A 288,358-nucleotide genomic window follows, 5' to 3' on the forward strand; every position below is an offset into this window, starting at 1 on the left:
GAATGTACTATTGCTTTAGTGCAAAAGAGCTGGAATTAAACAAATGTAGGTTGTTCGAAGTCACAAGATAATAATGCACAATTATAACATTTTATTAGTGCTTGATATTCCCAGCTCGAACACGTCGTTAATGCTTAGTTTAACAGCTCCTTCTTACATGGGTGTCTGCATTGCCTTATAGTCATAGACCGATTAGCTTCTGCAGCACCTGAAGAGCCGCACGGAGCTCCAGTGGAGGAAAGGAGGCGGGGCATTGCGCACCACGAGAGGAACTGAGATGTGAGCGGGTCTCTCTGCTGGATGCAGCCAGAGTTTAGTCCCACGCGTTTCAGCAACAGCAGGTCCACGGGCTTGCCTAAAACCGAAGGGTTTAAAACTAAATTGGAAGAAAAAAACTTTGCAGGGGGTTTATTTGTTTCACCGGGAAGCGAGAAGAAGAATCCCGGGTCACTCTGGATTTATTGAGAAAGTCTCAGTCTTGAGAGATTGTCCAGCGGAATATGATTTGAATCAACAAGACGTACCGCACTGTTGCTCACTAACAGAAAAGCAGGTAAGTTTGTTTCCAACTCCGCTAGTTTCCAGGATTTTTTTCTTTCTTTCTTTTCTTTTTTTTTTTGGATATACTGTATATTCGTGGACCCTGACCCTCTCCTCCTGCTCTGTATATCGCAGCCTGTTTGGAAATGTTTTTTCTGGCCCCTCACACCATTTCACCAACTTCCCATTTGTGTTTTCTGAGCCTCTAGCCATGACTCACTTTCCTTTCAAACTGAAAACATTTTCACTGTTTTCCACCTCGCCTTTTGTCTTTTGGGGAAAAAAAGAGAAAGAAACAGTCATGCTTAGAGGTTGTGATCTTTTTGTGTTTGGTGCAGGTGCACACTAATGTGCCCCCAATTACTCATAACAGATAAAAAGCAAGTCTTTGCTTCTCTTGACCCTGTCCTGGGATGAGAATGTTTTATAATAGAATCCTACATTGTTTAATGCTTATTTTCTTTGGCACACTATCGTCACCCTGCTGTGTTATTCCGTGTTTGACATGTATGAGTACCGCTTCATGTTTTCTGTCTTCAAGCACCTGTTAGTGCTGTCAGTGTGAAAATCTTCTCCGTGAAACATATGTTGCATCTGAAAGCTGAGTTTTCTCACCCAGACTTGCTCTACAATAGCAAATGAGCTCGTACCGTTCAGACATGATATAAATCAGGCAGATAGCGCACACTGGGGGGTTCTGAATGGTCTTACGCATAGCTGTGGGCATGAATATAAAACCCAAACTAACTGTGCAGCACGTTATTGGCTTATTTTGGTTTACAGCCTGGGTCTGTGTGTATGAAGCCACATCCAGACCGGGAGCATGAAAATGCGCATTTTGCCAATTCCCTCTGGTGTTGCTGTTGCCCCCCCCCCCCCCCCAACAACCTCCCAGTGGATTACCATTTAGTTGGTGGGGTTATTTATCATTTTGCTGGAAGGTGCCCCTTGCCTTCTCCCTCCCACCTCTCTTGTTTTAATTGAGTTTATCTTTGCTCCCTTGGGTACTTGCTGTCTAAACTTAGGCCAGTGCCTGCTTCAGCGTGTAGAATGGCCTCCTCTCAGGGTGATTCACTGCTTTGCTTTGTGCTGTGGTCACATGGGAGCAGAGCAGAGCAGAACAGAAGTGCTCGCCCAAGTCTTGTTGCTTGTTCATCCAGTGGTCAGTGAAGGCAGATGTTCAAGTGTCCATGATAAGAGGACTGATATCAAAGTTTTGTGTCACCAAAATGCCTCCAGTGACTTGAGTATGACTATATTAATTGCTTGTGGTGATGTGAGTAAACCCTGACTTTACTCCCTGACAGAGTTCTACTTGTGAATCTAAATAAGGGATTTGAATCTTCCAAATCAGCACAAACTGGAGCTTTTTCCCAAAAGTTCACACAATTAAGGCCACAATTAAGGCCACCTATTCAGAGAGGCATGTGATGAATGCTTTAGTGCTTGTTGTTATAGCAGCGATGTTTTAATAATTCATTTCCCGTGTCTCTTATTTCTGGAACAGGATGAATCTCTGTTTGCTTCATGCCATCATGTTGCTGTGGGCTGTTCGCTCCAGCGTGCAGGGCCAGTGCGATAAATCATCAGAGGATACCAAACTCAACCTCTCGGTCACCTATGAGCTCCCATCGTTTACTGCAGAATTCCCAATCCAGAACATGGTGATACTGGATGGAGTCATCTATGTTGGTGCTGTAAACCGAATATATGCCCTGGCCCCAAACTTGAGAAAGCTGTCAGAGTACCACACAGGTCCGCTGCGTGCCAACGAGACCTGTGGCCAGAAGCTGAACGGAGCAAGCAGCAGTGGAAGAGTAGACAACCACAACATTGCCTTAGTAGCAGAGAACGTTTACGACAAGGGGTTGTACAGCTGTGGCTCAGCAGATAACGGTGTTTGCCGCCGTCACGTCGTGGATGATGGCGTGAGAAAAAGTGTAGATGAAGAAGTCTACTGCTTTGCCGACAATAAGAAACTAGAAACCGGGCAACCCGATGACTCAGATGTTGTAGTCAGCCCTTTGGGCTCCCAAGTGCTGAATGTGGAGAGCAATGTCATCAAATTTTTTGTTGGGAACTCAGAAATTCCCGGCAGAAGAAACATCTCAAGCAGTGCAAAACATCCCCATACCCTTTCTCTGCGGAAAATGAAGACAAGCCAAAATGGTTTTACTTTCTTCTCAAACAGATCATACATGGACCTAATTCCATCTCTACGTGGAAATTACTACCTGCGCTACGTTTACTCCTTCCAGAGTGGACCATTCACCTACTTCCTCACCGTGCAGCAGGTGAGCAAGAACTCTCAGGCCTACCACTCCCGCATAGTCCGCATGTGCTCCACAGACTCTGTGATTCGTCGCTACGTGGAAATGCCCCTTCAATGCATCAGCACCAACAAGCGACGGCGGCGCTCTGGGACAGATGTGAAAGTGTTTAATATCTTGCAGGCAGCCTATGTCACTAAAGCAGGAATTGACCCGGAATTCCAGAAGCTCATGAAGTTGGAAGAGGACGATGATGTGCTGTTTGCTGCCTTTGCCGAAGGAAAGCCAAACTCTAAAGACCCAACACCTAATTCAGCTGTTTGTGTGATTGCCCTGAAAAATATCAACGCCATGTTCAAGACCTACATGGGAACGTGCAACACCATAGAGCCATACCACTTCACTGGTTTAGACAACATTTCCTGCTACAATGGGGTAAGATCTGGGAATGGGAGGGGCTTACAGTTCAGTAAAAGTCATTGTAGACCAGAGGTAGGGGAACGCCAGGTCTCAAGGCCAGTGTCCTGCAGGTTTTAGATGCGTCCTTGATCCGACACAGCTTATTTAAAGGGCTAAATTACCTCCTCAACATGTCATGAAGTTCTCAAGTGGCCTTGTAATGAACTAATCATTTGATTCAGGTGTGTTGGCCCAGGGTGAAATCTAAAACCTGCAGGACACCAGCCCTTGAGGTCTGGAGTTCCCCACCCCTGTTGTAGACTTAGAGGGGAAAAAAGAACAATCCCATTTAAATAGAAAAAAATATTTGGAAATAATGTTTGTCTTGCTTTTTATAACTTCATAGTGTTTCTCCATTTAAAAAAACAAAGCAATGTCCATGTATTGTTTCAAATATTTGGTCTTCCTAAGATATAATAGTTCTTGCAGTTATGTTCCAGTACAAGTCTGCAATGACTATCGCTGCATTCACATGTATTTTTATGGCACTTTTTATGACTAGAGTGAGTTTTCCTGAAGGAAGTTTTAGAAGTGTTCCAGTGAAGTTTTACAAAGATGTCTGATTTTAATCTTTTGGAATTATAGACTTTACCTGTTAGACTAAATCCCATTTAGTTTGTTGGACGTAGAGACTGTAAGTTACTGGGTGGTCTCAGGTTCACACAGGCATTGTATCTACTTTGTGCTCGTCTAAGTTCCCTTGAGCAAGACATTGAAACATAACTTTGACCTCTGGCACCTGTTTTTAGGGGTGTACAGTGCAGTCTGTTGGTCAGGGGCAATTCTCGCATTGTTGTGGCTCAGTAATCCAGCACACTGAACATGAAATTATAGAATGACAAGGAGCCAAAAAGTCCTGACCTTCAACTTTAATTTGAAGTTGTTAACGTACATATTAGATAAAGACTGTACAGCTTGTTGTCATCTCAAAAGACTCATTCCACATTTGGAGCGAAAGAACAGCCATGTAGATTGTTTTTATGCCAAAATCACCAAATGTTCTTGCCCAATCTGTCCAACTCATGATATGTTTTTCATATGCTAATGAAATATCATTTTCTAAAATAAGCAAAAATAAGAAAGAAACAGAAAATGTTGAACAGCAAAAGATCAGTGTGGATCTTTCCGTGAGAGAGTTTATAGTTTCAGTCACTGAAAAGGACCGAAGTATTAAATAAAATTACATTTTCATTGTATGTTGATTGGATCAACATTTAAAAACATCTGCCAGATGTTGTGGGCCCTTTGCTCTGTTCTTCAAGTCAATACTGAGAAGGTTTTGGTGGTTAAGCAAATTTCCTGCTCAGAGAGGCTGCTACTGTCAGAGAGTGCAGTTGTCAAGTTAGGAGATGCTTTGCTCAGCAGCAATTTTCAGGTGGGTGCAAGTCAGAATAACATCCCCATAATGGGAGCCCAGGTTCCAGCATAAGACTGCATTGTAACAAGATGAGTAGCAGTAGTTACTTAACTAACTGCTTAGTGTTTTAATGTTGTGGCTAATGGATTTTTTTGGTTTCTTAAAATTTCTTTACTTTAATCTGATGTGGAAGGATCTCTGAATTAAATCTGAAAGTCAGCTGTAGCTAATATGCTAGAGAAGTCCCCCCTCCTCCATTGCTGTTGCAAAATTGTTGAAGCTGGTCATCTTTTCTGCTTCGCCTCTGTCCTCTGATCTATCAGCAATGGCCCAATCAATCGGCTGAATCACCTGATCAATAACGACATGAAGTTAACTGCTGACCACCCTGACAAAGGGCCTGTCAATATGTGTACTAGAGCTTGCCCCTCCGTGACTTCATCTTTACTTAACCTCGGCATCAGTCAGTACTGTATATCACCAGTCAGGCACTGGATTACCTCGATATATTATGCAGTGAATAGGTTGTCAAAGGGCAAGCACACACAGGAGTAATGAGAGAGTCAAGTGGAAACAGCCAACACACTCCAGAGGAAAACTGCTGTCAAAACACTGGGCGTGTGTGTTACTACAGAGGCTGTTTTTGTGTCACGAATTGGCTTTAAAATCGTTGGATTAGCCTTCATAGTAGCAACGTTTATTGCCGCTTGACTGCAAACCACAACCATGCACCATATTTGGGGTTAAAAAGCATTTCTGATTGATGAGGTTTGCACAATTGATCCTTTTTGTTATAGACTGTGTACTCCAGTGAGTGACTTTTGCATACTAGGCTGCTGTGTTTTAGACATTTTCTCTATCTTTCTAAGTGTCCTTCTTGTACAAAATAAAAATCAATAAACAGACAGTTTAAATTAGCTTGAAATGCATAACCCGTTCCAGTAAACAACAAGTCTGCAATATAGTGTAATCCTCATGAGCAAATATTTGTTTACATTCAGCTTTTGCCATTGCTTGCATGCTTATGGCTTAACAATCCTATTTAATGAACCTTTAGAAATGGCATGTTTGCAGAACTGTGTTTTGAATAGTCTACATACTTATTCCATTCCATTTCCCTCACACAGACTTTAAGAATTGCAATTTAGTTTTGAACAATCACCTTGCTCTCATTTAAAAAGATTCAGTCAGTGCTAAGTTGCTAGCCTTCCATCTCCTGCTCCGTGAGAAGGAAACAGGAGACAACTGAATGTATCGGCCGTAGCTTGTTATCACCAATATCCGATTCAGCTCATCAAAGAAGGATAACTGATCCGGATCAGTGCATCCCTAGTCATTTAGAGAGTCTTTTGTTCTGTGGTCAGAGTATCTCCAGCTCTAGGTTTGTAAACTGCAGGTGCCAACAGTTGTTCTTTTGGTCTAAAGATCCATTGGACTGCCATTTGAACCAAAACATACAACTGATGGAGAACTGTGTCATGTGCTGGTACACATCGTGCAGCAAGGCTGCAGAGAAGAACAAGAATACCATCACTAGTTGAATTCTAAGACTGCAGAGTTTGGTGTCTATCCATGGGATGAGGAGCTCACCAATGAGGCAGATGATCAGATCATTAGTAATTGCACAAAGTGTGTGTAGTATTATATATTTATTGCTCTAAAAGGTGTGAGTACATGTCCTAATGCATGCAAATTCAACCTCATCCTGCTGACACGTATACAAACTTTTCTTGCTGTGTATCAGTTTTCTTCTGCAGGTCTTTTTTTCTGATGGATTCGTTCTTTTCTGGACACATTACCTCGACTAAATGTTCATTAAATGTTCACTGTTCCACTGCATCAGCAGATGCGAAATGAGCAGAAATGTAATTCATAAAACATTCCTCCAATGTGCTACAAGTGATCAAAATCTGCAAAGCTGTATCTTGCCAATCTGCGGTCTGATCTTTTAGTTCTGAATGTGGTGATTTTTTTTTTCTTTTCTTTTTTTTTTTTTTTTTGATGGGACCTTACAGACAGACATGAAGAGTGACACGTGGTTGAAAGGAGATTGAAAGCAGCTTTACGAATACATGCACATACGTGGTGGGTGGGTGTTTGTGTACATCAGTGCAGTCCTGACAGCTATCAGCAGCAGAGATCCACAGGGGAAAGTGAGGAATGCTGGGAGCAAGGGATGGTGGGGGGGCGGGGGGGATTTGAGGGCAGTGCATATCTGACTCTCAGTGAGCTGTGATGAATGGCTGGGGGATAACAGGGCATCAGCAGCTGGGTGGAAGATGATCCTCTAAACCCGCTGTGGCGGCCAGCCACACTGGCAGTGTCTCTGCCCTGCTTGCCCTGACCCCCACCTGTTACCGGCACCTGTGGGAAAGTGCAAAATGCATCCACGGCAAAACAGTTTCATCATGATGAGCGCAAATTTGCAAAAGTGCATTGGTGTTTAAAAATTAGAAGATGCGCTTTTAAAGTTTGTGTCATTGTAAAAACAGGACTCCCATTGGGAGAGAGCGGGGCGGGAGGGGGGAGTTTAAAAATGGAGAACTCAAAACAAACCACAGACCAGACCTTGTTGCTCTGTGCATCACTGCTGAACAGATGTGATTTTTTTTTTTTTTTTTTTTTTTTTTCCCCCGCTGCTTAACAGTGAATACATTTGGATCCTGAACCATTTATCTGCTGTAAGCTCACAAAGTTTGTTGAGCTACTGTGCGCGGGATCAAAACAAAAATCTTCCTGTTGCAAATCAAACAGCTCCCACCTCAATCTACTTCGGCTCCAAACTTCTTGAAAAGGAGACGCATTTATCAGATGGCAAACACCGAGCATACCCTTTTCTCTCCTGAAACCACAAACAGCAATTGTCTGTTTCCTCTCCTTGACAGGCTCCATAAAAACTGCTGTTTTGATCACTGAGTGAGAGTGCACTATTCCATTATTAGACATTCTTTCCTCTTGACTCAGTTGATTACAGGGTGACATCAGTTTTTGCTGGAGGTACAGGAGCATCTCCGTGCTGTGTAATTATCAGAGGACTCCTTCTGTTGTCTCTTTGTCATTCACTGCAGTGCACACATTTTGATTTAAAAGTTGATTTTAAAAACTGCGCCTCGTTCTTTCTTTTGCAACTGTTTTTGCTCACTGCTCCTTATTTGGTATCCTGACACAGACATGCAGCCACTGTTGACTTTGTTTCATTCGTCTGCAAAAAAAAATCTGGGGTTTCAAAGTATCTCAAAGTTTGAAACTAGAGTTGCACAAATGCAGCAGTTCAAGTGCCGAATTGCTGCTGCCAAAAGAGCTTTTACTTTTGAATTTCTCTTTTATTGCTGACAGTCCTCGTGTCCTCGGCTGCCAGGTTAAGAAACAAGCTGTAACAACAAAAGGCTATCGAACAACTGTCCACCTGATGCTCGTGCTTTAAGTATGGCGTAGAGTCATGGCTCCCCTTAATAGATTTATGACCTATATTCAGTGGCATATGGCAGGTAGACTCTGTTATCAGGAGGTTTGTGAGAGTTAAGCACAGCCATAAATTCATGAGCTGCAGACATTTGGAGGATTCATACTTAGGCACACAAGAGGTTATTTTTGTCAGTTGCTCCACCAAACTGTGTGTTTCTGATGGAAGACTCCCAATAGGGATCTGGATGAGGTTGAAAGCTCAGTGTAAGAGCATGTTTGAAGTTTTTAAGTGCTGGTTGTCAGCTCAGACGTGCCTCTTAACTCCATTTCAGGCAGCAAGATATGATAAATGTTGTAATGATGAGTGGCCCTCTTTTCAGCTGTCTTTGTGACAGAAAAAATCTGCTTTTTAATTATTTCTGCAGGCTTATTTCTGTCTGCACGCTCCTCTCAGTTGCATGAAAGCCATAAAACTGAAAAAATAATAGATAATGTTAATCATGAAACAACTGAGCAACCAGGAGCAACTTCTATTTACTTTAATATTAGTTTATAATAAATTAGATCTTTTGAGGTTGTATAGAGCAATTAAAAACTCCTAATTATCAACAGGTAACTGCTAATGAATCCATGAATTTCTTCAAAATTGAAATAAATACGATTAGAATTTGTGTGCATGCTAAATCCAAACAGGTTTTTGAGTGCTTAATCATCCAGTCTCATTCTTTTAACTAATTATCTTCTAAACACATATGCTAAAATGTAATCTCAGCTCAGCGATTGAATTTGATTAGTCAGATTTTATATTTCACTTGTCCTCCACCTCTGAGAGAAATTCACGAATATCAAAAGCACTCTTTAAACTATTGATCCGGCCCCCAGAATGTGCTGTGTCCTGACAGTATTGCTTTTGAAAAAGACACGCGAAGCCATTTTCTGGGGTAATGTAGTGTGCAGGCCCGTGGCAGGGATTTTTGAGCCTTTCCTTAAGTCTACTGAGGGAGCAGAAACACTTGAGACTAGAAATAAAGAACAGCCACATTCGGGGTCAAAATTATCATCGGATTACCATTGATCTGAGAAAACCCACCAAAGGCTGATTGCTTTTAAATTGAATTTTGGGCCTGATTGATTATAGTGCGAGTAATATAATTCCAGGAGGGAGACAGTTTTGACCGACGATCATTTTAATTAAGCTTCTTGTTTAAATGAACAGGTTTTAAGTGGTGGCTTGAAGAAAAAAAAAAAACTGGCAAACAAGCTGCTACAGATACTCACCCAGTGATATTTTGTTATGTGTCTGATTATAAAATAGTAAACGTCATTTTATGTGGTTTCAGGAATTCACAGGTATTTAGTTGCTAGATGAGATATAATTTCATTATATTTGCAGATAAAATTTTTGTATACAACACTGAGTACGTACTGTAACAGCTACCTCATTAAAATATGGAACACAAACACTGCTGGAAAGTGTTTTGTTCCTTATTGCCTCAGTTTTTAATCATTAAAAACTCTATTTCTTCTACTTTTTGCACCTACACTTATGAGGTTGTTACTTTATTTTACAAATAAAGGTTAACATAGTATAACTATAAAAGTGTAACTATAAAAAAACACTAATAACTCACATGACCTACACAGGTAATTTCATTAGACTTGTCTTTTTTGAAAAAATGTGCCTGAAAACTACAAAACAAACTGGATGTAGCTGAATTGTGTCCCCAACAAAGTAAGTGGGTAACCTTTATTTATTCACAGCTTGTAAAAACACAGAGAGGTTTAAGTATTGGGGGGGGGGAACAAATGTGTATGAAACTGTAAAATGCATTATGTCAAGAAAATACCAAGACACATAAGAAATGTAATGTATCTAATGTGACAGCAATTACTGAGAAATCAATCTTCACTTTACGTGTCCCAGATGTTTCATAGATTTTTTTTTTTTTTGTACTTTTCCACTGACCTAATGAGAGTTTCAGGTGATTAGATCCACAGCTGTCAGACAATAGATGGACTTATTGCTGCAAATCTCTCAGTGGTGCTGCTGATTCACTGGGTTCTGCAGTGAATGTCATGATTTTCAGCCCCACATGCCCAAACCTGCTTATGACATCACTAAGCTGGTTTTTGTTCATTTAAACATATGCATGAAACAGATGTGGAAACAGCAGGCTTTATTAAAGCAAAGGACATTATAGTCATCATTTAATGAAGTCACTTAGTTGTTGTTGTTTTGTTTTGTTTTTTTTTGCATGTGTGTTGGGAGGAATTTTTACTTTTATTCACAGAGGACAGTGGTGATGAACAGGAAATGTGGGGAGAGCACGTAGGGGAGTGACATGCAGTAAAGGCCTGTTGGCTGGATCGACTCCATCTGGCTGTGATGAGATTTTACTCCAGTGGTATGTGCCCTAAACATTTGGCCATAGGGTTGACCTAATACACCATGACACTTGAACAATACCTAAACATTTACCACTAATGGCAGCCAGAAAATGCATTATCAGTGACTGTTTTCTTCACAAGCTATGGTGGATTTAGCTCTTAAAGAATTTTCCATTTCACTTCCAGGATAGACAGACATGTAACAGGTGCCCGCATATACAGAGTAGAGAGAAGTGGCGGTAACAGAATTACAGAGTACAGACAAATGTGCATGGGTTTTCTCACAGCGCTCCATTTTCCTCCCACAATCCAAAGACATGCACAGTAGGCTAACTGGCAATTCTAAATTGGCATAAGTGTGGACTTAGGTGTGAATTGTTCCCCTTTGACAGAACAACAGGCTTGGATACTCACACCCAGTGATTCTGAATAAAAAGAATTGATGGATGATATGATAAAAGGAAATGATCTTACATTTTTGTGGTATCTGATGAGTCTGTATGTTTATGTTACTTTTGGTTTGTGGCACATGCACCTCCATCCTTTACACATTCTGCGTTACCACTCATGCCACAGATTGTGTTCACATGTCCGGGCCTGTTCGTGCCATTGCTCAGTTGGGTGCAGAACCCGCCGCTGCTCACAGCAAGCGGGTGCGTCTCCGTCTGTGTACAAGAATCGACAAAAGAATGAAAATAGCAAGTTCTTGTCCTGTCCTGTCGCTCTCTTTTTACTGCTCGTAGGCCAGTGTTTTGATAAAGAAGACATTGCATGAGTGATTGTGAGAACGATAAGATCAGAGCTGTGTTCCAGTAAGTTGCATCTATCTCTTTACATATGTTAACGCAGAGCTTTTGTGCGTGTCTGGACACCAGGTAAATAAAAAGCAGAGCTGGCGAAATAGGTTAGGTTTGTTAACGGATCAACTGAACACAGCAGCGTAAAAATGAACAGAAAATAGGATATGCACATATATGATTCAGTGATAATTGTAGGGACAGAAACTAAATCATCAACTATCCTTTGAGTGATTCCAGCTGCTCAAAAATGAGAAAATCATATATTTTATTGATTTCAAAGTCTGTGTGAAACTCTGATCTATGGGCAAAAAGAAAAATAGAGAAAATAATCAAGCAATTTGCTGATAGTCAAGATGTTCATTTGGCTATAAGGGTGAATCCATAATAATGTTCAACCCATGTAAAGTACTTTTTGTGTACCATGACATCTTGGGAAATTCTTCATGCCCTAGAGCAAAACATTCTGACTTGCTGTGAGGCGGTAAGAGCTGGCAGCTCTGTATTCCTCCATTCTCAGAAGGGCATTGCATCACCTGACAGCCATGTTGGGACAGGTCCCCTCTTCAAAAGGAGAGGCTTGGTCAGCACCCACTCAGGAAAAAAAACATGTATCCGATGTCTTGGTTTCCAAAGTTTTACCCTCAAATTAACCTCACCTTGGAGTTGTGCCAATCACGACAAGTTGTGCTGCTACTGTGAATCATTAATTTTTGACCAATACGTGACTAACGGTCACCTTACAGAATCTTTTTTTATTTTCTTTCAGTTTTTTTGCTTGTTAAAGATAAGACTGTTGTGCAAAAGTTTGCCTTTTTTTTTTCTTTTTCCAACGCTTGCAGCGGTGGTGGGTCATTGTGAGCCTGTTCACGTCTGCAGGCATTTCCAGGCAATTTTCCACATGATTCCACATTCAGTCAGTGTTAATGTTTAGTTTGAATCCAAATTGTTAATTATTAAACCAGGAGTTCAGTTTCTTGTTTTGATGGAAGAGTGCGTAAATTGTTTTTGCATAGTCTTTTGTATGGATACCTTATCTTTGTTCCCTAGATAAAGACGGGTGTAGTAAATATGCAAACGGTTGATGCCTGCAAGCTGTCTTTCAATAAGCAAGGTAGGAAATTACCACCAGCCAAACATCAGCCAAACAGTGGTAAAATTAGGCCACAGCTGTTAGGATTTTTATTGCTAACTACAACGGGGATGAAACAAGCAATTTAACCCCTTAACTTATTTTATTTTCTCTATTTTATTTTAGAGTTGTTAAATTCATGTTATTTCTTCTTGAACAGCAGTGTGAACTTTAACTCTTCCTTTAATCTCAAGGATGATTACACTTGGAGACGTTTACAAGTTTTTTCTTTTTAAGCACACATTTATACGTTTTCTGTAAACATGCTATCAAATGGAAATATTCTACATGCCTTATGCATCATTTTAACTTTCAGGAAGACATATATGGTATCTTTGGAAATTTTACAGTCTGCACTTTAATTTAAGACTTTAAACATTTCTAATTTTGTTTGGAGGCACGGCATGAATTTGCAATGACCAGTTTGCATGTGACACTGTTTTCAGTGACGAGAAAGAATCTGTGGAGTGTTTTTCTTTCTTTTGTGCGCTTTTTAAAACAATTTGATGACCATTTTCAGATGTTGATGTTTAAATAAACCCAACTGCGAAACCAGTATTTTTTTTTTTTTAATGGTTATTTTTGAAAACATCTTTTTCTGCGGTTCACTGATATAATTCTGAACAAATTCTTTGTTTTTCCAACCAATCATTGGTGATCACTGTCACACTCATGTCATATTTCTGTTTTGACACGGTGATGCAAATTAGATACTTTCCTCATATGCCATGCCACTGAGTCTTTCATCTCCAATCTGATTTTTTTTAAATGCTTCCTTTACCAGCATGGAGACACTTGCCAGCAGTGCCAGAAGCCATTTATGATACACTTGTTTAATGTCAAATATGGAGGCGTTTTGCTCCGTGGAGCTTGTGAATCAAGGCCTCCAAGCTATTTCCTAATCAGCTGCATGCCTACTACTCGTCTATGTCACCACATAGTGATATCCTGCTCTGAAATGAAATAAGGTATGTGTCTGTCAGGAGCACCCCCCCGCTTCCCTCGTGCTCGAAATAAAGGACCAAAAGCCTGTCCTGAGCAGTGGCCTCACCTCGACCCCAGATCACTCTTACTTCCTTGACTCTGGGTCCTTCGGGCTTTGTCATAAGGTCTGTCTCCCCCTTTGAAAAGCTCATAATCGCAAAGTTCACTGGAGCAGCAAATGATCGTGGCAGGCCTGCAGCCACATTAAACTGGAAGGACAAAAATACAATTTTACCTCATCTCCTTATTTCTGAAGATATTGGAAAAAGGCAGTGTGTGTAGATTTTCTTTCTTTCTGATTCGAGTCTGGTTGATGAGCTCCTTGATACCATAAAGGCCCATTGTAAAAACTGAGGCTTTTCTACCTCTAAATGCATGATAGCTCAAAAGAGTCAAACCAAAGTGAAATCACGACCCGTGGAGTCATCTCCTTTGCCCTGTGTGGACTTCAGTCCTGCAAAAAAAAGAAAAGAAAAAAGATGCATATTGTCACTGGATATAAATTGTGGCTCTCAAGCTTTGCAGATATTGGTTTTGTGATTTTTCACTCAGCCCAAATGAAACAGAGGGGAACTGTATTTTAAACATTTCCCAATTACAAATAAAACATTAACAGAAGTGACACCATGTCATTCAACAGGAAGGTCTCACCACACATTAGGACTGATCCTTCTCCATTCCATTCAACCAGTAATCCGCACACAATGCAAGCAAGGGATTATGCCAGAATGTGTACTCAAGTAATGGAGGAGGTCGGAGAACAAACCCTCCCCTCCATCTCACTGTCTGCACACTTGTATGGCTTTTATCCCCCTGCTGTGCCCCTGAACAATGCACCACAAACAGAAAAGGTATCTTGCCAATCCCTGGGACACCGCAGATATTGTCTTTGCAGGCTTTGATCTCACCTTCCTCATCAGGGATCATGGTTTGAATCATTTAGCGGGAAGTGGGTAAGCTCACACCTGAGGGCTGAGTAGCTTTTCTTGGAAATGAATACTGTGTTTTACAGTTAAAAGCCACGCTCTGTACACAGCTGGAGCCTTCCAAGATTGTTTTGATCATTTTAGTTTAAGGACTCTTTAAAAAAAAAAAAAAAAAAACAATAAGTTATTTCCCAAAACAACAATTTGCTATATTTAGTTTGTGAATATAGAATTATTCTTCATTATGCCTGCAAATTTGACTCAATAAATGGTTTTATTGCTTAGGGAACAATCTGATTACCAGTTTGCATGCGAGTCAGACAAGCATTGTGTTTGCTAGGCTGCATCATACACCTACATCTTAATTTTCAAAGTTAAACATGGAACCAAGCCGTCATCATGGCACAGTCTTACTCGGATCCTCCATTAACAATTTCTGGCTTTCCAAACCTGATCCCTGAAGATCTTTATTTGTGCAAGGCGGTGAAAAGGAGGGTTGAGCAACTCTGCAAAGTTTGATGCCAACTTCCAGGACTTTTACAAGTGAGAAAAGTAGCACAATGCTGCATTGTTGTGTTCAAGGGCTGCTCTCTGAGGACAGACGCAATGCTAATATTTCTTTTGTTTGCTTTGTCATGCAGTCTTGTGTCTCAACTGCACAAATGGCTGCCACCTGCAAGCTGTCACGACAAGCTATGAAATATTTTATGGTGACTTCACAAAGATCTGCATCCATAAAGTAAAGCGCCTGTTTTCAGGTTTTTTTTGACAAGGTTTTGTGTGTGTTTTCATGGGATTTCTTGATTATATTTTGTCTTTTTATCACGAAAGCAGCTGGAGTTCTATATTTGCTTTTCTGTCACTTGGAGAAAAGACGCAAATATGAAAGGCCATGCAGCTGAGCAATAAAAGCCATTTCAGATTTAGTTGCGTTTGTTTGGTCCTCTTCAGCTGAGGCTGATCTGAAATCTCTGTGTGTAGAAGCACAGTGTGTCTGCCAGCACTATAGTGCAAGTGATCTTAGCTCATTCAAGACCACACTGAGTTGAGGAGGCCTGCGTGTGCAGACCTTATGTTGACCCTCAGCTGATAAGCTGTCTTGCTGCGGGAGCACAGGCTGGTGTTGTTTACAACCTAAGGTTATCAGGCTGCTCCTCAACGCTTGTGACTCGGTTATCAGGCTTCTCCTCAACGGCTGCTGTTGGGCTGCAGCTCTCCAGCTGCTGTTTCTTTTCCACATATGTGTGTAAGTCCTGCTGCCTGTAAGATGGAAGTTCACCTCTGAAATCTGAAAAAAGATGAGAAGCAGAGAGAGGCACTTGTAGCTAAGAATGTTCTGAGCTTTACATGGTAGCAAGAAGGGCGCAGGAGCCGTTTTTGGAAATTTCGGTTCACAGTGAAGTCTTCACTGTGAAGATTCTGCCAAGTGTCTGCACCGGTGGATGGATTTGATTATTCCAGACTGCTGGGAGGAGGAATTTCAGGAAAAAAAAAAGATATTTGGCTGAATAACTTGTCACTTTAAATCTTGTGTGCATATCCCTGCTTCAAAGCCGATGTTGGCCTTCTCAGCATAAAGTGCTTGATATTTTGACATTTTCAGTGAAGCTGTTTTTAAGCCTGCCTCTCTGACTGAAGTAATCAGTGGGAAAGGGTAACGCTAATGCTAATAAAATAATGTAAGTAGATGATTAGCGCTCCTCGAATCTCCCTGAAAAAATCTCGACAATAAATCAGCCTCTCCTTCATGCGTATTTATGCCTGTAATTAAGAGCACATGTAGAAATGGCAGCTGCTTCAGTAAATACGACCAATCGTTCCACTCGGCTGTCAGCTTCAAGATCGATGTGATCTCAGAAAGACGTTAATGCTCTAAAATAATGTCTTGAGTGACTAATATCAAGGCTGAAAAAGCAAAAAGCAATGTGGTGCTCATTTACACCCTAAAATTAACTTTTGTCATTCCTCATTGACTTACAGCGCCGTCAGCTAGTATTAGGACAGGGTGTTTGGAGTTGTTCACATCTATATGCACCCACATTATACTTCTTGCCCTATTTTCTTTGGGGGCTATATAAAATGATGAGTGCATTTAGACAAAGGTTAACAAATACATATTTTCTGCAAAGGCACCCAGACTTTCTGATGGTTTCAGTTTATTTCTCTTGGTTTTGAGATATGTGTCTCAGTTTTGATTCTAGTGGTTACACCATCTGAAAAAAAGTTACATTATCTGTGAAAAATGTCTATTTTGTAACTATTCTCCTCAAGGGAACTTTACTTGTGAAATCTCCTCACAGCCAAGATGGGACACTAGTATAGTGTGCTAGGGTGCTAGGGACATTCACAAAGGAAGAGACTATCATACTGTGGCTATCAAAGACCAGGTAACGTCAGTGAAAATCACTGAGATACTGTAGCAGTTACAGGGGACGTAACTGTTGGCTAGTGGGGGATAATCACATTTAATGAATCTAAACTTTGAGGTTAGTGATTCCTGCTGACTAGCATATGACACGGTGGTGTAAATGGAAGAGGATTACCTGTGCAACTGGAGCCTGAAATGTCCCCTAGCGACCAACTGTCAAGTACAAAGTAGGGCTTCCACGATTAGTCGACTAATCACGATTACATTGACTATTAAAATCGTGATTAGTCGACTAATTTAATAGTCGACGCGTCGTTTGAAGGTTTGTAAGATCCCAAAAGACGCAGGAATAAGTAGTAGTATTTAAGAGTGTAATAACGGACTGAAACAGAAGATGGCAGCACTGCATGTACAAGGATGCCAGCTGCCGTTAAACCCCGAAGAAGAAGCTGTGTCCCAGAATTCATAGCGCGGACCAGCGCAGTTTCCAACAATGGCAGCAGCTAGTTAGTTTTAATATTACTCTTATTATTCTTTTTGGGTCACAAAATAAAGTTTAACATATTTTCAGGCGAGAATGTAGCTGTGTAAACCTCAAATATCTGCTCAGTTCATCAAGACAACACATATTTTCAAAAGCGCTCCAGCGTTTTCGGAGACGTCTGTTACCCACTAGCTCGTTAGCTAGCCGGGGTTCAAGGCTCAATAGAGCCCGTGAGAACACCGGACTCCAGGAAAATTGTTTTCAAACCCACCGCTGTCTTTCGCTACTCAGGTTAAACATGTAATATAAGTCACTTAGATAACTTAAAAATGATATTATTTGGCTTTTTTAGTATTTTATTTGTTCCTGAGTAAATCGGTTTGGCTGAGAAATAAAGTTATAGTTTTTACACAGCTGACAACTGATTATCAGAAGTGTGAGATGCTCGAGAATCTACTCCGGTGTCCTGTTATATTTTAGATAGCAAGGAGTTTATTAAACTCCACCGAAACAATCTGCAAATGTCATTAAAATTTAATAAACTATCATCTTGTCTTTATTTTTAGTTAGCACATACCTTAAACACTTCAAGCTGTAAGCTAATGATAGTTATATAGATGCATGCTGGTGCAGTAAGCTGTATGTTTTACGTCCAATGGATGCATGATCTGATTAGTCGACTAATCGCAGAAATAATCGGTGACTAGTCGACTGTCAAAATAATCGTTTGTGGCAGCCCTAGTACAAAGTGACATGTGGGCAGGGATTCTAGTTAAAGCATTGCTTTACAAACTGTGGGGTAGACCTCACTGATGAGACCAGAGCCTCTGAACATGGGGGTGGACCATTTGAATGAATAGGAGTTTTGGCAGTGAATAATAAGCTACCAATAAAACTGTAGTAGTACTTAACAAATAAAAGTCAAAGGGTAAAGGATTAGTCTAGTTAGTGTTTGACATGATGTTTCATGCACAAAATGCAAACCAAGCATGAAAAGCCTAAGTTTATATGGTGTTAAGTATCTCCAATATCCAAAGCTTTTATGAAACACCTAGGACAAGAGCTGTATGGAACAATACCTAATATCAGTCACGCATGGGGAAAAACGACCCATCTGTTACTGAAATACTATAGAAATTGGTCTCGTACAGCAATTGCAAAACCTCCTCCTTCTGTATGTGTGAATTCAAGAATGTATTAAGAAGTCGATCCCTCTGCTTCCCTTTTAATCTCCCTTTTTTTACTGTAATTGAAGCTACTGTGTCAGTCTGACCAAAACGTATATTTGAAGGTCAACTCTGGAAAGCTCATCTGAAGAATGTGCCATTGCCTTTCGGGAGAGGTGGAATCAAAGACATTCTCAGTGAGAAGAAAAAGTATCTTTTGGCTCCCAGTCTTCAAACTCAGCAGTCCATCATCCTGCTCCTTATTTTGAATTGTGCAAATCCCCAAGAAGAAGAGGAGAGAAATATGTTGATTCATGCTGGAGAAGAAGTTGCTCTGTCTCACAGAGGTGAAAAATCATCCCTCGCTGTGTTTTCTGAGATTATATTTTAGTCTTTGACTGGAGGGAGAGGAGACAGGATAATTATTCATCCGGCCAGGTTTCAGACAGTTAAGGTGATTTACTAGGGCTGAGAGACTGGAAGCTGCATTGTTCCTTTGTTGGAGAAAACACACACAACCATACACACACACACACACACACACACACACCAGCAGATTATTTAGAATGAACTGAATCTGTGTGTGTGGAGGGAACTAAAGGAAACAGAAAAAAAAGAGGAAGGCAGTTAGTGGACAGAAGAATTAAAGGGGGATGAGGAGCAACATTTAGCTCAGGGACAGCTAATGGAGAATAGTAGAGGAAGAGTAGCTTACAAACACTTTCAGCATTTCCATGAAACAAGATTTGTTTTCATTATCTTGGCTGAGCAGAGAAAATGATATCCTCCTGCCTGTGTTGTGTGAGAATTTTTAGTTTAGTCAGGACAGGAGGTGATTTGTTTGGCATATTAGATAAATAAAGACAACAATCAAGCCATCTTTCCCCTTTCTTCATTATAAGAGTGACTTTCGCATCAAAGGATCAAAAATTGTCATGAACTGAGCGTGGCATGGCCTCTGAAATGCGTTCATGAAATGTAATTTTGTACTATATATAGTGAGTTAGAATAGTGTAAAAACAATACATTACCTCATTGTCACTTACCACACTGTCGTTTTCCTCTGTGTGGAGTTGTCAGATAACTCTCGGGCAACTTAAATTTTTTTGGTTAAATGAGTTCTCCAGCAGTGCACAGCCTGCTGACTTAGTTCAATTTTGAAGTGACACCAGACATGACTCACGTGTGAATCTTCACTCACCCAGTTAATCAGAGCTGGTCAAATTGGTCCAGTTGGCAATTTTTCTGTTGCCAAGTAATTATTGCAAATGTACTTTTTACAGCAGGAATGCGAGCCACGTGTTTAATATCCTGAGTGTCATCCTTGTATCTGTAGAAATCGAATAGTTGTCCGATATACTGCTCAAAAAAATGAAAGCAACACTTAATAGGTTCTTAATAGGGGAAAACCCATGCTTGATGTCTGTATCATATGGATTTTGGAATGTGTTAGGAACAAAAATTATTTGACATTGTTTTAAATGAAAATGATCAACCTACAGAGGGCTGAATTCATAGATACACTGAAAATCAAAGTGATTTTATTCCAGCTACTCAAATGGTACTCAGTAGTTTTTATGGACCCCCAAGTGCTTGTATGCATGCCTGACAACATCAGGGGATGCTCCTAATGAGACACCAGATGTTGTCCTTAGGATTACCTCTCACATCTGGACCATGGCATCACTGCGCTCCAGGATGGTCTGAAGTGCAACTTGGTGGTGTTGGATGGATCAAAACTTAATGTCCCAGAGGTGTTCTGTTGAATTTAGGTCAGGGGAGCTCGGGGGGCCAATCAGTGGTGTCACTTCCTTCATCCTCCAGGAACTGCCTGCATACTTGCGCACATCAATCACTGTTGTACACCTGGAGGCACCCAGGACGCACTGCTCCAATGTAGGGTCTTACAATGGGTCCAAGGATTTCATCCCAATACCTAATGGCTGTTTTCCAGCCTGTAGAGGTCTGTGTGCCTCTACATGAAAAAGGCCCAGTGATAGCCTGGGTCCTCGGCTGAAGACGACCCAGACTATCACTTACCCATCACCAGTCATGGTGAACGATTTTAAGGGCGCCGTAAAGACGCTTTAACATCTATCACATGTGCTCAGGGCTAGCCTGCTTTCATTAGCGAAGCACAGGGCAAGAGTAGTTGACCTGCCAATTCTGGCATTCTGTTGCAAAAGCCACTCGGGCTCCACAGTGAGCACAGAGCCCACTAGAGGACGTCGGGCCCTCAGACCACCCTCATGAAGTATCTTCAGTCACACCAGTGGCCAGCGGGAGGTCATTTTGTTGGGCTCTGCTCATCCTATTCCTCCTTGCACAAAACATCAATCCTACTGATGGGTTAAGGACCTTCTATAGCCCTGTCCAGCTCCACTACAGTAACTATCTGTCTCCTGGAATCTCCTCCATGCTCTTGAGACTGTGCTGAAAGACACAGTAAAGTATTAAAGTATTACTAGTATAGTAATATATAAAGAAATATAAGAAGAACAGGGGGCAGAGATACTCCATACACAGAGAAGGAATTAGAGTATCATTAACAACTTTAGTAATTGTTTCAAGTGACAAAAGTGACTAAAATGGTTTGGGAAGTTTGCTGAGGCAAAGTTATACTTCTTCAAAGTGTTTAGACAAGTTAATAATTAGAAAAGCATTGAGTTGAGATTCAAATTGATCTTACTATCCATTGAAATTCTGCAAAAATATAACCATTAGCAACAGCTGTTAAACTAAAATTAAACTTTTATAGCATGTATGGCACAACTGCAAGATTTAGAATAAGTGCTTATTGACATCTTCCTAACTCAGTGTAATTGATTTTGAAGTTGATTGAAAAATGTATTGCTGTTTGTTTTATTTGGTTATCCATATATAATTAAACAATAACAATGTTTTTTTGTTTTTTTTGTTTAACACTGATTCAAAGCACATGGGGGAAGCTCAAGAATTCTGAGTACTACATAACCACAAGCTCTACAAATATGCAGTGGTTGTTCAGATTAATAAAACTCAAATATGCCATACTTGTGTGGTTTAAGTATTTGGTTATTGACAAATACACATATGCCTCACATTTTTAGAAGACGTGGTCACATTTCACTACAATCGTCACATATTATTCTCCCTGTCTTCTGTTGGACCTGTTTATGTGTGCAGATGTTTTTCTCTACAACACACACTTTCAGACTGCATATTGGTACCAGCCACCTGTGCATTTTAAACACACACACACACACACACACACACACACACACACACACACACACACACACACACACACACATCATGGTTGTTACAGCTGTTGAGATCAGGTTGCAGAGTATCGTGCATACTGACTCCAGGTGGGGTACAGTAATGTGTGTCCCAACATAAGTGCAACAATACCCTGCTGCAAACATACACACACGTGTACACAGACATTCTGGGCCCATACGTTGCATTTGCTTTCTATTTCTCGAAAAACTGCATTCACACACACCCCAACGACAGCCAAACCTCCCTGCTGTCTGGAGTGTGCAATCGCACACGCGATCAAGAGGTCAAAGGTTATTTGAGGGAGAGTGCCAGCTGAGAGGCCAGCAGTGACACAGACCTCCTGAATTTCATGAGTGCAAGTTTGCTAACACAGTGTTATACCCCCACAACAACCGTTACATTTTTTTATATTAGCAAAAGTGCCTTTAACCTTTTTTTAATCATTTTCCCCTGGATTGGCACTGAACACACTGTCATACCGAAAGCCTCTGCTGGCTGTAACCCAGTCCATGCTTTATAATTCAGGTATTAGTGTATCTCTTCACACTGGACCCAGGAGCAACAGCGAGAATATGAAAGTGACATTGAAGCCTATGTGGATCACCTTTCACCCCTCTCTTGACTCTCCTGAGCAGTGCCCCAGGCTTCTGGGAGCTCCACAACGCCGAAACCCTATCGCAGGACCGTTGTTTTGGGGACAATAACTGCTGGTTAAGTACAGAGCAAAAGGTGTACAGTATCTCATGTATGTGCCCCGTGGTGCCTGTTACACGACTGGAAGACATGTTCACAAAATGGCTTGAAAGATGTAGAACATCTTGCCAACACCATAAATCTTCTAAAAGATGAATGTAAGAAAAATGTGAAAATGTTGGTTTGAACTTAGAATTACTAAGGTCATTGATTAATAACACTTTTATTAATACTGACGTTTGATTGTGGAAATAGTGAGGTGCTCTTTGCAGAGTTCCTCTGAGGTTCCTCTTTTTTTTTGACTGTCAGTTGTTGAAATTGCACTTCTTCTAACTGGCAGTTACTGAATAAAAATATTTAATTTAAGTCTCTATCAGACTTTAAGGGAAACGTCACCCTCTTGCAGAACCTGTTTGACTCTGTGGCAAACTCTCTGTCTCTGTGCCAAGAAACAGCCAAGGATAACAGCAGCGGTGCTTCAAACGAAGCTTGTCAAAACAGTCTTTTCGACTGTCCAATTTCATTGCTTTGATCTTTCAAAATAATTTAGCACAGGGATGCCTCCCAGACCCTTTCTGCTCTATCACCCAACGTCCTATTCCACTTCAACAAACACCTAAAGTCCTGTTTGTTTGCTCTGAAAAGAATCAGCCTGGGGCCTGTTTTTTGAGCTGCAGGGTGTAATCTCTGTAGTGATCGTGACATCTCCATCTGCTGTAGTTTTAGGAAAGTCGGTAGAGTTTTCGCCGATTCATATGTGCTCAGTGATATTGATGTTCTGCTTGGAGTTGTGATCAAATGTATGAGAAGGGTAGACTTTGTGAAGGTGTTCTTACACATACACATCAACAGATAAAAAACAGGTTTGTGTCTTGTTTGAAGAAGAGGTGTTTCTCTTGCCTCAGCCCTTACACTGTCCTGTGTGTCTACTGTCCTACGTGTCCATGTACTTATCCAAGTCTAAATCAATTTCAGTCGCAAAGTGTCATTTCTGAAAAAATGTTCCTCTTTAAAGCCTCGCAATTCCATCCATATCAGCTGGCTTCATCACCTGCCAGCTGTGGACTTAACAAAAAAAAAACAGCCAATCTTTCTGCCAGCTTTAAATTTCCTCCACATTTTTGCTGGTTTTGACTTAGCCATTGTCTCTGTAATTGCAACCACTGGATATTTAATTTAACCAAGGTTTGTTGCAGCATGCTTGTAAGTCAGCCAGGTTTTTCTGCTTTCCTTGCCTTCCTCTCCGTGAGGTCCTGTTTATCTCTGTTTAAGTAACATCACTGAAATTGAACAAAAAACCTTCAGATTTATTACTTCACCATTGTTCTCCCGAGTTTCAAAGCTTGACACTAAACAAATGATGCAGCATATTTCACACACACCGCAAATAACAACCCAAGCTTACTTTAGATAGAACCAGAAAAGGATAATGAGCCTGTAAGTGATTAGCAGTTTTGGAGGCAGCCAATTAAATTTTTGCCCTTTTGTGCACAATAAATGGTCACTACCAAAGTCATGAACATTTCTGTGTGGCATTAAGTGGTAGACGTTAACTGTTAGGGCTGTACACACCGAGGCACTGAGACTGTCTACAAGTTTCAGCAATCATTCTGCTTGTACGGCCTGCCCATTTTTGTGACTACAAAGAAAAGGTTGTCAACCACTGAAGTTGAGAAGACAACAGAAAGTGGAGGTCTGGTCAAGCAGCCAGGTCAAGGACCTTAAGAGCCACAAGAGGCCCGCCACTCTCTGGGTCATTAATAATTAATGAAACCCGAGGCTAGGACAGAAGGCCATGACTAAACACAAGAGTCCGAACAGTGAGAGCAGCGCTGGGCAGTAAGAGGAGGGGGGTGGTTATTGAAAGAGAAAAGACCCTGAATCCAACTCTGGCTTCAGTCCGTGCTTTCACTGTATGCTCCAGAGGCTCCAGACACAACAATGTGAACAACCCAGCAGCATTTGCAAACTAAGAGAGTAACAGATTTTGGTTCTAAACTCACGAGGACAAAGAAAAACAGGAGGAGGGTGGAGAAAGCGAGAAAAAGTGGGGTTTCCCAGTTGGAGGGAGAAAAAACTGCACATGGAATGAAAAACAGCATGAATATCTCCTCGCTGTTTCCCATGAAATCTTCCAGTCCTCAAACCTCTGTTCAACAAAGCATGTACTTGCCCTAGAGGTACTATCACACTGAGACCTCCATTACGAGCTCGGTTTGATGAAAGAGTAGCTAAGAGTGGGCTTAGGAGGTTTTGGCTCCTGACCCTCCCCCAACTGAACAGAAATGAAATAAGATAGCTCAACATGATATTATATAACAAGTCGTTTTTTAGAATCTGTTTGGACAAAGAGATCAGATCTCGCTTAAAAGTATATTGTTTTATTTTTCTGGTAATCAGATTTTTATGGTTATGCCATATTTTTCATTCTTATCCAAGTTTACTGATTTTAATTATATGTTCCATATCGGATGTTTTTCATTGTTGAACATGACCACACTGGTATTTGACATTTCTTGGCTACATCATATATCCTATCAGTATCATGTCTCTAACCACAGCAAAAAGTACTTTCTCCACTATTATGTCCATGTATATTATTATTATTGTGGCACGCTAGAGGAAATTTTCTCCCACTGACTCCTGTGGTTTCTTTGCAGACTTCATCAGATGACTGCGACCCCCATGAAGGAATCCACGAAGGAAAAGAGAGCACATATCGCCTACAGGTGACCCAGTTATACCAGAGGTTAGAATACTGGCACAAAGACTTGACAAACACCTTGGTGACCTCAATTACTGTGGTGCCAGTCCACGGTCGTGCTGTGGTATACCTAGGAACTGCTGATGGACGTCAAATACAGGTAAACAAGTCACCGTCAGTGTCTTAATTTGCCTGTCAAATGCATGCAATGTATTCTACAGGCCTGCATTTATAATCTTAAAGCAGTTTCCCTATCTCACTGTTCATGTAAATGTGCCAGGATGTTGATCGATGTCGGGTGAAAGTGTCCTGCAGGAGACACAGTAGAGAAAACAAGTCCAGGTGTCTTAACTAGAAGCAGGTTAGGGGAAACTATCAGCAAGCTCCAGAATCTTCCAGTTTTTCACAGTTTGCTTACCTTTGAACTATGCTCAGTGAGCTTTCAAAGAACTCTATGTTCTAACTAGTCATCTGAGCAAATACCGTCCCTATTTAGGCTATTAGTGCTCAGACCAGCAGTAGATTCCACGCCTCTGGTCATTCTTTTTAAGGATGTTATTGGATGACTTTATAAAAGAAAGGCAGAATTTCAAGGTCCTCAGTTTATTAATTTAATTTTCTTAAAGGATGTGTGATTTGAATTATAGAGCCAGATGTTTTTAAGCCAGAAATGGCCATATTTGAACAGCAGGGCTAAACTATCAGCTAATGCTAGCTACACTGGTTAGCAAGTAGTTTCCACAATCTCCATGTTACACATATTACGGAAAATTTGTAAAATATGAAATATCAATAAATTAATACTAGACTGTGATCTAACAAACTAGAAGCTAAAACTTTCTCTGAGAATTCAGAGAATTATGTTAAATATACTTTCAAAATCATACCTTATAAGCACAGCTAGCAGCAATAAAAACACAAAAAATTAACAGTACTTTTGTGGCTACACACCTCAAAGAGGTCGCTACTCTGGTAATGCATACACAATGCATACAACGTAACTTTAAGCCTTGATAGAAAAGTACAAAAACACAAGTTTAAAAGGAATCACATTTAAGACTAATAAATACCACATGCAGTCATTTAGTATTTAATTCCAATGCACCTGAAGTTCAAATGAATATTTAGCCTGTAAGAGGTACTTTAGCTAATTAGAGTCATGCAAGGGCGGATTATCAAGGTAAAACATAACATTTTGGCTTTCAGTTTAATTAAGTCAATATGACAAGCCTGTGTAGCTGCATCTTGGACTGTGACTCACCATCTGCAGCTACTTTCAGTTTTCTTGTGGTGCTGAAGTCATTTACTCGGACAATAAAACTATGCATGCAAGGGTTGCAGCTGAAAATACAGCAAGTGCAGCAAGTGGTGCATTGGTGTGTCTGTAAAAAATAATAAAAACAAAAAACTGTGGCAAATGGAATGAAATGCATAAAGTAAACACTAAATTACCTCACGTGTTTTTGAAACACAAGAATGAGAAGACGCATGGAAAAGAACAGCAAGAAAGATGTGGAAAAAAGGGCTGACAGCTGCACGGAAAGGCAGCGCAGGATGGAGGAAGGGTAGAGACGATGGTAGTGGGGCGTGAGGGGGGTTTACAAGTCGAACGACACGTTGATGGTGAACGGCGAGTTTCACTGACACGTTCTCTCACACGCCACATTTCTACTCCCTGAGCGTCCCGTGCAGCTGTTGCTATGCGTTTCTGTACCGTCAAACACCACCACTCCAGCCCCTCCTTCAGTTCTGTTTTTGCGTTTTTGTGGCTGCCTGAATTGGATGTGGTTCATTGTTTTAGCTAAAAGTCTGAAGAGGAGACCAGCTGTATTGCACTGCAAAGCTCGCCATTTCATTTGTTATTGCGTACAAATATCTTTTTCTAAAAACGGACCAAAGAGGGACATTAAAGTCAACAGTCAGGAGGGAAAGACGCTGATCAGGAATAGTGGTTAAAAGATATTTCCAAGGCATGAAATCCAAATGAACAAAGAAAACTTAGTGAAAATCATTAGGAAGATATTGTAAGATCATAAAAAAATGATGAGTAAACCTTTTGCTTTTTGGATTGATCTTCTCTCATTCATGCTTTTACCTACTTTTAACCCGTTGAGTGCAACAGTCTTGCTTGCTGTGGGTTAAAAATTTCCATCAATCAATTTTTTAGCAGAAGAAGCACCTTCCCTATAAAACATCGAGGGAAACTCTGGTTTTCTAGTCACAAAGGTGGGAAATGTATGGGTGCAAACATTGCTTATGAATTTTAGATGCACTTGATTTTGACACAAACTACTTCAAAGCTATTTCAGTTGCTCCTTTGTCACAAGGGGTCATAAAATCAGGTATCTCAGATGTTATTCCTAACAAAACCACAAAAGGTTGTGTCTCCACCTGGAACCAAACCACTGTAGTCCCACTTCACCGTTTATCTATTCTAACCACTTTGTGTTTACCATGAAAATTTTGTTGGCTCATTGGCTCATTAGCTTTTCTAGTCCTAAACTGGGAAGGCGTACATTTGAACTGATGACCTTCTGGCCACCTGGTCAGTCTCAGCCCAAGCTATGCAACAACAAGACAAGAAGCTGTGAGAGGTGGTCGTCTTTGCTATAGCAGTTCATTTCATTGTTAGTGCGGTAGAAAGAATATGTCAACTTTTCATGTATTTCGGTTTCCTGGTTGTTCCCAATGGACAAGGTGAGAGGGAGCATAGGGTAGAGGCAGTGAAAGAAAGAGTGTTGTTCACCCCGATGGACTCCATTCTGGCTCAGGAAGTGTTTCCCTCGACTTCAGTTAGGCCACTGTGGGAATAACACAGTAGCTGTGTTTATAGGCCAAATTTCCCCCCTGCCTGCTTAATACAATAAGCTGTAATTTACGCCGCCATTCCCTCCAGAGAGATTCCTCTTGTATGGCCTTGTCCCCAGAGGAAAGCTACCTATTATATTCAATGATACAAAGCTAATGTTGATCATGAGGCCCAAACAGTGGGAAGAATGATGCAGGAAAACCAGACATTTCTGAGGGTGAGGGTGAGGGCAAGCCGTGTATCAGCCAACCAACAAAATCACATTTAAAATTTACAATGCACAGAACTGTAGGGATTTACAGGACACTGACCCACACAAACGGACAGAAGATTTACTGATTTATTCATGTTTCTGTTTTCTCGTTTTGCAGTAACTTCTCATTGAGGGACTCTTACCAAACTCAAACGAGGCAACAAAGTATGGTTAGCCAGTCATTACATGTCAGGTCCAGATTGATAGAGGTAACAGTGTTTCTGTGTGAGCGCTTCAACTGAACCAGGTCTGGATATCAACAGTGTAAATGCAAAGCAACTGTGTAATAGTGCATTGTGTAACTTTTTTTGTACTGAACCAGAAATGACAGCTATAACGCAGCCCTTGTTCCTGCAGGGCCCTGTCAGTGTGTTGGAGATATGCTGGACATGATTTGTTGTGTTTCCAATACCACAACTCTCTTTTTTGAGTATAAATAGTGTTGCAGAGTTGATGTGGAAAAAAATGTGTGTAGGTGGGTGAGTGTATTATTTAAAAGGTTTAATGGCACTGGTGTAACCGCACACCCTATTAGAGACCCTGTTCTGTGCAGCTTGCTGCGAGGTCTGTAATTGCAGCATAACCACAAGTGATGAATGGTGTTCCAGGTGTTGGGTGCGTGTGCACGTGTGTGGGGAAAATTGATGTGCTTTCGATCATTTCTTGAAGCTCTGTTCATATTTGATGACATGTGGTCATGTATTGCATGTAAGTACAGTAAATTGTATTGCAAGCATCAAGCTAACTGATTGTCAAAAGTGTCAAAAGCATTAATTCTAACCATCCATCACCTTTTGGAGGTTATGGCCGCAGCACCTGAAAGCACTGGAAGGATCTGTAAAATCCCCTGGCTTCCCACGTTTGGAAAACTGTGCATTCACAGCAGTGGGGTGTCATACACTGACTGGCCACTTTATTAGGTACATGGTATGTTCATATCTAATCAGCCAGTCACATTTCAGCAACCCATTACATTTATTTCACTTCAATTCAGGCAAACAGCTGCCTAAAGGTGCTTTATATTGTGAGGTAAAGCTACGATAACACAGAGAAAACCCCAACAATCAGATGACCCCCCTATATGTGTTTTGGCGACAGTGGGAAGGAAAAACTCACTTTTTACAGGAAGAAATCTCCAGCAGAACCAGCCTCAGCGAAGGGCAGTTGGGGGCGAGGAGAGGAAAATGGGACAAAAGACATGCTGTGGAAGAGACGCAGAGATTAATAACAACTAAGAACTAAGAACACAAAACTGAGGATACAGTTGACACAGGTTCAGCAAAATGAATAATAGAAGACTGAAAAAATGTTGCCTTGTTTGATAAGTCTCTTATCTTATCAGGTTGATAGGGTCAGGTTTTGACATAAACAATATGAGAGCATGGATCCATCTTGCTTGTATCGCCAGTTATTGGTGATATTCATGGTGGTATAAAGGCGGCAGACTTTGGCCCCCTTATTACTAAGTGAGCATTTTTCAAAGCCCACTGCCAACCTAAGTATGTAGATATTCTGATGGGCTCCTTCTGTGTGACAAAGCTCAAACATTAGTCAAACTGGTTACTTTAACATGGCAGTGAGTTCACTGTACTCACAGTGGTCTTTACCGTCACCAGATCTCAACCCAAAAGAATACCTTTGGGATGTGCTGGGACAGAAGATTTGTCTCTCGGATGTGCTGCCGACAAATCTGCCAAATCTCCAAAATCCCTGAGGAATGTTAAGGGTAGAAAAAAGTGCCTTGGTACAAAGGCAGGGTACATGAAGTACTGCCAGACTATCAAAATGTGGCTAAAAGACAAATCTGAGACATTTAGATCAAATGGTCACTAAAGTTTTTCAGGAGATGAAAAAATGCCAGCTTCAGTATGAGGACACCATGTTTTTTCAGAGTCCAGCTGTTGTAAGCAAACTTCCCACTCCATTCACGGATTTCTATAGTTTCATTACTGTGTCATTGTTAGTGTTTGAATACACATAAATCATGTTAATGATAAACCTTTGGAGTTAATTTAAGACTCTTTTGTGGATATTGTGTTTTGCATAGGCTTAGTGAAACGGGTACTCGGCCGTTTTGTTTACTAAATAATGTTCCAGACACGTAGCTCTTAGAGAAAATATCAAAATGTATAATGGTGTTTGTTGGGCTGGGTTTTTTTTTTTTTCTCAACCGAAACAATCAATTGGGGAAATGTGGCATTCCATTTATTTTAACACATGTTGTGTTGGTAATTATATTGCAAACTGCTATAAATAATTGTCCAGCCATTTAGATTTTCTGAAATTAGCTAATAACATTTATATTGAGTCCATTCCCATTGGTATATTAGGTTAAGACAGATTATAATTGCCATTGGTTACACATGTGAAGTTCCTGTTTTGGAAATTTCGAGTATACATAGAGTGTGTGTGTCAACTCTGCTTTGCACAATAGATCTTTTAAAGTGAGCCAAAATCCAATGAAGAATTGCCTCAGGAAAGATGACACATTCTGGATCGTTTTCCTTCATGTCAATAAAAAGTCAATCTTCCAGCGTTGCTATTGTTCATATAATGTTTCCCAAGTTTCCCCTGTTATGAATAAATATAGCAATAATGAAAAACAGAGGTGACAAAGGAAAATAACTCCACCTCCACCTACTTATCAGGTGTCCTGATCTGACTTGAGTGCTGATTGCTTAAAAAATGGGGGTTGGCTAGTGGTGGGAGGTGTGTGTTGGGTGCTAACGCAATGTATTGTTGTACATTTGTTTTTTTTAAAAAGAGAGAGAACTGCTTAAGTCCTGTTTCTATCTTCTCTTAGAAAGTAGTACTCTTGTTACTAGATCATTTTGAATGGCTACATTTTTGTTTGATAATCGTCTCCGGGTGGCTTCTTCTTCTGATACATGTTGCAGTCAGTTTCAGATTATATAAGCAGTACCAGAGTTGGGACTGTGATGATGATGTTGTCGTTATACAGACGTGAACAAATTGGTTGGTACCATCTCTGAAATGACTTGTAACTGCCATCTCGTGTTGTTTATTCCATATTTAACACATATCTGACTTTATTTTTGATTTCTGATTCAGTTAAATATTTGATACAATTAAAGAAATGCAAACACGCCATAATGATGATGATAATAATAATAATAATAATAATAATAATAATGGATTGCATTTATATAGCGCGTTTCAAGGCACCCAAAGCACTTTACAATTCCACTATTCATTCACTCTCACATTCACACACTGGTGGAGGCAGCTACAGTTGTAGCCACAGCTGCCCTGGGGCAGACTGACAGAAGCGAGGCCCCTCTGGCCAACTCCAGTAGGCAGTAGGGTAAAGTGTCTTGCCCAGTGTAGTGTCTCCACACTGCATATTTTCAGCTGTTCCCATGGATGTTCAATAGAAGATTAAGATCCTGGCTCATGGAGGGCCATTTAAGTAGTCCAGTGTTTATTTTCCAGCCATTCTTGAGTGCTTTTAGCTTTCTGTTGTGGGTCCTTATCCTGTTTTAGGACCCACAACCTGGGGCTAAGCTTTCTGACGCTCCATGTTCACAGTAGGTACACTAGGTGTCCTTTGTTAAAGCTGATAGAAAAAAAAAATCACCACTTTTACCTCAGTCCAAAGGAATTTGGGGTTTGTCAACATGCAGTTTCACTTTTTTGTATTTTTCCGTCAGTAGAGGAGCCCGCTTGGTTCGTCTTCCATGGAACCCGTTATTGTTTAACATGCAGAGGATGGGGTGATCAGATAGTGACAAGATTTTGAATGGCTTTCTTTACTCTTCTTCTACCATCCACACTATCACTTCTGATGAACCCGGGTTGTAATTCTCCTTCTGTACACATCCTGGAAGGTTGGCTTATATTTTGTAAGAAAATTGGCAACCGTGGTCACAGGAGCACAAAACCTCTGGAGATAGTCTTAACCTTTAATATCTATAATCTTCTGTCGGAGATCCACAGACAGCTGTCTCCTTTGCTTTCTCTGGTTAATGTTCAGTATGTTGCATACAGTGATACCTGATTAAGCAACAGCCAAAGTAAGCTGAATGTCTGATGAAAAGCTCAAAGACACCTGTGTTGATAATTAAGATTAAATACTTTGTTACTTTGTTAGATTATTATTGTAGAGTCTTTGCCTTACAGTATAAAACACATTGAGGTGACTATTATTGCGATTTAGTACTATAAAGATAAAATTGAATTGAATTAAACTTTGTTTAAAACGTGAATATTATGCCAGGATTAATAGTTGCTTTATTGGTACCAACAAATATGCCCATACTATTTTAGCACGTCTTTATAAAATATTCATACTTATATTTTTACTCTGTCACAGGCATGTAAGTATATGACAGACATCGGTATGAACTGAAACCCCTTTAGGATAACTGCAGTAATGTTTCCCTCTTTTAGGTGTTGTTCTCCCGATTTGCCTCTCCCCATGTCAACATCCACCTGGACTCGAGACCTGTCACCGCCAGTGTAGCACTGCTCGATGCTGACCATTCAGATGGAGCCATTCTGATGGCCACAGGAAACAAGGTAAACCACTAATTATGGAATGCGCCTGTGCCTTTTTTGTTTGTTTGTTTTTATATTAAGTTCTTTTGTTCTGAATTCTGCCCACCTAGATCACTAAGGTCCCTTTAATTGGCCCCGGCTGTGGTCAGCTGACCACATGCATTTCGTGTTTGTTGTCGTCAAGAGTGACAGAATGTGGCTGGTGTGATGGACGCTGTACAAGAGCAAGCGAGTGCACCTCCTCCATCTGGACCCAGGACTACTGCACACCTGAGATTACCAAGGTAACCACAGTACACAAAGGTTGTGCATGTTTTGCGTGTTCATCATTAGCCACAGGCATGATTTGGTCATCCAAAATGAGCGCTATTAAAGCTCATTGATATTTCAGTTTTTAGGTTTCTTCTATATGTTCTTCAGTGGTTCTGAAATAAAAAGCAAACTTAAGTAACTTCTCCTGACTGTGTTTCCTTAACCATGTATCATACAATCACACCATGCTGTGTTCATACCTTACACAGACTGTCTCTTACTCTTCTCCTGCCAAATACTGTTCATGTAACCTGTCTGTTGAGCCTTTCATCTGCACGTGTTTGCACTGTATTTGTATAGTACTTACGAAGGTTAAGGTGCTTCCTGAGAGGCAAACGTTTTACAGCTGCACTGAACTACTAAACTCTGCTCTGGCATTGTCAGACTCAACTAAGCTCAGCTGGATTCCATTCTCTCTGACTTTAATGCTACACTCCATGCTGCTACTCTGCCTTCATTTAAACGCACACACACACAAAAATGGCAGCTGACCTCCATTGCCCTAAATGTACCTCTAAAAGCACCTTTTGTGCTTGAAGGTCTTGCTTGAGGGTCGGCCTCAATCCAGAAAAGCTGAGTGGATGTTTCTTGCACAGCAGTCGTTGCCTGGTTGTTACCTTCTAAGTGTTGTTACTTACTCTTCTGCATCATGTGCTCAAAGTGTGTGTGTGTGTGTGTGTGTGTGTGTGTGTGTGTGTGTGTGTGTGTGTGTGTGTGTGTGTGTGTGTGTGTGTGTGTGTGTTTATTTTGTTTTTTTTCTAAGAAGGAAACCAGTTAGTTGAAAAAGCTTGGTATTGAGCAGTTTTTAGAAATGGAGAAAATTAAGTTCAGAATTCAACTGCACACTTCTTTACTTTCTACATCTCATCTCAGAACATATTTGTAGTATTGCACATGTCTGTTAAGTTCAGGGTCCACATCTCAATTTTATGGGAAGAAAAATGTCAAAGGGATTGTTTAAAATATGTTCTTTATGAATGCATTAGGTTAGTCCAGCCTCTGGACCAATACGAGGCTCTACTGTAGTGACGATTTGTGGCAAGAACTTTGGTTTCGACAAGACAGAGAACTTCAAGGCTTCCATGGTAACCGTGGAGGTGGCAGGGGCTTCCTGTAAACTGTCCAGGCAAGAAAACTCCAACAGGTATGCTTGTGTTTTGGTAAAGAGTGTTTTTTGGGGATGGGAGTGTTAATAAATGTTGTGCATGTGTTTTGTGCAAGTTGCACTGGCCTGCTGTGACGTATTCAAACAGCACTGGTTCTGCACAGTATCTGAAAAGCCACCTTTTAGAGGAAAAGGGAGAGCCAGAGTGTATGTTAAGTGGTGAGTGTTTATGAAACAAAGGGACCACTACACTGGTGTCCTATAGGGGGAGAGCACATTTATTAGGGGTTATTGTGTTGAAGGAAGAATGTTAAGAAGCCCCAAACACCCCCACCCTTAACTCTTTTGCAGCCTGCAACATTCAACACATGACTCCCTTAACTGAAAAATTGCTGGGAAAAATCGCTGAATGCAGACTTTCCGCTTTCCCAAATCCACTGGGGCCATGTCCCATTCAGAAGAACCCTTTTGCTACAAACAACCTCATTACAAATTGGGGGGAAAATAAAAACACTGCCCACACAATCCCATGAAAATTGTGTCTTTGTGCATTCCTGCAAGGCAGTGGATGATCATTGAATTAAGCTAAATGCCGGCTGGCTTGGCAGGGTATAATGCCTGATCTATGTGTTGTTTGGGGGGGGTTGGCTATAGGTGGACTGAGATGCACTGTTCCCCAGTGTTTAATGGGAACCTCACCCCATCAGGAGACGTTGTGAAGGTCACCAGTGGCCAAAATGTGACCAAGTTCAAGGGTTTCAATTTTGTGGTAAGACTACTTTTCTCCTTCTTTTTGGTATCACTGTTTTGAAAATCTCAGTACTTTACAACTGATTCTTGACATGTAAAAATGGAACATGGTGATATCACATGTTACCAAGTGTACTTGATGATGGTAAAGCTGCTGTTTAAAACTGTTTAGGATTGATTTGTAATTCTTCGGTTCCTACGATTCTTAGAGTCAGTTTCAAAAACTATATATTTTTTACCCACAGAGTGGGTAACAAACTTTATACATACCCGTTATTAAAATGCATCTTGGGCTACAGCCTTGTGCAAAACAAATGGGTAGTGATAACTGCACTCTTATGAACTGGTGCATCACTGCTTAATTTCCCTGGGGTGAGAAATGTCAGACAAGTAAGCTGTCCTAAAATATCAACCGAACTTCTTGTACACTGCTAGAAAGTTAACTTGCTCTCAAGTTTTCCAAACCGCCTCAGAAATCCATCACTGATGATCACATGAACAAGTACTTGATATATTGAAAATAATAATTTATGTAATTGTAATATTACTCATATTCACGATAAATAAATTCATATGTAAGGTAGAGACCCAACAGTAATACAAAGAAACCCCCAACAATCAGACGACTATGAGCGAGTACTTGGCAACAGTGGGAAGGAAAAACTCTCTTTTAACAGGAAGAAATCTCCAGCAGGCTCAGGGAGGGCATCTATTTCCTGCAACTGCTTGGGGTTTAGGGGCAGGAGACAGGACAAAAAACACACTGTGGACACAGAGAAATGAATAACGCATATGCATGGTGAGTGAAAAGATCTGAGAAAAAGTAGTGCTCAGTGCAACATGGGAAGCCCCCAGCAGCCTAGGCCTATTGCTGCGTAATTAAGTGAGGATTCAGGGCCACCTGAGCCAGGCTTAACTTATAGGCTTTATCAAAAAGGAAAATTTTAAGCCTAATTTTCAAAGTAGCAATGTCAAAATCCTGAGCCCAAACTCAGAGCTCCTCTTTCAACATGATATATGATAAATATGGAGAAAACCCAGCTCTTGTAAATATTTAGTTTACCCTCCATCATTAATAACACCATTCAGTTGATATTGCAGCAACATGGAAGAAGATCTGATAGCTAGATAAATCTGAAAATCTGATATCGTGAGCACTAAAATCTCCATGTGTTCTTCATAAATCCTGGGTACGTTCATACCTTTACTTTGTAGTCCAGTAGTGTTCATACCACATGTTAATGTTAATGTCAATGCCAGATTTAAAAAAAGTCGGTGGTTGTCTCCTTCTCTACCTGTAGGACCCTGTGATCAGTGACATCTTCCCAACATTTGGGCCAAAGTCAGGAAACACCATGCTGACCATTACAGGAGCAAACCTGGATACGGGAAGCAAGCGAGAGGTGACAATAGGGAATGCAATCTGCAACGTTCAGAGGTACGATCACTCTTTTTTTCTTAATGCTACCTTTGTTTTCTGTTTGGCTTACACAGATATATTGTCTGTATGGATAATTTCAAGTTAGCTTTTTTAGTTGTGGGCTTTTGGGGAGGGTTTTTTTTTTTTCATGTCATCAGAAAAGAATATACAAGTGTTTATTGTGCCTTAGCATTACTTTCATTTTAGGGAGACTTTTTTTGCCTAGCATTAGCCTTTGCAGAAAGGCTAATAAAATTAAATGATCTTTTTTCATTATCTCTTGTTTTTCTTGCTCTTGTCCTCATTCTATACTTTTTTCTGCTCTACAAGCAGAATTACCTGCAGGACCGATGAGAAAAATGCATGAATAGCCTCTTGGACAATGCTTACCATTGTACATACTAAAAAAACCCAATACATCATTTGTTTTTACTCACTCACCCTGACCTCATCTTTATCACCACCATCAGCTGGTCATCCAACATGGTGACTTGTAAGACGCCACCATATGCGGTTCTCTCAAGCCAAACTGTGAAGCTGACAGTGGATTCGGTGGAGCGCCGCGCCCCTATGCAGTTCACCTACAACCAAGACCCGATCATCAACAACATCCAGCCCTCACGCTCCTTTGTGAGGTTAGAGTTTAGTTTATTAAGATCCCCATTGGCCCCTGCGATAGCTGTAGCTACTCTTCCTAGGCTCTGACGAACTTTTCAACAAAAAAACCTTTTTCATATCTAAAACAGTCATTCAAATGATTCATAATGAATTCTGATATCATTTATAGCCACATCTGTGTGATGGCCAGAGTTGAACTGCTTACTACATATTTAAGCCCATTTCTTTAAAAAAAAAAAAAAAAAAAAGGTGGGAAGCAATGATTTACAAATCTCATAAATCCATATTTTATTCACAGTAGGGCATAGAAAACATTTCAGCTGTTTAAACTGAGGCATTTTACTATTTCACAAAAAATATTAGCTCACTTTGAATTCGAGGGCAGCAACATGTCTTAAAAAGGTTGCAATGGGAGCAACAAAAGGCTGGAAATGTAAGTGGTGCTAAAAAGAAACAACTGCAGTTGTCAGTTTTATTCATATAGCTTAAAATCACAACGACAGTCACCTCAAGGGGCTTTGTATTGTAAGATAAATACTCTATAGTAATACAATACAATAATTTGGCATCTAATTAGGTCTGTTGGCAATAGGTCATTATCATAATTGGGTATAAAAGAGCATCTTAGAGCTTGGAAGAGTTTCTTAGAAGTGTAGACGGGCAGGGTTTCACCCATCTGCAAAATACTACACCTTCAATTGTGATAAGTGATGCAGTGGTGTCACTGCATGGGCTCAGGAACACTTACAGAAAACACTGTCTGTGAACAAAGTTCACCACCATGTCGTGATAGCGACACAGTGATACAGAGAAGAAGCCATATATGAACATGATCCAGAAAGGCTGCTATCTTGGGCCAAAGCTCATTTAAAATAGACTGAGGCAAAGTGGGAAAAAAAATTCTGTGGTCACATGAATCAAAATTTCAAATTCCTTTTGGAAACATGAGCCAGACCAAGAGGATTGTTATAATTCCTCAGTTTAAATGCCTGATGGTTAGGTGGAGCAGCTGCCTACTGAATTGGCAGCATGCACATCTGGTAAGGCACCAAACAATGCTGAAAGGTATATACAGGTTTTAGAGCAATTCATGCTCCCATTTAGACAATGTTTTTTTTCAGGGAACATCTTGCTTATTTCAGCAAGACAACAGTAAAATGTATACTGCATCTATTTGAACAGTATGGCTTCATAGCAGAAGAGTATGGGTATGGAAACAGTCTACCTGCAGTCCAAACCCTTCCCCTACTGAAAACATTTGGAGAATTAATAAAACAAAAAGTACAACAAAGCAAACACAGGACAGCTAGAATCCTCAATCTGACAGAAATGGTAAAACATTCCTCTCACGTTTTCTCCTTTTCTATCTTCTATTGTGAATAAAATATGTTTGGGATTTGTAAATCAGTGCATCCTGTTATTATTTAAATTTTACCGAGCATCCCACCTTTTTTTGTAAGTGGAATTGTATTTATTTTGGATATCAGTTTGCAGTCTCAGCAAATTTCCTCTGAATATAAGCTGAGACATATATTTCTTGACCCAAGATGAAGTACGAAAGAGTGAGTTGGCGTTTCGACTGCCGATTAATGCTTTAGTTTTTACAGCAGTAGGAAATGAGTGGGAGGTGATGAGTGGCTAAACTGCTAACGCTAACAGCTGGTCACTCCCTGTAGGATTCTACTGTTTCCCCTTCTGATGCTAATGCTAATATCCTTTCTCTCCCACCTCACTGTAGCGGAGGCTGCACAGTGTCGGCTCACGGTTTTTTCCTCAAGTCCGGCCTTCAACCCATGATGCTTGTCTCCATTGGTCAGAATACTGAGACCTTCCATGTGGTAAGTACAATTCGGATTTAAACATTAAAATGAGAGTTGTCAGTGAATCTATATTTAAGTAGATGAAGAAATGCAAGTTTGAAATTTGGTTTTCCACTGGTTTGAAAAATACAGTCTAGAGAGGATGATACTTTGGAGATGGCCACCTCTCCTTCCTTGTTTTTGTACATCAGTTCAAACGTCAATTCAACATAATAGAAAAAAGCCACTGTTTAAAGCTATGTGGTTTTTTCAAAAAATCATGAAAATGTAAACATGAATATGTCATGTAAACCTTTTGGTTCCTAATTTACGTTTCTGAGTTTAGGTCTTGAGGCTTCTCATATCCTGGGCCGCATTAAATCACATGATGAACAGCAGCAGGCGAAATGGAGAAAAATAAACATTCCAGTGCCTCACTATCACATGCATGGTATTGCCATTATGCATACCCACGCTTCCACAAACCTCTTAGAAGAAAAAAAGATTTCTCCACAATAGTAAAAAGCTAAAGTTTCAGACAGACATGAGAAGAAAGGAAATGGAAAATCCACAGTCTGATCTGCAGGATCCAGCTGCAACCTCTGACTCATGCACAGTAGCAGAAGCAAAGCCTTTAGGATGCTCTGGCTCACCGTACCTCCGTCAGGTTTTATTCCACTTATTGCACGAAAGTGATACACACACACATACACGTACACACACGCACCACTTTACAGTGAAAGCCTGGAGGTGTTTTAAATTATACAACACCTCCACACACGTCTTTCACCACGCTGTCTGTGGCCCTTTAAAATTGCTAAAATTGATGTATCTCAATTATAAAAGCCTTAAGAAGTTGTTAAATGTATATAAAATGTCATCCAGGTCATAAGTCAAAGGCAAGGGACTGGTTTGAGTTACAGTGACATTTCTACTGACTAATCTGGCCCATTAGACTCTTGATAAATGACATTTTATAGCTCATATATTATATCACCTGAACAAGAGGATCATATTTGAACAGAGGGAAGCTGTACAATGTAATCATTAAGGTTAAATGCACTTTTTTTCTACCAGTCCACATGGCCTTAGTGTTATACTTCCTGCATTTGAGAGTATTTGAGGGTCTGCCTGGGTCCAAGTAAATGTCATCATCAGAAAGTGAAATGTGGCTATCCACTTACCCTCTACATTGTTGTGACTGCTCTGACTTACCCATGCAGACATTACGCTATCCATGCATTACGCTACAGGTTATTAAAATGACTTTGTCCACAATGTGTGCAGCTGAGATTATATAATTTCATTTAGGACATCTCACCGAAGTGCCAGTGCAGTTACACTGTGGTTCACTGCAAAATGACATTCAAACTATTTCACATTGTAAGTCAGAGTGTTTTTATGGATGATGTTACTGAATGGGATGGACAGTTTTGCTTCACTTCCCAGCAAAAAGATGAAGATCTTCAATGTAAAGCACAGGCGAGAGAAAGGGAAAAAAACTTCTTGGCGAGTGTTTTGCTGTCTTAGCAAAGTTTTCATGTTGCAGCCAGAATAATTCAGTCCTGTCTGAAGTAACAGTGCTGACCGCATAAACTACCCAGCGTGGTTTCCGACGATGTGAACTTACTGATCCTCTGATCCACTCTCATAGTGCACTTGGATAACAGTCTCACGGCTTGGGTTTCATTGCAGTTGCTGTTAAAATGATACCATTTTTTCTCCTTTAAGAGAGAAAGTAAATTAAGTAAGTTTAACCTCTTCTTGTCCTGCCAGCTGAAACTAAACAGAAACTGTTGCTCTTACTTTCCTGTAACTTCTCCAATTGCATAATCGGTTGGAAAATGGTTCTAGCAAATGTTCTTTGAGACTAAACGTGGCGTGTTTTTCTGGTGGTTCAAAACAAACAAACAGGTCCTTTCACACAGGGAATGTGTGCCCTGTCTCTTTGTGTGTTGTTTGCTTTAGGGAGGCGGTTTAAGGGCAAGAAGTGTAATGATGTTATCTGTTATCCTGAAACGCTCCTGCAGGTTCAGTCAGGAGATAATAATAAGCTTGCTAAATACACACGAATACCTGAACAAAACACCTACTCTAATGGAATAAGACCTCCATTTCAAATCTTAGTGGCAGAATATCCTTTTATCTGTCTTTGTTTTTCTGTCACACTTTTAAAAACACACACGCACACACAGTCTGCACTGTCTCATCTTTCATTTTCCCTTTCTCTGGTCATTGACCTGCGTTCAGGTCATCACTTGATGGGTCTCAAGGGAGCTCAGGCTTCATTACACACCAACAGCATGAGCAGATGCAACTCTGAAATTAGCCTGATGATCCAAAATTACTAGTTCCTATTCCTACTTCATCCATCAAGTAGACGGACCTCCCAGTGTAGCTGTTATCACTGCGTATTTTGTTGGCGAACTTCCACTGAGTTCCTCTGAGAGACAGTAGGTTTTTTCTTGGTTTTTTTAATTCCTTTATTATTTTTCTTTCTTCATTAGTGTTTCTCTAGCATCCAGTATGAGGGGAAAAAAAGACAATCTGTCCACTTCACGTGCCAAGATTTGCCTACTTCATGTTATTTTGCCTTTTGAGTTACACTGACATTCTCTGTTCTCTTGTCGACACATTGCTTTGCTTTTTTAATTTTCTACCCTGTGTGAACAGTTAGCAGGGGTGTAGATTTTTGACTGACCAGTGGGTGATGCCACATCTCTGTTTAGTTAATTAAATCACGTTTTACTTCATGTGCACATCAAAAAACAAACATTGCTGAATTACAGTTTTGAAAAATGCAGTCATCAGTTTCAGTTTGTAGCAAATTGTTACAGCCAAATGTGACTGCTGTAATTTCATCTGTAGTTTTATGGGATGTGTAGGGCCATTTTGCTTTTTAAAGGGTTTTTTTATGTGTCACCTGGTCCTATGGTAATGGAAGCTTATATGCGGTTGGTCATGGTCTAGTTCACTTTAAAGGTATTAACACATTTTGTGACAGTGTGTGTGTCTAAGATGACTGAAGGCATGTTTAAGTGAACCTTCGACCTCAGAGATTATCGTTCATTTTGAACCGGAATAACAGACCAAAGAATAGCAAGGACAAATTTCAGGCTTTCCTGGAAAGGGCAAGAGAAAGCATGAAGTGAAATGCTTGTATAAAAAGGGCTATTATTACTAATGATTTAGGAAGGGATCATGCCCCATAGGGCTCCAGCTGTCGCCTGTTAAATTCTTTCCAGTAAACGGGATGGGTTAAGCCATAGCCTAGGAAAGGACAGTATAAGTGTCTCATTGTAAGTCTCATTGTGTCTCATTGCACGGATCGTTCACAAATGGACAACACAGAAGTTTCTATCGCCAAGAGTAATGTGAGCCGGCGTGTCATGGCTCTAGAACTGTTTTCATGTGATCAGCTTAGTGTCCGAGAAGCTGTTAAAGAATGAAAACCTGCCATCCAATCAGATGAGATCTTCAGCCCTGAGATCTTCACACTAAAACAGGTTGTAGAAAAAAACCAAGACCTACTGAGAAACCAACAGCAGAGATTTAGGGGTCTCAGCTAGAGCCAGAGCATAAAAAAACAGCCAGTGTTGACTTGATATCTGGCCTTTAGATCTCCAGTAAAGCCCAGTCTCAGCCAATCTCAGCTTTCCCACAAACATCAAAGAGATTTCTTTTATGCTCCATCGTGAAAAGCTGGCATGGTCACAAAGTCAAAGGAGGCTACATATACACACAAAAAAACCCAGCAAAATGTCATCTGTGAATTTTCACATTGCTCCTAACACAAAGCTCGGGGAGTGGAGTTCATGATGCCAGGACTGCTTTGCTGTACTGCACCATCACAGATAGTTTGGTTTAACTGGAGGCTTCACCACAGCCAGACACCTGTTGCCTGAATTCACAGATTGGCTTGTTTCGTGTCAGACGCCTCTTCCTATCTCATCCTGGAGGAAATAATCCTTCCAGCTGACACCTGAATGCCTCACAGAGTTTCTTTACTTTCCCATGGCCCCCCACAGCTGGTAGGTGTCTGAAAGTATTTGTTCCTGTTAGACCTGCGCTGTTGCTAAAATATGAGGCCGTAAGATAAAAGTGGTACCAGCCATTTATCAAGAAAAAACAGTTGTTGTCAACAATAAACAGGTAATTAATGCCAGATATGTCAATCTGTGGGTTAAAACATATCAAACAGTTCCAAAACCTGATTTTGAGGATTTCAAATAAACTTATGTTTATTTGATAACCCATAAAGTACTCTTGCAAAGAGTTCATTATATTATAGATAAACATATTTAATGTAGTGTAGTCCAGCTCAGCAACTGAAAAGAGATAAGTAAGAGCATATATAAAAAGACAGAGTGTCTTAGGGGGGTGCAAAATGCATTATATAAAAGGCAAAATAAGAAATAATAAAACTGACACTAAAAAGCTGAGCAAAGATGCAGCTGAAGTGAAGTCTTTAAACCCAAAGTGTATGACCGCACAACGCAGTGTGGTAGGAAGCAGCTCCGGTATAAATCACTCTTGATGTGACAAGCACTTTTGTACGTGGGAGCTCCGTTATGACTTGGCTTTTTCACAGGCTGTTACACTAATGATCCTTCGGGGACAGCAGAGGTTTTTGGGATCGCTGGTTCTCTCATCACCCCACAGTAAACCTCTTGGCTCACTTGCTGTCCAGCTTGCCCAGCAATTGTATTCACAGCTGCTCCCAACTTAAAGCCCGTCACCTTCTCTCCTTAAATAAGAGGAGACATCAACCAAACAATGAATCTGACTGCAGTTTCCACTAATTCACAGGATATTTTTCCTTTCACTGCACCCATGGGAGGCAAGGAGGAGGGGGTTTGCCCTTCGTCCTATTCTGTCCGCTCCTTATTGATATGTAAACGAGAGAGGCGCATTGGATTGCTTTTGTTATGAGACCTGGGAGCTACCCTCACACACTAACACACACTTTATGTTTGCTTTTTGTGTTTTGATTGTGTTTGTGCACTTTATGTCTGCGTTTAAGCGTTTGCAGATGAACATTTCCTCTGCATGTGTTTGTATGTGTCCATTTGGGCGACTCACCAGGGAATCAGATTGGCAAATGTGTGAGGAAGTTTCAGCCACACTTCAACAATACTGCTGTTCCTGCAGTCAGAGCACCTCTCCAGGGAGGCAGATATCAATCAGTATGTTAGAAGTCAGATTTCAGCCAGTCTGCCAAGTGATTTTACATATAACAAACTATACTGACTCCATAATACATTGTTTCCCAACTGGTCTAACCCCATGAAAAACGCTGGTTCTTTATTCTCAAGTCATAGTCTTAAGAATTCAGATCTCCCATTGTGAAGAAAATACACTGAAAATATTAAAGTGTAAAGGGGCCTATTCTATAGTTCTTCTGATTATTTGCTCCTTGAGAACAAATGATTTGAATAGCGGGTGCATGGCGATTTCTTTGCCCACACCCATGGAGATGATTGCTTTCACTGATAGATTAAAAAAACCCACAAAACGTGAAGAGCAGTGAGCCGCTGCGTCCGTGCACGCCACCATCTTGTAGCCAAGATCATTAGAGATAAGAAAAAACAGTCCACACAGGGAGTGAGTCACTCATCTCCCATTGCGTTGAAGATGACGGTTTGTCACTAGCAGTTATTCCAGGTTCCAGTTGCATAGATAACCCTCTAATGTATGTACTACCAGGTGATATGCTAATCACCAGTATCCTGCTCTCATTGGCAGTTGCTTCAATTGTTTGCCTTAAAGTTTAAAAAGAAAAAATCTCCGGACCTGTCTATTTCACATCACCATTGGTTTTTTCACACGTAATAATTTCAGATTGCAAAATATCATTGACATTTTATGGCTCTGCATTGCTACATTACTGCTAGACACAGACAGAAATAAAGTAAAATGATAATAGGTCCCATTTAAAGTGCACTTGGAGCTGATTCAGGTTTCCCTGTTGCTTACAGTATAGGGAACCCAGCCTACTGTTTATTAACTGGGAGCCACTGAAATAATTGTGAACTGTTTGCAGTATTCATTTAAGGTTTTAGTCCAGTATTCTCACACAGATACTCAAAATTACTAGCAGCTGGCTGGCTGTTGGTTAGGTGCAGAGAAGACCAGGGGTAAGGTGTCTATCCATACAATCATCCAATCCAGCCTCTGGCACTTGTTCAAATCAGTCAGTCAGCAGTCTTCATCTGTCTCAAGCAACACAAACACACACTTTGGAGGATGGAGTGAAAAAGACACACACACCCTAGCTCTAATGGGAGGAGCCAAACATATAAACAACATGGCACATGATCCATTATCATAAGACTGTGCATCTGCAAGCTGCTTTGCAACCCATCTCATGCTGATTTAAATCAGCTCTATTCTATGCTGTTACTGCTCTCCTCATCTCATTCAGTCAGAAAAGCATGGAAGTCGTGGAACAGACGTGTGCTGCTGAATTTTAGTCTTCATTTGGCTGTTGTGGTCTACCTGTTCTTTGTTATGCTATTACTCAGTGATTATTCAATGATTATTGACATGTCTCTTTAAGTGTCACATAACTGGCATTCAAGGCTGAAAATACAAAGGATGTTAAATATGCTTCTTTGTTTTTCAGGGGGGGAAAAATTGCACTATTGCTTTAGAGCAACTAAAAACCATCCATGGCATATCCTACCCATTTTGGCCCTGGACACTGTCACAAGAGAGATTCTTTATTTCAAGAGTTTCACTTCCTGTATAAATAGAAGTTAAAAATCTCTGTGGTGCGTCTCTGTGTCCCTAAAGAACTTCATTAAATGACAGTAAAGACTCACAAAAACATCCGTGTGCCTGCACAGCAGGTGTTTTTCCACCTCCCACTCCTGCTCTCAAGGACACATCTACTTTTGTAACCCAGAAGATAAACACAGTCTATCATTACCAAAGAGCAAATATCAACATTGATCTTTCAGCACACAGACAAGCAAATATGGTTTGTTCTGTGAGCACCTACATGGAAGCATATAATGCCATCACACTTTCTAACGGCTTTCTGTCACTTGCATGGGTATTTGCTTTGTGTAATGGCTAAACCCTTTCTTTTATTCTCTAAGCTTGACCTCTGTACCGGAGTCTGGACATAAACCTAAATCCAGTGTTGTCTCCTTTAGTCCAAAAAATAAAACAGCATGGTTACAGGGAGAAGATAAGTTAGCAAATCATTGTGTAATCATTATTAGCTTAAATGTGAAGGCATGTGAAAAACTTTCAGATTAGTATTGCAATTGCAGTGATATGTACAGAAACCAACATGCAGATGTTCAGCATAGTAGTAGGTTAGTGCTGACCTCTGTCGTACTGTCTTTGCAGTGGATTTCCCTTACGTGAGTCTGTGGCACTCTAACATTTCATGTTTCCCTTATATAAGCACACCGTGCAACATCATATGGATATACAAAGACACAAAGTCCAGCTTTAGACCTTAAGTCAACCACATCGTGTTTAGATCTCTGCCTGGAGATGTCAGCCTCAGTGTCTCAATCCCTGTTGGATACCTTTATTAATGTTAAACAACATGAAACTGCCACACCTCAAAGGGCTGTTTTCTATTTTCCAAGCTGTCTGTCTCTCACTGGGGGCCTTAGCGAGCACAAAAGCTGTGAGGCCTATGTGGGTGGAATCCAACAAAGGATAAAACTCTGTTGTGCCCCTAGGCTACACGTGTAAACACAGCAGTGGCTGACAGCAGGCACAGTCCCATGTAATGTGTTGAGTGTAAGAGAAGCTCCCAAATGAAGAATTATTACATCGTTGCTCTACAGAGTGACTGAATCAAGAGCTTAACCCAGTACCAAGTATCAAGAGTAGTTGAAGAGTTGCATGCGTGCAGATGTGTGTCTGTAATTTTAAAGACTGGGTCAGAGAGGTGCCAAAAATCAATTTGTTGTGGTTTTTTAATGGTTGCTGCTCTTTATGTATCATTAAAGGTTAAGCTTAGAGCGAGCAGTCAAGAAAGGGAGTTGGTTTTATGCAGTTTGGACTATTTTTGAATGGCCCTTTTTTTCTTTTTTACACTGTTTTAAGTCACAACAAGAAGCTGAGAATAGATTTCCATAAATCTAAATTGGATCATTTGAATGGTTCTTCTGTAGTCAGATACAGAGAAAAGAAATAGTACATAAATCTGGAAAAAGTAAGATATATTTTGATATAGTGTCTACAAATAACTTGGATTCCTTTATTTGTGAACATGTGTCTCTGATCACCCAGACATTATTATCTTAATTCCTTGCAACCTTACATCAGAGCTTGTAAGCTTCTTAATAAAAGAAACACCCTGGAGTTTAACAAGGAAAGTGTTTTTTCCCCAGAGTACCTGAGTAGTTTGCTATGGTTTTGGTTTTGTTCTGTTTTTTCAATGAACTAAAATGATCTTGAAAGGTGTCTGCATTTCCACAGTGGTCTAATGCATTTTTATCTGTCTATTGTCCCACCTGTCTTTCCACCAGAGCTGTGTGTATGGTGAAAATCAGACTTCCATCCAGTGCACAACACCCTCTCTGGTCAAACTGGGCATGCAGCCGCCGGTCATCACCAGGGTGTCATTTGTCCTGGACGGCTATTCAACTAAACAGTTGGATATGATCTATGTGGAGGACCCGCTATTCCAGGACCCTAAGCTCACTTCTAAGGACAACAAGAGCATAGTGGAGCTCAAAGTGAGGAGATTTGCACAATAAACCAACTTTTAACATTATGAACTTTCAATGCAGTGTTCAGTGAAAAATGACCCGGCTACAGTCCATAGCTAAGAAAATCTCTTCCTATGTGCTGCAACAAATTTCAGTTTCAAGTTCAAGAAATGCTTTGCTCGCTTGACAAGAGCAAGACAAAGGTGCAGAAGAAAAATAGAACAAAAACAGAAGAAATCATTAGTGTTTGTATTCTATTCTGTATTGTTAAGTTCACAAGTTAGATTGACAAGTTTGAGACAGGTGGAAGTTCACACCCCATAGTTCCTGCGCTTTACCTTCCAGTGCTCACACGCATTCACACGTAAAGCCCCCCATGGTCCAGGTCAAGTGGGGAAGGAAACAATACTGAAAGAAAAACAGGATGCAGAGTCAGTTTCCCATCATTTCCATCCTCCACACCAACATCCCCATCCCTCCTCCACTGTTATACCTCTCTGTGCATGCTCTCTATTGACTTGCATTGTTGTTGCTGCTGAGGGCAAAGCTTTTGACATATTAATGCTGCTTTTTGAACACCACAGTCCCCCGAGTCTGTTGTAGGAACACAATGAAATACATATTTCTCCCCTTGTCCCTTTTTTTATGTTGTTGATGGATTATGGCAGCTGTGCTGAACTTCTTGCATGGGACCCTGGCTGCTTTCTTTTTTTCTTTTCTTCTTCTTCTTTCACTTTTTTCCCAGACATGACCTTGCCCCTGATGCTAAATCCACCAACACCCCAACATATATCCCCCGTTCAGCCCAGACAAACCTCCCATTTTTACCCATGGGGAGGTGGTACCAGTCATTGCACTGAAACAGACCGCATTTAACGCCATCTGATAACCCTACTTCACAGTGGCCTCAATGAAAGAGGCAGATGCTGGGCTCATTTAGCACCATCTGATAACTGTAGCCTCAAATGGCTGCAAATAACAGCCAAATAAAGGAATATTTACCTTTGACTGACAGCACTAGTGTGAAGCATGTGAAGGAACCGGGCTGTTGGCTTTGGCTCGTGGCCAGGCTCTTATCACTATCCTGATCACTTCTAATTTTCATTGCGACAGTTTATTTAGAGGGAATGGTACTGTGCTGTTGTTTTTAACAACTTTAACCCCTCTTTGCAGTGTCTATAATATAGTCACGCTATGGGGAGGAGACACAGCATTAGAAGTGTTTTGGATAAACATGTATTGTCTTTGTGAGCAACGTAATTGCAAGCGTGCGTGTGTGTGTGTGTGTGTGTGTGTGTGTGTGTGTGTGTGTGTGTGTGTGTGTGTGTGTGTGTGTGTGTGTGTGTGTGTTTGCATAAGAGGGAAAGTGTGTGAGTGCAGGAACAGGTGTGAGCTACCACTCTGTATCAAATTGGAAAATCCCAAGCTGTCACGCAAGGAATGTGATCATTCTCTTTATTGCCTTCTGTTGCACTCAAACAAGTGTGTTTATGTCTGTGTGTGAGCCAGAGGGAGAGGGGAAGAGAGATGTGAAATCACAAGAACGAGCAGAGAAGACGCAGGAACAACAGAATCCTAGAGTAGGAAATGAGTGGAGCCAGAAGAGCCAATTAAGCGCTAATATTTTCTCACAGCTTTCCGTCAAAGAGCACATGCTCACTAACTCAGTTAAACACACTCACACTCACGTGGTGAGCAGCTGCGTGTGCCTCCAGTCACATCTCAGTGGGGTGTTTGTTGTCATCCCACTAGGGTTCACGCAGCTAGAACCCTAGACAGTTGCTCTGTCTTAATCTCATCAGCTCCAATAAGATGTCCAGTTTGTGTTCACTGGTTTAAATCACTATGAGTCATCATTAACTTTGTGAAGAAGAAGGATGCACCTCATTTGCTTTGGCATGCTTTCCTCTGGTTTCGGTGCCTTCTGCTTACAAATTCCAGTATGCCCTCAAAAAAAGCCATGAATTTGCCTCTGAAATTTGGCTCCAGGCAAGAGAATTAGTTCTGCAACTGCACAAGAGAACTGTAAAATTAAGTTACTAGAACTGATTAATGCTAATTAAATATGTAAACCTTTATCTTAGTATTAAAGTATGGTGCAATGTTGTTGAGTCCTACTTCAATCTTCAAGTTGACCAACCTTTGGAAAATTTTGATCTTAAATGTCATTTCTTTTTCCTATTCTCGCTCCCTCCTTAATCCTTCTTTTCTCTCTTTCCAACCCTGTTCTCCCTACTGCAGGGCGATCGGATGGACAGGGAAGCAATGAAGTGTCAGGTCCTCACCGTTTCCAACCACAGCTGTGAGAGTCTGACTCTAGTCGGAAACACTCTGCAGTGCATCGTACCCACTGAGCTACAGGTTGCCACAGCCAAGGAGCTGCAGGTGGAGGTGAGAAAAATGTGCACTACACAGGCACTAAGAGACTGATGTTGTTATGGCTTCACAAATATGGAATCAAGTTTTAGTTTGAATAAAAACAATAAAAATGATATTTATATTCTGTTTATTACCAGCCCTATGTGCCAGATTTTCGTTTTTTCGATGGTCAAAAAACAAAAAATAAACACTTACACATTAGTCCCTAAAACCTACAAAACATGCATGCGAGACATGCAGTTTGTGGGGATAGGTTAATTGATTAATCCAAATTGCCCATAGGTGTGAATGCGTGAGTGAATGTGAGCATGAATGGTTGTGTGTTAGCCCTGCGACAGACTGGCGATCTGTCCAGGGTGTACCTCGCCCCTCACCCTATGACAGCTGGGATAGGCTCGAGGATGGATGGATGGATGAACCTACAAAAATCCTAGAATTAAAAATTTAGACACAAGTGCAGAAAAGTAGAGAAACCACACCATGTATAAGTACACTGGCAGCACATCTCTATACCTCCACTCAAAGTGTCCAACAGTCAGTTAACACCTCAGTTAATAAAACCTTTTTTTCACTGAGTTCAACACAAACATGCATCCACACACCAGACTTACACATAACACCCCCTTGCTAGTAATAGCAAGCTAAATGTTTCAGTCTGTATTCATTTCCTTAAAGACAATGCACGGTGCCGTGACCTGTCTCACTCATCCAGTGAAATATTGGCCAGAGATAAAGAAGTATGTTGGTTGTAACAAACCAGCTACTTACTGGTCATAACTAGGGATGGGTACCGGTGTCCGGTGCCATGATGGCACCGGTTCTGACATAAACGGTAGTAACCAGACCGAAAAGCAGCGCACATTTCGGTGCTTTATTTCGGTGCTTTTTTTTCCTGAGCTGTGATACACTTTAGATTCTAGCCAATCATTTTACGTTTCCGAGGATAGTAGGCGGGGCCAGGTACGTACGTTCTGTTAGAGCAGAGCTACAGATTAAAAATGCCCAAGGCGAAGCGGTCAAAAGTCTGGCTGTACTTCACAGCAAAATATGCAAACTCAGCAGCAACAAGTGCTTTAAGCTGATACTGTGATACTGTCAAAGGAGGTAACACCTCAAATCCGATGAAACACCTGGCGATGCATAGCGTTTTTTTTAAAAGCCGAGAAACGCGCCGTATTTGATGGCTTGCTGCGAGACCTCACACCGAGCACATCTACTGCGGGTGGGTTGCCTGTTATGCAACATCCCCCAAAAACACGAAGAGGAGAGTCCTGGCCCCTAGCCCTGCCAGTGTAGCAGAAATGATGACGGATGATGGTGGCAGCAGCAGCCGTTCTTCTCTGCGTGAGTAGCTAATTTACGTTGAGTAGGCTAACCACGTTATTACATTAATGCATGTAAGGTGAACTAGCAAACATCATCATAGCTACATGCGGCTGTCTTCTTGTTTGATGGCAGATACTCCCTTCACCCTGGCCAAAAAGGCTAAAATGACCAAAGAAAAAGTGGAAAACAGTTAAACATGAGAGGTTTTTGGACAAAGTTTGTGTTTTTTCCATTGTTTAAGCACTGCTTCCAGCCAAGAGTGATACCATATATGCCCCATAGCTGCAGAAAAGGCTAACATTGTTATCTTTTTACAAAAAACAGCTGAACATGAGAGGTTTTTGGACCAATTTTGTGCTCTCCATTCTTTAAGCACCGGTTTGAGCACCGTTTGAGCACCGGCACCGTTTCAAAAGTACCGATTTGGCACCGGTATCGGATACAACCTAAACGATACCCATCCCTAGTCATAACCCTGATTCTACCTGCACAAATGCCCGAGGATGATGAAACAATTCTAAAAGCTATTCTGAGGTGAATAGATTTGATACAACAAAAGCCCATAAAACCACTTGTGGTGCATTTTTATGAAAGCTCCCCTCTGTTTGTATTATTGGGCTCACAGGAGGAATTTCAGCAATAAAAGGTATCATATCATATAACAGCACCTGCTTCTGAAGGAAACGAGGGTGACTCGCCACAGAGCAGTAATATATTCTGATGAAAGATGGAGAGATTATGTGCAGCTTTTTTTTTGTTTCCATTAGTATTTTATTTACATTTCATTACATTTTGTTTTAATACCAATTAACTCAGGTTTAAGTTGTTTTTATATCATTTATTATCATTATTATTATTTATTAGTAGTAGCAGTAATAACAGAAATTATAAAATGAAAATTAGCATCGCTGTAGAAGCCATCAGTTGGCTTTAACCACACCATTTTGCCATTAGTCCATTGTCTGCTGGGAGGACTCATGGGAAACGCTACATTCCTTCAGTGTTCCAGATCATTTACAGGAAACTTCAATAAGTCTGCTCTAATGCAGTCCCTAATAAAAAACAGCTCAGAAAGAGTCTTTTACACAGTGTGTTGAGTGAACAGCCTCAAACACCAGCTGTCTTGTCACTTGAATATACATCAGCACTGAGGTCACTTCTGCTCCTACTATACACGCCAGTGTGCTCACTGAGTTTTGGTCATATTAAAAATGTTGCATTTTTAAATATCAGATTCTTAATTGATACATTTTTGAGGCTCCTTTGGCATGTTCTTGGGTAAGTCTGCAGGCTTTGCACAACTGTGTTTGGACTTGATGTGACAGACTGATAGAGTTCATGTCTTTCAACAAATGTTCTGTGGCATAAGTCTGGATAAGGTACTCCAGTGTTGTCATGGCCACAGTTTCAAGTCGTATGATCTCTCTTTATTTGGCCGCATTCATCCTTCCCTCACGTCTGACCTGTCTCCCTGCTTGTGCTGTTGAGAATCAACCTATAGCATGATGCTACTATCCCCATGCTTCATTACAGTGGTGGTATTGGCTGGATGATGAACAGTCCTATTAGAGTTTTATGCAACTGCCTGATGACTGTTGTCCTTCAATTTCAACTGCAATTTCTCATGTAGTTCTTTGGACTTCAAGGTTTGGTTTTTATCCTGACATGCAGGATTGTTAAAGAAAACAGTATACACCTGACCACAATCTGTCCAGAATTATTTTGCAGATATTTAGTTTCTATTTTTAGCTGGAAAATGAACCTGCAACACTGCAAAGTGTCGTAAAAGTGATGTTGTTCGATATAAAAGTAACATATATCACACCATGATCATATGGCACATTAAGGTTCTTACTCGACAGATTTTAGAAAGTACAACTCAATTATTTGTTTCTCCAGAATTTGAGTGTTTTTCGTTGTAGCCAACAGCCCTTCAATCATCATAGTAGATTTAGAAATGCCCGCTCTTGTGATGCAAACTAATATAATTTGCTGAGCTATAGACCTCTTCATGTCATCCTTAGAGATAACATCCACTCGCCTCCAGACCGAAAGCTATCTAGCTCATCACTGTTGACTTGTGAACTGGACTTCAGAGGAAAGCTTTTATCTCAGGGGAGGGTCAGCCAATATCCTTTAGCGCCACAAGCCTTCAGACAGCAACACACGCACACATACACACACACTTACACATATTCGCATTCATATATCCCCTACCTTCAGACATGTCCAGACAGTCTCATTTACACACACAGACAGACAGGCACGCACACTCACAAACACACACACACATCATCCCATCTGCAGCAGCAAGCAGCAGTGGAAACCTCATTTCCACAGAACCTAATAATGGCAGAAGCAATATCACTGATGTAATCTGGCTGCAGACTGTGGCAACAGACTGTGTGTGTGTGTGTGTGTGTGTGTGTGTGTGTGTGTGTGTGTGTGTGTGTGTGTGTGTGTGTGTGTGTGTATGACTGAGTGCCAGCTTCACGTTTTTAAAAGCTTTTGTGGCATGCATGGCCATATATGCATGCATGACATTGCATATGTATCATGTCTGCTATGATAGTCATTATTATTCAAGCTTATTCCTACAGACACCATAGTGCAGTCTATAAGTATTAGAAAAATGACCCTATGCAGCTGTAGGAAAGTTAATTTGTAATAAGCTTAAGATGAGGGATCATGTTTAACATTTAGAAGCAGATTCTTCAGTGGTTTCCAGTCCACACACACCAGCAGTGTTGGGCTGCAGAGGTCATGAGTTTTTTCATCTTTTGTTAGGTTGTTACTCTGAAGAAGTGTATCACTTACAGCTCAAGTAATCACAGCACTCCCAGGTCATTTAACGTTTCTTTTATACTAAGAAATACAGTAAAAGCATCCTTCGAAGACCTAAATGGTCCCACTTTGTCGTAGAAACACAGAACAATGAGGTGCTACCTCAAGCAATTGCTAAAACTGTGAAAACGTGTACAGGAAATCAGTCAACCCAGTGGTACTTAATTATCGTTTAAAATGCTCGTCAACCTCATGGTCAGGTGTGTTAATAAACCCCAAAAGAGTAAAGAGCAGAGCCAACACAAGAGAAAACACATGCCTGCTTCTTATGATGACATAAATGCAAAACTATTTGTCAATAGAGCAAGGGCTGCAAGGCTATTTCAGGAAGATAACTTGAGACATGGTGAGAAAGGCTGTATTCATACAAAAACTATGCATAATGAGCCCTGTCTCCAATTTGAAATGTCAGGAACTCGATTACACTTACAGTGGTAACACTGCTGCTCACCAACACTGCTACATCGTTCTTCCAGCATGTAACTGTTTGAGAAAAAATGTCTACTTTAATTGTCATACTGAAAGTAATATTTATTAGAAAGTTTTAAATTAATTAAGTGTAAACTGTTTAAAGTAAACAAAGTGCACAAAGTGGGGCCTCTAGTGAGTGACAGTTTGATCATATTGTTTATCCCATGAACCATTTTCAGTGGCGTCAGGCAGACTCCATCAGACATCTTGGCAAGGTGACGCTGGCACAGGAGCAGGACTACACAGGCCTCGTTGTGGGCTGCGTGTGCGTCAGCTTGCTGTTGCTGCTGCTGGGATCGCTGCTGATGTGGAAGAAGAACAAACACATTGATGGTAAGACCAAAGAGGGTCACAGAGCCCACGACACTCTGGGTTTTGAGGCTTAGAGCCATTTGATATCACCATAACACCATTATTTTTAATGTTATCTGCTCCAAAATGTTATTTTAATTATGACATGTACTCACAAATCCAGACAGTTTATTAAATGACCAGAATGCCATTTTCCTTGAAAATGTTTGATTAGATTGCAGCAGCTCACCAATGATTTAAGAAAAGTGTTAATAATTTGCATATATAATACATAATTGCAAATGAACTTCAGTGTGTTTCTTCTAACCTGTGTGCATGTGTGTCTGCTGGGTTTCATTTTGCCTGGTCGGTTTGACGTTTAAAAGTTTGTCTGAGGGGCGCACTGGTGGAAATGCTTCGCCTTTCTCAGTAATTCGTCTCTACCTCCCTCCTGTCCACCCACCCCCACACACCCATCTTTACTCTCCTTCTGTCCTTCCTCGTCCTTCCATTCCACTGAATTTTCCATTACATTTTCTACATCCCGTTGCCCTTTGTCTCTAGATCTGTCTGAGGTGTGGTATGATGGCCGGGGTCACATCCAGCATCTGGACAGGCTGGCTAACGCGAGGAGTGTCAGCCCCACTAACGAAATGGTCTCCCACGAGTCAGTCGACTATAGAACAACCCTGCTGGAGGGTACGTCAACCAGATAAGCCCCTCCCCACCTGTCAACCTCTTCTCCTACTCCACCTTTCTCCCTCCTATCTACTCTGCTTCCCTCACCGTGGGGCTAAACGCTAATGCTAGCCATGCATGCCTTACTGTACATGCTGTGAATTAACAACCCTTGCCTTGATGAATTAAGCACTTTTGTCCATTTCAAGGAAGCATTTTATTGCTCCGCAGAAACGCTTTCTTTGTAGCACTAGAAACAGACAGGTAATTAACCATTTGTGTCAAATCTCCCGAAATAAAAAGACTAAAGAGCTCTAAAGAGCTATGTCATCTCTCTGTTGGTTTGTGATTGATTCTTTGATAATGCATTTGATTTGATTAGTTATTATCTATAAAAATCAAATAATTTAAAAGTATTATCATGATACAGATTACCATTCCAAACACATTAATTTTAAGCAATTATCATTTTCTTAATCTGTCACCATGGCCTGTTTCTAACACACAGCCAACACAATTGGTGGATGATTGTAGAGTTGTTGACCATCAGGCAAAACTGTGGTTCTAAAACTGTGTTTTTTGTTCTCTCAGTTTGCATCCTCAGGCTGTGAGAGGCTTGTATCATGATATTTAGTGTCATGGTCAAAGTTATTTTCCAGCTGCTAAAATGTGACTTGAAAGGCTTAAAATCTAAGAAGATAGACTTACTAATGAACTAAAGCTTGCCCGCAGGGACAGGTTGTAGGAGGAGGTTTGGTTGTAGGATCAGTAGCTGAGCTTAACAGCTGTGTCCACTCCGTTTGGCTGTTTTTTGTTCTGGCTTTTAAATAAAATGTGGGTAGTTTGGAATTCATTTTCCTTCTACTATAATCATTGAAGAAAACCTTTGTTTTTCCTCCTCTGTCGACCTCAATTACAGTGTTAAGTTTCTTTCTGCCTTCATAGCCATCCTTCTCTGATCATATATTGCAATTTGACATCTCGAGGCACTGCTGATACAGTCACTGACCTCTGACCCTACCATGTCCCTTGCTTCTCCAGATCAGGGCACCGACAGGCCCGAGACATGCCGAGCAGCTCCTCCTATTTATGGGGGCAATGGGGAACTGCTGTCTCCCAGACTGGGTGCCTTAGGAGGTGGGATAGGGATGGGTCTGGGGATGGGAATGGGGATGGATGGCGATTTGGTATCACCCCTGCTAATGGCGCCGGTCCACATCGACCCATCCTGCCTCCACCCAGACCTACTGACTGAAGTGCAGCACGTGGTGATCGCCAGGGAGCGGCTGCTTCTCCATCTCAACCAGGTCATCGGCAGAGGTGAGAAGCAAACATTTCATTGTGTAGAAACTGTTGTGTATGAAGATCTAGTGCAAACTGCTGTGTCAAATCTTTTAATGAACACATAAAGGATGTGTTCCTTTCCTTGCATTGATGCAAGGAAAGGAAAAATAATGATAGATGAAAAATAATGATAGATGAAAAATAATGATAGATTGATTCATTTCAGCTGTTTTCCGCAGCTGGAAATGAGCATCCATTATCATTGTGACCATTCAAAAATGCAGTGATAATTAAGTACTCACCAAAAGCACTAACCTGAAATCAAAATGAACTGTTGTTAGTGTTGTACAGCATGCCTAAATTGTGCACTCTGATGAAATAGTGCACACTATATATAATATACACAATACAAGGGTGATTAAATTGACCTCAAAACAGCGCCAGTGTTTATAATCTCGCAGTCTTGGTCCAGTGTCAGTTTGCATTTATAGAGAAAATAAAAAAGTATCTGGACTCGAGGCATAAAAATCAATCCATTTGCTATGCCTTTGTGGTCGGTCACAAATTAACACCCAGATATATACAAGATGAACACAGCCAAAGTAACACAATCTAAATTTGTATTATGTGGTTCTTTTAACAGGAAGTTTGTGGAGATTGACTTGTTTTTGTCAGTCGTAACAAGAACTGAACAGTTTTGGATTTACATTTTGTTATGTTACATCCATTATGCTACGCTATGTTACGTTATGCTACATTACATTACGCCACGGTACGTTACAATAGGCTATGTTCCATTTAGCTAAGTTCCATTATGTTATATATATACTCAGCTCTACATTACGTTTCATTACTTTACTTTACTTTTAGGTCCAGACACAGAAGCCTTTTGCTGTGAGAGTGCTAACCACTGCACCATTACACCACTCTCCAATTAGCTCTGTTATAAAACATTCACTCTATTGCATCTATGTATACTTTTTTAGTAAGGTTCAAGGTTGTCTTCTATTGAGATGTGTTTATTTACCTTTATGTTCCATCAGCGTATAGACATCACAGTCCATTTAGCATTCACCAATCTCAACATTTCTATACACATGTGTAACTTAAACCTGTTTTTCTGAAATAGAGAAATAATACTGTAAAAAAAATTATGAGCAATTTTCAAGATTGTGGTTGTTGTAACGCAAGAATATATTTAGGATTTATGTTAAGCTATACAAAAGTTAAAGTTACCCACAAAGGTTTTAATTGCCTGCATTATCAAACCGCAACCCTGACATGCAGACACAAAATCACTTCACATGGTGACATTTAAGTAGGCGGCTCACAGTCGCAGATCAAATTCAGTTTCAAGAGGAGAAAAAGACCCAAACCCCTCCGTGTCACCCACAACAGCCCTCTGCCCCCTTGGCTGAATTATCCCCTGAAGTCTGGATTTGGTGGCTGGAGTTTTTCAAAGTGGCGTAGGATGATTTGTTCACAGCTAGTATTCCCAGGATCCATTGTTGAGAGTTGTAATCCAACACCAGCCATCTGCAAGGACGTGATAGAAGCACGCCGCGCTTATTTAATTCCTGCACCCCTCCCCGTCTGGGGCAGGCCTTCATGTCTTAAAGCAGAGTTATAATTCAATAAAATGTATAATAACTCAAGCGGGTTTGGCACTGGTTATGAGCTTATACGGGGTACTAATGAATACTGAGTTACTTGGAGGTCTAAGGTTTAGTGTGATGGTGAATTTGCTGTTTCGAGTGTGAAACACACGAGAGAGGCTATTTCTTCTTTTTTTTTTCTCCATGGATCAATCAAATCACCTCGATGCTGTTGCACCAAAATTTCATTTTTGTATGTATGCAGAGGACAGACATGTTTGTTATTCCTGGTACTGCTGTGAGGCCGATTAAAAGGGTGCACATGGCTAAAATCATTCTTTCGAGACAAAGGCTTATTTAAACCATGATATTCATTGATCGATGAATGCTAAGTGGCTAATTTAGTTGGGGTGGGGGGTGTCCATTTATGGGTAAGATTTAGAAACTGCGGTTTACCGACTGAATCTATGAGTACATCAAGCCATGAAGCAGAATATCTGACCTAAATTACATTCACAGACACGCGCGCAAGCAATTGGAATCTGCTTGTCTCAGTTTGCTTTGATGGACCGCCAAATTTCACCTTCATGCTTTTGTTATGTTTCTGAGTCACGGTGAAAAGTAGGATCGTCAAATTTTATGTCAGCTTGGGCCTCAAGGGTTCCAGTAACCCATTATAGAAGCATGACCTTAACAAACTCTTAACTGTTTTCTAGCCAAGTTTGTGATTAAATCATTGTTTTATGGCACAGTGGTAACAGATCTATTACCACTAATGGTGTGGCCTCCATCACAGCTGGATCCTATTGTCATTGGACCTGAAAGTGTTGCATCCCATTTATCACTGTCATTTGTGTGGGGTAAAGAAGTGCTATTTGTTAGTCCTTTACAGGTTTAAACACGAGGTTTTCATTTCCCCGATGATGACTGACTAATGCTGTACGTCGTGTTGTAACCTGCAGGCCATTTCGGCTGTGTTTTTCACGGAACGCTGCTTGAGCCAGACGGGCAGAAGCTACACTGTGCCGTCAAGTCCCTGAACCGTAAGTACAGGTTTTTTTTCATCAATGTGTTAGCTTTGGTTTTATGGTGTTTTTTGGCGGGTGGAGGGTCTTTCAGTTTTTTTATTTCTTTCTATAGTGTTTTCTTTCCAACAGTGATAAGTGAAATATTTAATTGCACATTTTTAAAATTATTAAACCAATGGTACTGTTTCTCACCTCACCGTTACTATGTTCTTTATCAGCTATCCTTAAGCTTGAATAAGGTGCCTGCATTTCAATGAACTTGTATACAAATACACACATATACACCAAAACCACTTCATTAGGAATACCTCTGCTGCTCATTAATGCAAATGTGTAATCAGCAACTACACAACCTTTTCAGTGAATGAACCAAAAAAGAAACAATGGGGCGGTGGGGAAAATGTCATTTTGTTGTCAGAAGTCAGAAAAGAATGGCCAGATTGCTTCAAGCTGAGGCAACAGTAACTCAAATAACCACTCGTTACAACCAAGAAGAACACCTCTGAATGCACAACGTTAAATTTTGAAGCAGATGGACTCCAGATCAATCTTCTGCATCACCTAATTAATACACTCTCTGACAATATGACACAGAGTTTGGATAGAGTAGTTTAACCTGCTCCCAACCAGCTTATGGGTTCACTCAAAGTTACCACAGTGCTTTATCCAGGTAAAAAGACAACCACTTTTGTGACTTTTAACCCAATATTTAGGCCTCAAGAGCCTAATTCAGAAAATATGTACAGTATGTAAACAAATGCCATTGGAGTGCTCCAAGGAGCATAACCATGTGTCTCACTCTGAAAATCTCACTCCAAGTAAATGTAATTAATAAATAAGAGTCAGGTGTGTGCAAACTGAGGCTTCCCTGGTTAAAATGCATCATGACCCCTCCTTCACCCGGCACACACAGACTAAAGACACTGTTGTTGTCAAAACGGATTTGCATCCAGCTACAGTTATTCAATCATTCATCTAGTTATATTATATTGCATACTTATTGTATGATATCACCGCGCTCCCAATGGCATTAAAGATCTCATCTCATCAGAAGCCTGAATCCTTTTCAGGCTTGAAATGATGGTGATGAATGAGCATTCGATAGTGAGGACAGCATTAGGGTCCCGGCTAATCGTGTAACCTGTCAGTTGCAGCAAGGGAGATTGATGCAGGAACAATATGGGGAAAGGACCTGTGCAGCTGCTGGGGGACACAAACCACAAGGATGGTAGGATAAGAGGTAGTAGGATAATTTTCGGTGGTAGGACAATTGTAGTGAACGTGCAATTCAATTTTGTTGCAGTCAGTAGCTTAAACTGATTCCTTTATCCTAATGTAGCTGTTACTATGATATCTAGTTGAATGGCAAATATGTTTTATGACAAGCACGAGTAGTTTATGTAATAGAGACATTCTCCTCACAGAAAAACTTGAGAATCAAAACTGAAATCAAATGTCTTCTCTTTCTGCCTTTGGGGTCTAACCTCAGCTGAAGGCTAAAGAGCTTCCATTTCTAACTAGATTATAGCAAAGTCAGCAGGGCTAAAGTGCAAGACACCAGAAGCAGGGATGCAATTGGCAAATGGGAATGGGTCAAGTCTGGGGTGAATCTTCAGGGAGGGTGTTTTCTTAGATGGGTTTCTATCAGCATTCTCTTTCCCCAAAGGTATCTAAGGAAGGGCTTCCCACTGATATCATGACAGGAGAGTTGCACCTTATCATACAATTATCATTCCTGCCAGTTTCCAAATGTCAAATGTTCATAAACAAAGAAAACATTTAAAGAGGGCCAATTCAGCCCCTTAATCTTTTTATTTTATTCTGGGCCTTGATGCAGCAACTAAATTCATGTTTTTAGTGTGAAATAAGCTATTTTAGCTCCTCTCCCCTTAAGCCAACTTTCTTCTCATTGGCTGCCCAGTTCAAACAGAAGGGTTGATCATAAGATGGGTGGGGATGAACGGCTGTATTCGGGTCATTCCTACTATTCGGTGCCATTTCAGTGTGATCACTCTTCATCAAAAAATACAAAATTTTGAATTATTTTAACATTTCATCTAAAAGAGGGATTTTCAACCTATAAGAAAAATGTATTGGTCCAGCTAAGGATATTATATTATAATATTTTTTAAAATCAAAGTCTTTACCCATGACGTGCCAAATGTCCACCCTGTTACAGGACATTCAATTTTCTATTAATAACTGTTTTGAATACACAGTTATAGTAATATTTACATTTTCTAAAAGCTACAATGTCCCTTTTTAAAATCTGCAAGGAAATTTCAAGGAAGTATTTTAAACAAGCATTATATTGAAAGAAGACAGGTTCAGTTTTAAGACACAGTGTAATTTCAAAAGATTGTTTTTAGATTCAAAGGGAATATAAAAAAAAAATTGGCTCCATTTTTAAGTAACTTAATTTTGCTGATTCATTCCCTCCCAATAACCAAAGAGACATGCATTATGTTTGTTGATTTGATTTAATTAACAAAAGAAACACACAGGTAACAGGGTGGACAGGAGGTAACAGGGTGGACATAACATCAGTGACAAAAAATACCACCTTAAAGAAACTTTGAACACCTTCACCATGCCCGTCCAACCAACACAGGTAGATACATGTCCACATTAAACAAGCAAATTTTCACTGTACACCCAACATAATGAACATTTTTCTCACACATTTTACCTATGCAACAGACCAGCAACTCCAGTTTTTTTCAACGAAATCCCACACTTTCCTCTCCAGCTGAACTGACCTCTTATTCAAAGGTGTTGGTTCTTTCATCAGACACACAACCTGGTCATCCCTATACCAGGTTATGTCCTCACATGGACTTGGCCAGTGGAACTTGTTGGTCCCGTTCTTGTGCATGCATTTCACTTTAACATCCTCTTCAACCTCCAGAATGATTCCTGGGTAGGGTTCACCATCGTAGTTGATAATGCACCACTGACCAATATGATCTTTTGTGATATTCTCAGGCCGGGTTGGTCCCTCAGTGCAATGTGGACTTGCCTCTTGACTAAGGCTTATCTCCTTCAGGCCATAGCATTCACAGTCCAGTACACCTTTGTCTGCCTGGCAAAGGCAGGTTATGTCCCTGTATTTTATTGTTCCTGGAGAGAAACTGAGTACTTGGTGGATTTTCATGGTTCCTTTGACAGGCACAAGTGTCGGTCCATCAATAATTTCTTTTACTTTCCTCTCAACATCATCTTCTCCCACAAAAAAAAGTTCCACTGAAGTGCCCATGTCTCTCAGCTTGTGAAACATAGCTTCTGCGTTGGGGATATCTCCTCCATGGCGGACAATTGTGTCAGCTGACCTTTTAAGGGTGGCTCCAATACCATCTGGAGCCCCCTTTCCATGGCTGGCCTCAAAAAAGTTCCAGCTGATGTTTTTGAACCCTTTTTTGAATGGCTCTTTTGAGAGCAGGTAAAAGTTGCCCTTTTGTTTGTATTGTGTAGCTGGACCATCGCTGAAGACATGGAGGTGTTTGATAAGAGGATATCTTTCTCTGATCATGTCTAACACAGGGTCAAGATGGGCCCATATCGCAGGGGGATCATGCCGCCTGGAAGGTGAGATAGAGCAGAATGTTACTGGTGACTGTTCAGCTGCAGTGTACAGTACTCCAGTATGTAGGGTTGCCTGCTGGTGTGACCCTCCGAAGTGGACTGCTTGTACTTCTTGAGAATACTTACAGGAGTAGTTCTCACTAAAATCTACATGTAGCAGACATTCATCGTTTCTCAAATTTTCTCTCAGTTGTCTGTAGGCCCTATACTGCCATCGGATATTAAAGACGTGCCGCCTAAATCTGAGTAGTCCGTCATGAAATTCCCCTGCAAGTGCATCTTCTGTTGTCATGACAGTTGTCTTCACTGTAATTGTTGACTTTTTACCAGATACCTCTCCATCATTTAATTTTTCATTCTCTTCTAGAGACCACTTGGTAAAGGCTATCTCTGTGCTGTTAGGAGGTCTCAAGAGTGTGTGTGTTGTACTGAAACAGTCTTTGCACTCACCGTATGCACAGACTTTGGATTTAGCATCACACATTGTTGCATCTACCATCTCTTCAATGTGTTTTGTTGCTGACAGACCTTGGACGTACAGGGCATTGGCCATGAACTGTAAGTTCTCATGTGTCCTGCACTGACAGGTTTCACGATTAGCTTCTGTGGGCACCACAACCCAAAATGGTCTTAAGGTGCAGAAACAAGAATATGAGACCTGATGCTCAGTTTCTGAAAGAAACTTATGGTGCAGATTCTTCAGTGAATCAGTTAGCAAACGTTTCTGTTTTTTTATTTTCTTTTGAGTTACAGTTTGCTTTCGTCCTGTTGTCATCCGACTGACGTCATCTCTTAAGAAGAAGGCCTTTATTTTCTGCTTGCAATCAACCCAAAAACTAAACTTCTATCATCTTACGTCCCCCCTGTTACCATGTGTCCCCCCTGTTACAGTGCATAGCAATAACAGGGGTGACGGTAACAGGGGGGAGATTTTATGCTAAACTTAGCCATTACTACTAGTATGATGAACAACAAGCTAGTACATGGTGACCACTAAGAACCATTTTTAACATGTTTATTAGCCATATTATAAAAATTACAAAAAAAAAATTGTTTCCACTATTAATAAGCGTAACAGGTTGGACGTGTTATGCTTTGCCACATTACAAAATCTTGCTAAAACATTGAAAAAAGGGTTGATTAAAGAGTGGTACTTACTCATCTTCTTCTTGAAAGTTTTCCCTCCAAAATATGTTACATCTGGGAGTGTCATGTGACTAAAAGAATAATCAGGTGATGTGTTCTATGGAATTCTTATCAGAGTAACAGGGGTGACAGTTGATTCAGGGACACAACATTTTTTAAAGATTTTAAGTATTAAACATGCATTAATAATAAAAAAGAACATTTGATGAGGAACATTAGAAATAAGCCAATCCAGAAATGATGAAAAATCTAGATTTTTTTTTTTTTAAGTTATATTTGTAACTGAAGTCGAGCAAGCATGACTGGGGACATAGTACTTTAGTGACTTGTGCTAAAATAAAAGTAATTTACTTTTAATGTATTTATCCTGTGTATATATCAATGTGTTCTATGGTAGAGGGGGGTTAAACATACAAGAAAATGGTTTAGAAATAAGCATTAGACAAGTTTTACACTAAATATACCATATTATGTCATTAGGACTCAAATGGCACCGAATAGTAAGAATGACCCATTCATAATTTAAAAAGGAAAACCACAATAGGTCCCCTTTAACTGTATTTTATTTTGACTTAACGGGGGGAATTTTAGAAATGTTTCATGATAAAAGTCAAAAACTAACTAAGCTAACATGAAAATGATGTCAACTTGTTTTTTTCTTATCAGGCATCACAGACTTGGAAGAGGTGTCTCAGTTCCTGAAGGAGGGGATCATCATGAAGGACTTCAGCCACCCTAACGTTCTCTCCCTGTTGGGTATCTGCCTTCCGCCAGAGGGCTCACCCCTGGTGGTTCTTCCGTATATGAAACACGGCGACCTGCGCAACTTCATCCGTGATGAGGGACATGTAAGGGCCCACATATAAGCATGTTGCAAATTTCTGCACCAGAACTTTAGTTCATTTCAAGACACATTTCACAAGTTTGATGATGTGCAACAAGGTGACTGTAATTGATTCTTCCAGAACCCAACAGTTAAGGACCTGATGGGCTTTGGGCTGCAGGTGGCCAGAGGGATGGAGTATCTGGCCAGCAAGAAGTTTGTCCACCGAGACCTGGCTGCCAGGAACTGCATGTGAGCTGGCATTTACTCATTTAGCATCAAGTGATGGTGTTTTAAATATAAAAAGGCACAACACAGCAGAAAATAGAAGTAAATACAGGTGGGAAGAGACAGAATCAAGAGAGCAATAAAGAGTAGAATAAGTACCTTATAACAATGGCAAGTAGAAAATAGTCAAAGAAAATAGTACTATAATACTATAATTAGTATAGTAATAAGTTAATTATTTCAGTTATTGTTAAAATGAAGTAAAAAAGGCATTTCGTGTTTTCCCCGACAGGCTGGATGAGAGCTACACAGTAAAGGTGGCAGACTTCGGCCTGGCCAGAGATGTTTATGACAAAGAGTATTACAGCGTTCACAACAAGAGTGGAGTCAAGCTGCCCGTTAAATGGATGGCTCTGGAGAGTCTGCAGACGCACAAGTTTACCACCAAATCAGACGTGGTGAGGACTTTTTAGCAGTGTTTAACTGTTTACATCAGAACAACAAGTATGTCATTAAAGGGATAACAATGAAACTCTCTCCATGTAGTGGTCTTTTGGCGTATTGCTATGGGAACTCATGACCCGCGGAGCTCCGCCGTATTCTGATGTGAACTCCTTCGACATCACGGTGTTCCTCCTGCAGGGGAGGAGGCTGCTGCAGCCCGAGTTCTGCCCTGATGCCCTGTGAGTGTGCGCACATACAGTATGCAGAAGTTAATTTAAATGGAAAACCAGTGCGAGTACAACATTTCTTTTCTAAAGGCTTCTTGATTCTGATTGCTGAGCACTTGTTGCTGTGGTATGTGAAGTGCTGACCCATTAGTGAAAGAGTTACTGGAAGTGTTAAGAAAACCTTTTCTCTTGACACAGTCGAGTTTTTCCAGTTTTCTTTGGAACAGTTCACATTGGAACTGCTGCCAATCACTTGTCAAACCAGGACTGTTTAGACTGTTTCAAGCAAACTTACCTGAAACTCTTAAAATAACAAAAGAAAATCCTTTTTTTTTTTTTTTTTAAACTCAGTCATTTTCAGCAAAGCTCACTTAACACTTGCTCTTATCCATTAAACTCTGGCCTGTGAAGCAAATGCCAAGAATGATCTCATACATCCCAGATAACATCATAAGGTGCATAGTGTGTGTGGACGTTAGAGGGGAATGGGAGTGTTCAGGTGAGGAGGCAGAGGCCCAAATTTCCCAAGCTATAAATTAAACAGACGTCAGGAGATGATGCACATCTGCAAATATTTGTGCAATGTTTCATCCACGAGTGTTCACAGGATGTTTTGGGTCCCAGATTATGGCAGACTCGTTAATAAGGAGGTGTTAGTTCCTGAAGTCTTAACATTAAATTGTTTTGGGGGGTTTTATGGTTATTTTGCTTTGGTGCAAATAATAAAAATGGATATTTTAGAGCTACAATATAATAAATAAAGTCATTACACCAAGAAAAAATATGCAATAACTTAACCAAAGTCACATTCAAGATCTCCAGAACTGACTAAACTGCTAGGATTGCTGGGAGCCCACCACTTATTTGCTGGGCCACATAACAACAGATCACGTGATTTGTCCGCCCAAAAAGATGTGTTTACAATATCTATTTATATTACAGAAATATCAAACATTACAAACACCTTCTAATGCTTTTTTTGTAGCAGGGGCTACACAGTTCACGTTTCCCGTGACCAAGAATTCACCTCTTGTGTTTGTAGAAAGAAATGCCTCGTCGCTAATGGACATAAATAAACAGCAATCAGACTCGGTACAGAACAATCACTAAGTGTTTGTGTTTGCGCAATTTTTTGGGGCTGCCCTCATACACTGATTTTCTAAATTGGCACTTCTTCAAAAAAAAAAAAATAAAACAACTTTAGAGAATTTGTAAAGTAAGCATTTGTCTCCAATTAGTGTAAATTAATTTTCCTCTTTTGTAGAGCCCAACCATTACATCATATCATGGCGGATATTATGAGTGAATTTTGGCCTCTTACAGACATATGTATAAATAAAAACAATCAGAAAGGTCCTGTGGGCTGTTTTGATATCTTGTCCATCACATAGCTTATACATATAACAAACATACATACATAGATTTCTTTTCACCCTAGAAATCCTGAATCAGTCAGGCTCTACTGCTGTGCAAGTTATTTCAGAAGCCACATAAACAAAGACTTCTTAGAGAGGAGCAATTACATATAATATACCCACATCAATACAGCAGCTTTTAAGTCTTTACACTCTACATCTCAGATGCTAGCTTTTGACATTTCAAACATTTTGCCAAATCACTGTACAGTGTACAGGTGTAACCACATGGTAATGTCCTGCCTTCATCATGATTTAATGTCTCTCTTCTCTGCTTTTAGCTACACGGTCATGATCGAGTGTTGGCACCCAAAGCCTGAACGACGGCCCTCATTCTCTGAGCTGGTTTCCCGCATCTCTGCCATCTTCTCCAGTTTCAGCGGCGAGCACTACGTCCTGCTCAACACCACGTACGTCAACATAGACAAGATGAGCCCCTACCCCTCCCTCCTCTCCTCCACCGTTTCCTCCTCCTCATCCTCCTCTGAGCCTTCAACATCCACTTCCCTGCCATCCCGCTCCCCACTCTTCTGTCAGGTGGCCCAAGACTGCTGCACCTGAAAAGGGAAAAGGGAGCGGATGATGGATGAGACTCGGAAGGAGGGATGAAGCAAGGAAGAAAAGGTGAGGTGATGAAGACTCTGTTTGAGAACTACTGTATGTATTTGCCAAACACTGGACACTGCATGCTGAGGGAAAACAGACCTTTCACTCACTGTGCATTGATTGTGGCCCTTTGACCTTCTCAAGCGTCACCAAATGACAGTGGCCTCCAAGAACTTTAGGGCTGACCTTTTCAACTTTTGTCAATCTTTTCTGACCTTTCATTGACCCAGAGGAGCAAGAGGTCAAACGTCCTCCATCGTGTACAAGACAACTACAATGCCTCCTTGGAGATTTCCGGTAGACAAAACGGCCATCGAAGAAGCACATCTCAGTGACTGATGCACCCACACACAAACCAGGGTAGCTTTCTACTCTTCTGTGGGTGGCATGTGCTTCAATGAGTGGATGTGGCTCAGACCTTTACTGCATCTGTAATGTGAATGAGTGACAAATGGCCACGTAGTCATGTTATATATAAAAGTCACACCTCCACAAACCGTAAACATGACTTCATGTTACCTGAGAGACAATCTAGCCTGTGCTCTGATGGGTTTTCTGCCTCGGGTGTGTAAACTGAGGCATACTGGAGGTTAGTGGCAGTGTGTAAGTGTACAGTGGGATGTGTACAAATTCTGCTGCCTGTGTGCAGATCACTGGATGCTTTATTTGTGTAATTGTCTTTGGACCACTAGCTTTCTGATGGGTAAAAATTCCCCTTTCAGAAATGTGTTTCACCTGTGGGGAATCCCCAGATGTTTCTGGTGGTGAAATAAAAGCCTTTTTTTTTTTCAACTTGAAACTTATATATCAAAAAATGAATAAATAAAAATGCAGCTCACTTTGATGTTTTCTTGGAAGTAAGAGTAATAAATGAGAACCGTGCAAGTCCAGGGAGTTTTGTTGTTGTTGCTTACTGTATGTCGAGCATCTGTTTCGTACGGCTTGCATTTTATTGACAGAAAAACTGTGTACAGTGTAGCTGATAAAACGGGTTCGCAGCCACAAGGTTTTTTATCTCACATTTAATTCATTCAATCAAAGCTCATATTTTGATGCCTTGAATAACTTTTAAATTTTTTGTTGTGCTCTGAAGAATCTCAAGTTATCGCACTTCAAAGAGTCCCTGTGTTTGTCTGGCCTCAAAACAGGACTGTCATTTTATCTGACTGTAACTGACCGCTGTATATTCTTTTATGATCGCTCTGTTTTGATGTTTAACAACCCTACCCGTGTATTTGAAAAAATCTGTTGCCTCTTGACTACAAATGATGTACAATTTAGACTTTCTGAGAAGCATGTGATAGGGTTTGATATTTCATTCCATTTACTTCTATTCATTTCAGCACAATCTAAAAATTAGAGTCAGACCAATATGATGCTGGACCGATGTTATAAGCTAATATTAGCTTATTACCAACATATTGGTATTGCTGTGTAGAACCCAGTATAAATTGGTTTTTTGTTTTGTTTTGTTTTTTTACAGTCTGTAATGCAAGAACAAGATACTTAAAGAATTGTAGAAAATTTTCATCCTTTCTGTTTATTCTGGAGAGCATGGGTTCGGAGATGCAGTTCTCTCACCACACTGTGCAGGATATGTAGCAGAGTAGCATCGCAGCTCAAGAAATGGTCGGGTTTTGTCTCTGTGCAAGTTGTGTTTGTGGAATACACAACAACAACAACAGCCCCAGTATTATATCTTTAGGTTGTATTTCTGAGTATACTGTATATATATATATATGAACAGAAGCATTGAACATTGGTACCTGCCTCAAAGCTTCTCTCCCAGCTAGAGCAAGAGGCAGGGTACAGCCTGGACAGAGGCTGGGCTAACACTATTTTAAATGTTCTGTTCTGTTTGAATGTGCCAGTTAGTCAAATGTATAAAAACGTATTGCTGCATCAATTTGCCATTGTAATTTACTCAAGTCCCTAAATCCAAGTGGTGACATTTGTGATGACCATTATATAACAAGAAATGACTTCTTTTTGTGTTATACTGGAATATACAACTTGAATTTGAATTATACGGTGTGCTGAAATTAATGGAATTAAATGGTTTCCTGAAAAAAGAAAACCAGATTGTCAGAAATGCAGCAGTTTGATTTTTTAATTGGTTAGCTCTCAATTCCAGTAATTTGTCACCAATGGGCTAAAACTTCACTCATGTGGTCAGTGTCCATTTTAACATTGCTATATGTAGCAGATTTTTGTTTTTTGCTTGTACGTTGTTGTTTAAAAAAAAAAATCTGAATGGCCGCTGATATGATTGGGCCATTAATGGACAGTTATGAATGTTTGCTATGACAAGAAAATTGCTGTACTATATTTTTGTATTGATGATGAGCCTCTTCTTCGCTGGGGTGACCAGGGGTGAGTGAATCATGCCACAAACAATGATTAAAACCACTTGTATATGAACCACTGCCGTTAGGTAAATACAGACAGAGACGTGTGGATTCGTTGTGGGTCTGTGTGGATGCTCGTTTAGCTTCATTGCTGGTAAATCATCTTGAAAACGATATAGAATGTTGTACAAACTGGAGCCGCCTCACAAAACTCAAAGACTGCTGTCTCTTAGATCATGTGATTTTCTGATGCTTTGTTTGTTTTTAACACTGTCTGTTCTGTGTGTGCGTGCGTGCGTGTGTGTGTGTGTGTGTGTATGAATTCGTCTATACAAAAAATCCTGAAGGTACATGTTCCTATGTAATGTCAGTTGAATTCTGTCAGTGTAATAAAGCTATATTATCAGAATTCATTTACTCTTCTTTACGTCCTTTGCTTACCATTGAGTTGGCCATGCTTTTTTTTTTTTTTACTGAACAAACCGTCCTTTGAGGTGAACATAAAACAACCACAGAGAACTGTAATTACTACGCAGGGTACTGCTGCATCATGCTTTCCATATGTAGCCAACATGCAGCTGCTACTGAGTCAAAAATGCTTCCACAATGAACAATAAAGGTATTGTTGGTGAAATCACACACTGTACGCATATTTGAGAAAACCTGTTTGAAGTTTTGTTTTGTTTTTTTAAATGATCCTTAGTTAGGCACAGACAGAATAGTTGTTCTCAAACTGTGTGAGAGTGATACAGTGCCTGCCTTCAATTACTGCCTTTGTTCTGACATTCACCCTTTTTTGTTTCCACTGCCTGTAGGTGACCTCTGACCCCTCAACTCTAGCTTCCCTCTTTTCTTTCACTCATTTTATATACCTAGTCTAGACTTTCCCCCTTCTCTCTCTGTCTAACTGAGGTGACAGCTTGACTTTCAGGACTGGGTAGTTTTGTGCCGTTACACAGCAAATAGTCTCAGTCCAAGAGCCACAAACCTCTTCAGGAGCATCTTCAAGAGATGAAAAGGTTGTTGCTGGTGTTTGACAAAAGTAAATTCGATCTAATCTGTATTCTTTTACTGTGAATTGTGTGCTGACTTAAGCAACATTTTCTTGGTTTTTACTGTTAACTGTCACTTTTAAGTTGTGGGGTGGAAATGACTGAAAAGGTAAAGGTTAGCGGTTCAAAGCTTGGCTACTACAGACTGCGTGTCAAACTATTTGTGGGTAAGTGTGTGATTAGGTGAACAAGGTTTGGACTGAAAAGGGTTTTCAGCTGTATTTTACCATTTCTGATTCCAATGAATCAGACAAGTTCTTAATTAATGTTTGTATTCATATTAGAATCCATAAATCTCTGCAGATGCAAAATAAACTATACTATACTAGCCTCTGAGGTCAAAGTCAGAATGAATGGATATGCATTTCATGATTATTGTTCGTTTTTTTTTTCATATATATTATTGAATTTCTTGTACATGTGGTTGATGACTGTGTGAAGCTGCTGCCATTAACTGTGTTGATCTAAACTGTGTTCAGATCAAGGAACTGACCTCACAGCTCAGTGTTCACTAGTGGTGCTTGTTTCAGTCATTGAGCAAATGTACTGTTTATAAGGGTGGAGAAACCTGCAGGCTGCTAAGACAGAAGTGACTTGGATGAGTGGTGACACGTTTTCTCCAACTAAAAACGTTACCTCCAGATGAACAGAACCAACTTTTTGGGATGTCTTTAGATACCTTTGCAAATGTCATTTGAAAATACTACTTGTGCCCCAAAAATTATGTTATTGATCAAACCTAACCATTTTCTTTTGCAAAAAAAAAAAGCGTATTTTTCTTACAAAACATTAACTTTTTATTGTATATATGCAATATTGTGACTACAGTATTTATAATGCTGCATTGAAAATGCTAGGATGCAACGGTGTAAATGAATAAGAACATGGTGGCCCACGCGCACAAACACAATGTGTTACAGTGTGAAGAAAAACAAAAGAAAAGCATTCCTTCATCTTTGCAAGATACATTAAGGTGCCGTGGCCTTCAGGGTCTTTACTGCACTGAATGCACTCAGTGACACTGTGTGGGCTTGATGGTGAAACTTTGATTAATTTGTTTCAAACAAACGTACTTGTTGAAAGTAATATGTGCGACTTTTTAAGGCCTACAGCAACAAGGTAGAAGGTGTGGTTTAAAGTTTTTCTTTAGTAAGATGAGTCACACAATCTGTTGTAATATGCCACTGTGGATTTTTACCTAGTAAGCAGTTTAGTCCTATTGTGTGTTTATGCATTTCATGTTTGTTGAAATCGGGGATAAGATTATAGCTTAAATCACTGATTTAATAGTATTATTATGACCATCTATCAATTATACAGAAACAGCAGGACCTACGTTTGCTTAACAGCTTACATGTTGTAAAGTTTTGGGTTTTTCTTTATCTAGCCCAGGGGTCGGCAACCTTTCTGATGGCGAGTGCCATTTAAAATTTCCTCAGAAGTCAATGTGCCATATGATTGCATTAGCAATACATTTAATAACGCTCTATATTAACAGTTACACACTATATAGGACCACTTTATAGAATTGTATTTGTTCGCAGATGTTGGCAGCTATCAGTGAATAGTTATCAGCTGTTTTGCAACAAAAAAAGACACAACAGACATAACAAGAACTCCATAACAGCAAATGGACTATACAACAGAAAATATGAATGCTATTTATGGTCTCCTCACAACAATGATAAGAAAAATAAACTGGGTCAAAATGGCATGTTTGTTAATACACTCTGATCTCTGGTCTCCCACTCAGAGACACATGTCTCCAAGTGTCCAGCATTCAGACGGTTACCTGAGGACACTCATGTGAGAGAAAATCTGCTCACACAGACATGTAGAGCCAAATACTGTCAATAAGGCCTCTGCAATGTTCTGAAGACAGTTAAACTTGTCAGGTAGTGATGTCCAGCAGGTGAAAATGCAGCTCCATGAACACGCACAGCTGTGGATTCCAGCTGCTTCGATGTTATATGTATGATTTCTATACATTTTACGTCAGATAAAAACTTTGGTTGTAAGCTTCAGATAATTATTTATTAAAAGTGAGAGATTTTAAATGAGAATAAGAAAGTATTTCTTTGTGCCCCCCTTTCCCTGTTAATGCCCTACCTGCCCCCCTGGCAAAATAGTTCATTACTTCCCTTCAACTGATTCATGTCACCTAAAAGGTAAACCTGTTTCTCCATCACCTGTTCAGCTCTGATGATTCAGTAAGGACATCTCCTGGTTTCATCCTCATGTTTCCCTCTCACCACATATCCAAACCGATATCATGACCAGCAGCTTTTACAGCTGTGGCTCCAGCAAACATCAGCTGATACTAGAAATGAATATTAAATAAATTCTAGCAACAGCTGCTCAAGCTTAAACATGCTGCTGTTGTTTAGCATCCGGCAGTTTCCTCTTTCTGGCGCAAAGTGGGCGATAAACAAACAAGAGAGAAAAGCCGATCAGCTGATCATTGATCAGTTTCATGATTGAAGTAGCAACAGGAGAGGGAGAGAGAGAGAATGAGAGAAGAAGAAGTAGCTGTGCAGCGTAAAGAGACAGGATCAATCCAGCTTTGTGTCTTTTTCCATTCTAGCTGAAGTCCGGGACAAACTGTTCCTTTTCACCTCAACACGAAACAAGTAATATTTTCTCTTAATGCGGGATGATTCCGTGTTTTTACGGGACGGTTGGCAACTCTACTAACTAACCTTATGAATAAAATAAAGTTCACTATCAGTAACATCATAGCAACTGAACAGCTGTATAGAAACTCCGTCATGCTAGCTCAGGCAGTACGAGTTATTGTAACAGACTGTAAAAAGTCAGCACAACGAAAATAAACTCCACCTAAACTTGGTTCATATCTGACACAGATAGACTGCAGGTCATAACTTCTTACCTGAAGTTCAGTTCACCTGACACTCGGACTGGCGGCCGCCTCGGGTCTCTCCTCCTCCTGCCTCCCCTTTCTCTCATCCACCTGCTGGCCTCCACCACTTGCTAATGGTACTGAATCTGTGGAAGCTGCCATAGCCACCACCAAACAACCGAGTTATTTTTACACACCAGCCAGCATCTGGCCAATCCACCACCTTTCATTGTTTATACCGTTACAAAGAAAAAAAAGTCACCGAGCAAATGCCCGGTATGCCCGATGGCCAGTCCAGCTATGGTCGTGCCATCAGTTAACCCTTCGCGTGCCAGCTGTGGCACGCGTGCCTAGGGTTGCCGACCCCTGCTCTAGCCTATAATTAGAAATCATCGTTTAATAAGGACAAGTTGAAAATCATCAAAGTTATACAATGTTAAATGTGTATAAATGTTGATACATTTCACTGAGTCCCATTAAGTCAGTCTATACTAGGATGGTATAACTGTCTTTTTTTTACCTATTTCAGTTATAAGACCACCGTTGTTGTTTTTTCTCAAACCTAAAAGTCGATATAGACAAAGAGGAAGACAGCTATGGTGGAAATTTCCAAGACACCAGGAGAACATGGACGTGATGCAGGTATCCTAGCTGGCTTGTTCTATTTTCTTTTCCCTAAGGCTTTAAATTATCCTAATAAAAAGCCATGTTAATCCCCAGCTAATGCAAGCATGACATATGTCTGCCTCTGCATCTCACTCTAAGCATTCATCTCACTCCTGCTGCACCAGGCTTGTCTTGTCTTTCATCCCTGTTCACTCAGTCTCTCACTCTGCTGCCTTTAATGCCACTGGGTTTTTCTGACTGAGGCCGTGCTTTTCTCTGTGTGTAAGCCTTCCCAAATGAATGCATGTTAACCGACTGATTGAAAGACATTTATTGGCTTAAAAGCATGCTTTTAAGTATATGCACCCTTTTTCACCAGGGGCGAAGCTCTACATGTTTTGACTTTGCAGAGTTTTCCACTGGATGCCCTTCCTGAAACAATTCTGCAGAGTTTTGTGTCTCCAACTGGAATCGAACCAACGACCTTTCACAGCTGCCAACTGCTATTAATATTTTTTCTAAAACACAAATCTGAGAATTACCTACATGGTAACAAACACATTATCCCTAATCTGTAAGTCAACTTGTCCACTCCTTCTTATTAATCCCATCTAAAGTCAACAGCAGGCTAATTTAAACCCTCTTTTACTCGTGTGTTTGTACTGGATGCCCTTCCTGGTATTTGTGTCTGTATATGTTCGCCTGTCTCCTCTTGTAAGTGAATCACGGCCACACACATGTTCAAAAAGGGGACAGGTGGGACTGTTGATAGGATCACAGTAAAAAGGTAAATGGTGCATGTTTTTCCTGCTAGAGTCATTAAGTGAGTCAGAAGCACAGGAATGTAGGGGACACCACTGATCTCAAACACACACATCTCAGACTTGTGTGTTCATTCCCTGTTAGATACGCTGCTGTGCCGTACGACATTTCTCCACTTACATATAGTGAAGTTATTCTTTAAATGTTACTTCTTTTGCTCCGTTCTCTGTCAAGATGATTCCACGCTGCTTCAACAACGTGGAGGTCCTGGTTCTGGGGAGGCTAATCCATAACTTATAGTGTTCCCTAATGTGCTTTTCTACCCAGGGATGCATTTAATGCATTGGCAGCGGTTTTTTTGGGTGATTGTCATGCTGAAAGTAAAGCTGTTGCCATCAAAATTCCATCAATTTCCCAACATTAAGCTCCCATGCACCCCAACGCCAGAGCCTCGACCATGTTTTACCGATGGCTGTGGACACTCATTGTTGTACCTCTCTCCTGAATCCTCTGTGCACACTGAACTAATATTTTCTCATTTAGATTCATCACTGTTTCCGCTGATTATTGTTGTATTTCTTGTGTAATTTGGCATATATCAGCTTTTTCTCCCTTGCTTAAAGATGGCTTCTTGACAGCCCCTTTTTCATTGAGAATACTTCTAATGAGGTTTCAGTGAACAGTAGATGGAACAGCTCAAAGGGGCAGATGCATCTCAGATAGCGTTTATCTGCTATCTGCTTCTGCTGAGGAGCCAGATCTGCCTTGGTGCTTTAAACAGCACACATTCTTGAGACAGCCTTAAGAATCAAGCATACACCATTATGTAGTAAAAGTTAGGCAATTTGCGTGGAAAGAACAGCATCCCCAGGCTACATCTGTAAATCATTGCTGGGTGGCAGCCCTTCCCAAAATCACTAACAACAGGGATTCCAAAAAAAACCCAAAAAACTGTGAGCTTAACAAATATCTTGTGCTGTGCTTCTGTGAAAAAGCTGGTAATAGAAACATGCAGTGGAAATGTATAGAAGGTTCTGTATTGAGCACCAGAATCATCACTGCTTGAGTATAAAAGAAGTAATAGTGAGAGTGGTTTGGTACTCAAAAGTAATTGGACAGATGCAGATGTGATGAGCCGGTCAAACTAAAGCCTCACGCTTGAAATTTTTGGTTGGACTTTGGACACACAGACTTCAGTTCACTGCAACCACCTAATGTGTGGGGGGATCTGTGTCTTTCGCAGAGACTGGGTGATAATCATCTTCTTTCTCTTCACTCATATAGCTGCACGTCCTGTTGTTTCCGTCGACAGTGAAATCATTAGAGAATATCAGTGACTAAACCATAGCAGATGCACTGCCATGCTTGGAAGATGTGGCGATATGGCTCATAGGCTGTTGTTTTTCTCTCTACACCTCTGTATGGAGTGTCCAACTAAACACTTGTAGTAAAAGAGCAGTTCTGTAGTTCTTTTAATATTGATGAAAACGTCCTCAAGTTAAAGATTTGGCACTTTGATTTCATCTGTGTAAAAAAGTAAATTGTGCACACATGCACAAATTTATACACCACCTCAAACACTGATTTAGAATATTTAAAGGTAGAATTAGCATTGTACAAAATTCTAAATGAAACCTTTATCATTTAGGTGTAATTTGAGTAAATAGTAACATGTTTGTACTCCACTACGTTTTAGCTCAGTTACTGCAGCAAATCCAGATTTGAGACACCTTGAATAAACAGTACTCCAAATTAATCAAAAATAAATAAAAATATGCACTTTTTTGTCACTAGTGTTAAAAAAAGAACACAAACCACTAAAATGTTTAAAATCTGTCGACTGCTTAACAGTTACACTAGTTCAAATTTCTTTAATGTCATTATAAATGTTTTGATATTTAAAGTACATTGGTTTGGTATAGTCAGCTAAATGCTCTGTGACAAAAAGTGCCTGTTTAAAGGTCTTCTGTCAGGCCTGCAGAGGATGAGTGTATGATACTTGAAAGTTCTTAGGTGAGTATCACTGTAACACAAAAACACACACATACACTCATTCTTATCACCAAAGTCATGCGGTGCCATTCTGACCTGCTGAGTCAGCTCACACTCATTAAAAGTCTTTAATGAGTTTGGCTTGAAATGAAACCAGGGAGGCTGATAGCATGGGCCAATAAAGTAAACCCACCACCCCTTAAAACACACAAATACCATGGATGCAAAGATTTCTCATTGTATACATTGATAACTTACTGTATTTCATTTGTACGATGTAAAAAAAAAACTTAACTCCAGAGCAGAGGGTCTTGTTGTTAGGTTGTTGGCGCCCCCTGTTGATAGTCCATTGTTTTTGCATGGATTCTTTTACATAGGCACTGGGTAAAATAATGAGAACACCACATGAAAGAGAAACATGTTACCTTTGATGTATTTGTTACGCATCCAGCTGCAGCAGCAAGTCATAGAAGGGCAGCCAACCTGCAGCACTTACTGGTTTTAAACTACTATTAGTGCTTGACTGAATATGTGGGTTCATAAAACAGCATGGGACAACTTACAGTTTCAAAGAGGCAAAAATCAGTGTAGAACAGAAAGGTTTACATACATTGCTTTGTTGTGGTAAAATAAATAAATTATTGCTCCCTCTTCCCTCTGCTTTTTAATTTTGTATCAGAAGTATCTGCTTTGTCTTTCCCCCCCCCCCCCATCTGCCCATATTAGTGATCTGCAGGAACACAAATTATATGACTCAGTCTCTCTGGTCTCAGGAGGAACCTGCTCTAAATCAGGACTGCACAGGTAACATCAGCAACAAAAGAAAAAGCAGAGCGACTCCCAGCAGAATACGTTCTAAATGCCAAGAAGCTCAAAGAACAGCATCAGCACCTCTGTGTCCCGTAACACCTTCATAAAAGGTTTGCATTTTGAGCTTTATAGAGGTCAGATTTATGACAGGCTTACCATTTTAGGAACCACTTCTTTCCAAGCACATCACACAGAGACACTAAACCTGTCTGTAACATGCTCCAAACCTGGAGCTCTGAGCAACTGAAAAAGTATTACAGCAGATGAGTCACCTTTCATGGTATTTCAGAACATGATTACACTGGGATAAAGCCAGCAGCCCACAATGTCTGCTGTCATTTATTAAAATGATGGAGGAATTATTGTGAAATGGAAACCGAGATCATAATATGGGCACTATATTAACACTTCAGGCTGATGCTACTCTGAAACAAACTGCTAAAAAATCACAAGAGCTGTTGTATGTGAACCGAAAAGAGAAGTATGGAGTTTTTTGTGAGCATGACCAATGCCTCCATTAAAGCATGTAATTCTCTTGTTAAACCTCGAATACATTACTTGAGCGTTTTTTGCATTATTTACAACACCCTTATTGCCTGTGAAACATATGGACATTTTTCACAGGGTGTTTTTCAAATTGAAGAGCACCTTACTTTGGAAAATACAATTATTACTAGACTCAATTTATCAAAACCACTCTGGCTTCAGCGCCTAAAATGTGAGTTCCTTGTCGTTTTTCACATTCAGCTGCGAGCTGAGTGAGGCCTAAATCCATAATTCAGCATGTGGCCCAGCCAGTGTACTTTACTGAGAACATCTTAAAATCAGACCGGCATGCTTTTTGTCAAGGTCCTCTGGTCCTCCTGTAATGACATGCCATTTTCTATCTGATTCTTCTCTTTGTTTTGTCTTTCTCTCCTGTCTGTATGTGCACGTGCACTTGTGTGTGTGAGTGTGCATGAATTTTCTCTGCAAGTTTGTTTCAGGGTGAGGTTTCCTCCATGTGTCCCTGCGCTCCTGGATGACGCACATGGAAACTGTTGTCAATTAGCTCACCTGTGTGAAATTGACTGTTACCTCTTTTTACTTGAGGATGAAGAAAGTTCTCAGCTGATGCTACGCTGTTGGACATGCTGTGATAGTTTTGGCTTTTGTGCAGACATATTTATTTCTGAGCTTCCCTGACGGAGAATTCTGTAAGAAGCCATCTGTGAATTTTTCCTTTGGCGAGAAATCTTGCAGAAAATTTCGTTTACCCCCAACCCATCAATAAACCTGTGAAACTTTTATACCTTTGTGTCCTTTGAGTCCAGGTCCAAGTCAGAAACGTGATAGTTTACAGCTGAAGATTTTTACCCCTGCCTCAAATAGTCCTTATTTACTGTATCTTAATCTTAAAAACATTTCTTTTTAACCTGCTGTGACCTGTTTTCAGAGCTGTTTCAAGAGTTTTTCACTGCTTCAAAGGTAAGAAAGGCAGTTGATATTCACTTTAAAAAAAACTGACTTTCAGGTTGGTTGTTGGATGTCAGGTTGAGATATATTGCTCAGTGGAGAAAAAAAGTAGACAGGAAATGATGGAAAAAGCTGGAGAGTGGTGGCAGAAAAAACACCTTATATGAGCAAAAAATTAATTCAGGAAAACAAAGAGAAATGACGAGGTATACAAAATGATGACCTGATAAAGACTCGAGCTACAGCAGCCAACTAAACACAAGAAGGGTAAAGTAATAAGGAACAGGTGAACTTAATACAATACTGATGAAGGTAGGAAAAGAATAAAAGAGCACAGAAAATCACATAAGGAGCTCAACTTTAAAACCAGATAGGAAGTAGACTGAAAGAAGGACTAAGGCCAATCTCGTGCATAAAACAATGTAATACAAAGGGGGGAAACAAGAACTGAGGATGACGGCAAAAAATGTTTTTTAAATCAACAAAATAAAGGATAATACCACCTGAATCATGAATATTAGAAATACTGTAACAATTTAAAAACAGTTAATGAGGCAGCAGCTTTATATCCCAGCTTGGCTAGGAATATATTGCTCAAATTGACTCCTCACTAGAATAACTCTACAATCACTCACACAAAAATGTAATCACTGTGAAATGAGCTGATAATCAGGACTGGGAGTGAACTCGTACCAAGGAATTCCAAGGGGGTGCAATCACAGCCAGACTGGTGTTGAAAGCCCATATCTGTGGCTTAGCAGCGCACCAGAGTCCCAGAAGGCCATGTAGAGAGTGAGCAGTGAGAGTGGTGTTTTAAAAAAACAGTAGCTCTCCACATTTAAGCCAGAAAAATGTTTAACTTCTTACGTATCAGAACATGACAAGGAAAGCAAATGGGCAATGTGAATAAAAGAAAAGATTTTAGCAGTTACAAAATCAGGGCTGTTATGAATATACCAATGATCCAACTACAAAAGCTCAAGCTGCTTTGATGCAACGTATGCAAAAGTGCCATTTGGGGAAGTTACCAAAATATTCCCAAAGATCAAACAAAGATTTTCTTAAGCAAATTAAGTGCCTTGGTAGTATGTTTGCAAGCCAGTGCTTTGAGGCCAGCACTCACATTTATATTAAGCCTTCACAAAAATAGCAATAAAGATGAAGAGAGCTTTGTTAGAGCATATAGAGGGACTACCACCAGTTTTTATGGTGCATAGTCTGACTTGATTATCTCTACTACTATATACAGTCATCATATACAGTCATCCCCAAGTTCACATTTACAGGTTGGCAACTATAAACAGTAGGCCTGTCTTAATATACTATGTTGCTTTACTTTCCTTTCTAGGGGCCATAATTGAGAATATTCACCAAGACTTGAAACTAGGGCTTGAGATCATGTAAAGGTCACAGATCAAGAGAGCTGAAGAGATGTTTTTCCTTCTTCTAGACTTCTAGGGCTGGACTTACACTATATTGGCAATGGTATTCACTTGCCCATCTAAATAATTGAATTTAGGTGTTCCAACCACTTTCATGGCCACAGATTTATAAAATCAAGCACCTAGTAATGCAGACTGCTTCTACAAACATTTGTAAAAGAATGGGTTGTTTTCTGGAGCTCAGTGAATTCCAGCTCGGTACTGTCAAAGGATGCCACCTGTGCAAAGTCCAGTCCAGTGGAAGCAATTAGAAATAACAGCACCTCAGCCACGAAGTGGTCACACATATAAAATCACATGTAAAATCACAGAGCGGGCTCAGCATATGCTGAGGTCCATAATGGGTCACCAACTTTCTGCAAAGTCAATAACTTCAGACCTCCAAACCTTATCTGTCAGATTAAGAACAATGCACAGAGACCTGCATGGAATAGGTTTCAGTGGCCAAGCAGCCCCATTGAAACTTTACATCACCAAGCGTGATCCAAAGCGTCAGGTGCTGTGATGTAAAGCATGCTGGACTCTTGAGCAGTGAAGACGTGTTCTCTGGAGTGACAAACCACACTTCTCCTTCTGGCAGTCTGATGGATGAGTCTAAGTTTGGCGGTTGCTAGGAGAACAGTACTTATCTGACTGCATTATGTCAAGTGTAAAGTATGGTGGAGGGGGGATTTTGGTGTGTGGTTGTTTTTCAGTTGAGTTCAGCCTCTTAGTTCAATTGAAACTTTTTGGGAAAGGTCTGGGGATGGCCCCTTCCTGTTCGAACATGACTACACACCTGTGCACAAGGAAAGGTCCATAAAGACACGGATGAGCAAGTTTGGTGTAGAAGAACTTGACTGACCTGCACAGAGTCCTGACCTCAACCTGACAGAACATCTTTGGGATTAATTAGAGTAGAGACTGTGAGCCAGGCCTTCTCATCCAACATCAGTGGGTGACCTCACAAATGTGCTTCTAGAAAAATGGTCAGAAATTCCCATGAACACACGCCAAAGTTTTGTGGAAAGCAGCCCCAGAAGAGTCGAAGCTGTTATAACTGCAATGGGTGAGGAGTCAAGTGATTACCAAACAAGTCTTTTGAGATTTTTCTTCAGGCTACCACATGTCAAAAAACAACTTTCAGGCAATCAGTCAAACAGCTGTTGAGACAGATCACTAAAACATAACATATTATATACTATATATATATATATATATATATATATATATATATATATATATATATATATATATATATAATGTTCTTCCTCTACAGCCCCCCCAATTTTTGCACATGTCGAGGAGCGTGTCAGGCTACATTTCACTGTGTGTTATACTTGTATAACTATGCATGTGACAAATAAAGAACCTTGAACCTTGAAATCAACCTCATGTGGAAATAGTCATTAGATTAGTCTGGTGGGGAACAAGAATTCACCTGACTGTTGTTGAGATATTTGGGTCCACTAGCGGAATAACAACGAAAAAGAAAAAGAAAAAAAAATGCCACCCCCATTCAGTGTGCACAAAAAAGCAGTTTGCATATATGTGTTTTGTTTTTTTAATATTTGCCAAAAACCATATCCTCATTTCACCCAGAGGTCTCTAACCTTCAGGATTAAGCCTCAGTTTTAGTTCAGCAGTGCACACTCTCATCCATCTGTGCTGCTGCTGTCCTCATTTCAACACAGCAGCTTTTGAACTGGCACGAAAACAGAGTACTAGATACTGTCAGGAGGTGCAGAAATACAGTCTGCAGCTCTTTGATGACCTGCCAAGAGAGCATTTTTCACATTGATATTAAGATGGCAAGAGAATGGAGAGGGACACCATCACTCAGCATGGTATAACCAAAATGATACTTGTACACAAAAGTTGTGCTTCTTTTTTATACAACGGTTCATCCTTCAGTACATCTAATGCCTCACCGTTTTTGACTCTTCTGGGTGGCTATTGTCTAAATGTGAACAGTGTAATGAGTATCTAAGGTGACTAACCAGTGACTGGGGTGATTCATAAAGCAGCCTTCTTTTCACATGCAGAGAAACTGTGTTCTCAGTGCTCCCTTTGGTCCCCGGAGGTGATGAGTAGCTCCAGTGTCGACACAATGGCTGCACTGCAGGCCATTCAACTCCTGTGCAGATTACAGGGTTTTTAAAAGCTCCCAGTATGATCCTGCACAATTATTGAGCCACTTGTCCTGATGACAAGGCCTTATTGGAAGAAGATACTGACTTACTGATTATAGCAGTCATCCATAAGTTACGTTTGTAAATATAAGTCGCAAAACTCTTTTTTGAGGGTTTTGCATAAAATGAATTTTAAAAAACAAATAAAGAAATTAATCAAACAAAAAAAGTCATGGTTTTAGAGTGAAACTGAGGGCTGCTGATGATTGATGGCAGATATAGTAATGTGCATTAGAGAACATTACTGTTCTCTTACAGTGGAGTCATGGATGAAGGAGCATAAGGGATGGACAAACTCAGGCTTGTTGAAAGACATGGATTACCATTATCAAGTCACCGCTGTTGCTCTATAATAGTGTCAGAATACAGTTTCAACTTGAATACCAAAGTGACCCCACCTAAACAAACAGAGAGCAGCAATGTTGGCATGAACACTCAATCTTTTCAACAGACAGATAAATTACAGTTTGGAGGTAGAGAGAAAAGATGAGAACTTAGCTGTTAGGCAGCAATTTCGTGCAAAGCTCAAATTCAGAGACTTAGCAGGAGCTCTAAGTGCACATCTGAGCAACGATTTTATTATAAAATCATATCTTTAAAAAAATTGTTGTGTGGAGCCACAGACATTTCAGTTACCTTACAGCAGACGTGGATAGCTTTCAATCAAAATAAGTTACTGTTTTACACAGCACTGTCTTGTGCTTAGGTCACAGTCTGTGCTCCAAAATAGTGCAACTTTAGGAGATTCACCTCTGCTAAAAGTTACTTTCAGTATTTAGGACAGCTGATTAGATTAGCTAGAAATGTTGGCCCATTAAAGTACTCTGTAACTGAAGTAAATAGATGAATATCTTGAGTCTTTCAGTTTGATATAAAATACTGATAACATCCAACTTTAGCTGCAGTTTCCAAAAATACTGACTCGATGAATTGCTAACAGGTTGAAGCTTTATAATTTAAAAGTAATAACTTCCCCACAACTGCCAGATGTTGTACATCTTATTTCTTGATACAAATGGCATCCATATGTTTAAGTGTGTGTGTGTGTGTGTGTGTGTGTGTGTGTGTGTGTGTGTGTGTGTGTGTGTGTGTGCGCAGATGAATGTATGATTACATTCTGTTGATGAGAGTCATTTTTACTCTGTTTCCATCTGGGCACCAAAATAATGTCCCCACAAGGTAAACTATTTATTTCATGGTCACATCTTGTTCTTATGGTGATGCTAATGTGATCTTTCTTTCCCCCAATTTGGTAATGACTGCTCGGGTTAATTACAGAGGATGTCTAAGTTATTACTGTCCTTAAAAAACCTCACACTGGTAGTAGGTTTGTGTGGTCCCAAATAAATTATTACATAGAATGGGAAGATTCAATGATCAAGACTTCAGTGACTAAAAGAAAACACAAAGACGAATTTATAAAGGTTTCTATTGTTTGACGAGTACACTCAATTATTTAAGCAACCAAATGATATAAGAATGATTCAAGTTTCCGTAGTAACATTAAACAGACCTCTGTGTTTCTGTCACTTTCAGACCCTGCCTGTGTTTCCCTGGGGGTTCTGTAATAAGTAACATTATCTTTGTTTGCGTTCCATGTGCAAGCAGATGATTCAGAGAGCGACTTTGTAAACTTTAAAGAACAGTGTTAGCACACCATCTAGTGGGGAAATGTGCAGCATACACAGTGTGACAGAATCTCTTTGTAATCATTGGGGATTTCTAAATCGGTGTAATCATCAACATTATTAGTTTACCTTAAACTGTAATATTAAGGCTGAACTCCACAGTCCCACAGTTACAAGCAGAGTCCTTCCCTCTCTGTTACCGGGTTTTTTGCCCACTAAAGAAATTAGTCCTCTGTGTACATGAAAAAAACACAAATATGTTCTCAAATATGTTCTTTTAATACAACTTAATATTTACTGGCTTCTGCAAATATAAAGCAAATATCCATCCATCCATGTTCTGCCACTTATCATCTCTGCTCATGCTGTTGCAGAGGCAATAGTATGAGCAGAGATGCCCAGCAAGCTACCTCCAGCTCTTCTTGGGGGAGAGAGAGGTTTTGCCAGGTAAGCTGAGAGACACGAGGTCCCCTGTGTCTCCCATCTGGATATACTGTACCTGAAACAGTAGTCCTGATGCCCAAACTCTGTCAGCTGGCTCCTTTCACTGTGGATGAGCAGCAGTTCTACTCTGGGCCATGCTATGTGATAACTAGCCAAATGTGATGAGAACCAGGACCCCAAAACCCTTTCCCAGATGAGGATGCCAGGAATCCCACCCTCCACTCAGGCCCGGGGAAGATGATGGTTATGTCGACCATGGGACTCGGCTGGATTCTGCCCCAATGAATTACTCCTATTGGGGTCTAGTCCTTTGTGGGTCAAGGTGGAGACCTTGGTGGTGTGGTTGCTGAAAAGAGCCTCAGATATACTCACTCTACAGCATTAAAAACTTGAATATGCTATTGATCCCCAGAAACAGTATGTATTATTTGAATGAGTAGTAAAAATATTGCAAATATCATATAATTTAAAAGTTATGTAGAGTACGTTTGCAAATTGATAGTGAATTAGTTCACTCTGAGTTGAAACCTTTTTTGGAATTAACCACTGAACTAAGCAGTGGCTTGGAGCTTCCTCTTTCACAGTCAGTACAGCAAACTTCGACGGAGCATCAATCAAAACCGAACCGACGTGGGAACCACCCATCCCGTGACGTCACTGGGCTCTGACAAGCTGGTGGTGCCGGAAGAAAAGATGGCGGATCATGAGGAGCAGCTATCCGACGAGGAAAAGGTAAGATGCCGATTTAATTCTAGGTTAAACCTCACAGCGTGAAACGGTAACATCCAAAATCTGAGTTGCATATGGTCCTGGCTCTCGGTGCATCCTGGCGTCGACCGGCATTATGAAATTTGGGGAAAACCCAGGCCTCAGCACAACCTCTGCTGCTTCTGCTCTTATTTTTAGCTCAACTTCCGCTCATTTGCGAATTTCAAACGGAGGCTCCTTGTACGGTCCTGACTCAAAATAGGAACCGTGAACGTCTTATACACTCACCTATGCTCACCACCCGTTCTCTTTTCACCCGGTGGACATGCCATTTCACTCACGGGTCTCTGCTTACTTGTGTTATGGAAGTTTTCATGCACCATGGATCCGCTAGCTAGGTTAGTTAGGGTAGCATAGCCGCAGCCTGCTAACAGACAGCCAGACTTACTAACACGCCCTTTCGCCTGTTGGGTGCCCCTTTTCTGTCTTTAGAAGTTAAAATATTGGAAGCGGTAGAGTGCCGGGTCATTTTATGAAGAGCAAACTGTAAAATCAGCAACCGTATGCTATAGTCTAGCTAGTTTGATAACTCTCGCCCCTCTAAGAAGTAGCAGAGAAAGGTGAGGGAACTACGAGATCCCCTGAAGGATATGCTAGAAATTAAAAACTGCTTTTATATTCTGTCCTGTCGTTTGAAAGTCTGTTTCTACCGCTGTGAAAGCCTCATAGCAACCAGTGTTGTTTCTAAAACTGTAGCAGAAAACTGACTCATAATTTAAGCAGGATTTACACCAGTGACGCCCATGCAAGAGTGCTGCAGGTTTTTCTCATTTCCTTATAAGAGGACATGCATAGCTGACAGGACGTGTGCCTCAGCTAAGGGGTTTGCACGAATCCTTGTTGGACTGCTAAATGCATTTTTTCGTCGCTATATTCATTATAGGCTTTGTTAACAAAGTCAGCAGTTAGCGACGAGCAAATTAATATGGCAACTTTTATGCAGGGTATTTATTAATTAATTGTCAGCCTTATAATTTATTTATTATATTGTAAGGTATTAAACTATAAAAGTTTGCAAATGTTTATTGTAAACATTTAAAATGTATTTAACATTGTTTCTAGTGTTTATTTACTTGCCGGACTTCACGATTTAAATGCATAAATGCCTCAGCAATGAATAGATAGTACGAAGAAGCCATAGTTGGAGGTTAACATACAGAACGGTGTATATAAATGTGTAACTGGTAACCTGTGTTAAGGCTCTCCTCATAAACATGTAGTTCTTCCCATTAACCTTGTTAATATCGCAGTTAGCCATTAAAAATAAATCTTTAATAACTCTTCTGTTTCCATCCTGTGAGTTACGTAACACACTGTTCAGAGTAAGAACAGAAGAAGGGTTTGTTTCATTTTGCCCTGTTCCACATCAAACTATAAAAGTTTCCAGAGTTCTTTTTAGCAATTTAGCAGCTGCATTTGTATAAATGTGTTACACTTTACAACTCACAAGCATCTGCCATTAACCAAGCTTCGAATTTATAAGTGACTGTATGGTTTTGTTTTGTTTTTCTTTTTCTTTGGCCATGTACTACATTACATTTCAGGACCACCCGAAATGTTTGTTTTTTTTTCAGGTGTGTTCACACAACATGAAGCTGTGGTAAACTCATTGACAGCATTGGATTTTGGTTTTGCGAAGAGGATGGGAGCTCCTTTAATCTTGTAACCACACTGGTTTTGACAATTGTTAAGCCACTTTCATATTTTGACCAGACAGTTTGATTTTTGCAGAGCTGAAAGAATGATGATTGGCTTCATGCCAGGCTGACTGGTAGTGACACCAGACACGAAACCAGTGTTATGCAGTGTTTACCTGGGGGGAAATTGCTCATTTCCTTCTCCGAATACAAGTGGTATGAGGCCAAGATGCATTATGCATCTATTCATGGTGGGTGCGTTCCATTAAAATCGTAGTGTACTTTAAAGGGCCGTCTCCGGTGCATTCGCTCCGAGCAGTCAGCCATCTGCTCTGGGCCCTTAGCCCTGTTTTGTAAAACACTGAGGGGAAAAAAACTTGAGGGAGGAAATGAACATTTTCTTCTGCTTGACACAGTGACAGTGGGGAATAGTTTCTATAATTTATGATTTAGTGTGTATATCCCTTTTACTGTCCAGTCATGATTTGTTGAATAAAAGCAACTCATCCACGTGAGTGTTGGTGACCTGCCAGAAACTCTAACAGTGAGTAAAAGTGACAACCAATGGTACTTTCCAAACTCTTAAGTGAGAAATCTCCCTATTTGCTTTTGTGGGACTCCGCACTTACTCTGATGTGATGTTAGTGAGATGACTGTTTTAAGTTGTGGTGGAAGGAGTTGCAGTATTATTTTTGATAGGTCTGGAACTTTGTCATATACAGTAAAGAATTTGGAGTTTTGCTCTGGGAAAATACTTGTTAAATGTCTCCCTGGAGATTGAAGAATTTCTGTCCTGCTTGTGTTGTGGCCGTTAGCCTCATTTTGGTATTCATAAAAAAGAAAAAGGAAAAAAGCTGGAGCTCCCTGTTTGAAAATTAATAAAGAGACTCTGCCATTTGTAAATGATTTAACAGCAAGAAGAGTCATCTCTTCCACAGTTACCAAGCACTGCTGTGAGACTTCTTGAGTCATTTGGGCACCAGCCTGCAAGCTTCCTGATATCAGTACAGAAAGAACACACAGTATTACAGGAAACTGTTGTTGCACAATCTGTTAGCAGTCAGTTCTGTTGCCTGAGTTTAAGTGTCTGGGTGTCTTAAGTGTTAAAAAAAAAAGCAGTCAACTCTATGATCAGTCAACTTTATGGTTTTGCTTATTGCTCAACACAACATCCTCACTCAACCCCTGGCTAGTAAATCAGACTTCTATCAGTACAGGAAAAAAGCTCATTTAATTACTTTCATATAGTGCTTAATCTTTAATAACAGTATGAATTATTAGCAGGTTTATTTTTCAAATTAATAGTTTGAATTAACAAAACAATTGGTGACTGAAGCTTTACATGTTAGACTCCTTTGTGCATGCGGTAGGTTTTGCTGTTATAAAGTTGTTGCTATAAACACTGGTTTCAAAAGAAAAGATAAGAAAAAAAATTAGTTATCATGTTTTTTTCTCAAGTGATTTGTGCTGTTGGGGACCCATGTGGCCAGCCAATCAAGTTGTTCGACATATTATTATTTTTATTTTTTAACAGCAGTTAGGATGACGATCTAGTACACAGTAAATTAATTCACAGGCCAGCCAACCCGTTTACCTAATAACATGTACTTACCTTGACTTTGTCGTAGGACTATGGTAAATGGAAAAGATATTTGTAAGAGTAGTCTGACTTTCGGTGCTTTGGTTCCTGTTTCAAGAAAGAGAATTAAGCTGTATAATCGGCTGTGACAAACTTCACAGCTGAGGCAGTACTGTCGAATGCCATTTATATAGGGTTGCAAAGTTTTTATTATATTTTGTTCATTGACCCTTTTTTGTTCAATTAGTAGTCCAAGATATTCAGTTTCTATTAAAATATGATAATGGAAAGCAGATCAGTACACTTGAGAAGCTGGGACCAGCTGAATTTTTGGGGGTTAGAGTTGAGGAGTAACTGGAAGTATTAATCGGATACAATCACTCAATAGTTGAAAGCATCACATGGTAGTTTCAGCATTTTTGAGTTTCGGTATTTAGTTCTTCCTCTTGTAAGTTGGGAAGAAATAGCTTTATACACTGTGAAAATAGCTGTTGGTGTTTTTTTTGTTTTTTTTGTTTTTTTTTTTTGAGGTTTACAAGTGTTTCAGTTGTCAGCAAGTACACATGACGCACCCGTGCTGGTGAGCAAAAGCAAACAAAGAAGCTAAGCAAATGTTATAGTTCCCCCTTTTGCCCACTAAAGGGACACAGCACTCCTTGAAGCAGAATGATGATCCAGACTGATGGGAGCCATAGAGGATGAATAACAATGCAGATTTATGTTTTGATGGTGATGCGACCATAAATGTGAAAGGAGCACCACAAAAATCGAATGAAACATTTTAAAGCAGAATTAGTTTCGATTTTGTGTAACAAGAGAACTGGACTGTCATGGCTGATAAATGGTAAAGTTAGGTAAAGTTAACATGTTTAATTGTCAGGGAAGACAGAAAAAGGATAGTTGCTTGATTCCTACCTGGGGCATCAGTGTAAATGATCCATGTTGTGACGGTGCAGAAAGCCATTATGGTTAAAATTATGCACCAAATCCTGTGTATAGGATAAAGCCTGTTGTGATTTTTTTTTTTTTTTTTTTTTTTGGGGGGGGGGGGGGCATTTGTCTGGCTGGATCTCAATAAAGATTAGAATGGCAGAAAAAACTGTGTCAGAAAATATTTAGATATTACAGTAATTTACATTTTACAATAAATTACAGAGAACAAGATGCTTGCAGAGTTCTTCCTCTTCTGGGAGATGCATTACTCAGATTTTCTCTTGAGATCACAGTAACTCATTTGGGTTTTTTTTGTTCTTGTTGTTGTTTGTTTGTTCTTTTGTTTTTCCAAACTTGAGTAAAAAGAGCTATAAAGAAACCTTAAATAAGGTCATTATCATCAATAAACTAAGAGTGAAAATAAATCACCCTTCATTTCATTTGAAAGTCCCAACAGTCCCAGATGTGTCCCTGAGCTTGGCTTTGAACAGCTGTCTTAGACCATGGGGAATACATAACTAACGGCCAGAACTTGGTGGTTTTTCCATTTTTAACAGACAAATTCAGGAGTCCTGTCTGTATGTGGCTGTAGCAGAATGAATGTGGAGATGTGGAAAGAGAACTCATGTATAGTTGTGTGGCTTCACATTTATACCGTTGTCTCACATCAAACTGGTTAAGGCAGCTATACAGAAAGGAGTAGCTTTACCCTGGTAGGTCTGCTGTCTGGAAGTTGTAATGCAAGCTGCTGGTACTAAATGTGTCACATAGTTGGCTACTTGGAGTAAAATGATCCTATTCCTGTTGTGAGCAAAGGTGACATAATCTGCAGTAGACAAAGCTGCCTATTCACTATTAGTACAGTTAAAGGTTTACTCGCTAACTGCGACCAGAAATTTGCTTCTTGCCATAGTATTCATCATATGTACAGTGGGGCAAAAAAGTATTTAGTCAGCCACCGATTGTGCAAGTTCCCCCACCTAAAATGATGACAGAGGTCAGTAATTTGCACCAGAGGTACACTTCAACTGTGAGAGACAGAATGTGAAAAAAAAATCCATGAATCCACATGGTAGGATTTGTAAAGAATTTATTCGTAAATCAGGGTGGAAAATAAGTATTTGGTCAATAACAAAAATACAACTCAATACTTTGTAACATAACCTTTGTTGGCAATAACAGAGGTCAAACGTTTACTATAGGTCTTTACCAGGTTTGCACACACAGTAGCTGGTATTTTGGCCCATTCCTCCATGCAGATCTTCTCGAGAGCAGTGATGTTTTGGGGCTGTCGCCGAGCAACACGGACTTTCAACTCCCGCCACAGATTTTCTATGGGGTTGAGGTCTGGAGACTGGCTAGGCCACTCCAGGACTTTCAAATGCTTCTTACGGAGCCACTCCTTTGTTGCCCGGGCGGTGTGTTTTGGATCATTGTCATGTTGGAAGACCCAGCCTCGTTTCATCTTCAAAGTTCTCACTGATGGAAGGAGGTTTTGGCTCAAAATCTCACGATACATGGCCCCATTCATTCTGTCCTTAACACGGATCAGTCGTCCTGTCCCCTTGGCAGAAAAACAGCCCCATAGCATGATGTTTCCACCCCCATGCTTCACAGTAGGTATGGTGTTCTTGGGATGCAACTCAGTATTCTTCTTCCTCCAAACACGACGAGTTGAGTTTATACCAAAAAGTTCTACTTTGGTTTCATCTGACCACATGACATTCTCCCAATCCTCTGCTGTATCATCCATGTGCTCTCTGGCAAACTTCAGACGGGCCTGGACATGCACTGGCTTCAGCAGCGGAACACGTTTGGCACTGCGGGATTTGATTCCCTGCCGTCGTAGTGTGTTACTGATGGTGACCTTTGTTACTTTGGTCCCAGCTCTCTGCAGGTCATTCACCAGGTCCCCCCGTGTGGTTCTGGGATCTTTGCTCACCGTTCTCATGATCATTTTGACCCCACGGGATGAGATCTTGCGTGGAGCCCCAGATTGAGGGAGATTATCAGTGGTCTTGTATGTCTTCCATTTTCTGATGATTGCTCCCACAGTTGATTTTTTCACACCAAGCTGCTTGCCTATTGTAGATTCACTCTTCCCAGTCTGGTGCAGGTCTACAATACTTTTCCTGGTGTCCTTCGAAAGCTCTTTGGTCTTGGCCATGGCGGAGTTTGGAGTCTGACTGTTTGAGGCTGTGGACAGGTGTCTTTTATACAGATGATGAGTTCAAACAGGTGCCATTCATACAGGTAGGGGACAGAAAAGCTTCTTACAGAAGACGTTACAGGTCTGTGAGAGCCAGAGATCTTCCTTGTTTGAGGTGACCAAATACTTATTTTCCACCCTAATTTACGAATAAATTCTTTACAAATCCTACCATGTGAATTCATGGATTTTTTTTTTTTCACATTCTGTCTCTCACAGTTGAAGTGTACCTCTGGTGCAAATTACCTCTGTCATCATTTTAGGTGGGGGAACTTGCACAATCGGTGGCTGACTAAATACTTTTTTGCCCCACTGTATTTTTTTTATAAAGGAAAGAAAAAAGAAAAAAAGTGAGGGTGTAGATGCCTTTAATGATGTACACTTTTAGTTTGCCATCAGGGTTGCAATTTTCTAGCACAGGTGATGGATGAAGTCCAAAGAAATGCTGTGAAAGGCACCAGTGGGAAGAAAGGAAAACTTTCACATTCATTAGTGGAGATAAAAAAATGATTTCATTGTTTTCAAATTTAATGGATTAAGAGTTAACTAAGATTTTTTTAAAACTGCATTTCTTGTAATGCAATGAATGTGAATGAATGAAAGTCAGTAGTGTAACCCTGAACAAAAGGACTAGAGCAGGTGACAGATATGAAAAAGAGAGCACATAGTTCATAATTCACATACATCATAATTACTTTAAAAAGTCATAATCTCTTGCCTGTCTGCCTCTGATAGTATTTATCTCCATCATCACAGATGTTAGGTCTTGTTGGTTCAGCCTAATCTTGTGTCGACCAGCCACCACCTTCTTATTTTGATCAGCAGTGGGACATTTCTGTTTAGCCTGCGGCTACCTCATCTTTCTTGCATCCTGCTGTGTTCTCATTATCCATAAATTTTGATCATCCAGGCCCCCAGCATTTGCCCCTGACAGATTGGGTTGTCTGTTCTGTAGCATTTAAAGCGCCACAGATTTCTTTTCCTTTTAAATCTGGGATATTGAAATGGCTGCATGCCAAGTAAGGGAATCAAATTCACGGACACTGTAGAGCTTAAAAAAGGCATTGGTAAATATATTGCCACAGTTTATTCCTGCTTTTCTATGTTATTGTCATTAGTTTAATGCATCTGGAATTGCGTGATAATGATTAGGACAAGTGTGGTTTCAATGTTAGTGGGTGTCATTTGGGATTAAAGAAAAGGCTCTTACTAAGAGGGTGCAGGATGAGAGTGTCTGTTGTAAAAAAGCGGGGTTGTTGGGTGGTATTATGAGGATGAATATACAGTGAGCAAGTTGAAAGAAAGGACACCAGCTGGTGTCTGGACCAAGAGAGTACAAAGACACAAGAATCCCACACCACAGGGGGTGCCTGTGCTCCTCATTCTTTGTGTGTATGAGAAGCTCCAGTATTATTGTTCCAGCTTTTTGGTTAGCTTGTGCCTGTACAACAGCTTCTCATGCTGCACCCTCTAAGAGCCATTAGAAAGATAAGTGATAAAACTGTTAAGGAGTATTTTAAAAAGCCCTTTTTTGCACTGAAAAAAAGTTTGGGTTGTAATCAGACTGTGATCCAATCTTGCTGCTTTTTTCTTTTAACTGCAGTAAGCATTAAAAAGTTGGATATGAATTAGAAAGTGATTTATCCTAAGCTGTGGAGATATGTAATAATAGGGATGCACTGATCCAACATTTATTTAACTCAAAAAGATGGAACGGGTATCTGTGGTAATGGGCTGATCTATTTATTTTCAGTTCTGTGTTGTTTGAGTTTATGTCACCATGCAGCAGCTAGTGGTTTAGCTAATGTAGCACAGAGTTGGGTCAAAGCAGAGCGACCGCATTTGTATTTCACACCTCTTACACTAACAGTTTTTTTTTCTTTTTTAATGCTTGCATAAGTATTTCACTTAATCAGAAACTGTTGTGAAATGCATTGATATGACTTAAGCTCAGAGTAGATGGTGCTTTGGCTTTTCCCTCTACTTGGAAACTCATTTATTTTAACTTATTGTGTCTGGTCACAGACATTAAATAGGGTACAATCTACAAGAACCTTGGTTCAGGTGCAACTGTGAATGACAACAGTTTGCAGTATGACTGTCACTGGTGCAAAGAAATTAGATAAACAACACCCATATACTTTATCAATTATTTTATTTATCTTGTGTCTGTCACTTATTATTCTACTAATAAATCATTACATTTATATTATTAGACATATTTAATAGGGGTGCAACGATATTCGTATCGATATTGAACCGTTCGATACAGTGCTTTCGGTTCGGTACGCATATGTATCGAACAATACAACATTTGTAATTTATTTTATCAACTTTCCTTCTGACGATGCTGTCTGTGTTGAGCGCTCAGTGAATCTGTGTTCGACTACTCCGCCTAGGCTGCACTGTCGAGCGCAGATCCACTGAGCGCTCAACACAGACAGCATCGTCAGAAGGAAGAGCGCAGGGCAAGCTAGCAAGACAGAAGTTAAGCTCTACTTGCAAGATGGACCTCCCCCACTCTCATTCAGATCTGGCGTTTGGAATTATTTTTGTTTTCATGTGACGTATGACCCTGAAGGTAAGCGAGTCATGGACTAAAGTAAAACAGTATGTTGGATGTGCCACGCAATGCTTAATTACATGGGTGGGAACTAGTGTGTTAGCGCAGTTAGCTCGTTAACGTGTTGGCCGTCTAGCCCCATGCACGGGGCGATCGGCGGTAGCTCGTTAACGGAGATTTGCCGTGTTGTGGCGTTAAGGTCATTTCAACGAGATTAACCTGAAAGCACTAGTGGGAACACAACGAATATGACTGCACATTTACGCCGACATCATCCTAGTGCAAAGACAAGTGGAAGCAGACAAAAAAAAGCAAGCATGCCACTAACTTTAGCCGAGTCATTTAGACAGCTGTTAGCACATGATTCTCCTTATGCTGCTGAGAATATAGCCCAGAAGAAGCGGATAGTATAGCTTTTATTTTGGAAAGAGACATTTCTCTGTAATAAACTCTCTTTTCCAAAGATGAGTGATTCCTCAATCAGATACAGGGCTTGCAATATCGCTAGCCCGACGTCCCGGAGCTAGTGATTTTTTTCAGTCGGGCTACCAAAATCTTTCTCTTCCCTGCCCGTCGGGCTATTGTAGGAAAAATATATGTCAATGCTTTTGCATTCTTTCAGAAATGTAGCTGGGTAATTATGTCATTGGCATCGGTGAGCCACTGTCAATATGTGACATATTGAAGTCGCGTTTGAATTTGCGCTTGTTTTTTTGCTTTCACTTTGCAATCGTGCGAACTGTGTATAGAGAGCGACAGCACTGATCTGTGAGTGATGATAATTTGTGCACCAATTCCTCTGACATCGTCTTATTAATCGTTAGCTTACTATGCAAACATGACAAGTGAAATCTCCCGCAGCAAGCTTAAACATGTGAGAGGTTGATCGCGCAGAGAATCGCTGAGCTTATGTGAGTCCGTGTGTAAAAGCAGCAGTATATATATTTTAGTTCTGCTGAGCCAAATAAGACAGGCCGGGGTGAAGAAGTGACAGCCAAAGAAAAGCTTACCACAAAACGGAGAAGTTATGACAAATGAGACTATAAGGCAAAAAGAAAGTGCAGCTTTATGGTTTCATGGACAAAAGAATTTCTGTGGCTGCAATATGACGAGCTAAATAACCAGGGCTGCACATAAGTGGTCCGCAGGTGCGCATTCGCTGTCAAAATAAAAAACGCGCACAAGGGTTAGGGTTAAATTTAAAAACTGTACTTTTGAGTTAAAATATATATTTATAATTTTAATAAATGACAAATTAAAAAGGCATGAACATTTTTTTGTATCGAAAAAATATCGAACCGTGACACCAAAGTATCGAACCGAACCGAACCGTGAATTTTGTGTATCGTTGCACCCCTAATATTTAATTGCTATATTTTATTTTACAATAAAATAAGGAAACCAGCATTTAAGTTGAGCCTGACGTTACTTGGTATAAGCAGAATACCCCAAGCCAAGATATGCACAAGGTATACAATAAATTAGCATGAATTCAACTAGTTGCACAGCAGTGTATCAGAGTTCATGCACTAATGCCTGGGAGTTGTTAATATAATTCCCTGTAGAGATTTTTTTTACTTGAGTGCTGCCCATTGTGGCACAGTAGCAGTCAGTGCTCAATGATGAAAATAGGTCTCAGAGCCCTAAAGTGTCCCAGCATATCTGTGCCCCGGTGTAATGCACTGAGAGAACACTTAACATTGCGTCTACAACAAAATTTTATTGTTGACGCAATGTTAAGTGTAAGGTAATTACAATACGTAATTACCTCGATCAAAGAGCAGGGCTCTAGACTAACTTTTTGCCATGGGCGTACCGGTATGCCTAACTTTTTAAACACAAATTTTATAATAATTTATATAATATAATGTGTTTTTCTGGATACACTGTGCTTTTTCAGCATTCAAAGATTGATGACACCGTGTCAGAGCACTGGCTATGAATTTCAGAAGGATCAGGCCTTAACTTAACAGAAAAGTTAGCAATAGTTCTTTTCCTATTACAGCTACATCCACCTCTGTCGTGCCTAGGCTGCTCACTAGGGCTGGGTATCATCACTGATTTCTATAATCCATTCGATTCTGGTTTTCAAAGTCCCGATTCGATTCAACTTAGCCTCAGTCAAAAATATTATAATTCTGATCATTTATCAGTACTGACTTCATCAGAATTGTGAACATCACAGCAGGTGCCTTTGTGTGAAAGTAACTGAGAATAAAACACAGAAAAACATGAAGGAGATTTTCCTGGTCTGGCTTTTTATAGCAGATAACCTTAAAAATATTCTACAATGTTCTGCATATAAAGTTTAAATTTCTTCAGTATTGAACAACAGAAAAAATAGGCTTTCTTGTCCGAGGTCATTTAAGTGAAAAAAAGAAAAGAAAGAGACAGCAGCCGACAGCGCTGTAAACAACGGTAGACTGGTGGGTAATAAGCGAATGAATAATACAGAAAACAGAAATTGGAGACGGGAAACTGTTCTTGAAGTATAGAGAGAGAGCTAGCTGTGCATGGAGTGTGATTTTAATAGTCGTGGAAGCAAAACAGCAAAATTCATGACGACATTGATCAAATGTGAAGCGCAGTTTGCCGCTTCTTTTGCTGCTGGCTCGGCGAATTTTGGTTGGAGAGAGACAAAACCTGCAGCTCAGAATCAGCGCAAAAAGACGTAATCACAGCGGACCCGACGCAGAATCGCCGAGCTCCGACAGCGTGTCCGTCTACGGGCCGCCCGAGAAAGACAAAGTTGATTCTGATGCGTCGGTCCGCTCTGTGTTTACGTCTTTGTGTGGAGTCCGTGTACCTGCTCTCATTTGCTGTTTGGTTGTTGTTGAAATGGTTTTGTGAGCTTTAATCTGAGAATCTGGCGTTTCTGGCCAAACACAGTTATATTTAAAAGTCGATTCAGGATTTAACGAATTGATATCGCTTTATTCAAGCTACTCACCTCCCACTTCCACCTGCACTTTCAACTGGACCACGGCCAATCAGAGAGGTCCCGCCCCTTACTATCTCTGATTGGTTTAGTCCACGATAGGGGCATAATGTGTGTCTGTTGTTGACCAAAGGGAAGGTTGCAGATTTTTTTTTTTTTGCTACCCGAACAGTTGGTCGCACAGGTGCAACCAAATTTTTTTTTTTTAGTCGCACCACTGAAAAATTTGGTCGCAAATGCGACCAAATTGGTCGCACTCTAGAGCCCTGAAGAGGTTATGTTTGTGGTACTGTTTGTTTGATTTCAGAAGCAGAATCAGTTTCAAGTTTGGTATGTAGTAGAGTTGGGCATTTCAAGCAAAAGTAGTAGTCAACATTTACTGGGAACTATGCAGTGGTTCTTTGAAGATCACCCACCATGCTAAACTGCTCTTAAATGATTGTGATCTGTCATGGTACTTGGTAAATGACTCATAAATAGATCCTTATTGCTTGTCTGAACAAAATGTATCCATGTCAACGTTTTCCCCCCACCCAAATAAACCCAAAAGGCCAGCACTGAGCTTGAAAAATTCTCTTAGTGACCATACCAGAGCCTTGCATGCTATGCATGTTTGATGATGCTCTGCTACATGCGCTGCAGGCAGTGTTGCTCGGGTGGTGGAGACTCAGTGCAATAGTAAATCAAGTTTGAGGTACTCGGAGGAAGAAAGAGGTGATGTAACAAGCTTTTAAAAGTCAATACCTTTACTTGTAAACTAATAGAGCGTCTCCATTCTCCTGCTAGTGAATCATTTTAAACCACAGTATGCTCCCTTGGTCTTAGACTTTCATCTCCATTTCCTTAAAATGTGGTTTTTAGCATGATTTAATTGTAAAACCATCCCCATCCCTCTCACTAGCTGTAGGTGCTTCACAGTTAATTGTGTTAAGTTCACACAGTAAGATTCAATTATCTGCAATCAGTGTTACTTGAAGTACTGTTTCAGCTGTTGAGTGCTTGGAAATCTGTTTTTATAGTAAATATTCAAATAGTTTTCTATTCAGGTGTGTGTGTGTGTGTGTGTGTGTGTGTGTGTTCCCTGCTTCTTGTCAGTGGCGTACTGGGAAGCCCACTGGCCCCCGTGTGTCACCATGAATAACACATTCACAAAGATTTATGGATATTACCGTATCACATTACAGTAAAACTGCAAGACACCACATGAAAATAATGTAGAATAACAATTTTTCTGACACTGAGATGGTATATCTAATGTCCAGCTGTAATTACAGCTCCTGCTGAACTTAAGCACTATTAATAGACTTTATTGAAACCAGATCAGGCTGAAAGGAGTTCAGTTTGATGTCAGATATTTGAACTAGTTAATGTGCTTACAGATTGTCTTTGGTAGTAATTAATATGTGTGTGTGTGTGTGTGTGTGTGTGTGCTTTTTCATTATTAATCTGTGAATATAGTCGTACTTCCAGCAGTGCAGATCAAAAATCCACCCTAAACACATTTACTACTCAAAATTGGGTCAATTCTGATTTAACTACAGGAGAAGTGTCCAGTAGCTAAAATTATAAGTGCCCAGTCAGCAACATGACAGCTCTTTTAATTAAGTTCCCTAAAATATTTTGGAAACCCCACAAACGCGTCCAGCTCAGCTCTAATTCCAGCTTTAAAGAAACCCAACTCATCCCCCTCCAAACCTTGTAGCGCAAATGATTCTGTCTCGAGGTAAAACACCTGTTGGTCTTGAATAACAAGCAATTTTTGCCTTATATGCATTGCTGATCCTATGACATCTCAGCAGTTGACTGGATTTGTACTTTAATGGATGAATAATTAGCTTAACTGACTGGTATTTCTTTTGCTGATTAGCAAGGGCAGCAACAAATAAACATCCAGTTTAACTAATCGCACGCATATCCAGTGCTTACATGTTTCACCCTGTAAGTGCTCCTGTTTTAGATGACAGTGACTGCATTTTAATACAATTAAGAACATGGATATGTGATGGCTTTGTTTTTCTACTTAGCTGATATAACTAGACTAAATAACATGTAAACCTGGTTCTTAGAAAAAGTGTGTGTGTGTGTGTGTGTGTGTGTGTGTGTGTGTGTGTGTGTGTGTGTGTGTGTGTGTGTGTGTGTGTGTGTGTGTGTGTGTGTGTGTGTGTGTGTGTGTGTGTGTGTGTGTGTGTGTGTGATGCAGTCTGTTTACACTGCCGTCCAGTGTAATGAGGGAAACCCAATGCAAATTAGTCTTCCCGCAGGGATTTCAAGTCATAAACACACACAAACAGTTTTCCGCCATCTGTTTAGCAAAGACTGTGTTTATCTGTTATGTGCTCAAATGCACATGAATTTTTTTGTTGTTTAATGTAACTGGGTCATGATGATCTCATGACAGATTAGACTAATGCAGATAAACTTTGATCTCAGCATAACAGAGAGACACACACAGACACACGTTGTTTCCCAAGTGCCTTCCTTTCTCTGAGCATTGCTCATTAGCAAAAATCAATCTGCTGCTCTCTGTGAGTGCCTAGCAGTAGTGTATATACACTCACTAATAAGAACCCATAGGACCCACACGTGCACACACATTCTCTCTCATATGCACACTTTCTCTGATATACCAGCTTGTGAGATGAGAGGGAACCTGGCTGAGCTGCCGTCCCCTGCCAATGATAGAGTGAGGTAGAAATGTATAGGGGTAGGGCAAGAGACCGTGTGTGTAGTAGTGCTCAGCACATTTTTATTTCCTTATATGGTTGTAAAGCAAGCAAGAGAGGGAGGGGCTGTCAGCTGGCTGTCAGTTTGACATGTGACCTGGAAACAGGAAGTGCTGTGGTATAGCAGAAGAAGAGAAGTATAGGAGGTTAAAAAAAAAAAAGACTGTTCGATGCTGCTCAGATATTCTGGAGACTGAAATGTCAGAAAAACCTCACTCCACCCTCCAAACCAGTGAGACAGTCATGTTACACCCTCTGTTGGTGGCACTGTGTACACATGTTTACACTGTGAATTTGAGCTAAATATGAATGTCACATTTTAGCCCCTATTTAAAATGCAGGCAACACGCTGATATTTCTGCTGTTTATATCAGACCACTGACATGTAACCTCTGCCTTCTATCTTTGGTTTTAGGTGCGCATAGCGGCTAACTTTGTCATCCACGCCCCACCAGGAGAATTTAATGAAGTTTTCAATGGTGAGCTTTCTGTTCTTGTTCCTCTGTATATTCTTTCATAAGATTAACAATGATTACATTGCTCAGAACTTGTAGTTTAATGCAATGTATGAGTCTACAATCACCAAACATAAATACATAAAAGTGTATTTGAATAGCTTGACTTATGTATAAAGAGACTGTCTGCAGCAAATTCTGTTTTGTTACAGTTTCCAGTAACTCTGTATTGACAAAAACTATTGTTAAATGTAAAAGTGAGGGAAATGAAAACATGAAAGGCAAACAGTGAAAATGTGATATAAATAATTATATGGGTAATGTTTACATTTTTTATCATCCGTGTCTTTTGTTGAAGAGATATTAACTTCAACTTGTGTTAGAACCTAGATGTACTTTGGTATTATACCATTTTGCACCATCAGATGGTGTAATGAGTCACCTTTATTTAAGTGGCCAAATCATTGAGCGTATATTCTCATTCTCTGGCCCCCTGGAAAAAGCAAGCGCCTCTTGAGGAATTGTGGTTAGCTGGGAAAAATATCAAAAATGTCAGCGGTGCTGACATTTTTAAAATACTGCCTGGTGTAAATACAAAAAAAATCGGAATACTTTGTCAGTCCTAGAGGAAATGATTTGGTCACAGGTGCTCCAAGACCGTAAAGCAGCCTTTGGTACATGGTTTAAAGCCGTGCCAACTATGTTCTAAGTAAACAATTAGAGACTTGTTTTAGTAAGTTTTTATTTTTAGTCTGACAGCTTTTGTCAACATCAGAGCCAGGAGGCATCAATGAAGTGTGAACTGCTCAGGAGTTACAGAATGCTGTATTTGTGTTTCTGTTGTGTATGCCCTAACCCTTTTACATACAGTATAGCTGGCTACATTGAAATAAATAGTACAAAAGGGAGTCTATACATGGCCACCTGTTCAACCATCATTGGAGAGCAAGTCATGTACACACCATTAATGTACATTACAGTACTGTGTCAGTGCAGCACTGTTTTGTGTCTTTGTGTAGGTTTCTCACACTAAAATAGTTTTGGTTTCAGTTAATACAGAGGACCTAAAATAGAATCCATTATTTGGATTTTATGGCCACCAGGAAATTAAATTGAGACTGTGATGTTTTGCTTAAAATGTGTCTCGCCCTGCAGCACCAGAGTTGACACCACACTGTCACAGTAGTGCCCCTCGAGACAGTGTGTATGTGTGTCTTGGCTTTGTTAACGACTCATCCTGGCCCGGTACATGTCGTCACCTCAGAGGAACGCCTTTGGGGTTGTCTGTTTACCGCTTATCACAGCCTGTCAGCCACACACACTCATATGCACACACTAAAAACAGTCCCCTGTTGCAACTTTTCCCCCTTTCATCTCTATGTGATTATAGCCTTTTCCACTGAGCTAATTTACCATGTCTGCTTCACTCCCCTGGCATAGATGCTGCAAACACTGACTGCTGGCAGCTGTGACTTTAGTGTTTGTGTGCGTGTCATGGAGATGATCTGCTGTTCCTGTATTCTTTCCTCTTCTGCCACCATTAATAATAATAATATGACAATTTTTCCTCTTAGATGTGCGATTGCTGCTCAACAATGACAATCTGCTCAGGGAAGGTGCAGCGCAGTAAGTCTTCCCTTGTGCTATTTCCACAATTAAAAAATTTCAGATGTTAGACGGAAAATACAGATTTGCATTGCAACAACTGAAGATGAAAGAGGAATACAACTTGAGATTCACAGACCAGACTAGTTTTAGTTGCTTAGGTTTTTACACCTGACCATTTCTCCCCTGTCCAACACGTTAACAGCAAGAAGAAACCATTCAGTTTACATCTAAGAGTTCTAGACCTGGACATGCTGAATAGTTACAAGTTAATCAACATATATTAAGATTGAAAAGTTTTAATAACCAGCAAGGCGGGACTCCTGTGTTTGCGATCTAACTAACTTGGTATCTCTCTCCGTAGTGCATTTGCACAGTACAACTTGGACCAGTTTACCCCCGTGAAAATCGAGGGCTACGAAGAACAGGTGAGCTCATGCTTTGCTTTTTGACCCTGAGGTTATGGTAGCAATACAGAAGCTAAAGAACAGGACTTTTATTACTTTTGGCATTAGTCACTTTATAGCTCCAACGCACAGTTAGATACTGCTATAGTTGATGCACATCAGAAGAATGAGTGACTCAGTTCATAAACTTTTTCCATGTGGACCAGGCAGTCACAAGTGTGACGTTCCTGTAATGTAAAAGCACAGTTTTATAGAGATCTGTTTCTTTAGCTCATCCAGCCAAGACTATCATCAGAAATAAAAAAGTGACACTTTTCTTGGACTTCAGGGTTAGAAGAGAGATGGTAGCCTCCAAATATATTATGGTTTAAGTGATGCAAAACATAGTATAATTGTATCATTGGCATTAAAAGAGACAAATAAAATTGGATGAAAGATCAAACAAGTCTGAATCTTCTCCTTTAGTTCCTGCAAAACAGGATCACATAGCCACTTTTATTTAAATGTCACTGTTTGCTTGCTGTGCATTTGTGTGAAGGTTGAACACTGCTGAATGAATGTGGCTGTGTTGGCTTTAGTAATGATTGCACTGTCTTATGTAAAGATGTCATCATGTCCCTCTGTTCCCATATGCTGGGCTGAAATTCCCCTGTCTGGTGCCCAGCTAACTGAGCTAAGTGTTGAGGTGAAAGGCAGAAGATGGAAAGTTCAGGCTGATGCCTGTGGTTCCTATTGTTCTCCGTCCTCCTCTTTTCATCCTTTTGTTTCCTCTTCATCTCTCCTGTCTCCTTAGATAATTTACCACAGCTCTACTTCTTTATTGTGCTGTTCTCTTTCCATACATGTTCTTGTCGGATTATTTATTAATTTTTCTTTCTTACATGTTTTACTTATTTTTCCAGTGCTCTTTCATTTTCTATTTCTTGGCCTTCCCACAGCTCTCTTTCTCATTCCTTTACCCCCCCGCTTTATATTTCAGGTCTTAATCACAGAGCATGGTGATCTTGGGAATGGCAGGGTCTTGGACCCCAAGAATAAGATCTCCTTCAAGTTTGACCACCTGAGGAAGGAGGCCAGTGACCCACGGCCCCATGATGTTGACAGCTCCCTGGAAGGCTGGAGGAGTGCCTTGGACTCTGCTGTCAGGGCCTATGTCAAGGAGCACTATCCGAGCGGTGTCTGCACCGTATGTTCAAGCCCACTCTGTTACCAGAATAACTGAACTGCTCACCTCAGAAAGTTCATTTTTTCATTGTGTGTTTAAAGCTATTAGTTTATGAAAACATCAAGCAAGAGGGAGTTCTCCCACAGGATCTGACTCTGGAGTTCAAAACACACGTTACAACTATTACACATTGCTCTAAACTTAACAGCAGAGGCTTGTGTGTAATATAGATGACTGATAATTGGGACTGAAGCTCACTGTTCTCTGGTGTTTTCCTACAGGCTTATAAAAACAGATACATTTAAAAGTCACACACAATTCAACAGAACTGCTCAGAATACAAACATAAACCAGAGCTTTTAGGACCAAAATCTCTTGCCTTTGCATAGTGATCCTCTTCATTCGGAGATCTGTTTTCTATTAAATTAGAACTTTAGTGGCCTTCATTTTGTTTCCACTTGCATTTCAAGATTAATATTTTGTTTTATACATTCGTTTAACCCTTGGGGATTGGAACAGGAAGGGTATCTATTTATTTTTATTTTTTAATCCCTTGCAACAAATTAGCAGCTAAAAGTAGCCTAATGTTATTAGTGATCAAATACAACATGTACAGTCAAATTTAATCAGTTTCAAGCAGGAAGCAGTAGCAGGCCAGTATTTAGATAAGCCTGTCTTTTACTTTGCAAAACAGCTGTTGTCCTACTTATTAAATGTGTTGTGTATATATGACATCCTCTAAGTACCATGACAGGGGCAGGTATATAATTTAAGTTTTGACTATAAAACCACCGTGTGGTGTCAATTCTGCACACGTTGAGCAGTGAAAGTGGCCTTGAGTTGCATGTGAAATCTGAAAGTGTCTTTTTTTGTCTTTTGACTTCAGATTTATGCGAAAACCATTGATGGACATCAAACTATCATCGTGTGCATTGAGTGCCATCAGTTTCAACCAAAAAACTTCTGGTATGTGTAAAACAGTCAAAACATTAGTGTGATATTTTCCCTCCCTTATATTTTCTGATATTTCTTGTGTCTCCTCCCTTTCTGCTTTCAGATGAATCTTTTTTTTCAATACTAGTATTTAGGCAGATGATTTTTAACCTTAACAACAACTACATGTTAAATACAATAAAACCATTGAAATCCTCAAATGTTTCTTGAAGTGTTTAAGGACATTGCAGTAATTGGCACATAACTCTGGACTGTTAGACTCTGTTGATTTTGATCAGGTTAATCTAATTGGATAAGAACTGCACCAATCCTCTTTGCTGCTGGGTCTTATTGGTCTTATAAGTGTTGGGTGTAGTAATCCCAAAACTACTGTACGTGACTGCTGTAATGGTTTGAAAGTGAAATAAATTTTATTTATTTATTTTTTGATTTGCAAATCACAGTGAAAAGGATCAAAACTTTCACATGGAGATTTTGTATCTAATGAAAAAGACATATTAGAACTTAATGATTCAAAAATTTGTCAAAATCTGTAAATATCATTTTTCACTCTTCTGTAATGCTTGCACCCCCACACTAAAATAGAAGTGCGTTTTATTGAAAAATTGGACACTGCGATTTTCACCCTGCAAAGGGTCACCCAGTTGGCCGAATTGGATGGGAGGTCTGTTCTGACCTCAAGACCGCATATTTGATCAGAGCACTTTGTAATAAGCCAGAACTTCAATGTAGTATGCAAATTTTAGTCAAATTAAGAAAATTGGCAGTAGAGTGTCCAAACTAATTTCCATGTCTGTTCACTACATATTAGGAGATGGTTCACTGACGTAAATAGCTGTTGGTCCATCATTAGTAATGCTTTTACTGACATAACACAGAGCAACTCTGTGAACAAGATGTAACACGTTACATCTTTATGGATCTTAACAAAACTCTTCTATGTCATCTTAACTCAAGAAACTCTTACATTGCTTTAAATGAAGGCGCACATTAACTGGTTTTTAAATGTGATGCTATACTTCATACTGTGAATACCTTTCTTACTATCTGTATTGCCACTGTTGTTGACCAAAAACACAAAGTCATATACCTTTTCTGTTTATTTTTCAGTATAGGCGATGACAGTTGAGCCAATGTACTGGACAGTTAGCTGAGTCAAGTAAAAGTGACTGAAGTGTGTTTATCTTTCCTTCTCGTTGTTTAGGAATGGACGCTGGAGGTCAGAATGGAAATTTACCATCTCCCCCTCCACCACCCAAGTGGCAGGAATCATGAAAATCCAGGTATGTTATCTGAACAACAATCTTTGACGTAAAACGGACACACTGTGTTGTGTTATGCATGTCAGCACGCATACTCAAACTCACGTTTACTGACAACATTTGCATGTAGACTTTAATCAAATTCAGTTTCTTTTTTCTTCCTTTGTCATCTTTCTTTCTTTTTTCTCTTTTTTTTTTTTACCGTGTTTTGTTTATTTATCACAAAGTTCAGTTAATTTCTGTTGCACCCTTGTCTACTTTTTCCCATAAGCTCAGTACTAAAATTTTGTGTTCTTGGTTTTTGTTGTCGTTTCCTTCACTCCCCCCCCCCCTTTTTTTTTTTGGGGGGGGGGGGGGGGGGGGAGTGGTTTGTTAGACCTCGTGAGATTTGTTTGTTGGCACACAGCTCTTTGATTTTTTTTTTTTTTACAGCTCCAATCATTTCATGGCACAGAAGAAATTTTGGTTAGAAATACACTATATATTTCCATATGTATTTCTAGGTTCATTACTATGAGGATGGAAATGTCCAGCTGGTGAGCCACAAAGAGGTTCAGGAGTCCATGTCAATTTCTGTGAGTATTTCTGTGAAGTCCAAGCAGAAGCTGCAACGATCATTCCCCATACTTTTACATTTGTATGTATTTAGGGTGATTACTTGTAATTTTATGTTAGTAATTAAGTTTTGACCTGGTACCAGCTACCAGGGGAGGTTTTCTGCTCTGTAGTTGCAGTGTAGGTTTTAAAGTTTCTTTTTTGTTGGATGCCTTGTCCTCTCCCCTCTTCAAAAGAATGTCATGTTTTCAGAATGAGGCTGCAACTGCAAAGGAGTTTGTTAAGATCATGGAGGCTGCAGAGAATGACTATCAGGTATGTCAGGAGATTTCGTTGAACCTGAACTTTCACCTTAGATCAGAAGTCCTCACAAATGATGGAAACATTTTACAGTTATGACTCCAGCACTTACTGCCACACTAAAATCTTTTGTTGTTTGGCTTTAGTTTTGTGTGATAATCTGTTACTTTTAGTTGTGAGGAGTTTGTGTTACTCAAGTCAGGAGATAATGAAAACATTTTACACGTTCGCAAACTCGCAGCACAGGAAGTCAAGTTTTAGAGTGACAATGAATAGAAAGCTGAGTCACTTGGATGAAGCTGGACATTTTTTAGAGAAAGCTGGACTTTCACAACAAGGCCTGGAGAAAACTCTGACATACCCTAATGTGGTTATAAAACTCCATTTTCCTACACCACACAGACTTCTTCAGACCTGGGGAAAATTTAGATTTATTTGAGTATTATCTTTTTTTTTTTAATCCAGTCCCCTCTCTGTCTTCATCCTTATTTCATTCCTTGTAGACGGCCATCAACGAGAATTACCAGACCATGTCGGACACTACCTTCAAAGCCTTACGCCGCCAGCTTCCTGTGACACGTACCAAGATCGACTGGAACAAGATCTTGAGCTACAAGATCGGCAAAGAGATGCAGAATGCTTAAAAACCGCAAAGATAACAGTCAGATCCCCACTCCCCGCCCCCAGCCCCTCCATCCCCATCCAAAAAAATGTTGCATGACTGGATAGTTGTATCGTCTTTGTACAAACAATTAGAGAAAACGGGGGCAAAGAAAGGTTTGGTCTCACAGACGTCACATGACACATTGGATGACTGTTTTGATTTTATACAGACACTCTCCTGTATACTGAATTTGTGTTCGTATTTGGGAAAATCTATCTTGAGGAAACTTTGCGAGTCATAGGACACAGGGTGGACACTTGTTTGCATAAACACCCTTATGAAATAAAATATCATGTGTGCAGTAAGTATTGCATCAGTGAGACCACACCTTTTTGTTTGGAAAATCTGTTAGAATTTGCAATAATGGTGAAAACAAATTCATTTCTGGGAGAATTTTTGTCTGCATTTACAGAGGAAGTCAGTTACTATGGCTGAAACGAACAACTCCCCACCCCACACCCCTCGTGCCCCCACCACCACCCAAAAAAAAGAAGTTTTGTGTTCATTGACTGATATATTTGGCACAAGCAGCCACCACTGTCAGCCACTCAATGTTCTTGTTCTCTCATTCTGGTACTTCCCCCTCACCCTTTGTCCTGTGTGTGCGCTCTCCAGCTTGCAGCACTCCTGGCTACCTTTTGACTTGATATCGTCTGAACTCTCACTCAGTGCAGGGAGTTCTGTGACCACTTAACAAGCTTAATTAACAAGTCATCAGTCGCAAAAGTAATTTGCATAATGTCCAATTTACAATAAAATTTAAAAAAAGTATCACTTTCTCCTCCAGTGCTTATTTTTATTAAAAACAGAACCTGACTGTATTATATAACAAGGCACATTGTAATATATACCTGTATGAAACATCCTGTCTGTCAGTTTGGTGATTTGTTTCCATGAGATTAATTGTAATTCAGTCACAATTATGTTGCATTAAATGACAAATTTTCTATTTACTGACTCAGTCATAATTTCTGATGCTATTTATTGTGACATAAATGGGGAAGAAAATTATAATATTGGGGTAAAACAGATAAACAACCACACATGTGCATCACTGATTTAACTTAAGGACAGATTTTTAATATGCAATTAATTGTTTTTTTTTTCCATATTCCATCAGTCTGCTGCCATTAAAGATTAAAATCTTTACATCACAAGTGATCTACAAAAGAAAACTGAATTGGTACTTGGTGCCCAATTTTTGTTTTACATTTCATTTGAAGATTTGGGACCCACTCCAAGGAAATTTTGAACTTTAGACATTTAATTTATGGCAGTTTTTTATACCTTTTCTGCATCCATTTATGATGGAAATGTTTTTATCCATATACAGAAAAACAAAAATTGGGCACCAAGTACCAATTCAGTTTTCTTTTGTAGATCACTTGTGATGTAAAGATTTTAATCTTTAATGGCAGCAGACTGATGGAATATGGAAAAAAACCCCAAAAAACCAGACTTACTGATTAATTGCATATTAAAAATCTGTCCTTAAGTTAAATCAGTGATGCACATGTGTGGTTGTTTTTACCCCAATATTAAAATTTTGCCTTTTTATTATTTTAGACAAAACAGGGATAATAAAGAAAAAAAATGTTGCACCGAAATTTGGCAGCAGGCAGAGATCCCAATATGGCTGTGGGGAATAACAGCTGCATGTGCAGTATGAGGAATTTTTCCAATTAGATTTGACGGCTGACAGACTGCTGATTTTATTCCTAAGGCAGGGTGGTTGATAAGTGTATAACAGGTTAAAACTACAAACAAGGTGTCATGAAGCAAAGTGTTATGATACATAATAGTTTTTTATTTGTTTTTTACACTGGGAAAATAAATGACAAATTGTTATGACTATAAAAATCACAGGAATGATTCATATTGAGCTTAAATCTTTCCAAAAAAGTGTTTGCTGGCTATATTTATTTAAAAACTCGAAATCGCCAACATACAGGATTTATTCAACGGTGTTTTCTGCAGCTCGCTGTAGGTGAATCAGCGACACCTTGAGGCCGCTGGGGCTAACTGTCCAGGTTAGCGAGCCGGTGGCTAACTGGTAACTGTTAGCTTTAAGGTTAGCCTTCCAGCCCCGTTTGCAGACACGTCCACACATACACAGTGTCTGCTGCTGGATACTCAGACACATGCTGGACTGCTGGCAGGAGAAATGCTAGCTACGAAGAGGTCTTTCACCAGTTTCTTTACATACGCAAATTGAGGTAAGATGTCTCACATGATCCCTGTCAACGCTGTCATCCACAACGCTTCCACTTCTCTCTTTTTTTTTTCTTTCTAAAGTTTTTGCCAACGTTAGCCAGCAGCTCTTGTTAGCAGTTAGCTAGCAGGTTGAGTTAGTGGCTACGACTCACTGAGCCCAGTTTAAATGGAAGCGCTCACACGCGTGACTGATGTTTAATGCACAGGGGAGAGTGAACAGGATGCTCCCGAGCTGCCGTGGAATGAGTTTGTCCTGGCAAGCGGCATAAGGCGGGGAGCAGTGTATTGCTTTTAATGGTCTCCATCATGAGTCAGTGTTAACGGTGATTCCAGAGTTCAGAGCGACCGTTTGCCAAGTTTCCTCTTCCTTTAACTTCAGGAGTCGCCTCTGTCAGGGATGCTCTTGAAGCGAACTTTGTGTTGCTTTTTGTTTTGTTTGTTTGTTTGTTTTTAAGAAATGTTAAGCTTAGTCTTGCGGACCTGAGGTGTTCACCTCTGCTGGGCACTCGCAGCGAGCTCAGGGTTGTAGTTGGCATGTTGTGTCTCCGTGCCTTCACAGCAGCCGGTGGATTCGTCTCCTGTGACTGAGAGCTGAGCAGCAGATGGAAGAATGTGCTCTTTCAGAAAGCCAGCTGGCCCCGGCTAGAGAGGGCAAGAGAGCCTTTAGGCACAAATAAGCTGGTTGAAGAATTCGTGCGTGTGTTCGTATATAAACTGAATAGTCATGACAAAAAGCATGGGCGTAAAAGGTTAGTTTGACAGGTTCAATACGGCATGCCGGCAGCTGGCTCTCACCTTCCCACTGCTTTTCGTTGTATAATAAAGGGTTATTATTCTATTCTGTTCTTGCAATGAAAGGTGTTAATGCTGCTGCTGAATTGGCTGCCTGACAAACCGTAATCCTCCCTGAGAAGTCTGGAAAGGCATCAAAGATTATTCTCTTAAGTAGGGATGTAGCAGTCCTTAAACCTAGACCGAAATCACGATAGAAACATCCACAGCATCTTTCGGCAATTCCATCTTCCTTTTACCATGATGACTGTCTGAGCTAGTAATTCCAGCGCTCTGTACTCTAAAGCAGGATATGGGGTATGAGAAACTTGAGTAAATACAAGATCCATTTTTAAATTGTGATTTTATTTATTAATGGAAGAAAGTCAGCTGGCCTCTCCCTTAGAGATAGGGTGAGAAGTTTGGCCATCCAGGAGGGGCTCAGAGTAGAGCTGCTGCTCCTTCACATCGAAAAGAGCCAGTTGAGGTGGTTCAGGCATCTGACAAGGATGCCTCCTGGGTGAGGTGTTCTGGGCATGTCCCACTGGGAAGAGGCCCCGGGGCAGACCCAGGACACGCTGGAGAGATTATATCTCTCAGCTGGCCTGGGAATGCCTTGGTGTTCCCATGGACAAGCTGGAGGAGGTGGCTGGAGAGAGGGAGGTCTGGGCTTCTCTGCTTGGGCTGCTGCCCCCGCAACCGGGCCCCGGATAAGCAGCAGCAGAAGAAGAAGATGGATGGATGGATAGAAGTTAGCCAAACCTCCCTGGCCCTATGTGGAGAAAGTAACTGGGTCCTTATAATTAACCATAACCCATTCTGATCTACTTGAGGACTGAAGGCATTTCATACAACTTGCCTTCACCTGTTCACACACATTTATACAAAGTGTTTTGTGTCTTGCTTTGACACACATCCACACAGGGGCGCCTCCAGAATTTTTTCATAGTGGTGGCCATATGTGGGGCACTAAAAAATATTGGGGTGGCACACCAAAAACAGAATTTCCAGTTTTATTATGCTGCTGTCAAATACAGGTTAGTTGAAAAATATGGCAAGAATTATAGAAAAGAATTATATGCATAGTTCATTTCCTGCTGTTAAAGTTAACATCATTGAAAATTGGTACATAAGAAAACCGAATCATAAGCAAATTTTGGTAGGGGGAGCAATTTTTATTTATTGATTAATTTTTTTTGGCAGAGGGTGGCCAGTAACACCCCCCCCCCCCCCCCCCCCCCCCTCCACCCCCGGCAAGATCAACAAGATGTATTTTTGGTACATGTGAAGCCTTTGTGTTCTTTTATGGTCAGGAGTGGGGGGGGTTTTCCACCTTGGATCTCTCCTATTGATCCCATTTTTGTCCACTCTTTTTTTATTTTTTTATTGTTAAATTATGAAAAGCAACCTTAAATGAGGCCTGCAGTTCTTTAGATGTTTTTTTTTTGGGGGGGGAAATCTTTTGTGACCTCCTGTATGAGTCACTGATGTGGTGTCTATAGACGGGAAATTGAATCAACTTTTCTGGAAGATCATTCGTATCTCAATGTCTGGATAGTATTGGTGTCGAACGTTTGTTAACCCTAGAACACTAACCTATGGTTTTGTAACAGTATCGCTAATGATGGGTGTATTTTACCTTATGATAAAACATACTTCCCATCAAGAAAGTGCAACAACACATGACAGATTGTATAGCAGGAAATAAAAGAAAAATACTTCAATGTCTCATAAAATTAAAAAAAAGGTTTAAAATGAGTGAAAAATTAGGGAATCCTTAACAACAACAAAAATCCTAAAATATTATTAATAATAATTATGATTAAAAAGCAACTGTATTTCGGTTATTTTTTAAATTATCATTATTATTTTCTCAATTGGCTGCAAGTAATTTTAAAATTGTTTTAGTGTTCTAAAACCTTTTAATATATAATTCTCAAGCAGGACACCTAGTACTTGTACCTGTTGATCTTATACCGTAGTATTCGGACCATAAGGTGCACTGGATTATAAGGCGCACTGTCGATGAACAGGTCTGTTTTCATACATAAGGTGCACGGGATTACAAGGCGCATTAAGCAAAACAGTCAGATAAGTCAAACTTTACTCAACTCATTCTTCTTGCTTCCTCCACTTCTGTACCATTGATTCATTAATCTTGAATTCTCTGGCAGCTGCTCTATTCCCATGTTGTTGCAGCACATTAATGACTAACCTCTATTGTGGATGGATTATCTCAGTTGTTCTCCTGACTGAAGTTTGGTCCGTTTACAGCATCCTGCCATGTGATTGCATTTGTCCCTAACCGTTGGGAACCCTCACTTTAATTTTTATCAATTGGAAAAAAGTTAGCATTCATCCTTCAGCTTCACAGTGTTTATGTTATGCTAACATAGCTGTGTTGCTAGCGATCACGTAGCACATCATTATGCACCAGCTAGTAGAGCAGGGCGATATGGCCAAAAATATTTATCACGATATATATGAAAATTTACGATAACGATATAACTGACGATATAATTGATGCGAGACAAAATACAACTCCACAACATTACTCGTGCAAAAAGACAACCTTCCATTTATTTTCACTTAAACAAGAAGCTGGTTTTTATGTACATTAAAGCTTTATAAAAATGTAACAGTGCAAATGCAAATTCCTTGCTGAAAGTTTAACCAAAAGGCATTTCCAGTAGAAATGGGCTGACATATCCTGAGCATAACCATGTATAATATCCACTGAAGTTAAAAAGAGGTGCTTTGCAACATTAAACTGCAGTGTGCAGTACTTATTTTTTGGACCACAAGGTGCACGGGATTATAAGGCACATTAATCGAAACAAAGCAGTCAGATAAATCAAACTTTATTAAACTCATTCTTCTTGCTTCCTCCACTTCTGTACCATTGATGAATCAATGTTGAATTCTCTGGCAGCTGCTCTATTCCCATGTTGTTGCAGTATATTAATGACTAACCTCGTATTGTGGATGGATTATCTCAGTTGTTCTCCTGACTGAAGTTTGGTCCGTTTACAGCATCCTGCCATGCGATTGCATTTGTCTCTAACTATCAGGAACCTTAACGTTAACTTTTATAAGTGGAAAAGTGTTAGTGTTTGTCCTCCAGCTTCACTGTTTATGTTATGCTAACATAGCTGTGTCGCTAGCGATCAGGTAGCACATAATTATATACCAGCTAGCCCAACTTCAGTAACCCTACAAACGTCACTGCTGTTTAGTTTCCTCTCTTCATTTATGTTGGACGTGATAGCAGAGCTGTACGTTTGAATTTTTTCAGAAATCTCTCAGTCAGAACGTGCAATATCATGCTTAGGTAACTAGCGAGCTAACTTCCGCTAGCTTCCTGCTAACTTCTAACTCCGTTAAATGTAATACATTTTGTTTTCATGCATGCCTGGAAGTTAAACTTCATAGTTACACCTGGTTAAGCAGCAATGCTGATCGTTTTATTAAAGATGAAAGAATTTAGACAGTTTTTAACTCTCAGTGATGCTGCAGTGTTCGTTTGACCTGAAGTATACGGAGTTTAGGACCCAGATTACTCGCAGATTTAAGAGCATCTTAGTCCGACAAATACGACAATAACGACGGCCGCTTGCATGTTCTGCAAAAAAATGTGCTTTGTCGTGTATCTGACGGACAAACACCAAACCAGTTCCACATCACTGAAGTTGCACCATTTTTACAAACCAATTCTGGTTCATCTGTTTCACTCAACAATCGGCCATGTGCGTATGAAAACAAAGGCTCTGCGCATGCGCGTTTTACTCATATTCTATCGCGATATTTCATTTTCCTATCGTTGCCTAAAATTATACCGGTATTACCGTGAACGGTATAATATGGCCCAGCCCTACCAGCTAGTCCAACTTCAGTAACCCTACAAACGTCCCTGCTGTTTAGTTTTCTCTCTCCATTTATCTTGGAAGTGACAGCAGAGCTGTACGGTTTAATTTTTTCAGAAATCTCTCAGAACATGCTATATCATGTTTAGCTGGAAACTAGTGCGCTAACTTCCTGCTAACTTCTAACTCTGTTAAATTTAATAAATTCTGTTTTCATGGATGCCTGGATGTTAAACTTAATTGTTACACCTAATAAAGCAGCAACACTGATCATTTTATTACAGATGAAAGAATTTAGACAGTTTTTAACTCTCAGTGATGCCGCAGTGTTTGTTTGACTTTAGGACCTGACGCGGACAGAGCTTCAGACCCAGATTACTCAGGCTCCTGACTATGGTAGCCATAATGCTCCGACAATCCATCAAGTGGTCGGCTTCGTAGCTTACCAAAGTCGTACTAAAACATTTTTTGACAGATTTTTGAGCGCCATGTACCACATATAAAATCCGTTCGAGGTCAGTAAGCACAACCAAAACTCATACATAAGGTGCACCAGATTATAAGGCACACTGTTGATTTTTGAGGAAAATTAAAGGATTTTAAGTGCGCCTTATAGTGCGGAAAATACGGTATAATATTTGTAATTAGGCTAAGCAGACATTTGAATACCGTTTTGGTATTTTATTCTTTACTTGCTGTCAGGACAGTTAAACATTACCGGGGCTCCAAATGAAATAATAAGGCTAAAATGTCTTACACCAGCGGCCCCCAACCTTTCTTGCGCCACGGACCGGTTTATGCCCGACATTATTTTCACGGACCGGCCTTTAAGGTGTCGCGGATAAATACAACAAAATAAAACTAGTACCGGTACCGAAAAAAAGAATATTTATTCATAACACACATGAAAAGACCCAGGAAAACAGAGTTAACGATAACGACCGCTGTCTTACACAATTCATAATACAACTGTAACACTAGCAAGTCTGTTAAATTGCACAATCAGCACTTTTATCAGCTTCCTTCCTGGCTTCAGATGGGTTGAGCTAGAGTAACTTTTTTCTAGTCTTACTAACCAAAGCATTCAAGGATACACATATTCATGAAATGCTTTTCATACTACGCTTTTACTTTCACTACTTTTGCTACTTTGTCTGCAGCATCAAAGTGGCATCAAAAAAGAAATAAGTAAAGGGCTGTTTTTCCCCAAAGACTTCTATACAGCTGGGCATTAGGGGTGTGCAATGTAGCCCCAAAAATTATGCCATGATACTTCAAGAAACTTTGCAATTATATATGTGTTAGAAAAAACCCCATAACAGTAAGTCAAATATAAGCACAAAATTACAGTGTTTTAGTAAAATTGTAAAATTACTACTTAGCATTTCAGTTTAACAGTAGATAAAATGACTTAGCCAGGTCACTTTTCACTAGCTTCACAATATTGTGTATAATGAAATTGAAATTGGAAAATAATTTTAGCCCTGGGATGTTAAATCTTGGTTCGGGCTTTTTAAGCAGCTGCTTATATCCTAGTCTACTTATCTACATCAGTAATTTCCATCCACCATTTATTGAAGTTCTGACCATTACTTCCTTCCAGAGTTGCTGGTTTCTTCTATCTGTAAGGGAAGAAATGCAGGTTTAAAGCACATCTGTGTTGGCTTCCTTTGCAAACCCTTCTTTATATACAGTCTGTGGTTTAAACCTCCTCTTTGCCAGAGTCAGCCAGTCAGAAGAAAGTTGGCTTAAAGGTAGAGTAGCTAAAATGGTTCGTTTCAGACAGGAAATTAACGAATTGTCTGCTACAAAGGATTAGTTTGAAATGTAAATCATGCAAAGCTAGGAAGAAAACAGTTGGATATAATAATAATTATGTCACCTTTATTGTCTTAATCAAAGTGATTTGAGTTTTTGGTAGCTGAAAAATGTCTTCGTTTGCAGAACATGTAAGCAAGTTTTGAAGTGAACAATCAATAGATTATGAAAAGCATGTATAAAATTCTCAGTGAGTCAGACATTGGTGTCTTCTAAATGTGGTCAAAGAAAAAAAAAATCATGTCAAGCCAAACTGGATATCTGAACATGGGTTTTGTATCTTTTCGGCATATCCTCATTGTATTAGATTTAACTAATGGCATACATACAGTCTCAGCTGGCTGTAAATATTATTTCATTAAATTTCACAGTGGGGACGTTGAATGGAACTGAAACCCCACAGCTACGATGTGCCCTCGCCATCGTGCTGTTACATATCTGAGTTTGAAATAAAAAAAATTCTGCAGTCAGTTAGAGATGATAACACACAACAGCTTGTCATGCTTGACCTTTTCTTACAGTTGATCTTATGGGACACATCATGCAAGGTGTTGAATTGATAACACAGTTTCACTTCCTCTTCCTGGCTGACACCAGTATATGCTTATAATATTTCTTCTTATTTCCTCCTTTACAATGAGAAATAAGAGCTTGTGGGATTCCCTCCCTTAAAACTGGCCAAGGTACTTCATCTAATCTCCATTTAGTTAGCCGTCACTCCTCATTAAACCTGTCCTTTTGCATCTTCCTTAGGTGATAAAAGTGATTAGCAATAACTTTACAACAAATCCCTTTTGTGGGTAGGAAAGCGAGACAACATGTTATGTAGTTGCTCTATGTTTTGATAAAGGGCATCTTATTTCATTATAGTGTTCGCTTGAATATAAAAAAAAAAAAAACTGCATGACTGCTTACAAAACATGTTGTATACAGTGGAATAAACCCTAATTATAAACTTATTAGAGAAATATTTTATTACAGTGCTGCTGATTTTGCTGTGACTAAATCCTCTGTTTGGATGAAGCCAGGAAATCTTCTGTGAACAAAAACAAAACCTCCTGACAAAGTTTCTACCAATTTTATTTTTAATGCATATTCAACTCTTTCAAACTTGGTAGCTTGGTAAATATGCAGGGCACACTAATCAGCTCTGCTGCTTGACTTTCCTGAGAAGGTCAACAAATGTTACTATGACTTTATAGCAACATTATGCAGAATTGTCTCACAGTATAAGATGCATGTTCTCATTTTTTTTTCGTGATGACGAAATATGGTGGTAATAAATTGCTCTGTTAAGCAAAAGTAAAACCTGCGTCTCATATAGTATACCAAACTGTCTATTGAGGCATATTTTAATGCAGATTACACTGAATTGAAGCTCATGTTGGCCTTCTCCTCACTGTGTGTATTAGATGGCAAAACTACACTATTGTCTGCTTTCAACAAGCTCGTGATTTGCTTATGCAGACGGCTTTGTGCTGAGTATCTGGTTCATTAATGATAATTTATCCAACCACTTGAGTCTTTTCACGCACACGCAGCAGCTCTCACTCTATCTGGACCCAATGGAGGCTCTGCCAGCTTCTTTTTACAGAGTATGTGTGATCTCAGACTGTGACAGCGGAAAATAATAGTCAGGTCTTTTACAGCTAATGAGTGGGGGTCGTGTCAGTTCCCTCACCTAAACCAATGATTGGTGTTTCCAGAGGTGTCTGAAGTGGGCAATTTTCTGTTGTTTTCCATGTGTGAGAAAGGGAATATCCAACCTGATTCTTCCAGAAATCTCCAGAGTTGATGGTTTCATAGATTGCTTGGCGCATTCACTGGGTACATCCGCGGTAGGGAAGAAAAAACTTAGACTAGTGGTAAAATAAAGTCACCTAAAATATAGACTGATGGACACATGCCTTTTTTGTTGTTGATTACTAACCAATCCACAGTGTAAAAACAATGGTAATGAGGACCGCCCTCAACAGTAAGCTGTTGAAACTGCCTTGACCTCCAGAATGGGCACCGTCATTTTGATGCACAGCTATAATACTCAAAATGTCAGAGTATAAGAAATTGAAGTTTAAAGGGAAGATTTACATACCATTTTTTTGATTGTGTAACATTGCTTACTAACCAATGCAGCAGAGCTATAATTGAACAATTTGTGTGGGGAATACTTGCAGGCTGATAATGTGATAAATTGTGTTTGGATTCAGACACATTCTTCAGGGCATTTTTCCCAAGCTTCATATTCCCCAGAGAAATAATAAATGCATCAGAAATAAAATCTCTTTGAAGACTGAATTTTTTTTCCTACTGTGAAAATGTTTCAAAAATGTCAGCCTGGGATAGAGAAATGATGATTCTGTACTGAGAGGAAGGTCCACAACTCTGATACCAACAAAAATACATCAAATATGCTCTTACATATGTTTATTTATTTGGACATGTGTAGTGAGAAATTAAACACACACACCTCCATTCTACTAAACACACTAAACACTACAGCATAAAATCAAGTTGTCTCAGATTGAATGAAGAATATAAGAAATGCTCTGAGTCAGCTGTGCGACGTGACACTGGCAACCACAGCACACATTCACCACAAAGCCAGATCAGACTGGTCAGAAACCTTTATTTAGAACCTGTGCAGCACACTGGTAACATGATCTCAGCCAGAAAAGTTAGCTCTACCTTTGACAGAGCATACAGCTCCGCCCTGCCTGAAAAGGTCCACAGGCTGAGTGGTTTTCTGCACAGAGCTATACACAGGGAGAACTTTCACATCAGAAACCCTTGATCACCCTTTAGACTGAAGGGTTATTTGAGAAGAACACTTCAAAGCCTAACAGCTGGTTGGTTAATATCTGACCTTCCATGTCTATAACTGCCCCGGCCAAATGAGAAAAGTCTTTTGGACTGTTGTGTAGGTACACTGCCTTTACACTGATGAGGGAAATGCAGGTAAAATCCATTGTCCTGTATGAATCCACTCAAAGAATTTATAGCAGTCATGAAGGAAAGGGTGTGATGAAAGATGTAGGGAGGGTAAAGAGAGTCATAGAAGCTAAAAAGTGTTTGTTTTTTGTTTTTCTTCCCAAAGTTGGAATATGGACTCCATCTCCTGAACTTGCTGTAGCTCAGTAGACGGAAGTCTTTTCATATTTTTTGATATCAGTATGTAAAATGGAAGTTGGACTGTTTAGATTTTAAGATACCAGCCTTATAAAATACACCACTTAATCAACTGTGGCCACAATCATGTTATACTGGCACGTTTGTGCAGCAGATGGTGTTTGCAGCAGTTCAAGAAACTAGCTTCTCTGTATACAGGATGTAGTGGTGTGATAAAGATACTACATACAAACAGATAATACATACAGAAGATGCTGACATATTAACCACTTGTATTTGTGGTTGGTTTGGTTGATTTGTGCATTTTCTCAGCATAGCTGGCTGAATAATGAAACATAAGAACAAGAGCACTGAATTCATGATTTGGGTCCAGCATCTAAATGTTAAATAAACTATTTTATTTATTTATTTTTTATTATACTACTATTTGCTACATGCCAAAGGCAGACGTTCGTCAGAGAAGACTAACAGCCACAGTACGACAACATGAAGCAAGTGATTATTTCCCCACCCTCTGTTCCTCTTTCTGACTTCCTATTTTACATACAGAGACAGTTTGATGAATGACATGGCATGTGGTGTGTATTTAAATGCTGTTAAGGTTTGACTTCTTGCATGTATTTGAATCTATGCAAACTGATTAAAATTAGCAAGACTCTGTGTAAAACTAAACACAACCATCTGAGAGATGGGGGGGGAGCATCAGGCACTGTGTTTTGTCTCTTTCAGTATCAGTGCTGATGTGGCGATAGTATCTGGTGACAGCTATCAGTCATGAGAATACTGCTACTCCTTATTGGCGGGCATAAAAGTGAATGCATGATTTTGCAGCAGGGCGCGAATCAACCAATGCAATGCATCCAATGCATCTTGTAATAATTATTTTGTGTCTTCAGTATCATAAAAATGTCTGTTTCATTTTTCTGTTGTGAAGATAGCTAAGACTTCTTTGAGTCTCAATGTCCTGTTGACCTTCCAGTTTCATTTATCAGTGCTCGTTATAAGGCAAGGATGGTCCTGACTTTAGATCAGGTCACACAAAGTATTTCTGACCCAGTTAGCTAAACATATCACTGCATTTGAACAGTGACCATGTGTAGGTAATGAAAACTACACTGTCCGTCCTTCCTGTCCCGTGTGAGCATCTGGTAGTAGTAGCTGGGGACATGGTTGTTTAAAAAAAAAAAAAGACTCTGTTGTTGTGTGTTTGAGCCAGTGGGCACAGTCCATATCTCATACTAGCTAACTTGAAGTGCTCTAAATTAATTCTCATTAGGCCAGAAAAACCCAACACTTTCTATTCAACTTGTCATTCAAATGGTAAATTTGATATGCTGGATTGATGGTGTGTCAACTAGGGCTGGGCCATATCATACCGTTCACGGTAATACCAGTATAATGTTGGGCAATGATAAGAAAATGAAATATCGCGATAGAATATGGGTAAAACGTGCATGCGCAGTGCCTTTGTTTTCATACGCACATGCCGGAAAAAGCATGGCGGTGACGGAGAATGAGAAGGGCGAAAGTGGATCGTGGAATGAAACAGACGAACCAGAACTGGTTTGCAAAAATGCTACAACTTCAGTGGTGTGGAACTGGTTTAGCTTTCGTCCGTCAGATACACAACAAAGCACTATTTTTGGTAGCGCATGCTAGCGGGCCGTCATTATTACCGTGTTTTTTGGAAAATATGGCACACTTAAAATCAATCCTTTGATTTTTCTGAAAATCGACAGTGCCCCTTATAATCCCGTGCGCCTTATGTATGAATTCTGGTTGTGTTTACTGACCTCAAAACGATTTTATGTGGTACACGGCGCTCGAAAATCTGTCAAATGTTTTAGTACGACTTTGGTAAGCTACGAAGCCGCACCGCTTAATGGATTGTCGTAGGATTGCGGCTATTGTAGGCAGGAGCCTCGCGGAGTGATACATACTGTGCTTCAACATAACTTTCTAAGTTTTGTGGATATTATATATGGTTATGCTGAGGATATGTCGGCCGTGGAACGTGGAAATGTCTTTTGGTTAAACTGTCAGCAAGGAATTTGCATTTGCACTGATAATTTTTTATATAACTTTAATGCACATAAAAAAACAGCTCCTTGTTTAAGTGAAAACACATTGATGTTTTTTTTTTTTTTTTTTTTTTTTTGCAATAATAAAGTTGTGGAGTTGTAAAGTATTTTGTCTAGTGTCAGTTATATCGTTATCGCGAATTTTCAAATGTATATCGTGATAAATATTTTTGGTCATATCGCCCTGCTCTAGTGTAGAAACATTGAAATGACACCAGCCATGGTTGGAAGGTCTTGGTCTCGTCCTAAAGTCTGCTAAGCTAAAAGAGGGGGTGAATTCTAATAGGTGTTAGATGCATTGACCTAACAAGGCTTATCTGCCCCAATTCTGTCTCAGACACTTTTGGGATATGTACCTAATTCTTTTTATAATTAGTTCTGCTTGTAATTTTTAAAAAATGGTATATTGGTGGGATGGCATATAGCATATGAGACTCAGGTGACATTGTTCTAATGTTTTGGTTCTTTCTAATATTTGTCTTGTGAAGCTCATACTTTTTTTCACCTCATTATCAACACATTCAACTCTACTGGAGCATCCTTCTCCTCCTTTTATGCTTCTCCTCATTTTTCTCTTGCCGAAGGATGGCCACACTCCTCTCACGCTTATTTCAGTTGCTTAGCAACCAGAAGGAGATGCTTTTTTGGGGTGATACTTTGTGGTGGAACCGGAGGCGAGGTGAGGTGTGTACTGTTCAGGAATTAATCGCTCATGAATGCAGTTCCACTGAAGAGAGGCCGTGTGGAGCACTATTTAAAGTAAAGCATTCATTGAAAGATGTCATTGTTCCTTTAGTCAATGCCTGACAAGTGTTCGAATTACCATTGGTTGGGTGAGCTAGGCCACTGTCAAATAAATCAACTAAATGAAAGAAAACAATTCATATGTTTTTGTCATTATTCATATGCACTTGTTTCATTTGTTCTTAGTACAAGAGTCCCCCTGCCTTTTACTGTCATTTACAGCTGTGCTAGTTTCACTTCTCTCTGTTCTGTTTCACTACCACCATTTATGTCTGTTTCACTTGCACAGAAAACAGAGGAAAGTGAAAGGAATATGAAGTTTTTTCATGTTGACAACACCACTCTACTTCACTGCAAGTGTAATAAAGTCTCCCCAATGAGTGCGACTCAATTAAAGGTGTTGGAGACATGGCAGTTTATTACAAAATGTGTAGTTTTCATTAGAACACTAAAACTAGAAAATGCATTTTCTCAACAAACTGCAGTGGGAATGCTGATGATAGCTGACTGTTTTGAGCTGAAATGAAATAATTGCTAAATGTTAAATTAAAAATATTGAATGAGCTGAAAAATAAAGAAATTTTCACCTGAAAACAAAAGTGTAGAAATGTTGAAAGCTGACATTCACACAGAAGAAGTTGAAAAGTAGCTGAACATGTTTAAAATGTAGATGAGAAAAAGCTGAATGATGACAAAACAACATTTGGAGTCAGACAAAGCTCCCAAAATACATCTGAAAATAAAACGCATCTCTATGGATTACTTAGAACATACTCCCATCACTTGGATCCACACAGTTCAAATAGTTTACATCTTTGGGCTTTGAAAGACAGCCTGTTGGAAAGAGAACAATGATGTCTACGTTTTGAGGGTGAAATGATGGCTGTAGAGCACAGGTGTCGAACTCCAGGCCTCGTTGATCCAACACAGCTGTTTAAATGGCTAAATTACCTCCTCAACATGTCTTGAAGTTCTTCAGAGGCCTGGTAACGAACTCATCATTTGATTCAGGTGTGATGACCCAGGGTGATATCTAAAACTTGCAGGACACCGGCCCTCGATGCCTGCTGTAGAGCAAGCACTGTGCACACAGTGGCAGTTGAAAAATAAGTTTTTAAGATGAATCTTGGCAGTGACAGACAGAGCTCATTAAGCAGGCAGGTGTGAGCCACCTGGGGTGGGGTGCCACTCCAGCCAATGGCACCCCACACAAACACGTGCCTGCCTGCTGCTGGTTTAAATAAACAGAAAAGTAACTCCGAAACAAATGCTTCCCAATAGGGCTGTTCAATATAACGATATATATCGGATGACGATATTAAAAACATCTATCGTTTCATTTTACACTATCGTTTGTTTCGTGGTGTCGCAAAATAAACTGTTTACGGCAATATTTTTTCATCGTTTTGATGGTCACTGTGGTGGCTATATTAATTTCTTAAAGTTCTCTCTTTCTCTTATATTTAATATAACCACACTACAGACGGATGAAAGAGCAGATTTTTTACGGATGAGAATTAAAAAAGAGCGGCCAGGTGCTAAAAAAACAAACCTTAGACTCAAACGTTAGAACAGGCTTTTCCCCGCAGCACACCGTGTAATAAATACTCACAAAGAAAACGGCGGCCTTTACAACTTATGTCAAAAAATGTATAGTTTCATGCATCTGTTAAAACACTCGACTCCAGCTACAGGACGCGCAGCTGGAAACACTTCCCGCAAGACGAGCTGCCCGAGATTCACAGAATTTACAGAAAATGTTACATTTTTGTGATTTATATCGTTATCGGGACGATAGAATTCTTATATCGGGATATGAGATTTTGGTCATATCGCACAGGCCTACTTCCCAACAGAAAACTACAAGTAGTATTGACAAAATTCTTTCACTGCGAGCACCAGCAATGTCCAGTCTACAGAATTCTCAGTTCTCATGTCTGTCGAATTTATTATATGGACGTGGTGACAGTGTAAAGGCAGCCCGTACTTCTGATTTTCAGACGAATTTTGGGAGCCATTTTAACATTGGACTCTATGGAAAAGTTTCATGGAGGAGACTGTGCATTGGTGGCATTTATGAAAGAACCATAACATCCTTTACAATAACAATAACATTGGATGAAAGAGGGCAATGGTGCCGATATTTTGAGGGTAAAATGATGGTTGTAGACCAAACGCTGTGGACAACGCAGCAGTTTAAAGAGAAGATTTTAAGATAAATTTTTCCCTTGCTCCCACTCAAGCAGTTGACCTGTCTCACTCACATTAACATTCTGTCCCATACACACCCATTATAAACTCTGAAACGGGTGAAAAAAAGCACGAAACTTAAACTGGACCTGAAGAAAAAGTATAAAAGATATTAAAAAGACAAATACAAGCTGAATAGTTCAATGTTGTGGCTTCATTTTACAGTTTGAATGGTGTCTGTCGGTCAGTGTATGTGGAAGTAGTTAGAGTTAAAAGAGGAGTAAGTTGAATGAGAATTTGAAGATTCTCCCATTGAAATACATTGTAAATGTTTGTTGAAAATTTAAAAAATATAAAAGTTAAAAATGAGAAAAATACAAGCACACATGTCTAAAAGAAGAGGAATCTAACAGTGGTTGAACAGTGTTGAAGGAGATGGCGTACAAAAAACATAGGTAAGATGAAAAGTGGAAGAACAATACTGTGGATGCTTAATCAGCATCCACACTAAAGGAAACAAAAATGGGAGCTGAGAGGAAACAGTAAGGCACACAAAATGTTAATGTAAAAGCCCAGCTGCAACACTTCCGTATGGAAAGAACCTCAAGTCACTTCAGTAAGTTTTTGCTTTGTTCTCCATTTCTTGAAATCTAAATTCTTTAACCTCCTAACACCCAAACTCCTTCTCTTTGCTATTTGGGCTGATTGGGACATGATGAATGTAAAAACAAAGAATGTTTGTTTAGCATGCTAATACCAGACCTTGCTGATCTGACATAAGAGCAGAGCACGCTGCATGTTGTAAAGTCCCAGCTTGCTTCCCCTCACCTCTCCAATTACACAAGGGGCAGCTCTCTCAAGCTGCCCCTTGTGTAATTAACAGAATCTCAGGAGTCTTTATTAAGAGTGGAAGGATTGTCAGTGCACTGCAAAGCTTGTTCATCTTATCAAGTCTACTCTGTTTCTCAAAACTTTTAATATTTCAATATAACATAGAGCTTACTGTATATGATTATTCGATTTTCTTCGAGGGGAAAAAACGTACTGGGGTTGTTCACTATTCTCATTTTAGCTCAGTACGAGAGTCATTTACAGCTGTGTCAGATCAGTCAAACGTGGCATGCTGTTGCAATGCTGTTGCAGGGTCCATGCTCAAAGATGCTAATCAGACACCAATCAGGCACCTGATGATCATTGCCTAGGGTCGCGGAACTTTTTAAAGTGTAAAGTGTTTTACAGTTTGAATAGAAGCCACTCATTAAAGATAATTATAGATGTTCCACCAGACATAGTTAAACCTATGACCAACAAGTAATGGGAGAATGATTAAAGTAAAGCTAACCTATAAAATGATTTTTCAGCAGTCATTTAAAACAAACTAGAGATTCAGCTGGACTGGCTGGACTGAGGAAGGCTATTTCAGGATATTGGTGCTACAACCCCAAGAGTGTCTTCTGGTTTTAAAATAAGAGGATGGAACAGAGATAGGGCTGAACGATTATGGAAAATAATCTAATTGCGATTTTTTTGCCCCAATATTGCGATTGCGATGCGATATGCGATTATTTTTTAAGGTCTTTGTCTTCTGTATTATTAAACAAAGACAAGGAATACATCATATAGTATGGCCAGAGATATTACATTAATTTTAAACTGTTCTTTCCTGGAAGACAGACCTCTGTTATGATGACATGAGGTGATGCATGAATTGATGACTGACATTTTTATTTAACTTCTTCAATCACAACAGTATATTTGAACATACACAATAGTTTATTTTTAGCTTACAAACATCTGAGCATAAAGTGCTGACAAGGAACCCTGGTGTAAACATTAAAATGAAAGTCAGTACAATGTGCAGATTGCAGAAATATACATAAAAAAAAAAATCAGTGGCTTTACCACACTCAGTTTTTCGACATCTGTGAACTACTAGACAGTCATTCAATTAAAAAATAATATTAAATAAATAAAACGAATAAATAAAAAATACACACATCTTACTGATCTCTGCAGTCAGTAACATTACACATAAAGTGCAAACATAATAGCAATTGTATAAACACACACACAAACACGCCTTTAAAATTTAAAGGCGTGAAATTGGACGGTCTAGCCTTCTGATTAGCTAATCAGAAGGCTAGTTCTGATTAGCGTCACCGCTGTCTCGGTGGAGTTTAATAAACTCGGCCGTCTGCTTCTTGCTATCTAAAATATAACCAGACACTGGTGTAAATTCTCGACTGTCTCATACTTCTGTTTAATACGTTTTCTGTTTGACGTTTAGTCAGCTGTGTGAAAACCAAGGAGGAACCCACCCGGGGGATTAATAAAGTTTTATTTTATCTAATCTAATAACTTTAATCTCAGCCAAACCGATTTACTCACGAACAAACAAAACACTGAAAAAAACCCAACAATAACATTTTTAGGTTGTCTAAGTGACTTATATATTACGTTTAACCCGAGCAGCGAAACTCCGCGGTGATCTGAAAATGATGTGCCGGGAGTTGTGCCGTTCTCGGCCGCATCAGTAACCCTCGAGCTCCCGGCTAGCTGTCGAGCTGGTGGGTAGCAGACGCCTCTGAAAACGTCAAAGCACTTTTGCAAATATGGGATATCTTGATAAACCGAGCAGATATTTGATGTTTACACAACTACTTTCTCTCCTGAAAATATGTTAAAAGTTTATTTTGTGACCCAGAAAGATTAGTATGAGTAATTTTAAAACTTAGTAGCGGCCGCCATTGCTGGAAACTGGAGTTTGGCTGGGCCGCGCTATGAATTCTGGGATATGGTAGGCCACGAAGGACACACCCGACCCATCCTTCAAATTCGGGGAAAAGGAGGACGCATTTGTCGGCTACATTCGGAGGAGTCTACGAATTTGGACAGCCTTCGGCGCGTCGCTGTGACGTAATCGGTCTACAAATGCGGCCTCAGGAGGATGCAGCCCATGAATTTGGACATGTCCAGAGTATAATCGCAGCCTTTGCGGTTAGAAAATTGCACTTGATCATGTCGCGATATTATCGCAAATGCGATATATCGTTCAGCCCTAAACAGAGATGTTGATCAGATAATCTGAGGGGCTGTCTGCTGTAATAATGTCTCAGTAGCTCTGCTATATAAACAGGAGTCTGACCATGTAGAGCTTTATATGTTAATAATAGAATTTTAAAGTGACTTCTGAATTTTGCTGGAAGCAAGGTGTGATATGTCCAAAATGATGCCAATGTTCTTGGCATATTCTGATTCTGATATGTTTTGATATCGCTAGTGAGTGAGCTGATGTAATGACTGACCTCTCTGAAGAAGTTGCTACCAAGTTGCTAAGAACCACAGTTTTAGGCCAGAATTGAGATGGAGGGAATTTGAGTGAGGCACTGAATGAGAAAATACTGTTGTTAATATAGTGGCATGGTCAGAGATGTCTAGTAGGACTAAAAGAATATTCACCTCTATCCGAGTGTATAAGACTGCCATTAGTAGTCAAGTCAAGTCAAGTCAAGTTGGCTTTATTGTCACTTCAACCATATACAGTTTAACAGTACACAGTGAGGCGAAACAACGTTCCTCCAGGAACCAAGGTGCTACATGCAACATAAATTTACAACATAAATTAACAGAAAACTCTAAACTAGCTAACTAAGAGGCCTAGTTAGCTGGCTAGCAGAGACAAGACAGACTGACCTAACATAAATTACAACATAAATTAACAAAAAACTATCTAACTATCTAAGGAAGACTTTTTTTTTTTTTTGTTATCAGACAGCAGACAACAAAGTGCACATGCAAATGTGCAAACAAGAGCAGCAAGTGACAGTGTGACAAAAAAAAGCAAAACACAATGTAACATAATAATAAGGTTTTGTGATGATGAGTTGAGGTAGTGGAGGAACAGTAAACATTCCTTTTATATATTCAGTAATAGAGTTTTAGTGCTGTGGTTTCATCGGTAACCAGAATTTATCAAAGACATTGTTTCTCTTCACCAACTGAAAGAGGTGATGAATGACAACTTTCTCAAGGCTTTTTAAAAAGAATGGCAGTTTGGAAATGGGTCTGCAATTATCTAAAACAATGGGATTTAGGGAGGTTGGTTTTTTTTTAAATGTCAATTGGGCTGGAAGACATGCACATATATGAGACTATTGATAATAGAAAAAGTATGTGTTAATATGGGCACAACAGAAAACTGAAATTTCAATCTGGCATTCAACAGGAAGAAAGCATGGACAGTCTCTTGGGGGCGGGTGGGTTTAGTAGGTCAGCAGAGCATATGCTGTGCAACTTTGAGACAAGTGGTGATGGTGGAGCAGCAGTATTAGCATGTTAGTGTGGAAGAGTAAACTGTGGAGGCCAATTACATTAAGCATTTTCTGGTGTTTTATGCTTTCTATATACAGTACACCTGCCAAGGAGAACAGCCCTGATTTAAACATGTTTAGGATGTTAGATATTAACTAAGAGTAACACAATAAGCACCCTATCACTTATGACTATTGAATGGTAGTTGGAGTTTTAATGGTCAATGGCTTTTCTCCGTAGAACACCAGGAGGCAGTTGGTACTCGAGGTAGCACATTTTTCACAGGAGTTTCATTTTGATAAGTGTGTTTTTTATGTGGGACGTAGATTGTAGAGTGTAACAGGATAGCAGTGATTTTTAACATGTAAAAATAGCATAGTGATATGTGGCTAAACTCTGTGTGCTAAGAACGGGCACATGCGCTATGTTCTTCCATTAGTAGGTAGGTGGGCCCAGAGGTAAGCGTGTGGCTAGGGTTCATGGAAATGATAGATTAAGATGTAAATATGTAGCTATATTTCATATAAGATGTAAATCTTAAAATTTTTTTTATTATCCTAACCTAACACCAGATTTTCCTTATAAGAAAACTATGTTTTGACTCAGTACTGCTGATTTCACATATTTTAACTTAGTAGCAGGGTTAGAGAAGGGGTCTCTTGCCTGTGGTTGAAGAACAAAGACGTGGTGGAGGAGGAGGAGGAGGAGGAGGTGGGTGTATGAGACACAAAAGATGAGAGGCCTCCAACAGTACACGCTCGTCTCTTCAGCAGCTGAGCTAATCCACATGCTAGCTGCCTTCATCGTATTCACAGTGGGGGCCATTAAAGTGTCCGGCTGGATGACCATTTATATATTTAGGTTTGTAGGCTGGTTGGACAGAAGCTGTTGTGCAGACTGTATCTATTCATTTCCCTAAAGCAGGTTTAGGGCAGATTGCCGCTGCACAGTTGCTGGGTTTTGTGTTTATTTTATTACATTTAGTACCAGTCTTCATTAAGGTGTTACAGTGTGCAATAACTGGCACCTCAGGGTAGGGGAGAGTGAGGTAAGATGAGCCAGTGGGTAAGTTGAACCACCCCTTGTATCTAGGTAACTGTGTACATGTTTTGTCATGTGACCATAAATCCAGGAAGCACTCATCATTTCCATCCTGCTATATTAAAGAGGAGCACATTGGAGAAGGGGTAAGTCTGTATTACACAAAAAAATGTTTTTTGCTTGTCAAAGTAAAATTTCTGCATATCAGGTAAATTGACTGTAATATTAAAACAAATGTATCTGTGTCTAAGATGATATATTATACATGTTGGTGGGTTTCTAAAATATAATATCATCTGAAGAAGTTTTCTAAAGATTAGCCTAAATTGCTAAGCTAGCCCGTTTTTTTCAAAATGGTGGCTATGGGGCAAAGTGAGCCAAAGGCTATGGGGTAAATTGATCCAATGGTTCAACCTACCCCACCATAAGGCACTGAAATTTATTTAAGGCTCTGACTTATTAAATAGTATTTTAGTTCAGTATACTGAACCCTTTTGTTGTATTTGTCATATGTTAACTATTATAGAAAAGATATCATGCCAAGGACCTACAGACGGAAGACCAGCTGGGGCTCAACACCCCTGGAGGAGATTGAAAGGGCAGCGAGTGAAGTCAAGGGAGGAAAGTCCATAAGATCAGTGGCTAAAGAAAGACAAATTGACAGGTCAACACTCAGGAGATATATTAAAAAGAGGGACACATAGGAGGTCAAATCGGTTGGCTATAGTGGAACAGCTTCAGCAAAGAGAGTCTTCTCTGAGGAGGTGGAGAAGGAGCTAGCAGAGCATATCAAGAAGCTTGCAGAGCAGTTCCAAATTTTTACCAGACCCTGTACATGCATGTGGTTCACGAAGTGACCCCAACCATGCTCGATATGTGTCTCCCACTGATATTCTACCCTTACCCAAAAGTCAGCAGCCCAGGAAACAAACAAATCGAAAGCGTGTGAAGACACGAATCCTGACTGATACACCTGAAAAGCAGGCAATTGAGAGAGAGAGCCCATGAAGAAAGGACAAATAAACTGAAAGGCAAAAAAGAAATAATCCACAAAAAGCAAGGAATGTGGAAGAGGAAACAAACCCAGACAAAAATTGCAGTGGAAAGCAGCTCTGAGGAGAGTGATGTTCCCATCCCATTTGAAGACACTTCTGAGTACACTTCTGACACGCTGAGTTCCAGCGATGAAATCCAGGAGCCACCATTACATTGGCCTGGTTGACAGCTTTGCAGACAACGAAGTGAGTGCCAGATTTCTCAGAAGAATCCGAGGGATCACTAGCAGTAAGAAACCCACGTTTGTGTTCAAGGAAAATGATGAGGCATCTTTCCCACGCAAGGATGTGCTGAAGAAGCTACCTCAACCTCAACAGGCTGGAGGAACTGCAAGGAGGGAGCAACAGTTCATATTCCCCTGCAACCTTGATCATTGGAATATTGAATAGTTCTTTTGAATAAATGGTTTTGAACTGGTGGTTTGTTTAGAAACCACCAGTTTCCAGGTTTGTTCTCACAGGTTTACAACTGTTAAAATGGTTTTTTTCACAATATGATCAGTTTTACATTTTAAAAACTACATGGTCAGTTTGCCCCAAGATGGCTCAGTTTACCCACTGACTAGGTTCAATTTACCCCTAATCTGGGGCAAGTTGAGCCAAAGGAGCATTTTTTTTTAATAGGTCATTATTTTGGGCAGCGTCATCAGACATAGATTCTGATCATTACATTTGAAAGGAGACATCCTGAAATAAAGGAATATGTTATCATTCTATTTCTGTGTCATTTTTTCTCACATCCAGGGCAACATGAGTAAAAAGTGGCTCATCTTACCTCACTCTCCCCTATATGTGTGTCCTAAAAGAGGCGGATCATGGTGTCCTGAATACACTGACTAAACGGTTTCTTGGTACATTGCAGGTTTTTGTTTATTTAAATTTTTTTTTATGAATTTTTATAGTGCTTTAGATACGTGCTTACCTATAACTGTCAAACAGAGCAAACACCAATATTTATGCCACTGTACAGCAGTCTCATGACAGCAGGTGAGTAACACTACCATTAAGTTTCTTTCTGTCTTCTATATAATTTCCACTTGCAGTTGCTCTGTTTAATTGTAATCTTACATAACTATCTACTGTGTGTTGTTGCTATTATTATTGTTATTATTATTGCTAAAATAATTCACATTATTGATAATATTGCGATTTAATCTTAAAGTCTTCTGTGCAAGTTTGATTGATGATGTTGTGATCATGGCAGAACATTTTTGTTCTGGCTCGCTGGTGTGTGTGTGTGTGTGTGTGTGTGTGTGTGTGTGTGTGTGTGTGTGTGTGTGTGTGTGTGTGTGTGTGTGTCAATAGCAAGTAAATACACAGTAGTCTCCAATGCTCTGCTTCATACTTGTTTCAATTTGTCGAACTAACAGATGAAAGCCCCCAGCCCCCTTCGCTGCTTCATTGTGTGTGTGTGTGTGTCCTGTTTGTATCTGTAGCCCTACCTCTGCCTTTTCTCTCTTTCTCTTTTTTATCATCTAAATATGCTTCCCCCTTGCTTTCCCGTTTCTCGTCCATTCTCATATTTTCCTCTGTTATCTTTTTCTCATCTGCTCTTTTATTGCATCCAGTCTGCTTGTGTTTCTCCTTCTTTCTCCCCCCCCCCCTTTCTTTTCCTCCTTTCCTCTCTCTCTCCATCTAGCAGTAGTTGTCAGTCAGTCTTTGACAGCTTTCTCTCTCTCCCTCCTCTGTCCTGACGTCACTCTCTGTTTGCATAGCTATTGTCTTACAACGGCTGCAGTAACAGTGGCAGGAGCTTCCTTGCCAGATTTTCTTTTTTCACTCCCTCCTTTTAGCTCTCCTCTCCCCAGGAAAGACTCTCCCTCTTCCCCACAATCTCACGGTCTCTCTCTTCATTAGTAAATCGTACAGTGGAATGAGAAGTGAGAGAGTGATGGAGAGGATAAGGAGGAGGAGGATATAGACTGCAGAAAAGCAGAGATGCAGTAGCTAGCCACAACCACTTCTCTGTGTCTGGATTTGCTGCGGCTGTGAAGGATTTCTGCCAGTTTTTATTTTATGTTTATTTAGTACTTGATTTAATCCTCCAAAAGCCTCTTTTTTTGGCAGCTGCACTAGCTGTGTGTGTTTGTGTGTGTTTGGAGGAGGGCTTTTAAAGCAGCAACGGATAGCGGAGCTGGGGCATCTGGCTGTCTGGGAGGCAGCGACGGCCGGCTGGCTGCATTGTGTTGCTTTGATGACCCCCACTGTGTAGCTGCCTGCTCATCAACCTCCCTTCTCTCTCTTTCTCTCTCACCCTCCCCTTTCTCTCTCCTCTCTTTTCTCCTCCTCCTCCTCTCTCTCCATCACAGCTCCCGGCCCAGCCATGTTCGGCACTGAGTCCTCATGTAAGTACCATCACCATCCTTCCGTCTGCCCTGTGTTTGTCTTTGTTTATGGACCTTTTATATTCTTGTGTGTGTGTTTTCTCTGAGGATGAGGAGGAAAGGGAATATGCTAGCTTTCCTCTTCTGTTGCGTTCCATCTTTCCTCATCTCCCTCTCCTCTCTTGTCTTCTTCCTGTTTTGCCTCCATGGTTGCTGGTGGCAGATTGCATGGGGAGAAATCTGGGATCTACCATTTTAGCACAGAGGGTCGGCACTACAAGCTAGCTGGACATGCTGACTGAACCGCCTACCCTGTATTCTCTCTGAGCCTTACCGTGTGTGCATTTCAAATTACCACAAAAAAAGGACCTCCCGTCTCTATGCATTTTCTGTCCTCTTCATAGTAATAGCTTGCTCTTTGAATGAACATGTGTTCTTGTGCATGTTTATGTGAGTGAGCATGTCGGAAGATGGATGCTTTGACCAGAGTTGCATCGTCTCCAGAAGCATCAGTCTGCGCTCTGCTTCTTTCTTACGGCTCAGTCAGATCGCTGCGAGGTGTGAGCTTAGCATTTCCTGTCTTAAATGCTACTGAATCAAGCATAGCACACTGCTCTTCTATATGTATGCACGTGTGTCTTTGGACACCAATCAGCCCCTCACCTCCCTCTGAAGTGTTACTAGTGTTGACGTTAAGGTGAGCCAGTGTACTTGTTTCTCCCATTACAGGAATCCTTTTTGCTTAGATCAATACTGTGATGGCTCACTCTACTACCTGCTCATTGTTTTCAGAAGGCCTGAGCTTATGTCATTGATCCTGTCTTGATTGCACAGTCGAGGCTAAAACTAACTTGTTTTGATGTGGGATCATAGCTAGCATGCACACCGGCAATTGCACCAGGAGTGGTTTAGAGCCTAATCTTTGTTTATGAAATGTGCAGCTGATTGGATGACACTGTGCAATATCTTGTAATGGCTTAATGTTGTTGTTGGTGGAGTTTTATTTATTTATTTTTTAAAGAAATTAAAAGTGGAGATCTTTAGATTTACAATTGCAGGCAGTCATTTTATGAATCAGAAAAGAAGCAATAACAACTTAGATGAAACTTGTGTAAAATATACAACTCCTGCTAATAGTTTAAAGTGTGCTTAGATGCTTAACATGTCTGACCTACCTTTGAACATGCACGCCATTTCCAAGGAAACATATTAATGGAAATGTTAGAGCATGCAAGCATAGACATTTTGCGTACTCCAACATCTGCATTTCCACTTAAATAAATAATACAAACATGACTATCAGTGCTTGGTTCATCTGAAATGACTCCAGGTTACAATGGCAATACGTCTTTAACTGGCAACAATCCTCTGAGGAAGTAAGTGGTGCATCCAAAATGGGGTTATGAAAATGGAAAATACACTTATTTTCCAGTGGAGGGAAAAAAAGTTAATAAATAAGATAACACTCTAGTCATTGCTTTAAAGATGTACAGACCAGTCATGCTTTAGTGCATAGTCAACTCCTGATGGTGCATTTCCATCCAGGGAAAAGCCCTGTAGTGCAGTAGTACTGTCTGATTTCAAATTAAATGGTGTTGTAGCTAACTCCCGCTTTAGATAGTAATTTGTATTTCTGTGCTTCATTACTTTTTCATTAGATATAATAATTTTATATCAGATGCACAGTTGTTTATGGACACCATTCTACTTGGCTGTAGCAGAGATGGTACCTGTGACCTTTATTTGGCAGCTTCTCCTCGCTGCCCACTATTCTGAGTTCTGTCCCATTTTGACACAGGCCTGCCAGTCTTTCCATTTTGTCATGTCTGCAGTTTGATACAGGTCGGTTATTAAAGCATTACTGCGTGGTTTTTTTGTTTGTTTGTTTTTGTTTGTTATTAAACAGCAACTCAAAGGACATAATGCTGCATTAAATCTACAGCAAATCCATAACACAGACGAGAGGAGGTCAAGTATTGGTATAGTTCTGATCAGTTCACAGGATATGATTATAGGAGATCGTGAGCACAGTGTTTGCATTTCTTTATGAAAGGATGTACACTTATTTGACTGACGTTTTTAAAATTACAAGTCAGAGCTCGCGATCGTAAACATGCCTTGAACAAACACATTTACTAACTGTTGTGCTTTCCTTGTGGTCATCATACTCGGCCACCTGGCAAATTAAACTGGAAGTACTATCATGCAAAATTTGGCCAATCCCACTGATTCTTGTTTGAGCAATACTCTCACCAACACAGTGTATATGTAATGTTGGATGTGGATATTCTTATTTCCGCACATCTTTGCAGGAAGTCATTCGTGACTTCTTGGGTGTTTCCTGACAATAAGCACAGACAGACTACAAAAACACAACGTTCATTTGGCTCTTTAGGTTTAAGTAATAAACTCAACAGTGTTTGTTGACATGGTTAAGCGGGACCCATTTTTATAGGCTATCCTTTGAAATAGCTTTGTTGTGAAAACGGCTTGGGTCCAACAAACACTGCAACAGGAAACAAACCATGGCAATTTTTAGTGTTTATTCGAAACACTAAAATCGTCTCTGGAAATCCTTTGTGTAAGATCATTTTTATAGGAAACCATCCTGCTATACATGGAATATCTTACTTTATCTCTTATTTTTGGGGCTAGATGAAGCTTTCATAAGGCTCGTCAAGTCCTGCTAAGCTTTCGCAGCAGACTGTGTGGCTGTGAGAAAGAACTCAGGGGTGTCTGATTTGCGTATTGTTCAGAAGATCATCTCCTCTCAAGTAGGTGTAGAAGGTAAGAGGAACAAAAACTTCTAGATAATCCTAATTTAGAGCTCAAATGTAAATGGCTTTATCCTTTTTTTGTTTGTTTGTTTGTTTTTTTTTTTTTGCAGTGTTTTACTGTTTTAAAATGAGCTATATTTTGAGACATCGCAGTTAGAGTGAGTAGTCTATTTTGAGCTCTGTGCAGCATTGACATTGTAGGTCGGTGTTCAGGTTTGGTGGGAAATGTGCCGAATTGCTTTCTGGCTCTAAAATCTGTTCTCTCTTTCTAATAAGGACAGATGGTAGCAGGAGAGAAAAGCCTGGGAAGTCACTTCCAACATGTTTGTCCTCTTCAGTACAGCAAAAGATAAATGTGCACCATATTTATTGATTCTTGTTATATAAAGTAGAACTAATTTGGCAGTACATGTAGGATAGTATATGGATGTGACAGCTGTAATTTTTCTGTATCTGCTTATTGAACAATTTTCTTTTCTTTATTTATTTTTACAGTTGAGCAAAAGGAATGTGACTTTATAAGAGGTGAACAAATACAGATAAAATATGTGCTAATGCAGCAGAATTCTGTTTAACCAGACTAATATTTTGATATCATGAATTAAATTTTCCCAAAGGTGTTATGGAAGTGTTGAAATATACTGGCAATTCCTCTCAGTTTTCAACATCCACCTGGATTTCTAAACTTTGCACACTTTGCACACTTCTGTGAACAGTTACCTTGTGTCACAGTCATAAACACACACACAGATGGGACTCATTTGTACATACGTTTGACCTCAATAGCTGTTACCTTCCTGTCCCCTTCTTTTCAGCAAAATAGGTTTTAGGTAAATGTAACTGTGTTGTGCCTTCCTTTTTTGCTCTCATTTTGGCCTGTTTGTTGTAGGGTGCTGTGAGGAAGTGGTTCAGTAGTTCTACAGTCAGTCTATACTTGATCAGAATTGAGGTCAGTACGTACAGCTTTCTAGATTGTATCACTTCGTTCAGTAGCCTTGAGACTAATTATTGTATGGTGTTAAACTGTCTTAGGAGGACATGATGATCTTATCATGGATGTGAACTCGAAGAAATCAACAGTGGCATAGGACTGTTTCTATTGGCGTTATTATTACTTTAATAGTCCTTGGATTTAAGAAGTAAGAAGTAAATCAGAATCAGATTCTGATTTACTTCTTACTTCTTAAATGTCTTGAGACTTACTTTTCTGTGGACACAGAAACCATGGACAAACAGTGATTCTTGTTTACAACTTTTTTTTTTTAAATCTCCATGGATGTCCATATGGAGTATTGTGCTCACCATCACTGACTTGGAGAGACAGTTGACAGACTACACCAATTATAGCTAGCTTTCACAGTGACATTTCTGGTATGTTACTGTGACGGTATGTAAGGAACAAACTGTTGGAAACAGGAGTGTAGATAAATTAACACTGGCTGTCTTGTGTTGATGTAGACGAGAGACTCTGGGTCCTTTTCAAAAGAGTGTTCGCTCCATTACGGCGTGTGCAGAAGAGCGATTTGGGCATTCTTTTGGTCAATATTACAGTGAATGTAACAAAAAAACCAAGCAAACATGTAGATGTAGGATATGCTTATAAGTAACTATGACACAGTATAGATAACTTTTTCCCTCTTGATATATTTTTTTTTTTGTTCAGATGCTCAGATATCTTTTTTCCTATGTTTCGAACATTTGTAACGTTACCTTGTGTCTCGCATAAGTAGCGTACATGCAATGCTAACTGTAAGAACATATTAAGCCTGCAAAGATTTTTCTCCCAGGTTAATTGATTGTTTATCGATCTAAGTTCATATGTGATAAATACTTTCAGGGTGAATTGTGAACCTTGGCAGCTGTTTGTTTGGAGCATTTCTTCAACATAAAACACAGGGATAACCATTAGACATGATGACTTACAGAAAAAAACAAATGGGGGAAAAATGGCTTGAAGTGTTATGGTAGCTGAATTGCAGAAGGCATGAGCATTTTTTTTAATTTATTAAGGACACACTGATGCCAGCTGAATAATTTCACCCTCAAATAGATGACCACAAAATGCTGATTTGCTGGTTTCAAACCAGTATTTCTTTAAAAGTTCTGTTCAGACAGTTTTTATCTTTTAAAGGAAGCCTGTGAAACCAGCAGATAAAGGACAAACACATGAGCCTCTGTATAAAACACTAATAAAAGACTGGCACGAAGGGAAAATGTGAATTTTGTGTTGCTACCACTTCACAAATACCTCAGTGTTTCTATAAAATTGAAGCTAATCATTAAAATCTCTACCAAAATATTTGTGCTGTGTAACCATTTCCACCCCTTCATAATGCATAATGCACTCTTTGGCCACATGCCTGCTTTGCCTGAAATCAATAATCATCACCTGGACTTCAGATACATTTGGGATCAAGAAGTTATGATACCAAGAAGTAAAATCTGTTGGAGTATTTCTGTTGTTTGTTGAAATTTCTCTGTTTTCTAGTCAATGTGGTGTCGCAGAAACATAATAGCTTCCCTCATGACTGCTCCTGCATCCATCAGTGGATATTAATGAAGTACACTGGCTCTCTGTCAGTCAAGACATCTGAGGACAGGCCTGTGCAGCAATTTAAATAGCATAGTAACCCATCTATTAAGATACGGATACTTTTATGAATGAAAAGCCAGCAGACAGTGTTACTTTATATTCACAAAATATTTATTAATGTAAGTTTAACTGTTTGATTTCCTGTTCTGCACTGACTTTAGCTTCTGAGTCTCTCTCTGCACTGATTGTATTTCTCCTCCAACCAACTTCTGTATAGTAATAATGACTTGTAACTGTTCTTTTAGGCAAGTAGCCCAGCTGACAGCTTTGCAGAGCAAGCAGCCACATATATGAATCTTCTCTGTTTATGTACTTATCAGTAATAATTTGGGTCACATTGTCAATGGAGCGTCGATCCTTTGTTTTATGTAGCGCTATCCACCCAAACATAATCCTATGTTTGTTATGGACTCTGGAAATAGCTTCTTTCTTTTTCTTTTCTTTTCTTTTCTTTTTCTTTTTCTTTTTACCCCTCAGCCATATAAAACGCTGATGGAGTATTGTTGTCATCCTGTTGGGCGGACAGCGTGGACACCATGGACACCCAAGTATGTAGAGGCAATAACTCGGGAACAAGACCATGTAGCATTTTTGAAATTCATACCATCTGCTAAAAATCTTGGACGAGTTTCAGTGACTTCGACCTCAAGGTCAAGGTCAGAGATCAAATTTTCTGAAAATCTTATGAATGCAGTAACTCAAGAAGAATATCACCTCGGATTTTCAAATTAATCCCATTTGCTAGGAGGCTGGGGGATAGTACTGCTGGCCACCAGTATTTTTATTGTGGGGAAACCATCCTTATCCCATATGTTATAACATTCAACGTCACCTAATCACTAGCCTATGAAAAGAAATGGTGTAGCCTTGCCTGTGCGACTCGCATCAGGAAGTGGCCAGTGCCCGTCACCAGCCTATCAGGACAGCGTGTCATTAAGTCCACGAATATTTAGCTTTGCATTTGCTCTCATTTTGCATTCTGAAGATTTTCCCTCACTATACCCAAATCCTGGAAACCACCCAACTGATTAGTTCAGGAAGCAGCCACTAAACTTTTTAACAATGATCCTCTATTGGTGAGAGAGTTTACCCCCCAAGTAAAATCAAGGGCCAGAAAATTATCAGAATTTTCTACTCTGAGAGCTGTTTCAAATAACCTAATCAAGACTGATTATTTGACTCTGTGTAGACATTTGAAGAACTAGTACTTTTGTAGGGTGGCTGGTAATAGAACAAAACAAATATATTTGTCAGAGTGAGAGTCTGCTTGGCACCCCGGCAATTGCCAGCGACTGGTACATTACAAAACAGCAAATGTGTTTTGTATTTCAAATCTCACTACTTCCTCTCTTCATTGGAATGTTTGTTTCTAACATTTACCATGAAGCAAAATTAAGACATCCTATACCAACAGAAGGGTACAACAGTGAATAATTGAGCCAGTTGTAATTGATGAACATAATTCATTGGCTTTAAGTAAACATTGTCAACATATAAACATATGTCTCATTCTTAGTATTGTGCTGATAGAACAGAACAATCACAGATTTCTTGTTGTTGTTTCTTATTTTTCCCTGGCTTTGGAGTGTAATCTAGCACACCCCACATGAGGATAACTGTTCCATGTGTAGTTAAGTCTGTTGCTTTTTAAGGGGCAGCAGTATTTTTCAGCATGCAGCAAAAACACTGAGTAGGATTTTAAAGCCCTGATCAGCATGGTCTATGGCATTTCTTTGGAAGCTTAATGTTAAATTGCCAACAATATCCCTACTAATAAGGATGAGCTCATGGGAATGCAGCTGGCATATGTAGGTATGTTTTCATTGTGGGAGGATTGCTTTGGGCCATACCTTAGTCAAACCAATCCATCAGTGTATGTTCTTTCATCAGTGGTAATTTTGGAATACTTTTTTTTTTAAAGCTGGATATTGCTTTGGCTGTTTGCGTGAGAGGGTCACTTTATCTTTCAGTGCAGGGATGAGCCACCAATGGCCTTTAACCTCAGGAAACTTCAGGTTGTGTATTGTATTTGCTGTTCTATTGTCTGTGCCCAAGAGCAGAATAAGGTGCTTACTGAAGATGGCCATTTGATGAAAGCACTCTGACGGCAACCAGCTGTCTCTGTTGCTGTGGTAACCCCCGTAAGAACAGCAAGACGGCAGAGTGATCAGGTTTCTGTGGTAACTGCTGACTACTGCTATTTTGGTCTTCTGAGCTTATATAGTGGCTGGAAGTCAAGAGAGCTAAAAATGAGGCTTATTGTAGTTAATGGGCTTTCAGTAAGGTCTTATATACCATGAAAGCAACACTAATGTATTTGATTGGATCATGACCTCTGACCCTAAATCCTTACTAAATAGGTGCAAGGCCCAGTGGTAAACTATTGCCTACTGTTGTACAGCCAGCACTACAAAAGAGGGATTATCCAGTACTGCCATAGAGACCCCATACTAAAGACTTAACCCAGGGGTGTCAGAGATTGTATCTCTAAAGGCCACACTGGGAAATTAGAACCAGACATCCAGTTATCTTTTTTATTAAACAAAACCCAAAACAAAATTTAAAAAATTCCCCTCTCGCCCCTGCAGGCGGTGATTATCCTTCAAGCTTGGGTCCTCTACCAGAGGCCTGGGAGCTTGAGGGTCCTGCGCAGTATATCTGCTGTTTCTAGACCTGTGGTTTTCTGGACAGAGAACTCTGATGTTGTTCCTGGGATCTGCTGGATCCATTTGCCATTGCCTTGCTCAGGAGTCACTGCATTGAGTGCTCCGATTACCACTAGGATCACTGTTGCCTTCTCTGTTGAGCTTTCGTGTTCCTTCTTCCTGATGTTGCTATCAGTCGGTATAGCTACATATATCACTATGGCCGTCTTCCTCTGCTTGTCCACCACTAATATGTCCAGTTGGTTAGCCATCACCAGTTTGTCCATCTATATGTAGAAGTCCCACAGGATCTTAGCTTGGTCGTTCTCGACCTCCCTAGGGGCCATCTTCTGTCTCGCCATTTTGACCTCTGGACTTCCAGGTCATATTCAGCACACATGTCTCCAGTTGACGAATTAGAATATAGAACTGCCATTTGGTACACTTCTATGCTTTGTCAGAAACATATATCTGAGCCACTAAGTTTAAATGACCACAGTCTATTGTTAAACGATTTGACTACGTGGTGCGTGAAATTGTGTAAAAAGCCAATTTAATTGCATTAATTTAACCATTCTTTTTTTTTTTTTCAAGCTGGCCTTCCTCAGTAGTGTTAACCTTGCTGTTTTAATAGCTGCTTTATTTTTTCTCTCTCTGCCTTGTACAAAATGTACATTTGCAGACAAATCAAGGCAAACAAAGAAATAAAGGAAAATCAGTATTATGGAAAATCTCCACAACAGCAAATACTTCTATTAACCCTCCAATGTCAGAACTTCCTATTCCCTGACAGTTATTGTGCTTTTTAAATTTAAAATACACGGAGAACAGTCTTGGCTATTTTTACGGTCCTCTCTAAATCCAAGATATTGTTAGATACATCATCTATTGTTATGTTACCAACCTTATCACATTACTAAATATCTGTATATGGATTTAAGGCTGGTTGTGAATGTATTCAACAGACAGGACCAGCTCCCGGGCCATTTGCTGTTGCCATCCTTAACTTCAGCATTGCATAGCCTGTGCCAACAGAAACACAGCTGAATATCCTGAGCTTTAATAATCAGAGACTTGGCAAGAACCAGTAGCGGTGAGGTAATTCTGCATCTCTTTAGTTTATTCTCACCCTGCTCTCTTTTGCATATTGCTGAATTTATTTGAGTACTTAACTATGTTTGTTTTCATGTTTTCTTTAAGCAGGTTTAAATATTTAAACCTGCTTAAAGTGCCTTCATCTCTGGTATGTCAGCAAATTTGATTCCCACCAGAGTCACAAGATAGGTAGTTGCTGGTACATTTGTGGCTTAAATTACAGTTGGTGGATAATTTAAGAGTATCCTTGATATTAATTTTAAGTGGTGATGTATTTCTTTGTTATAAGTTGTTAAGAGTTGAATTGTTTAAAGCATAAAATATTCTGAACATTGACATACACTATCAGTGTTAGTACTGGCGTTCAAATTCCCATGGTGATCATCCAATTGAAAGCTTCTTATCCCTCCAAATCCCTGCTTGTCTGGATAACGTTCACCTGTAATTACTCCAAGAGAACTCCGAAGGATGCAACTAACCTCAAAAACCAAGCAGGTTCAGTGTAAGCAGAGTCAATTTAATGAGATAAGCTGGTCCCTATGCTGTTGGTGGGTGAGATGACGCATTATAACATGACTGTTTTTGGTGTTCACCCTCCTCCATAATTATTATGTGTGCTTGGCTGCTGATGAAAAGTATTTTTAGGTTACCAGAATGAGCTTTAATGGGAATAAGGCTTGAAGCACAATGATATGGACAGAATCTCATACCAGTCTGTGTGAAGAGTATTTACCAGTTCACTTAAGGGGCAGGTAAACATGGTGGAGCTTTGCTGTCTGCCACTAAAAGAACAGACTCACAACGTACCGGGGTATCCTTTAACTTACCTTATCTCTATTTAATTACCTTAACATTGCCAGTCAGGATAAGCGGTCACGAGAAGCTGGTTATCAACTCACTAAATTAACCCAGGGTTTCCAGAGCTAGGCAGGAACACATGTATGAACTTGAGTGAAATCTCATACGTAATTCATAGAGTTTAATAATATGTCAGCCCACCCTGACAGAGTCGAAGCTATAACAGCTTCAACTCTTCTTTGAGAAATACATTTCTGAGATGGACACTGATGTTGGAGGCGAAGGCCTGGCTCACAGTGTCCTTAGTCCCAAAGGTGTTCTATCAGTTTGAGGTCAGGACTCTGTGCAGGCCAGTGAAGTTCTTCCACACCAAACTCCCTCATCCATTTCTTTATGGACCTTGCTTTTTGCACTGATGCACAGCCATGTTGAAACAGGAAGGGCCCATTCCCAAACAAACAAAGTTGGGAGCATGAAATCGTCCAAAATGTCTTGCTGAAGCATTAAGAGTTCTTTTCACTAGAAATAAGGGGCCGAGTCCAACTCCTGAAAAACAACCACACACTATAATCCCCTCACCCCCCACCAAACAGATAAGTACCATTCTCATGGCAACCGCCAAACCCAGACACATTTGTTGCATTGCCAGACAGAGAAGCATGATAACATGAGGGCCACGTGAAGCTTGGAGGTCAGTACTGATTGACTCTGTGGACTATGCGCCTCAGCGTCCACTGACCCTGCTCTGTGATTTTATGTAGCCTACCACTTTATGGCTTAGTTGCTGTCATTCCCAAACATTTGGGATTTTGTGGAGCTTTTTCTTTCTTTCTCAGAATTGTGGTAAAATTAGTATTTCCATCCTCTTTATCATCAGGGTAGTATGGCCATAAGCTATACGGCCTTCCAATTCATCCATGTGAGTGTGTGTGAATATTACATAAAAATGCTTAGGTGTGTATATATAAAAGCACTGTATGAATGTGTGTGACTGAGTAAATGAGACTTGTAGTGAAAGCACTTTAAGTGCTCAAAACTGAGTGGAAAGGCGTTGTACAAGTACTAGTCCATTTACTATTAATCAGACTCTCATTACGCTTAGTAGTGTTTGTTGCTCGTGTTTTGTAAAGGAGCAGTGCGTTACTAAATCATTGGCGGTTGCTATCTTTTGTTTTTGTTTTTTGTTTTTTTAATCATTCCTCTCTGTGGATCCTCAAGGAAGCACAGTAATAATTGAATTGGCTCAGCAGCATCTTGTAGAGGAAATTGCTGCATTTGTCATCATCTTGTTCAACCATAAACGTGATATTGCAGCTAATCTTGTCAGCCTTTTAATTTTCCATTGCTTTCCACATCATCACTCTAGTGTTTCAGCAGGCTGAAAAAAGAAAGGAAGTGCCTCATGACCCGAATGTTATTGAATCTAATAAATTGATCAAGTGAGAAATTATGCCTCTGACGTGAGCTGATGATAATGTTAAACCGTCCCCTCAACAGCTTTGTGGGGACAAAAATATTTAAACCTGAGTTTTCTCCATTTAAAATGGGTCAGTGGGCATTTTGATAAATGACATGATACTTGGCTGAGGCTAAAAGTAAAAGGGTGTGTGTGTGTGTGTGTGTGTGTGTATGTGTGTGTGTGTGTGTGTGTGTGTCAAAGAGGCTGCTGCTTAAATTAATTTGTATTAAATAAAGGTTAACAGAAAATAATAATTTCTTTTGTATTATTAACAGATTTGAAGGGTCTTCCGTATCTCTAAAAGATTGCTTCATCCATTTTCCTGTAGGGTCATTTGGGGTTGTCATGGTTACCTCTGCAGGAGGAGACTAAGTAGCAAACCTCCCCCACCTCCCTTTATTAAAATCCATGTTATTGATTGGCTGGACTGGCATCTTCAGACTCCCCTTTGTACTTATTCTGCTGGTTTACTAGAGGAAGAGGAGGACAGAACTGGCTCACAGTTGTGTTGCCCTGCTGTCATTCAAAGACGGGCCCCAATCAAGAAAACGTGACCAAACCAGAGCCCTCACTAATAAATGTGCTCTATGAAAGTTGACTAGCTTCTGATTAGATGTGGGTATTGATATGGACTCCCAAAGGCTTTGGTTTTTGTTCCTTTTCTTTTTGAAAGAGCAACAAAACATCAGGTTTAACCAAAAATATATATATTTTTTTTACTTTTTTGAAGTAGCAAATGTTAGTGTGCTGGTGGCTCCAGTGGATATGTCAGTGGAATGGAGGGTAAGTTATCTGGTGCTGCTTTATTTGGTGTGCAGCTGACGGGCTATGTGTAGTCAGGAACTGTATGGCAGCCGTGTTTCTGATCTTTTTCTTTGCACACGGCCTTTATATTGTATAGCAGGTGGTCCTGTACATTTCGTATTGATATTCATGAAGTGGACTGTTTGCTCAGCGCGTGGGTGAAGGCCTGCTGATTTTGTGTGTGTGTGTGTGTGTTATGTTTTAGTTGTGTATCTGTGTGTGCTTGTGTGTTAGGAATATGCGAGCTGTTGCTGATATCTGTGTTTACAAAGTGGCCTGTTGTGGATGGCTTAATAAGCCTTGTTTGGTGTTTTTTGCTTTTGTGTGTTTTTTCTTTCTGCCACCTGTGCTTGTTTTTCATGTATTGCTTTTATTCTCTAATGATATTAAAAAAGATATTTTAAATGGGGAAGAAGGGTTATTTTGATTGTATCAGCATCTACAAAGCTCCTGCACAAAATCCCAGTTGTTGTAAGATTACAACAGCAATTGCCTTGTCCATCAGTTATTCTCCTTTTTTCCAGTTGCTTTATTGACATGAACGGAACGCAATGTTAATGCCAATGCATTTAAGGCCTCCCCAAAGCAGTTTTGTATGTTGCATTTTATTTTAAATCTTTTTTTAAATGAAGATAACAAATCTTGTAAAACAATGATCTTCTAGGTGCTTAAAAAGACACTTAAAAAGCAGATTTTCTGCTGGCATCTCTCTGGAAGTTTTTATTGTTTTACTTTCTAGTCTTCGTGTAAATTATGCTTTCTCTGATTTAAAATTATTGGCTTTTTTGATATTATGATTACACACTTGTAAATTAGATGAATATTTTTGGGCTGCTGTGTTTAAGTGGCACCTTAATTGCAGAAGACTCTCAGTTTTTGTCCTGGAACGGGTTCTATATTTATGTTTGGATGTTGAGCATTATACAATACAAATATGGATACAGTCTGTCTTCTGATTAATAGAGACTTAGCTGTTAGATCTTTTTTCCGCGCAAGGGAAAAGTACCAGTTTGGCTCTACGTTCTTTGTTTCAACTGTTTCCATAGATACCCAAAATAAATTCCTCGTATGTTTAGATGAGTTACTTTAACTGTCTCTGTCCTCGGTTAACACAGTTCTTAAGTTTGAAGATCATTAATTTTTCAGTGCTGATAATAATCTAACATGTGTGCACAAATGGTAGCTACTGTGAACATTTCTCTTGGCAATAAGTAACAGAGCCTTGTTAGAAATAACACTAAATAAGCTCTGAGCTATTCATATAGCCTGGAAATTTTTTTTCTGCATTAAAGGCATGTTGTCAACCCTGCACATTTACACGAAGGTAAAGCCAAAATCTCAAAACCATGGACCCTGTTACACATGCACTTTTGCTGCGGTGAGAGATGTCCATCTTAGTAAAAGGTCAGCAGAGGTAGTCGGACCAAGACAGGCTCTCCTTCCCAATCAGCAAGGGCCTGCAATATGAGCCAGGCTATGAGGCCCTGCCTAATCAGCACTGCCAACTAGCATTTCAAGCATGAACAGCTGAGCTGCAGTGACTTACAACATACATTGGGATGCAGGCAGCCTCCAAGACCCTCCTAGCTTTGTCTCATGCCACCCGCAAACTGCTTCTTACAAGAAAACACGAGATTAATGCACGTCTTTAAGCACAGCCATCACCCTGTTACAGCAACCTATTCCCAGTGCTGAAAGTTACAGCTCTGTTTGTAGATTAAGTCAACTAAACTATCTGAAAATGTGTCTGTATTGCTTTTTTTTATTCCCAGTGCTAATCCAATATGCATTTGTGCGTCTTAACCCCTTCCAAGCTCTTTAAACGTTTTAAATGTAATCAGCAGTTCAACAACATGAAAGAAGAAACTCGTAGGATACAGTTCAGCTCCATATGTGAGCAGTAAAGCTTGTCCCCAAGAAACTTGCCACTTCTTTATTTATTTACAAAAAGGAGCGTCCATCTAATATTAGCAAGGTGTACCTGATGAAATAGCTGGTGATTTAAGATTTTTTTGACCAGAGTACAAATACAATGCTATTGCATTTACATAGAATTTTTCAGGTATCTGTTCTCTACTTATTATACCACAGATAACTTTTTACTTTTACTTCCTACATTTTTACACAAAAAGCTGTACTTTCTACTTCTACATATTAAAAATTATTTTCTACTTACATCTACAAACAGGCTCGTTACTCTAGGTTGTGGTTTAAGTACTTCAGAACCTAAATAGTGCTTTTTTTAAGTTAACATTTCAATCAGCTCAACAAAGCTTGTTGCACGCTGTGTTGTGTGAAGGTGCGGAGCTGTATGTTTCAGGGAGAGAAAAGAATTCAAGCTAACTTTAGTCACAAAGACAAACGATGTAAGACGTTAGACAGGACAGGGGAGTGAGAAGCAAGGTTAGATTTAAAGGACTGAACAGTGAAGTTTGTATGATGTAGTTTCAATATTGTGAAATGTCCTGTAAACAAAGTAAGCTATACTAACTTTGCGTTACTCAAATGTCAAAACTACTGTGTAGTTTAGTGCTGGATTGCACAGCTTGTCATACTGTGGTGAGTTTGAAGCATTGTCTTGGACTGATGCACAGTGGGTGTGGTCCTCATGGTTATGCTAGGCTATGTCAAGTGTAGCAGAAATGAACTTGAATTTAAGCTGATGATGCTCAGACTCATTCACTGAATTCCACCTTTATACCAACTGTATACCGTCTAGTTAAAGACAGTATAAACAGTATAGTGTCAGTGTAGGGGATGGACAGCAGCCAGGACGGCTTACAAAACGTCTTGTTAAATTCAGTTGTGTAAATCCTGTATGTTTTCACTTTTACTTGAGTAAAGTTGCTTCAATACTTCAACTTTTACTGGAGTATTTTTGTTGACCAAAAGTTCTTTTTGTCATCAAGCTGAACTAAATTGCGTCTTTGAGAAAAGAGCCAGCATTGTAGAGGAAATAGGAGTTCTTGATTTATGATGCAAAGATAAGAGAAGACAACTTGAGAGCTTTGTACACAAAAATACATTAAAAACATGACAGTTTTATCTTGATATTGCTTTAAAAATTAAATTTTCAAATTCAAATTTCAAATAATTTTCAAATTTTGCATAATTTTCAAATTTTTTATTCAAATAAAAATTATTGGAAGAAAAGATATTGTTGAAATTAAAATTCCTAGTGCAGTGTATGTTGTATGTCATAAATAAATGCATTACTCAAAGAATCAGAATGGGATTAGAGCTATCTGTCGACACAGGGATCAGCCATGCTGTTTTGAAAGTATTTTAAAAGGACAGAATATTGATAAGATTGCATGCGCCGATCTGAATCAATTTCCTTATTGATGTCATGATCAGACTGTGTAGTGTACATTATGATTTTTATAGTTCACTAGGAGCACAGAAAGTAAAGGTGATCTGAGACGTAATACCTCCTACTTCCTGGATCTGGATCAATTAAAAAAATGAAACATTTCATTAACTTAAATAAATGGTAACTTGTTTGGCTACAGACAAACCACTATGGAGAGAACAAAAATATTTGCATGAGATTAAGGTGCTGCAAAAGCTGCACTTTGATGAACAGTGCTCATCAAACTTGGAGGCTTATAATGTATTTGACCATTTGGAAGTGGTTCTTTATTATCATCCTTCAAAAAGGATCAGTGATTTTTATTTAAAACACAAATTAACTGACGTCTTACTTTTTCTTTTCTTGTAACTGATGGACACACTTTGTGTATGTGCGTATATGAGATAGAAGTCTGAATAGGTGTGTTCACGTGTGTCTCACGTCATGTCTTTTATCATTCAAGTCAGGCCAGCAGTCTGCCGACTGTCCCCCCTCTTCAGTAAAGGTCACATCTTTTGTTGTCTCCAGTGACATTTAGTCCTGAATCTGCCTGATAGAATTTGTCCCTCCAATTCATCTTCTTACTCTCAAACCCGACTCTCTCGCTATTTTCTGGCTAGTATTAACTCTTGGTAGTAATTGTAGCAGCCAACGAGGCTAAAGGAAAGTGCAGTTAGAGCATGAAGTGTCACCAGGTTGGGTCATGGCAATGTAACAAATAAAATTAGTGTGTGGAAGAATTGTCTCCTCACATTGACGTTCGATTGAACCATTAGTTTAAGTATGCAGGATTTTGATGATTAATAAAGTTTGTCAAACATGGTAGGTTCTCAAAGCCATTTTTCATTGTAAATTCAATTCAGTAACATGAATTTGGAATAATGTAGCGCTTACTCCCAGCAGGACGTGGAGCGCATGGACTGGTGAACTAAGCATGATTTCAGTCAAGCTTCATGATTGTAGTTAGTTGCAGAGCCATGTAAATGAGAGAACCTTGTTCTGCATATCAAATTAAATAGCTGTTAAAACAGAGGCAATGTGAGTCTGGCTAGCTGAAATCAGTGTCACAATAACTCTTACATTTTCTGAGGAGTAAAAGCTCTTTTCTGTCTCAGCTTTTTGTTCTTTGACTTGACTACAGCAGCTTCCTATAACCCTCAGGTCATCCTCTGTCTGAAATAAGTTGTTTCAGCACCTTTCCCTTTAAATGAACTTCTTGTGATTCGCCGCCCCTCACAAACTAAAAGGTTAAACAGCAGGTGGTCGTGGACTCTGACTCTTATCTGCTCCCTTACAGAGTGCACACTTAGGATTACTTGTAAATGCACTGATCTCATCATTTTAGACTTTGGTAAATCAAAATATACCAGCATTTACATAATGCTTTTCTAGGCCACTTAAAGCCCTTTAGACGATATGAACTATATATGTTTTTACTGTTTATGAAAAGTTGGGGAGTTTTTGTACAAACTAAAAATAGATCTACCCTTTAGTTACCGGTAACAAAAACCATTTCACGTTTCTGACAGCCAATAAATCCAAATCCAGAATGATGTAAAACAGGGATAAATAAATGTTGTATTCTGATGTCAAGCTTTAATTGTTTTGGGAGTTTGAATGTGTGACATTTGGATTATGAATATACTAACACTGTATATTAGTTATGGCTAGATTTATTGGCTGGATGAAGAGTGCTTTTCCAGCCAGACAGCAGTGGTTGAGAGACCAGACACTGCAGACTTACAGCAGCTGCTAAGCCTGTTTTTCCATAGACCTAACTGAAAGAGCTTCTCTGCTGGGATGAGAGCCTCCACTTCACTGCAATGAATAGCTGTCCAGCTGCACTTAATTTATGCACGTGTGTGTTTCTGAGTGCAAATGAGGCTGGGTTTCTGAATCTTTTGTCCGCCTTTCTTATCCTCCGTGTGATTCACAGGAAATTAACATGACAACCCAACCAAAATACAGTACCTTGCCAGTATGGCATTGTTTACGTCAGCTAATAAGATCTCTAAACTTTACACCAAATGCACGAGGGAGATGTCCTGCTTTGTCGCCAGAAAACAGGATGGTATTGGAAAATTTGCCATTCAGTGTTTAATTACAGCCTTGACTTCTACCAACTATTTACAGATAATCAACATGGTGATCGATCTTTAAATAATTTTTGTTTTGTAGTAAGTCCCCGGGTTTTGCCATTTCCCTTTAGTTTTAGCTAAAGTCCACGATCACTCCCTGCCAGGCTGCGGCAGGGAGTGATTTATCATTTATCATTATGCAAGTTTGTGGAAATAAATAATTAAATGACAATCTTTTCTTAAGTTGTGCACAATTTTTCCAAATTCTATGAGTATCCATGATCGCAGTATCAAACAGAATAATTGAGATATGATTTATTTATTTTTTTTTTTTAATTCTTCTGTTATGTTGTTTAATCATCAACTTCAGTATGCGTGCAGAGTGGCTGTACAAAGAGCAAGTCAGCAGCTGATTGTGTGGAAAGACTTTACCTATAATCTTCAGCCACTCCGTAGTGAATCATTATTTTATGTCTGAAACGTTGGCTTGAGGCTAGTGCTGTTTCCTTTTCTTGGATTTAATTTTTAACCAAAAAAACCTTTTTCACACATAGCCGAGGCCTCTGGCTTTTTTGCTCCTTAATTAAAGGTGCTAGATTTTTAATTAAGGGGTGTTAACTCGCTACCATTTTGTGAGCATCACCCAGTTAGCACTTATTTCCTTAAATAGTTCAATATTTTTTTTTCCATTGAGTTCATTTTTGCAATGATCCAGCTCAAATTTGCCTTTTTATTTTCCTCTGCGCTGTCATATATAAACCATTACAATGGTGGAAGCTCATATTAAACATGGCCAGAAATAATGAGTTCAGTACAAGTATTCTCCAAGATCCAGGAGCCCAAGCTTCAGTCTGCAGTAATTGCTCAGTTTCTGACAGTCTGTGTAGAAACTTGATATGATCATCTGAAGTATGGAGGTCCTCCTACCTCGTGTTTGTCTTTTGTTTGTGAGGGGCAGCATATAAAAAGGAAGCTGCCTTAAATTCAAGGTAGCTTATTAAGGGATTGGAGCTAAAAGGGTTGTTTTAGCCTGTAGATGACCTGAAGAGCTAAACGAAGGCCCAGTGAAAATAATTAAGGATTATGAGTGAGTAGAAATGTCACAGTTCACAATACCAGCTGTCGCTTTTGTACTGTAACACCGTTCTCAGAACAAAATTGCAAACAGAAGGCAGAGGACTCTTAGGGTTTTTCGTTGACCAATCCTAACCCTTTAAAATTTAAAATTCAGCTTGCTTTTCCCTTTAGGTTCTATATTTGGTTCCATTTTTGCGGTTACACTCGACAGCACCTGCAAACTAACAAGCTAACACAGAACACACCAGAAAGAAAAGTTTATACTGAAGGTAGATGGTTTCAGTGGAGTTGTTGTCTCATGGGCAAATGGGAGGTCTCACATCTATTTTCAAAGAACAAAATTTGTGTTGTCATTTTGAAGTTTCAATTCAAACACCAGTAAAAGCAAAGTTTCAGACAGAGCGCAGAGGCATCAAGAGTGGCTCAGCTGAAATCTGCAGCACAAAACACACTGTTTCTTTGAGCCCAATCCTAAAGTGGTACAGCTGTAATGGTTAGTTTAGTTTTTATGTGCAGTCAGTTTGATGGTGGAAAGCTGTGCTGTAAGATACAGGCGAAACACATGATTAAATATTGCTTTCTAATGTTTCTCTTCTTCAATTTTTTCTTTTTAAATCGAGCCTTCTTATATGGGCTCAAAATGTGGTCATAAATATTTTGTACTTGTAAAAAAGATTTGTATGTGTAAAAAAGATTTGTGTGTGCGTAAAAAAGATTTGTATGTGTAAAAAAGATTTGTGTGTGCGTAAAAAAGATTTGTGTGTGCGTAAAAAAGATTTGTGTGTGCGTAAAAAAGATTTGTGTGTGCGTAAAAAAGATTTGTGTGTGCGTAAAAAAGATTTGTGTGTGGACTTAGAAAAAAAAAAACCCTGCAAGTTACAAGTACGGCTTTTTGACCCTATTTTTCTTCCCTTCATCTGATTGGTCAATGTCATGTCAATCACAAATGTAACAATCCAATCAGAGAACAGATGGGTTTGGCTGTCGAGGGACGCTTCTTTTGAACTGCAGGTCTTTGAAGGGAATAAATGCCCTTTTACATGCCAACCCAGCGTTTTCCTTCATCACCACGAAGGAAAACAGTCTGTGGTCGTCCGAGTTTGGTGATTTTTGTGTCACAGGTCTACGTGTTTAATACAGGGACTTCCACAGCCTTTTCAACAGCGCTGCGGACCGCGGGGTGGGGGCGGGCAGTGTTTTGGAAATGACAGTCTTCATTACAAAGCTTTCTTCGTTATGAATTAGCATACATGTTTTTATTGAACATTTGAAGAACTAGCAAAAAAAACAAACTCTTGTAGAGGACATAAAGTCAGAGATAGAAAAGACAAGGAGCAGGTGCATCTAGTACAGGTAGAGCTGCTGCAAAAACCCACAGAGCTCAGCAGCCAGCGCAACAAATTCTGGATCCTTTGCTTTTAGTTAGCAGTTAGCATTAGCAGCGTATCCTGCATCCGATGTGAAAGGACTTTTATGCTGCGCACTGTGACTCACAGCAATGGTCCTGGGTCAGCCCTGACTTTGTGTTAAACTAATCCTAAAGTAATAATGTTATTTCTAACCACTGATATACCACAACTTTATCCTTTCAACAGCTACTGAAAGTTAGGGGACCTAGCTGCTATCAGATATTTATATAGCGATCCTCCAGCTTCAAACGGTATCACCCTTCAAGGACCTGCAGTTCAAAACAGCGCCCCTCCGACAGCCAAACCCATCTGTTCTCTGATTGGATTGTTACATTTGTGATTGACATGACATTGACCAATCAGATGAAGGGAAGAAAAATAGGGTCAAAAATCCGTACTTGTAACTTGCAGGGTTTTTTTTTCTAAGTCCACACACAAATCTTTTTTACGCACACACAAATCTTTTTTACGCACACACAAATCTTTTTTACGCACACACAAATCTTTTTTACGCACACACAAATCTTTTTTACAAGTACAAAATATTTATGACCACATTTTGAGCCCATATTCTTATCCCATTGAGCTGTCTTTTCATGAGAGAAGAGGCTAGAAAAGATTTGTAGATGTAAGAGTAAGAACAAAATTCAGTTGGTTTTTGTTAGTTCGTTTTTAACTATAGTTTTTAACTATAGTTAAAAACAAACTAATATTACTGGAGGCTATCAGGATTCAGGCAGTGTGGCCATCGTCTTGTTAAACCGTAATCAGGGTGTGTTGTTTTGCTTGATGGCTGCTAACACTTGTTTGTGGACTGACTGAGGGATTTATGTGAACGAAACTGTGTCTGAAAATCAGTGCTACACACAGTGAATCTGAAATGACTTACTGTATACAGTGCACCCCAAATATACAGACATGGACAAAGCTGTTGATACCCTTCCACAAATCAGACCACAGTGATCTCCAGTACAATGATCTCTGTATTTCACAATGACTCGTCTGCATTTGCTCACACGGCTCACTCTTCCTGAGTAACTGTCAAGTGCTCTTTTGAGGGACAGTGTCTCCACACTGCAATTCTCAGATCCCGGCTCGTGGAGGGCCATTTAAGAATAGTCCAGTGTTTATTTCTCAGCCTTTCTTGAGTGCTGTTAGCTTTTTTGGTTTTGGACCATTATCCCATTGCAGTATTTTTCACCTTGGTAGCCTTGGCCGTTCATTGTGCCCTGCACAGGTTCACTGTGCCAGATGCCCCAAACCCACCACCCCCAGCCCTTTCAACAGTGAGGTGTTATTTTCTTTTAAAGCATCATTTTTCCACCTGTAAACATAGAACTGATCTGAGTGGCCAAAAAGCTCCAGTTTTGTGTCATCAGTCCAAAGGACTTTGGGGCTTGTCAACATGCATTTTGCTCTTGTGTCTTTTCTGTCAGTAGTGGAGACCAAGTGTAGTTTAAAATGTGATGGATGGTGTGATCAGAAATGACGTATGTTGACCTTGGAGTTCAGCTTGAATGGTTTTGGATGGTTTCTTTCCATTTCCACATCATAGGAGGTTGACTGCAGTCCCATGAACCTTATATTTGTAAGAATAACATAATAGCCTTTACCATTTTAATGTAGATGCTTCTTTCTGAGCTCTGCAGACAGCTCTCTGTTGCTTTCTCGAGTCAGTGTTCTGGCCAAACATTTAAAAGAATCAGAGAAGATCATCAGGCATTTGAAGTTGCACAGAGGTCACGCTGCTGATCTTTTCGGTAAGGTAGTTGAAGATTCCTTCCAAATCTGCTGCTAGTAGAAAACTATGGTGCATGCGGTTCTAGCCATTCCCCTTTCGAGGGGGTAGGGACAAATAAGTAAATACTTCAGCCTACTCCTTTTCAAACAAATAATGGAATGATATTTTGTAATGATTGTGAAGGCACATGTTTGAAATGTTTGAAATAAAAATGAACTGAACTGAACTGAACTGAACTTTCCCATATTTAATCACAGTAATTGGAGTATCCACAGATGCTTCAACTGCAAATTTTAGTAAAATATTTCAGGTTGTTTCAGGCCATCGCTGTGTGAAGGGCTCTGTGTGATAGTGGAATAAGAGCAAACACTGATTGATTTTATTTATTTTTTGCTTTTAAATGTCGCGATTCAGAGTAGAGGCATTTCCCAGGCACTAAAAATAAATATTGGATAAATGAAGGCTTCTGTATGCACCTCTGACAGTTTCTTTATAGTAAATGGAGGAATGTCATTTGATTTGTAAAGGCTTAGCTTTGTAAACTGTACAGCATTTTTAATCTGTAAAAAATTTATAACTATTCACTTTGAAATAAATCCACTTGGACTGCTTCCAGCAGTGCACTCTCGCTAGAATCTCAACCTATAATCAGCTCTGTCAGTGTGACTAAAATGTAGGCTTTAAGAATCTATAGCCAGAGTTTATGACCACACTGAGAAAATCGATCTCTGTTTCTACTATATTAACCTTGTTAAGTTATTTAGACATCATCCAGGGTTCCATTTTTGTGCTATAAATAACATTTCCGTGGCAAAGCTTTGCAAAATGCTTCAAAATATGGTATTTCTGTTAAGGCTGTCAGTTGAGCTCAGTTTTGTTTCCGTTTCCCTGAAGTTAAACTCTACCTGGGTTTCATAGTGTTGTGTAATTTCAAGTGTGAGCAGCAGGGTTCTCTGGGAAATGCCAAACACCGCATGTGGATGACATGTGCTGGAACCATAAATGTCTGAGTCTTTTTAATGTCTGTCTTTACCGTCTTTATTCTTCTTCTCTATAGACATGACCTATTTTTTATGAATATTCAACATTTCAAAGATATATTTTCAAAAGTACCTCCCCTGTGATGTAGAGGAGGCCTTTTTTTAATCTGTCTTTATTCTTTCTGTGTCTCCCTTGTAGTAAGCATGTTTCTCAACACCCTGACGCCCAAGTTCTACGTGGCCCTGACAGGTACTTCCTCCCTCATATCAGGACTCATATTGGTAAGATGTGCTTCATTCTTTATATTTGTTGATTGTTGAAGCTGATACTGGTTTAAATTTATTATAAATAAAGCAGTAATTTTTATTTGCAAAGTTTGAATGTTTAAGTTGGCTGCCCTGTTTATACTTAAGCATACAAATATCAAATATAAATGGTGTTGAAACCTCCTGCTGTGAAATGGATCTATTTTTTTTTAAGCAAAAATCACATCCTTGATGAATCTAACTTAATCACTGTGTGCTTTTACTTGACATTCTCTTCCATGTTAAAAGGAGAAAATTAATTTTCAGAGGTGGCCCCCTGGTGATTTTGAGCCTGGGATATAATTTGTTAGGGCTTTAATCACACATTCACAGGTCATATAAAGCTGAAATGAAAGGATATCAAACCTCATTTGGTCCTCCATGAGATTATCTCCCTGCACTATCAGTGTTTATTCTGCTGCCTGGTGCATCAGAATGCAACACACTGAATGTTTTTGTGCTTTTTAAATTACCGAGAACACGTGCTGGGTTGTTTTGTTTGGGATGTGGAAAAAGATAAGAATAGAACTCTCTATTGCTGTGCATTAAACAAAAGACGCTCCAAGTATTTCATTTCTTTTTCAGGTTCTTCACAGAGACGGCAAACTGTGTAACAGTGGTTGGTGCGCAGTTTAAAATAGCCCCTCTCTTAATTAACTCACTCTCTCTTCCCCTGCGGGCGATTGGCCAGTGTGCGTAGGCTGCTTGGAAATGGTGTTGAGCTCTGCACATGCTCTGTGAAATTATTTAGAAATGTGGACGCCAGTTGGTTTCATCGAAGCAATAGTGTTCGTTTCTCTGTAAGTGGGAGAGATGTTCCAATTTGCTCGTTTTCCAAGATTCCTGTAGGAGCCCCATCAAAATTTGTCATTTCCTCCTTCAAGCAGAAGCTCCACAGTACATCAGCTTTAGCAGTCGGCAGTCTGTACAACTCGTAAAATAATCACGTTTAGATATCAATACTGGAGTCCTTCTAGAAGCAAATCTCACCATATGGAAATGCCTTCAGGCACTTGTTTGAGTTATTTTGAATGATCTAAACTGAGTTGGTCGTTAGTCACTGGAACACAACTGTGTGTACAGAATCACTACTCAAGTTAAATTTAAATTTTCCAATCGATGTTATTTTTTTTAAATTTATTTTATTATTGAGTTCCATGTTTTGTCTGCTAAATTCCATCCAATCAAAGAGCAGGTTTCACTGATTGGATCCTCTCCTTTGGCCTAAGGTGGTAATTGATGAAGTATACCGGGGCCTCTGTGGCACAAGCTTGACTCCCATTGATACAGTGTTAATCAGCCCACACTCAGATTACTGTAATAAAGATGTGTTAAAACAGATGGAGAATAGCGACTATTTAAGCTAGCTGCTGGAGGTCTCAGCTTTACTAGCTAGTAATTGTCTTTACTTTGTTCTGATTAAAAATCGTGTGGCTGGCATTGAAAGTAGATTTACTCCCATTTTAAGCAGGTTAAAGAGAGAATTATTTTAAGAGGTGCTAATTTAAGAAGAATGTGAACAAAAAATGTGAACACTTGAATGTATCATCTTCATTGAATGAGCAGTTAAGTGAATGAGTTTCTTTCTGTCTTTCTTTCTTTCAGATCTTCGAGTGGTGGTATTTCAGAAAATATGGGACCTCCTTCATAGAGCAGGTGTCTGTGAGCCACCTGCGCCCCCTGCTGGGAGGAGTGGACAGCAGCTCTCCCAGTAACTCAAACGCCAGTAATGGGGAGGCTGACTCCAGTCGGCAAAGTGTGTCTGGTAAGAGCTACATTTGTGATCTGCTTATAGAAAAAGATTGCAAAAAGGTGACTGGGTCTCCCACCGAAAGAGCGGGGTGGAGGAGAGGGATGCCTGGATGCATCTGCTTAGACTGCTGCTCCACTAACCTGGAAAAACAGCAGAAAATGGATTTGTTTGTAGATGCATTAAGATCTGGAAAAATACAATTCTTTAAATAAATGTACTGTTAGAACTGTAAGCAGTACAAGGCAGTCTAAGAAATTAAAGCTTGTCTAGAAGCATCTTCCACAGCCAGAGTGAGCTGTGTGAGCGTCTTGACTTCTCCATTAGTGATGCTTTGATCTTGGTTAATCTGTTGAATGTATATTTGCTCGTCTGTGAAGTCTTTCATTTCAAAAGAGGAAAATGTCTCTGCTGAATAATTCCCTTGGTTCCTTTGCCAGTGATAAGGGAAAACGTTTATGCTACATAAGCATATACATAATGCAGCATGAGTCCCAGCCTGCTTTAGTCCAGACAGCCTCTGTCTATTAAAGAATCAGAACCAAATACGAGTTGCAGTGACAGTTTGGTTAAATGAGCTCACCCAGTCAGTTTAACGGCGTGTTTTCGAGCGTTCGGTCATTGAACTCTTTGTGGAGACGTGATGCAGCCGCTTTTGTTTTCAGCCAAACAACTTTGAGTGAAATAGGATTATGTGTGCTCAAGTGTACTAATCCTCCGTTTGCTGGCTAATAATCTGCTCTGTGAAAATCGCTCAGCTCAATTCAGAGATGGATGTCGCAGCTTAATATTTGTCTTTGTCACAGATGGGTTTTCAGTGAAGACCCGTGATTGATTAGTCATGGTTCTGGAATTGAATGTGGCAAAGCGTGAATTTTGTGCGCGTAGTATTGATTTATTTCTAATTTGACTTTGAAATTCGGTTTTATTGTCAGTGAGAGGCTTTTGTTTGTTTAGGCAGGACAGTTTGTTATTCAGTTAGTACAAAAATCAGTGAATAAACACATAAGAAATAATTTTCTCTGTTTAAGTCGTTAGTAATAGAATATGAGTTTTGCGATGTGTGTTGGGTTTTCATGGATATTTTATGCATCTTCTTTAAAAAAGGCAATCAAATAATTTAAGTGAGCTCCTTATTCTGATTTCCAGCTTAATTTATTTTATTCTTAAACTCTACAAGAGGAGCTTTGCATAACTCAAAATTCAAAATAATCTGTATTTATCTTCTGCTGGGCCTTGGTGCAGGTCATCCACTATGTGAAAGAAGACATTTTCTCTTTACTTTTTAAGCGTTTGTGCTTGAGATGACCATGTTAGTGATATCTCCTCTCATATCTTGACATCATAAAGATCCAAAAGTAGGCAGAAGCAGTCAGTCTGCAGTCTGAGCTTTAGGCTTCCAGGGATTACTGCACATTTGAAACTTTTGCTCTCATAATTTTCTCAAAACTGAATCCTGAGTGACACAGTGAGGGGACGTCTCAGCTCACGCAGAGCTCTTTTAGTTGGTTGAGCAGCACTTGTCATGTTGATGTTTGATATCAGCGCACTGTAAGCCACACATCTTATTGGTGCATACATATTATAAAAACCCATATAGTTAAGCCCTGTACCAACATCGATGTGTTCAGTGCCATCAGCTCAAACACAGGCTTGCCAGCAGTGTAGGTTTGTGCAGGAACCTGTTTGGTCACTGAGGAGTTAGAAGGCCTTTCCTCTGTCAGCCATGCTCTCACATAGATCCACGTGCCAGTCATGGAGCTGCAGGGTAGAGATGGCAGAATGCGCAGGCGAACCCTTTGAAGTGTGCCGAGTAAGCTCAGTGCCAACTTTGCCCTTGACGCTCATCACTACTGTTGTGCTCTTTGTGTCTCCCTTCTGCAGAATGTAAAGTATGGAGAAATCCACTGAATTTATTCCGCGGAGCCGAATATAACCGGTGAGTGACAACAGCAAAGCAACCTGCATCTGAAGTCCAGCTCACTTGGAGTCAGTTTTCCTCTGACTTTTCCATCGTTCTTTCTCATCTGTGTCTTCTCTTGTTTGCTTTTCCAGTCTTTCAGGTCTTTCTCGTGTCAACTTTCCTGCCTCTTGAGTGTCATCAGATTTGTTTTGGTCTTTATTTTCTCTCTTGTGCCTTTGTGTGATTTTATTTTTATGTCTTTCCCCCTACTGATTTGTCTGTCTCTATTATGTGCCATTCTTCTTTTGTTATCTTTTTGATGTCTTTGCCTGTGTTCCTTCTGTTGAGTCATCCCCCACTTTTTGATTCCTCATGTTGTAATTATCCAGTTTTTCTCTTCAGCTGTAAACCCGCCAATCAGAATTGTTTTCTGTTTGAGCTTTAGCAGAGACGCGTCATTCATTTTCTGTGTTTTGTCAAAAATGTGCCAGTCAGTAGCTTATTATTAAAGCGTGTCGTTCTGTCTGTGCTGGTGTCCAGGTATACTTGGGTAACAGGTCGAGAGCCGCTGACATATTATGACATGAACCTGTCAGCACAAGATCATCAAACCTTCTTCACCTGTGACTCAGACCACCTCCGGCCTGCTGATGCCAGTAAGCAAACACACATTCATACATATGCTGTGTTTATAACCATGTGATTTGATTTAAGTGCGGAGGGCGTAATGTGACCCCTTTGACATATTAATATGTTAATGTGTTTCTCTGTGTGGTGGCAGTCATGCAGAAGGCGTGGAGAGAAAGGAACCCACAGGCTCGCATCTCTGCAGCACATGAAGCTCTGGAGCTTGAAGAGTGAGTTTAAAATTATGTCATGGGTTGAAGGTATTAATAAAAGCAAATTCTAATAATCCTAAAGAGAGTCTAGCTACTCTGCAGCCCTCTTGGTAGATATTAAGGCAGTTTTCTGAGATCCATGTCTGAATGAATTTGGAGAGAGCCATGGTCTGTATATCAGTAGTCATTAAAAAAGAACAAAACAAGAATGGCACACAGTATAGACTGATAAAGGCAAACCACTAGAAATAAAACTAAATCATACAAGACAGAAGAGGGAAAATAAAGACTAAAACAAAACTAATGTGTAGAATTACTCGTAAAATCTAATAAGTCGCTCAAAAAGGGGTTTTTTTCTCCACAAGTTGTATTTCTACTGTGGATGCACACAGTTTAAGAACATTATATTTTTTTAACAACTCAGTATTGATTCCAGAAATTATAAGTATGTTAATCTCATCCACACAGAGCACTGAAAACAGGATACGGTCTAGCAAAGAAAGCAGCAACCTACATTTTACCACAATCAGCACCATGAAACTGAATCTCTCATTAACCTTGACTTTACAACTGCAACAACAGGATTGGCTCAACAGCCCGATCTCCCCTGATTTGACTGTTGGTCCGCTCTCTTTCGATTTAGTTTATGATCCTTCTGGAAATTCATTTTATGTCCGTGGACAGTGTTAAATAAATACAACCACAACAAAGAAGAAATCAGTTAGAGATATTACATACATTTAACAACAAAGCAGCAGGGGAAGGGTATCTTTAGCACTGCAGTGCTCTGCTGCTCTGTTGGAAATGTATCAGGCCATCCTTGGAACATATGACAAGACTTTGACAAATTCAGTTTCATTCCTTCAGAAGGCTTTTTGATATTTTACCTATATTTGTCAGAGCTAGAAATTTAGTCAAAAGAATTTTCCAAATTAAATCTCTTATCATCAAATTGAGTTTGGTCAATTTGACCAGCTGTATTTAACTGGTGCTTTTCTGATGGTTGTTCCAAACATATGTTGTGCACATACCAGATGAAATCAAAGGAACCTTTATATAAAAAATAATAACAAATGAGCAGACCATAAGTACTACATCTGATTTGAGTTTGGCCAGTCTTCTCTTCAGCAGTGTGTCTTGGGGCACCACTGTGATGCTTCCAGCGCGGCTGCTATTTATACATCTCTCCCTGGAAGTTTCACTGTGACCACTTTCAGTCAAGCATCTGTGTTGGATTCTGGATCTCCGCCCAGAATTGTGACCCTTTAATTTGAATTTCAGTTTGGGGAAGAGGATGAAGGTGCAGGGAGGAAGTAGAAGGATTATGAGTAGCAATAGTGTTGGTGTGCACACAATGGCCTGCGAGCTCAAACCATGAAATGTCGGTAAAAATACATTTTTATTTTTTATTTTTCTAACTTGTAATCACTGATAATGGCTTTATGCTGACTCCAGTTAGGAAGCTGAAAATCAAAACTAAGAGCTGATCGTATCTTTTAATATTTAGTATTTACATAATCCCATCTAGATGCCGTACAACCAAATATGCTTTTGCAAAACTAATACTATGAACTTCTACCAAAAAAGTAGCTCACAAACATGAATCAGACCCCAAGTCCCAAACACTACTGTTGCTTTTAGGTCCACACACATCAGTTTGTAATAAATTGGAAAACTGTAAACTGCAGGTTTTGTTTGTGTCAAGGGCGGATCTGAAGCTTCTCATCACAGACTGGCCTTCCGGGTGCTTCCATCATTCAGAGGAAGCCAGCTTTAGTTCTTTTCATGAAATTCAGGTTTATTTTTAGGAGCATTTGTGACAACCAAGACAGTGCAGAGGAACTGTGTCAGCACTACATGTTGCTCCCAGCTTGTATCAAGGCCGTGACTGCAGGTTGACTCAGAGGAAAACTTCTTTGATCAGTGATCTGTCAGACGCTGCTGACAAGCACACAAGGCTCAGGAGCATTTTTATGTCTCAAAGAAGCTGCGCTTTGTCGGCAAACGAGGAACCCCGCTGAGAGGCGGTAAATGAATTAATGAGTGTATAAGAGGCTATGCAGCAGGTTAGTTATTACTCCCTGACTTCTTCTCATCCCCATCTACAGCTGTGCAACAGCATACATCTTGCTGGCAGAGGAGGAGGCCACCACCATCATGGAGGCTGAGCGGTTATTTAAACAGGCGCTAAAAGCTGGAGAGGGCTGCTACCGCCGCAGCCAACAGCTCCAACATCATGGTACACAATATGAAGCCCAGCACAGTGAGTGTAATCCATGCTTTAACACTTTTCCTAAGCCAGTAATAATCAAGCGACAGTATGAATGGTAGTCCTGGTCCATCTCAGCCTCTGTTGCATTTTAATAAAAAGGACGGTAAGCGTGATCTGATTGAGCTAAGTTCTGTTTTTGCAGGAAGGGACACCAATGTGTTGGTGTATATAAAGAGGAGGCTGGCCATGTGCTCCAGAAAGCTCGGCCGAACAAGAGAAGCAGTTAAAATGATGAGAGATGTAAGTACACAACCTGCCAGAAGAAAACCCACACAAACCGAAACACACACAGTGTTGTGCATTCATTTCTGAATGGGTTCAGTATAAACAGTCACAGAGTATTTTGAGGTAATACAGTGATGACCCAAAGCTCATGTCTGCTGATTGTGCATGTGTCTCCCCCTGTCTGGTATTACATGTAACAACAGTTGTGTGTTTTCCAGTTAATGAAGGAGTTCCCTCTCCTCAGTATGTTCAACATCCACGAAAACCTGCTGGAGTCGCTACTAGAGCTCCAGAACTACGCCGACGTCCAGGCCGTTCTGGCCAAGTATGACGGTGAGCGACACTCAGCCACCTGTGAGCAGCTCAGTAACTGTACTAACAAAGCTGTATTTAGTTACTTGAAGGTAGCCGAGTACAGACGCCACATTCCCTGTCGAGTGTTTGTTGTTCCTCAAGCAGCCCGAGTTATTTTAACAACTAAAATGCCAGAGCGGGGCCATTTCTGACCACATATCTTATACAGCAGGGCCGAATCCATACAGGCGAAAATGTAATTATTATTTGCAAGTAAAAATTGCATCTGTTAAGATGTATTCTGTAAAGCAGGTGTTACACCATCTACAGGCATTTGGCCAGGTGTTGTTTATAAGATCATTTTTCTGCCTTCGTTAGAGCACAGACGCACACAGGAAGTATGCATGGGGTTATCTGAGGATGCCCAGCATGTTCTGAAACTACATTTTTACTCCTGTCTATAGATATTTATATGACACAACTGGAAAAAGAGAGCAAATCACACTTAGAGAAAGTTTAAGATGTGATAACAAAACACAGGTGAAACCCAAACTCATTAAGTTCATTCACAACCCCCTGTGGGCATCTGCAGTATTCTTAAATACAGGCCTCCCCTCGAACTGTTACCTGTAATTCCAAACTTTTACCACATTCATTAAACTCCACCCTGTCCTTTCTGTCTCTGTCTGTCTTTTTGTCTCCTCCACAGATATTAGCTTACCTAAATCTGCAACAATATGCTACACAGCAGCCTTGCTCAAAGCCAGGGCGGTATCGGACAAGTGAGTATTGCTTTTCATCACATACAGTTCTTCAGGGATCTGACATTCCTGTACTGCTATTTAGTTTAAGATAGGGTTGAAAATGGCTCCAGGGAGGTGCTCAGTATCAATGAGAGAATAGCGATGATGTAGAAAGAGTGAGACACCCCAAGGTTTGAGCGCTGTTACTGTGACAAGTGAGTTTTCTGCCTGATTGTTCAGGGTGTGGCATGTATAATAAATGCTGCAGCTGCTTAAATTTAGTTTGTTTTTAACACTTCGTAAAATGTTGGTTCTTGCTTGTTACTATATCTATTCATGAGAGGTATGGATCAAAGTAACCTCATGATGTAGAATCACGACCGTCTGCGTGCACGTGCAGGTTCTCTCCAGAGGCCGCATCCAGGAGAGGGCTGAGCACAGCAGAGATGAACGCAGTAGAAGCCATCCACAGAGCGGTCGAGTTCAATCCTCATGTCCCCAAAGTGAGTTGAGATTACCACACACACACTTGCACGCAGATTGTTTGTGTTAAACAGAGATGTGTCGATAAGAAAGATGTAAATATGCCAGCTCATAGCAGAACTGCTCATTTACACGTGTAGCCCCTGTGTGAGTCACACAAAACAACATTCAGCATAAAAAACGAAAGAACCAAATTCAAGCAATACATAATGAGAAGTTAAGCTTGGTGGGATGAATCTTAAAGTGGGATATGTTGAGCATATCTTCTCTTCCAGGATTGACTTCCTTTACTGACAGTTTGTCCAAATGTAGTTCACCTATGAGGCACTTCTGGTGGGTGCTGTGATCTCTTTGCTACTGCCAGTGCTTTAATTTATACATTCACTTAAAAGAGGTGGACCAAGTCCATGTAAAACGTTATTCCTTGTGTTATGTTATAACTGGGGGAAAAAATAAATAAATGTGCATGTAAAGTGATCCCAGGTCATAAATGAGGATCCAGTGCTGTAAACACACAGCAAACACAAGCTAATAGCAACCCCCGTCTCAGAATGATGTTGGAGCAGGAAGTATGCTGGCCCCAGTCAAACAGCTTGGTGTTCACACTTGGTGCATTGAATTGTAATAATGTAACTGTGTCATGCTTTGTTGTGGGCTGAATGTGAGTATTGAACTTTATTCATGGATATGCTGAGATACTTTTAATTCATTTCCTTTCTCATTCAGATGTCTTCTTTGTTCTCTCTCCTTGTCTTCCTTTGTTCCTCTCTCCTCCTGCTCCTTGTTCCCATCAGTACCTGCTTGAGATGAAGAGTCTGATTCTTCCTCCAGAACACATTCTGAAAAGAGGCGACAGCGAGGCCATTGCCTACGCCTTCTTCCACCTACAGCACTGGAAAAGGGTGGAGGGGGCACTCAACCTTCTGCACTGCACCTGGGAGGGCAGTAAGTACATGCTAACACACAAATACTGTAAACTGACAGTATTAAAATTTTAGTGGTGATTATTTCTGAACACGAATGATTCTGGAGCTCGTTGTTAATTATTAATTGTTCGTGTTTTTGTGTGTTTGTAGCTTTCAGAATGATCCCATATCCTCTGGAGAAGGGTCACCTGTTCTATCCTTACCCCATCTGTACAGAGACGGCAGACAGAGAGCTGCTACCCAGTAAGAGACGCTCTGACATGCACGCGCACACTGTGCAATGCAGTCAGGGCAAAAATGTTATATTATATATATATTTTTTAGGGAACTTGTTGTAAATTTCTGTGTTTAAATCCCTTTAATTAATTTTGGGAGTTTGTAAACTTTGAAGAAAAAAATGCTTCATGTCAAACATCTGTGCTGAAAAAGCTGTTTTGTTTTTTTAAAGTTACACTTTAATTTGAGAATTTGGCTCACAGAGTGTGTGTGTGTGTGTGTGTGTGTGTGGGAGGTTGATTGTGAGTGTTGTCTTGATGTCTGCCCAGAAGCTTGTCTGTCTTCACTCACAAACCCTTCATTGATTGAGCTGGCCTACAGCCACGAGAAGCAGCACAGTGGTCTGTCTGTGTCTCTGAAAAGACATGCATGTTTATTTCAGCTAATTAAAATTGAACATAAATAAGAAATTAAATTGTGAATCAATGTGCCAAACATGACAGCATGCTATGTGTTAGACTTTGTGAGATGTTTGACCTTGTTAAACTTCCTCAACAGAAAAGGTTGCCTTCGTTGTTTTTCTTTAGAATACCTGCCCTCAAATTTGCCATCTTGTTGATAGTTACCCAGTAAAAGCCAGAAAGATGAACTTTGCTTTTAGAAAAAATGATTTGGTTGAGAACATCATGGAGAGTTGTGATACCGATTGTAATGTGATGGGAGGACTGTAAGTCTGACTGGTACATGCCCATACTGTCTGCTCCTTTTAAGGGTTCGTAACCACATGTGCACATTTGATATAGCTACATTTCATTTTTAGTGTCAGGGCTGCCACGTCTTGGATAAAGTTGAAGCGTAGGACACTTAATGAGCTCCTTTGAAACTTAAAATAAGCAGCGTTTGGTAGCTTAGTCATGAAGCATCTAGTGCTGAGAACTGACGCGATCCTCGAAGATGCTGGTGGATGTCTACCACAAGAGAGTGTTACTGTTGATTTTGAAAATAAACAAATCAGCCCCCAGTGAAGGTTGTGTTGAGGAGTAAGAGATGTAAATGTTGTACTCTGAACTAATATTGTGTTTCTGTGTGTCCGTCCTGCGTGGAAGCAGTGTTTCACGAGGTGTCGGTCTACCCGAAGAAGGAGCTGCCCTTCTTCATCCTCTTCACAGCTGGTCTCTGCTCCTTCACTGCCATGCTGGCTCTGCTCACACACCAGTTCCCTGAACTTATGGGAGTGTTTGCTAAAGCTGTAAGTGTATACACACACACACACACACACACACACACACACACACACACACACACACACACACACACACACACACACAGGGGGAAAAAATGAGGAGAAAACTTGAATTTCACAGATAATGTCCAGATTACTGTGTCCTTCTCTGTGGAGAGTCTTCAGAGAATAACTCGGTGACCTTTGACCTTTTCTCCATAGCTTTATTTTCATTAAAAAAACAAATTACCGGGTGAAATAACATACTGGATGACTTCTGACCTTTTTGCTTGTGCTACCCTCAGCGGCTGCATTCTTTTTGACAGTGAGTTAGACGTGCAGGCTTTTATCACAGATAGAAACATAGAAAGAATCTGTTGAAGTCACACAGTTCAATGGTTAAATGGGTGTCGTGGACCAATGGGGTAAGGACTGTACTGGCTAGAGGAGACAATAAATCCCATGACTGTGTAGTGCTTGGTAGCTTAAGCTAGGACATTATAGCACAATTTATTAGTAGATTATATGAAACTTTAATATGATGTGCAAAATAATAAAAATAAACGTCGTGGACTACACCCTGTGGTTCCTGTTTGGACTCATCCTTGGGTGCTACAGGTATCACAGTGACAGGAAGGGGCAGCAATGGCTGTCAGCCTGCAGCAAAACAGAGTAGAAATCTGAAAGATGTAAAGGTCATGGAGTAAACAAACAGTTTCTGTGCACACAGGCAGTTTGTGTTTTAGCTGTGAGTGAAAAGAGAGCGCTTCAAACCACACTGGAAAAGGTAGCATGACAAATGACTCTTACAGGCTTTTAAACACATGTGGTTTGTAACACACTTCTGGTGTCAGCTCTTGCATGTCCATCAGAGGAAACATGCTTCAGCTCCACCAACAGCTATACATGTGATAACTTCACCATGCTCACATATTATGTGTTATTTGCACATGCTCCTAAAAACAATGTGCATTTTACTGTTCTCTTGGATCTATTTTTAATCACAAACGTGGGAGAATTACTCACAGTTTTGAGCTCTCCTCCACAAGTGTTGTCTTGCAACTAGTTTCAAACACAATGCCAGCAGTTGCCCCATCCATCCATCCATCCAGCTGGAGGAAATGGCCAGGGTGAGGAAGTTCCTCCTGAATGACTCAACTTCTCACCCAACCTCTACAGCTAAACACAGCTACCCTTCAGAGAAAACTCATTTCTGTTATTTCAGTCATTATTCAGAGCTTGTGAGCAACGGTCAGGGCAGAGATATCAATTGACCGGTGAATCGTCAGCTTCGCTTTTAGACAGAGCTCATTCCACCCATGGATTGAGGTGATCCCTGCTACTGTATATCGAGCCAGTATCTCTCAACCTCACCAGACTCCACCAGGGAGGTGAAGTTCAGTGTCCTAGTAGCCAGCCTTAGCACCCTGGAATCAGACTTACTCTGCCCCTCATCTGATTCACATGCTCACCTCATCGGTCTCTTTTATGTGAAAGTATCAACAGGATCCAACTGATAGAAACACCTATAGTAGCCAAACATCTTCCCCCATGTACTTTTTTTCAATTGTTGTTGTTCTGGAGCAACCTTCACACATCCATCTTTTATATGAGCAGCCAGTGGAGGGCGCTGCCCACCCTCTGCCTCCTCCTTTAAGCCTGCAGCTCTGTGCTGCTCCCCTGGAATGTGGGTGAGCTCATCTCTCCACCCTGATGTGACACTATCAGCAGATACCATCTACCTGCTGAGAGGTAGATCATTGCAAGGAACACATTGCATGTATTTATCAGTGAGTCTGAAACCAGGAATAATTACATACCTGCTTATGTTAGTTTAAATCATTTATTGAAATCATAAATAAAAAAGTATTTTAAAACGTATGCTGCTCAAACACTAAGACATACCAGATCACAGTAATGCTAATCACAGATGCTGGTGGTTACTGCAGACTTGATGTTTTATGGGGAACCTTGAATGGACAGATGAGGCCTTTCTAACAGTTTTTGGAATGTTTTCCGACTAAAGTTGACTCCAGAAAAACTTAACAGGTGGCTTCCAAGGAGAATACATAGCTACTGGCTACGTTTACTTTTTGATCTCATAGATCGATATTTAAATTCCACATTTGTTCAATGATTCATTTTAATATCTGAATAGATGAAATGATCAGTACATCAACTTGCTTGGGTAAATAAGTCGGGTTCCCACTGTGACTGAATGTAAAAGCAGCACAAGAGCTGCTAAACGTATAAGTCACCAGTGATTCCCTAGACCAATAAAACTTCATGCTAACATGGTGTCTTGGACAGGTCTCTCCCTGCCGCCCACACTGTTCAAACACTACTACACACATTTACTTTGAAGTGCTCTTTGAAGCTAAAATGGAGATGTGAGATCTGATGTGTGAAGCAATCCTCAAACCACCAGCTGCCCAGCTCACACATGCAGGTGGAGTCTCTTTCTGCCCCCCCCGCCCAAAAAAAAAAAACCCCTCTTCGTGACCTTTATCTGACATCTAAGACAGTAGGAACTTCCGTGAGCTGCTCAGGTGGAGCCCCTATCACCCCTCACCTCCTCCTTGCTAGTTGTTGTCAGACTGCCAATCTGAGAATGAGGCCTGAATTGCACAGATGGAGGATTCATGCTGCAGAAGTGGAAAGTTTATTTGTTCTCACAGCTGAAAATAAAGGAAAATCCCCCAAACCTTCAGATAATTCAGACACACGGTTATGCAGCCTTTTTCTTATTTGTCAAAGTTTGACCTGCCATCGACAGCTGCTGACCTTTCCCGTCTTTATCAAATGTGGTCCATATTTTAGAAAATTACCTCCATGTTTTGCTCAGCTTGTACTGAAACCCCCAGTTGAAACCAGGAAGTCATCAAGAAAGTGTTTGTTGATGTCACAAGTTAAGGGAGTGCCCCCTGCTGACTGTTAGACAGTACTGCAACATTGAGAAGCAGTGTTCATCTTTTATGTACAGGTGATATACACAGCCACCACCCTATCCTGCCGGCTTAGGCACTCTTTAAAATGTTTTTTGTTTTTTAAATGTCAGTTCAAAGTTTATATTAACCATCCAGATAAATAGCACATTGTCTACAAACCAAATATTAATATAAATTAATTTGGGAGTCTTGCTATCAGTTGTCCATTTATAAACAGCAGTCAGGGAGACATGTTATCAGATAGTATGAACCTGACTCCATCTACACACCACAGCTCTGTGAGGGATGCAGCACCTATGTAAAATTGCTTTTATTAGATAACAAAAAAAGCGCTTAAAGTGGTGGCTCGATACACTGCTGCGTGTCTCCGATACAGTTTTGTTCCATCTGGTAGAATTGGATGCAGTCAGTTCCTGTGGCCACATTGCAGCCAGAATGCAGCGTGGTGTATTTCAGGGAAAAGATGCTGGCTGCCCTGTTAACATTCTGTTTGTGTGACTGTATTTGTCTCTCTTTGTAGTTCCTCAGCACACTGTTTGCTCCTCTGAACTTTATCATGGAGAAGGTGGAAAGCATCCTGCCATCCAGCCTCTGGCACCAGCTCACCCGCATCTGACCCCGACCGACAGAAGGGCCGACCGGACCAGGAATCAGACCCAGGACCAGCACCAAGAACAGACCTCTATCTGGACAGAAACAGCTGAACTGAAATCCAGAACACTGCAGTGGACTAGACTGACGCGCCTCTGTGCCAAGTTCAAACCAAACCGAGAGCAGATGGGAATCCGAGGAGAGGCGCGAAACAAAAATGCTAAACAACACCCAAAATTGGTTTTGACTTTATTTGATATGTTTGCATTTCTTTGGGTTATCAGTCATTTAAAGCTGTTCTTTTGTTGTACAAAAAGAGATGATCAATTGCCATCATTAAAAAGGTGAAAAGGAAAAAAAATACAATAAAGGACTTTTTGTGTATTGCTGCAAAAATGCAGTGTTTTTACTGGCTGTCCCACATACTGTGAAATCAGCTGACCTTGATACCAGCACCACCAGATACAACCGGCTGGGTTTTGTTTCTCTGCAGGATCCATCACATATTTGGAGCGTTCATTCTCAAACTAAAAGCTCACTCCACAGTGGAAAAGTTGTTCCTGCAACTGCTGAAGCTCCACGTCAGCTTATTGCAAGTCCATCGTCATCGAGTTTGATGGTAAAATGCTCAACTAAACAGCATTAGAAGACACATTCACAGCCTGGTACAACAAACAGTTTTATTTCTCTATAGTTTATAAAAGTTGTGGGATACATTTGAACAGCGAAGCTTAAGCTGTTGTGCAAGCCTGCTTCCATTTGCAGTCCACTCACTGTTGGTGACTGTTGGAGCGTTTTGATGGAATTATCAGACAGTTGTTGTGGCTTTCAGTGTGGTGTAAAAAGTTTGTGTTGCAGGTATTGTGAAGTGATATGTTTAATAGTAACTGCTTGCTAACCAAGCTTGCATGTGCTGTCTGACTTAGACATCCCAGATATAGCTCTGAATACAAGTCAACAACTCAGGTCCTTTCCCACTAACCCAGTGCCCAGTCCTGAACTGGTTCTGCATATTTGCACCATTCAAGGATTTGCTGGTCCCTTAGGGTTGGTGACGTCATTAGTTATGCAGATTGTCTCCACTGCGATTTCCTTCCCACAGAAACGACCTAAGCAATGCTCAAGCATGTCTGGATGTGTACCAGCTTCCACAAGGTGCCAAAGCAATGCATCTTAATGATGAACTGTGACTCAGACCTCATCACCAGGGTGCATTAATCTAGCTAAACAAGCTGCTTGAGAAGTTTGTCCAGTTAACAGAACACTAGTCAGAGAAATCAGAATCTATTCATGTGTTTTTGTTCATGAGACTCTTTAAATCTGGACACAGTGTAAGTTTAAACCATTTATTCTGTAGAGTTCAGTTGTAAGGCTTATATTTTAATCTTACACAGCTGATGTGCAATTTACAGACAGGACATGTATTACATCTAATGAAGCAACTGGTGAGAACAGCTGCTAGTTTGCTTTACTTGTATTCCTCAGTGTATAATGACTGCTCAGGCCGCCGCCTCTCCTGTTTGTCACTGATGATGTTTGATTTCACAGAGTCCTGCTTGAATATTGCTCCTTAATCTAATATTGGTAGCAGGCACAATAACAGTGAAATGTAAACAGAGGTCCTAGTTATTAACACATTTCTAAGAAACAATGACAAAATGCGCATTTTAACTACAAGAAAAAGCATTTCTGATTATTTTTTTCTAGTTCTAGATATTTTAACTGTTTTCAAGCATTTATTTTAACAAGATGTTGACTACAATACCCCTTAGACTATCTTAATGATCAGTTACTTATAGTGATTTTCCAGAACAAGGCTGATGTGCAGAGCTGTAACACAGAGGGATAAAGCTGATGAATTATATCTCAAAGCAATGGGAAAGAGTTGTTAAAGCTAAGTTATGAAGAGAGGTAATGATGAGTGAGCAGCATTCTGCTGAGAGAGCGCACTACAAATATGTTTGCTTTGAGAGTGTTGACAGAAGTATAGAGGTCGAAGGGAGTAGCACTGCGTCTTTGTGGACCTAGAGAAGGATATAAGGGCCCAAGAGAGGCACTGTGGTACTGCACGAGGAGTGTCAGAGGATTATGTGAAGCTGGTGAAGGACGTAGGAGGACTGTAAGAGTGCCAGATAGGTTCAAGGTCAGGGATTGACTGAACCCTTTCTTGTTTGCAGTGATGATGGAGAGGTTGACAGATGGCACTGATCTGTAGTGAAAGTAGGGAACAGGTGGAGGTATGCGCTGGAGAGAAGAGGGATGAAAGTCAGTAGACAGAATCCAAGTGTGTGGAAGAAAAGGGAACTGGTAGAGCAGTGAAGCTGCTTTAAATAGCCTGCAAAGCAATAGAGTGCAAAAGAAGAGAGTGCAGGCAGGGTGGAGATAAGTGTTGGGTGATTTGTAACACAGGGATACAAATCACCCAGGCTTACAAGGAGGTAGTGAGACCTACTACGATGCAGTTTGGAGATGGTGGGACTAACAAGAAAGGAGGTAAAACTGAATGAGGTTGAGTTGAAATATTTTCCATTGTGAATGACCAGGATGAACAGGATTAAACGATTATATCAGAGGGTTGAGCATTTTGGAGACAAAGTTAGAGAGGCAGGGTTGAGATGGTTTGGACATGGGCAGAGGAGAGATGGTGGATATACTGGATGAAGAATGTTGACTATGGAGCACAGAGAAGATTCATGGATGTAGTGAAGGAGGATATGGTTGCAGAAGAGAATGATAGAGTTAGGGTGAGATGATGCTGATCTTCTGTTAGGACTTCTAAAGGGAGCACCCAAAAGAAAATGATCATTCAAACAGAATCCCTGTAGATACTTAAAAATATAAGGTCATAAATGTAAAACTTTCCTCATAAATACAGTAAGATGCTATGTCTGTTATCAACATTATGGTTTACTTCTAGCCTTTTTAAAAGACTTGGAGAAGATGGCACTAATGTAGGACATCAGTGAAATTGCTGTAGGTCCTGCCCGCATTAATTTTGCACTGTTTCTGAGTCAAATGACAGTGTCCACTCATTTTCCAGCTGCTGTTTTCTACTAAGTAAGGAGATTTAATGATGGAGAGAGAAAACAGCTGAAGGACCATGTTCTGTGCATATGGTGGTACCTCTGGAGCAGAAAGCCTCTAATGAGCAGACAGAAAGCGAGAGAGAAGCTTGTGATACGCTATGTTGAATGAGACTGGCGTGACAACAGCTTACACTGAAAGCACGCAGGGGAAAAGAACGCTGGTCGTACTTTATGTTGTAAATGGTTTGCTGACAAGTGTAAGGTGCCACGAGAACAAATCTAAACAACAAGCTGATAAACTGTGTGGAGAGCTGCTATGTGTTAAACTAGAGGTGTTGAAGGCTTCACAGGAGCAGACCAAAAACCTCCATGCATGTTGATTCAACAAAACTATAAAAGATATTACACATAATTTAAGTTATATTTCAGTATATACTTGGTCAGTCCTTGGGGCCTGTTTAAGCAACAGTTCATCTCCAAACCATCACAACTGGAGCCAGCAGATCAAATGCTAGCCTGTTAGTCTCAATAGTATTTTTTTGTGTTGGTTCAGCAGGAATCTGAAGCATGATTTGACTGATACATTCTCAAAGTAACAGCTACAGACATTCAGCAGTCAGGCTTTAAATGTCTCTGAGTCTGGAAGTTCTTTCCACGTAGCATCCAAAAGAAGAAAAAGATGTGAATTTTTTTGGTGAGGAAAAGAAAAAAGTGTCTGAAAACCTAACAGACCTTCAGAGGGCTCGGAACTAAAGGCAGACTCGAGATTATCAGTTAGATTGTCGTAACAAGACATCAGGTAGAGCTGAGGAGGAACGGGGGGGACTCTGGATGCCCGATATGAGGCGTCAGTCAAGTTTAGTGGTGGCGAGGTCACGTCTGGCCCTTACAGGTGTGCACGTCGACCTGCTGGTGGCAGTCACGGCAGTGGACTGCACAGCACCACTGGAACTTGCACTCGCACTTGGTTGTGCGGCTGATGCGAGACGTGTCGTAGCCACGGCCACAGCACATCACTTCGCAGCCATCTACACCTCGGGATGTCCGGTTGCAGACCCGCCCACCTGTCCCCATCGACCCTGGAGAGAGAGCAAATGAGACGCGGTCAGTGAGAATAAATTTAGCACAGTATGACTATTAATTTAAAATGAGTTTTTGATCTGTGGGACCCACCCTAATGGTGAGAACACAAGTTATTAACAGTGGAAAATCAAAGCCTAGACAATGTATCAAAGGAACATAAACACTGAACACTAGTTTAGTAGAGAGTGCAAACACTTTGTCTTCCAAGCTAACGTGTTAGAGGTAGGAAAAAGTATTGGGGTCAAATTGTGATGGGTAGACGACTGGGTCACAACATCTCCAAAACTGCGGCTCTGGTGGGGTGTTCCTGGTCTGCAGTGGTCAGTATCTACCAAAACTGGTCCAAGGAAGGAACTTTGGCAAACTAGAGAAAGGGTGATGGGCTGCCGGTCTGATGATTCGGGTTTTTCTCTTGCATCATGTGAATGGCCGGGTCCATATGCGTCACTTACCTGGGAAACACTTGCTACCAGGATGCACTATGGGAAGAAGGCAAGCTTGTGGCGGCAGTGTGACGCTCTGGGCTATGTTCTGCTGTAAAACCTTGGGTCCTCCCATCCATGTGGGTCTTACACCACCTGCCTAAGCATGGTTGCAGATGATGGTATCCCCCCCCCCTAATGGCTGTGACTTCTTTCAGCAGGATAATGCATCCTCGGTCATTTAACAGTGTTTCAGGAATGGTTTGGGGAGCACAACAATGAGTATGAGGTGTTGACATAGCCTCCAAATTTCTCAGATCTCATCTGTCTCATCCGGACACCCAAGTCTGATACATCGAGGCCCCACCTGGCAAGAGCGGAGTCCACGCCTCGACGGACAGGACATTCTGGCAGCATGCGTAGTGTGTGCATGTCACTCTGTCTGTAAACACGATAGCTAAAAAAGTTTTAAATTAATTCTGACAACTCTGATACTTTTTAGGGGAGGTAGACTGGGGACATGTTAACAATACTTCCACCAAAGTCTTCAAGGTGAACTCAATGATTTATTGGTAGAAAACTGACAAAAAGCTGTAGAAACTATGATTCTTACAAGTGTGCTGTGTCAACGTATAGAAAGAATGGCATAAAGATTTAAAATGTCACATTTGACCTCTGACCTCACTTCTATATTACACATCAGCCTTTCTTTCAAGTTGACCACAAAATGTGATCTTATAAGTCAAGAGAAAGACAAGGAGCTGCTCCCGAGCGCTGAAACTAAAAACATGGACATGATCAAAATTATAATCATTAGATGTAAACTTTATTCTGCTTTATCGCTACATAGTGTAAAATGCCAAGTTTAAGTCTACTTCGTAATTAAAGGTTCTTAAAAAAATGAGGAAAAGTCTGTATTTACCTTGAAAAGTGTTTTTCTCACCAGTATATTAATCTATCATACTACAGTAGAAGGATCTGCCTTTCTGATCACTTCCTACTGCAGTTTTTCCACTGAATGACATTTATACTCACTAAAAGCAAAAACATGTTTCAGTAGTTTCCTTCCAAAAGGAGATTTACTGATGGAACAGTTTAACACCTACACTGCCTGTGATTTCTAGTTTAAGAAGTGACAACCCTGCTGGGAAATAACTGGAACGTCCTAAAGGAATAAAGGAAAAGTGTTCATGAAGGTAATGGTACTGATGCTTAAAAAATGGACTATAGCATCGTGGAATGTGACTTGGCAGCAGTTGAGCCACAATTTGGCCAATTAGAACGGTTCTATTAGTTTTTAGAAGCCAATAGGAGCAGAGTATAATGCCAGTACGGTGAAGATGAGATTGGGGGGGGGATAAGTAAGATGAACGAAAGTGAGATGAGAGATTGATGATAGGAGCCATCAGCCTGCACTCCCACACTTCATCAGCTGTTCATTTTACAGGAGACATCCATCGCCCACACACACACACACAGATACTGTACACACTCACTTTCTCCTGAATCCCAACTCCGGTTACCCACACACACACTTTACGTCGCCACAAACACAGTTAGCGTACCCGAGCTTTGTATGCAGAAGGAATAGCTGGAGCTCAATTTATGATGAAGCTGTGTAGGCCTGCAGATTCGACTCAAAACCATCCACAGGAGTTTTTAGAGGGACTTTTATTTAGCAGTTTCAGCAGCTTTGATCCACTGATGTTAAACATGAGCAACAGGAGTGTTTTCAGTCTGCTTTGGATGATCAAGCCCAACAGAATCTCACACGTTTCTATCTAACCGCTGTGAGCAGAGCGTTTGGGTTATAGTGTCTAGATCTCCAGATAACTTCTCTTTGATAGCAGCACAACAAACACAGATGCGCCGGGTGTGGGAAAGGATCATCCCTATGATTTCAGCCAAAATAAAACACATGGGAATGGACGCTTTTGTGACACAATCTGCGCTGAAGTCATACTCTTTCACGGTTTTTGATTTCATGCTCAGCAGACGTCCAGGAAGCCTTCAGAGCGCTAAATTGTAACAAGGTTCTCACGGCCTGGCTTTTATAAAATATCGACTTTTTAATGAGTCATCACAGAGCTGGTAATGCTATTCAAAATATCCAAATAACATCATTTAGGATTTGCGGAGTTCGGGAGTATTGAGTATTGTATTGAGAGAAAGACTTCATCTCTCTTTTTGACTGAGATATTTATGTTTCTGTGTAACAATATTGTTTTTTGCCTTTCTTCCCCCCAAACTTTACCAAGAAGAAGCTGCATCCATATATCTGTCAGATATGTGCAGTTTACAACTCTTCTCTACAATTCTGTTCAATATCTTGTTGCATAATTACACACATTAGTGAAAGTGCAATCAGCCTTTCCTTCTGAATTCTCATTCACATCTTTTCTTCATTTTATGAGTTGAACGACTGTCATTCAGGAGAGACTGAGTGAAGCTGCTGCTCCTCAGCGTCGAAGCATCGAAAGGAGCCCGATGAGGTTGTTTAGCCATCTGACCACGATGCCTCCCAGATGCCTCTTAGTTGAGTCGTCTTGGACACGTAGGTCATTCCATGGAAAATCACTGCCTGCCCCCCACCTGTCCCCCCCTTTGAATAAACTAAAAGGGATGGAGACAGCACAAAAGACACACTACTTGAGAATATTAAAAAAATCAAAAAAGCTGGAAAAAATCAAGTGGAAAAAGTACCAAATTTCAACCCAGCCCTATGCAGGTTGACAGAGGTCTACAGGACAGAGGCTAAAATATTGTGTGACTTCTTCAAATGTGTCGATTATTCTAATTATTAGCAGAATGAAGAGCATATTCTGAGAGAGTCATGAATGAATCTTTTCAGATTTGACTGATTTTATATGGAATGAGCCATGTCCTGGCAGGAGCTGAACCTGGGGATATTAGATATCTTGGACTGGTTATTTATACACATGCACCTGATGGATCATATTACAGTAGAAAAGACTGTTATAACAATAAGCTATGTGCTGAAAGAGGTCACAGCCATTAGGGGATGTGCACCTTTGCATGGCAGTAACATCGTCCTGAGGACCCTCGTCTGCCAGAGTGACAACAAACTGATGACTAAGTCCTTGAAGAACATGGTGCTCATATATTTGCTAGTTCAAACAGCTTGCATTTAAGTCTTTATTTACTTTACTTTTTTGTTTTTGAAATTGTTTATGTTTGATCCATTTACTGGTGGTTTTAAAAAAAAAAAGATCGTTTCCACAATCTAGATTTTGTTGATGTGAGGCTTGAGAAAAAGCTTTTTATGATCAAAGTAGTTCTGGTGTAACCGATAACGCTGCAGTCGTTCGTTGCTTTTAATCTCACAGCCTTTTCACTTCAACATCTTGATAAAGCTGCTGTGAAACATCTGAACTTTAGTGCTGTTGAGCTGCAGATGTTCAGCCAGCAGAGGACTGCTGCTCTGCTGGGCAGGTGTGACTGTTACTGTCTGACTGTAAAGCACAAGTGTTACTGAAAAAGAATGCATGTGTGTGTTCTGCTGACTTCTCCTGTATAAATAAAGGTTTAGAAAAAATTGGCTTCAAGTACCATCTCAAACATTGTTCTGGAATTTGCTCGTGTTTACATTCTGCTTCGCTCTGCGTGTACGCTCCTTCTGCACCATTCCCTCGCCAGGTAATATGTCTGGACATGACCCGAAGCCCTCCCCTCTCTGGCAGCGTGCCCGCCCGTCATCCAAAGTATGCAGCACTGCTAGGGGTGACATCACGGCCAGAGTCTTCCTCACAGCCCTCGATCGCCCTGCGTCTGCTTATTGAATTAAGATGAGGGGGCGCCGAGAGATGAGTTTAGCACCTGAGCCTCAGGGCTGAGGGAAATTGATTTCACACTTTAAAGAGGCACAGAGGGGCCGTCTCGCTATCTCTGTGGGCCCCGAGCCTGTTTGTGGTTTGTGTGAGAACAGATTTAGTCTGTTTCTTTCCATGAGTGAAGGCGAGTTTGCATGTCTTTCAGAGCGCGTGCACGTGTGTGTGTCTGTGTGTGTGTGTGTTGGGAGAAAGGCTGATTACTTTTCATGGTTGTGCAACCAAAAAGAGGGAGCAGGTGACTCTACATACAGTACATGTTATGATTGAGAGCGAGTTTGTAAGTCTGTGGTTGTCTCATGGGAGTTGGTCTTTAAAGAAGGCGTATGTTACGTTCTCATGAGAGGCCCACTGTGTGTGTGTGTGTGTGTGTGTGTGTGTGTGTGTGTGTGTGTGTGTGTGTGTGTGTGTGTGTATAACCTCACCCTGCTTACATGTACACATCCCATAAAACTTCCATGTCTGCTGTAATGCCTCAACTTGTTCCCAAAAGCAGGGCATAAGACCTCCAGGGGGCTTTAGACAAAGCAGGATTAGGTGCTTAGTGCAGTAACTTCAGATTTAAACCTGAGTTTTCAGTGTCAGGAAAGTGGTTCATGCCTTGTTTGAGTACCCTGCCACTGTAACTTTTACTACAGATCTAATAAGAGTATCTTATATTTGAGAGAAGATATCAACATGTTCAAAACCACTGACCCATCAATTCTCTGGAAAACAGAATCACCATTCCTAGAAGATCCTGTGCACAGTCAGAGGATCTACAGTTCTACAGACCATCTAAGGTTTTTGTGTGTTTCACATAAGCATCAATAGGAAATCTAATCTTCTGAAGAACAACTTCATAGTTTTCATTTTTTACTTCTTGTGAACAAAAACTATCACAGCCCAGCCGAGGGTGAGTTTGATCTGTTAGAGAGAGGCAGACATAAATCAGGAGCTGAAAGCCAAAACAAAAGCATCACTGAGATACGAAACTCAGTTACCTTGTACTATTAACAGCTGTGAAGCCAAAACTGAACTTAAAACTTGATAGACTGCACAGCTGTTAATGAGCTGCAGTTATTATTGTGTTGTATGCTACTGGAGAGAAATTAACCGCACATGTGCCATGTTCTCTGAATTCCCACCAGCCAAAAACTGTGCGATCCGACAGCAGTTTCTGAATGATTTTCAGTGATAACAGGTTCATATAAAGTACTGACAGAATGCAATAATAATTTATTCATAACATTTTGTGCATATATGTATTTAAATAAGATGTTTGTCACATCCATCCACTTGCATTTGTTTTATTCTCTAAATCTGCTGCACCTGCTTTTGTTTGCTGTGGTAAAACTCATTATTCTTTATTTTCAGTTATTTAAGAGAGACGATCATGTGATGTACAGCAGTTTAATTATTTCTCTGAGGGCGGAAATTATATTTTATGATAAAAGTTCATTTTTCTTAGTATATGCTGTCAATTATAGTTCTTTGGAATCTGCAAAAATCTGTAATGGCAGATCCCATTAGTCAGAAATAATAATGGAATAGGTATGTCACTGTGCTAAAGCATCACAAAACTGTTTTTATTACTATTGTTTTATTTTTCTAGGTTGGGTGGTTTCATGTGAATTGAGTGAAAATCTTAAAAAGCTTAAAACTTTCAAAAATACCACTGGGCTGAAATACAGCACACAGATGTACTGAGCTGTTTTACAATAATCACTACAGCACGGCTGGACATTTGTGTAACACCAATTTGTCCACCAATAGTGGAGAGATTCAGCCGCCCAAGTTAACAAAAACACTCTCGTATTTACAGCGGCAGCAAAGGCCAAGCTTTCTGAGGAAATGGATAAAACAACAGCACTCATTCAAAAACAGTGCCACATGGTGGTGAAAGTTACAGCTAACATCAGTCACTAACAGAAAGCAAAAAAACCCAAAACAAATAACACAACAAAAATAACAGAAAAAAAAACTTTCACGATTTAGTGAGATTAAAAAATTATGTTTTTGCTCATGAGAATATTCACTGCTCCTACCTCCCAGGAAGTCTCTCACTTCTAAATTTCTCAATGAATGATTAAATTGTAAAAAAGAAAGAAATTATGTCTGGGTGGAGTGTTTCGGCACACACACACACACACACACACACACACACACACACACACACACACACACACACACACACACACACACACACACACACTCACACACACCTCTAAAATGTGTGTGTTTGGTGCTCTGCCACTGAAATCTCTCCCATTTTGCAGGCCAATCATGCCCTCAGGTGTGTGTGTGTGTGTGTGTGTGCGCGCGTGCGCGCGTGCGTGTGTTTCTCCAGCACTGGTGATTTATAATGATGTGTAGTCCTCTAAGATTTCAGCCTACAGAAGTGTGTAATGGGTCTTAAACTGGCTGACACCCGATCGCCACGGATCATCTGCCGCCTGTCAGGCATTCACCTCCACCTCAAGACACTCTCTCATGGCCTTTATCTTCATTCTCTCATAAGCTTTTCAAACGCAAACATTTTCTTTCTCACGCTTGCTCTGCTGTTGTAGCTTTACATTGCCCTCACACGAACACGCTTATGACACACACACCCAGAGCCACCGTAGTTGCTGAAACACAACTACATTTTATGTCATCTAAAGTTAAAGATCAGTTTTCAGTGTGGATGCTTCTTCAAATCTGAACGGCAAAGGAAAAAACATTTTTTGCTTCCTTGAAGTTTTGAGAAACAGGACAGCAAAATAACATTTTTGCACTTTGAAACATTCACTAACAGCCTCGGTGGCTGAAAAATATTCCTAAACTGCAAAAAACAGAAGATCCTCTGAATCTGGCTCCAAAAGTAATCCGTGCTCATAGACTCGCCGTGTTAAAATGACCAACAGAAATAAACATGTTTACAGCCCGTTTGTGCCTTTGGAGCACTAACACGGTGAAGAGGCTCATTCTGGAGTATTTGTAATGGAATTATCTGACAAATAATAAGGTCTGCCGTGCGGTGCAGCCCACCCAAGAAATCTGTTTTCAGTTGTAGCAAGTTACACTACAATTATGGAAAACTGCTAGTCTGTTACTCAGTGTACTAATTAGAGTTAGCGGTTAACATGGCAGTAGCCAAAAACCTAACACTGAAGCAGATTTCGAAACCAATGGTTGACATCCCAGTGACTGCTTGACACAGACAGCGGGTCTATGAAACACGTGATGCTTAACAGTCCTCGGCTGTATATTGTGTATGAAAGACTCAAAGTGTGTTTTTGTCAGTACATGTATGGTACTGCTGACATGGCAAGAAGTTGCCTGCCAAAAGAAGAGTGCTTTTTCACACTCACCAGTGTGGACTGTTTAGACTTGGCAGTGTGAGTAACGCATGTTTCACGCATTCTGAAAGCTGGAATTGCCAGCTTTCAAATTTCTAACTTCCAACTGGATCAAATGCACCATTCGATCCAGTGTGATCAGTGTGATGGTGTGAACAGTGGTCCACTGGGACTACAGGTGCGGGTGGAGGTGGGTTTGTTAGGTGTGCGTGCTTTGGTCCCAGAAAAGTCATGGGAAAAAACCCCAAAACAAAACAAAAAAACCCACTTTAACACGTTCTGGTACACAATGGTGACAGTAAAAGTAGAAGATGGACACGTTTGAGATGCCAGCAAAGTGGAAGTGTTTTAGAGATGCAGTTCAATCAGCTTCTTGAAATCAAGCATATGAAAATCTGTTCACACCACCTCCTCTTTTAAGGATACCAACCAGCTGTGCTGTTCAAGTGATGCACTTAAGTTCCAGAGTATTTACTCTGGTTTATTAAATTGAGTAAATTAGAGCATTTAGGCTTGTTTGACCAGATTACAAATCAACATTTTTCAGCATGTAATTTGGAAGTGATTAAACAAACCTCTAAATGGTCTGAACTGGATGTTTATGTGTCTTTGACAGGTACGTTTTCCACTCACTGCTTACTGGGATCCAACAGATCCAAATGGTAAAGGTCAGTGTTTACCTGACTCGTGGTCCCGTATGCAGTAGTCTGGTGAGTCCTCCAAGTAGACGAGGTCATTCTTGCTGGGACGTTTGAAGTGTGTGTGAGCGGCCGTAAAGCCTGTGCCATACTGATTCACTGCAACCTGCACGGCACCGTTGTACCTTTTCCGTAGATGGTCACCTGTGCGGCGGAAGTCAGCCATGGCCAACCAGCAGGTCCTGATGCTGCATGACCCACTGACACCATGACATTTACACTCCAGTGTCATGAAGCGCTTCACAGCCTGGGGAGCACAACAGTAAACAGATTTAGTAGAACTGGTGAGTGAATGGTACTAATTTAAGATTTTAAAGCCCAAGATACAAATGTAATGATGTTATGTAGATCTAAAAACAGTCAAATTCATTTTCAGCGTTTTATCAATGTGTTTCTATTTCTGAGATTCTTAAAATGTTGGATGAAAATGTAAAAGTTATGTAATTTTAGTGTCTCCGGCAAAACTGAAGGACTTTAAAGTCAGTTATCCATTCAGTGCTTCCTCACCTTCCTGCCAGCTCTGTTGTTGTGCAGGTTCATGAGTGCACGGGCATCCCTCTCCTTCCTCTCCTTGGCATCCACGAAGGCTTGGCTGAAGCGTATGGCATGCTCCACATGGTCACTACAGCCTCCCCAGTTGAAGGAGCCTTTGGCATCCTGTGATGAGCCCTTCTTGGTGGGATCACAGGAGCAAGAATCCAACTCACCCTGGCTGCAGGCTTGGGCCAGTGTGTAAACCACTCCAGCTGAGGAGATAGCGTAGACAAAGGCCACCTCACGGCTACCTTCACAGAGAGAATTATTTTTTTATTATGCAAAAAAAAAAAAGTTTAATTACTCAGTTTTTACCCAAATACCGGTAAACAGGAGCCAAAAACCTTGTTGATTTCAGCTATTTGTGGGAGTCTCTCATTTGTCAGTTAACACTAGTGCTGGTAAACTAGCTAGTTTAGCAAGGTACAGCTGTAATTCACTGTAATAGCAAATAAGACGCCAATATTGGCTAGTGGAAAAACAGGCTTACTGTAAAATAAAATTTACTGATTGGTGAAAATGAAATTGTCCTTAGTTTCCTTTAATATAATCAAATGCTCAGCACAAACAAGTAAACACCTGTCAAAGATGAGTAATACTAGAAATGCCCTTTATTCTCAATACAATTTGAAGAGTTGAGTTTATTTTAAAAATTTCTCTGCATATCTTTAATTAAATTTCCTTTTTTTGCACTGGGCTGTAAATATTTTTACTCTTTAAATCTCAGAATTTTCATATTACAGTCTGTGGGGAATCCTCAGACTGCATTTTTGACACTTCTGCATCAGCTTTATTTTTTTATTTTTTAGCCCCTAAAACGATTGACATTTACACATCTGCCACAAATGCATTCAGTAACATCATTTATAATTGAGAATTGTTATTTTTCCCCATTGTTGAGAGTGGATCAGTCAGCCGCCTACTGCATATACGGTACGATATATACGATACATGATCAATCCACATGCACCAAAATTTCTATGTATTTTCCCAGAAACTGCAGATGGTAGGCTAGCAATTAATCCAGACAGGGTCAAAAGACCAGCATTAAAAAAAAGTTGCAGATATGCTTCTCTCCATTCCTAATAAACCTCACTGATGCCACAGTTACAGTAACAAATCTAAAAACCCTTTAAATGTTTGGCTGCCACTGCTACCTGTTACACCCGTGTCTGTTGCTGTCTGCTATAGGCTTTTATTCAAAGCATGAAAAAAATACGTCATCTCCAAGATGGATAAACAGCTAACATTTACCAGCAGTGCCCTGATAAGGAGCTCTTATCTCCTTCTGCATGTATCTGATGAAAGATCCGAGCAGGATCAAAGGCTCAGGTGGGGAAAGGGTGTGTGTTGCATCTAACCCCTGCCAAGGACTTGTAACACACATGGTAAATGGCCTGTATTTGTATAGCGCTTTACTTAGTCCCTAAGGACCCCAAAGTGCTTTACACTACATTCAGTCATTCACACACACATTCACACACTGGTGATGGCAGCTACATTGTAGCCACAGCCACCCTGGGGCGCACTGACAGAGGCGAGGCTGCCGGACACTGGCGCCACCGGGCCCTCTGACCACTACCAGTAGACAATGGGTGAAGTGTCTTGCCCAAGGACACAACGACGAGACTGTCCGAGCCGGGGCTCGAACCGGCAACCTTCCAATTAAAAGACGAACTGCCAACTGTTAAGCCACGATCGCCCCACATGAATGCTCTCACAGTGATTCTCACAAAAGAAGGACTTGTGACGTGTTTAGAACTGCAACTACTGATCACATCCATAAGCTTAAGTTTCCTAAATGTTAAGAGGTCAACCCTGATGCTTTTACCTCAAAGTCAAAAGAAACACTTTTCACCTGCTGAATTAAATGCAGGATGATCTCAGCATCACAGCTGAGAGGAACACCTGCAGACAGAAATCAGGGCCAAACTAAATATATGAAAGCCTATTTTTACAAGAACAAGCCACTTAAAATGTATAATCATTTAGAGCCATCAGTGTGCACTTCAAATAAATATTTAAAAACAGCCTTCAAGCTCCATCTAAGATAGTACATTTCTGCTACGTAAGAGAAATAAATATAGGAAACAGCATTCAGGTACACAGCTGTTAAAATAAAGACAATTTATTTCCCCCCCTATTAAAAAATGTAATGTAAAGAAGCAAACTTGATGTTTTCATCTGATAAATTACATTTTTAAAAAAGCATTCTTGACATTGTTTCAAGCTCCTTTTCTGCCTGTGTGGGTTAACAACACAATGTTAGATATGTTATCATATTTTATATTATATCATTGATGGCAATGAATTAATTCATTCACTTATGAAAATTCTAATTAATTTAACCTATAAGGGATTCCTCTAAATACGTTAAATGTGTTAAAACAAAGTCAGTAAGACTAATGAAACTCAAGTATCACAGTAGCACTAGAAAAAAAGAAGAAGCTCCCAGCTCTGCCAAGCACACACAGTGATATCAGTATGTGGGTGTCTGGGTCCAGCAGATAAGTTGAGCGTGCCTAACAAAGTTAATAAGGAGGACGCTGAGAGAACACGACAACAGGGAGGGAGAGCTCCTGTGTAATTGTTTGAAATTAGCCTACTGACACTGACAAGAAGGCGCTTCAGACGGGGCCTCAGTGTGCCATGATAATGCTGTGTGACATGGCCGGCGCCTGGCTGGGAGGTCCAAATACCACATGGCTGATTAGAGGCCCAGACATAAAACTAAGTCGTAGGATCCGCATCACAGGTTAAATCTCGGGGCATGGGAGAGGAACATCAGGTCGCCAGGTCCTGATGATCCTCCACAGGCAATATATTTAAAAAAAAACAAGAAAGATGTTTCAGCTTGCCCTCGTTGGAGGTACAGACTGATTTTAGCTGCTGAGATTTGCCATCACATGACAAATTGGACGGGACGCTTTTGTTCAGACTCCAATCTGTAACAAACAGTGACAGGCAGCTTACTGATACTCACCGCTTGGTTTCCGACGCTGTTCACACTTTATTGCTTTGGAAGAGTCATTTGTAATACTCCCCACACCCACCACTCTCACCAGAAATACATGAAGAGGAAAAACTGCCTGTGTCCTCTCTGGATTTCTGAAACTCTCAATAAATCAAGTGTCTTCTCCAGCAAATCACCAGAGAGGATAAACAGTGCTAATAAACTGAAGTAGCTCTTGAAAGTGGTGGGATTACTTCTATTTCAAAAAAGTCTAAAATTTCTGCAGTTTGTCATTTGAACGAGCTGAGCGGAGAGTAATTAGCTCTGCTCAGACAGCAGCCCAAGGGAATCGAAGGGACACCAAAACACTGTGATGACACCAAATCAGTCATGAAGTCACTGACTCTACAGACACTGAAATCTGCATAACACTGTAACAAGTTAATTAGTTATTACTGATTAATCTTGTATACTAAATAAATAAATAAAAAAACCACACACCTAACAATTAAAATTCCAATCAAATGAGATAAAAGCTGGAGTTTCTCTCTCATCAGTTACTGGGTGACATTTTTGTTGAATAAATTATTTGAATTATTATATCAGAATTATTACGGATACATTTCTCCAGCCATGGCAAATTGTTTTAGTAGGACATTTGTCCACCGGCCTTAAACAAAATACTGAGTAACACGATAGCAACCCAACACAAGAAAATGAGGAAGAGACCAGTTGGCTGCAGTGACGTGAGAAATGCACGATTGTAAAGTGAGACGAGGTGTGGAATGCAATCCACCTCTGTCGACAAAAAGGAGCATGTCTGCAGAGCAACTATCAGTTTTCCAGAAATCTTCTGAGTGGCAGTAAATCTGCCCGACACTCTAAAAACTTTTGTTTGTGCAGATTTGTCACTTTAATTTAAAGACATATGTCAAACATGTTTTCGATGTAACACACGATCATGCAGCGATTCATCTTCAGGGAGTGCCAGCAGACCTGGTAATGTAAGCCTGCATGTGCTATAGCAGGCACTCTGCTTCAGTGTTCTTACCTATGCAGCGATTACGGGAAAGACAGCCCGTCAGACTGATACTTTATAAAAACTCTCTGTACCCTCTTCACTGTATCTTATAATGATTAATATAAGGATGAGCATATATATATATATATATATAGTAAGAAGATAATCATATTTTTAAAAAGAAGAAATAATTATTCAAAAAAATCACATCTGTGACCAACATTATGCTTTTATCCACATTGGATAAACTATTTAGTTCACAGCTTTATTTAACTTTCACCTGATGGATTCAGTAGCACAAAGAGAAATAGACAAGACTTTTTTTTAAAGTGGGTCCAAACAGACTAAACTGTGAGTTTATTTTTAATTTCTCAGCCGTCTAATCAACATGTAACCTTCATTTTCATGGCAGAACCCCTGGACCTTCTTTGAACTTTATATCGAAACTTTTTTTTTTAAATGTAAATGTTACTTTTTTCATGTTAAGGTAGAATGAAGGTCCTACTGTATTTTGGCTTTAACACTCCTGAAACTCACTGCGTAGCAGCAGACGTCCAAAGAGATTGTGGTCCCTGGCTGTGGTGTTGCAGTTCCAGCGGTGGTTGCGGAACTGGTACTGGCACTCTGAGATCCAGTCCTTCATCCCAGCCCCGATGGCCTGCATCACTTTGGGGTACTGGCGGCACAGCTGGCGCTGCTTATTCACCAGTCCAGGGATGTTGTCGCACATCACCTGGGAGCCCAGGGTGCCCATGTACCTGTAGAGTGGGAGGGTAAATGTCAAGACAGATGAGTACTTGCAGGGATGTTTCTGGATCACTTTAGTAAAGGATAAAATCGAATAATTTTGTATGTAACCCAACGTGTGTAAAGGCAGCTGTGGATATTTTAAAGCTTTGTAAGGTAATTGAAGACCTTTACTTTATATTAATGCATAAAATAAGAATGCTAGAGGGTGTATTCTTCAGAGGTATCTGTTGGAATCACTCCTAACAAGTCCACACTCCCTTTTACCTGCAGAACAAGATGATGAAAGACTGATGGGCTGCACTGAAGATTAAAGACACAAAGCAGCAGCAACAAAAAAGGAATTATCTCTCCAAATACCATCTCAGTATCACAGGGTACGAAGTAAGGAATTTGGAAACAGGAGCTTTGCAAATATTAATTAGAGATTCAAGAGAAGGATAGCAAATAAAGAGAAATTAAATTATATCAAATGACTTCAGCCTGGAAACTAATCTGTCCAAATATTCAACAAGCTGCAAAAATAATTATGCAAGCCATGGGGGGAATTTAGTCACTCACTGTGGGAACATTTTTGTTAAGATAAAAGGGTGCATATGGAACTGTTTTTTTAAACCAATAATTTACCGATGACAGAATAAGACAACACATTTGAAAGATTATTATAATAGCACATAACCCACGTGCACAAAGTCTTACACTAGCGTTCATTTAAACAAATATGTAAATGTTAAATAATAATAATACTTACCACCAGGACGCATCGATCTCAGCTGTGAGCCAGCAGATTGCTACAGATAAATAAAAACATATTCCGCTTGGCAATAAGTGCATATTAACCAAACTCTGTTTCTTTATGGGTCTGGACGGAGCATTTCCACAGATGACAGGAAAAAATTAATAAAACAGAAGCTGAAAGTTGAATCGCCGAGTTAAACTCGCTTTAAAAATGTATTACAAGACAGTCGGAGGACAGACGGTTTGCTCGTAAAAGTCATGGCTGGCTGGGATTCTGCACAGTGGCAAAGCGCTTCTGAAGAAAAGGTTAAGAGCGACTGTCTTAATAGTCCAGAGCAGATTCTCAGGGGAGATACGCGGATGCTGTGCTATCAGGTTCAGATTGCTTTACACAAGGAGTGGGCAGAGTCCCGTCTCAGGAATGAGGTGAAGAAACGAGATGTCTGAGAGTATCTGTTCAGGCTGGTTTGACATCAGACGGGTTTGGCCCGTGTCCAGACCGGAGCTCCGCACCTCTGAGATGTGGTCCAAGTTGATGGGCTCTTCATTCAAATCGCACCGATGAGACGCGCGCAGAGAAGGAGCTAGCTGTGGGAGGATTCACACTCCACGCTTAACCAATGTCAGACACCACAGGAAAAATGCCCAAACCCGCTTAGATTCAAAATCGGGGGACAGGATGATGAATGGAGTTGATGTGCCAGTCCAAAAAAAACAGGCTACAAAAAAACCCAAAAAAAACCCTTTTACGCACAAAAGATAAACATTATGATTTTTAAATGTTTTTCTCACAGGACTCCGTAGAGCTCAACAGAGAAAAACTCTGGCATATGGTGTAGCGGTGTAATTGATAAGCATAAAGACCCTTTAAGAAAATAAATCAAACTAGTGTTTTGTTTATGTTGAGCGCCCATTGCCATAGCCATATCCCACACAGGTGAATAATATCTCAGATTCCTCACGCATGACGCACTGCTATTTTTACAGCCTCATACAAACTATCACTCTAATAACTCAGGAATGATGGCTTAAAAAAGGAGGAAAAAAACTGGACACCGATTCTCCCAGAGCAGCACCTAAAGGTGATGTGTCCATTTCAATTGGATTATCCATGTCAGTCTTTTTGATGTGTCCCGGTGAAGTCTGTACCACTGTCACACAGCGTTTCCTCCATCTTTGATCTAGCCCGGGGTGTATCTGGAGGTCTGGAGACTTTGACCAGATGAGATTAATGGGCAAATTGGATTGTTCCCATGATCCCCGTGGAAGAAACCCATAAAACAACAAGAAGATTTAGAGCGTTCTCACTGCTCTCATCAGGACTTTGAACACAACTTTATTTTTGCAGCAGCGGTAGTTGTAATAAGCCTGTGATATAAATCCAATTTTATGGGAGTAATTTGTTCACTTCCTTACCAAATCGCATTAAGGTCACAGTTTCATTGCATGTTTTACGGACAGAAAGGTATTTTTGATAATACTTGCGCACAATAAAGTTTGTGAACACTGAAAAGGAAATGGCACAAAATCAGACAATAAGGACTTTGAAGAGTTTGTGATTTTTAAACGTATCAGCTGGACATTTGAAAATATTCAACCAGCAAAAGCTAAATCTGGTCATTAACATCACAGGAATCCACTTGAATCATTTTTGAAATACAGATTGGATTTCTTTCTGCGATTTAGGGAGAAAACTGATATCACTTTCACACCTATGGTTTGTTTGCCAGACTCAGTTTAGCTACCAGCAAGAAGAAAAAGCACTCTGCCCCCTTCTATTGTTAGAAAATTCACCTATGGCTCATATAAATGTGATGATTTCCTCTTACAAAATAACCTAGTGCAACAAAAAAAAAAACCTCTGATAAACTACTCGGAGAAACTTGGCATTGCATCCTTCTGTATATTTGGGAGAGCAGGCTTCACATTTCCACATGCCTCTAGGTTTTCTTATAGACTGTATATTACAAAGGATCAAGCAGTCGGTCTAAGGACAGCGACTTTGCAAAGCCTTACACCTGTAGTCTTTAAGATGATCAGCAGGGTGCAAAAAGAAGCCCTGTGAAAAAAATGAGCCCACTACCCCAAAAACTTGTAACTTCAACAAACACTTTCCTGATGAATTTATGGTCTCAGTCTGTCACTTTAAGTTTATTGTCACTTTTAGTTGAAAATGGAAAACAAATAGACATGCATGTCACCACAAGTTGAAAGTGCAGTGTCCTTGGTTTCCCAATCAGATACACCACTTGCTTGTCTTTAGTTTCAAAACACTGATGGTGATGGCCAAGACTCTATACTCAACATCTGGCAGGCACCAATATAGAAAGCATCCCGATTTCAACCTTAAATCGAGCATACAAGAAACGTACTCTCAAAAGAAAAACTTTAATTGTTCAAACCATTAAAATATAAAATAACTTAAAAAGAATAAGAATTAAACTCAGTGACAAGTCAAAACAAACTGGGAAAAAAAACCCACTGTAGCAAAATTAAAACTGAATGCCTGTCAAACACCCGTAACACATATAAACACAATACTTATCCAACTTTTTAGCTACAGTCAACAAACACAAAAGACCTCACAAATCTGTGAGGCGATCAAAAAGTATCCCTGCACTGTAGGGAAACCTTGCCACTGGAAGCTTTGTAGAGCAGTACGAGGAAGGTGACTCCGAGAGTGCTCAGAGCAAATCTGGTGGTCAGAGACCACATCCTCCTGTTGTTATGGAAACCAGGCTGAGGAGGCTGACAGGAATCTTTGAATTCTTCCATCTAAAGAGAGGACAACAAAGTCAGATTAACATGGGACACACACACAAATACGAATGTAAACATAAAAACACACATCAGACCCTGAGGTAAGGCCAATCTGAACTAATGCAGGAAGTACAAGGGTCACAGGTCAGTTTAATCTAATCCAGTCCGGATTATAGCAGTTGCACTAGTCAGACCAGTGGAAGGCTTGAATGGGTGGGAAACAGCTGCTCAGTCACTGTTGGGTGGGAATCAAATTGAGACCAGCTCGATGTGTGAGTGAGAGCATGTCTGGTCCCATCTCACCACCACAGCATGACTCAGACCTGAGTCACCAAAACTTCCTGTGCCAAATCCTCAGGGATTCATCAGTTAAAGTCAAGTCACAGAGGAATTATGCTGCCTCTGATTTTTCAAGCTACAGGGTGACACTGTCACACTAAATCCCAGTCATGTGAGAAGGTTGGAGGATACAAAGGGCTTAAATTCTGTTTAATACCAGAAATTATGACTTAGGAACCTGTGGTTTGACCAAGAAGGAAGTGCTTCTGGTAAGTGACGGAGGATGGTATTCTAACAGGAGGTATATGCCGTTTTTTCCACTCATTTACATCATAATTACTTTTCTTTAAACAGAGGAGCACAGTCTGTTTGTGGTAATGTTACAACACTAAAGTTTATGTTATGGTAATTTTAATTTTTGTACTTTTTAAAAAATACAGTTTGATAAATGATTTTAAACTATCACGATTAACACGATTTTCAGAAAAAATGACCTCTGAATGCTGTCCAAGTTCTGCTAGAGGTGGGAATTAAAGATCTCATGGACCAGGGCCTTTACCAGACACGCCCAATGCACACTCACTGTCCAACATCCTCTTCTGCCACCTGACCTCCTCTCTTCTCCTGAGTTTCCAGAACGTACAGCTACAGATCTGATGATAAATTTTCAAAACTGACCGTCGACCTGCGGTCGAGTGTCCTGTTGCTATGTGCACTTTTGAATATATTTATGTTTTAAATGGTGTTTGCACACAAGTCCAATAACAAAAACCGCTTGGGTTCAGATCAGGCACTGTTCTCCCAAGTCACGTTCCTCCAAGTCACACTTGGATGAGTCCAGCCCCTTTCCAGGAGACTGGTTACAGATCCCAACTGTGCACTAAGCTTAGCCCATCTGTAGCCAGTATTTCTCAATCTCACAAACTAGCTCAGGCTTTTATGTCCCCTCTCTGATGGCAAGGCCCCTACAGTACTTCTGTAACCCCTATGGTACCAACCCCTAGGCTTCTTCCTGTGAGTGGTGTGCTCACATTCGCCAGCCCATGTCTCCTCTTTGGCTGCATCCACCAGGGCCCACGGGCTAAGGCTCAGCCAACAGGGTGAGTGGCCCAAGGAATCTTATGCAGTGTCTTTGTGATCATGTATTTTACATGTGGCATAAAGTCTAGTGTAGTATGTTCTGGTGTAACATTTGATACATATAAAAACAAACAAACAAAAAACAAATTTCAAATTACTTTTGTTGTATTTCAAAAAGCCCAACTCATCAGTTTCTCTGCTATGATCAAACTTTCCATCACTATGAGATTTGGCACACAGAAATATTTTTTTAAAATGTAGCTTCATACCTCTTTTCAGTTCAGTAGTTTCCTAAAGGTTCCACGCACATGTTTCCATATCTCTGTTGCTATGTGTTTTAAACAGCAAGATACACAGGCCTCTCTTTTCTCACCATAAAAGCATACACCTCCCTCCACCTTCAGCATCAACGTTATATTTCTGCTACCAAATACAGTGTAGCTGTGCCTGTCTAGTTTAGCATGTACACTGAATCATGTCGCCCTGAAGACCACAACTAAATTACAGGGTCCCAAATATAATAAGACTCTAAACTGATATGCAGGCAATGTGCAAATGGCTGGAGTTTGACATGAGTGTACTTAACTTCACAGGCCTCAAGGTCTGAATTGCAACACAATGCTTCTAGGTGAAAAATAAATTGTCGAGAAATGAAGCCTTCCTCCTGCCACTGTAAAACTTGCTAAAGCTTTTAAGTGGGGTATACTGGCACCTTTTAGTAAGCCAGTTCTGCACCTACTACTATCCCACCTCCTTTTCTTACAACATGCCCACACCTCTACAGTGTGCTCTTTTCTCCCTTTTTAAACTCCCTCACCCCGCCAACCCGAATCCTTTCCTTGCTTCCCTCTGCCCCCACCCTTGCCTTCCCTCCACCTCATCGTCTGCATGCTGACAGGTCGATGTCACAGCAGCTCTGACTTATGGGCTGTGAGGATTCTGCTCTGTCAGGAACAACTCTCTCCTCTTGGAATACAAATGCAAACACGCACACACATGCACATAGAGTCAGGTGCACATATGTAAACACTCCTGCACATACCTGTTCGAGCTCGCCAGAATACATATAACACAACATGTAACTATGGCTTTTCCAAACTGCTTTTAATCCTCAGTAGTGCAAAGAGTAACAGTGAGCACTGTATGAAAGCAATTTAAATTGACTTGGATGTGCTTTCAATTTAATCACATATATATCAGTATTAGTGTCAGGTCTGACAGATTTTACTCTTATTCATACTTTTATCTTGTTACCAGTGCATTGACACATTTTGTATTTACTGTTACAATCAACAACAAATGTCATTTTATTGTACTTACATAGCACCAAACCACAACAACAGCCACTTTGTATTGTAATATATTGTAGTACTCCACAATAATACAACCATATAATACAACAATTTATTTCTCCAATGTTGTTATAGCTGTGTGGAGGCCAAAATTACCACTGCCTCAAAAACAAATATACTGTGTATAGATTTTTTAATTTTTATCATTTCAGTGATTTATAAGATAAATAATGTCAAAATGTACATGCATGTGTGTGCGTGTGTGTGCGTCAACCTGGCAAAGCAGATTGCGGAGGCAGGTGACTTCCTTTTGGAGATCTTTTGTCTGGACCACTAGCTGGTTGCAGATGGTCTGAGCCTCCTTCTTTGGGTCCAGGGAGAAAACCAACTTCTCAGAGGCAGAGAGAGATGGTGATGATTTTTATGTCACAAATGTAGTGGGATGAAAGACGAGATAAAAGGAAGTCATGTGCAAAAAATAGTGAATTGAAAACTTTTAGCTGGCAAACACATTTTCCATTAGATCTGTTATACATTTTATTTATGAAATTTTTAATAGACACAGAATTTGGCCAGTCATAGTTGTTTATCTCGTGGTTGGTAAAATCCTAATAACTGGACAGGTAAAGAGGGTATGAGCTGCACCTGAGCGGGTTGGCGAGGGAATCGATTTAAGACGTCTTGAATGGTCTCTGTCAGGTAGCAGCACTGCTGACTGATACTTATGAGGAAGTTTTGCAGCTCCTCACTCCTGCAAACATGTGGAACTTATGAGAAAGGCCTGATAAAATGATCACAAAATTTTTAATTAAAAAAAAACAATCTTTTCATACATAGGGTACATATCTTTCATGTTATTCTGTTTAACCACCTAAGACCCAAACTCTTTCATGGCATGCATTTTTAATTTCTCTTTGCTATTTGGGCTGATCCCCACTTGTGGGTATAGGTTAATTAGATAATCCAAATTGCCACTAGGTGTGAATGTGCGAGTGAATGTGAGTGTGAATGGTTGTCTGTCCCTGTGTGATGGCCCTGCGACAGACTGGCGACCTGTCCAGGGTGTACCCCGCCCCTCGCCCTATGACAGCTGGGATAGGCTCCAGCGCCCCCCGCGACCCTGAAAAGGATAAGCGGAAGCGAATGGATGGATGGATATTTGGGCCGATTGGGACCTGATGAACGTAAAGCCAAAGAATTACCTAATTTTTTTTAACCTGATTTTTGTTTCTGAGATTAATTATCTGTTTACCATCATTTTAAAAGTCAATTCTTTATATCATCAAAGTCAATTATTTTTAAGGTTATATTAAGATGCTAACGAATGAATAATAAATTCACATATGAGGACATTTGTTTTAAATTTCGACAGTACAGTGGCAGTATAATGTCCTCATAAGTGGATATCAGGCCTTGAGAGAAAAATTTCGTATTTTGGTCTAGACAACCCAAAATGTCCATCTATGTGGACACCATGTCCTAGGAGGTTAATGCATTTGAAGTGTATGGCAAATATTATTAGTCATAAAATATTATACCACTTATCAAGACATTTATCAAAAAAGTTGGTCTTAGATTTGACTGTAAACAAACCTTCCTTTAAAAAAACAAAACAAACAAACAACAACAACAAAAACAAGGTCCTATACAAACCAGCTGGTTGGTTAATAACCTGAAAACCAATCCTACTTAATCTTTAGATAGATGAATAACTCTCTCTGACATTTAAAAATAAGGTCAAGTGGTTTACTTGTCTAAAAACTAAAGCTGAAAGGAAGGTCCACATGAAAAAAGCAAGGCAGAATTAGCTGAAGATGCTCAGCTATGATAGTGCAGACTAATGGGTAGTTTGGATGAAGCTTTGCATTAACGAGCTCCAGGCATTTTCTTGGCGATAACCTTAACATGCTACAGCAAACCGAGCAGGTGGCCAAGCCTTGTTCGCACCTCCTCCTCGCACTAACCCAATGCTGTCATCCCTCTCTGAAAACATGCACCTTAAATGACTAGTTATTTAGATTAATCAAACGCCGTCCCTCTCTATTCCCATCCTCTGGACCTGTGGAATATGGATAGCTCTTATCTTAATGGTACATTTCCCTCGTTGAGGGGACTGGGCAGCCAGCCACTCCGGCCCTCCTCACACTCTGTCACAGGGGCGAGTAAACACTGTCAGTCAGCCTGTGCTGCACCCTCTCCTCCCTTCTTCCTCCTGTTAGTTTATCTAGGGGGAAGAGAGTGATGATGGGCCTGGGTGGGCAGGTCGTTGAAGGCATAACAGACATTATGTTTGAGTGCTGACAGAGGATGCATGAGAGCCACTGAAAATTATTTATCTGGGGATTTTTGGGAGGGCTGAGAAACCATTAAGCTTCCCTGTCTTTTTCAAACCAAACCCAGCAAATGCCTTGCTCAGTGGTAGCTGCTGGGAGTGGAGTGATACGTTGTTTGGCCAGTGAAACCATTTTTAGAATTTCATACACCACTACAATATCATAACCAAAGCGCAGACTCAGCTTTGATTCAAGCAGTTGAACAAAAACACAGCCTTACCACTGAGACATGGACCAAATTGCTTTCTCTCACACTAAAAACATATTCAGACACATTTAGACCTGCAATTATTATTTTTATATAGTTTTATGTTTATTGTTTAACTTCCAGTAGAACAGCAATGCAATCCTTCCTTACAAGGCTTTTACTTTGCCATAGGTAATGTTTACCATCATTTTAAAAGTCAATTCTTATATATCATCAAAGTCAATTATTTTTAAAGTTATATTAAGATGAATAATGAAACATAAGCTAGGTTTACAACTTCCGGACAGTACAATAATCCTGAAAAACACATCTGGTGCTTTACTTTACTTGCTTACATTTGAACAGTCTGGGTTTTACAATGTTTTGTTTGGAGGTGGAGGTGGCTTATGTAGTGCAAGCCACCTGGCCCAGCAGGTCTTCAATCACCCATTGTCATGCCAAAACATTGGGGTACTTTTAAATATATTTGTCTCCGAAATAAACTACAACCCATAAAACATATTATTAAACTTTTCAAGGATTATGATTTGATTTTTGGAACTGAAACATGTCCCCACAGGTCAATAAATAATGAAAGAAAATGTTAATCATAGTTGAGCATTATTAAGCAAAGGACACCAATCTGTGACAAATTCAAAAACTGCAAACGAAAACGATTGTATGACTGAGCTTCTTATCCCTTGACTTGCAAACAAAACCCAAAGATACTTTAAGTCTACCACTTGGAGTAGCAACTCCTTCCAAACCTTTTGTAGGCACTCAACCCTTTTATGGCTTAACAGCTACACCACATATTCAGGATAAAAGACATAAAGACCTCTTTCCCCCCATTTCAGACTTGTTACAACTACTTAGCTAGATTCTGCTAAAAACAGAATCTGTACATGTGAACAAAAACTCTCGAGACCCACAAATGTGATAAATGCATCCACTTGGCAATAAAACATCTGTAAGATTGTAACCTATGGTGTATAGGAACAAATACTGACGTAAACTAATAGTCCTTTCCAAGCATTTTACCACTGCTGCCAACTATGTATCCAACTTTTTTTCAGTGTTTAGATCCTGAAGGAGCTTTTACAGAGTTCTAGCCCTGATAAAGATTTTCATCCCAGTTATTAACCGACTGCCTGGGGTGTCTCTCATCCTGCAGGTGAGAAAGGCAAAGAAAACGAGTCCTGTTCAGCAGAGGATTCATTAAGTGATGGGGTGCGGTTTGATGACTGTCTGGCCTCTGACGCTCTGTTCATTGCAACCACCCATCACCTTCACCTTACAAATCATTACAGCTCCGCTTAAACCATTAAGTCCCAGCTTGGGCACGGCTATGGAGATAAGGGGGAGGGAGATAGAGCCAGGACAGTGAGATGCTTATAGGGTTGATGGACGACTTCCAGTGGAGGAGGACAAATGGAGCATCACAAAAAGATGGAAGTGGGCTGAATGTGGGGGAGGGTTTAAGGTGTGGGGCTGACAAGTGTTTAAAATTTTGCTACTACTGTCAACTTTGTTTCTGTCTTCATGCAGAGTGTTTGTGAATGTTTTTTTTACTTGCTCCTCATCAAATATTCTTGGCAGACTGAGGTTTTCAAATTCTTTCAGGATTGACAAGTTTTCTGACACCAAATTCTACAATGATTTTTATGCACTGAAGAAAGCCCTGATTCTATTAATTTTCATTCTAATTTGAAGACCTCCTTCCTGAAAAATATTCACAAGAAAACCTCTAACAAATTGAGTTCAGTTCCATTTAAATCAATTTCATTTATATAGTATCTATTCCCAGCACCAGTCACATAAAGATACTTTTATTTAATGTAAACACCTTAAAATATTTGAAACAAAACTCTGTGAGCAAGCACTTGATGACAGTGGGAAGGAAAAACTCCCTTTTAACAGGAACCTTGGACAGAACCTGGTTCAACGAGGGGCAGCAACTGCAACTGGTTGTGGGGGGAGGGGAGAACAAAGAGAGACAGGACAAAAGGTCTCTCTTTGCCATAAAAGGAGGCAAAAACAGAGGAGTGATGTATAAACACACAGAAAATAGTGAAGAAGTGAAAAAGAAAAGCTCAATGCATCACAGAATAAAACCGCCGGCACCGTCAGCCTACTGCATTGTAGCTAAGGAATGGTTCAGGGTCACCAGATCAAGCCCTAACTACAAGCTTTGAGAAATAGAAAACTATTAGGCATCATTTTAAAAGTACAGAGTGTGTCTGTCTCTCAAATCCAAACTGGAAGCTGGTTCCACAGGGGCCAGAAAACTGAAGGCTCTCATTTTTAGTTCACACTTTGACGACTCAGTCAAAACATTTGCTGGTTCTGGTGTTAAATACACTGTTGAGAACAATACAGTAATAAAATACTAACTATTTTTGTTTTTAAAGAGCAAAAAGTAAATAAATTTATAAATAAAATAAAAAACAAAAAACAACATGTTGGCACCAAGGAAGGCTTCAGGGTAAACTTAACATATGTTAAGATCTGTAACCTTACCCACTGTCTGCAGGTCCCAGTTGCCTGATTGTTTCCAGGTCCACTTTGTCCAGGTGCATCTGTTGCACAGCAGTCAGCACCTTCTTCAGGTCCTCTGGGTCTGTGACACCAATCTGGAAAACAGACTGACAGTCTGACTGACAGTGATTACACTGGTTTTGTCTTAGCGCAGCATTTGATGTTGTAGATCGGGGTGGGGAGCTCCAGACCTCAATGGCCAGTGTCCTGCAGGTTTTAGATGTGTCCTTGATCCAACGCAGCTGATTCAAATGGCTAAATTACCTCCTCAACATGTCCTGAAGTTGTCCAGAGGCTCGGTAACGAACTAATCATGTGATTCAGGTGTATAACCCGCAGGACACCGGCCCTTGAGACCTGGAGTTCCCCACCCCTGCTGTAGATCATAATACACTAGTAAATACACAGGAAATCTGATGAGTCACAGGAACAATTCTTACACCCTCACTACATACAACCTCAAAACCTCAAAAGAAGAATGCAACATATCACACATGCTTGACTTCCTTGTATAACATACAAATGCACATCATGAAGCAGACCACATACAAACTGAAGAGGAAATGGCATTCCACTCATTTAGAAGATCTTCATATAGTCTGAAAAAATAGGTTGTTACTCTATTACAAAAAATGCCATCTGTAAAGCTAGGAGACCTTACTATTTATCACTGATTAAATAAAACAGGAACAACCCCAGGTTTCATTTCCACATTGAAGCCAGGCTGACAGAGAGCCTGACCTCTGTTAAACCAAGTATTCACTTAATTAGCAATGACTTTATGAATTTCTTCACCAAAAATGTAATGCAAATGCAGTTTCTAGAGATGGACCGATCCGATATTACGTATCGGTATCGGTCTGATACTGACCTAAATTACTGGCTCGGATATCGGAGAAAAATAAAAAATGTAATCCGATCCATTAAATATCACGAAAGCACCTCACAAAACTTGCAACACGCCGTAACTCGCCTCAGAACGCTAGCACGTCGGAGCAGTATGCATCACGTGATAGAGCAGCTGTGGCATGGGGACCTGTCGGTGGTCTGGATAGCATGTGGAGCTTCGCTAGCAACCTGGCATTTCATCTCCGACAAAGTTATCCCCGAGAGAAGTAAAGCAAGTGTGTAAGTCCATCTCTGAATGTTTGTAAAGCATTCCTGCATTAAGCTTAACAAATGACTGCCTCTTCTTGCTGCTACTTCAATCATGAAACTGCTTAATGATCAGCTGATCGGCTTTTCTGTCACGACTCAGTCTCTCTTCTTTGTTTTTGGCCCACTTTGCACCAGAAAGAGGAAACCAGCAGCTGAACAACAGCAGCACGTTTAAGCTTGATAAGCTGTTGTTAGAATTTATTTAATATTACTTTCTACACCAGGATCCTTTTCTACGCAGCTGATGGCTGTAACTGTGCAGGGGCGGATCTAGCAAAGTTTAGCCAGGGGGGCTGATAGGGCATGAACAGGGAAAAGGGGGCACAAAGACATACTTTTCTTTCTTATTCTCATTTAAAATGCCTGGCTGTTATTAAATAATTATCTGAATCTTACACCCAAAGTTTTAATCTGATGTAAAACGTATAGAAGTCCATATATAGTAACTGTTAACTCATTCACTGCCATTGACGTCTATAGACGTCAATTGAAAAACTTACGTTGACTGCCACGTCAATTACGTTTTTCAATGGGAGGGGCTAGAATACAACCTCGGGCAGCTTGTCAGTGAATATCAGACTTGCATTCATGGTATGTAATGACAAAATCGACCTGCAGGTGGCAGTAGTGCGATTTAGATAGTGCGATCAGAGTAGCAGTGTGGAGGAAGTGTTATAATGATTACCACACAAAAGTGAATTATTCATTGTGAATAAATGTTTCACTATGTACATTTTATTTTTTCATATATTTGTAAATAAATTGTTTTGATAAAACATAACCTTTCTCAGTGTTATTTCTGTTTTATAGAAGTGAAAAACTATTTTATATGTTAGAGGTGTCACAAAGCAAGAAATATTAGCACTTTTCTGCTTGAAATGTATTTTTCACAAAAAGCTCGTTTTCTCCCTTTTTTTGGTCAAAACAGGCATTTTTGGTGGAACCCACCTCTCTTCTACAGCTGATTACTAAAGAATGGAAAATGGTAGAAACAAGCTTTTTTTTTTGGATGAAAGAAGAGAGTCTGTTCTTCATTTTGGTAGGTTCAGCGTTTATATGATCATAACACACAGTTTTCTGTGGCTCTTCAAAAATGAGTAAAAATGCTCAAAAACCCTGGCAGTGGGGAGTTACCTGATTTGAAAATGGCTGGCAGTGAATGAGTTAAGTCTAATATACCCTAGTAAGCTATAGTACTTTTTCCTTTGGGAAGGTACCATCTGTGCAGTCTGCAATTTTGTTGAAGAAAGATGTTGAATCTATTTAATATTTCTTGAAAAATAATTGATTTCTGTGCATTTTTTTTTCACACTGCATCAAATTAAGGTTGATTACGTCGATTAAGCATCATGAGGTGGAGCGTGAGGGGTGGTTCCCTATTTTTTATTTATTTATTTTTGTTGTTGCTGGGAGTTGGAACCCTATTAGTTAGGTTGCTTAATATTTATGCTAAGTACTCTTTAAAATACCAGAATAGGGAGGATGGTGTAGGTTTAAGTTTATTAGATTGATCAGTATTGCTGAACTATGAAATTTTTTTTTTTGCATACAGGTATAACAGAATAGCTTTAGTGTAGTTGTTGTTTTAAACTTGAGTATGAACTTATACAAAATGCAGCAAGATATTTAAAAAAACAGTTTTGTTGATTAAAAACACTATATCGGATTCATATCGGTATCGGCAGATATCCAAATTTATGATATCGGTATCGGTATCGGACATAAAAAAGTGGTATCGTGCCATCTCTAGCAGTTTCTTCCTCTAAATCATCAATGTGCCTTATAGACCCCATTCATACAATATAGTATAGTATACCATATTTTCCGCACTATTAGGCGCACTTAAAATCCTTAAATTTTTCTCAAAAATCGACAGTGCGCCGTATTGTCCGAAAAATACGGTAATTATACAGTATGAAGAACCTTGGACCCCTGTAGCTCAGGGGGTAGAACAGGTCTACTAATTAGAAATCTGGTGGATTGATCCCTTGCTGCCCCAGTCTGCATGCCAAATATCCCTGGGCAAGATATCAACCCCAAGTTGCTCTCCATATGTGTGTGAATGTTAGAAACCACTTGTATAGAAAAAGCAAAGAAAGTGCTTGTGTGAACGGGGCGAGTAGTTGTATAAAGCACTTTGAGTGTTCAGGTAAAGTAGAAAAGCTCTATATAAGAACCGTTCCATTTATACCACTAAAGTGAGATCTTCTCCAACCGAAGCTATTGTTTAAAAAGAAGTTTCAAAACGGTATTACTCAGAACTGCTTTTAAATAATGTAGCTACACCATAGAATTAATATTATATTTTCTATCATTTTCCCGTATTCTCTCTTTTAGTTTTATTTATTTATTTTTCTTTGTGATGTACTTTGAACACCCGGTGCTTGAGCGATGCTATATAAAGTAAACTTTTCTGAAGTTTAATCATGCTTCCATATAATTTGATCAGTTGATTGCCTCTAATTTACTGTGAATTATATACAGTGTATGCAAACATTTTGCATACATTCACCTTTTACACATTTTTGATTTCTCTCCCATACTGCAGAAGTAAGTGTAATACGTATCCGTTTAATCTCTTCTTAAAGGGTGACATCAGCAGCTACTCCTCTCTCTTTCTCGGTCATCATCAAATCTGGCAGCCAGAAAAGAGAGCTGACAGACACACAGATGTTACAGACATCCTCTACCTTCTTAAGGTCGTCCTCCTCCATGGTCAGCAGGTAACTCCAGGTGATATCATTTTCCTGTGCATGTGTGTATGTGGAAAGCCAAAAACAGAAAAGATCACTCAACATTTACCAAATCAAAACTTCACAACCTGAAGCAGATGTACCTGCATAACACTTTTCCATACAGTAACAGAAAGCCACCTGCAGCTGTCAACGCTGGTCCACATAAATCAGATAGGGCCTAAAAACAAAGCTCACCCCAAGTTTAATTCAGGCCAAGCTAATCCAGCACATTACATCTATTATTTAGTACCAAGTAAAATATGTAAACTACAAGACACATTCCTACAAGACACAAGCCTAGACGTATCTGTGTCAATAAGGCAGCTGTGCTCATTTCACTGTAGCTCACCTATTACATCAATAATATATCACACTGTGTCCAATAACACACCATATCTGCTCAATATCCTACAATTTTTGAGATAAGAGAAATCTTTCATATTTAAAAAAAAGTACTATGCATTCAAAATATACATTTTTGATCAGAGAAAAACACACCAACATACAGACATATCCTATTGCTGGGTGCACTAGAGTACTTACAGTCATAATGTCAGTGAGGTAGCCCAGGTTAAGGCCATGCAGGAGGAGCTCCAGGTCATCAAGCTTGCTTACACTGAACAGGGCAGAAATTCCACTGTGACTTACAGCTAACTGAGTTATTACACAATATTAACCCATGTGGCAAAGGGTGTGGACAACTAGTCAACTAAACACTTCTGCACCGTCCAGTTTACAACAAAAACAACTTTCTCAACCAAATATTCATAGCTTTTAATAGATTTTTAATAAACTTCACACTTTACTGTTGAATCTAAGATGCCATCCTCAATCTAATACCATAGAAAAAAAATGTCCTTAAACATATAAACTTCTTTATTAAAAACTAATTTTAAATCGCTGGCGTAATGTTAGCAGACAGTTTTTTTTTAATGTTAACATTGTACTCTGTTGACCGGACACAATGAAATGTCAAGATGGTGCCCAAGTTACCAGATATATTGTAAAGCTTATGTATAACGTTAGCTACTGCAAATATTTAGTCTATGAGAAAGAACTGATTTCACAACAGCAATGACCAGTTAGCTTAGTGAGGGACACTTTTTAATTACAAAAATAAAACACACTATATCTTTGGTATCAGATTTTTATAAAAGAATATTTTTTAGGTTGTATGTGGTATCACTGTGATTCTGGTGAATTTGGACTATATTTTGTGCTGTGTCTAAGTTTTCCTGTGCTTATAAGTGTACTTGTTTTTCTATAGCATTTATGCTGAAGTTCCAGAAGAACTCCCTGTCTACATGAGGGCTGCAACGACTCGATGGCATAAGATTATAAAAATTCATCGACGCTGTATTTTATTGTCAACGTGTCATATACTAAAACTACTTAAATGTGTTTTTGTAATTGCAATACACCACAGGAAGCTATCGGGGCAGTGTCACCTACACTGTCGAGACAGCACCCCTCAACCTCCCAGACTGGGGCATGAAGGATAAACTGCCCACAAGGGAATTTTTCTTTCTTTTTTTTTTTTTAAGTCAGTTAAAACAGATTAATTGGCATTGACCATCTGAGAAACAATAATAAATATACTGCCTGACCAAAAAAACCCAAAGGTCACATACTCTAATATTTCATTGGACCACCTTTAGCTTTGATTACGGCAAGCATTCTCTGTGGCATTGTTTCAATAAGCTTCTACAATGTCACAAGATTTATTTTCACCCAGTGTTGCATTAATTTGTCAACAAGATCTTGCATTGATGCTGCGCAAAGCTTCCTCCAGCGCATCCCAAAGATTCTCAATGGGGTTAAGGTCTGGACTCAGTGGTGGCCAATCCATGTGTGAAAATGATGTCTCATGCTCCCAGAACCACTCTTTCACAATTTGAGCCCAATGAATCCTGGCATTGTCATCTTGGAATATGCCTGTGCCATCAGGGAAGAAAAAACCCATTGGTGAAATAACCTGATTATTCAGTATAGTCAGGTTGCTGAACTGTTGCTGAACCTAGACCTGACCAACTCCAGCAACCCCAGATCATAGTACTGCCCCCACAGGCTTGTACACTAGGCACTCGGCATTATGGGTACATCACTTCATCTGCCTCTTTTCTTACCCTGATGCGCCCATCACTCTGGAACAGGGTAAATCTGGACCACATGACCACCTCCCATTGCTCCATAGCAAATTGAAGCCTTTTTTCCCAGTTTGCCTCACTGATTACTGGTTTCTACACAGCTGTTCAGTCCCAATCACTAGAGTTCCCTTCGCATTGTGTGTGTGGAAATGCTTTTACTTGCACTAGTAAACATAGCCCTGAATTCTACTGTTGTTTTTCTTCGATTTGACTTCATCACCGATCACAATCATTCAGGATTTTGTTCTGGCCACATTTCTTCCTTGAAGACGATGGGTCCCCACTATCCTTTCACTTTTTAATAATGCGCTGGACAGTTCTCTACCCAATTTTAGTAGTTTCTGCAATCTCCTTAAATGTTTTCTCTGCTTGAAGCATACCAATGATTCGACCCCTCTCAAACACACTAACATCTCTTCCACGACCACGAGATGTGTCTTTCGACATGGTTGTTTATGAAATGAGAAGAAACTCATTGCACCACTCGGGGATAAATAACTTGTTGCCAGCTGAAAGATAATCGCCCATGCAGTAATTGTCCAATAGGAGGCTTGTACCTATTTGCTTAGTTAAATCCAGGTGGTGACTTTTTTTTTGGCCAGGCAGTCAAAATATGTATCTAAACAAACTTTTAATTAGTAGCAGTCTTTTCTATTTCTGTTTTGTCCTGCATTAAACAAAGGTGTATAGATGAGTCTGTCCTGAAAAGAGGCTTATGCACCTCTCAAATTGCTGAAGTCATGGAAGAGAGCATCTTCACCATGGTTATCAGCAGCTGAGAACATCATTTCAAAGATAAGAGCAAGCCTCACTCCAGAGCACATCCACTGCAGTCGTGAATCCATGAACGATCATCTGTAAACTTTGGAAACGCGTTATTTTGGACTGGAAAAAAAGCTTTTTGATTTAATTTCTAGCTTTACTCAAACTTATGGAACTATCTGAACTATTTGCACATTTTTTTGTTTAAATACTACTAGCACTTTAAGTGATGATTCATTTTCAGAAGGTTTTTGAAAGGTAGTGAAATTTTTTAGATTTTTTGCTCCCATTTAACAGCATAAAAAAATTCATTACCAGAGAATCCCTACCAAGTACGGTACTTGTTGGGACAGGATGGGAGTCAAAACGTATTTGATTTTCTGACTACTCTACTGTTGATTAAAAGAAGAAGAAGAAAACAACAATGCTAAAAAGCTGAAACTCCTGAAGTGCTTTTGAGGATCGATCTGCATTTTTTACATTTTCATTCTTTCTAAATCAGCATTTGACGTGGAGGTCAAAGGGGTAAAGACATAATTTTCTACTCTCAGGATCAAAAGAGAGCAACAAGGAGTACGCACACATTAGAGTAACCACAGAGTACTCGCAGTTCCAGTCTGACCGCTGGCATGACGCGCTTCAGAAATTAGCTTCTCTTCTCATGATGTTCATAACATGTTTAATGTGTAACATGGGTTTTAACGTCTTTGTAGCCGACAAGAGAGAAAGGCAGCTAAAATGTTTACAGCCTCTAATTCACAGTGCCAGACGTGGTCTAAAATTACGTTTCTGGCTGATGATAATTGCCCAGCAGTGCCTGAATGGACTAAACATTCATGCAGAAGGTTTATTATTGTTTATGTCTGGTTCGACAATGGTTCAACAACACCTGCCACACAGACACTGGTTCACTAAGAATCCAACAGGGGCCATTAAGCTACAGTGACGACTGGAATAGAGTTTTGTAATGACAAGAGATAATTGGTGTAAAGAGGAGTTGTATGAACAGAGTCCATCGTCACTCAAGCACTGACAATCAAGTCTGAACACATATTGTTTTTACCTGTTGTAAACTCACAGCCCTGTACAACCACAAGTTTTCACGGACAGGAATTAAACAACAACAAAAAAAAAGGAGACAAACAAGTTAAAATAATACTACCATATTGATAAAACACTTTAGAAATCTGAAGCTTCTGTGATGATGGGTTCAGAATCGAGAAACCTTTTAAGAATGTCACCTATTGCTGCATAAAAAACAACAACCAACCAACCAAACAAACAAACAAAAGCCCTAAATGCATGCAAGTTTAGTTTAGGGCTTTCAGAGTTATCTTACCTCTCCTTGGGAGTTGGAAATTCAGAGTTAGTCTTGAAGAATTTAGATAGCGTGTCCTCCATGGATCCAAAGGCCTGGACATTAGAGATGTTTGAGGAAGAGGCCAAGATCCTCGAAATCTGTGAACAAACGCATATTCATGAACTCTGTAAGATTAAGCAGCTGATGGTAGAAAATGTTTTTGACAAGTGCATCACTGTAACTTTAAAATAACTCAAAAGTTGCATAAGCCCATCCAATGAGTCAAACTAGACCCTTTAGTGGGTAGATTCATGCCCCCAAACCAATTCAATTAATGCTTATAAGCATTTCTGACATGCTAAAAGCATATAGGTGGCATGTAAAAGCATCTAAGTACTTTAGGTACCTGTCTGTGTTTGAAGCTCTCAGCCAGATCAGCAGGGCTTTTGCCAGTCTTTGTCCTGATGGTTTTGTTTGCTCCCAGCTGGAGGAGTTTCAGCACTGCCTCCTCTCTTCCATACTGCACTGCCATAGTCAAAGCCTAACAAAAAAAATACATTAGTTACATACATAAGGTCAAAGTACAAATGTTATCATGATAAAAATTATGCATTATATATTACACTGTGCCCTCTGTTACAGGGTCTGCTACAGTTAAACTGAAGGCCCCCACATAAGAACTTTGACTTGACAAACATAAGTAACACACTGTGTATCCACTGCGTTCCTGGATGTTGATTTCAGCCCCATGGGACACCAGGATGTTGATGACTTTACTGTAGTTGTCCCTGGCTGCCAGCATGAGGCAGGTCATTTGGGACCTGAGAGGAGTAGCAGGCAAGAAAACAGAGAGAAGATAAGGACAAAGGAAAAGGACAATTTTAAGAAAATAATTTAGATGGAGCAGTAACCATTCTGGGGGTGGAGAGAATACATGGAAGCAGCAGAGAATGTGAAATGGACATTAGTCTGTTGAACGAGGACACAGCAAGTACAGTGACCAATGAAAATGGGTACACATATTAATAGTATATGGAAAAACCACCAGGGTGCAGTAGATACCATGTTATAGATAGTCCTTCAGGTTGGAGCCACAGTGACTGAGCAGCCACATTCCCCATTTCAACAAGTGTTTGATGAAGATTGGTGATTTTCTACTTTGATCTTTCTTATGTCTTTGTTAATAGACACATTTATATAGCATTTGTCTGTTTTTACTGAACACTTCTAGGCTTTCTACACTACAAGCCACATTCTCACACAGACACACACACCTACCAATAAAGTGATTTATTCTATACCTTTTATTCTCTACAACATGCCTACGTATGCATTCCTTATCTTCCCAAGAGATTGAGACCCAGAGATTGGACCTGCTGTTGATTAAGGTGACCTGCTCAAGCTCCTGAGTCACAGCTGATGACCCATAAGAAACAAGACGTTTTGGTACCATAATTCAGACAAGATAAGCAGTTCTATGGCATCATAGAACTGGGGAATTGTTAAAGGTATGCTACCTACACTGAGTATTTTTGATTGATAGTACAGTGGGAACAGGTAGAGATTCCAGAGTCACAGCCCAAACATCTTCAAAACGTCTGCAGGTACTTGTACTGCCACTTTTTCAGCCTTATAGCTTAACAAAATACATTTGATATACCACTATCACTGAATTATAAAAGTAATGAATTCAGTGATAATTGAAAAGTTGCAATAATACTGAAATATTGAGACCACAACTACAGTCTGGATCCTTGCACTCTGCACTAAAACAGCACCCTGCTGAATCAGCCTCTGGACAACGGCCAGTGTTTTAGTGCTTGCAGTATAGCCAGTGGACTTACTGTTCTGTCTGTTGGACAACATTTATGAATGCAGATAAAGTTTTAAAAGATAATAAAAAGTTAAAGAGTCATCTGATGACATGCAGGCTAAAAGAGCCATCAGTCTTGAGTGCTACCTACCGAGTCACAATCACTACACAGTTTTCAGAATTTCAGAACCCTATAGCTTATCAACCAGCTGACTAACCATCCGTTTCAAAGCTACAAAGCTCGAGAAAGAAAAAAAAATAGCAGTATAATCAACCAAAGTCCTTCTAGAAGCAAGTCTCGTCTCTCATCAGCCATCCTGAAATGCATGAAGGCAAATATTTTTAAGTATTATTTAACCTCCTAGGACCTGGCGTCCACATATGTGGACATCACATTTTGGGTTATTTAGACCAAAATACTAAATTTTGCTCTACATGGGCCTGATATCCTCTTACAAGGACATTATATTGCTACTGTTCTATCAAAATGTGGCTCTGATTTTTCATAAAAACAAAAATAAGGTTTAAAAAAAATCTGGTAATTCTTTGTTTTTACATTCATTGGGCCCCAATATGCCCAAATATCAAAGAGAAATTAAAAATGCATGCCGTGGAAGAGTTCGGGTCTTAGGAGGTTAAGTTAAAAAAATTGTAGTGGGCAAAGAAATTGAAAATTATATGCTCAGATTTGCATACAAATTTGATATAATGTGCTTGAAAAGCTTTCGGGCTTGTTCCAAAGAAAGGTGTGAAATTTTCTACCATCATTGTTCGTTCACCCTTAGATTTCAGTTTGAGATTCTTTGAATCCCATGTCTCTCATTCATCAGCTTCATGAATGAAGATAGATTTGAAAAATGATAATTAAAATAGATATATAATCATATGGCAGCTGACATTTCATTTCAGCAAATGCAAATCAGCAAATTCCTCTTCTCCATTTGGTCCATGTACCTTCAAATCCTGCTCAAACTTGACTGATAAATAAAACTCACACTAAAAACGGCCAGGAAAAGGGAAAACACTACAGTGATAAGTGAAGATCACTTATAAACATGTCTATCAAATTCCAGGGAGTCTTAAAACAATGCCCTGGTTTTAACAACTTTAACCTTTCTTGTTTATTATTAGTAGTTATAGTTAGTTATTAGTCTATTGCCTCCATGTGTTTGCTTCCACTTAAACACGGCCTTATATCAAATAACTTCTGCTACAGTAAAGTACGTCCTCTGTCTTATCACCTGTGACTCAAACATAACAGGCAAGAGAAATACATCAATCCAAGGGCTGGGAAAGTTTAGGGGCCAATTTATCACTTCACTTAATTCTTTTATGAGGAACTGTGTGTTTGTCTATGTACGTGTGTGCGTATGTCAAACATTTAGAAAAAAAAACATCAGGAAGTAAATAGGAGGCATTTTAAAGAATAATCCATAATTCACAATTCACATGCAATTATGCTTCAGTTGATTCACAGGTCTAAAACTTAAATAAGTAAACTTTTAGAGATTAACTAAGTTCAACACGATATGTGAGTAAGCCTAAAGGTAAAACTGTGATCGGGAAAGGTGTTTACATAACTGCCAGCAAATCATCTTGAACTTAGAAGTGCCCCTAAACAGAGGTGATGTTTGTGAAACGAGTCTAAATCTGTGCAGCACATCCGAGGTTTTTGCTGAACACCGATGATGATGAGCAGTAAACGCATCAACATCTTCATTTAACAAATTCCCAGAAATCACAAGTTAATGTTCCATGTGAACTCAAACAAATGTGGCAATGGCTATGACAACATCTTTAGTAACATGCCTCTGTGCTCACTAATCAGTGGCTAGAGTGGCAAGAAAACAAGATAGGAAGGGTCATAAAGTTTCTGCTTCCATGCCCTCTCCTATTTTATTTTCCCAAGGGTTGTTATGGTGTGAGACAGGCCTCAAGGTCACTCACAGACCACTTCTGTGTGTTCTCTGTATGTGTGTCCTTCACACTGTGAGTTCTGGACCGTTCCCAAACAGTGGGCTGATCAATATGCAGACAATTCAGTATAAAAATTGTTCCTGCTATGAGGAAGAACAATGACTTCCAGAAATATCTGACTCACTGCACCTTGGTCAGCACTCTCAAATAGATTCCACAATCTAATCTTAAGATTTTACGATGAATAAATTTACATAAGCACCTGGAAAGATATCTTCTCTTTAGTGACAAAATAACTATTGCCAAATAATGAATCTTGAGCAACACCTTTCCTCCCTATAAATGACAGTAAAGGGAAAAGTAACTCATTGCTGCTACCAACCTACGCATAGATAGTTAGTTTGGGTACCTGTGAGGACAGGCGAGCCAAAGTGCAAAACAAAAAAGTTTAAAACAAAAAAGGAATACTAAGAATTACATAAATGTAAAGAAGCAGTCATGCAAACATCTCCAATGTTATAACAAACTCAAAGCACATCACTTTTGAGTGATGCAAACCAACAGAAATTGGTGCCAGTGATGTGAACAGAAGATGAAAAAATGAATCTGATGTCCTGCTGAGAAGGCCTCTCAGCTGAGGTTCTCCCAGACTGTGGATTCTTCTACAGGTACTGAAAATCACAGAAACTCACAGATAAGCCTATTGTGGCTGTTTTGGGCAGCTGGAGAGGTATGATTCAACTTTTAAATACAGACAGGAAGAAAGAACAGAAACAATCACATTTGTAAGACTGATAAGACCTAAACAAAATAGGAGAGGTCTTCCACAAGCTGGAATTTACTCAGGGCCTTCTTGACGTGATGTTCTTCTGCTTCCCTGGGCACTGTGTCTGTGGGGATGGTTTTCGCTCTATGTTGTGGTGTCCTGATGACACCCAGTTTATGCTCCAGTTCCCCCATTGAAAACGCAACGTCCAAATGAACAGAATCAACCTTTTGGGAAATAAGTAAGAACTTCTCTTTTTTTCTATCTCAATGAAGAATCTCGATTTTGACTTTCTGTAGAAAAAAAATTGTTGAGAAGCAGAGATGGGTATAACACCATTCATAAAGCTTTCAATGTCAGCAGACATTCTGCAGCCTCCTTTCTAATTAAAATAAATACTAATACAAAGTAAATATTTTTGCTACATCACAAAGTTTGCAAACCCCTCATGTTTTCCAAACTTTTTGAATGACTGCAAGGAAAAAGCCACTAAAAATGTCTCTGAATGAGCCCTATCCGGTGTGTACATTACCTTTAATGCGTTTAGCAAAGATCAGCACAGTGAAGGTGGAAAAAAAAAAAAAAAAACAGGGGACACATGGAGGCAATGGACCCCACATTGTGCTCCTGCAGGACTGTGAGAGATGACAGAGAATTCTTGTTTACCCTAAAACGGAGGAACGAGCAGCTGGTGTTAATCATTGGTTTGATATTCAGACGTAAGAGACGATGAGGAGGTGGGGAAGGTTTATCCTCTGCACCCACATGAACCTCACATTCTTTTTCTTTTTTTTAATGTTGGGGGCTGTTGGCCCCTCTCCTCATCCCCTCCCTTCATCTACATCCTTCTGTGTCTTGTTACTTAACTTCAAATGTTTTGTCTGAGAAGGAACCAATCAATTTCCTAATGCTACAGCCTGTCTTTTTGTATCAACAGGGGGTTTCAGGTGGCATATGTCGTGCATGTAATGACATTCTGGCTGTGACAGTGTGGCAGAGGATTAGGGAAAGCTAAACAAGGCCACTGGGGGGCTGCACCCACACGTTGACACAGCAAAATTCCACAGATGGTAACAGTAAAAGTGGTTCAAGAATGGTCTGCCCTCATTCTTTTCCATGAGAGGACATTTTTCAAGTTCTTTTCTGAGGCAGGAAACCAGAGTTTATATCCAATCACTGCAGAGACTGATGGATACCAAACTTACCCAGCTTGGGTACGGGGCTTGTATTAATACATGCAGCCATAAATATAATTTAGAATATAAAAGTCAAATTCCCAATGTAGCTGCTTAAGTCCTTAGGGTCAATTAAGACACACCTTTTTTGAGTTTTACGTTTTTTATGCATCTATAAAATATTTGTCATCGTCGCTTTAGCTGGCATTCAACACCTCTTGAAGTTAGCCACAGATGCTTCAATTAAAGCAGTCGTCTCGTCGAGGGCCAGTGTCCTGAAACTTTTCCATGTGTCCCTGTTGCAACACACCTGAAAAAAATGAGTAGGTCATTAGCAAGACTCTATAGAACTTGACTGCATGCTGGATTGGCAACTCCTAACCCTACTCAAGTAAAGTAAATGTAAGTATTCAGAAAAATGTACTTGTAAAAATACTTTTGTTGCACCATGTTCATTTATTTATGAGCTGCTGTAACATGAATCAAATGGCTGAATTGCCACCTCAGCATGCATTCAAGTTATATAGAGTCTTGCTAATGACATACTAATTGTATTCAGGTGTGCTGCAATAGGGACACATGGAAAAGTTTCGGGACAGCGGCCCTTGAGGACTGGAGTTGGAGACCCCTGAATTAAAGTTTCACAATGTTGTTGCAACCAGTGCAATTTGGGGTAACACCTATGTCTTTAAAAGAGCTTTCATTTTTCCAAGGATTCTTGTTTATCTTGGTATGAAATCAGACAAAAACAAAATCGTGGTTTTAGGGAGACCTACAACATATCATTTTGTTTTGTTATGTGCCCAGAGGTGTTTCCATGATTATTGTACCAACATTAATTAATTTCCAGGTCTGTCTTTTGTTCTGTAGCTCTACACGCCTATATTTGTATAATTTACAATTCAAGAATCTATTTATTTCATACTACTGTGTTTTTGTCTGTGTTGACCATGTACTTGATAAAACACAATGGACCAAGCAGCTCCAACACCAGCAGATGACATGGCACCACTAATCATCAAAGAGTGCACAAACTTCACAACTCAAACATCTAGGATTCTGTGCTTCTCCACACCTCTATAATCTAGGACCTATTTTTTAAAGGAAAAGCAAAATTTGTTTTCAACTGCAATGATGACTTTGGACAGGAACAGTCCATGAATAACAATGACAAATGTCATATCTGTTGCCATCTATTGCAAATCTCTTGCTGTCTAATTGACCAAATGTATAATTCAGAAACAAAAAGACACAGCTAGTTAATGTAGGGAGTAACATACTAACAATTCAGTACAAACAGAGTTTTTGTGGCAGCCTGAAATCTGTGTGTAAAATAAAACATTATTTACTTTCAGATTTAGTGTGATGTGTGTATTATATCGCAGTAGATCTGGCAGTAGATTATGTTACACTATGTTACACTATGTGAAACTAAACCGTAATAGGCTGCTATCTCTCATCGTGCAGTTAGAAAGCCTTGGTATGAGGGCATCTCTGAAGTAATGTTAAACACACAGTTTGTTAGCTTTGCAAATGAGCTGAGTTGCTATGATGAGCCAATAGAGCAGGAGTAGGCAACTCCAGGCCTCGAGTGCCGGTGTCCTGCGGGTTTTAAATATCACCCTGGGTCAACACACCTGAATCAAATGATTAGTTCATTACCAGGCCTCTGGAGAACGTCAAGACATGTTGAAGAGGTAATTTAGCTATTTGAATCAGCTGTGTTGGATCAAGGACACATCTAAAACCTGCAGGACACTGACACTCGAGGCCTGGAGTTGCCTATCCCGATCTACAATATCAAATGCTGCGCTAAGACAAAACCAGTGTAATCACTGTCAGTCAGACTGTCAGTCTGTTTTCCAGATTGGTGTCACAGACCCAGAGGACCTGAAGAAGGTGCTGACTGCTGTGCAACAGATGCACCTGGACAAAGGAACAGCGTCAATCCTGAGTGAAATCTCAGCCCTTACCTGACCGTCATTCACTGCATCTTTCACAGTTAGAAACTTGAAGCCCAAGATGCTGCAAAACACATTACAGAACCAAATCATTTTCACAAAGTCTGCTGTTGATCTTAGTAAATGGAAGAAGATGGATCGTTCCCTTGTTCAGAGATTTACAGATGTCGCTTTAGGGAAAGGAAAAAAAAAATAGGGTTATGCACTATTTTACAGATGTTTTTCTGCAGGAAGGCTGAAAAACATCTGTCATCAAAACAATGTTTTTTAGTAATATCCTTTAGTGAAATATTAATTCTTTCTTTAAACTCAATTTCGACATTATTTCATATTAAATATTAAAGTTAAGTGACAAAGATGGTGAAAAACTGATCAGTGGACCGGGGATTTAATTCTGGCATGTTGATCCATTCATACTGTTGCATCGACTGTAAGTAACTGAAGAGGAACGCACAAGACTGGTAACATTGTGAATATTAATTTAAATAATCCTGATTCATTATAACATTCACATATTAATGTTACACACTAAAAAGGCCCCATTAACGCCTACGCCTAATGAGGGAAGTAAAAGAAAGAAACATGAATGTTGCTCTGTGTGCGCACGCTGCTGAGAAAAGACAGGGCAAGCCGAACCTGCTCTGCTCATTGTAAAAAGGAAAACAAGATGCATTTTTATTCAGTTCAGTTTCATCAAACTCCTGATATTATTGCAGAGTTTGAATACATGGGGCTTGACACCAAAAGCTCAGAGCATCAGAACAAAGGCAGTTTTGGCACTGGCCTCACAGCTTTGAGCAATCCGGCAATGCCAATTATGCACTCTTTCTGATAACATCTCTTCCTGATTCCAAATAAACACTTCTAGTGGCAACTGTCACACATTGCCGCAAGGGGTGGATCTAGCAAAGTTTAGCCAGGGGGGCTGATAGGGCATTAACAGGGAAAAGGGGGCACAAAGACATACTTTTCTTTCTTATTCTCATTTAAAATGTCTAGCTTTTAATAAATAATTATCCGAATCTTACACCCAAAGTTTTAATCTGATGTAAAATGTATAGAAGTCCATTACTGTATATAGTAACTATTAAGTCTAATATACCCTAGTAAGCTATAGTACTTTTTCCTTTGTGGAGGTACCATCTGTGCAGTCTGCAATTCTGTTGAAAAAAAGATGTTGAATCTATTTAATTATCCTTGAAAATAATTGATTTCTGTGTATTTTCTTTCTCACTGCATCAAATTATAGTTGATTACATTGATTAAGCATCATGAGGTGGAGGGTGGGTGGTTCCCTATCTATTTTTTTATTTTTTTTGCTGGGAGTTTCAGAACCCTATTAGTTAGGTTGCTTACTCTTTAAAATACCAGAATAGGGAGGATGAAGTAGGTTTAAGTTTATTAGATTGATCAGTTTTGCTGAACTATGAAATATTTGGGTGCTGTGTATTTTTTTGCATACAGGTATAACAGAATAGCTTTAGTGTTTTGTTTTGAACTTGAGTATGAACTTATACAAAAACAAGATATTTAAAAAAAAACAGTTTTATTGATTAAAAAAATACACTATATTGGATTCATATCGGTATCGGCAGATATCTAAATTTATGGTATCGTATCTGACATATCTCTCGTCACATAAAACATAGACATCTTTTTCCAGTTTTATCATTATTATCTAAAAAAAAATTTACATTATAAAATTATTGCACAGGTCTCCTCCCTTGGGATCATAATGGGCTATCCAGAGGTTGAAGGTGCTGCACGCTAAACCTCTGGGAAACCAGGCAACTCAGTCAACTTAATATAGACCTTAATAATTTTTCAAAAACACAGCCAGACAACAGCAAATTTTCTAATTATTTAAAGTAACTAAGAGGTGGTAGCATCCAAAATTTCACACACAAATTTTCAAGGTATCATATCAACACAGCTTGAGGAGCATTTCAGCTGTGCTACAGTGCTTAAAAGCCCGCTCTGTTGTGCGTTGTTTTTTCACCTACACTTCAAGGCTTTGGACCAACAAACTACCAACACCACACTGACTGGGTTCAATTCAACAAAATGTGTAAAAAAGTTTCTAGTCTCTTGCCCACCCTTTACACTCTATGTTTGTTTGTCTGTCTGTCTGATACCCGTCTGTACATGTACATGCCATAACAGGACATTCCAAACAAAACACACAAATATACACACACTGTATGGAGCACAGTGGTGCATAATGCTACCACATGGCAGCTAAACATACGAGAACCATCAAAGGAAATGTGATCCAGCACCTCGTTTTTTTCCTCCCCTGTTCTAGAAAAGTATGAAGTGTTTTTATTTGGCCTACATCAAAACGGGTGTGACTGTGCGTACTGTGTTGAAAATCCCATAAATATTTTGACCTAAAACACATCTGCACCCTCCCTCACCTGTCCACCATGTTGGGGTCAGCATTTCTGGACAGCAGAAGCTCCACGCAACGTGCAATTTTGTCCTCACTGGCAGATGCCGTGCAGCTGGCCATGAGCACCGTCCAGTGATCTGTGGAAAAGAACAACAACAATTTTAAGAGTCACTTCTATTTTAATAAACATTTAGTTTAGCTCGGACTATTAAAAAAATACATTAAAACCATATCAAGCTGGCACCAATTATACACATGTAAAGATTGCCACTGACAATGGAGACAACATTTTTGCTTATTTTGTGGAGAAGATGCAGACAGACTGCAGCTGACAAATTCCACCTGTGTGTGAAACTCATGCCAGGCACGTTGTTGTCTGGTGTCGATGCAGCTGCTTGGACGTGCAACCAAAAAACGCATCCTTGTTTGAGTCTAGTAAAGCTTTAGAGGAAGCATTAAGAACTATACTATATGGGTTTGAAAGCTGATTCATGTTTGGCTGATGCTCGTAATACCATGAAAAGATATCAAAGAAACAAATCAGTTTCAGAATAGTCCAATTTTAGAGACCTCAAATACTACGTTATTGCATTGACAAAATCACTTTCAAGTGATTATTACATGGCCAGTTGCCCAGGCACATTAATGGCTACATTAATAGCGGATGTCTACTACTACTAGGTTTTTAAATGTCTGAATGAATGTCACTATCTGCCCTTGATTTACTTTTGCCCTCACTCTTATTTTAAAAGACCAATTGCCACTATCCAGCATGTTTGCTTGTTCATGTTCCTCTTGTGGCCGTCTATGATAACATTCAGCTGCTCCTTCAGTTAGTCCCTCCACTGTCTCGAGAACATAGTACTACTGCAAGGTGAAGGGCCACTCTAACCAGAACCTGCAACATGTGGATGCAGAGATCACCAAGCCGAGACTTAACAAGAACTACTGTCACCAGCTGCTGTTCGTGACGGTTCCTCCTGTGTTCCCCTCTTTCCGTTTCTCACTTTGTGTGTGATTTTGAACCTGTTCACTCTTTTAGATTTCTTCCTGTTATATTTTGAAGATAACTTCCCTCCTTTCCTGCCGTTCTTCTTCCCACTCCTGTTAACTTCTGATTAAGTTCATCTGTTCCTTACATCCTTTAAATCTGTGTCTATTCCTTCAATCTCTGTCAGGTCATCTTATTTGCGTATTTGATATGCTTTTGTCCCCCTTGCCACCACTGAGCAATGCTTTGGGTATTTTACCATGGATAAATAAAAACCCCTAATTGAGTCCCTTAAAATTAAACTTGGTTTTCAGTCAGTGTTCTCTCAACTACTGCCAACATTTTTGCTGTAATGAAAACTGCAATACTTGAATTTAAAAGTACCCTACCTGTTTACTGAATGGTTTCTTCTGGCCAGTAGCAGTGAAGCTCATGTTTTTGCACAGGACAAGTGTTCCTTCTGTCTCATGTTTGTTTTTGAAGAATTGTGTAGTTAAATCACTGTATTTACCTCTTGGGGAAAAAAAATGGTATGCTTCTAATTTATAATTACATTACTTGATTGATGATTTGCAGTGATATAGAAAAGGATAAAATATCTGAACCTGGATGGAGCAATGGAGACTGATAGCGGTTTTATCTGGCATCAGGAAGTGTGGCTGCTTTTATGGACCCTTTGACTTAGAGGATTTGTCTCCTTATCTTAAACTGATAAAAGTATTCTAAGACCTGTGGCAATGCTCTCAATTCCTGGTTTGTTCCGGTAATGAGTGACTCTCTAACTTGTGTGCTTCTAAATGCGTTTAGATGTTTCCCTGTATGTGTGTTTGTGCGCACAAATACCTAGGTCTCTACATCTGTATATGGGTTTCTGTGTCTTTGTGGCTGTGCATGTTTGGCTCCATATCTGTGTGTGTTTATATTATGTTCGTGTGGGTGTAAACCAGACTGCCTGGTTTGCGTCTACAGAGGCCTGGAGTAAATAAATCTGAGGCCTGAGAATAAGTGAGAGGGCATGACAGCAGCATGGTGAGCTTTATCAATCACTAATGCATTCCTCTGCTCAGCATCACTGCTTGGACAAATGCTATCAGGATCTGACCACACGTCAGCCCTCATCTACTCCATTTAATTGTTTCCTTCACCTGCCTGAAGCAGTGATTGCCAAGAAAACTGTGAAATCAGTCACACACAGTCCAACTCAGCATTCTGGACTGAGAATTAATTGATATCAGATATCAACACACTGACGAGTGCCGTTGGTCTTGGGTCTGGGGACTTTTAGCAGACAAATGAGGTTTTTTTTGGTGGACACTCTGGGAAATTAAGAATGGAGTGATTTTAAATATTTTATAGTCAAACTGACAGGGATGGAGAGAAAAAAAAGTTGCTGTTTTTATCTTAATCTGAGTAATTTTTAATTTTGGTATTTTTAAACTGAAAGCCAATCAGTTTTCATGGCTATTGTGTCTGCTGGTATTTGGGAGTGCTGATCAGAATAAGAAAATTCTGGAGTGGAATTTTTAAGGTTTGTGCAAAATGTACTGTACGTAAAATCACACCAGATAAACCAAGTGTGCTTGGTTCTATGCTTAATATTTCTGGCTAGTGATAATGCCTTTAGGTGAGTAACATAATTTATTTACAAGAAAACAGACATGAGAGATCTGATGCATTTATATTGTGGATGATTCGACTTAAGGCCCAAGCAAAGAAAGCAGGGAACTATTTAGGAATGATGACTACATCCATCTTTTCCTATAAAGTGGGGAGAGTTTAATCTATTCCAAAATCTTTCATCAATACAAGCAAACTTCCCAGAATCAGATGTCAGTCAGTGCTAAGCTGCAGCTTTGATTCTAAAAACAGTCCAATTTTTAGAGGTCAAAGGTCCCAATTACTGTAGCTTTGTTCCTTTATCATAAAGTTACATTCCATGTGATTCACTAGGGAAAAAAACTAGAAAAAACATTTTTACCAAAAACTAAACACAGATTCATTACTATCTGATTAAAGTAGGCTCAACTTTCATATCTCCACTGAAAACCATACATATATACACTACAACACGGCACTCTTTGAACTCTTTAACAAAATGTGTTTGTGGTGTGTGCTCCAGCTACAGAACTGCAAGAGGATACGTGGTTTTATGAGTGTAAAACTGTAAACCTTTTAACATGGAGGCGTTCTGCTTCCTTGGTTGTTTCATCCAGACTGATCTCGAGCCAACAGATGCCTTCAATTTTTCTTGCTTTGGGATGAGGGTTCAGCTAAAAAGAACTCAAAGGATCAGCAGTGTGTTTCTGCAAGAGTTCCTCACTGGCGTCACAGCCGTTAAATAATGTCAGATGAAGCATAGCGGTGCATAGGTCTGATTGGTTTCCTGATCTTTGGCTTCAGCAGGTGAGGAAATTGATAAAACGTGCCATGGGGGAAAAATAGCTCGACACCAACGCAACAGACTATTGGGGGGGAATTAGGCCAGGGTGTTTAATATTCAAGTCTGCAAGGCAAAATGAAGGACTATTGTCTAATCACACCATCTGCCCTTCCTGAAAAGCAGTGGGTAAAAGATTGCACAGGGGTCAGTGGGCCCTACGGGTGTTAATGTTAATGTTGACCATCAGTAAAAAGTAGTCTGCCTAAACTGTTTGTTTTTTTTAATCTATGTAATTGTAAGACTCTTAAAAGATTAACACTCAAAAAGTTTACAACTACTACATATTATAAAACAAAAGGCTGTTATCATGAGTTTAAGTTTTAAATTTCCTTTGGTATAGCTATGAAAGTGCTGAACCAGACGCATTTAATGAGATCTCGCCACTTTTATGATGATATAGGTACATTTCGCAGAACTTTGACACAGAGTGGCTCTTTGCATGGACAGAAATGCAGAAATGTCAGTTATGCTTGACTGTTAACACTGGTTAGCAACATATATATATATATATATATATATATATATATACACACATACATATATTGGTGATTTGCATATTTGCACTGCCAAAAAGCCTTTTGCATAATTTTTCTTGTAACTGCTTTTATCCTTTGACTTCTCATACTGATTTAAAAAAATATTTTTAATTAAAAAAAAAAAAAAAGAGGTAGGATTACAGCTGTATTTAAAAATCGAACAACAAACTCCACTGACTCCTCTCTCACTGCTATGTCCACTATAGCTCAGGGAGAAGTTGCTGTCCCAAATGGAGCAGTTTAAGTATCTTGGTGTCTGGTTCACAACTGAGGGGAGAGTGGAGCAGGACACCAACAGACAGGTACTGCATCTGCATCACCTGTCTGTTGTGGTAAAGCCAAGCATGAAAGCAAAGCTGTTGATTTAACAGTCGATCTATGTCATTATCCTCACCTGTAGTCACAGGCTTTGGGTAGCTGGCAAAGGAATAATAGTGAGATTATAAGCAACAGAAATGAGTTTCCTCTGAAAATTGGCTGGGGTCACCCTAAAAAACAAAAATGGGACCTTTGTCACTTGGGAGGAGCTCATAGGTAGAACTGCTACTCCCAAGTGTCGAAAGAAGCCATTTTTGAGGTGGTTTGGACATTTGACCATGGCAGGCCCAGGACATGGTGGAGGGATTACATCTCTCGAATCGTTTGAGAATGCCTTGGTTTCCTACCAGAAAAGCTGGAGAAGGTGGCAGCGGAAAGAGACGCCTGGGCATCTCTACTTAGATTGGTACCCATCTAACCCAGACCCATAAATAACCCACGATTTTAGGTTATTTATCACTAAGAATACCCATTCCTTAAAAAAAAGTCCACTTCAATTTGATCTGGTGACAAATTTAAATGACTCTCACATCTCTATTTGCAGACAATGAGACAGTTAACACTAGTGCACACTAATGTTTTACCAAGTGTCTATGTCATGCAATTTAAAGAGCTATACAAGCCATCACATCAGAAATAAACAGTAACACAGAGCACTGAGGAATAAAATAAATATGTTAATATAGTCATTTCACAGCTCTGTGTGCTTGTCATGATCAAATGCCCAAATCAACAATTTTCTGCAACTTTACCGTTTAAACATATTTGCAACCACAGTATTGCATTCTATTGTTTTATTTTCGTAACATTTCATACATCTTCATCTCCTGTTCTTTTGATTATGTTTCTGATCGGATTAGGTGTCTCTTAAACTGAATTTAGATTGCGTGCAGAAGAAGAGTCAAATGACATGTGAAAATCCCTTTTTAAGTGGGCATGCACAGAAGCTGAAACAGAGAGCCTACATTAACAAAGACAGTTGATAACCACCACTGTTGTACCAATTCTCTCTGACCGTGGTTTTAGGTTTTGTAATAAAGCACAGTGGTTCTCAAACTGTGGTACACGTACCACTAGTGGTACTTGGGCTCTCTCTGGTGGTACGCGGGAAATCTCCAATGTTTTTTAAGATTCAATAATATACCATTGTGGAGGTATGCAAAGACGACACAAGATTTCCCCGGGCTCTTCTAGGAGCCAGACTCAACCAGAAAACATCTCCCCTAGCGCGAGTCCTCCATGAAGAGCAGCCTTTCCCTATCGCCAGCGGTCGCAGCCGCTACAGAGCACCGGCGAGCTTCTCCGGGCCTTAAAACTGCAAAGGCAGCAAGGCGCTGTCACGCTGATGGTAAAAACACAGCCCTTTTACGCAATGCTGCCATGCCGCAATCCACTTCTTCTGCGAGTGGGCGGTAATCCTTCGTGGCCAGCAGCGGGGAGTTGGCGAGGCCAGCTCGCACTGGCATCTGTCAGAGGAAGATGTGAGTGAAGAGGAATCAGCTGTCATCCGTTCCTAGCAAGGACAACATGTTCTACATTTACTCGAGAGCAGTACCATCACCCAGGCCAGAGAGAGAGAGAGGAGTTTCTCGGCCCGCTCTGCATCGGAGAGGGAGTGGCACTGCAGCAGCAGCACCTTGACAGCGGTTTATTTCCCCTGGGTGGGAGGATCCTGGAGGAGGGTCATCACAGGGCGGGTGGACAGTGGATCCAGCGAGGCCACCACATAAACTTATTTGCATGGTATTTAATGCCAGCATTCGTGGAGAGCAAACTGAGCTTCGGTGTGCACGAATCACGAAGGAGGGTCGTGAAGCCAAAAATCCGGCAGCTTAACCGCCACAGCAAAAATTCAAACGTACAGCTCTGCTATCACTTCCGACATAAATGAAGACAGAAAACTAAACAGCAGTGGCGTTTGTAGGGTTGCTGAAGTTTGGCTAGCTGGTATATAATGATGTGCTGCGTGGTGGCTAGTAGGGCTGCCACAAACGATTATTTTGATTGTCGACTAGTCACCGATTATTTTTGCAATTAGTCGACTAATCAGATCATGCATCCATTGGATGTAAAACGTACAGCTTATTGCACCAGCATGCATCTGCTCTTATATAACTATCATTAGCTTACAGCTGGTATGTTTAAGGTATGTGCTAACTAAAAATAAAGGCAAGATGATAGTTTATTAAATTTTATTGAAATTTGCAGATTGTTTCAGTGAAGTTTAATAAACTCCTTGCTATCTAAAATATAACGAGACACCGGAGTATATTCTTGAGCATCTCACACTTCTGATAATCAGCTGTCTGCTTGACGTTTATTCAGCTGTGTAAAAACTATAACTTTAATCTCAGCCAAACCGATTTACTCAGGAATAAATAAAATACAAAAAAAAAGGCAAACAATAAAATTTTTAAGTTATCTAAGTGACTTATATATGTTTAACCTGAGTAGCAAAAGACGGCGGTGGGTTTAAAAACGATTTGCCGGGAGTCCGGTGTTCACACTGGCTCTAGTGAGCTTTGCCCCCGGCTAGCTATCAAGCTAGTGGGTAACAGACGTCGGAGCGCTTTTAAAAATATGTGTTGTCTTGATAAACTGAGCAGATATTTGAGGTTTACACAGCTACATTCTCGCCTGAAAATATCTTAAACGTTTATTTTGTGACCCAGAAAGAATAATAAGAGTAATATTAAAACTAACTAGCTGCTGCCATTGTTGGAAACTGAGCTGGGCTGCGCTATGAATTCTGGGACACAGCTTCTTCTTCGGGGTTTAACGGCAGCTGGCATCCTTGTACATGCAGTGCTGCCATCTTCTGTTTCAGTCCGTTATTACACTCTTAAATCCTACTACTTATTCCTGCGTCTTTTGTGATCTTACAAAGCGTCAAACAACGCGTCGACTATTAAATCAGTCGTGACTAGTCGACTAATCGTGGCAGCCCTAGTGGCTAGCTACACCGCTATGGTTAGCATAATATAAACACAGTGAAGCTGGAGGATGAACTCTAACTTTTTTCCACTTAATAAAAGTTAACATGAGGGTTCCCGAAGGTTAGGGACAAATGCAATCGCATGGCAGGATGATGTAAACGGACCAAACTTCAGTCCGGAAAACAACTGCAATATAAGGTTAGTCATTAATATACTGCTGCATGGGTGTAGTTACATCATAAGGTTTTAAAAACTGAGCTTTAAAATGAATAGTGATAATAAAAACCGAGAGAGGCCGACAGTGATCACTGCCTTTTTTAGGGGCTTGTTCAGATTATATAAAAAAAAGATACAAAGCATTAAAACATGTTAAAAACACAACAGCCTTAATAAACGCAGAGTAGTTTGGACCTGGAAAAAGGTTTCATCAGGTCATCACTTAAAGATCGGATATCTCACCTGCTGTGAATCTTTTAATGCAGTACAGTTGTTATTATTATCACTTGTCACATCCTGTTTATGACAGTTAAAATAAATAACATTCATATAAGAAATAAAATTGTCTCGTGTAAACTGTATGTGGCGTTAAACAGGTCTATACTTCTGTACTTCAATGTTGGTCATAACGTGGTACTTCACGAGCCATATTTTTTACGAGGTGGTACTCACTGCGAACAGTTTGAGAACCCCTGATATAGCAAATACAAAGAAATTCTGGCTATGTTGAACAAATTGTTTTAACCTTTGCTGAAATTGGCACTGGCCCCTCTATCCAGAAGCAGTTTGGCCAGGTCATAGTTGGCCACGCTGACAGCACACATAAGTGGAGTCCATTCAAATCCAAGCCTGGTCTCCACATCCACACCTGTCCACAAAAAGCCACAGCAAGCAAGACAATCAAAATAAATTATTTTATATGGATTAATAGCAACGTTAAACAAAAAATCATATATAATTGAAGAATTGTTAGAGCATTAATGCATTATTTAGAGACAACTATAATGTGTGATACAAAAAAAATGAAGTGCTTGCCATTGTCCAACAGCTGTTTAACAGTGTCTGTGTCTCCGTTACTGATAGCTTTTTTCAAAGCTGACACACTATCTTCTCCTTGTTGTTGAACAGCATCCAGCTCCTGTAAAAATATGGAACAACCATAATCAATAAAAACTGATTCCTTCATATAAAAAAATGTTAGTGCCTCCAAAAGAGTTTGTGGCCTTGCACCAAAGGAAAATCAAAAAGAATATAGTAATGTGTATGTGTGTATATTGTTTTTTCCTTCCTTCATGTTTTAAAGTTAGGTTACAAAGTCTCTTCTGACTCATCGGGATAATCGTAATGCATAATCAATTCAGATGACCCGTTTTAAGCAATGAAAAATCTCAATTTATGTTAACGGCATTGTGTACATGTAAAAAAGTCATTATTAATAACAGTCTTTGCTTTACTCAATGTCTTTAGCTACTGTATTTATCTATTATAGAGAACTACTAGATATAAAGCTGTGATGCTCAATATTTCATTTTGACTTATTTAACTTTCATTTTTGTAACCTTATTTAGCCATTTTTGTATATTCTGCTTTCTTGGGCTACTCTACTTTATTTCAGCCATTTGTCTTCTAGAGATGGTACTTTTTTCAGCAACTGTAAGTGTATGTGAAAAGGCTCTGTAACACCTGTCACGTATGTCTGTGGGTGTCCTGTTGACTGCTGACACACAGTGTGTGTGAACCTCAAGTTTTATTATTTTTTAGCAAATGTAGCGATTTTTATATGGCTCAAAATGGTAAGTGCATCCATTTCCTGATTTTTTTAATCCATTTGACTAAAAACACTTACCCCTGTGTAACTTAAACCAGCTGGTAATTAGCATTTATCCTATATTTATGCATGTAGGAACCCTGCCCAAGTTACAGCCATGTTCATTTTTAAGCAGCCTCTGAACAGCAATTCAAGAACACCAAGGGTGAGAAAGAGCGGCAGTTGCACAAACTCCTGAAACTGAACTCTTAACAATAATTAAAGAAAACAGCAAATTGGTTTTCTTTGTATGTTAAATTAGCTTTCTACTACAGTAAATAAAATAAATAAAAAACAAGAAGAAAGAAAGAACATATGAGGTTCGTTAAGTTAGCTCATGTTAGACACAGAGGTTGCAGCTGTTGCTAGTTAATGCTATCACTAGCAGCATAAAGGCAAATGAGAAAAGATGGAGGGCGCTGGTGTTGAGAACCTTAATGCAACCAGAGGTTTTATCCGAATAAGGCGAGATGTGCCACTCAGCTTCGCTGCCGTCGCTTTCTTCTCCAGCCGCAAAGGCATAATCCATGGAGTTCGCCATGATTTAGCGCAATAGCTCGCTAAGCATCGGTCAGAGTGGACTCTACAGGTCACACTGGAGAGACGTTTGAGGCTGCGCACCATGGCGACCCGGTGTTGGGCGGAGTTTGACACCAAGTCAATTTAAAGAGTCCTGTTCTAGTTTAATAGGAAAATACAAATAACATAAATAGCAGTACAGTGTTTTCATAAAGTTACGCTGTACACGGAATTAAAATTGTGTCTTAAAACAGAAATTTTTGTTGTTGCTTCAAGGCCTTGTTTTTGTCCTGTCTCCCGTCCTCATCCCTGTTTGTGACAAATGGCTTTTCCTCCCTGAGCCTGCTTCTGTCTGAGGTTTCCTGTTAAAACGGAGTTTTTCCTTTCCACTATCACCATGTGTTTGCGCCTACAGGTCATCCCATTGTTGGGATTTTCTCTGTATTATTATAGGGTCTTTATCTTACAATATAAAGAACTGTTATTGTCATTTGGTGCTGTATAAATAAATACAACTGAATTAAATTAAAACAGGTGTGAACCTCGGCTCTTTTATCTAATCTGCATGAAGGTAGAATTTATTGACAACAGCTGCAAGGGACAGTCATTGTCCAGAAGAGGTCACTCTTTCTTCAGTGCAAGTCAACACCGGTTGTAGCCAACTGCAAGCATCTAACAGTGCATCTCTCTGTATTTTTCCTCAGGTCCCCTTACTATCTTTTATCTTTTCTATCCCGCTCTGGCTTACAAATCACACTGAAACAAGCTATAACTAAGCACCCTTTTTCTGATTTACTTACTTCTTTTCGTATTGAATTTTCACATTGCTCTTCCCCGTGGTCTTTCTCACACCCTGGTTTGTTGTTTTCAGTTATATGATTATGGCTCATGGACATCAATGCCAGCATCGTTTTCTGTACGGAGTTTTGGAGCAGTGTTTCTACTTGAAACATGAAACGAATCCTTCACTTTCGAACAATTCTTTGCTTCTTTGTTCCAAACACAAACTCCACTAATATTTTCTCCCCTTTAAACCAGATTACCTGTCAGCACGGCTATTTCAACAAGTGATCTAATACCACACTTTATCTCTGTTCCCTTCAGGAATGTCTAGGTTTTAACCCTCCCTAAAGTGAAACGGTGCTTAACCTTTTTTTAAAGAAAAAAGTTCGTCGAAATATGTAGGAACTGTACCAGCTATTAAATAAAATGCCACAGCTTGACTATCAGAGGCAGCTTGGTAGACCTGCAGCAGCAGGACTAACCTGACTGTAAAACCTGTTCATTCGGCGGTTTTTATTATGTTATTTATGTTTCAACAAGACGTTTAAATGTTAGGTTTTCACGTTAAAACCCTAACTGTTTGTTATTTCTACTCTTCTTTTCTCTCCAAATTACCTTTTAACTGAGTGTAATTGAAGTCAGGATAATTCACATTTTGTGAGTTCTGCACTCCGGTCACCTCCCACATCTTTTCTGATCAACTAACTTGTGCCTCTTGAGTTTGGTGCCACAATATTACCCTGAAGCCAGTCGGCGTGGAAATGACGTTTCGGTTGTTGGCGAGCCCATAAAGGATAGACTGTCCTCTCCCTGTCACAGAGTGAGAGGGAGATAAAAGAGAGAGAGTGAGTGAAAGGAAGGTAGTCGAAGCGGACTGTGACTTGCAGCAGAAAATAAAACTAGGAAAACGCACAAGAAGACATTGAGTTTTAGCAAGTGGAGGAATAATAATAATAAAAAAAACCTAGGGAAGCGCGCAAAGTGACAGAAGAGGTACAGTTTTTTGTTTTTTTCCACCCTTTTGGGACACCAAGACGACTGCATAGCGACGATACATTCAGAGCAGATACGAAGTGGAGAGTAAAGCGGACGAGCATCCCCTCGGAGCCACGCGGGGGACACTCAGGTGCAGGGAACTCAAACTGGCGGCGCTCTTAGAATGCAGAAGTCACCAGTAGAAGATGCGAACTTCTTCTCCAAATTTTTCTTCTGGTAAGAAATGTTTGGTGTACAGCCTTGGCTCCAGGTCCAGGGCCAGGTGCACACGCAGCGTGTCTGTTGTAAAGTGAAATTGAAGTTATACGGTGTAAAGTAAATAAAGAAATGTCAAAAGGCAATTACTGCAGGGTTCTATTCAGTTGGTAAGTGAGACGCGTTTTTCTTCACACATCTGCAGAAATCACGTGCGTAAAATACAGAGTTGTGCTCCGATGTAGTATGTTCTAGAAAGCGTTGGCAGTTGCACTTAAGCTACTGATGATTTAAAATTTGTGTAACGTGCTAGGAATTGTCATAATTCACTTTTTTGTATGGATTAAATGGTTCTTTCTTTGTTAATATTGTAGCCTAATAAAGTGGCGCCGACGCCCCACTTACTCCAATTAGAGATCCCAAACAGACAAATAATCCTAAAACCTACATGGTGTATCTGGACGAGACACCCTGTGATTCATTCACAGATACTAGCAAATATTTCTCTCAGTACTCTGTCATTAGTCTGACTATGAAACCAAAGGCTTATCATCTAGCCACGAAGAAACAATTATATTTCCATGTAATTTAAAAAGATTAATTACAAATGTGTGTGTGTGTGTGTGTGTGTGTGTGTGTGTGTGTGTGTGTGTGTGTGTGTGTGTGTGTGTGCAGGTGGGTAACACCACTGTTAAGGAAGGGCTTCAGAAAGAAGTTGGATCTGTCAGATGTGTACAAGGCTCCCTCCTTTGATCTGGCAGACAACCTCTCTGAGAGACTTGAAAGGTTTGTACATCCTGGCCGAGTAATTGTGCATTATTAGAACAATTAAACACTTTTTTTTTTTTTAGTCTTTCCTTACAAGATTAGTAATAACAAAATTAATAATGATCTCCCCTTTAAACTCACTGAGTTGAAGCCTGTTTTTGGGGAACTGGTTGTAAGGTATTCTCTGAAACTAATAAAATCATTAACTGAACTTCATCCAGACTTTATTAAAACATGTAGAGAAAATGTCTAGGTATGTGCTGATTGTAGCATGCACAGTAACGAAATCCAGGTAAGTGGAACTTGTAGACATTCTGAAACCTAGAAATATGCGGCTTTGATGTTTTTCACGCATGTTCTTTACTCATGTTTACAGTAGCAGGGTATGAGTCCTTTCTTTTTTCACAATAAGGGCTGGCATTTAAACAAGGCTTGACATAAAGCAAACCTGTGTGTGCCAACAAACAGCCAGACCAAAGATGATGGACAGACGTGACCCTCTTTTTTTGCATCTGTCTTGCACTCTCTCTGATTTATTTCTGTTTCTCTCTTTGTCTGTTTCTATCTTTGTCTTACATTTATTTTGTTCAATAAAAAGTTGGATAATGATTGCAATTTTTTATAATAAATTAATTTAAATGTATCCTGTTAAGCCCAATGCTAGCAGCACAAGGGCTTCCTGAATTTTTCGTTTTTGTTATTTTGTTACTTTCTTCCTTTGATCCCTTTTTAATCTTTTCCCATTCTTGCAGATATAAGCTGGTGGCACATCTTTGACAAGTCATTTCCCAAAAGTTAAATCCCAAAAGTTAAATACTCTTATGTTTTTTAAACCTTGCCTAAAAACCACAGCAGTGTTCCACGTAGTCTTGCCTCTTTGTGGGGCTGTCGTCACGCTAAATGTGGCCAAAAGGCTGGTCAGTGTACACGGGTTTTATAAAGTCGACCTTTAGAAAGGGCCCAGTCCCACCAGGTTGATAAATGAGCAGTGGTGGGTGATTTTGCTTTCATTATTCTGATCAGGCAAACAGTGAGGACTTCTGGGAACGTGAACTTTACCTTCCATTAAAGCATGCTGTGTGCCGTCAGCCTCTTTTATCACCCCCAATTCAACTCAAGTCTTTGAGCTTTCTTGGCATGACAGTTATTATCTAGCAGGAGCTGGAATGAAGTCTGGTAAAGACAACACATACACGCACGCGAATCTGCGTTTTTAATTACATTTTAATCATTTTAAATGTTGATATCATAAACATAGTGATGTTTTTATTTTAGATATATCTATGTTGCAGTAAATAAATAACATACTAGGTAAGAAGATTGCTATCAAAGCAAATCTAGAAACCCGTAATCTATAATGATTTGGCCTCTGCAGACAACAGACAATATTTTGAAGCTTTTATTGAAACCATCTGAACCAAGACTTTCTGTTTGGTATATATGTATGCATTAGAAACAAGCTAGTAAAATTTTAGAGTTTAAGAATGCATTGTGGCAAATGAAGCTCTTCTTTTACACTCCATACGGAGCATGAAACCAAAGCCTGCAGAACCTTGATTATTCAGTGGTACTCAGACTGCAAGCAGACAGCAACCAGAAGCTAGGAAGCGTTCAGTTTCAAAATCTTGTCACGTCTATCTTATCCATATTGTCTGTACACAACAGTACAGTGGTTAGCACTTTTGATTCACTACTGTATCTGCGGAGTTTGCACATGCTCCCTGTGCCTGCAGGAATATTATAGGTTAATCCTGTGATAGACTGGTGATCTGTACAGGGTGTACAGTGAATTTCACCTTATGACAGCTGGGATATCCCCATCCCTTCCACCCCCATCCCCACAGTTTTCCTGTTTGTGGCCCAGAGTTGTATATCTCTGCTTGGCAGTCAATAGGTAACACATGGCCACCTAGACATTTTGCATGACTCACTGAAATTGAAAATGCAAGGATCTCTCCCTGTACAAATTGAGACTAATTCAATATGAAAGGTAAATCTTCAATCCCCTTATGTTTTTTGTAATCACTTTCTTCCTCAATTGTCGTCCCCCCCCCCCCCCCCCCCCCCCCCACCCCGCCCCACACACACACACACACACACATACACACATACACTTACTGCTGCTGGTTGGCCACATCACCGCAGCTATAAATTTCCCCTCACAGAACAATGCAGCTACTCTCTAAAGCTGTACTTGCCTGCCAGGCAGTTGTGGGAAATTAATAGAGTTATAACAAACTTACACTAAGTAATTCCTAACAATACTTGTAGAAGTTCCTAGAAAACTAGACTCAAATTCCCAACATCTAAAAGGTACAAAATTCATTCACAAAAATTATATTCCTAAATAAATGGCAACAGGTTTTTATTCTGTGAATTAATCACCAGCTGAAGTTGTGGAACAGACCATTAAACTCTGGCTGGTACACAGCCAAAGTAGTAGCAGACAGATAGAAGAGCCAGAGCCAAACCCTTCTGGTATTTGTCTGGCGTTGTGTGTTTCTCCCATTCTGCCTTCTTCACTGCATTTTAACTGTGTTACAATATAACTCTTTCCTCCCTGCAGAGAATGGGACAGGGAGGTGGTGTCAGCCACAGCCAAGAGAAAGCCAAAGCTGCTGAGAGCACTGGCCCGCTGCTTCTTTTGGCCTTTCGCCTGCTTTGGTGTCCTCCTCTACCTTGGGGTGAGTATTTCAGTCTGTCCTGCAGGAAGCACATCCAGCATCTCTAACTGGGAATTGTGATGCTCAGTCCCGCTTGCAGATTCAAACCCATCATTATTATAACTTGATCATGTTGGTTTTATCTTGTAGATAAAGCAGATTCAAATTTAGATTTTTTTTTTAAACACTTACTGCAGAAAGCAAATAAAGTCCTGGTCACATGATCTCTGGCTTCTGAAAGCACGGATTGGGAAGAGAGAGCTGAGCGTAAAAGCGAAGCTCTCAATTTACCAGTCGATCTATGTCCCTACCCTCACCTATGGCCACGAGCTGTGGGTAGTGACCGAAAGAACGAGATCGCGGATACAAGCGGCGGAAGTGAGCTTCCTCCGAAGGGTGGCTGGCCTCTCCCTTAGAGATAGGGTGAGAAGTTTGGCCATCTGGGAGGGGCTCAGAGTAGAGCTGCTGCTCCTCCATATCGAAAGGAGCCAGTCGAGGTGGTTTGGGCATCTGACAAGGATGCCTCCTGGGCGCCTCCTGAGTGAGGTGTTCCGGGCATGTCCCACCGGGAGGAGGCAGACCCAGGACATGCTGGAGAATTTATATCTCTCGGCTGGCCTGGGAACGCCTCGGTGTTCCCCCGGATAAGCTAGAGGAAGTGGCTGGGGAGAGGGAGGTTTGGGCTTCTCTGCTTAGGCTGCTGCCCCCGCGACCCCGGATAAAGCAGAAGAAGATGGATGAATGGATTGGGATGTAAAACCTTCACCTGTCTTTCTGAGTTTTTAAATATGATAAAGGCTGGAGATTAGAAGGTGTTATTAACCTGTCTTTTTAGCAAATGTACCCATTAACATAAACAAAATTAATTCTTTAAACTTTGACTTCAAAATTTCATGTTCAAATGCAAAAATAATTATTGTTACACTGTTCTACAGCTCAGTCGAACATCATTATGGTAGGACGAGGAGGGGGCAGCTACATTAGTTATGAAAGACATCAGATTATAATAAAGTAGATGGAAAAAGAACCCCTAGTGCTCATTTGATTTTTGACTTCAGTTAATTCTTTTCTGATAATTTTGTGGTCTTAATCACTAGTTTCAAGTGCTATTGAGTACCATATGAAATTCAGTTATAGCTGCATGTAGAGTCACAAAGGACGATAAAGCAAGAACTGACATTGCCATATGAGCACACATTGCACATTGGTCACATCCACCCATTGATTGTGCTTTCAAAACACCAATATGGTGATGACTATAACGCTCAGGTAGAGTCTTTAAGTCAGGACATAAATAACCATTTCTCTATATGACCAAGTAGAGTTGTGTGTGAGAATGCAACCCAGTTAGACTGAACATTAAACAGTCTTTATCCATCCTGTTTAATTACACCCATGTTAAAATATCAGGTAAATGTTCTTTAATGTAATTATTGTGTTACACCTACTGCATACTCGACCTGGCTCGACTGCATGCCTGGCTGTAATTATGTAGCAGTTCGTTAATGCTGTACCTGCATGTGTGTGTGGTACCTGTTAACAATGGTGTCCTGCTGGCACACCCCAATAAAGCTATTGTGCAATGACACACAAACATCACAAGCATGTCACACCATGGTGTCACAAACCAGCTCACTGTCCCAGGCTTATGGGAAGCTCCAGACAGCAGCCATTGTGTAAGTTAGTGCAGTTGTTGCTGGTTGTCAAGATGGCAAGAATGCCTGGTGGATTTTGAGGAGACACTAGGTAAACAGAGAGGCTCCGAAAACACATTGAAGTGGAAGCCAGCATAGTTTTCTGGTCGTTTAAGGCTATTAGATTTTTGGCAGAAAAATGTTTATCTGGACATGCTTGGAATCTTGGCTAATGATCCTGGCTGATTCCAGATCCAGACGTGAATTTGCTATTATGTAACCGCATTTTCTTTTTTTTTTAAGGTGACATTTTCTTTTAGTTTTAGTGTTTGTTTGTTTGTTTTTACTTTATGTCATGATCTCAACATTAAAAATTATTGGAATATGCACTTTCCTAAAATACCCATATTTGAAATGGCAGTTGATACTGAAACTGATCAATTTTTCTTTGTATTTGCATTTATTTATTCCCACATTCATACCAGAATAACAAAGAAGTCCTCATTATTAAAATGTACTTAGGAGTATATTGCTCATAAACTTACCATGCCTGTAACAGGGGTGATAAAATATACTTAACAATCTTCCAAGGGCACGAGGAAAGCTGATTCTCTAGTGATGAACTAACTACAACTACAAAACCATTGGTTATTCATTTTCATCATTTACTGTCCTCTCCAGCAGCTTTAGCAAGAATCATGATCTGAATGCACTATCGTGCCAAATACATTTGCTTTGCCACGAGGAGGTGTTATTGTTTTCTCTTTATTGTCCCATGGTTTTTGTGCAGGAGGCTTCCAAGACAGTGCAACCTCAGATTTCAGGTCGCATCATTGCTTCCTTTGACCCGTTCCATGCTCCAGAGAGAAGTCAGGGACTCTACCTGTCCCTGGGCCTTTGCCTCCTCTTCACTGCCCGCTTCCTTCTGTTGCAGCCTGCCATCTTTGGCCTGCATCACCTTGGCATGCAGATCCGCATCGCACTTTTTAGCCTTATTTACAAGAAGGTAAGGGAAGAACATTATCTATGATTAGAAACTATTTTCCAACCTTTATAAACTTTTTAACTATTTCTAAACTGTATTTTTAACCTTGAACAATGATATTAAGATTTCAAAGATTTCAATGCATTTTTCATTTGCAACAAAACTAGAGTAAAACGTATAGCGTTTGTTCCTGAAGTGTTGTGTAGTGCAAGTGTAAATCCTTGCAGCCAGTAGCACTGAGCTGCTGATAACACCTGAATTGAATACTTGTTACTTTTAGTCACTGCTGTAACAATCTGCTATCAGAACAAAGCAACCCATCCGATAAGGCCTTTGCATTTCTTAGATTTTATGTTTTCCTAGTAATATTTTGAAGACCAGCTTCCACCTTGTTTGTCATGTATGACTGAGCTTTCCCAGAGAGGCACTTCCTTGACTGTCCACAGGTTGCTGTGAGGGGCATGTCAGCCAGGTGTCAAAGCATGGCCGTGTGTCACAGACTTCCACTTTTTACTCACTTTCTCTTTTTGTGTTCCAGCTGACCTCTGACCTTTGACATTTTCAGACCCTGAAGCTGTCCAGCAGAGTCTTGGATAAGATCAGCACTGGTCAGCTTGTTAGTTTGATGTCTGCAAATCTCAACAAGCTGGATGAGGTGAGAAACCTTGGACCTTTTTTTCAAGGGCAAAAGCTGATTGTTTGTCAGAATCAGCCAGAAGTTGTACTTTGTTTCGAAATTCTATTATTATCATTATTATTGACTTTCTTATGAAATAATACACAGGGCTTTAGCTTGGAAAACAACAATATAAAAAACCCCACACATTTCAGAAAAATTTCAGAGTCCCATACCAGATCAGCTGGGTCACGGGTTTACAACAACTGCCTCCAATGCTGATAGCAAATAGGTTGCTAGTGGAAACTGTGCTACTATTGGCTGAAGACAAAAGAGGAGGAATTAATGAAGCTGTGTTAGGAGACAGCGAAAGAGAAAGAAAGGTAGAAGTGTGGAGGTGAGAGTAGGGACTCTAAACATGCACTGTAACTGGAAGGTATGCAGGAGACCAGGTGGAAGGGAAGCAAAGGCAGGAGGAATGGAGGTGGATTCAAAATGTTCTGCTATGGTGTAGACAAGATGTGAAATGGATCTTGAAGGAAGAACTCCTGCGAAGATTGTGCCGCAGTGGTTAGCATTGTTGCCTCACAGCAAGAAGGTCCTGAGGGAACAAGTGAACATGTACTTCAAGGACGAGGGTAGGGTAACAAATAGGTGGACTATATTCGATATAGAAGGTGTAATCCAAAAAAGAAAGCGGACTGAAAGGTGATGGTAGTCTATAGAACAGGGGTGTCCAACTCCAGTCCTCGAGAGGTACTGTCCTGCAGCTTTTACATGCAACCCTACTCCAACACAGCTGAATCAAATGATTGGATTACCTGATAACAAGCCATCCATGTGATTCAGGTGTGTCGGAACAAAGATGCATCTAAAAGCTGCAGGACAGTAGCTATTGAGGACTGGAGTTGGACACCCCTGCTGTACAATGACTTTGGAAATTAAAAAGAGAGAGGCACTGGCAAGAATTACATGGTGAAATGAAGAAAGAAGAAAGTGAAGAAGTGAAATGTAGAAAGAAGTGTACAGCTGTAGTGCTGGGAGAAACTGCCAAAAGGCTGTTTGGTGTCTAGAATAAGAAAGTGCAGGAAATTATTCAAAGGAAGATACTAGCAAAGAAAAACGTGGGATAGTTAGGGAGATGAAGAAAGTAGTCAGGAGTACTGGGGGGCTTGGCAAACAGCAAAAAGTGAAAGATGGGAGTGATCGACAGTGATTGAGCTGGAAAGGATGTGCAGCAGGATAGAATGATTAAGAATAGAAATATAAATGTACTAACAAGTGAAGAGAGTGTGCTGAGTAGATGGAAGGAGCACTGTGAGACGCTGATGAATAAAGAAAATGAGAGAGAAAGACAGATGGAGGACAGTTAGTGATTCAGGAAGTGCAGATGATTAGTGAGGGTGAAATGTAAAACTGTAAAGACATGAGTGAAAAGGTTCAGATGACATAACTGTGGAGGTGGTCTCCATTAGAGAGGGCATTGGACTGTTTAACACAATCTTGGAATGAGAGGATGCCTAAGGAATGGGGTGTACTGGTACTGAAGAACAAGGGTTATGTGTTGAGCTGTAACAACTATAGAGAGATAAGGCTGATAAGACATATTATGAAGATAAGAGAAAGAGTTGTTAAAGATAGATTACAGGGATGTTTGCTTTGAGAGTCTTGATGATTGGAGAAAGAGTTGCACTGTGTCTTTGTAGATTTAGAGAAAGCATATGGTAGGGTGCTAAAAAAGGAGGGGCTGTGGTCCTGCATGAGGAAGACCAGAGAGGCAGAAAGGTTTGTGAAGTTGGTGCTAAAATTGTGATAGTGATGAGATGTGCGGTAGGAGTTACAGATAGGTTCAAAGTGGACGTAGGATTATATTTGTAACCATGCCGGATCCCTTTCTTGCTTCAGAGGTGATGATGAGATGACAGATGAAGTCACAACTGAGTGTCTATAGATTATGATGTTTGCAGTTGACATTGTTATCTGTAGTGAGAGTAGGGAACAGGTGGAAAAGAGCCTGGAGAGGTGGAGGTATGCTCTAGAGAGAAGAGGAATGGAATTCAGTTGAAGCAAGACAGAATACATGTGTGTGAATGACAAGAAGACAGGTGAAACTGTGAAGCTGTAAGGAGCAGAGGTAGCAAAGGTATATGAGTTTAAATACCTGGAGTCAGCCATCTAAAACAGTGAACATTGCACAAGAGAGATGAAGAAGAGGGTGCAGGGAGGGTGGAGTAGATGGAGATGAGTGTCAAGGGTGATGTGTGATACCAGTATAGCAGCAAGAGTGAAAGGTAAGGTTTACAAGATGGTAGTGAGACCTGCTATGATGTATGGTTTGGAGAGGATAGCACTAACAAAACGAAACAAAATAACAGGAACATCCTCACACAAATAAAAAAAAATGTGCTAGAAACCAGTGGGGCATGAAAATTTTAAGTTAATACAACTCTGTTGAAAAGTGAATGAAATGTGAGATTATTCATAGAAATAATACAGTAGTTTTCCATTCAGAAGAAGATGGGAGGAGTTGTCTCTGCCAGGATAAGGGGAACAAGAATTCACATCGTCACTGACTTCAGTGAATGTGTTTTATTAGGCAACACTAACTGTGTTATCCATACAGAGGACAAAAGAACAGTGCATTACTATATACAGTGTAGTGTTAGTACATAAGCAAGTATTACCTGCGCATCAGTGTTGGAAACTCATGATTATGTATGCATGTTTGTCTTGGCTCTCACTGAGGTGTTGAATGTGGAAACACTATGCAACCTGCGTTGGAACAATTATCACCTGGCTCGAATGTGGCTTGTGTAAAGGTGGTACAGTGGTACCTTGTGTAGTAGTTCTTACATGAGTGTGGAATAACAAGATGAAAGTTGCAGCTGAGTGGATGAAAGGACCCAAGTAAAGTGAGAGCTGAGATTAATAGATTAGATGGATTCAATGTTTTTAGGACTTGCCTTACATGTGAGAATCCGGTCCCATCAGAATGATTGGACATCATGTGGTCTTGAACCTACCAGTTCCCTGTGTGATTTTGGATTGCACTGATGCATGAATTACACCGCCAGTATTCCAGTGCCTTCATTTGTGTTGCCTCCTGCACACAGTATCTAGGAAGCTCCTTCACCAAAACCACTCTGAGTATTTCCAATATGAAAGTGTCTGAAATTGGCAAAGTCACTTATGAAAATTGACTAGTTATTCCATATCCGCAGTGTTTATTGAGAACTGTGTATTCACTCCTTCAGTCAGCTTGGATTCAATTCAGTCATAAATTATTAACATTTTAATAATGCGCAATAAAGTCTTTCCAGGGAACCATCTAAAAGAATATATATCACAATGTAATATTGATTGTGCATGTGTACTGATTGAACCTTTATTTATGTAATTTTCAGTGGACCTCTTTCTCAAATACTATTTCATAACATTAAGCGATATGCTTTATTGTCCCGTAGTGTGGTCAACTTTCCTCTTTGTACAAAAACACTGTTTCTGTTTTTGCTAGCTTTCTGTTATTATGTTGATCCTAGTTATAGCCCTCAGTTAACCTGTCAGATACCATTTTTTTAAAGCAATGATTGTTTGGTAAACACACACACACACACGCGCGCGCACTGATCAATTGTAAAATAGCCCTTTTGTATCGTCACATTGTCATCTTACATGTACACTAATTTAATTTCTGTGTACTTTGTGTGTACAGAGTTTGGGTCTGGCACATTTTATATGGATCACCCCTCTGCAGTGTATATTGTGTGTGGGTCTGGTCTGGGAGCTGATTGAGGTGAACGGCTTCTGTGGCCTTGCAGCACTGACTCTGATGGGCATCGTCCAGGCCTGGCTCTCCACCAAGATGGCACCTCATCGGTAGTAAAGCACAACCAGACACACTTTTAGTATTGGACATCTACCCTATTACATATCAATATACACTTGTATTTGTGTCTTCTGTCTTGCAATGTGTGTTTTTCTCTCCAAATATTAAAAATATTAGTTTCACTTTGTAGCAGTAGAGCTGTGTGCCACAAAAGCAGGCATGCTAGCGTTCTTGAACAAGTCACAGTTCAATTTATGGTAAATGGACTGGTTCTTATACAGTGCTTTTCTACTCTGAGTACTCAAAGTACTTTACATAACTTGCCTCATTCACATTAGCATTTGTTCTACCTAAGTGCTATCTGTCTAACATTAGCACACATGTATATTCTGATGGATGCATCAGAGAGCAGCGTGGGGTTGGTATCTTGCCCAAGCCGAGGATCAGACTAGCATCCCTTAGATTAATAGATGACCTGTTCTACCTCCTGAACTACAGCCACTCTACTCTCCAGATATTTTATCTCTAGTAGTTTGTAACAAGTACTGCAGTAATATTAATCAGTGGGCAACACATTGGTGCTGTGGGTAGCATTGTTGCCTGACAGCTTAAGGTAAGAAGGTCCTGGAGTAAAATCTGGCATTTCCGCCCCACGTCTGTGTGGGTTCTCTCCCATGTAGTGGGGCTTCCTCCTACAGTCCAAGTTATACCCCGCCTCTCACTCCAGCCACCCTGAATTTAGTAAGTGGAACAAATTGGATAGATGGAATCTTAATCACCTCCCACTATAAAGAGTCTCATCCTACAAATGAACTTCAACTCCATCAACTTGGACAGTAGCTGGTAACTGTAGTCTGTGTTATGTTCCACAGACTTGGTAAGCTCAAAATAGCAATGCATGAATTAGTTCTTCACTTGCTGAATGTTCTGGTTTGAGTGGCTCTCCAGTTCGCTTTGGTTCTCAGAACAAGAACTACCCTCATTAGTTGTGGTCCAAGACAGTGGAGTTGGATATTCTCTTAAAGCCATAACGTAGCCTGCCTAGGGAGACTGCCAGTAGGGAAAATGAGGGAAATGAGAATTGAGTAGCTGTTTATAGCTGGTTAGCAGTGAATAAAACTTTTATACTCTCAGTAGTTTTCCAAATGTGAACACTAACACTGTCCAGAAACAACAAAAATGGCACAGGTCCATATATAAACAGAAACTTGAGAATGTTCATGCATGCATAGGTGGATCCTCTGATGCTCCTTGCTAAAAAATTGTGTTGGTGTTCTGGTAAAACTTTCTCCTTTGAACAGGGCGAACAGAGCGCCTATGACTAGCCGCCGCCTAGCTCTCACCACAGAGATTATAGAGAACATTCACTCTGTGAAGGCGTACGGCTGGGAGGAAGTGATGGAAAATATCATCAAGAACATCAGGCAGTAAGACACCACCACATATAAAACACATCCTGCCACACACAGAGAATAACTCTCACAACAGCTTTTTTATTATTGAGAAAACAAGGTTAAATTGTGCCATTTGAAGCTAACTGTAACACTTTGTCAGGTTTTTTTTTTTACCATAATGAAATTTGCTAAAGTAATTCGAGCATCCTACTGTTAGTAATCTAATGTGTTAGTTAGGTTAGAACTAGGGGTGCAACGATATTCGTATCGATATTGAACCGTTCGATACAGTGCTTTCGGTTCGGTACGCATATGTATCGAACAATACAACATTTGTAATTTATTTTATCAATTTTCCTTCTGACGATGCTGTCTGTGTTGAGCGCTCAGTGAATCTGTGTTCGACTACTCCGCCTAGGCTGCACTGTCGAGCGCAGATCCACTGAGCGCTCAACACAGACAGCATCGTCAGAAGGAAGAGCGCAGGGCAAGCTAGCGAGACAGAAGTTAAGCTCTCCTTGCAAGATGGACCTCCCCCACTCTCATTCAGATCTGGCGTTTGGAATTATTTTGGTTTTCATGTGACATATGACCCTGAAGGTAAGCGAGTCATGGACTAAAGTAAAACAGTATGTTGGATGTGCCATGCAATGCTCAATTACATGGGTGTGAACTAGTGTGTTAGCGCAGTTAGCTCGTTAACATGTTGGCCATCTAGCCCCATGCACGGGGCGATCGGCGGTAGCTCGTTAACGGAGATTTGCCGTGTTGTGGCGTTAAGGTCATTTCAACGAGATTAACCTGAAAGCACTAGTGGGAACACAATGAATATGATCATCCTAGTGCAAAGACAAAAACAACAAGCATGCTACTAACTTTAGCCGAGTCATTTAGACAGCTGTTAGCACATGATTCTCCTTATGCTGCTGAGAATATAGCCCAGAAGAAGCGGATAGTATAGCTTTTATTTTGGAAAGAGCCATTTCTCTGTAATAAACTCTCTTTTCCAAAGATGAGTGATTCCTCAATCAGATACAGGGCTCGCAATATCGCTAGCCCGACGTCCTGGAGCTAGCGATTTTTTCAGTCGGGCTACCAAAATCTATCTCTTCCCTGCCCGTCGGGCTATTGTAGGAAAAATATATGTCAATGCTTTTGCATTCTTTCAGAAATGTAGCTGGGTAATTATGTCATTGGCATCGGTGAGCCACTGTCAATATGTGACATATTGAAATCGTGTTTGAATTTGCGCTTGTTTTTTTGCTTTCACTTTGCAATCGTGCGAACTGTGTATAGAGAGCGACAGCACTGATCTGTGAGTGATGATAATTTGTGCACCAATTCCTCTGACATCGTCTTATTAATCGTTAGCTTACTATGCAAACATGACAAGTGAAATCTCCCGCAGCAAGCTTAAACATGTGAGAGGTTGATCGCGCAGAGAATCGCTGAGCTTATGTGAGTGAGCGTGTAAAAGCATTTCAGTTCTGCTGAGCCAAATAAGACAGGTCAGGGTGAAGAAGTGACAGCCAAAGAAAAGCTTACCACAAAATGGAGAAGTTATGACAAATCAGAGTATAAGGCAAAAAGAAAGTGCAGCTTTATGGTTTCATGGACAAAAGAATTTCTGTGGCTGCAATATGACGAGCTAAATAACCAGGGCTGCACATAAGTGGTCCGCAGGTGCGCATTCGCTGTCAAAATAAAAAACACGCACAAGGGTTAGGGTTAAATTTAAAAACTGTACTTTTGAGTTAAAATATATATTTATAATTTTAATAAATGACAAATTAAAAATGCATGAACATTTTTTTGTATCGAAAAACCGAACCGTGAATTTTGTGTATCGTTGCACCCCTAGTTAGAACATATATTTTTGTGTATAGTTCCCTTTTTTGATGAAAACCCTTTGTTCTTTCTTCCATTTTCACTTTCCTCCGCAGGGATGAGATGACACTGACGAGAAAGATTGGATCTCTCCGTTACTTCTACAGCGCATCATACTTCTTCTCTGCCATCTTTGTTATCCTCTCAGCGATTATACCATATGCACTCAGTAAAGGCATCATCCTGCGTCGAATTTTCACCACAGCCTCCTACTTCATGGTGTTAAGAATGACACTGACCCGCCAGTTTCCAGGTTCCCTCCAGATGTGGTACGACACAATGACACTACTCCACAAGATTGAGGTAGGTTGAGAGATGTGGTGAGATAGATGCTTGTCATCCAAATGCTTTTAATGATCCTACACATGTTATAACTGTCACGGTCTGCGGCGGGTGGACCGTGTGTGGGAGTGTGAGGTTCCAGGTGCAGACATAGACGAGGAGACAGTACTGAACTTGAAACGAAAAGCGAGCCTTTATTTGGGCTGATTAACGTGGCAAACAACAGAAAGCACAGAGGCAAAACTAAACTAGAAGCTGAACTGGGAAAACTAAGAACTGACACTTAACTCAGACAGCAGGGAAAGCGAAGACAGGGTGACAACGATGCATATGACGGAGATTACTATGAACAGGACTCTGTGCTGGAACAACAAAGAACTATGAAATGCATACACGTAAGCAACATGGACATGACCAGCACAGAGTCCTGAAACCTGGCGTAACATGGGGGAAGTTGAACAGACGACGCGGCGACGAACAAAGGAAGACTGAGGACTTAAATACACACATGAGGTGTGTGGAGACACACGAGAACACAGCTGACTAGAGTGAAACATAATGGCAATACAGGGGAGAGTAACACTAACTACAATGAGCAAAGAACACCATACTCTTTCAAAATAAAACAGGAAACACAGAGACATAGACATGGAGATAGAACATGAACTTAACCTAACCAGAGACATGAAACATGACAGCTAGACACACGGACCAGGGAGAGATGACAAAAGGGACTAAGAAACCAAGGACTAAACTGTAAACTAGAAAACAACTAGATGCGTTAAACTACACATGTGGATACAAAAATATGCATTAGAAGTTAAACCCTGGGCCTCATGGCCCAGTACCGTGACAATAACTTTGCTAACAATCATCAGCATAATGAATCCAGAATTTTTCAGTCTTTATACGCCTATAACAGAAAAACTCTGTATAAGTTAAATGCATTTTATAATTTAAATGTATTTTTTTCTCTTCAGGATTTCCTGATGAAGGAAGAATACAGTGGACTGGAGTATAACCTCACCACCTCAGAACTGGAGTTGGTCAATGTGTCCGCATCCTGGGATGAGGTCTGTTTACGTCCATTTGTTGAGCCTAAAAGAAAGTGAATGCTTCTGCTACTTACTGCAAAGGCAGAATCAACACACTTGTCTGATGTGAGACATTTAACCGTAACATAATACACACAATCAGGAGTATCTGGATTATGGCATCATTGTCATCATGTTATATAAATAAATTGTATATTATGACATGCGCTCACCTGCCATTTCACCATTACTGGTTGCACATCCATGATTTGATCACAGCTCTGTTGCACTGAGGTCTGGTGACTGTGGAGGGAATTTGAGTTGAGTGAAGCCATGTTAAACTTCTGTTCAACAAACCAGTTATTCTTTACCCTTGAAAAGAAGGTGGAATAAAAGAAGATCAAAAACAAAATGGGCAAAAACCAGTTTGCTGTTTGCCAAATTGTCCTGTTAACGACAATAGCTCCAAGTACTAAAATATATGTCTATATAGGTTTGTCAGTTTATATCATTCTGGGGAAATTTTGGCCTACCCTCTTTTACAATATTGCCACAGTTCATTGAGATTTTGGACTCAGAGCTTTACCTGGACTGATCTACTGTTCTGACATTTGACTCTGCAACACTTCGGTATACAGAAGAGTTCACAGTCAACTCAATGACTGCAAGGGGCTCCGGTCTCATGGCTGCAAACTAAACCCAAATCAACCCCTTTCCCCTGTGCTAACACTTTCTGTGAATGTTTGTGCTGATATACTATTTTTGGTTTTCTCCACGCATTGCGCAAAACATTATGGCCAAATATCTCTACTTTGGTCCTGTATGTTCTAAGGACTTTGTTCCAATCTCATGGTTTGTTCAACACAACTTTGCAAACTGAAGCAGTGCTGTCGTGTTCGTCTCAGACATAAAAGGCTTTCTCCTTGAACCATCCCACAAAAGCAATATACAGTCATTTTCTAATTGCAAGGGTAATGCATTGAGTTTAATTAGGGAGCAAAGCAGCTGGTTACAGTAAAGAAGAAGAATTCCTTTTTAACAGAGATCTTTGGCAGAAACTGGCTCTGGAAGGCTGGTTGAGCTGAATGTATAAGTAAGATGATAAGTATAAAGAAGTTTTGGACAGAAACATCAAAGATCTGCTTTTAGTTGGCTTAGAAATAAAATGTAATTGATAAGTTGGTACAGGTGTCCAGTATTCTGCTTTTTGTGATGTACTGCTGTGTGTGTGTGTGTGTGTGTGTGTGTGTGTGTGTGTGTGTGTGTGTGTGTGTGTGTGTGTGTGTTGTGTGTGTGTGTGTGTGTGTGTGTGTGTTTAGAAGGAGGTGGGTAAATCCAAATATATCATTATCTGAGTCAGATGTCAACAGTCACTACTAGTCCCAAACATCATCAGTCAAGCTGTAATACATTGACTCTTATCTGTGTGTTAATACAAGATTGGGACAATCGCATGTTTGAAGAAGTCAAATTTTGACAGCCCCTACAGTAATTCCAGGTGTAATAGTTAATTCCTCACCATTGCTGGGAGACAGCAGTATAATCTTATCTATAAACTCAGACAGTAAACTTAATCTAACAGGTGTGATTCATTGACCATGCAATACCGTGAGAAAAAGAACATCGAGCTGGGGTTTTTTCCCATGTCACTTTGCCTAATTAATTATCCAGGTGTTGTCACTATACTGGAAACTTTGCTGGAAACACAACTCTGAACTCTTGATGAGATCAAATCAGATTCTCCCCCGGCTTTCACCTCTTCCTGGAATGTGCCATTCGCAGTTGAATGGAATGGGTGTTGCCTTTCTTTACTGCTGGCAGGGTGCACATCACCTCATTAGAATGAGAATCACACAGACAAACCTATATAACCAGAGCGCAAACTGGCATTAGAGGTACGGTGACCCATAAAATGTCACAGAGGTCAATGATTAAGCCAGGCAGTCGAGCAGAGTTCCCCTCTTCTAGCAGTGAGAGGCGTCGCCCATTAATCTTTACTGACGTAAAGACCGATGAGGTGATATAAGGCCATTGTGAGACCCTGGGAGTCTTCTTCTGTCCTTGGACAATCAAATTCCTCACAGTAATTCAATTCAATGTTATTTATAAAGCGCCAAATCAAAACAACAGTCTCCTCAAGGTGGTTTATATTGTAAGGCAGACCCTACAATAATACCTACAGAGAAAAACCCAACAATCATATGACCCCCTATGAGCAAGAACTTTGGCGACAGTGGGAAGGAAAAACTCCCTTTTAACAGGAAGAAACCTCTGGCAGAACTAGGCTGAGGGAGGGGCGGAGCCATCTGCTCCGACCAGTTGGGGTGAGAGAAGGAAAACAGGATAGAAGACATGCTGTGGAAGAGACAGAGATTAATAACAAGTGCGATTCAATGCAGAGCGGTCTATTAACACATAGTGAGTGAAAAAGGTGACTGAAAAGGAAAAACTCAATGCATCATGGGAATCCCCCAGCAGCCTATGCCTACTGCAGCATAACTAAGGGAGGATTCAGGGTCACCTGATCCAGCCTAACTGTATGCTTTAGCAAAAAGGAAAGTTTTAACCCTAATCTTAAAAGCAGTAGTTTATTCTAGTGTCACTGCCTGAGAGCACAGCATGATGGACACAGTCACTCAGCCTTGAAGCAAGCAGTTTTATCAACAAAATGAAAAACAGAAACATGCATGCCGTGTGCAGGTACACAGAGTCTTGTAAATGAAAGTGTCACATGATTCACTATAATACATTAAAAGGAGATGTTTGATTATGAAAGTCACCTTAAAGTGTAGAAAATGAACTCTTTTGTATTAAATTGTTTAAGAAATCTTAATATGCAGAAAGTAAATGATAAACAATCTTTTGCCACATACAGATATCATGTTTAGTAACTGCCTATGAACTCCTTTACAGCGTATCGGTGAGTTGTTTGAGAAGATCCAGCAGGAGAGCAAAGCAAATGGACACCTGAACGGTGACCCCGGGCTATTCTTCACCAATCTCTATGTCACCCCTGTGCTCAGAAACATCAGCCTGCACCTCGACAAAGGCCAGATGCTCGCTGTGGCTGGATCCACTGGCTCAGGAAAGGTAGGATTTCAGTCAAATTAAATTCTGGTTAGGGAGTCACTGGAGTCTGACCGATATGTCTTTCTGCTTTTTGTCAATATATTGATGTTGGTAAATAATTTTAATTTAATGGACAATAAATGCAAATTAAAGAAGAGATGGAAGAAACACCCCTCAGCCGTATTAGATGTGTTCTTGTGCATAATCTATCTGTCCTTAAGAAGCTACTGTGCAACTTGGCAACACACGTTTGAAACAATAGTAAATGAATAATGTAACAATAATAAAGTTTATTTGCAACCTTCACTGTCATAATAGCTTAATATTGGCTCATAAATAATTACATGCAATAAATGCCAGTTTCCTTTGAGCAATGAAAGAAACATGATGACTCACTCCATATTCCTTGAGTTGAGAACACAGTTAGATGAAGAAGAATAAAGTGTGACCATGCTCTCCTGTTTCCTTCAGAGTTCCCTGCTCATGATGATTCTGGGAGAACTGGTGCCAACAGAGGGTAAAATTAGACACAGTGGTCGCATTTCCTTCTCACCCCAGACTTCTTGGATTATGCCAGGGACGATTCGTGACAACATCCTGTTTGGCCTGACCTATGATGAATACCGCTACAATTCTGTTATTCAGGCCTGCCAGCTGGAAGAGGTACCTTTATTCCTTTCATTCTCTTTCGCTGCTTTTTCTTTGTGTCTTTTGTTTTGCAAACATGGAATTGTATTTGTCTTGTTCAGTCATGGTGGCTGTAGCTGTTCATGCAGAATACAGATAACCTGGTACTTATTGCAAAAAACCACAAAGTAACATGTGCAGTTCATGCATTACTAGCAGTGCACCCAAGTGCCGGGTTTTCAGTTTTGTTGTGTTTTTTTAAAGCAGCAAGTTCATGGGTACAGCCTGGCCAGTGCTCTGCTAATGGCTTATTTAGTTAGTTACAAATGCACAGCTGTGGCAGTACAAATTACCAATGCTACGTGTGCTACTGCTATCTTGGATAATTATATAATTAAATCAGAGTTGGTGGGGCTACTCTGGCTTTCCACCTTTAGAGGCCATTCCAGTAAAAAATTCCAACTGGGATTTAAAAAAATTCTGACTGGAGAGATCAAATGGAATGCCCACATGTTTATGGTAATTTGGTAAACGTAGCTTTTTCCTCTGTGTTTTGACACGTGAAATATGTTTGTAGCCACTGAAAAGAAAAAAAAATCTCCATTCTGGAAAACAAAGGTTTTGTCTTGGAGCACCTTTATCTCCTCTCTTAATGTCAGGCTGCACATTGTGTTGTGGTTCTTTGTGTTCTGATTGGTTGGGATTTTTTGTAGTTAGGGTTATTTTGCCACCTGTTGCTTTGGCTCCTTTTTCTTTTTTTGCAGTGTTTTTGTGTGCTTGTTTTCATGTGGGTGAAGATATTTTCAAAAACCTGCTCAAATGAATGTGTATTTTTTTTCTTTTTTTAAATTACAGCAGAAAATTTCTGTTTTAAAAATATTTATTTGTTTGGAATTAGCATAAGGGAGAGTTTCATTGTTTAGGCCACTGCCCAGAGGTCATGGCCATGGCTGAGTGGAAATGTAGATGGACTGAGAAGTCAGCAGTTTCACTTTTACATTCAGTTGTCTCTTTGGCATAACACAAGCACGGGTCTGTCTGTGGATCAAGTGACAAACGTTTGCAAAGTGAGGATATTGTCATGATAGTCCTGTCGTGACTACACCTTCAGGCTTGAAAACTTTGGACTCTTGCACTAAAACCTCTGCGTCAAGCTGCAGATCCAGCTATTGCCACATGTTTGAAGTTCATAGTGAAATTACAAGCAAACAAGTGGCCATAATGGGACTTCCTAAAAATGGCAGCCACACTGGAAGCTGACCAGAGGTGCATACTATTCAGAGCTTTCTCAGAATATGGATGATAATAGTTGTTGGCATGTAGCAACAATTTGACAGTGTCTTGATATTTTGATACTTTTTAACCACTAAGATAGCTTCTTACTGGTAAATAAGAAGAACTGACCAGACTGCTGTTCTCAGAGGAGAAGAAGTAAACTGTCAATGAACTCAGGTGACAAGATATCCCTCTTTATGTGGGACTGCACAGCATTTTTATTACTTGTCCCCCTTTTCCAAATCTTGAGACAATGTCCCCAATTTTTGGCTGATTCTGCTGAACATGCACATTTCTAAACTCTGGTTTTTACACAATGTATATCAAGTGAAGGCTTTTTAACCATAGTCAGGAGAAGATTATCTTGTCTAATGCCAAACCCATCAGGGAAAGTTACAAATTCCCAGAAATCACAAGCTTGTTTTGTCAAATGTGAAGGAGAGTACCATAAACACAAGTATAAAGAAAATAAGGCACTATAAAAGTAAAACTGAACTGAAAATGGCAGTATATTCTGAGAAAATGGTTTGCTTGAGTAATTTGTCAGCTTCGCACAGGGAGGGAAGTGTGTGGTGTGAGGTGACATGTGTGTCGTCATTGGATTAAAATTTTTAGATATGGTGCCAATCTGCGCATACAGCCAAGCTAAACCCCCAAAACTCTTAATAGGAAGGAGATAAGCTAAGAAAAATACAAAAAGAGAATATGGGAGTATAAACAAACAATTGCACGAGACCAAGAACAAATTTCAGACAACTTTTTTCCTTATTGTATTGAATCACCAATATATAAAAATAAGCTTTCACCTGTACATGCTACATGACACTCTGATAACAGTTTATTTTTAAATTAAAATTAAAATGATGTGTTTGTCCACATTTAGTATGCTGAGATCTGTTCACCCTACTGTAAACATATCACTGAAAGTATGGCAGCATTACTGGATTGAAAATGTGACTACATACTAAAAAAAATCTGTTTTCAGCAGAGTGAAATCTTTGCCAGCTTTTTTTTTTTTTAAAGTCTTTTCTTAGTCAGTGATCTGATTCTCTCTGCTAAGCTGCCTGTGTGGAGCCACTGCAGGGCATCGCGATGGCTCAGGTTTCACCAGTCCACATTTACACCAATTATGTGTCCCACAAACACAAATACTTGCATACTTGCAAACTCTATGCTTGTCTCTAACTCTGACACATGTACTCTCTCATAAAGCCTCAGTGTTGAGTGACGGACCTCCAGCAGAATAATGTCTCCTCTGTTACTGTGGAAATCTCACATTATGTCACTGGGATGCAATACAAGCCTTTCAGCTCACAACAAGCTGGATGGACGAGCATTGGATCTGAGGCAGTGAGATTTAAAAAAACAAACAAAAAAACCCCACACAAACACAACTTAGAAGTGTCAGTTTTTGAACATACATTACTCAAAGGTTTGGTGTGATTTTGCTTTCTGATTTGTTGAATATATCCATGGCATCAGCTGGAAGGAACACCAGGTAGTAGAACACACAAAAACAACTTCCATCAAATTTCATTTTTCTGAAAGTTGTCTCAATGCAATGCCAGAAGTTAATAAAATAAGACCCTGATATGCTACTATACTATACTATACCTATACTACTCCATATGGAAACATTAACTGTCTTGGACCAGTGCAGAAGCAGCAGGACAGATCTGACCCTGAACAATAATTAAATGCACAAAGGCTGATGCTCCAGACACTGAAAACTGATTCCTTCTTTCACTGAAAAAGTCATTTCAAGCTGTGCTAAACTGATCAGTTAGACTTTTAGCATGACACATTAGCCTTGGCTAAAGCAATGTGCAAAATATAAACTACATAAAATAAAAAACTACAACTTTTACTGAAATCAGTCGAGAAGCTCATGCCGTGTGTGGGACCATCATATTTATTGACTGCGGAGTCACATCTCGTGGCTGATACACAATAGAAAAACTCTGCCTTTATTTTGTATTTGAGGAGATGTGTCAAATGTTTGATTTCTTCCCACTGTAAAGCCATTTTAGCTACAAGAGTTTTTTGATAGTCAAAGGTGAGGCTTTTTTCTATTTCTAATTGTTGTTTTTTTTGTTCTGTTTTGTTATTGTTGTTACTATTTAACTGCTTTATTTTACAAAGCTGTTAAACAATTTGTTAACTTGGTCCTTTATACACTCCTATCCAGACAGAGGAAGCTATTTAAAAGGTAGGAAGTTTGAATGATGATAAACTTGTGCTGTCACTTCATTCCTGTTGCTGTAACTGTTTCATAATCACTGGCTGCCATATGTCTACGTGACAGTGTTCATGTGCCATCTATGCTTTGTGCTTTTGTTTAGTTAGATTTTTGAAAATGCCCATGAGAGCATATAGACAGGATAACTTTGAAAATGAGCTATAATCACTTTGAGGACTGCATTTGTTCTTTTTTCTTTATTCTTGGACATGTTTCATTGTTGCCCATTCATTCAGTGAGCAGGCATGAGGCCATCACTGCTCCATGAAATCAATGAGCTTCTTTATGAAGAAGATCGTCCACTTCATTTTCTGCCCTCTTTACAACAAGGGTGTCAAACAGTTTAACTGAGTGGATGGCATCAATGGCCAGACAGAAACATTTTTTTCACAGGCTTTCATTTCTTGTAACACTTTTGTAACAGCCTGTGACTAATGAGCAAGTGACAAGTAATGCGAGTATGGGTATTTTTACTAATGCCAAAAATAACAAAGGTAAATAATACATCTTTCCATTATGTTCTTGTATATAGCCTGTGTAGTAGGCCTAAAATTTACAACCGAAACTTTGGGTAGGACATTTGAATAAAAAGTTAAAATTGATTTTCTAGTTTTCCAAAATCACAACACAGATGATGTTCTTTGAACACAGAGATCACCTTGCAAAGAGATGCTTGGTAAAGAAGTTCTGAGTCTTCCACCTTTTGAAATTGCCTGCTGTGCCGTTCTGTGTTGGTTAGCGTGTAAGCTCGCAGGTGTGTGCAGTGACTGTGCACTTGTCTCTTTGGTTTGGTGGTGTTGCAGTGCAGACCACAGCTGCATCTAGGAGGCCAAAATTTGTTGAGAACCTAAACTAATAAAAGGACTGGATTCAAATTTAAGAAGGGCTGAATTTGGTCCACAGATCTTGAGTTAAGAGTAAAGATAACGGTACATAAAAATGAAAAATCCAGAGGATTAAAAACAAGGAAGTTGAGGTATTTATGTGCCAGTCTAATGTGTTATACCCACTCTTTCCCTGTTTTCCTCTCCAGGACTTCGCTTTGCTCCCCGAGAAAGACAAGACGTATCTTATCGATGGAGGGGGGACCCTCAGTGGTGGTCAAAGAGCTCGTCTCTGCCTTGCCAGGTAGTTTCTGTCACACCTGAGCATCTGTCAGCAGGCCTCATTCACTCTTGTTTGTCTGTCAGCACAGACTACCTTTGCTCATTAGTTAGGATTTTGGTTCTTTTTTTGTATCAACTTGTGCGTTTCTTCTGTAAATTCTACATCATCGCTGTAGCACTTCCATAGCAACAGGTTACATAAAAGAAATATCATAAAACATTAAGGACATTAAAATAACCCTCTAGCTACAGTATATGTGTCCAGCAAAAAGAATAAATATCAGTGTACTTAATCAGAAGCTGCTCAGGATCACAGATCACTCATGTGTGTGTTGCTGTCTGCTTTTTATGGTTTCTGTGGCTTTTACAGCCCGAGCTTTATTGCTTTTTTAAATCTCTGTGGATCAGCCAGAAACTCTCATGTTCCCCTGCATTATTTATTGGTTTAGTGTGCTAACGTTAATTTGCAGCCACTCCTTGACTTTTTTAACTTCTGCTATCAACATAGCTATTCACTGTGACTGATATATTCCAGCTTCTCTTCTTTGCCTTTCTGCATCTTATACTTTCTCTAATTTTGTTTGTTTGCTTTTTTGTTTTTTTAAAGCAATTTGGAACATTTTCTTTACCTTCCTTGTTATCTGTGACCTAATATGTGTGTTTCTCTCTCAGGGCTGTGTATAAAGATGCAGACCTCTACCTCCTGGATGCGCCTTTCACCCACCTGGACATCGCTACAGAAAAAGAGATCTTTGAAAAGTGCGTGTGATAACAGAGAGTCTTTCATGTAGAGGAGGTCGGGGTGATTAGGCTAAAAATTGACCTCAAAGTCAAGGTTAACACTTGGTGTCTCTGAAAATGCTCTTTTCTGTTGGGAGTCATAACTGCTTTATAACAATGTAACCTTCTCAGGAAATGTGTTTCTTTCTTTTTTCTTTTTATAGAGTAACGCTTTTATGCTTGGATGGTCTTTGGTTAGCTTCCATTTTGGAAAAGCAGACAAAATTGCTTGTAAACTTTTAGAGTTGTGAAATGTATTTATATATACACTCTTATAATGTGTGTATATATAAATACACATTCATATAAATATCCATATCACTAGCTCGATATTTATAGTTTCTGGTAATTATAATTTCTATTCTGCATTTGTTAGAAAGAAATAAGCCCTTCTTTGTCAGACTTTTTTTTTAAAGTGCGCATTTTTATCCACACACAGCTGCATCTGTAAACTTATGGCCTCCAAGACTCGTGTCGTAGTAACCAGCAAGTTGGAGCATCTCAAGCGTGCAGACAAAATCCTTCTGCTGCACAATGGAGATTGTTACTTCTATGGCACCTTCTCAGAGCTGCAGGCCAAGCGTCCAGACTTCAGCTCCCTGCTTCTTGGTCTTGAGGCTTATGACAACGTCAATGCTGAGCGGCGTGGATCCATTCTCACAGAAACTCTTCGCAGGGTTTCAGTTGATGAAACCGCTGGTTTCCGTGGCCCAGAGCAAATTCGTCAGTCCTTCCGACATGCACCAGCTCAAAGCCATCCTCTAGGTGATGGCTACCCTGAAAAACGCAAGCAGTCACTCATCCTTAATCCTCTGGCAGCTGCCCGCAAGTTCTCCTTCATTGGGAATTCTCAACAAACCGGAAACACAACAGTGGAAGACAGGTCTGATGAACTCCCAGAGAGAAGATTCTCTGTAGTGCCTGAAGATGAACAAATAGAGGAGGCACTTCCGAGGAGTAACCTGTACCATGATGAGTTTCAGCACCTTAGCGGGCAGCGGCGCCAGTCTGTCTTGGAGTTCATCACCAGTGCTCGCGGCCAAGAGCGCAGAGAGCAGATGCAGTCATCTTTCAGGAAAAAGCTCTCCATCACACCGCAGTACAGCCTTGCATCAGACCTGGACATTTACTCCCGCCGCCTGTCCAAGGACAGTGTTTATGACATTAGTGAAGATGTGGATGAAGAAGACATGGAGGTAAGGCTTTTTAACATATTATCCTCTTATGTCTCTGAAAATGATTATGTAAAAATATTTTCACAAACTGTGCTATGTACCAAAATCAAGAAATTATTGTTAAGTGAGCCACATGGTTAAAACCCATCTATCCTGTTTCTTGACAGCAATGTTTTGCAGATGAACGTGACAAAAATGTCTTTGAAACTACCTCATGGAACACTTACCTACGCTACGTAAACACCAACAGGAACTTAGTCTACGTCCTCATTTTCATCTTCATTGTCTCTGTCATTGAGGTAAAAATCAAAGATTTGGGGTTTTTGTGTTATTGTGTGAATTTAATTAACGGCATTTTGTTTTCTTTTCACAAATAGGTTGCTGGCTCTGTCCTCGGTATTTTTCTTATTACTGAGTAAGTCCCATGTTTCATGTTGCCTTAAACTGAAAATGATTATGATTCTTCTCTTTGTCTTTGGATAGTCAGCTAGTGTGCTCTGAGCTTTCTGATCATGTTAACTCTAAATACTATTTAAATAGTATTTACAGACCTTACTGTAAATCACTGGTTTTCCACTGGCTCCCAATCTATAGCCAGGTGGACAAAATAATTTGTTGTAAATCATAAACTTGAGTACTATGGTTAAAAGTACATTTACACAAATGGGGCCCATGTATACAGTAAACAGACTGATTCTTATATAGTGCTTTTCTACTCTCCTGAGGCACTTAACATCCCACATTCACACAAGGACTCTTTTCTATGCTGTTTTTTAAGTTACTAACTAACATTCACACATATTCATACTTTGATGGCTGCATCAGAGAGAACCTGGGGCTAGTAGTCTTGCCCACGGATATTTGGCATGCAGACAGGCAGGGTTTGAACCACCAGCCTTCCGGTCAGAAGATGACCTGCTCTACCACCTGTGCTACAGCCACCCAACGTATGGTGACAAAACAAGCAGATTGTGTCATTTATTCCTTCCAGCATCATCAAATAGGAACTTCGAATCAATTTATCAGAGATGTCCGAGGCTTATAAGGGTGGTCCTTGGACGATTTCTTTCGCTGTGCACATTCACATGCTAACGAGTAGGGGACACATGCATGGCTGTTGCGCTGTAGTGTGTTGGCTTGAAGAAATAAAAAACTAGCACATAGACATCCACATGGATCAGAAGTTCACCCTCTGATCAAATCCATGTCAAATGGCTCTAAGTGAACTTGTGTTTAGGTCTTATATTTCTTTTCACTTTTCTTATTTTTCACTGGCGGCTGATTTTAAATGTGACAGTAGGTTTAAATGTACTTATTTTTTGTGTTTATTTGTTTATTTAATTGTTTATTTGTTACATGTTAATTACTAGACAAAGACAAAGCCGTCCATCTTTAGGTTACAGTGAGGGACGACGAATTCGCTCTGTTCATGTAAATCGAGTTGAAAAAAAGTACTATAAGTGTAATTTTCTCTATCATGAGCTGATTTAACTGCTGCTTTATTTAATCGTGTAAATGAGAGTAACCAAAAGTGAGCAATAAAAATATCTGTTTATTAACATCAGTAATTTACATTTAGAGGTCACAATTATGCAGAAATCACTAAAAGGTAATTTTGTGATCTATTCTATAATGAAGAATTGCTCCATGTAACATTTATTATACATTCCTCACATCCAACAGTGAGGTCTGGAGGGACGCCGCCAATCCTTCATCGCCCAACTATATTGATGAGCAGCACCCCAATGCATCGTCGCCGCCTGGCCATCTCGGTGTTATTATGACACCCACCAGTGCTTATTACATCATCTACATCTTTGTAGCCCATGCGGACAGTATTCTGGCCCTGGGATTCTTCAGGGGTCTCCCTTTAGTGCATACATTACTGACTGTGTCCAAAAGACTGCATGAACAGATGCTTAGCTCTGTGCTGAGAGCCCCCATGTCTGTGCTCAACACGATAAAAACAGGTGCTTTGCTTTTTTACTTTTTGAGTAAAACAGATTTTTACTGGTTAATGGCCTAGATGATGTCACTAAATAAATGAATGATGGTAGAGAATCCCTGTAGAACAAAATCTGATTATCAATGCTGATTATTAATATCTTCCTTTACTACAACACCTTCATACTTTCACTGTCCTCTTTCAGCCAGGATCGTGAACAGGTTCACCAAGGACATGGCCATCATAGATGACATGCTGCCATTGGTGCTTTTTGACCTCATACAGGTATTTATCCAATACTGTGGATGATGATGCAGAGTTTTTGGAACTGCAAAAAGTGACTGAAAACTACTGCGACAAATATTCCCTCTTTCTTCATTGTAAATTGATTAATGGGGTGCAATTGTAAGCAGAATAAATAAATAAATGACAATTCAATTTCAAAATTCAATTTCCTCAATTTATCCTTTAAATTTTTGAATCTTGCCCTGGAGAAATTGGACAATGTTTTTTATTCCTCTGTAAAAGTTTTACAATCATATTATAATAAAAAAGAAAGAAATGATTAAAAACAAAATGAAAACATGCAGTGAAAATAAGAACAGGGAAACTGAAAACATCTTTTTTTTTAAAGCCAGAAATACCAAATAATAATAAGTCTGCTCATATCTGTTATTAACATATTTTCCCAACACCAGGTGTCATTGATCGTCGCCGGTGCCATCTTCACTGTGTCCATCATAGAGCCATACATCTTCATTGCTGCTCTCCCATTGGCTTTTATCTATGTTTTCCTCAGGAAGTACTTTCTACGAACTGGACAGCAACTCAAAGTCCTGGAGGCTGAAGGTGAGCATTGGAGAGTTGTTGGCCGTTAGAGATGACAGTGGTTTTAGGTTTTAGTGACTCCAGCAGTAAATGTAAAATGTAGAAAGGGGGGGAAAAAGAAATTTGCTGTAGTTTAATAATATGTTTAAATATCTTTCGAGATAAATTGTCTAAATAACCTATGTAAGAAAAGAGGCTAGAAAAAATGAGAAAAAAACGTTGCTTCTTCATAAAGCAGAATGGTATTATTTAAATAGTTCTTACTGCTTTGTATGTGATGTATTATTAGGCATATGTCTGGGTGCTGTTCTTTAGCTCTGGCTCTTGCAGACTTTAATCCTGAAGATGAGTTTTTATTTTCTTTTTGAGGGGAGGGAAAATGGGCTCAGAAAAGAGTAGAGAAATGAAAGTGAGTAGTGACATATATCAGTAAAAGTGAGAACATAATAGGAAAACCAATACTGAGAACAGAGGAAAAGGGATGCTTCCTCTGAGAAGGAACCACAATCAGTGGGCAAAGCTGGCAGATGGCTTAGGGGCCAAAAGTCACTGAAACATGAAAACATGAGAGAGGAAGAGTTGAGTCAGAGGACAGGGTGTCTCAGAAAGAGAGGAACAGTTTTCTTCCAGTATTGAGACTTGGATAACGTTCATATTTGGTTGTTTTCCTTTGAGCTCCTCAAGACATCAGAAAAGATTGTTGGCTTTTGGCTTTAAAAACCAAGCCTACCTGCTGAATAATGAAAGTGTTTATATTAGTGAAGATTTTCAAAGCAGTGTAATTTTAATCATTTATAATCATTACAGTCTCGTGGGGCTTACAGAGGTCAAATCTACAGGAGTCTGTCTTTATTTACTACACTTTTTCTCAAAGTCAGATGCTTGTAATAAATGTAACAGAGAAATCTGCTTGTTGTCTTCATATTACAGTACAGTACATTTTCATCATGTACTGTGTTGCTAGTGGCGGCTGTCCATCTTTAGCTTCAGTTTAATGCACACATGAACAGTAGATATTGTGTCATCAACAACCTCATTAAGTGCACTTAAGTAAAGGTCACTTTCAAAACTTCTATGTAATAGAAATGTAATGGGTTTAAAATATTTACAATTAGTATCTAATATAGAGACTTACAATACAACACGATACATATAAATTCATTTTAGTTTAGTGGTCATAAGTTGAAGAACTGCACTGTTGCTAAAGGCCGACAGAGCAGAAGAAAGGAGGTTTGTACAGTCAGAGGATGAGGAAGCTGCTGACGATGTTGCCGCTCTGTTTTTTGGGCCTCTCTGCTGTGCCCTCGATTCTGTCACTGAATATGTGTTTCAGTGATGACGCTGAGATGTTTCCGGAGCTGCTGAGAGCTCACTGGGGTCAGAGAAATGAGCTGAGCTGGGATTTCCTCCAAGCCCATCCTGGTGTTTTACCCACTGGATTCACAGGGACAAATTACAGTGGAAATTATGCTCTGTTTATATTAGTCAGACATGGCCATTGAATTTTAATCTTGAAGAAATTATTGTGACCATAAAGACATAAGATGTGCAAAGAAGGGGTTGCTGCTAAAGTATAACTTTTCCAGGTTGATTCTTGTTTAATGAATTTATATGTATTGTAGTTTTCTAGTTCAGAAGTGTTACCTAACTAAAAGGTACCAAGTAGTGAAATTAAATGACCTTTTAGAAATTTAGTTAGCAGTTTTTTTTATTTGTCAGTCTGATATCTGATATGTAATGCAGGGATTGTTTTACAAAGTAAGTGCTTATACATTAAGAGTTTTAAAGTCTTTTCTTTTTTCTTTTCTTGCAGCTCGTACCCCGATCTTCTCCCATCTCATCCTCTCACTAAAGGGTTTATGGACAATTCGGGCATTTGAGCGCCAGACCTACTTTGAGACACTTTTCCACAAGGCTTTGAACACTCACACGGCCGCCTGGTTCCACTACCTGTCTGTTCTGCGGTGGTTTCTCTTCCGCTGTGACATGCTCTTCACCGTGTTCTTTACTGCTGCTGCCTTCATCGCAACAGGAAGCAACAGTGAGTGTGACTACACATGGACAATAAACTTTATATAAAAGAGAGAGAGCCACCATGACCTCAACTAATGTGTATGGACTCCACATTTTGAAGTGTCAATATTTAGACAAAAGTGTTCAGAGCCAACATAACAGTCAAACAAGCTTGGTTAGCAATTTGTATCTATAAACTGTGAAGGAGCAAAGCTAAGACATAGGCGCCTGATAACTGGTAGCTGTGCACCAAATTGTAAGACTTAAAAACATAAAAGTAAATCCCTGCCAGTAGTAGTTGTTAAGTAGGGGAAAAACAGCACTAGTGTGAAAACGCAGGCATTTTTATGGCTAAAGTTTGGGAGTTTCAGCATGGGAATCTGTCAGGACTGACCTGCTTTTGGAACCAGCCTCAAGTGGCAAGTCAGTGAACTGCATTCAAAGGGGATTGGCTGTTTGTTGCCTTTGGGTGTTGTTAGTGAAGCTGTGTTTGTGGTGATGTACAACATACATAAAGTTTATCTTAAATATTTTGGCTTTTTCACATCTTAAAGTCCAGTCAAGGTTCATATTTTTGTTGCACCATTTCCATTTTTTCTGACAGCTTTTTTATTTGTATTTATGTTATTAAATTTTTTTTGAAATAATTGGTTTGAAAGCTGCCAGAAAAAAATATTTAAATGAATGCTAAATTACATTTCAGTTTCATTCATAATAAGTCCATAACAATAAGTTTAACTTATTTGGTCTAAACCTTTGTGGTCTACTCAGATCAAACACGAGGTGTAGTTTCACCTTGAGTCAACAATATGGATGCAGCTTCTTCAGTGTTTTGGGAAATCCACACGGCTTTCCACAGCAGGGCTACCACCAGAATCAAGTTGCAGTTAACATCATTTCAGAAGTTACCGGGAAGTTTTGCAGTTCTCGTCACTGTTGTCAAAGGACTGTCTTTCTTTTGGTATCTCCTCTATGAAAGTGAATCTTTTGCACCTGACTGCCCACAAACAGTGGCAATTAACCTGTTCTCCATTTCTGATAGTCAGTGTCAAATCACTTTGACTTCATCAGTGACAAATGTCAAAGCTTTAGAGAATATTTTTGTGATTAGATTGTGGCCAGTTGATTTCTTTAGATGATTATAATCAAAGGAGCTGGTGCATTTGAACAACCAAATGACAAGAGATCATAAAGTCAGTTTGCAATGGAGACATTACAGAATATGAGAATAATTATTGTGATTAAATGATGATTAGAAATTGAATTGTGTTGCAAGAACATTTTGAAAATTCCCACATGTTGGTTAGTAAGCACTTTGATACGCCTGCTGAGCCTAACAAGGACAAAACCCCAGTATTATCTGTAGTTTGCAGTGTGTAGAGTTAGATGATGATAAGAAGGGAACAGTTTGCCTGTGAAAAGTCATCAGAACTGCTCAAATGCCCAAGGATAAAATGTCTTGTACAAAAAGGAGGCAAGTGTTTTCTTGGTGAATTGGAATGCAGGTATACACACACAAACCCATGGGTTGTTGCGTCATAGGATCAGTTTATATTGAGAGCACATTAATGGGTCATTACACAGCTCATTAGTTTCCAATGGACCCAGTAGCAGCGCTCTAATACCTGAATGTGGGTCTGACATCAGAGAGAGCAGTTTTGATTGGACACTACTGATGCGTGTGTGTGTGTGTGTGTGTGTGTGTGTGTGTGTGTGTGTGTGTGTGTGTGTGTGTGCCCATGCGTGTTTTTGTACAGGGGACAAACCAGGAGAGATTGGCATTATTGTGGCCCTGGCTATGCTTATCTGTGGGATCTTCCAGTGGGCTGTCATCACCAGCATCGCTGTAGATGGGATGGTATGTCATGCACACACACACACACACACACACACACAAACAAAGCTATTGTCAATATATACCAAACAGTCAATGGCCAGTTATAAGTTGTTGAATTCAGGCAGATGCACACACCTAAGAAGGTTTTGTTAAATAAACCTGCAAACAAAGGTTTTACTGTTAGTCTATTTCACTATTGATGGTACTGACTTCTGGTTCACCACACCTATGGAAAAAAACTTGGATGTTTCTCTATGTTAGTATTTTCCTTCTTCCACTTCTCTTCATCCCAGCTGGTTTACTTCTGTTAATAGGAAGATTTCCCTCACTGTTGTCAAGTTCTTGCTCAATATACATTGTTGGAAGGTTAGAATTCTGTAGTATCTACATTTTGCGTGGTCTTTGTCTTACAGTATAACATGTCTCATGGGCACTATTGCTATTCTTTTGGTACTAAAACGATGACTGCTGTTACAATAGCATGCTTTATGCACTTTTCCCTTTGGGAACTGAATCCCACCTTTGCAAAATATAACTTCTCCAGCTCAGACACACTGTGCCTCATTTTCTTCAACAAGATGCCTTTCAGTCAATGGTGACCTGTAGCTACTGTTTGTAAGAGGTTTAGATCTCGTTGTTGAGATAAAAGCAATTGGCCAATAAATTCACAGCTTGTAGGTTAGTGAGACACTAGATGGTGACACTGCATTCTTAGTGAAGTGGGGTTTTTCCTCACCCAAGATGCTTCATACTCAAATAGGGAAAAGCACATCTCAGATGGGTATGGTGGTTAATAGTTGTGGCTCCTTATACTATATGTCAGTTTGTTTACACCATCAAAAAGGCAGTCAGCAGCAGATTAAAGATGGCAATGGCCATTTTTGTTCTCTGTAACAGCACTTTGTTGACTTAGCATGGCTTACCAATATTGAAGGATACTGCAGGGTTTAAGATCAAAGAGAGAAAGAGCAGGCTGAACTGCCTGTACTTTACTTTCATTTGCTCTTTTTAAGACTTAACTTTGTGCCCATCCATCAGTTTTTTTTCTCCCACATTGTTGTTAGTGAATCTTACAGAGCTTATCACAGTGTAGGACATTCTGTTCAGTATGGACACAGGCTCTCAATATGGTGGTAGAGATTTGTGTTTGGGATAAGTTAGATCTGTTCAGTCCAGTATGAATTGTGTTTGTGTGTGTGACTGCCTCTGAATTATATTTTCAGTGATACTAAAATAGCCATTAAAGTAACTTCTGATAAGCACATTTTCATTGCATTTTAAGTTTATCTGTAGAATGTCAACTTCTCTACAGCTAAGATAAGGAAATGGGATGTAAGGAAGCATCCCTCTTTTTTTTTTACTTTTTACATGAGGGGGGCGGGGCAGCAATCTTCCACTCCCACTTATTAATCATCCAAAGACCCAGACAGCGTTTCACTTCTTTTGAAAGCCTGGTGCTTGGCCTTATCCACCCTGACTTGAAGACTCAAAAGCCATTTTTATTACTTATCTATTATCCACCTGGTGGACAATAGGTAACCAGACAATGGTTATCTATTGTCAATAGAGTTCTTCAGAGACAATCTGATTTTTTTGACTCTTTTTCTGATTTGGTGTTCAGTTCAGATGAAATCATTATTGTGGGTGATTTTAACATGTAGATATTGAAAACATCAACAGAATATTTAATCTAATTTTAGACTCAACTGGTGTCTCTCAAAATATAAAAGAACCCACCCATGACTTTAATCACACGCTGGATCTTGTTTTGACACGGCAAAGAAACTGAACACTTAAGTATTCACCAAAACCCTCTTTTGTCTGGTCATTTCATATAATAATAACATTACAATTACAATAATGACTTACACGGCACTGGGGAATACATTTCGTCACAGTAGATGTCTTTCAGAAAATGCTGTTAATTTTAAGGCTATCATTCCTCCAGTATTATCTTCTTCAATGCCATGTGCAAACACAGTGCAGAGCAGCTGCATGAACTGATGTTCTTGTTAATCGTTTTCTATCTTCATCAGGTATGACTTTTTTGTGGATATTGTGGCTCCTCTGACAAAAAAAGCCTCAAATCAGTACTTGACTCTGGTAAAACTCCCAAACATGAGCAAGCAGATAACTCATAGCCTGGAGGGAAAATGGCATCTCACTATTTAGAAGATCTTCATTTAGCCTTGAATTTTTTTTTTTTGCTGCTTTATAAAAAAGCTCTCCACAAAGCTACAACATCTTACTATTCATCACTGATTGAAGGAAATAAGAACAACCCTTGGCTTCTCTTCAGCACTGTAGCCAGGCTTCTCGTGATGCTCTTGTTCACTCACATTTTTTTCAACTCTCTCTTCTCACTATTTTCACTACACACCATAAATCATTAGTTATTATTAATCTCTGGCTCTCTTCTACAGCAAGTCTTTGCCCTGTCTTCTTCCCCTAAACCCCAACCCATTGTAACAGATGGCCCCTCCCTGAGCCTGGTTCTGCTGGAGGTTTCTTCCTGTTAAAAGGGAGTTTTTCCTTCCCACTGTCGCCAGAGGGCTTGCTCATAGAGGTTCATATGATTGTTGGGGTTTTCTCTGTTTTCTCTATTATTGTACGGTCTTTACCTTACAATATAAAGCAGTATGAGGTAACTGTTGTTGTGATTTGGTGCTATATAAAAACAACTGAAACAAATTGAAAGAAAAATTCTGTATCTCTCTTCTTCTTAGATGCGTTCAGTGAATCGGGTATTCAAATTCATCGACCTACCATCAGAAGATCCTCGGTTGGGGAAACCTAAAGGAGGTGGCAGAGGCCTTGATATCGTCATCGACAACCCCCATGCACGTGACTGCTGGCCTAACTGTGGCCAGCTGGACGTCCGGGGCCTCACAGTGAAATACACAGAGGCTGGGCGTGCCATCCTCAACAATATCTCCTTCTCTGTGGAGGGGGGACAAAGCGTAAGTCCTTAGTGATTGGTAGAGACTGCCTGTGGAACCTGGCAGGAGAAAGCATGGTACCTCTGCCTAATTAGGTTTACCAAACAAAAGAATAATTCCCCCCAAGCGATAAAGCAATTCAAGTGCCATAGTTAGGTCACAGAAAGGTTGTGAACAATATACTAGCCAGCCACAGGAATGTGTCACAGGGAAGGTTACACGTGAACACATTTCTGGTTGTTGTTTTCAGCTAATGTTGTGCAAACATTTTTTTATATTAACACTGAATCTAATTGCTATGCTAAATGGGTTTGTTGGAGTTCTGTTAAACTCTTTTCAGTATTTTTCTGAACCAAACCAGGAGACAAAATTATGAGCTAAGACAGAGATTAAAACAGACTTCAGAAAAGTGTATGTGGACTGAACTGGAAACACTATTCCAAGTGGAAGTGTTGATCTGTGCATACAGATAGGCAACTGTTTGCTAACAAACTGACAAAAAGTGATAATATCACAGTTCTGTTTATAGCTTTTTCCTTTCCTCCCTAAGTGGCCAAGAACTGTGCGTATAGCTTCAAGTTGCAAATTAGAAGAATCTGGGCAGGGAATCAAATTTTTGTGCTCATTTATTCATTTTCAAATGAGCAAAATGTTATTTCTCTCTAGAGCTACAATAAGGCTTGAACCTGGCCAAACAATAACACAGACATAACAATCTACTAATGACTAAGTAAGCACGGCCCTGAGTGAGTGTCGGTCATGACATCACGGCATGATGGCATTATGACACATGCTTAAAATTAAAGTGGCTTATGATTTTGAATTAGCTTTCTGTAGAAAAGAGAAGACATGCAATATCTGACCACTCGCACCTCTGCTCTCCACCATTGGTTTTGGCAGTAATTATAGTCAGTATGACTTTGTCATAATGAATCAGAGCACAGTAAATATCTGCACTATGGTTTCGTGCCATTAGACGCTCAATAGCTTCGCGACAAATGTGCTAATTGTTGCTGCACAAGGAAGAAAGAAGAGAGGACTTTTAGACCATCTAGACCACAAACTCTTCCCCTCCAAAGATTTAAAAACAGCTCCATCAAAAGAAACATCAGCCCTTTTGTGTAGCTCATAGATGGAGGGAGCTATTTCAGTGTTTCAAATTATTATTAACTATTTCTAATTAAAATTTCAATTAAATGGAGTAACGGAGAGAAGGATAACAAAAATTCAAGTAACAACAATAGATCCCTTTTTGTAAGGTGCGAACAGCTTTTAGTGGTGCTTCTGAAGAAACTGATGTTAGTACGACGCCAGCTAAACTAAAGAGAAACGGTAAATGCTTATATGTCTTATTGCAGGGCACAAGTAAACTGACACAGTAGCCATGCAAATGAAAAAGTGCTGTCATCTATATTACAATAAAAAGGATGAGCATTCAGACACAAGGTCAATGAACCCGTTCAACATGAGGGCATGTTGAACGGGTTCATTAATTGTATTACATAACAGAAAAAGCTGGATATGAGCATTTACCATGAAAATGTTATGACTGTGTGCAGGTTGGTCTGCTGGGTCGAACAGGTTCAGGGAAGAGCACCCTGCTGTCTGCTCTGCTGCGTCTCACCTCCACAGAAGGAGACATTTCTATCGATGGTGTTTCCTGGAACTCTGTCTCATTGCAAACATGGAGGAAGGCCTTCGGTGTGGTGCCACAGGTATATCTATGAGTGATTAACTTCTGATATTTGATGCAGTTTCAGACAGTTACCCCAGCATCTACTGCTTATCTGGGTCTAAAAACGGTCTAAGCCAGTGGTTCCCAAACTGTTTTTTGCTAGGCCCCCTCTCTGTTTTACAAGAAAAATGACTTAATGTTTTGAAACTTAAGTCATTATTCTTGGATGTTACAAGATATCTTTTTAATCCAGTCTATTGAGAGTTAACTGTTTAAGTCTCTGGTCTTTCTTGAACAGAAAGTCTTTATCCTGACTGGAACTTTCCGGATGAACCTGGACCCACATGGAAATTACAGCGACACAGAACTGTGGAAGGTGGCTGAGGAGGTGAGGAGGAGGCGGTGTTTTCTTTGTTTCGTAATTTAGTTATGATTGATAAAGCAGCCTTGTTTTGCTTCAATTAGAGATAATAAAGCTCATGTTTTGGAGTTAGACACAATCTTACATGCCCTCTTTGAGCTTTCCCCTCATGCTAGGAATAAATATGGAATTATTGTACTGTCTGCATAGGACAGTGATGTTGGTAAAATTACTGCCATGCAGTTTTACCACCATTTCAACATTGATGTCATGAAGTTTACACTAATATTTTAAAATGCTAAAAATGAGGTAAAGATAATATGGAACTTCGGACTTTCAGTAAAAGTAAACTCTGTCTTGTGTGCCCTCAGGTGGGTCTGAAGTCTGTGATTGAGCAGTTCCCAGACAAGCTAGACTTTCAGCTGGAGTATGGAGGCAGCGTGCTGTGCAATGGACACAAACAGCTGGTTTGTCTTGCCCGTTCCATCCTCAGTAGAGCCCGTATCCTGCTGCTGGATGAGCCATCTGCCTACCTTGACCCTATGTGAGTATTAAACACTGTCTACTCAATAATCAACATATATAAATCACATTTGATTTAAAAATATCACTAGACCAGTATATGGGGCTTACATGTGCTGTTAAATGGTCACTACAGCGGTACTTTTATAATACCTTTCTACTCAATTGAGCACTCAATGTGCTTTCTACTGCAAGTCTCATTCATCCCGTCACACAGCACTTTTATGTATGTGCAGGGTTTCCTAACTGCTGCAAACACAAAGCGATTAAGTTAACAGTTAACCTTCTGATTGGTAGATGACCTGAGCGATAACCGTCCACAATGATTTAAACAATGAGATCAGTCTCTATGCAAGTAATCCCTTGGATCTAAAAGCTCTTGCTTCAGACTGCTCTATATGCCGAATTTTGGGCATTTTTTCTACTTTTAGATCTGTATGATTTGAATCATAAGGTATATCTTTAATATGACCCACCCAGTCTGCTATTCAGACTTTTTATTTGTTAGGGGCCACCAATCAGAAGAAAGTTGGCTTAAAGGAGAAGGAGGTGAAGGAGGCTTGTTTCAGTCAGTCGATGAACTGAGTAGCTACACAAAGACCCAGAAGAACTGTGACTGATTCAAGGCTACTTCAGTAGAATCCAAGGAAAAAATAGCATTACAAGCTCACGGCTGGATTTTCTTTATTCCGCTTAAACAAATAGTCCCATTGAGACTCAGTGTCTGATTTACAAGAGAGACCTGTTCCAGACAAACATATCAAAATCACAACAATAAAAAAAAAAATGAAATAGCTAAAGTTAGCTCAAAGGTATTGCCCAAAGGTATGACCCCATGTGACAAAGGAGCGGCGACAAGTAGCTTTCATTAGAAGTGAATAAAAAATGTTTTGTCTATGAAGTTCCTTTGCTAACACATGCTTAAACACAGCTGCCTCCTGAAAGAGTTTGTATATTGTTTGTGGCGTTCTCCCTGTTAAAGCCAAGCAGTAAGGTGAAGTCACATTGCAACGGCAGTCATGCAAATCCAGCATGTGTGGTGTTCCTGTCACTGCATATGGTGACAATCCAGATTGCTTACAGTAATTTAAGCCTAATGTATGTGTGTGTGTAACCATATGTGCAGGATGGTGGAGAAGGGGGGGTCATGGTAGTAAATGAAGCTTATAATAAACCGTCTAGCTTAATGCTCTGCAGAATTTGCCTGAGGTTAAACTAATGCAATAGCAGTGAAGGAAAAGCCTTTGATAACAGTAATGTGTGTGTGTGTGTGTGTGTGTGTGTGTGTGTGTGTGTGTGTGTGTGTGTGTGTGTGAACAGAACACTGAAGGTCCTGAGGAAGACACTGAAACAGGCGTTTTCAGGCTGCACCGTCATCATGTCAGAACACAGGGTGGATCCACTGACGGACTGTCAGTCATTCCTGGTAAGTTCTGGTCTAAGTTTATTTCTGAGTTGCTCTCATACGTTTGTCGAAGTTTATGAAACTCGAGTAGAGCACTGTAAGATCATCTATCAACACTCCCTCATGCTGCGGGTCTTGAAAGTGCTGGGTTGTTTGCAATGCTAACAAATCGTGTTGCCTTAATGGGAAGGTCAAAACTTCCTTACAGGGGACAAGAATTATTATCTGCAGAATAATAACCCTGCACATAAACTACTTTTTCCATACGTGAGTTTTCAAAATAAAACAAATATATATAAATGCGGCAATTTGTTTTTACATTTCTGGTGAGTTGGCATATTTTACAGAAAAAAAAGAACATTTTGATGAACAACAAAATGAAGCTGCCTCTCCTTCCTCTCTCCCTCCTGTTCAGATGATTGAAGGCAGCTCCATGAAAACATACGACTCCATTCAGAAGCTCATGAATGAGAAGAGTCACCTCAAACAGGCCATGAGCACAGCCGATCGGCTCCGCCTCTTCCCGACGCTTCACCGCCTTAACTCCAACAAGAGGCCGACGCCACAGACCGCCAAGATCTCCTCACTGCCAGAGGAAGCAGAAGATGAAGTCCATGACACGAGACTCTAACTGGCCAGCTGCAAACACACATGCGCATACACACCTGCAGGGACAAACAAACAGCTGTTTGAAGACCAATGATTTGGGGTTAATTTCTGAAGCAAGATTGACGAGGCCATAATGACAGAATCTGAATCAGTTTGGACAACTCAGGCATATTATTTTACCCACTCTTAGGAGAATAGTGAATTGTGTCTTACAGAAATTGAAGCCACATTTTTCATAGCCAAACATAGCTGCTGAGATCCACTTCACTGTCACAAAGTAAAACCAGGATTATGAAGCTTTGCACACATTAAAAAAAGAGCTATGTCCTAAATTACTTAAACAGTCCAGCTACCTACTATTTTATTAACCTTTTACCAAAGGTGTGACTGGAGCCGATCCCAACATAGGGCAAAAGGCAGGATAAGCAATAATAAGTAAGTAAAGTTTATTACAGAGAGCTTTTCACAAAGAAGCAGTCACAAAGTGCTGTATCACAAAGCAGAGTAAAACCTGCCACTCTGGACAAGTTATTACTCCATCACAAGGCTAACACAGAGACAGTGAACCACACACTCACATCTAAAACCAGTAAAGTCATGAGCTAACCTAACACGAATGTCTTTGGACTGTGGGAAAGAACTGGAAGATGCTGAGGAACCCAAAGAACATGCTCAACACAAAAAGAGAAGCCAGCAAGGAGGTGAGGTGATGTGTTAACCACTGTACCACTGTGTCGCTCCCACCTCAGAATAGGCATGTTTAAAAGTTGCCTGAACATGACTGAGTGTGCACAGTGCAAAATATGAAGGATGAGAGTACAGATGCAAAACTTCTAATTGCAGGTGTCTCAAACATTAGAATAACACAAATGCAAGTTTAGGAGTATTATTTTTTTGTTTGTTTTTTTTAAAGAAAATGTGTGCAATGGTGAATTCTGCCACTAAATTAAAGGAAAATCAGTGTGTGTGTGTGTGTGTGTGTGTGTGTGTGTGTGTGTGTGTGTGTGTGTGTGTGTGTGTGTGTGTGTGTGTGTGTGTGTGTGTGTGTGTGTGTGTGTGTGTGTGTGTGTGTGCGTGCGTGCGTGCGTGCGTGTGTGAATGAAAGGCTTCACAAGCACACTGCATGGAAGATAAAGAAGAGTATGGAAAGGGACCAGCTAAATAGAGGAAGAATCGTATGACTTACAAAGAGCTGACATGTAAACAAAGCACATCATAGCATGCACCAGAGTCCGGGTTCAGTCTGACTAAGTGGACACTGTTATTTAGCTCATTAAAGAGCTCCGGCAGGTTTCAGTGATGAACAAACAGTACATGAGCTCATTGAGTTCAGATGGTTCTCACAGATGTGCTCTTCTGCACTTGCTTTGAAAAAAGGGAAAGAAATCCATACTTGTCTTTTTGCATGATTTGTTGTTTAAACAGGATTTTTATTGGTTTCAGTTGCAGTTTTTTGTTTGTTTTTTTTGAAAAGCATTTTGGCTAACAGCCAGCTCATTTTCACTGGAGCACCTCAGACTGAACGTCTAATAACAGCCACTGTAGAAGCCTGACTTTTTAGATGCATTTTGAATGAGTGTGGAGCATGTAACTGAGCATTGTGAGCAAACAGGAAAACACTAAGGCCATATACTTTGTTCTCTATTCTTGGCATATGGAACCGTTAAAAAATAAGAACAATCACAAGAACAGATGTTCTTCTGTTTTACCAAAATGTATCAGTATCAAGCAGGAGTCTTCATGCACACCCTACACAGTCCCCAAAGGCAGCCATTCAAATCCCACTATTTATATTTTTACTTGTATAGCAGGCATCCCGATAGCCAAGCAGTTAGCAAGAGTGAGACAATACACTCCACACCAGACTGGAATAATTTGAACAAGTCAAATTGAAAATAACTGTTGATATTAGCAAATGTTATTCAATAGTTTTGAAGAATCAAATTATAACCATACTATAATTCATTATAAGTTCCTCATTTATGTGGTGAAGTTGCTGTTAGAACTGCTCTGAGATTTAGCAGCACTCACACAGGCACTCCAAAGGCATACTGATGTATCCTCGACCAGCATGTTGGTGCTGGGCTGAAGCCTCCAGGCCACCTCATAGCCTCCCCAAGAAAGACAAAGCATCCTATCACACTGTAAAACCTGCCTAGGAACGGCTCAAGACGCACAAGTCTGGAAAAATGTCAAGGTGTCTGGTGCAAAGGATTGATTTTAATGACGTGCTCGTTGGCTTTTACTTTTTATTTATTGTGGCTGTATGTGCCAAACTAGGAGATCAAGAGCAATAACAGCAGCTCATTAAATGAGACTTCTGCAGTGGCTTTGTGTGTCTTTTTGGATTTTTCTTTTAAATAAAGCAAATAGTCCCAAATTCCTTCTGTCTATAGTCAGTCAGTCTGACCCTTAAGTAACTTAACTGATGTCCACAAAACAGTGACGCTGTTGGCTGACGCTAATAGTTTGTGATGACTCTGATACCCTTATTTTTCTATGCGTATGCACTTTAGAGACACCCTGAGGTACTCACCAGCTTTCACAGCACGGAAACAGTCACACAATTAAAAAATCTGCACTTTCATGTCAAATCCTCAATGAAAAGTAGAATAATGACATTTGAAAACAATTATCTTTAATTTCTCAGCCGCTATTGTTTTATGATTTATGGAGAGAAGCTGGTAATTTGTCCAAAGTAAAAAAAATAAAATAAAATAAAAAGAAATGTGAGAGAAACTTTTTAAGAGCTACTGCTGTACAATTGCAAAGCATGTTGGTTTTCTTTGTTTATCAATTCTCACAATTTCTCAGTTCTTCGCTCTAGACTTTTCTAACATTCATTGTATTTTGAATTATAATTTTGTAAAGCACCGCTGCAGTAAATGAAGGTACCTTGAAGAAATGCCTCAATATGTTAACTGACATTTTTTTTTAACATTGTAAATTAAGAACAAAACTGTTTCTTACTCATAGGAAATGGGCAGAGATGTCCAGAAATGTATAAATGTATTTGTCAATCAACTATATTTCCAGTAAAACTAAAGATTTTGAGAATTCAGATGTGGTCGTGTTCTTTTTCTCAGATGTTTGTATGGAAAACATTTTCATTTTTGGATCTTATAGTGACTGACATATTCATTACATCCTTTAAAAAAACACCAAATGTAAAGCTGTATATATATCCAATCATTACACCCATATAATTTAAAGGAAACGAGCTATGGGTCATTTTCAATGCTTAGACCTTACTATGGTGGCTCTGTGTAATTCACAGTTCAGTGGACCTTGCCTCCTTCTCCCGTTCACATTCTTTTAGTTGGTGCATATCCTTAACTCATTATTTTAATAGTATTATTTGACATGTAGCTATGTTAAATATGAACATAGCCCTTCCTCTAACCCAGTTCTTAGTTAATGTTACATCCCTGACATTTTAATCTGATTAGTCAAATATTATCATGAATCAATTTTATTGGAATTCCACGTGAAAGACCAACACAAAGTGGTGCACACGTGAGAAGTGGAACGAAAATCATACATGATTCCAAACATTTTTTACAAATAAATAACTGAAAAGTGGGGTGTGCGTAATTATTCAGCCCCCAGAGTCAATACTTTGTAGAACCACCTTTTGCTGCAATTACAGCTGCCAGTCTTTTAGGGTTTGTCTCTACCAGCTTTGCACAGAGACTGAAATCTTTGCCCATTCTTCTTTGCAAAACAGCTCCTGGTATTAACAATGGACCATTTAAAAGATGGATACAGCTCCTGTTTTCCAACTTCTGAATGAGTCATCTTTGTTTTGAAACTATGTGAAGCTAATGTTTTCTGGATAACCCAGATTTACAAACATACACAGAAGATTTAAAAACTATAAACCATACAGAAGTCTCACTAAATGTGACTTCGTGAATATAGTATAATATATAGTAGTAGTTTTCAAACATCTACTACTACTCATCATCTTGTAAATAGCCCAACAACTATAAGGACAGTGTAATAAATAAACATAAATAAATAAATAATTAATAGTCAGGAGAGGTGTTAAAATATTAAATATTCAGAATAATATAAATTTTTTTAAAAACACTTGATACTTGATACAATTCACCATATTTTATGACATGGTTGGTCAACTCTTAAGTCTTTTGACTCAGTGTGCCAGTTTTAAAAAATGCAGATAAAAAACAAACAAAACAATAACAAGAAAAAGCAAAAACAAATAAAAAACGAGAAAGGCTGACGGGGGTTTTGACAGTGCTGTGTTTAATTCTTGTGCTTGACAAAAAAGACAATTCTTTAAACTTCAAACAGCTATCGTACAGATCAAAATCATATGTTGCCTAAAATCTCTCCTGTACATATGTATAGATATATTTATATATATGTACATAAACGCTTCCGATAAAACATGTCCTTAAAAATAAAAACACACACAGTAATAATGGGAAGCGTGAATAAAAAGTGAATTACAGAGTTGGGGATCAGCTGAACACGAGTCAGGGTAACTGATGAGCTTTGAAAATATTTATTATGGCTTACAATTGACAGAGGACATCCTGTATTTCTACAGTTCTATTACTTATTGCCACAACCACCTTCACTATGAAACAAGTGAAGGGCTCAGAACCAAAACTCAATTTACAAACACTATATACAAGTAGCCTGTTTTTCTCAGCTGTTTTGCTTTAAGATTTATATCACTGTACAAGCATCCACATACCACATACACCGATCTATAGAGCATTTAGACTTACTAATTCTTATGTACAAATATTTGGTAAAACCCTGATTAATTTCAACAGTATTTTAACCAACCTTGCAACTATTTAAAGATAAAACACGTGAATATTTCAAAATACTTAATACCCAAAAGAAAGCAAAAAAAAAAAAAAAATCAAAAACAAAAACAAAAGAAAGAGAAAAAACCTGCTTTTTCCTTCTTTGATCCAAAAACACTCAGTGGCTTCAGAAGTACAGCATTTCACTTTAAGTACACAAGAATACTGTGCCAGGGCTGTTTTGAGGCAGGTTAAATACTATAGGTGAGTCAGTTCTTAACCCGTCTCTGAATACTGTCACGTACTTGCTGCAGGTTGATGCACTGGAATTAAGGCAACAGTAAAACAACCTGCTGCATTACCTTGTGTTGTTTCCCACACACGAGAAGCCACTTTTCTTTAACCCCAAGCAATCACATAATTCAAATACTGTAATAGAATGAAACTATGGTCCCCAAGTACACAACTGTATTACAGTGTAACAAGTACTAGTAACAAGTACAAATACTAAGAGTCAAAGGTTGTCAGGTACTTAGTCTTTACATCATGACAGGAAGAATCGTGGGGAGGAGGAGGGAGAAAATGTCTATTTGTTTTCATGCAGGTCTCTGTGGAGAATCCAGATCTCCTCATGTGATTGGTTGTTGTTGTCAATGTTGCTGTAGTAGTTGTTGTTGCTGCTGCTGCTGGATGGAGCCTGCTTTGTTCTGCTGTTGGTGCTGCTGTTTGTAGTTCTGCTGCGGCTGTGGGGCGTCTGGATTCGGCTGGGGCTGTTGCTGCCATTATTGTTATTGCTGCTGCTTGGGGTGGCCGCAGAGACGCGGGTGTGCTGCCCTCGGCTGCTGGCGATGGGGAGCTGTGATTTGACACGTGGGCCCGATCGTCGATCGCTGCTCTGGACAGACACCTGGTTGGAGCTGCGGCTGGACTGACTGACGGTCTGCGGGATCAAAGATTGAGCACGCTTTAACGTTTTCATGTCAGTGGACAAAACTGGTGGGGGCAATAATGCATGAAATTACAGAGGAGATGTGAAACGTAATCAAGTTACTGCTTCTTACTACTTCTAGTTATAAGTAACCTGTTTGTGGTGTAGTAGACGGATTAGCAGCAAGAGTAAGCCAAAAGCTCAGGATTCAGACTGCTCTGCACAGCTACATTCAGACATTGCTTTCTACTCTTCCTCTGTTTTCCATCAAAAAGTGTGGTTTGCACCTGCTGCAAGACCGTTTAGAATCAGTGGAGGGCCAAAAGTTATAGTGATGGTTTAAAAGGAGAGGAGCTAAATGTTTCAGTGAGCGGATCAGCACAAGGCTCCACCAAGGCCCATTATAAGATAAATAAAGGATTAATTACAACTGTTAATTGTGCAATGTTGCTTTAGTTGAGTGAAAGAACAAAACTAGAGAGTTGGAAATTAACTGGAACAGGTCTCGTTAAATATCAAACCACCACTAGCGTTTGACTCACAGGCTAATGTATTCATTGCTTTCTGATGCTATTTACTATAACTATTATTTATCACAGTGTTAAGCTGCTAATCGCCTTTGCCTCTTACTCTTTCCATCTGTGGTCGTTGCTGGACTGCGGTTTCTTGCTCAGCCTTTCGTGGGAGCACTGCTTCTCTGGGCAAGCTGGAGAACAGGATCATGTCATCTTTGGTGTGAGAGATCTGTAAGAGATAGAGAAGAGTATTTCAAGCAGCAGCTCATACCTGGAGGAGTGTAAGTTTTGACTTTTCCCCCCTACTTTTCTACACAGCCATTTTCATAGGCTCAAAAGTCGCTGGACACCTGCTGACCAGCAGTTTTATGGTCAGGTGAGGCCAAATTACATATGACGTATGATTGGTATGGTTTCATGAGAAGTTTCATGAGGTTATCATTATGCTGCAAAACCACAATAAACTTATCAGAAAGCTAGCAAAAGAAATGATGGGAAGAAGAGAAAAGTATGGAGAAGAAAAAAAAAACAACAGTTCATAATCCAAAGAATACCACAGTATCTGTCCAGCATGAGGGGGAAATTTGTATGCTTGCCAGTGGAATTGGACCACTAATGTGTAATGATGTGAGTGCTCACAGAAGTAGCAGGAGGATTTCTTTAGTGTTCAGGGCAATTACTCTCTGCTAACATTCAGCCAAATGCTGCAATACTGATCAGAGAGTGCTTCACTGTGGAAATGGATAATGACCCAAATCATACAGCAAAAGCAACCCAAAAGTTTTATAAGCTGCAAAAATATGATCTTCTTCAATGGCTGATCTCAAACCAACAGAACATGCTTTGCATTGTTACTGCAGACACAAGTGAAAGCACAGAGATCAGAAACAAGCAACAACTGAAGGCAGCGACAGGAAAGGCCTGGCAGAGTGTTTCTAGGCATGAAACACAGTATCTGATGTCCATGAGTTCCACACTTCAAGCAGTAACTCACTGAAAAAAAACATGTTCACCCCAAAATTCAAAACAGTCCTTATATTTAAAATGATTTTAGTTTATCCAGATCATTTTTAGCATTAAATACCAGTCTGGTCACTCAGCAGCGATCTATATGTCAGTGCAGTGAACTTTGGGTTCTTACTGAAATGGTGGGAAGTACATTTCAAGTTTTTAAAACCTTCCTGGGTCAAAAGTCAGTAGTTGACAACATTTCACATGCAGTATTTATATAAAATTATTAGTGCTGTCGAAATGGACGTGTTAACGCACATTAATCCGCCATCACGGTCAACGCGATCAAAAATTTTAACGCAATTAATGTCAAAAATTGCAGAATGACTCAAAATCCCTGAAATGTTTCTGTCAACGCATTTCAGGCAGTTTGTCCAAGTAGAGTTACCTTCGCAAATGGGCAGCTGATCTGGTAGTGACGGGCAGCTGAACCAATCAACTCAATATGGAAGATGATAAACGCACATTGGCGTTTATCACCTCTCGATGGGAAATTTGAGTATTAAAAAAAATATCACATTGACGCGAAGCATACGTTAGTCGGGTATGCTGCTAGGACTTTAGCTAACGGGTCACCCAGCTTGCGACAAACCACTCACGGAGCATCGGGGACTCAGTAAGTCTACCTCGCAAATATTGACCGACACAACTGCCAAGTGGACTGCAACAAACTGCAGACCTATTAATATCGTTGAGAACAGGCGCTTTACATAGCTTTGGCTCCACGTTTCAAGGACTTGAAGTGCCTCACGAAGAGTGAGAGTGGATAAATGTTTACACAGTTCTTTTTGTTAACACGAATGTTCAAGATGTTCAATAAACATGTTAAGTCCGTATATTTTCCCTTTTTCTCGAGTCTGTTTGCTCATGCAAAATGAAATGTGATCAATATAGAATAAAAATGAATGATATTTAATTGTGATTAATCAAAATTAATCCACAGTAACCCTGTGATGAATCTGATTTAAAATTGTAATTGTTTGAGAGCACTAATACATATATTATATATTAGTGCATACTTACCTGTTAGTATGTAGGGTTTTTAAAAAGTTGTATTTCACAGAAGAGAATCTGTGCTACAAGATTGAAGAAAACTATTCAAATTCTCTTTGAATTTAAGCATCCAATCGTTGTGTTTATTCTGTATTTACTTCATTATATTGCATAAATATCAGTTACAAGCTTAAATATATAGTTGAAAAAAATTTAATTGCAACCAGGCTATTGATCAAGAAATTGCGATTAATTACAGAAAATTGTGCGATTAATTTGTTAGATTTTTTTAAATCTATTGACAGCACTAAATTATATGTCAACGGTCTCCCCACTATTTCAGTTAGCCCTGGTCATAAATTACTGTTAACGGCACATTTCCACTGGATTGATAATATAACTGACTTCCCAGCATTGAAACGTCTCTTTTAAGTTAGAGTCGGAGTAAATCCATTGTGTCAGTGAGTGAGTGGAGAAAGGCTTGTGAGTGTGAGTACCTTAGTGATGTCTGGCTCAGATTTGCTGGAGCACATCGTCTGCAGTTCTCTGATCAAATCGGTCTCATCATCAGAGAAAACAGACAGACCTTCGGGCTGTCTAAAAAAGTATAACAATTTAAAAAATTAATAATAGTAACAATAATTTTTACAAAATATATATGCAAAGGCACCTAACCTACTGTAACAACTACTTAATTAAGCTATTTAATAAAAATATGTTTGCAGGTTCTGTCTGTCCACATATTAATATAAGGTACTGATGCTAATGCTATTACCACTGCTGCACATTTATATTAATGAGACACAGAACCAACCTCTGGACTTTGCCATTGGAGATCAAGCTGACATCAGAGCTCGAGAGAGAACCTGAAATCATAGGTTAATGTACAGCTTTATTCATACGACATGAAAAACGGCAGTTCACTTAAATGGCAACAGGAACAGAGCCAAAAGCCTGGGTTTTATTAAAAAGGCTTATCTATAGAAACACGGAAGGTGAGCTGATGAGTACACAAACTGTGCACGTGGACACAAACAGACCTACCAATAGTTTTAATTAGAAACAACTTGCTTTCAAATATAAAAGATGGGGATTTGTGGTTTCTTCAGAGTAAAAAGGAGAAAAGAAGAGGCAGGCAGCAAATGTTAGGGCTGGTAAACAGTGCCACCTTGTGGAGATTGAAGACATGTGTCCTTAATCCGGGCTTTCAAATGTCTAAATCTAACGCTTTACGCATTGTATTTTAACAAGCTCTTTATATGTGACTGAAAAAATGCTTTATCTGAAGTATCTGAGGACTTTCATTGCTCTGTTACATCCAGAACGTCACAGTGTAATGATTTTACATTTAAAACACAAAATAATTAAAGCTGTCTGAATGTGAAGAAATAACCACTATGACACAATGTCGAAAACATCTATGTGTTGTGGTGAAGAGATATCGTCTGCACTTGGGTTGGGCCGCACGTTCGTGTAATACCAGTTTGTACCATAAGATGGTACCAGCGAACCAATGCAACTTTTATTTAATCAGGAAAATCATCGAAAAAAGCATTTACAGCTGCAACCTGGACAAAAGCAAAGGTGAACGATGGCAGTAGATAACAAAGTTAAAAACAACAGCATGCATCCACAATCAGGTGCCGGGTGGTGCCACCAGTTACTTTACTGTTATGGACCAGTTTTAGTTAACACTTACAGAATACAATCACGCCTTGATACCTTTAAATTATTCAAGTAAACCTGCCCCTCCAAAATGACAGATTTTTAAAAGAATATTCCCACAAGTACAAATACATTGTTCATTGTGATCCAATGCAGAGCAGCATTCTTACCCTCTCTGAAGGAACTGCTGCTCCAATTCAAGGCGGGGCTTCCCTTCTTCCGAGGGCTGGTGTTGGATCGTCTCAACTTGCCACTGTCCCATCCCCTTCTACCTCCTCCGCCGCACATGCTTCCTTTATAGGGGCCAACAGCTGACAGAGGGAACGTGCCACCCTGAAACTCTAGCAGGTATCTGTCGATTTCTGAGGAATAAGGGAAACACTGTCGATCAGTGCATTTTTAATCTCATGTCATGTCTTTTTCCCTGCTCACTTATTTCCTTTGGGAACTTGAGTGAATCAACAGCCAAACATCACATGTGACGCACACGCACCGTGTCGAGGCAGGGGGCATCCCAGGAGTACAGCCTTGTTGACCAGGATGCTGAGAGCGGCTTTCACCACAGCCTGTTGTCCAGCACTCAGCCCACAGTTGCTAAGACATGGTCGTTGTGATGAGGGGGCTGGAGAGTGAGAGGTGGAAGAGGAGGAGCGCTTGGCTGTTACCCGGGAGATGATGGCTTCTTCTACACGGGGGACGACCACAGCATTCCAGAGACGTGCCAGCCACCTGCACATATGTGCACACACGCAAACATGTAAGCTTCCAAGCACGCACACACTTCATAGTTCTTCCCTTAAGTCGTTTCCTGATCTTTTTCCTCTGGCCGCAGATTATCTGGTCAACACTGAGGTCGTTTCAGTTCAGTTTAGAATGTTCATTTATCATAAATGAAGGTAGAAAGATAAACACTTTATATGGAAACAATCATAAATCATTAATGTGTAGAGCAAGCAGCACTTTTTAAAATGTAACCAAATCAACTAAAAGCTCATTTACAACAGATCTACTAAGTAATTCCGTCACTTATGTACAAATATTCACTGATTTTGTGTTTTTCATCACAGCAAATTAAACTACTCTCACCAAGAGGGGGACTGTGCCTCTGTACAGGTCAAACAATCAACAGTGCAGGGCTTCAGCTTTAATTCAAATCGCATAACTCCTTCACTTCACAAATGAGCACTGGAAACAAACTATAATCTTTTTCTAGATAGAGACATGTTCACACACCTTACAATGACCTGCGCGTTGTTTGGGACCACAGGGCAGGACAGGAAGAGCTGCGGGCCCAGCAAAGCCTCATGGGTCCCCAGACGGGACAGGCAGGCATTGAGCTGCTGCCAAACCTGGCTCACCCACAACACCAACCGCTCCATGACGCCATCAGGAGACCAAAGTCCAGTCCCCATCTGGGGGAAAGAAGCAGGGCAACAGAACTGAATATGTTCTGCTCTTATGATAAAACACCATGTGGCTAAAGTGAAATATCAAAAGGACATATGGGAAGGAATATCACAGACTGGGTTTCCTGTGAACAGTTCTATGTTTTTGATCACGTCTCCCTGTGCTACTCTTAATGATCCATTTCCTAACATTTGAGCTTGTTTGGGATTACAGGTGGAAAAAAAAACAACAACACAATTTTGGTTGTGATTAAAACAAAACCGATCTGGCCATCCACCAAAATGATGCAGTCTCTCTGGCAGCTGCAGCTAAACCTCTGTCCGACCTTGTGAAGCAGCTTTTTGCGGAGGTGCCTTCCCAGCATGCTGTGCAGTGGCTCCTGATCCCAACGAAAAGTGACCCAGCGGAAATGCTGCTGGAGACGAAGCTCTGCTCCCTGCAGGCGGGGCTTCGATAATGTTGCAATCAGAAAGTTCCCCTCTCGGAAGTGGTGGGGACCTGAGGGAAGGAAGGACAAGACAAAAAAGCTGATTTATTTGGCATCATCTTCCTAGTCAGTCTCTTATATTGTTGTTATTATCTGACTGTTGGTTTTGTGGTTGAGCACAGGGAGCGCGTTCGCTGTCCACTCCACTCTAGGGCCTGCCTGTCTGCCTGCAGTGAGCTATGTTGTCAGATGGAGGCGGTGTACAAAGTATGTCCTACAACCAGTCTGTGGTCCGTGAGTCAGCCACAGAGTGAAGTTCGAACATACAAAGAGCTGAAGTGTTAAAAACAATGAAAAGTGTCCACTGCAGTCACTGTCTGTGCTTTTCATGCTTTATTTTATGATCTTTTACGCTTTTTTGCCGTTCTCCCTTTCTCGGTGAACTCCACTATCACTACCTGGTCTATTCTGGCCCACATACCTACCAATCAAAGTTAGGCAGTTCCATATGTCATCCACTTCCAGTGGCATGCAGTCAGGATCTTGAAAGAGTGCACGGCTGCGTGTCTCGTGTGGGTGAAAACCCCTTGTCCCCTTCTGTCTGAAAAGCTGTGTACAGACAGACACACTTGCAGGACTATAAACCCCACTTAAGACTTCCTGTTTACCGAAGAGCACAGACTCTTGTACAAAACAAATTAAAATTACAGCTGCAAGCTGCAATGACAGGGCTCTGAGCGAAACTTTCCATGGCACCTTGGACATGCCCTTCAACGAGAACTCCTAAGCTTTGTAATTTAGCTTGGCCAACGTCAGCAGTTGAGACTGACCAAATGTGAAGTTGATCCCATATAAACTCATACACCCCCCCACCCCCACCCCCAAAATCAGTCAACTTACTGCTGGGCTTAGCGCAGGGATTCAAGAGGATTTTTGTGCCTCTTGGTACCAAATTTCAAACAGCAGTGGGACTAAACGTTTGACATAAAAGTTTCCTCCACCTATGTATGAGACACCAGACCTTATGTGTGTGTGCTTTACTACACTGTCTGTATCTGTGCTACAGGCTCTGTCTGCAGCCATACCAGTGTTCAGGACCAGTGATGAAGCAGCGCTCCTGCTGTCCAGACTGTGGCAGAGGTCTCCAAGCAGGCCTGTTAGGGATGCAGCTTTCTCCAGTCCCTCCAGCAGGACTATCACACAGTGACCAGTATGTCGAGCTGGTAGGCTGACCCCTGACCCCACAGCTGGCACCAGGAAACCTGGAAGAAGAGGAGGAAGGAAAATAAACAGCAATACAACATAAAGCACCATCAATACAAAGACAGGGGAAACTGCACGATCCTAAATGTTGTCACTGCTTTAAATCGCTGTATTTCTGTGAGTTGATCTGAGGCACTTTGAGAGTGGAAGAATGAGTGATTTCCTCCCACCCGACCCTTCCAGAATCAACCATAAAGAGACAGAAAAAAAATTCTTTTGTGCAATAAATGTAGCTGATTAAATTAAACCATGACTTTTAAATATGAAGCTTTCCATCGGTGTGTCTGCTCGTGTGTTTTCCTACCACAGCTGATGAAAGTCTCAAGCAGATGCTCTTTGGTCAGGCTCTCTTCCACCTCCACCCTCACCACGTCACAGCTGAGCCCCCCTGCCTTCTGCTTCGACTGATAGAGATACAAAGAAGAGGTGGGGTGGGGGGAGATGAGTGAAGAAGCACAAAGAGGTAAGAAGGGAGCCCGTTGTCATGGAAACAAAGGAAATGTACGGTTACTATGTGCCGAGTGAAATGGAGCAGGAGGAAATTCTGAATGAGAGAAAAGGGCTTTTCCACATCAGAGCTATCAAAGATATTCCTCTGTCCTTCATTTGCTTTTTAAATATCGTGGCATTTCATTGTGATACACAGCTTTAATAAAAAAAAGAAATCAATAAGTAAATGAATAAAAAGGAATAATTATTACTAAAGCAAGGAAATCATCAAAACAGGCACCACAAATACAGAAGAATGACGATTGCCACATGACTGATTAGACACAAGACACTGTACAGGGCTTTCATATACATGATTCCCTGTGTTTATGTAGGTAATGGTTAATACCGCTCTTATGAGTGAGAATTTCACTTTCTAGTTTAACAGTCGGACAGTTCGGCTTCTGTTCTTAATTCACAATTCTTCAACCTAACCTTATTTTTTCATGTAGCCACATCTTCTTTTGTGTGCACGTGGAAAAATACAGTTTCTGATGCCATTACCAGACTAACGTGTCAATGTGAAAGCAGCAGTGATTCAAACAGTTTTTGCCCATGTGCTGGCCAAATATTTAAGAATTTAAAAAAAAAGCATCACTGATGATGAATTTGAGTTCCACTGTGTGAGTTCCCTCTATCCCTATTAAATCTGTGGCCTGTGGGAAGGACCAGTGGCTAGCCTTTGGTGTGTTTCATCATGTTGTAATGAGACATTGCATTACTGTTTGCCAGCAATTTCGGTTTCATTGCATCAGCCTGTGCAACAGAGCCAAATGCAACTTTGTTTAAAGATGTAAAGTAGAAGATTTTCCTCAGACTTAACTGTCAGCACTCCCTGACATGGAAGAAACTCACAATTACACCTCAGCTATGAATGAATTTGCTTTCATGAAACTTTACTTCAAAGTAAGACCATGTTCTCTCACACATTCAGCTGTTCAACACTACACCTCCCTTCACATGACTGGCTGAACACACACAGTGGTCAGGTTTTAAGTAGGGGTTGTAGCACTTCTTTGAGAGCGCAGCGCTCCGAAACAGCGTTTAAGCCGTGGTACCTTGATGTAGTGAGCAACCAGACCGGCGATGTACTCCTGACAGCTGCCCTGAAGCCCATGAAAGATGAGGTTACCATACTGCTCCACCTAAACACAGTAACAGAAACAGGCAAAGACTGAGCTGACAAGAAGAGAGAATAATGTGGTAGCATGACAGTCTGTCTACATTTAATCCTGTTGTTTAATAACAATTCCAATTGGATTGAGATCTGGTGACTGTGGAGGCCATTTGAATACAGTCAACTCACTGTCACATTCAAGACACCAGTTTGAGTGACTAATATATTGTCCTGCTGGCAGATGGGTACACTGTGGTCATAAAGGGATAGATATGGTCAGCGACAATACTCAGGTAGGCTGTGGAGACACACCCCACACCATTACACCACAACCAGCAGCCTTTTCTATCCAAAAAGCTGCTGGACGAATCTAAGCATTCAAATTCTTTTGCTTGTATACGGGGTTCTGCCATGGATTCTTTTATCTACACATGCTATTATCTCCTCCCCCCCTTTTTAAAACAAACATCTGTGATGACAAAATGCCTGCTTTTGATGCAGCCAGCAGGGGGCAGCATAGCTGCTAGAAAACCACACCCTCCATTTCCTTTCATCTGTCCATCACCCACTCCTCTTTCTTTGCCATCTCTCTCACTAATGGTGTATCACTTCCTCTGTATTTTTCCAGCATCTTACTCACCAAATCCCCCCAATCCCTCACACTCCTTTGTGTGTATTTGCATAAATGTGTGCAATGTGCGCGCTTACCAGGCGGACATAGTTGTGCAGCAGTGGCAGGGGGAAGAGGGATTCCAGAGCCAATTCATCGAGGCATGACTCAGACAGACCTGTCAAAAAAAACCCCACAGACGCACAAATAAATCCTCAAATCCAATCTGCTTTACATGCGAGGCTCCTCTATGCGAGCCGAACCTCAAGGTGCCCTTGGAATAAGAATGTCCTAAAAACTAAAAACAGCATGTTTAATAGCCACATTATTTATTTCCTCAGTGCTTTTAGCTACAGGCCTGCAATACAGTAAATGTAAACACTGCTGTCAGTAAATCAGAGCAGAGTGAGGGTATGGTCTACGTGGATATTTACTAATAGCTCTTAATGCTTTCTGCCAGTGAGCGGGATGAATTACAGTTGTGAGAGGTTTAAATCCACACGCTGAGGAATCTCAGTCACTCATCCTTCCTCAAAGATTTTCACCTAAACCACAGTTTTTAGATGAACTGGAATAATTCTCGACACAATCTCTGAAAGCTTTGTCACTATATTTAACATATCTAAACATTAGTTGAATCTAAATCTTTACGATCTTTCATATAAAATACAGAAGATCATTTGCTTCAAAAGCAAACTGTGGATGTTGTCCCAGTCTGCCCTTCATAAGGAGTAAACACAGGGGTCAGTGAAGTCAGCTGTCTCTGTTTACAGAGTCATTTACAAGATAATTTGCAATTGCAGGCAATGAGTCGAAGGCTGTGAGGGCAAAGTAAAAACAGAAACAGAAGCTATTTAAATAAGGCTGTACGTATGCCAGTACTGTGGAGTTGGATCGTTGGGATGATAATGTGAAGGATATTTCAAGACATCAAAACCTGCTTTTAGGTATGTCTGCCAGCATCTCACGTGCATTAAAGTGAAGAATGTACAAAGAAATGTAGACAACGAAACATCAAAGTTAGAGCCGTATCTAATATGGGACCACGTCTGGACTCAATCAGAACCGACAGGTTCAGATTCCATATGATTTGTCCTGCTCCAAAAAGTGAGCTGATTCAGTCTCGTCCTGTCCCGGATTCCCAAAAACCATGAAATATGAAAGGACCGACACATTTCTGCTGTTAATCTGAAAAAAAGAAAACGAGTCTGGGGGGCTCGGTATGCTTTGTGGTAGAGGCTGTTTTCCAAATTTCCTCTGATAGTTAAAATTTGTATATTTTTTTCAGGATTTGGGGCTTTTTGAAGCTTCGAGAGCATAATTTACATGATATGTGATATCAAAAGCGTTGCTGTCTGAAATGTGCTGTGTGAAAAAAAAGAAAAAAAGAACGTGTAATAAGCCAAAGCTTCAGCCTTCATCTGCTCACTGAGTATTTGCTTTATTTGTTTTATTTACTTCCATGGGAATTTTGTCATTGATTAAAAAGGTTATTGCAGTAATTTTTTTTTAAAGAGGATCAGTGAGCGTGGCTGCAGAAAAGCGATGAAGCACAAACCTTTCAGTAGCTCAAAGAAAGCAGTTATGATTAAATATGTAAAAGAACACGCACAGAGAGAGAGATTTTGGATGCATGTTATTTCAGGATCAACCTAAATTGAATTTCCTTAGATCTGATGGTAGATACAGCAGAAAGCCAGAAGGAGAATACAGACCAGACGTTGCTAAAAGCACACAAAAGTGTCAACTAACTGCTTTAGTCACACAGTCTACAGTACACATAGGAATCCTGGATGCAAACTTAAAGAAACAGACCAAAAAAGATTCAGGTGATGATGATCTAAAGATCGCACTGTTCCTTTTCCAGGGTGGAATGTTTTTAAAGATGTTTGCTATACAATCATTCCACCCTGCAAAAACAGCAGCTTAAAGAAATCATTAATACCTGCTAACATAAGCTGAAAGTTGTATTTCACTGTGTAGGGATCGTGACTTAAATGTAGGCCTGAGCACAGAGCTGGTGTTGCATCACTCAAATAGTGAATTTGATTAATTATAATCTTTTATTTATTCAACATTACATTTAAAATGGGTATTGTTTCATGAGACTAATTATTCTGAAAAATGTTCTGGCTAGAGTTTTCCTTCATGTGGTGCGGCTCAGTAGGTAGAGCCTGTTACAACACTGCCTACGCTGCAAATGCATCCAAACAGATTTGTTGGGCCCTTTCATCCACCAAATGGCATTTGTTACCAGTGATGGCAGCTCTGATTCTGGTGTGTGCTCTGAGCTGCTGAATGAGCACCGACTCTGATTGCCAGGTTTTTTCGTGTTGCGTTTTTTTTTTTGTTACCTTTGAGGCGGATGGTGATGCACTGGCTGAGAGGTTTCCTGACCAGGTCCCAGGGGGATACAGGCAGCTCCTGACCTGGTAACCACTCAGTATCTCCTGGAAGAAAAAATAAAACCAGACCCATTACAATCACACAATCTGAGCACACAGTTGTTAAACAAACAGTTTACTCATATGGTGACACAAAAGGACTGCATACACAATTATAAGCAGCCTATTGTGTAGTTTATCAGCATGTTATGTAGTTGTCCTTATCTGTTCTGCCTATTTGTGGCATACGTGTATTAGAAGATGGGAATTTTATATACGTGTAATATAACAAGGCCAGAGACGGAAGAAAAGAGTAGAAAGAAGAAAAATGGGCAAAACAGGAGAAACGATGAGAATAAAAGAAAGTGCAAATAAAGCATAACAGGTCACCAACTGGTGCATTGGCAACAGTCAAAAGACAAAGAGCTACTGAAAAAATAACAGATGCACAAACAAACATAGGATCTTCTCTGTGTGTGTGGGTGTGACTGTTTGTCACGAAACGTACTTGATAATGAGGGTGGGAAGCCATAACAACACCCCCCAGGAGACCCGGACCGCCCACAGCCCCCCATCAGCACTGAAGAACCAAGGCCACATGTCCTGATGATAACCGCATGCCCTCCCTAGATGGAGCCTCCGCAGCCAAAAGATCAGAGGCAACGGCCAGCTGATCCACCAGACACGAACCATGAATTTAAGTATTTTAATAAAATACAAATGTTTTTGTGAATGTCATTCATGTAAAAGAAAACAAAATTATAATTACAAAAATCATTTTATTGATTTCAAAATATCTCCGATCGTCCCAGTTTGCGTCACAATAACCTTAAACAAAATGTTCACCACCAGGGGGCAATGTTTTACCAGTGAGTGTGCTGACATTTTTTCAGGAGTGCTCCTGTTCTTTAAACTTTTTTTAAATTTATTTTTTCATTCCAAGACACTGTGGCTCTTGATTGCGTTCCCTGTTGTCATAACGGGTGGCTGTAGCTCAGGTGGCAGAGCGGATCAGCCACTAACCAGAAGGTCGGTGGGTCGATCCCAGGCTGCTCCAGTCTGCATGCTAAATATCCTTGGGCAAGACCCCATGTTGCTCTCCGATGCATCCATCGGAGTGTGAATGTGTATGAATGTTAGATACTTAGCACTTAAGCTTAGAAGTGCTTGTGTGAATGGGTGTGATTGGGTGTATAAAGCGCTTTGAGTGCTCAGACAGAGTAGAAAAGCACTATATAAGAACCAGTCCATTTACCATAAATAAGAATCTATTTTTATGACTATGTTGATTCATTGCCCGATCTTGTGGTTCAAATTACATGAAAGTATACCCCAACTATGCTTACTGTGAGTGCTCAAGTCATATAACATGCTTGCAGCATTTTCCTGCAAGCAAGCACTTGCAGAAGAAAACCTTTCAGGAAGAAATCTTCTGACACAGGAAGAAGTCTCCGACCGAACCAGTAACTGCACTGCTTCATACGTATTAACCAATTCTCATAACATCAGGGGAGGAGCAGCTTAATGCAATTGCCCTGAAAGCTGTCCCACTGCCGGCTGAATAAACATTCAGTGAACGTGAACTAAAGAATGTGGAACACGTAAAAAGTTCAATATAAAAACAGTGCGGCACATTTTTTTAAATTATTATTATTAGTAGTAGTAAAGCTGTGGTAGTACAAAAGCACTGCAACTTTTGTAGGATTGTACTACTGTAGTGGCTTTACAATACTATTCTGTAGTCACCAAGTTTGGGGACATTAAAACGCAGCTGTGAGGTTAACATTTCACCTAAAGAGCCAATGACAGATGACTTCGATGAACAGTGTTCAGTAAAACTGCCAGAAG

General features: G+C 40.0%; 7 protein-coding genes across 12 annotated transcripts in view; 4 read left to right on the plus strand and 3 right to left on the minus strand.

Moving 5' to 3' along the window:
- The first annotated feature begins 209 nt into the window (after positions 1–209).
- Positions 210–70,330, plus strand: met (MET proto-oncogene, receptor tyrosine kinase). 2 transcript variants are annotated; one of them, XM_004556314.4, is made up of 21 exons: positions 212–553; positions 2,048–3,245; positions 24,894–25,097; positions 32,410–32,538; positions 32,628–32,801; positions 33,816–33,973; positions 34,589–34,703; positions 35,986–36,122; positions 36,575–36,739; positions 38,461–38,560; positions 47,020–47,229; positions 49,444–49,593; positions 54,402–54,555; positions 55,078–55,212; positions 56,233–56,511; positions 59,033–59,113; positions 64,493–64,674; positions 64,792–64,901; positions 65,170–65,335; positions 65,424–65,560; positions 67,245–70,330. In XM_004556314.4, the coding sequence occupies exons 2-21, from the start codon at positions 2,049–2,051 to the stop codon at positions 67,522–67,524; spliced, it is 4,263 nt and encodes a 1,420-aa protein (XP_004556371.3). In that variant the 5' UTR covers positions 212–553; position 2,048; the 3' UTR covers positions 67,525–70,330. The 2 variants fall into 2 exon arrangements, with proteins under 2 accessions (XP_004556372.3, XP_004556371.3); XM_004556315.4 differs by lacking the exon at positions 55,078–55,212 and having other exon boundaries at positions 210–553.
- A 15,392-nt stretch (positions 70,331–85,722) lies between these two features.
- On the plus strand, positions 85,723–108,805 carry LOC101465284 (capping actin protein of muscle Z-line subunit alpha 2). Its single transcript, XM_004556313.4, has 10 exons — positions 85,723–85,871; positions 100,905–100,968; positions 102,519–102,570; positions 102,914–102,977; positions 103,936–104,142; positions 105,008–105,087; positions 106,280–106,358; positions 106,841–106,912; positions 107,145–107,207; positions 107,696–108,805. Exons 1-10 carry the CDS (start codon positions 85,833–85,835, stop codon positions 107,834–107,836), a joined length of 861 nt encoding a protein of 286 aa, XP_004556370.1. The 5' UTR covers positions 85,723–85,832; the 3' UTR covers positions 107,837–108,805.
- Positions 108,806–109,856: 1,051 nt separating this feature from the next.
- Positions 109,857–171,316, plus strand: LOC101464802 (suppressor of tumorigenicity 7 protein homolog). Of its 5 annotated transcripts, none has more exons than XM_012920518.5 (16): positions 109,857–110,072; positions 133,380–133,415; positions 156,402–156,484; positions 158,114–158,273; positions 160,143–160,197; positions 160,702–160,817; positions 160,943–161,018; positions 163,109–163,263; positions 163,415–163,512; positions 163,701–163,830; positions 164,501–164,573; positions 164,935–165,037; positions 165,812–165,962; positions 166,094–166,186; positions 167,266–167,408; positions 170,850–171,316. In XM_012920518.5, exons 2-16 carry the CDS (start codon positions 133,394–133,396, stop codon positions 170,943–170,945), a joined length of 1,554 nt encoding a protein of 517 aa, XP_012775972.1. In that variant the 5' UTR covers positions 109,857–110,072; positions 133,380–133,393; the 3' UTR covers positions 170,946–171,316. The 5 variants fall into 5 exon arrangements, with proteins under 5 accessions (XP_012775972.1, XP_012775973.1, XP_024659083.1 ...); XM_012920519.5 differs by having other exon boundaries at positions 167,269–167,408; XM_004556311.6 differs by having other exon boundaries at positions 109,858–110,072; positions 163,716–163,830.
- A 50-nt stretch (positions 171,317–171,366) lies between these two features.
- Positions 171,367–189,851, minus strand: wnt2 (wingless-type MMTV integration site family member 2). The gene is made up of 5 exons (XM_004556310.2): positions 189,324–189,851; positions 188,363–188,583; positions 183,825–184,102; positions 183,300–183,564; positions 171,367–175,025 (listed from the first exon to the last, which is right to left on the minus strand). The coding sequence occupies exons 1-5, from the start codon at positions 189,404–189,406 to the stop codon at positions 174,820–174,822; spliced, it is 1,053 nt and encodes a 350-aa protein (XP_004556367.1). The 5' UTR covers positions 189,407–189,851; the 3' UTR covers positions 171,367–174,819.
- Positions 189,852–190,637: 786 nt separating this feature from the next.
- Positions 190,638–227,560, minus strand: asz1 (ankyrin repeat, SAM and basic leucine zipper domain containing 1). The gene is made up of 13 exons (XM_004556308.4): positions 227,364–227,560; positions 226,159–226,261; positions 225,869–225,991; positions 217,931–218,042; positions 208,591–208,702; positions 208,288–208,422; positions 207,921–208,039; positions 204,216–204,288; positions 203,628–203,684; positions 199,762–199,874; positions 195,367–195,472; positions 194,996–195,109; positions 190,638–192,085 (listed from the first exon to the last, which is right to left on the minus strand). The coding sequence occupies exons 1-13, from the start codon at positions 227,469–227,471 to the stop codon at positions 191,912–191,914; spliced, it is 1,449 nt and encodes a 482-aa protein (XP_004556365.3). The 5' UTR covers positions 227,472–227,560; the 3' UTR covers positions 190,638–191,911.
- Positions 227,561–229,064: 1,504 nt separating this feature from the next.
- cftr (CF transmembrane conductance regulator) lies at positions 229,065–271,966 on the plus strand. Its single transcript, XM_024803378.2, has 27 exons — positions 229,065–229,444; positions 230,099–230,209; positions 232,758–232,875; positions 235,279–235,494; positions 236,039–236,128; positions 239,802–239,965; positions 241,217–241,342; positions 243,253–243,499; positions 244,459–244,551; positions 247,426–247,602; positions 248,053–248,244; positions 252,756–252,850; positions 253,501–253,587; positions 254,048–254,804; positions 254,951–255,082; positions 255,161–255,198; positions 256,467–256,753; positions 256,934–257,013; positions 257,427–257,577; positions 259,370–259,597; positions 261,327–261,427; positions 264,133–264,366; positions 265,905–266,060; positions 266,319–266,408; positions 266,753–266,925; positions 268,224–268,329; positions 268,724–271,966. The coding sequence occupies exons 1-27, from the start codon at positions 229,392–229,394 to the stop codon at positions 268,937–268,939; spliced, it is 4,518 nt and encodes a 1,505-aa protein (XP_024659146.1). The 5' UTR covers positions 229,065–229,391; the 3' UTR covers positions 268,940–271,966.
- A 1,199-nt stretch (positions 271,967–273,165) lies between these two features.
- Positions 273,166–288,358, minus strand: part of cttnbp2 (cortactin binding protein 2) — a 99,756-nt gene continuing 84,563 nt past the window's right edge. The window contains exons 11-23 of the mRNA XM_004556307.3: positions 286,481–286,576; positions 284,225–284,304; positions 283,458–283,544; positions 282,215–282,314; positions 281,733–281,909; positions 280,546–280,718; positions 280,047–280,225; positions 279,307–279,542; positions 278,984–279,175; positions 277,963–278,014; positions 277,646–277,745; positions 275,260–275,373; positions 273,166–274,641 (exon numbers count right to left, since the gene is read on the minus strand). Coding sequence (XP_004556364.3) covers positions 274,288–274,641; positions 275,260–275,373; positions 277,646–277,745; positions 277,963–278,014; positions 278,984–279,175; positions 279,307–279,542; positions 280,047–280,225; positions 280,546–280,718; positions 281,733–281,909; positions 282,215–282,314; positions 283,458–283,544; positions 284,225–284,304; positions 286,481–286,576 — 1,940 coding nt within the window. The 3' untranslated portion in view covers positions 273,166–274,287. The remainder of the gene's footprint in view (positions 274,642–275,259; positions 275,374–277,645; positions 277,746–277,962; positions 278,015–278,983; positions 279,176–279,306; positions 279,543–280,046; positions 280,226–280,545; positions 280,719–281,732; positions 281,910–282,214; positions 282,315–283,457; positions 283,545–284,224; positions 284,305–286,480; positions 286,577–288,358) is intronic.

This window comes from Maylandia zebra, linkage group LG7 (genome assembly GCF_041146795.1).
Source record: "Maylandia zebra isolate NMK-2024a linkage group LG7, Mzebra_GT3a, whole genome shotgun sequence".
Classification (NCBI taxonomy): Eukaryota; Metazoa; Chordata; class Actinopteri; order Cichliformes; family Cichlidae; genus Maylandia; species Maylandia zebra.

What these genes read in the sequence shown, in the direction of transcription:
- wnt2 (XM_004556310.2), bottom strand. Translation starts at nt 189,406, where the DNA reads ATGCACTTATTGCCAAGCGGAATATGTTTTTATTTATCTGTAGCAATC. An exon ending in GAGATCGATGCGTCCTGGTG is followed by an intron (nt 188,584 to 189,323) that starts GTAAGTATTATT and finishes CCCACTCTACAG; the next exon opens with GTACATGGGCACCCTGGGCT. An exon ending in CATACGGGACCACGAGTCAG is followed by an intron (nt 175,026 to 183,299) that starts GTAAACACTGAC and finishes CTCTCTCTCCAG; the next exon opens with GGTCGATGGGGACAGGTGGG.
- cftr (XM_024803378.2), top strand. Translation starts at nt 229,392, where the DNA reads ATGCAGAAGTCACCAGTAGAAGATGCGAACTTCTTCTCCAAATTTTTC. An exon ending in CACTACTCCACAAGATTGAG is followed by an intron (nt 243,500 to 244,458) that starts GTAGGTTGAGAG and finishes TTTTCTCTTCAG; the next exon opens with GATTTCCTGATGAAGGAAGA. An exon ending in CAAAGTCCTGGAGGCTGAAG is followed by an intron (nt 257,578 to 259,369) that starts GTGAGCATTGGA and finishes CTTTTCTTGCAG; the next exon opens with CTCGTACCCCGATCTTCTCC.
- asz1 (XM_004556308.4), bottom strand. Translation starts at nt 227,471, where the DNA reads ATGGCGAACTCCATGGATTATGCCTTTGCGGCTGGAGAAGAAAGCGAC. An exon ending in AGGAGGACGACCTTAAGAAG is followed by an intron (nt 199,875 to 203,627) that starts GTAGAGGATGTC and finishes TCTGTTTTCCAG; the next exon opens with ATTGGTGTCACAGACCCAGA. An exon ending in TCCCTCGCCAACCCGCTCAG is followed by an intron (nt 195,110 to 195,366) that starts GTGCAGCTCATA and finishes GCCTCTGAGAAG; the next exon opens with TTGGTTTTCTCCCTGGACCC.
- LOC101465284 (XM_004556313.4), top strand. Translation starts at nt 85,833, where the DNA reads ATGGCGGATCATGAGGAGCAGCTATCCGACGAGGAAAAG. An exon ending in TCGAGGGCTACGAAGAACAG is followed by an intron (nt 102,978 to 103,935) that starts GTGAGCTCATGC and finishes TTTATATTTCAG; the next exon opens with GTCTTAATCACAGAGCATGG. An exon ending in CAGGAATCATGAAAATCCAG is followed by an intron (nt 106,359 to 106,840) that starts GTATGTTATCTG and finishes ATGTATTTCTAG; the next exon opens with GTTCATTACTATGAGGATGG.
- LOC101464802 (XM_012920518.5), top strand. Translation starts at nt 133,394, where the DNA reads ATGTTCGGCACTGAGTCCTCAT. An exon ending in GTTCGGCACTGAGTCCTCAT is followed by an intron (nt 133,416 to 156,401) that starts GTAAGTACCATC and finishes TCTCCCTTGTAG; the next exon opens with TAAGCATGTTTCTCAACACC. An exon ending in GCACTGCACCTGGGAGGGCA is followed by an intron (nt 165,963 to 166,093) that starts GTAAGTACATGC and finishes GTGTGTTTGTAG; the next exon opens with CTTTCAGAATGATCCCATAT.
- met (XM_004556314.4), top strand. Translation starts at nt 2,049, where the DNA reads ATGAATCTCTGTTTGCTTCATGCCATCATGTTGCTGTGGGCTGTTCGC. An exon ending in TCAAGGGTTTCAATTTTGTG is followed by an intron (nt 34,704 to 35,985) that starts GTAAGACTACTT and finishes CTCTACCTGTAG; the next exon opens with GACCCTGTGATCAGTGACAT. An exon ending in AGAGCATAGTGGAGCTCAAA is followed by an intron (nt 47,230 to 49,443) that starts GTGAGGAGATTT and finishes TCCCTACTGCAG; the next exon opens with GGCGATCGGATGGACAGGGA.